The 243793-nt window shown below is 39.5% G+C and overlaps 1 protein-coding gene and 2 long non-coding RNA genes across 3 annotated transcripts; 2 read left to right on the forward strand and 1 right to left on the reverse strand.

Moving 5' to 3' along the window:
- The first annotated feature begins 20518 nt into the window (after nt 1–20518).
- LOC144996323 (uncharacterized) lies at nt 20519–22069 on the forward strand. Its single transcript, XR_013659319.1, has 2 exons — nt 20519–21308; nt 21627–22069. It is a non-coding gene; the product is annotated as an uncharacterized LOC144996323 (long non-coding RNA).
- Nucleotides 22070–22136: 67 nt separating this feature from the next.
- On the reverse strand, nt 22137–25137 carry LOC144996322 (uncharacterized). The gene is made up of 4 exons (XR_013659318.1): nt 24902–25137; nt 24158–24348; nt 23932–24028; nt 22137–22422 (listed from the first exon to the last, which is right to left on the reverse strand). It is a non-coding gene; the product is annotated as an uncharacterized LOC144996322 (long non-coding RNA).
- Nucleotides 25138–112992: 87855 nt separating this feature from the next.
- Nucleotides 112993–243475, forward strand: lrrtm4l1 (leucine rich repeat transmembrane neuronal 4 like 1). The gene is made up of 3 exons (XM_011482003.4): nt 112993–113625; nt 174454–176084; nt 241908–243475. Exons 1-3 carry the CDS (start codon nt 113622–113624, stop codon nt 241971–241973), a joined length of 1701 nt encoding a protein of 566 aa, XP_011480305.1. The 5' UTR covers nt 112993–113621; the 3' UTR covers nt 241974–243475.
- The last annotated feature ends 318 nt before the right edge of the window (nt 243476–243793 follow it).

Genomic DNA, 243793 nt, shown 5'->3' on the forward strand with positions numbered 1-243793 from the left:
AAAAGCTTTGGAAAGGGCAAAAGGCCCTTAAATGTTTCAACGGAACATTGTTCAGTAGCAATCCTATTTTAAATGGAAAATCTGGGAAAAAAATTTAGTTTTCTGTGACATACATGAACTGAAGAAATTAGATGAAGATGAATTTCAAATGAGGGAGACCAAAATAAAATAAAACAGCTTTATAAGAGCTGATTGTGTGGCTATTAAGCATCATGTAACCATGTTTCACATCCTCCATCTCTATGACAATCTGCCTGTATCCTGTCGCAGAACACGACATCCATTAAAAGAGACCGCTCAAGAATCAAGTCAATATGCGTAAACTTAAATTTGAAATTAAGTAACATAACAATGTCAGAACCCAACACAAGTCTGAAATCCAAAACTTTGGTGCTTTAGGTCCAGGTAGTTCAGCTATTTAAATGTGTACAAAAAAAAAAGATAAAAGTGACTATAGCAGGAGAAGAACTGTCTTAACCCTATAATACTCCAAATGTCGCCTGTGACACCTACCTAACACACACTCTTTGGACACCGTAAACACTTTTCTTCTTAAAAATAACATAAATAAAAAGTGTATTTTATCACAAACCCAGTGGACCACGGAATCCGTTACTGATGTTTTTCTGTTACACTGATGTCACCAAGGGTTCTTGTGGGTGAAAAATTGACCGTTTACCCAATGAGCATAATTCCAACAGATTCTGTTGTGGAGAAAAGCAATTTTGCACTATTAGTAAAGTGTTCCAAAGCGGTGCAAAGCTGCTTTTCTCTGCAACAGAAACAGCAGATTTACATCAATTGCGTTAACGCTTAAATGCAGAAAATTATTGCATATCAGCACAAAGCCACTTTTTTTCCGCTAGAAATGCATTATTTGTGTAAACGGTTGAAGGGACAAAGAGTCCAAAGAGTGTCAACACTGAAGCTAAAGCTCTACTGTTAAAGGGTTAAAGCCTGAAGCTGGAATCTTTCGTCTCAGCCCTAACTGCCCTTACAGGTGGATACAGGCTTGTCTGCGGGGGAAAAATGGGCGAGGCACACTTGTGCCCAAACAAATTTTAAGATCATACACAACCCCGTGAGCCCATAAGATGAAAATGTTCAAGTAGGTACGACACATGCGTGTTGTACAGATACTTAACTTGTGTGAGCATCCTAGTGAGGTGAATAAGTATTTGAACACCTTGTAATTTTGCAAGTTCTCCCACTAAGAAATCATGAAAGGGTCTGACATTTTCGTCTTAGGTGCATGTCCACTGTGAGAGACATAATCTAAAAATCTGGAAATCACAATGCATGATTTTTAAAAATAATTTATTCGTATGCTACTAATGCAAATAAGTATTTGAACACCTGTTCAAGTTGGAGTTCTGAACCTCAAATGCCTGTTTGTCTGCTTTTAAATAGTCCACCTCCACTCCACTTATTATCCTAAATTAGAAGCACCACTTTGAGCTGCTTAACCCTTGTGCTATCCAAGGCACTTTGACATTGGGAATAAGGTCATCTGGAACTCATAAAACTTTTTTCTTCAAAGATTTTTGATCTTTATTGGTTTCCATGGATTACATGAAGTTCTCTCCAATTTTATCCACCTCTGTCCTGGTAGGGAGAACACGTCAATGATCATCTTGACCCCGTAGGATAGCACAAGGGTTAAAGACACCTGCAATCACCAAGGCTCCAAACACTAACATGGCTAAGACCAAAGAGATTTCCAAAGACACCAGAGACAAAACTGTAGACCTTCACAAGGCTGGAAAGGGCTACAAGGGAATGGCCAGGCAGCTTGGTGAAAATAAGATCCACTATTAGAGTAATTATTAGAAAATGGAAGACGCTATACGTGACTGTCAATCTCCCTCAGACTGGGAACTACAGAACAACACAGGAGGAGCCGATTATGACAAGCAAAGAACTGGGTCCACAGTTTCCAAGTTTACTGTTGGTAATACACTAAGACGTCATGGTTTGACATTATTCATGGAACAGATGTTTCCCCTGCTTATTGTCTTCCAACTTGACAATAACCCAAAGCACACAGCCAGGATAACCAAGGAGTGACTCCATAAGAAGCATATCAGGTTCTGGAGTGGTCTAGCCAGTTTCCAGACCCCAACCAAATAGAAATCCAGTCTCAGACGTGCATATAAATCCAGAGATTTTGAGACTCAGATTTATTAAAAAAAAAAAGTACTTGGAAACACATTTTAATATTCTTTGTCTGAAGATCAGATTTTCTGAATTTCTTATCATATTTTCTACAAACATACAGAATTATACATATTATTTTTTAGAGTTTTTTATTCTTGCAAGTTATCAGAAGTCTGTTATTTCCCAGACATTCAGTCTGGCTTCAGCGAGGCCCAATTTTATTGTTGTTGTTTTTTTACTATTCTCTGGACAAAAAGCAATACTTACTTGCAATCCTTTGTATTGATTTTTCAAGAGTTTTTGACACGGGGGATCATGTCATACTGAAGCAAGGACTTATCAGTGATGGACTGTCTGGAAATTGTGTGGGATGATTGTCTTAAACCAAAACTAAGTCTAAAGAAATATGTCCAACATTGTAGTGCCAATGGAATAGTGCGTTCTGGACATTGGAGAAGTAGAATAACTCGTTTTTTTCCTAAATTATATGGCCAATACTGGTAAAAATTAAAAGCAGAGGTGATAATACCTATTCTTGATGAAGAACATAAGAAAAGAATATGGCTAAGATAGAAAATTTGTTTTGTTTCCTCACCAATTTGCATATACACAAAGGAACAGTTGCACAAACTAAATAATTTCTCATATCTAACAAAAGACATTATTTCGGTAAAGTGCATGCAGCATTTCTCTTTAGGTGGGTTTGAAATTGTTTTTGTGTTTTTGTAATTTGTTGTTTTTCCCATTGTACTTCAAGGCCAGCAAACCAATGCTGAAGGCAGAAGTTTTAACAGAGTTGAATTTTCATGTATTTAACGAAGTGTTTTCATTTCTCTAAAGCAAGAAAGAAACTGCAAATGTGATTGTGCTTTAATAGCAGCCGTTTGACTATCATTATCGTCAAACGAAATTTGTTCCCAGTATATATTTTTGATTTTGTGCAGACTGAGTACTACACAATGTAAAATCTGTCAGGAAGCAAGAGACCTTTGTGTGAACCTGTAATTTTACATTCAAGAAGATTGGAATGGGCACCAACGTTTTAGACCCTGCCTTGACTCTGTTTTTGAGAAAAGCATTGTGGCCAAAAAGAGGGTCGTTCAGTTACTTTAAGTCAGTGTTTTTCAACCTTTTTTGAGCCAAGGCACACTTTATCCTTGACAAAAATCCCACGGCACACCAGCATCCAAAAATTGAAAAAGGAGAAACTCTATAGTCTGTATTGATGTGCAGTCCCTTCGCAATCTCACATGCATTTTTGTGATAAAATTGGCAGAAAAAGCAGGAAGATGCAGCTGTTTTTTTTAATCATAATTAATAATAGTTAAGTTAGTTTTCCGTAATAATTTTCAACTAAATTATTTGATATTTTACCCGGGTAGTTGTTTTTTCGTCCAGTTTATTAATATGCAATTTTATGTAACCTCACAAAAAAACAGATATATTCTTTCTAAATTGTGATTTATTTTTTTAATGTTTTTTTCAATGTTGGTGCAAAGGCAACTGTAATTTTTTATCATTTTAATATGATCACAATATGTTTGATAAATTTTACAAAAAAAACATATTTATGTATTCTGTAGCTACACAGAAAGTAAACATGTTGAAGTTTTATTAGTTTTTCTCTTGTACTAATCAAAGATGAAGTCTTTGAAAACTTTAACAAAAATGTTTTATTTCTTTTTAGATGATTAAATTGTTTCAATTTAGTTTAATTGTATCTGTTGGCCACTTCACATTAATTCTGTTTCCTAAATGTTATTTTACTTCTTCTTAAGTTTAACATTTAAAATAATCCAGACATTATAAGAAAAGTTTTTCAGTTAGACAGATGATTTGGACCAAAATCTGGGATGTTTGCCTGTTAATAAACACAAACCTTGAAGGAGAACTAAACTGTTGACCTCTGATTTCATCAAGAAGATTTAAAAACTGTTTGATGCGCGTTCGTTGTGGTTTAAGACGTTTAACAGGGAAGACTCATTCTACGCTGAGATGCTGTCAACAAGGGAAAGGTACTTCTCTGAAATCATTTGAAGTTGCAGCAGCAACTCTCGTATCCTGTTCACAACAATAAACAGATTAACTAACCCTCCAACCCAGCTACCAATAGACCTGGTTTGCACACCTAAATGTGATGAGTTTGCTGTATTTTTTAATGACAAGGTTCAGGGGATTAAAAAAGCCATCAACTCCACAATACATATAACTATCCAACGGCCACCTATTCACTCTAGGCTGACTCACTTTGTACCTGTCACTGACCAAACTGTCCAAGAGACCATCACCCGTTTGAGCTCGTCTACATGCTGCCTTGATGTGTTACCCACTAGATTTCTAAAGTCTGTCCTGAACAGTATGTTGCCACCAATTACTCAAATAGTTAACATGTCTCTTCAATCTTCTATCTATCTATATCTATCTCATCTTCACAAGCCTGTTTCAATTCCATCTAAAAAGTCACACAGCACTCTCCCTGTTTCAGATTCCACCACTTGGTCCACTGTTCTGCTTCTATTTCTGTTCTATTTTCCCACAACCAGTCATTCCACACACCACCATCCTTTGGTGTTCAACACTTTTACCAGCTACAACTTTGCTGTTGCTGATCTCTACCAGATCTCTACCATGTGCACAAGGTATAGCCAACTGGTGTGCTCTTTCCTCCATTTTTATATAAGATTCGATGGAGGAGTGGGTCCTCCTTTTTTGGGAAAAATATATTCACCACTATGTAGTGAGAGTCAATTAAAAAATCAATTTAAGCTATTTGGCAATGGCAGATGTTTTGCGATTTTATTGTGAGCAAACCACATGCTCAGTTGCTAATCCCGATAAATGCAAGTTTTTTTTACAGCATTTTTATAACACAAATCGTGGTTGTTGTCAGAGGAATATTGCAGGCTTGATTCCTGCCCTGCCCATCCATGTGTCGAAGTGTCCTTAAGCAGGACACGGAACCGCACATTGCCTTTAGTAGTTATAGGATGGCGCCAGTTTAGGGCAGTGGAGCCGCCAACACTGTGATAATGTGTGTGTACATGGGTGAATGGGACTGTGACTGTAAATCACTTTGGGCCTTCTATGAAGGTAGTAAAGGCCTATATAAGTATACGCCATTTTACCATTCAACTTAACTTATGGAGCATGAAGTCAGCCCAATGATGCTCTCCAAATCCAATATGCTTTCTTTATATTGTAGACTGAAAATCCAATAAAAAAAACAACGCTAAGCGTTAGCTTTTAGAGCCACCTGTTTTTTTTTTTCTTTAGAGAAAGGAAAATAAAGAACACATGATCCCTCTGAAGTGTTCATATGCCATATTGGGATTTCTTATTATTGAACCGATTTTTAAGTGATCGCACAAAAACAATAAAGGTCAATTCAGCATGTCTGGCCTATTTCCAATTATATTTTCCCGCTTATTGAAGCTATTATTAAAGAAAATAAAAATGTTTGTTTTCTGTTTGATCTCTGGATTGCTGCAATCAATGTCTATTGAAAATTATATGTTTTTTATGTTATTTACTCCTGTAGCTTATAGACTGATTTTGATCTTAAAAAACTGTTTTTGCTTCACAACAGGATTTAATGTAAGTGGAAAGCTTTGTGTTTTAGAAACAGAGGTTTTGCCAGATAAGCCTAAAATCTACATCAACAGAGCATTGAGCCCTAATTATGGGTAGAGTGAAAAAAAATTGTCCGGCCAATGGGAATCCATCAAGCATTACTTAAAGTGCTGCTATGTAGCTCAAACTCAGATATTTCAAGATGTGAGAGAATAATCTTTTTCTCTCTTTTTGCTCTTCTGCTCCTGTACCAACTGTTGCCATCCAGATAAACAGTTGGTTTGTCCATACAGATAAACTCCAAGAATGGACCACCCTACGATTCATTCGGAGGGCCACTTACTTTGTGTTTAAGACAAAAGGCACAGTTTTAACATCATCAGTTTTTTGCTGCAGTGCCACTGATTGAGACAAAAATAGATGGGAGGGAAGGCATGACAAACCAATATGGGAAAAAGCCAAACACTGACTCTAGCCACATCCTAGCAACCCATAGTGAGTCATTTAATACTTGATAACACAGAAGCTATGTAGCATCTGCAGAATGGTGCAGCAGGAATGTCATGTGAGCTGTGAAAAAATAGCGCAACTTGTCAAAACCAAACTTGACTGTTTAAAAAAATACAAGTTGACCTCTAATAAATTTTCTCTTATAATTTTAAGTTAAACTTTTTTTTTTAAAGGAAAGACATAACATTTAAATACGTGAGGGCATCATTTGTCTACATTCTAATTCTATTCAAAGGAGGGCATAACCTCAGAAAAGGACAGTGGCCCTGAAATGCAAATCACATCAACAAATTACTTAATGCAAAAGCAGTATTTTACAACGAAAATTAAAAAATCAAAACAAAATAACAAAACAAAAAAAACATTACATCTTAGAAATCAAAAGAAAATTCCAGAAGCCAAAACACATTTCTAAAAAACAAATGCAACAAAATTACAATGAAACAAAAGTAATTTCAAAAAATTTGAAATGAAATGTTGAAGAACAAAACATAAGAAGTTGGACAAGGTAGATAACATGGGATATCAGTAAATGTCATGTACTTATAAAGCACTTAACCTTGCTATTTACCTTGACAGTCCCTTTAACCCTTGTGCTATCTTAGACGACCCCACCCTTACATTGACGTGTTCTCCCTACCATGACAAAGGTGGATAAAGGTGGAAAGATTTCATGTAATCCATGGACACCAGTGAAGATCACAAATCATTGACGAAAAAAGGTTCAGAGCATTGTGGGTCTAGATGACCCAACTCCTAATGTTAAGGTGCCTAGGATAGCACAAGGGTTACGCCACACACACACATATACACACTGTTGCCGAAGACTGGCGCCAACCTATAACCACCAGAGGTAATCGTGAGTTAAGTGTCTTGCCCAAGGACACTTCAAAACATGGGCAGGTAAGGTTGTAATCGAGCCTGTGATCTTTCGATCAGGGTCAGCTGCTTCTGCACCACAGCCACCTCAACATTTGAGGAGGACGTTTGAATTTTTCTTAAATGTGTTTTTAATGTCTGCATACTAATACAAGCTTTATGATTAGTATGGAGCAGATCCAGTTTAGTTTCATGCTAAATGATAATTTTTGGTTAAAATAATGAAGAAACGTCATCAACCAATCAGTGATGTCCCATATTTTTTACCTTTTCCAATTATTTATTTTAAAAGTTTCATTTGATTTCTGAAAATGACTTTTGTTTTCAGAAACATCTTAATATTATTTTGTTTCAATTATTTGGAAATGTTTTTTGCTTTCTGGAATTTTGTTTGGTTTTCTGAAATGTAACGTGTAAAAGTTTTTTTTCTTACAGTATTTTTTTTTTCTTTTTTAATTGTTGTGATCTTTAATAGGTTTTGAGTTGAGTGATGTGTTGGTGGGATTTGCACTTCATTAACACTGCAGAAAAGACATTGAACCCCTGATCTCTGTTCCAGACTTGTATGCTGTATTATTTTCTCACTAACTTCTTTATTGTTGAATAAAAAAAAAATTCAGGATAATTTCATTCATTACGGATAACAGTCATCTTAGTCCTCATCTAGTTTCTACATTGTAATCATGTAAGGATTTGCACATTATCGAGTTTCACACACCACCTGCTTTGGAAGGGGATTTTATCCACAGGCTGCGAAACTCATAAAAAAAAAAAAGAAAATCAGCCCAGAGGGTCTCAGATAAGATTAAGATACTGTGTACTGATTATTCATAGATAAAGTAAGTGGACCGTGTTAATTCTGAGCTGCGCTGCCTACACCGAAATGAACAACACAAATGATCAAATTGTACGCTAATTTTGTTGAAAACTGTCCAAATGGGTCTTGTAAACCAGTATGCTTAATGCTACTTTTAAAAAAAACAGAGATTACTTTCTTTAAACATGTTTTTGGATATTTACATGGCACTGCTCCAAGAGGACAAAGCAGTGATCTCTGCTTGTTATCAGCTGTGAAGCAAAAATTTATTCAGGTTCACTAATTCACACTATTTCTCTATTGTCTTTGAATAGTGTGTTTTACTCAGGGCCGGCCCTGGTCTTCCGGGGGCCCTAAGCGAAATTTAATTTGTGGGCCCTCTAACTGATCAGCAGCACCAACAAAACGCAACCGTTGTTGTAATATTACGGAGCCCGTGTCCTGACATTAAGATATAAAAATATATCTTGTTCCCACAGATTAATATCTTGTTCCCACAGGTTATTATGTCGTTCGCACGAAATACTATTCCGTTCCCACAAGATACTATTCCGTTCCCACAAGATACTATTGCATTCCCTCAAAATACTATTCCGTTCCCTCGAAATGATTAACTCGTGCGAACGCAATAATTATGTCGTTCGAACGCAATAATTAATCCGTTCGAACGCAATAATTATTCACGTCATAAGTCATTCAGGCAGATATGCTCTCTGTACGCCGGCAAAAGCCGCTTTCAGCGGTAACTTCCGTGTCTCTGTGACCCATATTCGTTCAAAAAAGGAACATGAAAAACAAAAATTATCACTTTATTACTGTCTCAATGAATATAAGAAAAATATCAAAAGATTTATGATAACTAGGCTGCTTTGTCATACGATAGCTCCTGCTAGGCTACTACTAGCGCCGCCGCAGAGCTCTTTGATGTATGCCGGCATTTGGGCAACTGGCTGGTCTGTTGTCAGACAGCTGATATTGTAGTTTAGGGTCGAATAGGAATAATAATATTCAGGACTTGTCTTTTATTAACTTTAGCAGTCAGTGGCTTTACATTCGAAGGCTATTAGTCTACATGCTAACTGACTAGCCGATCATTTCCTGTTATTAATTTACGTCATAGATTTACAGCAGATCCCTTCACATTTCTGTCTGTGTGTGTCTCATTACATTGCATTGAAGACACGGAAGATGTTTAGAGAACAGATTTATTTATTTCAAAAAGCACAAAAGCATCCATCGTATTCACGTTCATTCACATGGTGATCTGGTACGCCCTCCATCATCTTGCTGCAAAAGCCGCTTCCTGCCGCTACTTCCGTGTCTCTGTGAGCATTCAATAGGGGTAAAAATAAAATCAAGAATGGTCGATCTGTTATTTTCTCGATGAAAATCTGAAAAATATCATATTAAGCTGGCTGCTTCGCCTAAAGCACTTACCTTTAGCACGTAGCATAACAACAATAACACTACGTCACGTTTCCCAGCGTGCTTTGCTGCCAATCACTGGCCAATCATTGGTCTTGTTGTTAGACCTTGGTCACAGGGACACGGTGACTGGCCAGTGATTGGCAGCAAAGCTGGGAAACGTGACGTAGTGCTATTGTTATTTCCAATTAAATGCGAAATTTGTAATCTCCTGTGTGAACGCGCAATGATCCAGTAGTGACCCGCATGCGCCGAAGAGTAAGGTGAATGACGTCACTTTTTGTTTGCTGAAGTAGCTAACGTTAACAATGGATGACAACAACAGTGTTGTCAACAGCGGAGCTCTTTTTGCATTATAAAATTTATTTTAACAAAGGAGCCAGCACAATTACAATCTTCTCATTTTAAGAAGGCATTGGGTCAGAACAGGGAAGTGAACCCCAAAGGAGGATCCGCCTTCGGCCCTGGAGAAGGTCTCCCTTGCGTTTCTGACCACGGACAGAAAGAAAATAAAGTCATCGCGAGAAAGTTTTAACACCACGCTCGACCATTTTGCTGGAAATGTTTTCAAAAACCGCCCGGTTGAATGGAGCTGTCACCCCAAATATTAATCAAATCAGTGACCTGGCTTCCCTTCCACTGACTGATCTCAGGAGCATCGTCTGCCATGGTTGATGTTTATGTTCTCCTTCCCGCCTACTTCATTGCAGAATTATGACGTTTGTAGCGTATCAATGATGCCATGTGGCCTGTCCATTCAGACAGGCTACATGGAATTTCAAGAGATCGGATACGTATCAGATTCAGGACCACATACCCAAGTGGCCTGGGTCGCATTTGATAAGATCGGATCTGTGTCGTTCAGACTGTCATGAAAAGATAAGATACAGGTCGCATAGGGGGATAAAAATCGTAATTGGGTCGTTTCAGCCTGCAGTGTGAACGTAGCATTTTATATCAGGTATACGGCACACATGTCCTGTTAAAATAGCGTAATTGATACACGAATCACTAATGAATTGCATATTATCAACGCAATAATCACGCAGTGTTCATGTTCTACATAGAGTTACATGTTTTCGTGGTTTATTTCAGTGTTTTTCAACCTTTTTTGATCTACAGCCCCCCCCCCCCCCCTGCAATCTCACATGCATTTTTGTGATAATTGTGGCAGTATGCTGCAGCTGTTTTTTCTAAAAGATGTAATAAAGTGAAGTTTGAAGATTTAAAAACTGTTTGATATGTGTTCGTTTAACGAGGACAACCCATTGATCTTGATTTTCAGTATGAATACAGACCGTGAAAGCGGGGCCTCACGATCCTTCTGACTTTAACCCAATGCATCATGGGAGATGTAGTGTAAAAACTGCCGCAAAATGGCAGAAAGACTCTCTTCTCTGAGCTTCATTGTTTTGTTCACTTGTTCCACGGTCTGACACCGGATTCTGTGGAAAGCTACACCGCTAAAGACGAGCTTTGGCTGGTATTTTTGTTAGAACTGAGCGACATTTTGAGCTAAATTGGGACAAGGAAGTTAAAACTTTAACCACTTCTGATTGGTCAGACTGATGACATGTGATTAAGCCTTCAAGAATGATTGGTGGAGACAGTTACAGGGGCGGGACTTTTCCTAAAACAGCTAAAGCTGCGGCTAAATCCCGGTACCGTCATTCTTATCAAAATTTCTTTAATAGAATCAAATAAACACAAAGAAAAAATAATTTTATGATCTTTTATATTTCTAACTACTCAGTGTTTTATCAGGGCCTGTTTGGATGAACAAAGAGCTGATATCCTGGAGATTAGAAATGTTTTTAGATCAGTTAATGAGGGCAATTTCCCACGGCACACTTGACCATCTCCCACGGCACACTAGTGTGCCGCGGCACACTGGTTGAAATACACCCGGTTTATTTGAACTTCTTACATGGTTTTAACATGGTTTATTCATGATACATCTGTGAAAATATCAATTAATGACCACAACTATTCCCACTTTTTCCATGTAGATTTGTGTATGACCAATTTACATCTCTGCAATATGTGCAAAATGTACCAAGTGGCTGTGTGACACTGCTTTTTACAAATATTTCATGATACAGTCACCGCACACGACAATGGTTCATTCCATTTTCACAATGTCCCTTAAAGTGGCCTCACAAGCCCCAAGGGAAATGCAAGACACACCTGAACTCCCCTAAAGATGCGGCTGGTCCTGTCCTCCATGGCAGCCCTCCATGGGCCGGACAACCCAAAAACCTACAGCACCTGCACAGTTCAACCCACTGCACATGTGCATGTGACTAAGGCACACGGCTTTAAATGCCACATGAACCAGAATTACCCTGTGGTGTTACTATACATGTGTGATTCACAACATTTGCAGGTAAGAACTTGGGATGGTTTCCAAATAATTTCTGGAATACTAATCGTCTGTGAGCTTTTAGTTTTGCAATCTGTGATGTGAGTGTGCTCAGATCAGATATGATCATCCGGGTGTTTTTCTTCTGGGGTAGCAGGTGTTGCAGCTCGTCCAGAAAAAAACCCACCCTGCTTTACATTAGTCTCTAAAAATTTCAATCAATTTCATAAACCTTATAACCTTTTTTAAAGAGCTACTAAATAGATTCAAAAAGTTGACATTGGTCTTTGTGTATTTATACCAATGTTAATGTTCTGGTAATTTATTAAAAAATACCTATTTTACTTTGTTAGATGATCTGTCAAGTTAATTTTGTGTGCTTTGCTGAGGGTCACTGTCAAAATTACAGATCCTAATTCCCTTGTAATCATAGATTCTAAGGATGCAAGACTATGCTTTCACATTAAATGTATACAATGCTAATTGTCAGCCCTAATTTAGCAAGGCAAGTGTTAAGACAAGCTTGCAGGGTTCGGGTAATGGTAATTAATTTTAAAGATGAAGTATCGCAGAGCCAAATTGTTTATGACTTCATCCTGTGTCTTTATTACTCATGTTAAATGAAAGGAAGAGGACAATGTTTAAAAAAAATCTTCCTGCTAATAAATAAGATGCTCGGATTTCAAATTTCTACTCAACAATAAATATTAAGCATTTCTTATGGTACTAAACGTTTTAAGCGTTTCTCCCTTGCAGCTTATTTTACACTTTTTTGATCTAATGGCCTCATTTTTCCTTCTTATGCATTAAGTAATTACCTTATTTCCTAGGACATTAGAGGCTCTTTGAAGTGTGTAACACTGTGACCAGGAATAAAGCAAACGTTGATGAATGAATGTTTTCATTATTATTTATTGATTTTTTTTCAACTAAGTTCTATTTACTAATTAAATACAGGTGGTAAAATGAACTCTGCATGCAGAATACAAATCTTCACTCATGCAGTAAAAGCTCATTAGGAAAGTCATTAATTTTTTCTCTTATTTATGTTATTAAAAACCAAGGTCCTCAGTTAGAGCTAATATCCCATCGATGCAACATGGAAGCTCAAGTAATACTGAAAAAGACAAAACGCAGCATTAAGACTAATGAGTCTCCTGCCCCTCACATTTGAGAAAAGACAGAAGGCACATGCACTCACCTTCAGGCAGTTGCATCCAAACAAAAGTCTTGTTAAAGCATGTTGTCCTGCTGAGTGATCCAGTCAACCACAAAAGATTAACCCAGACCCAGTTTCAGTCCAATAAACATTCTCTTAATGCCTTTGCCTCAGATAAGAACCTTCAATAAGGATTTTGCTCTCAGCATCACAACAGACATTTGATTGGGCCACTAAGGAATCGTGCAGTTTGACTTTAAACTCATAAGTTTTTCTGGATTAGCATTAGCAGCATTTTTGAAAAATATGTTTAAAAAAATTGAATAAAAACGATAGCACCGAAAAACATTTATCTCCAAGAGTTCTTAATGCCGAATCAATGATGTTAATATTAACAGTGCTGCTGGTTAAGGGGTGGCAGTGTCCTCCTAGGAATACTGTAAGCTGTCCATCGTTCAGTTGGCATGCTTTAGCCTGAGATCTGAGCTCTGACATCCCTCTTGGACCTGCTTTAGTACCTGGCAGAAATCCAGTCCAGCTCATATTATGAAAATGTGTATTTGCCCTGGATCTGTTTTGAGCTGTTCATGCAGAGACAGAGTTCTGCCAGTGTTTTTTTTTTTGCAAGAATAAGCCTTTTCTCCATTTCTTGATCAATAAACTAAGATTTTTTTCTGTCCATAACTACATGAATTAATCAATTCTTCATTTTATACTACTTTCTGTGTAAGAAAAAACAAACAAACATACACATCATGTGAGTCCCTGCTGTTGGTAGTAATTTATTTCACTTTGCCATCCTACAATTTCATCAAAAATATCTTCTCAAACAGGCTATGACTTAACTTAGTTATCCATTTGGAAATGCGGCATCTTTAAGGCAGCACAACAGCCACGTCATCTTAAATCACATCCTGTCTCTTTTGGGCTAAAATATTTATGAAGAGAATCTGTGATAAAATAAAAATCCTTAAACTTGTGTCCACTCTAAAAGAAGATTGTTAAATCAAATTTACAGTACTTTCCATACTGTAAAACAAAAATGCATTTTTTTCCCCAAAACAACATTGTGGCTTATAATTTGGAGCACCTTATATGTGATAACTGATGTCAAAACGAGGTTTAACAGGTACACTGCGCTCTGTCAAAATGTTTAGTTGAGTGTTATTGTGAATATTCAAACGCAGCTAATGTGTAGCCGTGTCGGACTGTGGTTTTTACGTGTTACTAACAAGGTTAAGAGTTAGCATAGTCATAAGAACGTTTGTTTTAGTGCTATCAGTCTGTTTCTCACGTGTTACAAACAAAGTTGGGAGTTAGAGAGTTACAGGTTGGGACATAGAGGAGGGTAATCCTGACAACATGGCTAATGTGTAGCATCTTACTGACTAGTTCTGGAAATACTGTAAACTAAGTAAATGAAAGATGACCGACTGGCAGGCTTATCTCTTTTTGTTTCGCTTAATGCGCCTTGTGTTACATTCACACCAGGCTCAGAAACGCACGTAAAAGTGACCACTTTTAATGATAAGAATAAACATGCTTGAATGCGCGTTTTGGGCTTCCACGTTCAAAATTCTTGCAGTCACGTGTCACTAAACAAGTTTTTAAGTCAATTTTCTGGCTCTATGAACAAAAGGCGCATCCAAAGAACGCCTGTTGAAAGTTAAAACGGTCAAACTTCGGCCAGTCAGGGATTCAGACTTGGTAGTGATATATGAGCGGCGTCCTTTGTTAATTCATGCAAGTGCCAGGCATTTGAAAATTGATCTTGGGGAAAAAAATAACAATTTGGATTTGTGCGCAGCTGGAGTTCTATGACTCCAAGTCTTTTATTTATCAGAGTAGAGCTGTGAAAGAAAAAAGCCTGGAACAAAATTCAAAAGAGATTTGCATCGCTTCCAACATTTTGCACCAAGCCTCTTCCAACTGTGAGTACATGCGCCAGAAGCCGGTAGCGGAAGTCCTTGAACGCACGTCACATGCCCGGTGTGCAAGTAGCATTGCAGTTCGGTGCACCTAATATTACATTGTAAGTTTTAAAATACACCATTAATAATCCGGTGCGCAGTTCAGGAAATCCTGTCGTTTCTGCTTCTGTCTACAGAAGCTGTGGCTTCCTTCTGCAGGAGGGGTCTAAGATGATCGCAAGTCACCAGAAAGTGTGTGGCTGCAGCGGTGGTTTGGCATGCAGATGGACAGGTTAATTAAGATTTTTTAAGCCTCAGATCTTTGCAGCTTGATTGTGCTTGCATTACTACGGCAGCTGTCTCTTTGTTTAGTTCCAGCTCTGTCTCGTAACTGCTCAACCAGACCTGGGAAACAACATTTCTTTCAGCCTTAGAAGGGTCTGACACCTTCTTTAATTTACCCATAGACAGTCCTGTCTCTCTCCACAAAGCTTTGACTTCCTAAACCATGCTATTTAAAGAAATTGCAACTTTTTTTTTCATGTTGAATTAGTCTTAATTTAAAAACACAAAAATTAACATTTCCCTTTGGGGAAGCTTTGCAGAGGTTTATATTCAATGGATATCAGGGAGGCAGCAGCAGCACCTTTCCCCATCCTCTGCGATGCAGAGGAACAGTGGGCGCTTTCTCCAGAGAACAGACAGCAGTATTCATTAAAAGACTCATGAGTGCAGTGAGCTTACTGGGAGCCGCTCAGCAGCATACAGTTTGCAAAGCAACTGTTTAGCCAGGAAGACTAGAGCTTGAACCAACATCCATTATGATTAGAAAAATGATCAAACTTGCATTGCATTTGGTTCATCCTGAAAAAGTTTTCATTTCAGGATTCCAAATCTGTTTCGTTTTTCATCCTTTTATGTTTCATATAGGGTAGCTCCCAAGTGATTAACTTGCCTTTGCTGCTGTTACCATGGTGCTTCACCTCCACACCAATCTAGAGATTACATTAAGGTGAAAAATCATCTCTCAGGTTGTGCATTTGTTCCAGATGCCACTGTCATAGAGTTTCAGGGGCAACATTCTGCTACCATGCAAAGGATACAGAACAGCAGCATGAAGTGCAGAACCCCCCCCCAAAAAAAAATAGACAGTGCACTGCAAATGCTGGCTCTCTGTGGTTTTTCTGTCAAGGCTCTGCATGCTGATTTTTCCGTGTGTGCACAGGCAAATGGATTTGGATTGAGGAGATGTCCTCAATCCTCACAAATACAGCCACAGTAGTGCATGTAAGCGCACACACACCCACATAAACATCTCTCCTCCTACACACCCTCCCTCCATGGAAACTGCCATTGTGCTATTGGAGCTGCAGTGGGAATGAAATTGAAGTGGTGAATACACTGTTCACCAACAGTCGTCAGCTTCCTGCAGTGAGGACAGGCAGCGAGGGTGTCTGAGTTTTTTGAAAAAGTAAAAGGAGGAGCGAGTGCAGCCTGTCACTACATTTGAGCGAGAGTAAAAAAAAAAACAGAAAATAGGTAATACAAAGAAAAAAATAAGCCAAAAGAGGATCCCTCTCTAAAATATGGATCTTTTTTTTTAAAAGTCTAACTTTCTAAAGTTAAAGCCGTCTTATTTGATCCTTTATTATACTCTGAGTGTGCCAAATGACAACTCTGGCACTTCGGGTTCCAAAGCTGGTAGAAAATGTAAGAAACTGCTGCTTCACCATGTAACTATTTGATGGCTTGGTACATTTCGGTATTAAACAGTCCAACTTCACAAAAAATCTTAAAACACTCATATTTTGGTTTGAAAACTTTTTAACCCTTTTGTTAAATAGTAACAGTGATGATTGCATGATTTCTCGCAACTTTATTTATAGGGCTGTAACAGCTAATCGATTTAATCGATGGATGGATTTATATTCTTACGATCCAACCAAATCTATCTTTTTAAGGCAAGTTGTTAATAAATTAGACCTAAACCATTATAAAATCATTTCAAAGTGAAGTGAATCAATTATATATCAATTTTAGAGAATTTCATTTGTATTGAGGCATAGAAGGCTTATTCTACTGTAACATAAAAACGACTAAGTGCATCACAGCGGACAACACACGTGATGGCTGCAAAAAATGAGCATTGTAGTCCGATGTATTGACTGTATACGAGAACTGGAGCGAGTGAGTGTGATGTCACCCATAGAAAATGGCTTGCTTCCAGACCCACAATGCCATGTTGGACCCAGAATTTGTCAGTAAGCAGTGATTGGTCCGAGTCGGTCCCAGTCAACATTTCTATGGAAAACGATCTTGCTAATCAGGAGTGAGCTTGTTGGAAAGCCACACCCTTACCACTTGAAAACAGGCTCTGGAGAATCTGTCAATCCAACTCTTCAAACGTTGGCTGTGTGAACACAGTTTTTTTGGGACATTTTATTTGTCAGTTTATAACTCGAATGACTTGCACTATAGACAGAATATCATGAAAAAAGTCAGGATTAGCAAAAAAGGAAGTAGGGCAAAATTAGTTATTCTAAATAAAAAAAAACTAAATAAAAACCTATGGGATTTTGGTTTTTTGGGACTTCCTATTTGGAACACAAGGGGGAGGGGTCCCTCAGTCCAGTTCTCTTCTACATTCAATGGTCTAATGTGTGGAAATACTTCAAATTTTTCAAAGACATGAGACAATACAGTGTGGTAAAAAATTCTGATACTGTTCGGTTGGTTTTATTTTGATGTGAAAAAACAACAGTGGGCTGAACCTATGAAAGTCAAATGTGAATGGAATTTCCATAACTTCTTGTTGACTTGGAATCTATAGAGTGATATTTCTGCCACTAACTTGCACACAAAACTTTCTAAGTTGCAAATTAAAATATTTGCTTTTAAATTATTTTTGTTTTGCTTTCAATTTTTTTTTTTCTTTTTGCATTCAAAGTTTTTTCTTTGCTTTCAAAATCTTTGTTCGCATTTGCAAAACACATGTTTTCGCATGCGTTGTGTCAAATCATGCTTTTTTCGTATCTTTGATTTTGCTGACCACTCTGATTGCGACTTAGCATGATATATCTGCCACCGCCAAAACAGTTTTCGCATGCGTTTTGTGTCATCTCACTTTTTTCCTATATTTGATTTTGCTGAGTTAAGTTTCAGTTGAGCGTGACAAAGCTGCCACCAAACAGCCTGCTGATTGGTCCAGATTCTAACCAATCAGATGTCTCTGTCTCATATTGGCGGTGCTTGGAGGCAGACATGCCCTGTGTCCGAATTACCGCCCTAACCCCTATATAGTGCACTATATAGTGCGGTCGCCATTTTGTAGGGTTGTCCGAATCTACAGTTCAAAAATCGAGTGGACTGGAAATTTCCCAGAAGTCTCTACGAAAAACCAGTGTGGATCGATGCTCACTCGATTGGCGAATATTGACCAGAATGCACTGCGTTCTTACCAGAATGCACTGCGTATGAGCCACAATGCATTGCGTTTGAATTATTCGAAAATGGCAGCCGGTTGGGCAAGGAAAACAACCGAAACATGTAAGTATATTAAAAAGTATCTAGTATCTGTTGTAAAATATATTTGTAAATATGTAAGATGATGTGTTTAATATGTTATTTTCCTTAATCGACAACCTACATTGTTTTGAAGCTCATCAATTTCGGTAATGCTAACGCTAGCGCGAATTAGCGCCGAAGGCTAAAAACAAATGCTAGATATTACATCAAAAAGCATTGACTTTTAACCGTAGTCATAAGTTATTAACACATGTTTTAAATGTGTTTATATATGTAGGGACAGACGAGGATGAGGAAAATCTGATCCATCTGTGGATGGAGAAAGATAGCCTGTTTGTTGTCAGGCAAGCTTGTGCCGGATGGGAGTCAAGTCACTTGCTGATCATGATCAGATTTGTCTTTGTTTGTTAATAAACGGTTAATCGTTGTCATATTGGGGTAAAGGTTTTTGTTGAAAGAGCCAGAGGAGAGGAGGAAAGGGCAAGAAGGGAGGAACAGTGACAGGAGAGTCTGTTCAGCTTACTTGAGTTGAAAATATTGTTCAAAAAATGTAATGTTGCCATTGTTTTTTCAATTTGTTTAATAAATGCATGACAAATGAATTGTTTAAATGTTTAATTTAAATCTGAGCCATTTTTAACGATCTCAAAAGGATTTTCATTTAAATATCAAATGTACACATTTACAATTTCGTTTTATATGTTAACATTTATTTTTATACATGTTAACAATAGTTGTAATCCTCCAGAGTCATGTGAGACACAATTGGATCTGAAAGGAAAGCAGAGATTTGTCCTCGCAGACGGACGCCACTTTGCTCGTCCTGCATGTTCCTGGTGTCGTCCTGCTATGGCTCCCAGCAGTCCCCCACACTGATGCACAGATTGTGCAGAATTGAACTTCAGGCAATGATTTTCATTGCAAAGGTTGGTTTTACTTCCAACGCCCCCAGAACTATTGCTCTCCTCCTCATCTTTATAATGCCAAATGCTCTCTCTCCACCACAGAGCGTGCCTTGGAGTGGTTCTGGTTGTAACAGGCCTCAATGGCATTCCTCATGGGTTCCCTGTAGGGGGTCAGCAGCGTGATGTGATGTGCAATGCAGAGATGCCTACCATCACCCAAAAGGATCCTTCAGATGGGTAATGTTTGATTTACATAAATTGGGCTTTTACATAGAACCTGTGAATCATGGATTGATCCTGGATTCCCAAGCAAATATCACATACAGGCTGCATTTGAATGGAATAAAAAGCTTCCTGTTAAAATAACAAGCTGCATTTTCTTTTAGGGCCTTTATTCTTATGTGGCAGCCATCGATGCTCCCCACAACCTTTGCGGTCCGATGTCACTCCCAGTGGACCGTGGCATGTCAAAGGCCCTGGCAACCACACTGTAAGATGTGCCACACACCAGCCAGAAAAGACACATCAGGACCTCAGTCTCTTGTCCCCCCAGAGTGTGAGGAACCCGAAGCTGCTCCACCAGATACTTGATGGTCCTGCCGAAAATCCGGTCTTGTGTCAGGCTGACTGTCAGCGTAGAGGGCCAGGACAGAAACCTTTATGTTTGCAAAGCAGGAGAGACATGGAAGACCCTGTAAAATGTTTCTATTTATTTTTGGTGTCTTACATTTTAGTCTATGAAGTATTTTTAAATGCTGGAAAATCTCGTGTTTTTTTAATGGGTGAAAAATGAAAAGTATTTAAAAAATGAAAGTATTTTTGTTTTAAACAAGTGATATGGTTTGACTCTGAATAAAAAATACTAAACTTTGATCTCACAAGTGTTTCATGTAGTTAGACTATAGAACTCATAATCCAATGTTGAAAAAGAATGTTAAAGTCTTACCCAGCAGACTGTGTAACCTTGAGCACAATTAGTGAAAAATGCTTAAGTTTAACTAAAAAAAACTTTAAGTTTAACTCACAAGTTGTACATGTCTGGCCAAGGCATCCAGAGGAAATCTTCTGAGACGTCTGCTTCTCCTTGCTGTCCTGTGATGCTGCATATCTGCTCGTTTTTGGTTTGATCTCACGAAAAACGGTTGAATTATTGCCAGGAAACGGACAGATTCATATTCAAAGCTATTTTCAGTAAGGTAGAAGAGAAAACTACTGTAAAAAATACGTCCTCCCAAGAACCCGTAAATCGTTCAGCGGCAAAAAAAAATATTGCCATGGACTAATGACTTGAGGGTTTATTTCTGAACAAATACATTAAATAAACACCAATGTGTTTGTAATTTTATTATTTATAAATCAGCCACGTTTTCCATGATCAGAACAGAGCAGGTTCATAAATATTCTTTGTAAAAATGTTCATATTTATTATGTTTTTACTTTGACAAATAGGTGTCATTCTCCGCGTTAAATAGAAGTAGTTCGCCTCCAGACCAGATGGTGGCGGTAATGCGCCACTTTGTTTCCGTGTCAAGCGCCATATGAAAACACCCGAAAGAGAAAAGTAGTGAGCACGGGTGTCCGAATAGACCTTTTTCACACTTCCGCATTTTTCGACCGGAAATACGTCAATGACGTGTAAAACAACTTCCTGTTAGCGTAGCAGCAGATATGAAGAATGGCAGAGTCGAAGAGTTGCAGTCTCTGTTGCGTTCCAGGCTGTTCGTCTTCCTACCAAAAACAGCCTTACCTTTCATTTCATTATTTTCCTGTGGATCCAAACCTGAAACCCAAATGGATATAGGCGATGCGAAGAGATGAAGGGCATAGTTTTAATGTAAACACAGGTAGCACCCTCTGCTGCCGGCACTTACTAACTTCGCTCCGGATGGGGTGCGGCTGCGTCGTTCGTCGCCTGAAGAGTGGTGTCGTCCGGAGTATTTTCCCTTGGAAAAACTTTACTGCTCCTTTGAGAAGGGAGTCAGTATATGACAGAACCTCAGACGTCAGTCTATGCAGCTATGCTGTGAAGATACTAGCATACGGTGGCTAAGCTAAGGCAGTAAAGATGGATCAGGACTACGTGACACAGGTAAGGTTGTTCATAATGTGTTTGGTTAACGTTAGTCAACTATGTGTACCGTTATTGGATAAATGCATTTCTACCTGAAAAAATTAATATTTATAATAAAAGATGTTCATGCTCTCACCTATTTTAATTACATGTATTTAATCACTTTTGAGCATTTTGTCATTTTGTAATTTCCTTAACAAAAATAAATTAAATGTATTTGTAATTAAATACTTAACATACTTTTCAAAACATGATTACTGTGTTGTGTTGAAAGGTAGCATAAATATATTAAGACTGATTTTTAATTTCTTTATCTTCACATGTGCTCTGGATGAGGCTTTGGATTACATCCATGACTTAGAAGCCAAGTTCCTTTGCTGGACCCAGGAGACGATGTCATGGCGGACAAAAGTTCCTCGTTCAAGACCTCCTTACTGACATTGGATCTAAGATCATCATTCCACCTTTTAAGCTTTCAGCTCAATTCAGCAAGGAGGAAAATGAACAAATCCAAGCCATCACCCGCCTCAGAATTATGGTGGAAAGAGTGATCGGTAGGATAAAGTCCTTCCACATCAGGAACTCTCTGTGCCGCTCACACTGATGGGCGGTGTGAATCAGATCTGGCTTAACCGCCGTGTTTTGGCAAATTATCAAGGACTTTTTTGTTTTGAAGAGTGAATTAATGTTTGGTATGTAAATAATGTATAATGTTCAAATAGTATGGAAAAATTTAGTGTTTCCACATATTCTTAAAATCTAATTAAATATAAATGTTATATTCGTAATATTTTTCTGTTGAAATGTGACTGACTACACAAAAAATTAGAGGAACAAATAAAACAATTTTGGTCAAAATTGTGCCTCATTTAATTTTTTGGTATGCAAATAACATCAAACATTTACAATAAAAAATAACATTACAGATCAACAGTAAGACAGAAGGCTGAACTGATTGTTAAAGACAAGATAAGTGTAATTTAAGGTATGCATTCATGCATTTGCCACAATATATATCCAAGTTCTCTTTCATTCCATCTCAGAAACCCATCCAACACAGCCATGAGAGGTTGGGGCTGCACCTGGCATAATCTGCTTCCAGATGCCATCAGATATGGATCTGGCTGTGGTCCTACACAAGAGAAACACAACACACAAAAGTTAGACATAAACTGTCAACCAGGACAAAACTGAAGTTTTAATCATCGGTTCTGAAGACAAGAGAGAGATGATTTTACCACATCTTCATAATTTTAAACCTTCTCCATGTGTGAGAAACCTGGGCGTACTTTTTGACTCTGAGCTAAATTTTATCCCACACATTAAAAATGTCGTTAAGACAGGATTTTATCATCTCAAAAACATTGCCAGAGTCGCCCGTTCCTCTCTCTTGCCAGCACAGAGGTACTAATGCATGCTTTTATTTTCAGTCGTTTAGATTATTGTAATGCCCTGCTCTCTGGTTTACCCAAAAAGTCTCTTTCAAACTTACAACTTCTACAGAACTCAGCCGCACGAGTTCTGACGAGGACCAGAGGGCGGGAACACATTACACCGGTTTTAAAATCGCTGCATTGGCTCCCTGTGCGTTTCAGGATTGATTTTAAAGTTCTTTTAATGGTTTATAAATGTTTTTATGGTCTTGGGCCTTCTTATTTAAATGATATTCTTTTAAAATATGAGCCCTCGCGGACCCTGAGGTCCTCCGGTGCTGGCCTCTTAGTTGTTCCCAAGGTGAGGACCAAAACTTATGGTGAGGCTTCGTTCTGCCATTATGGTCCTGGCCTGTGGAACGGCCTGCCGGAGAACCTCAGGGCCGCAGAGACAGTAGAGGTTTGTAAGAAGAGGCTCAAGACTCACCTTTTTAATTTAGCTTTTAGTTGATTTTAACTGCTAATTTATTCTATTAGTTTTAATATATGCTATTTTATGTATTTATTTTAATTTTATGCATCTTATTCTCAATTTTATGTATTTTTTTTTCTTCTTTTTTATGTTTTTAATTTTAGCATCTTATGATTTTAGCCCCAGTGTTTCTTGAGGGGATCTTTTCCTCCAGGGATTGCCGGCTTGGTCAGCGGTTGTTGCTGCAGTTGTTGCCCTTGCTGGGGCGGCTGGGGTCTAATTTTACAGCTTTTGGGTGTGAGGGGGACCCCGGTGTTGTCCCGGTCTGGGTGGGCGCTGTGGCGATGTTCCGGTGGCCGGGCTGGCTCCTGGTATGAAAGGATTCCCAGATACTGTTTCCTCACAGCAGAGCCAAGCCATGCTTGTTTGTTTGTTTATTTATTTATTTATTTATTTATTTATTTATTCTTTTACAGTTACATAGTCATATTTCATTGTACGTGGGAGCCATGGGTCATGTGCTTTAATGGAGGGGAGTGGGAAGGGTGAAGGGTGGGTTGGGGTTTTTATTGTAATGTTGTGTTTTACTGTTTTTAGTGTTAAAGCGCTTCGAGCTGCAATAAAGTGCATGAGAAGCGCTATTTTATAAATAAAGTTTGATTTGATTTGATTTGATAAGTGCATAACTACATTTCAATTTAATTCATTATATCTGCTGTAACCATAATTTGGTTAGTCATAAGATTAGAAAAAAAACAAACTTAACTTGCTCACAAAGCAACAAAAAGTGAATCACCTGTAAATGCCTTGTACAGTGTGGACCTCTGACCGTCCCTGCCAACTGTTTTGGGCTTTTGCACCACCAGCTCACTAACCGGTTCAGGATGGATTCCCTTATAAGTAAAAGGCAAAAAGCAATTACAGTCTGTAGTCACTACTTGGGGTGTTTTTATAATAATTTAGAGTTGTTCTGGATACACATCCGTTCTTAAAAAATAATGACAATATGATCACAAACCCACCTGTGCTCTTGGTCTGTGCCATCTTTGCAAGCCACTCGTGCAGGCCGGGGGGGTGGAGCAGCCTGCAGACCCAGCTTAGAATAATGTGCGCTCTGGAACAGGATGGCAACTATGTGATTGCAAAATCCTTTAGCAGCCACACAACTGCAGAAGAAAGCTTTCAGGTTGGCACATTCTGCATCCAGTGATATCTAGACACAATAAATTAAATAGGTTGAAATTAAGACATACTTATGTTGCTACATCAATGTAAAATGAAACTATAACTTTCAGTAGGGTGACCAGATTTGAGTTTGTAAAAAAGAGGAGTGAAGTGAGTTTGTGAGATATTTCATCGAGAGTAATTGGTGTTCAGAGCTGCATAAATGAAGCAAATATAATTACATTTCATCTATGTTCAATGTTATTTTATTATATAAGTATCAAAAGAGAGGACATGTCCAGGAAAAGAGGACTTCTGCTCACCATACTTTCAGAAAAATAATACTAGTAAGTGAAGAAAGTGCCGCAACCGCAGCAAAAAGAATGAAGACGCATTTGGGCAACTTAACATTTCTTATTTACAGCTTCACCAAATTTTTGGGTGTTATGTTAATCTCATGCCTTTTCACTTAAACATACACACAACATATTCACTGCGATGTGTTATGCCTTATATTACAAATTAATAACACCAGGATTTACAGTTGACGTAAACAAAGAGTTAGCGGTGATGCGGCTATGGCTAAGCTAGCTGAAGCTTACCTTGGTAATGGTGGATAAACTCTTCGTGGACGAATTTATATCCCTTGTCCAATTTGTTTCCTTTAGTGGACGAATGCATCTTCACACTATTCATCACATCGGTGCTGGTGAACTTCGGAACACAACTCAGGCTCTTCGAAAACACTCTAGGCTCTGCCATTCCTCCGCAAGCGAAGCACAAACCGGAACTAGGTTTACACGTTGATGACGTACTTCCGGTTTTTGCGAAAAAGGTCTATTGCTATAGTGCCGCACTATATAGGGTTTTAGTAGTTAGGTGTTAGGGTAGGAATTCGGACACAGCCATGGACTTTGTGTTGGTTCTGTTCTAACGGGATTCTGTTGTTTTTAACCATTCTGGTCAGTTTCTCTCATAGTTAAACCCAGAAGGAGCAGCAAAGCAGCTAAAATAAAACCGAAGTTTTTTATTTATTTATGTCAGTGTAGTGACCAGCGTGTTTAAAATGTCTGCAGCAGGCAGTAACACTTTATAATTTGCATCTGAACTATTGTTTTATTTTAATCAATAAATGTTGAAATGTCAAGAGAAAATAGCATTTTTTTCATGAGTATTATTTTTTTTTAATTTAGACAAACGGTCACAAGTTCTAAAACACAAGACACTGAAAATTAACATAAAATGTAAAAATGCTTTTTCTGCTAAATACATTGAGTCTACTGAGGTGAGCCATCATTAGTTTGCTTATTATTGCTGTTCATCTAATCCCAAACACTTCTGCAGCATAAAATAATATGTGCTTTAAATCTTTTATTGTTTTGTTTTAACGAACAGAAGTAAAGTAAAGTAAAAAATGATAACGTCTTCATCCAGAGAGAAAGAATCGAGGGTAAAAAGAGCTGGTTCAGCCTCTGAGCCTCGGTAGCTGACACCATGTTAAACAAATACGGCGATTTTATTGGTTAGAATCTGGACCAATCAGCAGCTGTTGTATGGCAGCTTTGTAACGTTAAACAGAAACTTAACTCAGCAAAATCAAAGATAGGAAAAAAGTGAGATGACACATAACGCATGCAAAAACTTTTTCGGCGGTGGCAGTAATATCACGCCAGGTCCCGCTCACAATAGTCAGCAAAATAAAGATAGAAAAAAAGCGAGATTTGACACAATGCATGCAAAAACATGTGTTTTGCAAACGCAAAAAAAGTTTTTTGAAAGCAAAATAAAAATAACTGAAAAGCAAATATTTAGTATTTTTATTTGCAACTAAAAATGTTTTGTGTGCAACGTGGTGGCAGAAATATCACTCCATAGAAACTTGGGAAACTGTTCACTACCCAAGTATTTGGGTACTGGTTGATTTTTCAGCTAAAAATGGCCTGGATGAATTTATGTCAGTTAATCGGATCAAATCAGATTGTTCAAAATAAAATATTGAAGAAAAATTGTATCCTCTACCACAAATTATAATATGAATCAACTAATTTTTTAAATGAATCCTATTTATCAATGAATGGATTTGTTTTTAAAGATCCAACCAGATCAATCTTTGTAAGGCAAATTGTTATTATAATCTCAAAAACAATCTCGAAAGTAGCAAGTTGCAAGGAATGTTGATTCAGACTGATTCGGACCAATTACTGCTTACTGACAATATAAGTCTTAGATATGGGATCTGACTCGAACTTGTGATCCACGTTTGTCCATCAGGTTGAGCTATAAATAAGAATGAATCATAATAGTGAACATCCAAGCACCTTTAAAGAGTAGATGTAGCCTTAGATGCTGACAACCCAGCCAATGTTTCATGAAAGGTGCTGCAGAAATAAAATAAATTTAAACTTAAATTTGAATTAAAAAGTTGATTAAAATGTAATAATAAAAAATATAACCTTGGAGAACACCTCTAAGCTGAAAAAAAAAAGTCTGCCAAAAACTGTTCTTGCTGAGGGTGCTCAATAGGAATTTGTGCCCTTTTAGAGAAGCTCCACAGTGACCCATTGAATGAAGATACATACAAGAACTCTGTTGGCTGACATCTCATACTCAAGTCGTCCTGTCATCCTCGTTGAAACTGTTGGTATCAGGTAGATTGTAGAAAATCGAAACAAAAGAAACCATGTGCACAATTCTTTTTATCAAATGTTTGCATTTCTATTTCATTTTAACGATTAAAAATGAAAATTAATTCATAATTTTGGATTAAAATCAACTTGAGTTAATTTGAGTTGCAACGTGTTCTTTTTATAAAATTAAACAAAGTTTTGTGTACTTGAGATATCTGTTCAATCGTTTACACACGAAAAGGCCTTTCTTTTTAATTAGAAATATTTTCTTAGCATTGGGAATTTAGGATGTAAAAAAACAAATCAACGTCTAATAACAAATATACATAATAGAGGCAAGCAGCTACTAATAACACAAAACTTAGATTTGATAAAAAAATTAACATCCAACACAATTGTGGCCAAAATGTATGAGGTTTTTCATTTTAATGAGTTAAAAAAAAGTCTTCTTTGAAAGCAGAATTAGCACAAACTGAAATAAACACAAAAAGGATAGGTTTTATTCTGAAAGACTGCAGAAACTAATGTTGGAGGGTCTAATGTGCAAATAGATACACCATCATCGTACCAAAGGGAACATCACTGTTCTGCACTTTTTGAAACCACCTCTTCTAAATCTGGGCACCCCCATTCTGGCTTTGATTCTGAAACAATTTTAGGAATAGGAACTTGGAAGATTTTAGATTGTAAAACCTGAATTAAAATGCATTTAGCTGTTTTCTTTTAAAAAATGAACGACTGGTTTGATTTAATGACCTTAGTTTTAATGTAGAAAATGATTTCTTTGGTAAACCAGCATACGTTTGACTCTAAAGCTGCTTTCACACTGAATACAATTCGGTCTGAAAAGGTTATCAGGGCAAGATATTTGGGGAGCTTGCTGCATCGCCAATAATAAAAAGAATAATATTAATCCAAAATAGACAATCCAACCGACTGTTCTCATCTAACCATCCATACAGTTTTTTAAACCCACCACAGGGTTCCCGGGGACTGTCCCAGCTTGTCACAAAGCCCACTGAGCTGAAGCGATCGCGCTCTCTACGCCGGCCCCCAGTAGGCTGGCAGACGGAATAGCAGCTCTGGCATGGGGAGGTAGACTGCTCGGGCCTCCTGAACTGTATGATATTTTTCTTACTTTCGAGACAACAAGGTCATTTAATCCAAGAAGGTCATCTAATTTTATTCTTGTTTTAATTTTTCCCTCTCTCTGGTTAATGTGGGACAGCAAGTCTTTAAATTGCGTCGCAGAGACATGGAAACACATCAGAATCCGGCTGTCATTCCGATGCAACACCTGCTGCAAGGGGGAAGATCACTGTACTGGGAGAGTCTATGAATGGTCTCATGAACCCAGACATGGAGACATGATTACAGACGCTTTTGAAAAGCTCTAAATAAATAAACTTGATTTCTCAAAATTATCTGCGTCTTCCATGTATTATAAATGGGATATACACAGTCACTGCTTCATGTAGCGACCAGGCTAAAAACATTTGGTGCTAGCTTCTACCACATACATTTGGGAGGTCAAGCTTGTGAACACATTTTTGGACAAGTAAAATTCTGCTGCCGAAAGCAGAAAATTTGCTGCATGTTGAAAGAGAAGCAGCTGACTCGAATTTGACGTGCAAAGTGGGTTTGGTGTGAACGGAGCATAATGTTGCCCTATAGGCAACATGCGTTCGAGCGACAACTTCCGATAAATAATCTATGTAAAAGCTTTTCTATGCGTGTTTCGGGTCTTGTGCTTTCACAACTCTTGTATTTAAGTTTTTAAGTCAGTTTTCAGGCTCTATGTACAAAACTTGTGGCAATTGAACATGCGTTGAAAGTTAACTGTTAAACTTTGACCGATCAGGGACTTGGATTTATAGTGACATATGGGCGGTGTCCTTTCTAATTCACTCAAGTGCCAACTGTTAGTGATCATGAGGGAGAAATTACTAAGTATGTTTTGTGTCCGGCAGGAGTTCTATGACACTTAATTGATCATATATCAGAATAGAGCTGTGAAAGAAAAAGCCTGAAGCAAGATTTGCACCACTTTGGCATTTTGCACCAAGCCTCTCCCAACTGTGAGTACATGCGCTAGTATCAGGTATGATTTGAAGACTGATCTATTGTCTCTTTGAATTTAACTTTAACTTTTTAAACAGAAAACTTTTCAATCATTTGTGCCTCATTGCACAGATTAATATAGGACTTAAACAAAGGATGGATGCCACACATTGCACTCTAATTAGATGAAACTTTTTTAACTTTTCAAAGTGATATAAACAAAAAGTTGATCTTTGAATGTTTAAAGTGAAGTTGCAATAAGATCTTCAAATGGAAAATAATCAACAAATAAGTTTTTGGTTCATGGAGTTCTTCAACCTCAAAAAGTTACAAAACCGTTTCATAAATGCTTGGGTAACATAAGGTTATAAGGGCAAGATATTGTGATTATTTAATACTGGTAAAACATTCCAATCTATACTAAAATGTTCTAAATTTCTGTAGAAAAAGATCATCCTGAGACATTTAAACCAACCATCTCCTGTTCTGACTTTGTCCAGCGGGGTCATCAGGGTTGGCAAAGCCTACATAGCTGCTAGAGAAAAAGAAAAAAAAGAGAATAAAAATAAAATGCAGTGGTTATTCCATGTTTAGTAGAAACTGGTCATATCTGGGATTCTATGATATATAGTTATACATAGTTATGAAAGTAAAAAACATTGCAAATGTAAAATTACCTAAAGGTACAAGATGTTTGGACAAATCATAAACTTTGGACTTCAGAGGTGCAACAACTCAGAAATATGGGGTACTTATTTATAGAAAATTATCTTCTTAAAGTTACAGAAATACTTGTTTTTATTCACAAACATCAAAGTCCATAATCCAGATCTAAACACCAAAATAGATAGTCTTGTAAATACAGGCAGGGGTATTGATGTTTCTTTTTTTCTTTTTCTTTTTTTTCGTAAAAATGAATGAATGTTTATTTATATAGCACATTACAACTCCTTTAGGTGTACCAAAGTGCTTCACAGTAAAAGAAAGAAGAAAGTTTAAAATTAGACAAATTAAGAACAAAAGTTTGAAAACCGAATAACATTACAAAAAAGAACTAGCAGTACAATAAATAAAAGGTAAATAAAAGAAAGTAAAAATTTAGTTGACTTTTAAAACTGTTAAGTTCTGATGACACAGCAGCACAGTTCTGCTGGAATGTTGTTCCATAACTGATGGCCAACAATAGGAAAAGGACGATCACCCCTGTGTTTCTTTCCCGACCTGGACATATGAAGCAGATTTTGCTTGACAGACCTAAAAACACTAGAATGGATGTTGACTAGAGTTGATAAGAGTGGAACCTTGACACAAGGTGCATTAATCAAGAGTTAATTGTGTGGTAAATAAAAAAATCCAAAAGCTTGACAACCTTAACCCTTGTGCTACCTTAGATGACCCCACCCTTACATTGACGTGTTCTTCCTACCATGACAAAGGTGGATAAAGGTGGAAAGATTTCATGTAATCCATGGACACCAGTGAAGATCACAAATCATTGAAGAAAAAAGGTTCAGAGCACTGTCTAGTGGGTCCAGGTGACCCAACTCCCAATTTTAAAGTGCCTAGGACAAAATGCAAACAAATGCAAATACAAAAAAAAATAGGAATAAGAAAAACCTCTCCGTAATATTTACACATTTCATTTAATAAGAGAACTTTATGATTGAACTGTTTTTGTAGAAAAATAAGAATTGTTTAAGTGATTGTGTGTGTCCATTTTTATAAATATCTGAATTAACTATTTTTTAAGTGTATTATTATTATTATCTACCATATTTGGCAATGTGAGTGCGTTCTATTATCAACATGTTTTTAAATAAAATAATAATAAATAATGTCATCATGTAGTAATAATATATGTCATTAAGCCTAAATTTAAAATTTGAAACTGTTCATTTTTATGGAATAAGAAGGCCCTGAATTTTACGATCAAACAAAACAACTGTAAATAAGAAACATGCTTCAAGTGTCCACACATCCAAATTAACAACCATTTCTTTTTGTTTAATTCCCTTAAGAATTTGATGTATGGTATCCTACAAATGCTAAAATTCAAGAAGAATCCTTAAATGACAAAACTTTAGCTTCAAAACATTTTTGATCATTTGGCTTAACCTCACTTTTGCATCATCATTTTTCCCTCTAGAGTTGCAGGAGCTTAAACTATATTACAGGAGCAGAAAATTCATTTTCCTTGTACTGAAAGCAAAAAAAAAACTCAGAAAAACTAAAATGGCATCCGACTGAATATTTCCATTGATGAAAGTAACTCTCTCAGAAAACACTCCGTAAACATCAACAAGTTCAAATCTCATCTGCAAGAAACCTCACACAAATATTATCTATCCAACCCTTCACGTCTGTTCTACAGCAGCTCCATTGGCTACCTATTACAGACACGCATGTACAAAATACTTTAAATCAATACACAATCTTGCCCCTCCATACCTGTCAGACCTTGTTCCCTTTGCCACACCCACCCATTCCCTGAGATCCTCCTCCTCCCTTCAACTGGATGTCCCCACTGCTCGCCTCGTTGCCATGGAGAGGAGAGCATTTAGCAGCTCTGCTCTCCAGCTCTAGAACTCCCTTCCCCCTGACCTCTGAAACATTGGCTCTCTCCCACAAGTCACCAAGAACCAACTTGCATGCCCCCCAATAACTTGACGGCTTTGGCCTATTTTACAAGTACAGTATATAGTTTACTGCTTTTTTTCTTCTTCTTTTTTTTTTAAATTAATCATACTAATGTGTGTACAGACAGGTGCTATGATCATGAGAGAACTGATGACCAATCTCAGTGACAGAGAAAATGAAGATGTTAGCAAAGGCAAAAAAAAAAAGGAAAATAAAAGCAGTGACAGAGGCATAGGAACAGAAAACCAGACAGTTAAATACATGATTAACAAAAATGAAAACAGCTGTGGATAATTAACAACTTAAACCTGGTGTGACTGTGACCGAAGAACACAGAAAGCAAGACGAAAACCTAGAAAAGTTAATTGAAATCAAACAAAAGCAACAAAACAGAACAATTCTCACAGTCAAAGGAGACTCAGGAAAGCATTAAACAATGCTTGATGCCCCCCCTACCGTTCTTATTTTTCAGCAGTAGTTTTTAGTGGTTGTTTGTGGCAATCAGGAGGCAGAAAGTCAATACTCCTTCTGGTGATGCGATTTTTGGCTCTTTTTAGGGAGCCAAATCGTTTGGATCAGTTCATTTCAAAGAGCCATTTAAAAGACCGGTTCTTTTTTCTCTATTATTTTTTAACTTTTAAACGGCTCAGGAGATCAATTCAAATCCAAACATTACTTGGGGAAGAGTTTATGTTTCATTCATTTTTTGTCCATCTCATCCAGTGTTTTAATTTTTGCAAAATATGGCTAAGGGGAAAACGTTGTAGGAGTGAAGATGTACCATTAGTCTTTAGCCATCCAGTGTAAAAATGTGGAGCTGGAAGTCTTTAGATCAAATCTTAAGGGGTATTTTCTGACTAAAGAGGCAGCAACTGAGTCCACCATAGAATTTGCTTCTCTTTTGTAGACTCAGTGACATGTCCTATGATTCTTTTGGGGAAAAATTAAACATTGCACAAGGCACACTCTACCAAACAGCAATTGAGCAGGTTTTTAACCCTTTAACACCCAAGATGTCACCAGCAACACCTACTTAAAACACAGTCTTTCACCCACCGCAAATCTTTTTTTTTTTTTTTTAACTTGTCCTGTCCAACAGCTCGGCAGGCAGATGAGAGCTGAGGGCCTCTTGTGTTGGACATATTTTACTTTAACAAGAGGGGTTATTAATCTTCAGACAAACCAAAGGTATGTCTGAATAAACCCCTTTTGTAATTGAGGCCAAACTTTATTAATTTTAACCATGTTTGAAAATCTTTGGTGTTAGACCGGACGGAAAAGGAAAGAAGGGAAGAAAAGAGAGGGATGTTAGAGAGGGGGGGGGGGGTGATAGTGAGTGGGGGGGTAAGACCATGAAGCAGCATAGAGCAGACAGGTTTACTGGTTGTTTATCATTACGGTACGGTTCAAATGTAGTACAAAAAGGGCGGGGCCTGTCCACACACACTCACATGTTATCAACACACCTGCTAGCTGCAAAAAATGTCCACATGTCAACATGTACACAAAACAGATAGTTTTCACAAACGCATACCTATGCCTTTAAACCAACTAGTGTGAAATCTTTCATTCATTCAATCATGCAAACTATTAGTGCAAAGGTGAGCTAACACCTGTGCTCAGGTGAGTGTTTATGTTCTTCTAAAATGGATGGTGGAATGTGAAAAGAAGGAGGAGGAGCGCCCAGCCACCGCAAATCTTTGACTGTTTACGAGATCAGTGTGAATCAGCTGATTGTAACGCAATGAAAAGCACATTTTCATATCACCTCTGCACCGATAAGCCACACCTTACTAGCGTAAAGTGTTGCATAAAGGCCCAAACCCACTTTTCTCTGCAACAGAGTCAACTGTTTTATGTTGATTGCATAAGTAAATTACTACTTTATAGTGATGTATTTCTGTGCTTCACAATCTGATAGAATTACATTAATTACACAATTTCTGAGTTACATTGGCGAAAAGAATGTAAAGAATGGAGCTACAGCTCAACTGTAAAAATGTCATGAACAGAAGTGTAAGAAAATCTCCATAGTTTTTCTGCTCACTCTTACCCACATCCTCAAAAAAGTACATCCTCTAGAAAGTTGAGCACACAAATGGTCTATGCATGTTCTCCATTTAAAATTTATGTTAAGGTGCTAGTAGGTGTGCACATGCTCAATTTACTTAAAGGCTAGGTACAGGGTCAAGAGTTCACTAAATTTGGGTCAAAGATCATTATAAAGTTTATTCTTTGTTAAGAAAGTAGAATATATTTTTGCACCACTCTTTAATAGTTTTGATATCACACTGATAAACAAATGAACCGTTGTTAGCAGAATGAAGACTGACAGTAGCAGACTGACTCATCTATGAACTCACAGATGAATAAACAAATAGCTCCATTTTGGTTGAGTCCCAACAGAAAGCTTCAGAAGCATGACTGTACCTAAGAGCTTTACAACAACATAAGAACTTGAAATCCTGGGTTTATCTGGGCAAAGCAGAAACTTTCTTCTGTTATGGATAAAAGTTCAGAGTTACATTGTAGTTTACGACTAGCTCTGGGGCAACTCAATATCACTATCAGCACGTGACAAAAGTAATCCTAATTGACCTTTGGAAAACCAGACTGCATTTTATACTTTATTGTAGCTTATATTTTTACTTCTTCTGAAATTGTATGCAGAAAAGCAACACATTTTTAACACTTTGCTTTTGTTTGTTTTTGTCATGCAAAATCCAATGGGTGATGTCAGAGATTACTGGTCAAGTGTGTATATGTCTATACCCTTAAAACTACATTTTTTTGGAGTGTGGGAGACTGTAAAGTGTCCTTCTTAAGTCTATGAAAAGGACTTTGTTCTTTATTACCTCAGATTAGAATTTACCATGTAATTCTGCAGAGTAGACTTCCCAGAATCAAACCCAATACTTGAAAAAGATGTCCTATAATATAAAGGGGAAACACTCAGTTTGATGGTCTAGTAAGACTGCTTTAATTCCATATGACATTATAAAAGTCTGCAAGTCTCTTCCCACTGCTAAGGTTTGCTGGAACTTTTTAAATGTTGAGTAACACAATAATCAGTCTAAAAGAGTCTCTTGCTGGAGGAAAGTGCTTGACCTTCTGAAGCCAATATTGTGCAAACAAAAATTTAATTGAACAAGAGGAGGGAAAGTATTTAAGCACTGCACAATATACTCCTTGGACTGCATAAGTAAATCTTAAGAAAGTAAAAAGACCCTTGTTTCAAAAATAATTGTTTCTTTCTAGCTTGCAAGAAAATTTGCTTTAAAAAAAACGTCCAGTAGCAAAATAATCTTAGTTTAAGAAAACATGTCTAAGTGACTAGATTTTATTTTCTAAATAATACAAATTCTTTTTTTTTTAAACTTATTTAAAAAAAATTATTTCAAATTTTGGCTTATGTCTAAGAGGCCTGTTTTTGCAGTGTAATTTGGCAGTGTAGGTCCTGACCAGTGTTTGACCAGTACTGATTTCTACAAACTCAGTTGTCTGAACAAGACCTCTGTTTTGTCGGAGGCTGAATTTTTGATCCCATCAAGCTCTGTTCACACTGGCTTTGGCAACCCGTGTTCAAGCGACCACTTCCAATGAAATGCCGATGGAAACGCACGTAAACAAGCGTTTTGAGCTTCAGCGTTAAAAACTCTTGCATTCACGCATTGCTACGCAAGTTTTTAAGTTACACCTGTTGAAATTTGACTAATCAGGGTAGCGTCCTTTTCAGGTGCCAAATGTTTCAGAATTGATCACGAAGGAGAAATAAATAATTGCGGTCTGCGTCCAGCTGGAAATTGACACCAAGTCTTTCTTATATCAGAATAGAGCTGTGAAAGAAGAAGAATCGTGGAACAAGATTCACCAGAGTTGCACTGCTTTGACGCTGTGCATCAAACATCTCACAACTGTGAGTACATGCGCTAGTATCAGGTAGTTACAGTCCTGTGTGCATGTTTAAGAACCCAAGTCAATTGCTCTGTGTGTACTTAGCATCACATGTAATTCTGTCTGAATGGGGCGGCCGTGGTGCAGCGGTGGGGCAGTTGACCCATGATCGTAATATTGCAGGTTCAATTCCCGCTTTGCCTGGCATTGAGTCGATGTTGTCATGGCTACACAACAATAAAGACCCAGACACTGAAACCCAGAAGGAGACACAGGTGAGAACGGGCGCGAGTTGAGAATGGATTTAATATTCAGGTAAATATGAAGGGCAGCAGACTCCGAGGGGTCCACAACGAGGGTGAACGGTTCCTGTAGGCTCGTGGCATCACTGGTGGATTCGTCCACAGGATCCGACAAATGGCAGGATCAGTGGAGGCTTGTGAGGAGGGGTGAATCGGTAGAGGCTCGTGGTGTGACCGGATGAAGCAGACAGAGCGAGGTTCCAGACTGATGCAGGCTCATGCGACCACTCGTGGCTATGGATTCCATCAGGGGCAACAAACTGGCGATGAATACTGGTCCTGGAGCTCTTTAAGAAGGCAGGCAGTGAGATAAGGTAAGTGGTCGCAGCTGAGTTGAATCAGGAGCCAAGCAGAGAGGGGAGGGGGAGGAGACTGACAGAGGCACCATAACAGATGTGTCCTCTGGTGGTAGTTTGGCGCCTGTGTTTGGCAGCGGAACCGCCACCAGGGTGTGAATGTGTGAGTGACTGGGTGAACAAGCGGTAAGAAGTGAACTTTCTCTCTGAACTGATGCTTTATTCAACCCATCGGAAAGATCAGCATATACACATCGCTTTGTATCGCCGAATCTTGACTGCAGCTGTGGTGCGGCGCGACGCAGACTATTTGTTAATGGTGAGACGCGACACGTAACAAATTGTCCGCTTTTTGTTGGAAAAGCAATCCAAATCGGAACAAAAAACAAGAATTAAGGACTAAAAACTGGTTAATATTTATTGCTTTTGTAAGTGACCATGGTATACTGGCCTTCGAAGTATGCATTATCACTTTTTAACGCACGCGGACGCAAACGGTTTAGGCTTCCACGGTGTGCGTTAAAAAGTGATAATACACACTTCGTCTGCCGTTAACCCTTACTAGTTTTATTCTTTTGTTAGACACCAATAGCATTAGTGCATTTTTTGGGACAGAAATGGTTCATGGTTTGGATCTTACCCACAAACAGAAAATGGAAAGAATAAAAAAAAAATAAGATTGCATTCTCTCCAGAAAAGAAAAAAAACAACGATTTAATGGATCAGCAGAAGTGAGGTACACAAAGGCACTAATGGTGCTTTTACAGCTGAGCAGAGCGGGAGCAAAACAACGTGAGAGAAAAGTGTTATAGAAGCATGGAGTGGAGAAGCTGTGTCTTAGTGCAAAAAAGAGAAAAAATCTTTTCGTTCAGCATCTTGTTGGACTATGGGGACAGAATATAGCAGAATAATCTGTTTTATGTCACAGAGGGAGATGTGATGAAATTTCTGCACATTAACATACTCTATAACAAAGGATGCTGCTTATGATTGATTGCACTGGCCTGGCTACCTTTTGAATGTTGGAAATGTGGCAAACTGTTCTTGATGTATTTCATCATACTTATATATTAGGGTCTTTGATCAGAAGCACTCACTTCTTTCCTTTGAGAGAAAGGGCTCTTCACTTTTAAGCTCAGCTATTGGACAGCTCTTACTCTCAATTCTGTGCGCACACTAAAACGTCTTACCTATCAACTTCCCTGAAATCGCCTGAAAGCTACAACTGCTTCTAGACGTTTTAGGGCTGACAAAGCTTCTTTAAATGTTCAGTTGATAGCTCTATTGAATTGCTCTGGTATGTGGGAGTGTGTGGAGGTTGTATGAGTATTATTACAAATTATTAGACAAATAATCAAAGCTAAAAAATATATATAAGACTGAGTTAAAAGTCAAACAGTTTTAGAAAAACTGAAAAAAACATTAAGGTATTGCTGTAATGAATTACATTTAATGAAAATCACTGAAGCTCCCTTAAAATTTTGGCCAGTTGCAGTTTCCTATGCACTGCAAAAACTAAATCTTGAGAAAATAAAAAGTATCTTATTCAAAAAATTTCTTATTTTCTGTCTTGCAAGACAATTTGTTTTTAATATATCTTATGGTTGGAGCATTTTTTTAACCCCTATGGCAGATTTCTTTTTTAAAGTTTCATTACCTATTCTGTATCATATTCTGCTTTATTATCAAACTGACATTGTCCTGGTTTTTGGGTGAATTGTCACACACGTCTACACTAAGAGTTGTACAAAAAGAATGATCAAAACTGTTTATCATAATGTAAAATTCAACACGATACTTCAATAACTAAGGATTCTTGGAAATGTACGAAAACTAACTTCCCCTATTCTTAGTTTAAATGTCAACCTTTTTTAAAGGAAAAAGCAGATACAAAGGTGGGCCTCATCTTGTAACCAAGGGGCTGCTTGTTTGTTATGCTGTTATGAGGCCTAATGAGGAAACATTATGTTTAGCGTACAGTTGAGCTTGTGTGCAGCTGCCGATGAATCCACAAATGGAGTTAGATCAGCAGAAAAAGGAGTTTATTCAAATTAGGCTGACCACAGAATGAAACTATAGCGTGATGTGTCTGTTTAAAATGGGAAAGAATTGTCATTTTAACATGTTTCTATAGGCAAGATGTATTTAGATTTTTTACAGGCTCTGACATTTCTGAAAAACAAAAACATAAGATCACCTGTTATGCTACATACACTGCTTTGATAAGTCTGTGCTTCTTCACTATTTTCACAGGGAAACCTATGTAGATCATTGTAATGTCTTGTAGTCTGTGTTGTGGCTGATCTTTGGTTAAAATTCACATGGATGTAACTAAAACTCCACAAACACACATAATAAGACCTACTAAGTTATGCTTAGAACATAATTGCTTTAATGAAGCGTTTCAGAACAGTCCTATTGGCACTAATGCTAAACATTTCCTTATTAGGAATAACAACTTTCCATGGAAAATCTATTTCTTTTTTCTAGTGCAAAAAGATAAATCAGTTTTACAGCTGATTATAAAACAGCTTTATCTTGCTTGGTGCAATATACAGACATTTAATTTATTTGGACATAAGAATTCAGATTTGCATTTCTCTACATACGTGAATTGGAATGAATGTAAAAATGTGTACTCTTTCCCAGATAATGGTCTGGTCTTTGTAATTCAAGGGACAGAATGTTTTTTTTGCTATGCATGAGTCACACACACACATGGGTAAGAAGTTCAAGCCATCTACAAGTTCACAGGCCAAGTTCCTATTTGAAGACAAAAGTTGCTGCAATATGTTTTAGTTTAACCATTTAATGTATTTGTTTCTGATTTGACCTCAGTCGACGGCTTCATTTCACATGAATTCTTAAGCAAAAATACAATATCTGTCTATATTCTACCCCAGTTTTCCAAATGTATCCAATCAGTTTATTTATTTTAATTAACAATAGATGTAATATACTCCAGCATGTGCCCCTGACCCTTGGGAAAATTAATGGATGGATGTCTTATGTGAGATCCATTCATCCATTTTTTTATAGGAATAGTTATTGTAAACCTTCATTTTTTATTTGGTTGTTGATTATCAGGCAATAACAGCTTTTTTTGACATAAATATCCAGAAAATCATGTGAAATACAAAACAAGTAGTATTAAAAACAGTAATTGTGCAGATTCTCAGAGGCCAGATAAAAAACAGAGATGTCTCAGGAAGGGCATCCGGCGTGAAAATCTTTGCCAAACCACCTGTGGAAAACAGTGAAAGCTAATTCGCCGTGGCAACCCCTGAAGCGATAAGCCGAAAGGTCAACAACAAAATTTGTGCAGATTCTCAACATAATTACAGTCCATATTTTACTTAGTATATAAACGTAAATGTTGTGCCACATTTATGTAACCAGATGTCGTTTTTCCTCCATTGTGTTTTGTTATCCTTAACTTTTACAGATGAAAGAAAGATTATGGCTTAAAATGGGTTTAGGACATCTGCAATGAATGTGTGAAATTGTTTTCTTTTTAGTATTATTCTACTGCATTGGACATTTTCAAAGATGGGAAAAAGGCTTAGACAAAACTTTACATCCCTGATTGTAGGGAGGCAAAGGGGGCCGGTGCCTATCCTGCCGCTTTCTCACTGACAAGATGGCGCCAGCACATGTGGCCTGCTGTCTGTCTGCTCTGCTCCTACTTTTGTTTTATTGCTATTTTATTGTTTTTAATAAGCTGGCACCCTATATCTTCTTTCCTGGTCTATGATTGCCAAGCTCTACTAAAATTTGATCATTAACAGGAATTTATTTTTAAACAGAAATATGAAGCCCCTCTCGTCGCATCCCGCCCAGCTGTCAGCAAGGAAAGCGTCCAAGGAGACGGGGAAAGAGAGATGGGGTTCTGCTGAGGATTATCTTCTAAACAGAATTATTCTACTTCCTTGCGCTGGATCCTGTGTGTTGTTCCTGGAGCAGCGGTGGACTTGCTGGCCCGGCTTTCTCTCTCCGCCGGTGTCAGGCCTCTAAACGCAGTGTGGAGCTCAGGAATCTTCATCTACTAAGTCAGGCCTCTTAATCTTCCACCATGCATCAGGTCTCTGTGAGATGGGCCCTCATCAGTACCAAATCTGTCACAAACAAAACATTTATCCTGAATGAATTTTTCACTCCCCAAAGCTGAATTTTTATGTTCATGACGGAGACGTAGATTCAGGGTGGAGACTTCACGCCATTCTTAGTACTTCTTCCTGCTGGGTTGTGGATCCCTTAGTTCTCCTTGAGCTGCAGGTAGATGTGGAGGAGTTGCTGTGGTTTTCCCATCACACTTCTCATGTCGGCAGCTGCCAGTTCTTCAAGGTTCAGCTAATGGAAATGAAATGTCAATCTCCGGTTCTGTGCGTCCTGTACTGATCCAGAGGCCGCCCAAATTCAAAAGGGGCTTTTTTTTCAGGACTTTGCAACCTTACTGTCTGAGATCATTTTAAATTGTGACCGTATTTTAATTGTTGAACATTTTAATATTTGTGTGTGTTTTGAGACCAAGCCATTAATGAAAAACTTTCTGGACTTGATTGGCGCTTTTAACCTGCAGCAGTTAGTGAGGAGCTCAACACACAAGAAAGAGCTCATCCCAGATCTGCTTTTAAATCTATGTTTATATTGAGATGTCAAGGAGATCGTTGATGCCTGTTCTCCTGATCATCTGCCCATTTGATCTGACTTTATTCTTGTAACGCTGCCGCCTGACTCACGCGCCTCTGTGCGCCCCTGCCGCCTGATGAACGCACAAACGGCGCTGCAGTTCTTAGCAGCTTTCTGAGCCTCAGAGCTTTCTCACTTGGATTTCCAGTATGGAAATGTTGATAAGCTCCTGCAGGATTTTAGCTCTGTTTGTATGGGCATTTTAGATGTTATTGCCCCTTTGAAGGTTAAATGATGTAAACTGGCCCCAGATCCTTGGATCAATGAACACACTCGCGCGCTCAGATGTTCCTGCCGTTGCGCAATGCGTAAATGGAAAAAAGACAGGCATCACGTTTCATTAGAGATTTTTAAAAACTCCCTGACTGAGTATCAGGCTTGTGTGAAAAGTTCCAATATTCAGTTCATGTCAAATGTTGTCTCTGAGAATATCAGCAAGCTTAAGATTCTTTTAACTCTTTAAAATCTGTTGTATGGCCTTGTGATTTCTCCTGGCTGACTCCTGTTTTACTCTGTGAACAGTTTTTAACATTTTTTACTGACAAAGTGAGTGCTCTCAGGTTTTTGCCTTCTTTTTGCAACTCCTGACCCCTCTGTTTTAACATCAGCACCTGCTGTTTTAGATCATTTTGAACCTGTCACTTCCTCTAAGATTTCTGAGATAGTTCAGCACCTGAGGTGACTGTTTGTCCCCAGACTCCTGAAGGAGGTCTTTAATGCCATAGGTCCCTGGATAGTTGGTCTCAATAACTCTTTTCCTGTCTCAGGGGGTTATCCAGCTGCTTTCAAACACGCCGTTGTGCAACTCCTTTTGAAAAAGAATAGCTTGGACTCTAATGTTCTTTCAAACTTCAGGCCAATTTCTAAGTTGTCTTTTCTTTCTAAAATTTTAGAGATGGTGGTTTATCTTTAACTGGAAGACAATCTAGAATGTTGATTCTTTTAGATCTCACTGCTGCTGGATCACAGTGTTTTACTATCCCAACTGGAGCAGTCATTTGGTGTGAAGGGCAAAGCATTCAGTTGGTTCAGATCTTATTTATGTGGCAGGGATTTTTCTGACCAACTTGGACAGTGTTCTTCTTCAGAGGTTTCACTCAAACATGGTGTACCCCAGGGCACAGTTTTAGGACTGCTTTTATTCTCGCTTTACCTGCTGCCAGTGGGTCCATTTTTAGGAAATACAATGTGTTGTTCTGCTGTTACGCTGATGACATCCAGATCTATCTTCCCCTAAAATCTGGTGAAGTTGGGTGTCTCGACAATTTACAGAAGTGCTTAGCAGACATCAGATCTTGGATGGAGCTTAACTGAAAACAAGACAGAGGTGTTCTTTTTTGGAAAGACTGACAAACTGACAGGTTGCTGTAGTGCTGATTCCCCCCGGACCCTTCAAATGCTTCTTTTATTGGGAATCTTGGGGTAAACAGGCATTGTAAATTCCTCCTAATGCTCTGGAATAAGTAATCCATGCTTTGATCTTTTCCACACTGGACTACTGGAACTCTTTGTACAGTGGAATTGACCTGTCTCTGCTCCGCCGTCTCCAGCTGGTTCAAAATTCAGCTGTTAACGGGACCCAGACAGTGTGAGCATATAACTCCAATGTTACGCTCGCTTCAATGGGTGCCTGTGTATTTTTGAATCTTTTTTATAAGTGGTTAATTCTTCCCTTATTTTTAAATGTCTGAATCGTCTGGCACTTCAGTAGCTTCCTGAGCTTTAACATCTTTATTGTCCACGTCGAGTCCTAAGATCTAAAGATCAAATGCTTTTAACGGCCCCAAGGACTGGGGGAGACGGAGTCTTTTCCGTTGCAGCTCCTAAACTCTGAAATGCTCTCCCCCTGTCTGTGAGGTCTGCTATTTCCCTCTGGGATTTTAAGTCACTTTTGAAAAACACGTCTTTTTACTTAAGTTGTTTTAACTCCAGCGAGCAGATCTAGTGGGCCAGCCTGTTAATTTTGTTAATTATTGTTTAATTGCTTTTCTTGTTTTATTGTTATTCTTTCTTTATTAATATTTGATTTTATGTTCAGCACTTTGGCTGCCTCTGCTTTTACAAGTGCTCTACACATAATTGATTGATTGATTAATTGATTGATTGATTGATTGATTGATTGATTGATTGATTGATTGATTGATTGATTGATTGATTGATTGATACATCACATTTCTGAAAACATCTGCAAAAACCCTTTGAGGCTTTGGTAAACTTGAGATCATCTGTCTCAGGCTGTCATGAGTGTGGAACCAAAGCTAATATCTAAATACTGGATCAAGCCTTAGAGGCTTTGAATTCCGGTTCTTTATCTGGGGCAGAAATTCATCTGTCCTAACAATTCATGTTACCTAAACTTGTAGTTATAATTAATACTAAGAAAGAAAAAAAATATTTTCAGTTTACAGATCTTGTTATTAAATAGAGGCATGCAATGAGCTCAATGTGCAGAAATTCACTTGACGTTATATCAAATGTATTGTTGCCACCATTACAGCCAACTTAAAATGCCAAAAAAATGAACCTTCCGCACTTGGTAAAATGCTGTAAAATGATGATTTCCCACATCAACTAACCGTTTGATCATAGCTGAAAAAATGGAACTTAGCTGTGGTTGCTATGAAAATAAGTCCTCTATCAGGGAGATGAAGGAGTACACTCCAAAAGCGGGACCCTAAAAGTAAGTCAGAAATTCCCACCCCTTTGGTAGATTTTCTTTAAATAAGCAGAAAAAAAAATCTACCAATGTGGTAAGAAAAATGGTCCCACCAAGAAATATTTTTTTTTAAATTCTAGTCACTAAGACGTGTTTCTTAAACTAAGATTATTTTCCTACTGAAAATCTTTTTTGATAAGATTATTTTTCTTGTAAGTAATATATATGTTTTTTTCTTGAAAGAAGGACCTCTTTACTTTCTTAAGATTTATTTTTTGCAGTGTAGGTCTATAATTTCCAACAGTGGAAGGATTTTGCTTTACATTCCTAAGAATGGAGTACATACATAGGTGTTGAGTTACAGATATGAAATTTTAGGGATTTCCCTCCTGGGTCATCTGCTGGGCTCAATGATCATTTCCTTATGTGTCTAGCAAGCTGGTGGTGTTGATCAGTGTTTTTTTTTCTTTTTAACCTTAGCTGTTTCCTGCAGAGAACAAGTATTTGAACAGCCATCTAAACCAGCGGTCCCCAACCCCCGGGCCGCGCACCGGTACCGGTCCGTGAGTCATTTGGTACTGGGCCGCACAGAAAGAATAAACAACTTACATTACATCCATCTTATTTACTTCGGAATCTGAAAGATGTTTTATTTTGAAAAATTGCCCGATTCTCTGTTGCATCCGTCTATGTCACCCTTGACGCATGCCAAGGCGCTCGTTTCGGTCACGTGATAGATCACCGCTACAACAAAACCCAGGAGCGGGCAAAATGAGTAAAAAACAAACTTCTTTGGAAAGTTTCTTTGCCAAGGGAAAGAAGAGGAGCCTTCGACTTCCAAAAAAAGAAAGCTACATTTAATGGACAGTACTTCTATTTTGCACCATGAGTTTGGGAAGGGGAGAGGATGATGACACCTGTGCGATGTACAATATTAAGCGCATCAAGATAAAGGTTTAGGGTTCATCTTGTCACGTCTTTGATCCTCCCTCATCTTAGTATTGCTAAAAAAATCATCCGCCCACATTTGAAAGACTAGTCCGTGAAAATGTGTGTGACGTCATACAGGTCCATGACGTGAAAATGGTTGGGAACCACTGATCTAAACCACAAAGGAGAAATATAAATATGGGTCGCTGTCCGGGCTGTATGATAACTGGGGTTATAGCTTTGAAAGCAAAATCATTCATCAGTTGGGGAAGGAAAGAAAAAAAAGGCATTGTAGCCGAAAATTACGCCTTTGTCAGCCTCAAGGAGGTGGCAAGCGTGAACTCAATCAATAGGGCCTTTCATGAACTCTGCACACTGTCAACTGAACAAAAGCTCTGCTGGTAAGAGCATCTTCAATGGGGAGTATTCAACTGACACTGCACCTCATCCACCTTCAGGTCACTCCTTGTACTAGATGATGTTTAGTGGCCTTTGGATATCCTGCTAGATCAAATTATAAAACCCACAGGACGGAAAGGTTGTGAGTGGAAATGTAAGCACCATTAGAAAATTTGATGGCAGTGGAAAATGCTGTAAAAGCATGAAGCAACCTGCAGCTCAGTGGAAAAAAACATATACAAGGTCAAGGATAGGTTCCAGGATAGGAAATGGTCTTTTTGAAAGACTTTCACTATAGAACCTCAAAAACCACGCCAGTGACAAACACAACATGGGAAAATGACATTAGTGCCTTAAATCAAACCCTGCAATATCGGAGCTATCCGGCTGTGCACTCTAAAAAGAGTATTTGGGCTGCAGTTGGAACGATGCACTTTTTTTACGTTGTTCTGACTTAATTATTTAGTTTGGTGAAAATAAAACTTTTTTTTGAGTTCATTTAACTTAAGAACAACACGTAATTGTCAGACATAGTTATTTTACTTTCAATCAACTTAATTCAATTAAGTTGGTGTAACTTTGGTGTGAAGCTGTCAATGCGTAATGATGTCATAACGTAAGGCAGAGCAAGGAATTATGGGATACCATTTTCTTTGCCTATCTGGGCAGATTGGGGCTTAAGTGTTTTACTCTGTCTAGCTGTTTTACTCTGTTTGAACTGGTAATTTAAACTGTTATGTATATTTATTTCTGCACCAAGAGTTAGAGTTTGGTAGAGGATGATGACCAACTCCTTGTGCGGTAAAACACCATAAGTCCCTAATATTAAAGACAGATTTCACCACATGTGAGCTCATGCCTTGTAATGCGAGACATTCCTGGGTCATTCATGTCTTTAATATGAAAATTACCACGCCCATTTGTGGGAACTTTAGAATAATGTGTTAATTTAAGTTGTTTTAACAAATTAGAAAAGCTTTTCTTTAAATTAGATCAAACTTGTCAAATTAAGTTGGATAGCCATAAAAAAATAAGTTGAATAAACTTAATTCAATTAGGTGTTACCAATTGAAGTGATTCAATTAGGTTGGATCAACTTTTTAGAGTGTGCAGTTTTGATCCAGATACCAGCTCAGACGAGGAAACACAAAACGTACATGGATCTGTTTGTCTACAGGTTGATGCATCAAAATGGAACAGAGCAGGGAGCCTGTGGCCCACCAAATGTAGTTTCTACATGAGCCGAGCTAGAACATTTTATATGGGTGGGCGGGAGTGGGGCCGAAAACTCTGGTAGGGTGGCAAATGAACAGCACCGGGGAAGGCTGTTATAAATGCAAGGATCAAAAATAGATATTTTTACGAGTTTTCACATCATTATTCTTTTCATTTCATTTAAAAAATATTGCTTTTGTAATTATTGCAATGCTTAAAGAAGCTTGTATTGATGAATTCTAAATCTCCGCCCCAGAGTTTCTACATTACAACCACAACCTTTGTCAAATGGCATTTTTTTTATCTGCTCCTGATTCACAACAATTTGAATAAGGAAACAGAAATGCAACTTTAAGACTAATTTTCTTATAATATATGACCTCCAACATGAAGGAAATAGGACAAGACTGCGTTAAAACACTAAAAACACTATTTTTATCTGATTTGCTCTTTCGGTGGTATGGATAAAGAAAACGATTCTCCAGAATAAAAACATTGTTAACGCAAACTGTCACAGATTTGTTCACAGAACACCACACATCCCCTACATATTCATCTGACCTCCCCATGGATCCTTTCCACCCTCCTCCGTCTCTCTGGCACAGCACCAAGGGAGCTTTATAGAGTCCTTGGGTGTTTTAAAAGACCCTTTTCTAAATGAAATATATTAATTATTTGTCATATCCACACTTTCAAACTTCAAAAACTGGTCTGGTGTACTATGATGTTTTACTAAATCACTGATTACTCCTTGATATTGTTTTGTCACTACTTTAATTTCAACACTTTTAAATTGCTTTAATTCCATTTGACAGCATAAATCGTAAATGAATAACTACTAAAAATGTAATATTTTTGCATGATTTCAAGTAATTCATTCCTCTAATAAAACTTTTTTGAAGTTATGTCATTCAGAGTCATTTTAGTCTGACACAGGAAAGCAGCAAAGAATTCTGTTAATTTGTAAGGAAAAGGCAATCTTCGTATCAGTGAAGTCAGTTAACCTCCTTATTTAGAACAACTGTTCTTTAAAATGCCCTTGAAATTTACCTTTAAGATTGGATTAAAAGTTAAAGTTGGCCTGGCTGACGCTGATCCATGTGTTCAAGATGCACTGTTTTAATCAATTCATTTAAGACCAGAGCTTTAGTTCCCCTTGACAGTGTTGACATTGTTTTGGGTACCGTAACTCTTCAACCGTTTACACAAATAATTTAATTCCAGTAAATTCTTTAGCGGAGAAAACGGCTTTGCATCAACATGGAAAAACTTTGTTAGTAATATGTTGCATATTGATGCGAAGGCGGTTTTGTTTTAGTTCGAATCAACTGATTCTCAATCGTGTGAACGATCAAAGAGGTATGTCAAAGATCACGAGTTAATTAGGTGTAGTCAGTGTTAATCGGTTGAACTATTATCATTAGTCTACTCTTTTTCTCTAGCGTACATGTAAACACAAATACAATTGTTTTTAATTTCACAGGAAAAAAGCAAATTTTATCAACCTTATCAAATTAGAATTTGATAAGGTTGATAAATCCGATTCATCAATCTGAATCGATCCAAGCTCAATAGATCAAAAACGTCCACTAGCTTGATACTAACGTATAATGGAATTTCGCATAGGACAGCTAACGCTAATGCTCGGTTGACTTAAACATACATTGCTGACTAAATGGACAGCTTTATAGACTCACAGGCATGAACTTTCCAAACTCTTTTAGGAAAACATTTTTTTAATAATAAAGTGTAATGCTATAGGATGAGCTCCACCTAGTGGCCAAACTGAAATGCACCCGAGAAGACTCAAAAACATTTTTTTTTTTTAATAATATGAGCTAGTGTAGAGTATTTACAATGTCAATGATCTGCACCTTTTTTTGTAGTGTTTCTGTTTGAGAAACCATGTAACACTGTATGGTGTTAACAATCACAATGGTCTGTTATTTCACTAATACACTTATAGTAATACTAATGCACATACAGTATGTGAACTGTATCAGATTAATGTGAATAACTTCAAAACATATACAAATTATTAATGTTGGCTATTTCTATACAAATATTTCCAATTGTGTAAACAATTTACATTTAAAATTAATTGAATTGAATTGAGTGGATCAAAAGAATCAAAAAACTGTGAATCAAATGCAGAATTTATCCAGGCTCTGGTAGGTTATGGAAAATGTTGGTGATATCCAGCCCTACTTTAAAGAATGTCCACACATATAGGAGTTTAAGGAAAAAACATAGAAATATATTTATTGATAGATATATACCTATACAAAACAAATAAACTGGGATTTGTTTGTAAATATTTATGAATATAAATTTGAAATTAAGTGGTGATGCATTAGGGTTTGTTGGGGAATAAGATTTCAATCAAATGATTGTTTATAAATGACAAATGTGGAAATTGGCATATTTATTTCAGAAAAATACGAAACAACTATGTCTGCCAAATTTGCCAAGAAACTGAACCTATTCTCAAGAAGTCCAATATTTACAGGCTTTAACAGATGAGACAGGCTTAGTACAAACTAACCGGGAATGATTAGTGCAAAAAGTTGACAAATTCACAGAATGGTTGGCCCTAACATATTTTCACCTCACCACATTTCGCAAAAGGTTTGGACATTCCTGGTCTAGGGTATGGGGGTGAGAACAATAAGGCTTTTACTTCTCCCTCCATTTCAGACATTTCTTGTTCTGTGTTTCTTTTATTTGTATTTATAGAATTTCTTTTCTTGTCCTATTGTTCCTTTTGGAGTATATGTCTGGAACAAAGTGTTATCATCATCATGATCGTCATTGAATAGGTTTCTTGCAGAAATTCTTCTTTTCCCCGCGATGTGTGTTTTTTTGCTTATCTGTGTCTTTTTGCTACTGTCTGTCCAGCTGATAACAAACATACTTGTCCTTACTGAATCAGGTTCTACTGGATGTTTCCACTCCACAGTTGCTCAAATACATTTTGAATCAGTTTGAATCAAGTTTGTTTATAAGTCTTATTTTGTTTAATCTTTGTCTTTGACATTTTTTCGGCATGTCTGTATGAATGTTTCCTTAGTTGTTAATTAAGGTTTTATTTTTGATTTAATCAAAAATAATAAATCGACCTTTTCTGTTTACTCTTTTTAAAAAAAAAATTCAGTCCCTTAATGTTTTTGTACTTGTTTGAGTTGTTTCAGTTCTTATATAATCCTTGGATTTGTTATACTCTATTTATTTTTCTATTTTTTGTATTAACATTAATACATTTCTGTCAGAGTTAGAAGAAAAAAATCTGGCTACACTCCCACCCCCCATTTTCTTGTAATACAGAGGCTCTGAGCTGTTTCTGTCTTTGTGGTTCCATTCAAACTCAGAGAGGTAGAGAGACAGTGGGATGATCTACTGTCCCACTGAGAACTGAAGAGATGTGAAGTAACTGGAACCTGTAAGTTCTGGTCCAACTAGTTGCCGTCCACTGATTTAACGAGCTTCAATATGGTTTAAATTTCAGAAAAATGCTCTATATTAGTCAAAAATTCACTTTTTCCAGATGTCTGAACGGCGTATCTCTTCAACACAGAGCAAATCGCGCAGGGACAGGAAGTTGCATACTAAGTACAAAAGAAAATTTTCATAATAGTATTTATGGAGATTTCATAGCTTCCTCACTACGTCTCTGACACTTAATTTATCTGTTTAACGTAACATTTTATGATTAAAATTGGTTTCTTTAAACTCATTATCATTCAGGTTAATCATCTTTTGTATTCAAATCTTTCTAAACACAGCAAAAGAGTGTGTTCAGAGGATTAGAGGGTTTAGCTGACTGTGAATCCCAACATAGAACAGGAGTTACATTTAATGCAACTGTCAGGCACCGAGGCTGCCAAAATGCAAGAAACTGGGCTTGATGTCAGAAATGTGAACATTTAATAAATGAACCTAAACAGGAAAAAAAACGTGGAGAAACAAAAAAAAACAATGATCTGGGGGGTATTCCAGGAAGCATGTTTAAACTAGCCTGACTTTAAGCCTGAACTCTGGCTGAAATCCGCCTGAACTTGCTTACTCTGGGTATGTCGGTTCCAAAAGACCGGATATGAGTTGGCGTAATTACGCTCGACTTGGTAACCCTGGGTTAATGCACGTGCATGTCAAGTACATAAAGACATTCTCAATGGATCGCCAATTTCTGGAGTCACCATGGAAACGCGTGGAAAAAAAGAAAGCGCTATACTTCGGTTAGATGGAGTCTGAGGTTTTAATGATGGCGTATGAAGATTATACGTCAATCAAAAAAAAATATGGCTGCATCATCAAAAGAAAGAGTTTCTGCTTGTAGTAAGAACAGACAAAGTAAACGCACAAGTTTCTGATCTTATTTCCATTTTCCTTGTGACGCATATATATATATATAACTTATCACATTTTGCCACCTTAAATGAATTACTTCTATTGGTAACAAATAATTGAGTTAAATTTAATCAACCTAATTTCTTACGTCTATAAAACTCAATAATTGTTTATACAGCTCAAATTTATGTATTTATTTAACTAAATGTCATATTACTCCAATTAAATTAATATTTTTTCCATCTTAATTAATTTTATTTCTTGATCTCTCATATGTCTAAGTATTATAACATTGAAAAGGACTGCGGAAAAAATGCACGTCGCGCATAAATACATTAAATGAATTTTCCATCATTGTCATTCCTGTTTTCCACTGTAGGGGAGCTATATAAACTCATCATCCTCTCCTACACTCTTACTCATGGTGCAGAGACATAAACACAGTAGGACAAAATAACTCAGCAAAACATGGCACAACACAGTAAAACAGCTAAACAACTAAACACATTTGGTCAAAAGGCCACACTTAAACCAAAATCCGTCCAGACAGGTAAAGGAAATGGTATCCCACAACCTTTGCGGTGCCGATCTGACAGCAGGACCAACGTTACACCTACTTAATTGAATTAATTTGAATGAAAGTAAAATAACTGTCTGAAAACTGCGTGTTATTTTTAAACTGACTTAACAAACAAATCATTTATCTTAACTGAAGCAAATAATTAAGTTAGATCAAAGTAAAAAAGTTTATCTTTCCAACATCCATATGTGGTCTTTTCACCCTCTCATGGTGTAAAAAGTATTATATGAGCTTCTTCATCCACTAAATCATCTTCAAATGGACACGCCATGCTGCTTCACCTCTCTGAAAACAAACTAACCTTCAACTAAACCTGCTCCAGACCAGGTTATGTTCAGAGCATGAGTTGCCATGGCAACTTGACCTACCCTGAAACATACTTCCATTTCTGGAACCGAAAGCTGAGGTTATCAACGTCCTTAGCCTGAAACTTACCGTGGGAGCTAGCATAATCTGCTTTCTGGAATACCCCCCTGACAATGTAGTTTTGAAAACCAGACAATTCTATACACTGAGGGCAATCAACAGAATTGAAGACAGCTGTGGGTAATTAACATAAACCAGGAGTTTAGAGCATGACCAGAGGACAGAGCATGGCCAAAAAACAATACTGAAAAACAGAACTAAACCACAGAATCTTCACAGCAACAGTATGATATCAGGAAATATTATTAAAAATCTCAGTAATTTGGGGATAAAAGTTGTAATGTTTGTTTTTAAAGCATTACCATTTGTATTAAATTTGACTTATGTTGATTGTGACTGCAGAACATTGTGCCAATATAAATAACTCCCATCGTTGTATTGCTTTGACCTCTTCCAAGTCTATTAAAAAGTGAATGAACTCATGTTAACAAGAATTTGTTTATATGTAAAAATGACAATTGTATCACTTTCCCCTACACAGATATTATAGCTTAGCAGTCATCTATTATAGTTCATTTTAAAATTTTGTTTAATTTCCATATTGGTTAAAGGGCAAAAAAGAGTGTTTTTGCTGCCCTTTTCCGACTTTGAGCCCCTGCCCTTCTAAAATCCTGTGCACGTCCCTGTTATACATCATCTAATACTTTAATCGCTTATCCTATACATTTTATTAAGCATATTTTGTGACAATGTAAAAAGTTTACACATTTCATGATTTGATTATCTAATAGACAATGCTTTTCTCAATTTTAAATAAGGCTCTCATGAGTAAACAGACAGAACTCAAGAAAGGCAACAAAGTGGCTGTGACAGTTGCACTGCCTTGGCCCTCTGGCAAATGGCCAATGTGGATGCTGGCAAGCTCCTGAAGATTATAGTAGATCGTTTTTATACCAGTGGGATGTGAAGATGCTAGCAGGCCAAAAAAGTCAGCAGGAGAAGCTGGAAATCAACTATGTCACCCAAAAAAAGTATCTAGAGGCTTATTGTGAGTTTAACCCCAAGTCTTTCACCTGGACACTGTGCTGTAAGTGGAAGAAGGAAATTGGTATAAATTGCTAAGTAAATGTCTTTAGGCAGCACAAAGCTTGATAAGCCGAAAGGAGACCACCCGCAGGCTGAAAGAAGTCTTCAAATCCAAGGATAACAACCAGAGGCAAGAAAAAGATGATGTGAAAGAAAAAGCGTGAAGGCACCAATCTTCACAGCTCAAGAAACTGGCTTACAACATCAGGGCGGAACGGCCTGAGTTTGCAACACAAGATAAGACAGCTTGGGTGGGCTAAGTTAAGATGGCCCATAGAAAACTGTCCACAAAGCAGCATGGGAGCACACCCACAAGGCATCGGAAAAGAATAATAAGAATGGTATTTTTTTTAAACTGGTAAACCAGAGGTCAAGAGGGAAGCTGCTTCCAAAGGTGAAGAATAAACTGATTGGGTGATGACCACACGGGAACAATGGTGCTTAGCTAACTTTAAAGAAAGGGACTGCTAAAATGGTGCATCCTGATGGTGGCAATGAAAAAAAAATGTAAAAATTAAAAACTTCAAAGAGACTTTGTTTAAAAAGGGACTGGATGAACAAAAGAAAAGACAGCATTTATATCATTGGAGCTCAAAACACTTGAAAGCAATCAGGATGAATGAATAGCCTGGCACGTCAACATGCACAGACAAATCAAACAGTAAGTGCATTTCCATACCCTTTGGGAACCAGTTTACAGTCTGCACATGTTGGGCTCATTACGTTGATCGGGATCAACCGGTCGATCTTCAGGGACCTGAGGGTAGATTTTTATATATATATATATATATATGAAAGACAAGGTTTCATAGAATTCCGGCCAGGAACAAACCTCTATATATATATATATATATATATATATATATATATATATATATATATATATATATATATGTAACCCTTGTGCTATCCTAGGCCCTTTAACATTGGGAGTTGGGTCATCTAGACCCACTAGACAGTGCGCTGAACCTTTTTTCTTCCATGATTTGTGAACCTCACTGGTGTTCATGGATTACATGAAATCTTTCCACCTTTATCCACCTTTGTCATGGTAGGGAGAACACTTCCATGTAAGGGTGGGGTCATCTAAGATAGCACAAGGGATACATATAGGTTGATATAGGACATTGTCATCCTAAAAGTAGCTCACATGCCAAAAAAAGTGTGGACACCCCTGTACTACAAGATCAGCATTGTGGGGGACTTGTGCTCGCCTCTCCAAAAATCTGAGAGCTGCAGGAAGAATGCATCTAGCTCCATAAAAACGGTGGTATCTGACAGTATCAAATTAGGAAGTATTAAAACTCACGTTTAGTGAGTAGGAATCCATTTATTCATGCACAAACGGTGTTTATCAAATTAGCAAAATCAAAAGCATCTACACTTATTCCTCCACACAAACAGCATCTCTTTCTATCTTACACCACCCTTAGCAGTATGTGTTCATGCAGGCTCTTCCAATGAAAGGTCAAAGTAAAAGCACGTATATGTGCCTTTCGGGCTTCCGCGTTCAAAACGTTTGTGTTCATGCATCAAGTTTTTAAGTCTGTCTTTAGGCTCTACGTACAAAACAAATGAAACCAGGTTGAACTTTGACCAGTTATGGACTCTGATTTGGAAGTGGCGAATGGGTAGTTTACTTTTTAATTCACAGAAGTGCCAACCGTTTTTAAGGTGATTATGAAAAGTGATCCGGCCGGTTTGTTCCTGGCCGGCATTCTATGAAACCTTGTCTTTCATCGATCGGAATAGAGCTACGAAAGACAAATCCTGGAGCAAGATTCACCAGATTTGCACTGGTTTGACATTTTTCACCAAGCCTCTTCCAACTTTAGGTACATGTGCTACTATCAGGTAGCGTCAGTCCAATGTGAACACCGTACTCTAAAGTTTCACATGCACAGTGTGCATGTAGCATCACACCTTAATTTCCAGTCTTTATTAGAAATTATACTATTAGTTATTTAATGATTTAATTACAGGAAAGATGGAAATTTGATGCACAGAGATCTGATGTAAACTTTTTGCTTTTAATCTAAATCAATAAACCGAATCATGACAGCTTCAGCAGTTGAGCAGTAGCTGAAAGCCACACTGGCACAAAGGCTGAGGTGGCGGGCTTGGTCGCCCGGGGGGCGTTTGTTCCCTGCCTGCTCCTGTGTGGCGTTGGGGGGATTCCGGCTACCGCTGCTGCTGCGGCGGGGGTCTTGGGGTGGGGATGGCTGGGCACTCTCCCTCCTTCTTTTCACATTCCACCATCCATTTTAGAAGAACATAAACACTCACCTGAGCACAGGTGTTAGCTCACCTTTGCACTAACAGTTTGCATGATTGAATGACTGAAATATTTCACACTAGTTGGTTTTAAGGCATAAGTATGCGTGTGTGAACACTATCTGTTTTGTGTACATGTTGACATGTGGACATTTTTGCAGCTAGCAGGTGTGTTGATAACATTTGAGTGTGTGTGTGGACAGGCCATTTTCATTACGTTCTGCAGCAGTCCTGGACTGCAGGGACCATGTATTGGTATGGAATTCTCCTTTCTTACTGCACCTTTGAGTGAAAATTCCACCCCTGTCACATACACCAAAAGTCACCAAAATTTGCATGTACCTAGAACCCGGTAATATGAATTTTTGCATAGTGAACGCCCTGCCCCCCCCAAAAAATTTATGACATCACATCAACAAAATAAGTCCAAATGAATGGACACAAATCTCTTATGGGGCTCAAAGCCATATTTGAGAATCCACTAACAAAAACCAAAATGCACATGTCAGGGATATCCAGTTTTAAAATTATTACGGGATGGCCACAGGACCCAAAGCCTGGCGGCACTTTTGAGGTAAAGTGTGAAATTTGGTGATATTCACATTTGCCCTAATGTGGGAAAAGAAAAATTTTCCTGTGTTTTGATCTTCTGAAGTCTACAACCATACAAGTAGTAATGCTGACCTTTGACCTCAGGAGGTGATGATAATATGATAATAATAATTAGAAGTAGTTATTTTAACACTATGAACTGATTGCTCACATATCAATAGTAATTATTTTCCACAATTCAAATCAATGATTCACACAACACTCCTGACAAGAAAAACATGTATAAACATGAAATATTGATTAATTTATGTATATCTGCTCAAACATTTGAAAGTCAGGAGAGACACTTGTTGCATTGGTGGTACAAAAAAGTCACGTCTAACATTTTTTAAGCCAAGGAAATCATAAATCTTCTTGTCTGAACATGTTTTTGAGTTTATTTGAACACTTAATGAATGCAAATGTAACATGTTGTGCAACATTTTAAGCTTAATACTTTTAGTTTTATCAGTAGTCTCAGTTATTTACTATGTAGGAGGGAGGCCTTCAAAGAGGCCTCACGGCTTTCTTGTTCTTTATCAAAAAAAGGTGCAGCTCTAAACGAAGCTTCAGTTGCCTGGGATCTTTTCATAGGCCTCATTAAAAAATTCTGCAATGAGACATTTTACTTAAAAAACAAACAACAAACAAAATATTAGAGGGATGTCAGAATTCAGTCCTTTACGGCGTTTCACTGTGTCCCCTGCTGCTATAAACCTCCTCCCACCTAGCTAAGTCTTGCCCGAAGTGTCCTCAGGCAAGACTCTGAACTCCACCTTGCCTCTGATGGAAGGTTTGCGCCAGTGTTCGGCAGCGGGGTCACCATCAGTCTGTGAATGGGCGAATGAGACTATGACTGTAAAGGACGGTAGAAAAGCGCTATAAAAGTACACGCCATTTACACCATTTAGGACAAGAGTTGAGCAGCAACTTTGGTGCATGTTTAAAAAAAGACTGTGAACGGGAACAAATTGTGTTAGGACAGTTAATTTAAGTGAAGCACACGCAAAGTGCGCACGAGGAACGAGAAGGGCATGTAATCCACAGTACGCGTGTGTGCGTAACTATGGCTAGGGATCCGTTGCACCCCTAATATACAATTTGTATATTATACATATATACAATATACAATTAGATATACAATTTTATTTACAATTTGATTATAATCTGCCTTACGATCACTTTAAGTGGTCCACGTGGGCGCATGGTCGCCCACAGGGACTGTGTTGGTGACCCCTGTCCTAGAACATAATTGGGAAGCTACTTGGGAGAAAATGTTGGAATTACAAGTTGTAGATCTTGAACAACGTTAGCTAGGTGAGCTCACAAAAGTGGCGTTTCCCTGTTGCTTGAACATTTTCTACTGGAATATTGTAAACATTTAGCATGAGTTGTTGGCTCAAGCTAAATGAAATAATACTTTATGAACATATTATGAATGTGGGTGTGGAGAACAAAAAAAATCTTCATCGCCATGGAAATCCAAAATTTTACTTCTGCAGATTTTTCTAGAAATTATAAAGACTTGTCCTCCAGACAACTAAAACATAAAAAGGTGGCTATTGAGATAAAACCAATATAAATTCCGGCACTTTGAAAAAAGTGTGTGTGGGGGGGTGAATTTTTCACATGCAGCTCTGACTTCCAGAGGAGAGTGAGGGGTGCACAGCAGCCGCTCAGCCAGTGAAGTTATGTCAGGAGGGGGCAGCAAGTAGAAAGACGCCAATACAACGCCGCTCGCAGCTTTAATTCTCTTTTCATTCTTTGGCATCTTCTTACCAGTTGTTTATTTTACCAATAAACCATTTTGTTTTGATGTAGTGCATATAGGCGATCTGATCTGCAACTGACTGGCAACCTGTCCAGGGTGTATATCGCCTTTGCCCAACAGTAGCTGGGTTGGCTCCAGCAACCTCATGACCCCTACAAGGATGCAAGAAGTGTGTGGATGGATATATTTGTCACTGTAATCACAGTGGAGTGTTGGTCCATTTCCATAGAGATTGCGGCGCCTCAGTTATGAGCCCCTTTATGTGTTTCCGAGTGCAGATCTCCCAGAAATACAGTTCTGTTTGCAACAGCTGATCTGTGGTGGTGGATGCTTTTCAGTGGTGCTGCTCATGCTGTGACAAAGCAAATAGTGTTGTCTTGAATAGCCAAGTCCTCCTCATGCGCTGGCACGATGTTATAAAGTGAATCTCTTCAGACGGTGACGCTGCTCGTTCATCATTTTAGCTTCTGCCTCACTGGATCATCTCCTGCAGCCCAAATACGTGCATTGGAGGCGAGCTGAGGCCACGGATGTCTTTGTTTAATGTTATGTCTCATATCAGGCGCGTCTTAAATTATTTCAGCCTTTCATTGGCCAGATCCTTTACCGACTTATTCCCTCTGCTATAGATTTTTCCTGCTTCCATCTGCAATAACACTATATTGAGGCCAGTTACAGTGAAAATGCTTCTTTTTTATGTTTTGAGGTTTTTTTTAACAACTATTGACCAAAAATGAACTACTATTTTATAACCTACTACATTGTATTATCATTTGTACCATAGCTACTGGGGAAGATAGGAAGGTCCAGGTTTACCGTGCCACTACTGTCACTTCATTTATGATGACATATGTGAAGTAAAGGTGCATGGCATGAGAGGATGCATACATTCCTACACCCAGAGATTTTGTACAAAGAAACTTTCTGGGTTTTGGGATTTTTAAAGTTTTGACATAAGAGCTAACTTAAAAAAAATGAAATGGATTCAAATGGGTTTTCTTAATCCTGGAGCTGACATAAAAACACTCAGAAGTCAGAGGGACTTTTTTTTTTTTTTTTACAAAAAAATAGCAGTTTGAATCTGTTTGATGGACAGATTATACATGTGACAGACCTTGGAAGTGAGACTAGGCTGATCAGATGCAGGGCAGCCATTTTCTGCAAAATGTTTCACGCGTGGGTTAGAAGTCAGCTTTGTGCCAACTTAAAGAGCGAACAATGAAAGACAAATTTGCTCAGGTGACAACAAATGAATCCCCTCCCACCTTTTTTGGACATTCTTGTTGATTTATAACAAGTGTTGAAACCCTGTGAAATTTTCATTTTCCTAAGGTGAGTGCTGAATGAACTTAGACCTTTACCTACCTGCTCAGATAGTTGATCAATGCAAGAAAGAGCTTTAAAGCTTTCATCAAATTCCCTTTGCATGATGAAGAATCTCTGATTTATCACTTTATTTTTGCTGACCTTAGAAGAAGGGAAGCAAATGTTCTTTTTTCAGCACAATACCAAAAAGCACAAGTGCACTATCCAGTCTGCATTTGTTGTTGAGACACCACATATCAAGTCTGATCTTTTAAAAGTGTAAGAAAGAGGAATGAGAAGAAGATAGAAATAAAGAGCAGACTGAAAAGGTTGAAACCTCAGTGTCTGTTGCTAAAACTGAGTTTAAAAGCTCTTTGAGGTCAACAGCATTGCCCCAGATGGCAGTCACTTTACCCAGTTTTGGTGTTTGTCCTGACACATTCAACCCCCTTTTTTGAACTGTCACACTTTTTTTTGACTTAGTCCACATCAACAGGAGAAACTGGCTTCAGACAACATTGTTCCTCGACTGGTATTAAGTGATATCTGTGCCACCACATTGCGAACAAAGGTCACAGTTTTGAGATCAAAATGTCCTAAATTGCAAACAAAATGTTGGGTTTTAAAAATAAAACGTTCTAGTTGGTAATAAAAAATATTAATGTTGTTTTTTTTTCTTTTAAAATAAACTTTTGAACTCTTTTAGGGTGGCGCAGTGGTTAGCGGTGGCTCTTGCCTCCCAGCAAGAAGGCCCCCAGTTCAAATCCCAGCTGGGGGACCTGAACCAGAACATTAATGGGGGGCCTTTCTGTGAGTGTTTCTCTGAGTTTGCATGTTCTCCTAGTGCATGCATGGGTTCTCTCTGCGGTCTCCGGCTTCCTCCCACCGCCCCCAAAAAAACCTCATGCTTCATAGGCGAATTGGTTAATCTAAATTGTCCATAGGTGTGAGTGTGGATGGGTGTGTGATTGTGGCCCTACGACAAACTGGCGAACTGTCCAGGGTGTCCCCTGCCTTCGCCCATATGTGGCTGGGATAGGCTCCGGCAGCCCCGTGACCCTGAAAGGGATAAAACGGCAGAAGATGAATGAAAAAAATAAACTTTTGTTTGTAACACAAAAGGTTTAAGTGGCATTGTCTGTCATATCGCTTTCTCCCTATCTTTGACTTTCCGTTCATAAGTTTCAATGGACTCACGGAGCTGTTTAAGATAAGACCGCTCTTTTAGTTCCATTTGTGGTTAACTGTATACGTCAACTTAGCAAATCTCTGTGTGATATTTCTGTTATGGTCTGATTTTTATTATTTCTTAGATTTTATGTTAACTTGTCATTGTGTGTATACACAATAATTTCCAAAAATGTAAAGCAGACAAGACCACAAGCTTTCATTGCTGTGTGCCAAAAGGCTCCGTTACAGCTAAGTGTAATTTATTTGTAAGTTTCCATACTTTTCCTAAAGATAGTGACATACGTAAGAAGTGGGTAAATAATAATCAATTTGGCGAGATCGCTTTGAAGTGACAGACCACATAAGGGTCTGCAGGCATCATTTTGTTCCTGAAGACCTGATCAAATCCTGGTGGGCACAAGCATTTGACAGGAGCCATTTCTGTTTGGTTTGAGTGGAACAACTACTCGCTTCCTCCAGCACATCATGCCATCTGGGAACAAAGAGAGCGGCCAAACACAGCCAGTGAAGACTGTGAAGATCAGGCAATGGATGTTAGATGTTCTAGACATGACTACTGCTCCACCGCTGAGCCGGCTGCCCTTGATTTGGCACTGTGTGAAAATGAAGATCTGCAGATGGAAATAGCAAGACTCCGGAGACAAATGAAAGAAATGGCTCTGAGCAAAAAGTTTGGGTTGGAGCCGTTTGCTTCCTCTGATGAAGACATCAGTTTTAAACAAAGTAAGCTTTAAATTTGTGGTTTTCTAAACAGAAATAACCCATAAAACAATTAGCATTACCTATGTGTGCTAACAGAAGCTAATAACAAAAGTGCCTTTAAAGTGCAAAAATTCCAAAATTTACATTTGTACTCCTTTTTATCTCACAGAAATTCATCTTCAATAGAAATACAGAAATACAATTATAAACATTTCTGAAGTGAAATGGGCTCTTCAACAGACTGGCGACCTGTCCAGGGTGTGCCCAGCCTTCGCCCGCAAGTGGACTCCGGCAGCCCTGTGACCCAGAAAGGGAACAAACAGATTAGAAAAGGAATGAATGAATGAAGTGAAATGTGATTCCTGTGACATTGTGCATAATGTAGCAGTAATGTTTAGCTTAAATAGGTGTTGGTATGTATATTTTCAAAACCATGTTTCCGCAAGTTAACGTATGCGCACCTGATGTCTTTCTGGAGTCAGATAGAGCCAGCAACACACAATATAGTTTGTGTGACAAGTGCACAGACTTCAACCCAGACAGATGTTCATCATGCTGTAAGAGTCTTTACTTCCTTAAGTCACAATGTATTTCTTTTTTTCACATGCAAATTAGTCATTAATAATGTTTAGAACCTGTGTAAGAAAAATCCTTTGAACTCTTTGTATTCGTGATCCTTTTGAGTTCATGTTTTACTTCGAAGCCCATCGAGACGACTGTTGTTGTGATTTTGGGCTATACAAATGGTAAATGGCGTATACTTATATAGCGCCTTTCTTCCTACAAGGACAAAGCGCTTTACAGTCACAGACCCATTCACCCAGTCACACACACATTCACACACACAGTCACACACTGGTGGTCGCTCCGCTGCCAAACACAGGCGCCCGCCTACCACCAGAGGCAAGGTGGGGTTCAGTGTCTTGCCCAAGGACACTCTGACTCATGGGCGTGCAAGGCGGGAATTGAACCTGCAACCTTACGATCATGGGACGACCGCCCTACCGCTGCACCACGGCCGCCCCATAAATAAAATAAATAAAATTGAATTGAATTGAATAGAATTGAATTGAAAGTCCACATACCTGCTTTCCTTAAGAACACAACCCAACTGTCGGAGGCAGAAGTCAGTGAACCTAGTCCACAGCAAGACTCAGAGTTAATGTTGAGCGAAATATTCGAAGGGTGAAGGAATACAAACTCCTCAGGGGAGTGATTCCCCTTTCACTCACTGGTAGCATTAATCAGCTTCTGTTGTTGACTGTCTTTTGGTGAATTATCAAAATGGGCCTCTTGTTAAAGAATGGGCCAGCAATTTCTTGATTAAAAAAAAGTAAATAGTTTCTTAATTATGGCTTCTTTGTTATCATTTAAACTAAAAACAAATTTTTGGGCCATAACAGATTGTATGTCTATTGACTGCCCTGCTCATAATTCTGAACATACTGGTGGACATGTGTTGCAAAAGTGAAAAATGCAACAAATGGAATTGATGTATATATATATATATATATTAATTATGTTTTATTATGCCATGAATATCATTCTCTCAACAACCTCACACAAAAATGCATTGTGAAACAGGTTTTAATAAAGTACAATTCCTAAAGAAGATGGATGACTGCTTGTAGATGAGTAGAACACTGTTAGTGGTGTCTTCTTCTACACTGAATGTGATATATGTGAATTAAATTCACCTGGTGTTCAGATTGGTCAAAAAAAAGAAATCACCTTAGCGGCTTTAGGCCATGCTCATATTGGTCATAAACAGAATGCACTCCACACGCACATGCTCTTGTTTTTCACATAAAACAAAACCACGTCTGTAGTGCAACCGTGAACGAATCACCGTAGGAGCAATGCAATGAAACACTGCAACTTTCGGTGGGGATAAAAAGTTGAACTTTGGGCACACTGTTAGCTAAAAGTATATAATTAACCAACATTTCACATCAGAACTGTTTACCAGCCACTCACACAAATTTCTGTATATTTAGAATAATGACCATCATCTATGCAAGCTGTCTTCTCCCTGGCTATAATCAGAAACCCACTCGTGCCTCCACCCACACAGAGTGTGAACTCAGTGCAGTGGAACTAACAGTGTTTCACACCAGATAAACAGTTGCCATTACCAGCATCTGGAGAACATCTGTTAAACCTCTGTTTCCCTCACTTCAAAAAAACAAAAACTGTTTTATTCATTAAGAATGTTTTTTTTTTCTTTTTTTACACAGATCAGTGATGAAGTTTTGACATGAAGACATCCAAACAGCTAAAAACACCTTTAAAATGATCACACCTGCTGTTAAAGGCATCACTTTCAAAAATGTTTTTCACTAAAACATTGAGTTTAGTTCTTGATGTTCAGATTTAGAATATTTTGTTTTAGCAGTCCTTTAGGTATTTCTTGACAAGGTACGCATTCTTGAACACAGGTTTTGTCCATTTTGTCCACATTGGACCAACAATGAGGGTCTAATTTTTTTTCACCTGTTTCTACTAGCGCATGTCCACCACCTAAAGTTGGAAGAGGCTTGGTGCGAAATGTTGAAGTAGTGCAAATCTTGCTCCAAGCTTTTCCCTATACAGCTACATTTCAGGCAGGCACAAACCAGAATTAATTATTTCTCCTCCAAAATCAATTTTCGAATGGTTGGCACATCTGTAAACTTAAAACAACACCCATCCATATGTTGTAACCAAAGCAGAGTCTCTGATTGGTCAAAGTTCAATCTGGTTGAGCTTTCAAAGCGCGTTCAATGGGTAGTGATGCGTTAACTTGCGTAGTGATGCATTAACTTGAGAGTTTTGAAAGCGGAATCCCAAAACTGATAAGAGAAGGGGGTGGATGACTGAATCCAAGTGCGGACACAAACTGGTAGAAGTGAATTGATTAATTATGTCTTGGCTGGAGAGACGATGAGACACGCCAGGCAGGGGGTCAGGCAGGCAGGCTAATGATATACAGTAGGATTTCTGGAAGGGATCATGCAAAAGATTAGATGTCAGTAGATCTTAGGTGCAGTTAAGCATTAGAATCCACCGAGTGTTACAAGGCAAACAATCATCTGGCGCTGGCTGGAGGTCTTCCTCGGGGATAAATAGTGTCCTTGATGGCTAGCAGGTGTGGAGGTGCTGATTGTGGGAATAAGCAGCAGGTGTAGTGCCCCTGGAGGAGGCATGCCCAACAGAATCAGAACAAAAACATGCATTCAAGCGCGTTTGCGTAATCTTTTCATTAAAGTTGTAACTTGAACATGTGTTAAAGAACTAGCTTTGCCTCCTTTATAAATACTGTCTCAAAATTAGAGTGAGTTCTAAATTTTTCATCCAGCAGGACTCATAAAAATCCAAGTTTACCCAAATGTGAATGAGATTTTTAAAAAGAAAAATTATAAAATAACCGGATTCTCTTCATTTTTTCTTGATTTACATGATTGACTTCCTGTCCGCTTAATCTTATGAACACGGTTTAGCCGCTGCAGGAAACTTAAAGCTTATCTTTGGCAGAGCAGAACTATGTGTCTGCTGTCAAAACAAATCACAAACTAGAAAACTGTTTATGGCTGCTTATGCCACAGCCTGTGAGCTCACCTTGCCACGCTCAGTTCTGCTCTGGTCCTTTACTGCAACGTGCTCTTGACGCTAAATCCTGAAAGGTCTTAACTTGCATTGAGTTTCACAGAGTGAGATGTTATGTTAATCAGTTGCCGAGGGCGCATGGAGGACTGGTGGTGGAACAACCATGGATTTTTTCACTACACAGAGATCTTTCTATTTGCAGGCAGCTCTCATCCTGAGCTGAACCTTCTTAAAAGCATATTTAATGACTTTGCACTCTTTGAGTTGTTTTGATCCTGCCACTTTAATTAAAAGCCACACATTCTGACCATTGTTCTGTTTTTTCCCCGTAGAGCTTCTCTTGGTCTCTTTAGCTACTTTTCTTTGCTTCTTCTTATATAGGTTCCTCTTCAGGCTACCCTTTTTTCTGCTGCTCATGATCTTTTGCAGATTGATGATTAATTGCGTGTCTTTAGATACATTGAATTTTATGTTCTTGACGTCACATATAAGTCAACGTGTCACACTCAGTGATGACATGTTTGTAGGTTGCTCCTTTAGGATGACTATAACTTAGAACAAGACTTTGAAATTGAAGACGTAGCTTTCAAAAGATGAAACATATGTCAGTGCTTCACTTCTGATTGAGTAAATTATTGTGAATAGATGGTTATTAATAAGGCTGAAAAATGTGCCTGTAATTTATCCTTAATCTTTTCTGCTTTGTCTGTTCTGCACCCACTTCTAATAAAAACTCTATGTAAACACGTGTATATGCGTGTTTCGGGCTTCAAAACTGTCACGCTCATGCATAGCAACACAAGTTTTTAAGACTGTTTTCGGGCTCTAAGTATGGAATTTGAACCCACTGAATCAGCGCTGAAGGTTAAACCAGTTGAACTTTGACCAATCAAGGACTCTGATTTGATAGTGACGTATGGGTAGCATCATTTGCAAAGCACGGAAGGCCCAACCGTTTGAAAATTGATAATGAAGGAGAAAGTAATAATTTTAATTTTTTTTTGTGCCCGGCGAAATTATACAAGACCAAGTGTTTCATGTAATTGGAATAGAGCTGTGAAAGAAAAAGCCTGCAGTAAAATTCACGAGATTTCAATTCCTTCAACGTTTCGCTCCATCTGTAGGTGCATGAGCTAGAATCGCGGATAAAGATAGTGCAGTGTCAAAAAGCACGTTCAAGCGCACAGGCCTGGTGTGCGTAAAGCATGAGGGGCAAACTGTCTTAAGATGCTGGCACGGCAATCCATGGATCTCATTGACCGGTTTTCCGACAAAGGGAAAAGATTGACGCTCAAATGGGGTAGAAGCAGCAAAACCTGACGTGGTCAGGCTCAGGAAAGCAAAGCAACATCCAGAGTGAGTTTCTACAGGAGAATAGGGAGCCAAAATGGCCAATGTGACAGCCCTGTCCAAAGTTTCTCGTAGTGTGGTGAGAAGTATCAATGTGAAGGTTTCCAACTCCCAAAGTGAACTACAGACTGACAACCTCCTTCCGAAGAATACCTAATTAAATGTAACATTAGAAGAAGTAGAACTTGGGATAAACCTATCTTATGGTTTTCCAGAAAAATATAATAGAAAATGATTTGTTGTTGAATCAATTTTATTTTGTGAATGTTGTGTTAAGTCAGTGTGTGTTAAGCTTTGGAGTAATGGGCTGTGTACACATCTAACTTCCATGTTTGATGTAAGACTGCTTATTGTCATCTTCTTCCGTTTTTTCCCTTTCGGGGTCACGGGGGTGCCAGAGCCTATCCCATCCACTTGTGGGCGAAGGCAGGGGACACCCTGGACAGGTCGCCAGTCTGTCGCAGGGTCACAATCACACACCCATCCACACTCACACCTAGGGACAATTTAGAGTTGCCATCTAATGCATGTTTTTGGACGGTGGGAGGAAGCCGGAGACCCTGGAGTGAACCCACGCATGCACGGGGTGAACATGCAAACTCCACACAGGTTCCCCGTTGATGTTCTGTTTCAGGTCCCCCAGCCGGGACTTGAACCGGGGGCCTTCCTGCTGTGAGGCAAGAGCCACCGTGCAGCCTTAAGACTGCTTAGTCATTTCCAGTTTGAAGAGTCAACAATGGAACGGTATTGTTTACATGAAAATAGCTGAGTCTTTCAAGTTTACTTGATGTCTTCTGGAGCTACCTAGAGTCAGTGATATATGGCCCCAGAAGGACATCAGGTGAGCATAACTTGCAAACCTATGTTAAGGACATATGCGATTGCAGTGTTCATGTCAGCCACAGTCATGTAAACAAACCAGTCTTGACACGAACAACCAACAGCAACAGATGTGACATGTAGACCTTTAGCTTTTCAAAAAATGCTGTTGAGTAGAAAATTATTGAGGAATTAGATTTAGCTGATGCTGTGTATTCTGGGACTCCGCAATGGTAGCTTGATGTTCCGTCCTCTCCTTTATGGAAAGCAAACTTTGTGTTTTTGATGTCATTGTGTAAACATACAGCAACAAATGATCATACAAAGCAAAAAACATAAACAAACATCAATCAATACGTAGACACATCTCTGTTTTCAGGAAATCTCCGCATACAGTTAGTCTAAAGCAGAAGTGACTCACCTATCTTATTTTTAACCAGAAATATGTCCCACAGTCCTGTGCAAAGACTCCATTTCAAAGAAAAAGATCTGCTCTCTTTCACTTCATTCTACACTCAATTCATCAATCTGGCCTCACTTTGCACAAATAGCCAATCACAATCATCTTTTTGCGTTTAAATTCATGGATAATTGTCTTTGCAGTCTAGACGGTTTTGCCAACCTTCCTCTATCTGGAACGATGCTTTGGCATGGTTCGGCCCTAATTAACTATTGGCAACTAGGCTATTGGATGTGTTCATCTACGGTCCAAGCTAATCCCAAACACACAAGGCGTCATATTCCCAGAGATCGTGTATTTATTTTATCCACATCCTTCTATATGACAAATAATTCATTACTTTGCTGAAATTCCTAAGATTTTTCCTTTTTGAAATGCTAATGTCCCAACAGACGAATACAAAATTAAACTTCTGTTTTGTGATGCTATTGCTTGAATTACATGAATTTAGTTAAAACTTTTACAGACTTTTTCAAGGGTCAGCCATGTGCTGCTAACCATCAATGTTAAGAAGCAGAGTTAAAGCATTTGCTTGCATCTTTTGAGAATTTTCTATGCTGACACAATCAGAAAGAATGACAAATCTAATGGTCCTCATTGGTGCACGTCAATAGAGATTGTTTTGACTTTTAAAATTGTTTCCAGAAGGAAGAATCCTGCAAAACTGAAGATAAAAATAATAACACATTCAGAGGGTTTAAATTATACCATTTACTGAAAAGTGAATCGGTACAAAAAGCAAGAAAACATTGCCAGGTTTACTCAGAAACTTCCAGACCAACATGTGCAGAAAGATGAAATAAAGGACAGGATAGAATATTTGCTTGCTTGAAACTGGTAGCCCTTATAGGGATTTGGTTAATAGTGTCTGTACCTGAATGGATGACCAGATAAACTTGCAGTAATCAAAGGATATTAAAAAAAATGGTTGTACTCTGATAAGCTTATAGTTTACTGAGTAAATCTGAACAATTCATTCAGGTCCACATAAAAAAAAGCACAATGGCATCAGAAAGGTGATGTATGACTCATAACTTTACAAAGCACTCACTAAGCAGCCACTTCCTGCTTTTCTTCAGGTGTTCTTAAGGGTCCACTCTGGCGGAAGAAGCCTAAAAAACTCTTAAAGAAGTCCCAACTTAGTGAAATTTCGCAAGTACAAGGGCTAAGGAAATGTTATTGATTATTGAGGAAATTAAAACATTAAAAAAAATCACATTCTATTATGCCTTCTCTTCCTGTTACGCAAAAAAAATATATATATATTTTTGGCACACCTGATCAAAATAGAACTAAAAACAACAATTCATAGGGAATTAGCCCAATTTATAAAATAATTTGTAAAAAGTCAACCATTCTCAACACCAAAGTTTAAACTCCACTGTTTACATTCTTTCAATACCATAACTCTTTAACCAGTTAATATAATTCCAGCAGATTCTGAACCGAAGAAAAGCAGCCTTCTGCTGCTTTGCAACCCTTTTTAGTGGTAAAGTGTTTATGCAGTTGACAAAAATCAGCGATTCTGTTGCGAGGGGAAAATGGCTTTGCGTCGTTACGGTTTTTCTGCTAGTAATGTGCTGCATATGGATGCAAAGCCCATTTCAAAAGCCACTTTTTTCTGCTGCAGAATAAGCAGATTCACACTGATGGCGTAAACTCTTTCTATCAAACAGTGTGCATTATTTAGGTGTTGCCCGCGACAGCTCCGATGTTAATATAAAAATATCCAAGCAAATACTTTCCTTTTGGGACTAAATTGTCACTAAAATTTATTTAAGTTTTTTTTTTTTTTTTTTTTTTTAAACCATACCAGGTTATATTATTTAAAAGTATTCCAAAACAAGTTGTTTACTGAAATCATTGCTAAGGATTTCAATTGCCTTAATACAGGTTGTTAGCTGAGTTTTTCTCAATTTTCTTCTCCCTGTATAATAGTCTCCTAATAAGTCCAAAGTTATTCTGTTTTGATTGTTAGAAATAAATCTATTTTGAATTTTGAAATGTTATCTTCTGTATGGGATCCATCGTAAATAACAGGAGGAATTATGCTGACGTTGGATAGTTAGCTCTTTTGGTATGATAAGTCATGCAAAACCGGCTGTTTAAGTAATATTTCTGAAGATCATATGGACAAAAAGAAAAAAAATCCAAAAGGAAACCAATCAAAAGGGGATTATCTGGTCTGATCAAGGTGTTAAAGATCTTTCTGGATGTGTCACTGAGAGAAACCGTGACCAACTGTGAATTAGCTGGGATTGTGTTCAATCTGAAGACAATATCATTTAATATTATTTTTAAAAAAACAGTCCCAATAAATGAGATGAAATCTTCTAGCCTCCATGCCATCCTTCAGACAGTATTTCAATTAATGAATCAATTTGCTAGAATCATCAATGATGCTGTCAAGAAACCACTTTATGATTTGTACAGTTGTTCACAAAGAGATTCAATCTACACTCAAGATGTTTGCTGCTGGTTCACAAATGCACTTCCATGCACTTTCACTTATGTTTCATCTAACTTCATCAAAACATGATCTGTATGTTCATTTTTTATTTTATTTTATTGATATGAGACAATGATATGCAATGGGTCTCAACCCCAAACCTCTTGAACATATGAGTTTGAAGGGTGGGAACTGAACCAGCAACATTCCAATCAGAGGTTGACCACTCTACCTCTGCACCGCTTGTTATTTTTCAACAGCTTCCGTTCTGAACTGGTACTGTACCGTAAAAATAAACTGAAGTGAAATCAATTCAACTCAAGTCCTTGAAGGTCAAATTTTTTTATCTGTGTGAAGTGGGGTTGAGCTCCATTTTTTTATTATTCACAAACCTCTATTTATACAGAATAATCTCCTAAGACTATAAATCTCATCCACAACAAAGACATGATTTACACATGAATCTACCAATTGACAGCTACAATTCACTATAAAAGAAGAAGAATTTAAACAAAATACATACATTTAGAAGAAGCTGTCTAGCCTGCGATGCGCCTTGGGGGGGGGCTACTTGGGAGTGGCCCCCCTCCTATGGTTGCCGTATGGAGTGGGCCCCCCCTCTTTCGGTTTTATTTGCACCTTAGACATGTAGGGTCCTTGGTAGGGGGGGTGCTTGGACATCACTGCAAGCAAGCAGCAGATGTCCTCCTGGCACCCTACCCGCCAATTTTAACCGCACCTTAGACATTTAGGACCCCTTGGTGTGGAGGGTGAGGGGACATCACTGTGAGTAATCAGGAGATGTCCCCTTAGTGCCCTACTCGCCAAATTTAACTGCACCCCCCTTAGTACACACACCCCTCCCCCTTCAATATATACATTCAAACATAAACACACACACATGCACACAAACACCCTCTCAAGCACCCATACACGCACACACATTTTACATGGAAATTTGGGACCTGGGTCCATCTGTCCCCTACCCCTTCCCTGGTGGGGGGTGTGGGCCCCTTGGCGATGGCGGCCGTGTCCCTTGGGTGCCGGCTCCCTGGGCCCGGCGGTGCTCTCTCCGCGCGGTGGGGGGGTTCATATTACACCTGAGCCGGGGGTGTTCGTGTCCCTGGGGGGTGGGTCCTAGTCCTTGCCCCTGGGCGCTGGGCCCCGCCAAACTTCCAACATGGCCGAGCCTGGTCGGGCCATATTTATAACACCCCTTGTGGGCCGCCCTTTTTTCCCCGGGGTTCCCCCCTCCTGGGCGGGGGCGGCGGGCCCCTGCCTTGCTCCTACCTGGACCAACCGTGGGCCGGGTGGGTGGCTGCCTGGAGTGCGGAGCGGGTCTCCCTTGGGGGGTCCTGGCTCGTACCTGGGGTCGGGGCGGGGGGATGCCCGGAACTCCTGGGTGGTGGTGGGGTGCTCGTCTGGGGCTGTGGGCGTCCCTCTCCGGTGGGGCCCTGCGTTGGGCTCTTCCGGCGCGGCGGGGGGCTGCTTTCCTGGCTGGGCTGGGGCGGCGCTCTCTTTCCCTCTGCGCCTCCCTGCTCTCTGGCTCTGGGGGCCTCGCGGCGGTCCTGCTGGCCCTGGCCTGGGTGGCGGTCTTGGTCGCCCGGGGGGCGGTTGTTCCCTGCCTGTTCCCGTGTGGCGTTGGGAGAATTCCGGCTGCCGCTGCTGCTGCGGCGGGGGTATGGGTGTGGGGGTGGCTGGGCGCTCCTCCTCCTTCTTTTCACATTCCACCATCCATTTTAGAAGAACATAAACACTCACCTGAGCACAGGTGTTAGCTCACCTTTGCACTAATAGTTTGCATGATTGAATGAATGAAAGATTTCACACTCGTTGGTTTAAAGGCATAGGTATGCGTTCGTGAACACTATCTGTTTTGTGTGCATGTTGACATGTGGACATTTTTGCGGCTAGCAGGTGTGTTGATAATATTTGAGTGTGTGTGAACAGGCCCCGCCCTTTTTGTACTACATTTGAACCGTACCGTAACGATAAACAACCAGTAAGCCTGTCTGCTCTATGCTGCTTCATGGTCTTACCCCCTTTCCCCTCCGATTATCACCCTCCTACCCCCCCCTCTCTCTAACGTCCCTCTCTCTTCTTCCCCTCTTTCCTTTTCCGTCCGGTCCAACACCAAAGATTTTCAAACATGATTGAAATTAATAAAGTTTGGCCTCAATTACAAAAGGGGTTTATTCAGACATACCTTTGGTTTGTCTGAAGATGAATAACCCCTCTTGTTAAAATAAAATATGTCCAACACAAGAGGCCCTCAGCTCTCATCTGTTTGCCTAGCTGTTGGACAGGACAAGTGAGAAAAAAAAAAAAAAAAAAAAAAATAGGAGAAGCTGTCGGTAGATAGGCTCTACGGAAAACTGTTTAACATGGAAAAAGCGGGAGGATTGTAGAAGCAGAGCTTATAGTAACGACTTAGATTGAGAATTAAAAAAACAAAAAAAAAACAAAACCACAGTATGTTGCATTATTTTTTGGCACCTCTGTTGATGCTGCTTTTTTAAAATGTGTCTGAAACAGCAGTTGTGTGTGTGAACCTTATCACCTTAAAAAGTTTGCAAAAAGTACAATACAGTAAGCTAGGGAATTTCATTCCATGGTGAAGACTTGGTTGGACGTTTTGCTGTATCAAAACATTGAGTTTTTAATGAAGAAAGTATCTATTTGCATGTAATTTGCGAAATACGAGCGGCCATCCCTAAACCTTTTTCTTGACTGCATGAACCCAGAGGAATAGTTCAGTTTAGGATTACAGTTGCGGTCAGGGTTAAACAACCAAATAGTTCATGAGCGCGGCTATGTCTGCAGTTCACCATCCTCCAGGAGACGGATCAAATGTGGAGAACAGTTTTTGAGCACAGCTAATGGGACTTTATCTTTAAGTTTAATTTTAAATGCGTGCAGCCAACAACAAAATGCAGCCTTGGACTTATGTAACTCTTGTGCTATTTACCATTGGGAGTGGGGTCATCTAGACCCACTAGACAGTTAGCTAAAACTTTTTTCTTCAATGATTTGTGAACCTCACTGGTGTCCATGGATTACATGAAATCTTTCCACCTTTATCCACCTTTGTCATGGTAGGTAGAATACGTCAATGTAAGGGTGGGGTCATCTAAGATAGCACAAGGGTTAATATAGGTGTGGGCAATGCAGCAATGTGCATCTCGGCTGCACGTATAACGTGTGGCCAACATAAATTTCCATCACTTTTTGTGCTGGTCGCAAGCAATAAATAACAGTAGCCTTTCAAGAATTACATTTAGAGAATGTTGACCTTTGCGGTGATATAGGATAATTATTGAGCCTGCAAAGATGTTATTATATTTTAGCCTGTTTTGCCCTTTGGCAGCTGTTCTACTAAAGGGCCAAAATTGTTTTAAATTATCTCTTTTTGTTTGTTTGTTTGTCTTGTGAAATTACTTATTTTAACCTGGTTTTGTGTATTTTTTGTGTCTGTAATAAAATTTCAAACAAGAAGATGCATTTAGTCACTTGAAATGAAAAACGCAAAAGCTTCAGTAAGACAAAAGACAAGTGTAAGCAATTTTAAAATGATTCATTTTTTTTTATAATTCTAACTTTTAAAATTAGAAGCAGAATGATACCAAGTACGGATTAAATCAAATAAAAGGCACAAGTGATTTGATAATATAAAATACATATTTGTCAATGAAAGCAGTGAAAACTCAAAAATACGTTTTTTACACCTACTGAAAGAAAGGGGTCTCATGAAGTAGATTTTTCTGTTAGCTTAGACAATAGTATACTGTAAGTGAATGATTTTCTAAAGGTCATTCTTTACAAAGCCGGGGAAAGGAGTGTTCATGGACAAAGATATCGGGTGAGAAGAAAACATGTCACATGTGAGCAGTTAAAATTAAAGTTTTTCCTTCCCATATTTCCAAGGATCCAAACTAAAAAGACATTTATGAATTAAAAAGTTAAGCAATTAAGTTTTCTTTCTTATTAATACATGAATCATAAGCCCTGTGGCAAAGTTAAGGGTAGCTCATCAGTATTTGGTGACATTTTGGACTGGACTCAAGACTAAAAAGCCAGAATAGATCCTATTAATATTAATAGACAAAAACAATGCAAATTTAAACATTATATTATAGTATGCATCAAGAAGAAATACATGATTTTGAAGGTTTAGAACAGAGAACTGCAACTTTTAATGCTAAAAAAAAGCCATTTGAACCAGTTTCTTACTGACCAAAACCCACGCAGAGCAGCAAAGCCCCACTTTATTGTCTTGAAAAATACTTTATTTATGTTTTTTGCTATTTATATTAGCTATTATATAGCTATATAGCTATATAATATAAATACATATAAATATAAATAGCTATAAATAGCTATTTATAAAACTTTTATAAAATCTAGCTTTTAAATAGTTACAATAATGAAATTATTACAATACTATTATTTTTCTGTATAAACTAAATGTAATTTATTTTACTTTAGACTGAGGTAGATGAGCTCCTTTTAAAATAGAATACACTTTGTGTAAAATAGATTATCCTGCTGCAAAAGAAAGTCAAACATGATATTCAAGACTTTGGTGCACCTCCATCCTTTAACTTTTTTTACTGTTGGAGGCAGTTATGACAACATTAATGTAGAATCTGATTTGTTTAAATCCCGTGAACTTGCAAATTCATTTATAAACCTTAAGAGCTTTGCCTCTGAACAGCAACTAGACACCACTGTGCAGTAAAGATAATGTTTGCCCCATATTTATTTTTTATTTTTTATGAACAGATCTTATAGTATAATAATAGTATTATAACAGATCTTACAAAAGGTTAAACCTTTTACCATCATTTTGTTCAGTTATGTGACATATTTAAATTTATGAGGAGTACTAAAGCACGCAAGACCTCTTGATTTAAGTTTATTTTCACCAGTGGTTGTAAAAAAGTTATTATACTTAATTATTCTAAAATAAAATCACTTCAGTGTAAAAAAAATCTAAACAAAAATGACTAAACTGAGCATTCTTCTGAAAAGCCAAAGAGCCAAATGAAGGGATAAAAGAGCCTCCAGAGCCCCAGGTTGCAGACCCCTAGATTATATGTTTTAGATTAAAAAAAACAAACAAGGTTTCTGTGAAGTGAAACACTTTTGCTTTAGATCAAGGGTGCCCAAAGTGGGGCCCGCGAAAGGTTATCTTTTGGCCCGCTAAGTCGTGTCTGGGGAAGCTGCGGAGTTTTTATGTAAAACCCTTAACCTCCCATTCAGGTTCATGGTGCTCCAAAACTCTACGGCTGTAATATACTTTCGGCCTTTTCCAAATTAGTGTTACAAATTCCCCAGAGCCTACTACCTACACTTTGGTCTTAGCAAGCCACCCTTATGAGGCCCTCGACAGCACAGGACTGCGCCACACGAAAGCTACGAAAATTTTGGTGCTAATTGCCAGGTGAGTGAGATCGTTTTTGTCCACACCTGCTTCAATAACGTGTCCTTTCCAAGAAAGAGTTTTTTCCCAAATCAGACTCTGCGCAACACCGCATTGAAGAGTCAAAAAAGACTTTGTTGGTTTGTCACTGGCATGCAATGAGAGCACAAACACTTCAGATTCAGCGCAGCTTTTGATTTTTGTTCGTGGAATTACCAATGACATGGAAATAACACAAGAGTTGGCGGTACTTGAGACGCTGCGAGGGACGACAAGAGGTGAATGTACGGTAATCAAAATATTTGGAGTTGCGCCATCTGAGTTTCTTTCGAGTGTGAGAGACACAAATTCCCTCTGAAATTCCCCCTGCTTAACAATCTGAATGTTCAGTTTTAAGGCAAAGAACAGATCCTAACGGAGCTGTTTGACCACATCAAGGCTTTCCAAATGAAGCTACAACTACTCTGTCGGCATCTTTCAGCAGGTAAGTCAATGACATGCAGCACACAGACTTTTGTCTGTTTGTTATCTGCGATTATTACACGGTTTGCTCCATGTTTGTCTTTCGCTGTGTCGCTGTGACGAAGTGCTGTCCATGGTGCTTACGCCTGTTTGACAGAAAACGTGTCTTTGTTTGTCTTTTTGGGGCTGCTTTCTTTGCTCTCTTTTTTGTCTTTTGTGTCCTGTAGTTTATGTGGCCTCAGAGTAGTGCTAATGATAATGGACAAATTCTTATTTGACTTTTTCTCTCTAGAAAACTTGGCACACTTCCCTAGCCTGAGAGAAGTGAATGTGGTGATGCATAGGTTGCCAGACTATTCAGAACTTCTCAGCAACTTAAATATGGAGCTTAATTTGCGCTTTGTGGACAAGAGGACTGCAGATGACATGGAGATCTTTTCTAAGCTCTCCATTCCAGAACAATTGCAGATGGAGTTGATTGAGTTTCAATGTGACTCAGAGCTAAAAAGAAAATGTGCATCACTACCCCTGAATGATTTTTATCCACATGTATTACTACAAAGGTATACCCACAGATGACAAAACAATGCACAAGTAATGCTATCTCTGTTTGGCAGCACCTACATTTGTGAGCAATCATTTAGTCTTGTGACAATCATCTAAACCATTTTCTCCCCACCACTTTAAGTGCAGGAAAGGGATTCTTTTTTTCCCGGTGTTAAGTGTACCCAGGCCACCTACCCTTACTGTCTGCTCCAGTCTTCTGAAATGCAGCACCAATGTTCTGTCCTGCTTTAGATGATAAATAAAAGTGTTGGATTACCTTGTATGTTTTCTCTGTGTTGTAGTTTGCAAGAGCAAAGGGTGTTAATACATTGTCCTTCAGAGATTAATAAAGTATTTTGAATACATTAAGTCGGCCAAGGCCATTACATAAAGCATATATAAAGTAGACACATTAGGTAACTTTTCAGTGCACCAGGCATCTTTTTTTAAAACGGGAAAGAGTTATGCTACTCTTAAATACAGCTGGTGACAGACTATCAGGTGTTTAGGATTATATTTAATTTCTCTCATACAAGTAAAACTAATTTTAAAACTGTAAACATATTTGCTAAATGTTCCTTCAAGAAATACAGTATTCCCCCCAAATTTGCACGCATTAGGGACCAGAGACACCCGCGAATACAGAGAACCACCCCCACACACCCCCGAGTGTCACTTTGCCCCTCTGTGCCTTAAAACCAGGATCCAGTACCTAGTCCTTCATCAGTTAACCCTTGTGCTATCTTAGATGACCCCACCCTTACATTGACGTATTCTCCCTTCCGTGACAAAGGTGGATAAACGCGGAAAGATTTCATGTAATCCATGGACACCAGTGAAGATCACAAATCATTGAAGAAAAAAGGTTCAGAGCACTGTCTAGTGGGTCTAGATGACCCAACTCCCAATGTTAAAGTGCCTAGGATAGCACAAGAGTTAAGGATGAGAGATCCTGCAGTGCGATTTGAGCGTCAGATACGGCGACTCAGTCCGACAGAAGCATGTTTTGAGCGTTGCTTCTTCCAGAAGAGGCTGGTTTCATCCATAATGATGATAATTCTTCACGATTATCTTCCTCAGCGTATCAGGATATTTCCCATCCAATTCTGAGTCAGCTAGTGCCCTTTCTCCATGCAGAGGCACAGACTTTGGTTACAGTGATTGAGGAACTGGTGGAACCAACTGTTGCTCGCTGTTAAAAAGTGGTATAGGGAAAAATCCTTTAGACAGTATTTCATTTTAAAAATAATTTTTTCGATTTAAAATGCAGTCAGAACGATATTCATTTAATTATTTATGCGCGCACTTCAGCGTCTGACTCCTGTTTACTACTCAAACCCCAGACCTCTAGTTGGCAGCACAGCACACAGCCTCTGAGTACTTCTACACTGCACAAAACAACTACTAGATCTCGTGAGAGCCAGCTCCAACAAGACTGTGAAGTTTTTAGTTGTTTCATTTTGATTTGGGGTGTTATAAAATACCGTGTAAGATTCTTCCATGCAAATTCCTACCATATTTGAGAGCTGGTAGAAGAGCTCTGTGTGAGACACTTTTTAAACCAGTCTTCTTCTGTAGGTTTCTGATTGAGCTCAGATTCCCATTTACTTTTAAAATGATGAACTTTTCCTGTTTTCAGTAAAAGAACGGTAAAATGTTGAATAACCCTTGTTTTGCATTTTTTAAGAAACATCTGATATAGTTATTCTGCATCTTTTTTTGTTCCAGGCTGGGTAATTTTCTTTTTTTAAAAGTCTTGCCAGTGTCTATCCTTGGACCGTGGCCGTGGACTGCCTCTAGCTTGTCTTCCCTAACTCCATCTGGATGAAGCCCATCTGCAGAACTATTTAAACATGTAGTTGCAGAGTTAGATAAGCAAATTATTTTCTAAAAGTCCTGGTACATCGCCTTGCCGTCCTGGGAGAGGATCCCTCCTTCATGTGGACATCCCTGAGGTTTCTTCTTTTTTTTCCGGGATGCGCTTTTTAGGAGTTTTTCCTTACTGAGGAGGATCTAAGGGCAGGGATGCCCAGGTTAGCCAGTCTGTTTAGTTTCGCCAATGATTTCATTTTTCTTATACAATTAACGGTATGAAGCCCATTAAGATGACTGTTGTTGTAATATTGGGTTGTATAAGCAAAACTGAATTAAACTGAATTGAATTGAACTTAATTGAATTTTACTTTGGTATTACATTTTGAAACTAGGAAAATAAACAATAGAAGTAAAAACTAACATCCATCCATCCATCTTCCTCCGCTTATCCGGGACCGGGTCGCGGGGGCAGCAGACTGAGCAGAGATGCCCAGACTTCCCTCACCCCAGCCACTTCCTCCAGCTCCTCTGGGGGGACCCCGAGGCGTTCCCAGGCCAGCCGAGAGACGTAGACTCTCCAGCGTGTCCTGGGTCTTCCCCGGGGCCTCCGCCCAGTGGGACATGCCCGGAACACCTCTCCAGGGAGGCGTCCAGGGGGCATCCGGACTAGATGCCCGATCCACCTCAGCTGGCTCCTTTCGAAAACTAACATGACTCTTATAATTTTTCATTAAAGGATCCATCAGAGGCAGTGTGAAAGTCAGCTTCCACTATGTCTCTCTCTGCACTAAGAAATTCTTCATTCCACAAAGCTTTAATATTTTCTTCCACTTCTGATCTGTCTCTAAAGGTAGTCTCAGCAGGGATTCAGAGGCCAAATGGTACATCAGGCACCATGCAAGGGTAAGACAAAACAGCATATCATCCTGGTGACTGTAGAGACAGATGATGCTTTAACAATGATCCGTTGTGTACTGTAGTTTTTGACTTGATTGGTTGACCCTTTTTTTCCTGTATGTATAACATTTTATGACATCATTTAACAAAAAAAATACAGTTTAAACAAAAAATATCCTTTGTTTTGTGATTTGATTTCAAAATACCTCATTAACTATTTTTAAAAATGGGTGAAACAGTGAAAAAGAGAATCAAGCGCCTGTTCATATAAGCTGACCTCTGTACTGCTCGATCAGACATCAAAGATACAGAAAAAAGAAAAATTCCACTGTGCAGCACACAGATATGAAGTCATTTTGATCCATTTTAGAGTTTTCCTCCAATTTCTACTCATGTCTAACTCCTTTCTAAGCATTAGTCACGTGCACCTGTACAGGGGTTGACCTATACTGTCGTTGCAGGTTTTTGTTTTGTGTGAAACCATGGGGCGTTGTAGAGAGTCAGGCGGCACGCAAGGCGCCCACAAGGAGTGCACATTTATCATGCCATCCATCCATCCATCCATCCATCCATCCATCCATCCATCCATCCATTTTGCTCTGCTTATACGGGGTCAAGAGGGCAGCAGTCTAAGCAAAGATACCCAGACTTCCCTCGCCCCGGCCACTTCCTCCAGCTCCTCTGGGGGGACCCCGAGGCGTTCCCAGACCAGCCGAGAGACATAGTCTCTCCAGCATGTCCTGGGTCTTCCCCGGGGCCTCCGCCCAGTGGGACATGCTCAGAACACCTCCCCAGGGAGGCATCCGGACTAGATGCCCGAGCCACCTCAACTGGCTCCTTTCGATGTGGAGGAGAAGCGGTTCTACTCCGAGCTCTCTGCGGGTGACCGAGCTTCTCACCCTATCTCTAAGGGAGCGCCCAGCCACCCTAGGGAGGAAGCTTATTTCAGCCACTTATATTCGGGACCTCGTTCTTTCGGTCATGATAGCTCATGACCATAGGTACGAACCAAGATCGACTGGTAAATCGAGAGCCTTTCTTTTTGGCTCAGCTCTCTCTTCACCACAACGGACCGGTATAGCGACCGCATAACTACAGACGCTGGCCCAATCCACCTGTCAACCTCACGCTCCAATCTTCCCTTGCTCATGAATAAGACCCCAAGGTATTTAAACTCCTCCACCTGGGGCAAGGACACTCCACCCACCGAGAGATGGTAAACTCCCTTTCTCCGGTCGAGAACCATGGCCTCAGATTTAGCAGTGCTGGCCCTCATCCCAGCCGCTTCACACTCTGCCGCAAACCGCCCCAATGCACACTGGAGGTCCCGGCTTGATAAAGCCAACAGAAGAACATCATCTGCAAAGAGCAGAGAGGAAATCCTGTGGTCCCCAAACCAGACCCCCTCCGGCCCCTGGCTGCTCCTAGAAATTCTGTCCATAAAACTATGAACAGAACCAGTGACCATGGACAGCCCTGCCGGAGTCCAACATGCACCGGAAACAAGTCTGATTTACTGCCGGCTATGCAAACCAAGCTCTTGCTCTGGTCATACAGAGACCGGACAGCCCTCAGTAAGGCTCCCCGGACCCCATACTCTATGGCAATGAGGACAGTAGTTGTCATAGATATGATGACTCAGAGCGACTCGGACCATTCACTGTTGACTGGTTTCAATACAGTGGCGCCTGTATCAGCAGCAATGGTGTCTCTTATTGGGGAACACGAGAAGGGAGGGGTTAAGCTGTGTTTTTACAATCAAATTACTTTTAAAGTATTTTCGTAAAAACTCATCATATATTATTTTTAATAAAGGTTTTACATACAGATTTCATTTGTAAGCATCCTTTATACATTGTTTAATTAAAGCTTTTTATATACTTGCTTTCTATTTACTTGTTTTTAAATTACTTTGCTTTCTAATTACTTGTTACTCTTTTCATTTTTTACTCAGAAGTTTATTGTTCCAAAATGGTCAAAAGTGGGCTTCTGGTGTGAAGGTATCCAATGACCCGTTAGTGTGTATGATGGTAAGAACCCCTGTGGGCCTGCAAGACCCAGGAACAAAGGGGGGTTTATTCAGACCATGTGGGTGGGTTGGAGGGAATATGGTCTCCAAGCCTTCTCCATCTTCAAATAAATTTGGTTAATCTAACCTCTTGAATTATGCCTCTCCTTTAACAAAAAAGAACACAAGGAAACTTTCAAGGATAGGGAATCAAGCCTCAACAGTGTTTATGGCCTTTAGATTATAAATATCACAAATTTTGTTTTTCAGAATATTAAAATCTAACATAAGAATAACATCAGATCATACAAAAAAATTCTGTTTTTAAGGCAAATATCTGATTTTTTAAATATTATGCACATTTTTATGCACTCACTGCTTGGCTGGTCTTCCCTTTGCATGAATCAGTGCATCGCTGCTCAGTGGCGTGGAGGCGTTCAGCTTGGGTGCTCTGTGGAAGTGTAATGGAAGCCCAGGTTACTTTGATATTGGCTTCAGGTCATCTTCGTTGTTGGCTCTGGTGTCTCATCTTCTTCTTGTCAATAGATCATAGATTTTTTATAAGGTTTAGGTCAGGTGAGTCTGCTGGCCCATCAAACACAGAAAGTCCAGCTTTTGGTACATTTAAACTGTAGGCAGATGTCAAGTCCAGATGAAAAAGTAAAATTAGCATTTCAGTGTAACTTATCAGCCGAGGTCAGCATTAAGAGCTCTAGAATTTTGTGGTTAAATGGCTGCATGGACCTCATAAAAGACAGTGGGCCAACACCCCCACATAATATGGCACCCCAAAGCATTATTGATTATGGAAACATCACACTAAACATCAATTAACATTGACTGTGTGTGTTTTCATGAACAATATTTAAGTTGGACATTGAGTTTTGGGTTTTCTATGACTTGTAAGCTATAAATATCAAAATAACATAAACTAATTTTGTCAGTCTATGTGTAATTATTCTATATAATGTTTCTGTTGAATTGACTGAAAAAGAATATTGAGCTTTTTAACGATATTCCTAGAGTCTGGAACATACTCATATTTGTGAAAAATGCTTTACAAATGCTAATTCTATTCACGCCAAAGGTAAATGTACTAATCAATTGCATGCATTATTTTTCCCATTTAACAGATGCGATCGCTCCCACAGTAATTGAACTGCTGTTGTAAATGAATGTTTTTTTTGTACGCTATCAAGTTGGCACACAATATTCCATGACCCTAGGGTCTTGACTATTTTCCTCACCCTATCAGGAATATAAATAAAGTTTGATTTGATTTGTAAATAGGGCCGTGAATTCTCTGACAATGCTGAGACTGAATCTCAATATATCTTATTTCCAGCAGTAATAGATTTTTTGAAAAGTCTGTAAAAACATTACAACATCTTTGCTCTGAATTGATATCACCACTGACTTGACAAAACATCCTGAATAGTGAAAGTGAACTTGCACAGCTGCACACAGTAGATATCTACCCATTAGTCCTTAAGATAGAGTTTTCCTGCTTGAAAACATGGATGCTTATCTTTGTTTTACTTGATGAATTCTTCATGAATACTGGAAAACAGTGAGAACAATTGGTTGCATTGTGTTTTTCAGTAAGACAGTGGCAAAGATTCTCCCCCTTCTCCACTTCTTTAAACCTTGTGCTATCCTAGGCATTTTACTATTGGGAGTTGGGTCATCTAGACCCACTAGACAGTGGGCTGAACCTTTTTTCTTCAATGATTGGTGATCTTCACTGGTGTCCCTGGATTACATGAAATCTTTCCATCTTTATCCACCTTTGTCATGGTATAACACGTCAATGTAAGGGTGGGGTCATCTAAGATAGCACAAGGGTTAATCATCCTCCAATCTTGTTTGCCCTCCCCTTTTTTCCCTTTGTTTTGTACCTTTATCTGCCGCCAATAAAAAAAGGGTACTTTAACATAATCGATACAAATACAGTTTGGCCTCAAAAACCAAAATGGGTTTATACAAATATACACCTTGTGTGTCAGAAGATTTGTAACTCCCTAATGTAACAGTGACATCTGTCCAACACAGAGGCCTTCAGCTCTTACGTGTTTGCTCAGATTTTGGACAGGACAAGATAAAAAAAACAAAAAAAAACCCACTTTGATCAACTTTTGATTTATTTACAATGCGTTCCTACTGTTTTTTGTTTTGTTTTTAACCCTTGTGCTATCTTAGATGACCCCACCCTTACTTTGCCGTGTTCTCCCTACCATGACAAAGGTGGATAAAGGTGGAAAGATTTCATGTAATCCATGGACACCAGTGAGGTTCAGAAATCATTGAAGAAAAAAGGTTCAGCGCACTGTCTAGTGGGTCTAGGTAACCCAACTCCCAACGTTAAAGTGCGTAGGATAGCACAAGGGTTAACTACGATGATGCAGAATTTAGCCAAACTAAAATCAAACAGTTTCTTTCTTTAGGAAATAAGTTCTGCAGAGTGGCAGTGGTTCATTACAAATTTGCTTCTGAGTTGTCAGCGAAACTGTTGGCATGGAGCACATGCTAAAAAAAGGTGGCTAAGCAAGCATGCTAATTTTTGCCCAAAATAATTTTCTTCTTTCTCTTTCAGCTTGTCCCATCAGGGGTCGCCACAGCAAATCCCCCAGTTTGTGTGGATGATTTGCATGGATACCATGGCAACGTTTTATGCTGGATCCCCTTCCTGACGCAACCCTCTCCATTTAGCCGGGCTAGGGACCAGCACAGCAGTAGAGAAGGGAATAGGGAGCAGCCTGGATTTGAATCCTGGTTTCATGGATGGAAGGCGCCGTAACCCAGCACGAGCTAAACCGGCTTCCCTTTGCCCAAAATAATAAAAAAATTACTATTTTGTATGCACAACATGTGAATTTGTGCATTTCATGGTCACAAATAATTAGTTTGAGGAAAACATTATTTTTCGTCTTTTTTTTGAAGTTATCTCCAGGGCTCAGTACGTACAGTTGCACAATGTTCAAAACCTTGCCGGGATCTCTCAATGTTTACATGCTTTGAGAAATTATAGATGTTTCACAATTCCATGTAACAAAGTTTGACCAATTATTTACCTCTTGAGAGCAAAAACAAAATCTAGCAGACCTTGAGTCAATAAAGGTGAAATAGGTTCAAAAAATCTATTTTTCCAGAACATTTACTAAATCTTTTTTCTTTTGTTTTATTTTGTTTCTTTGTACAACTGATATTTCTAACATTAGAAAAGGGAGCTTGTCTTTAATACAAAACTCACTGGCTGAAAATTGGTTGCAGTCTGGGTCTTCTCACCTGCAGGTTTTTTAGAGCATGTGATAATGCAATCAGATAACTATTTGACAGGATCTCATACAAACAGCAGAAGCGGCCTTTGTTCCCAACTTTGTTTGCTCTGCAGCAAAAATACAATTGGACCAATTTTCACAGCTCTACAAACCAACTATACAAACCAATGTTGATGACGGTCTCCTCAACTGAAGGGATGTTCCTTTTTTATTCTTTCTGTCTTCTAGCGGGTCCCTCTGTCTCCTCTCTTCAAACGCACTCACACAAACACTTGTGAAAAGCACACAATGAGAAGATTCGATTAAGATTAACATCTATAAAACTGAACAAACTGAAAAACTGAAACTCCATCTTTGGCTCTGAAAAATGTTCACTGACTTATGGACATCATTTTCTCCGTTAGCTGGAAAAGAAAGCCTTTACTCCTTGTTCTCAGAAAGATAAAAGACACAATAGATGGAGTAGAACATAAAAACAAATCCCACAGGCTTTAGCAGTTTGAAGAAAAACATACACCTTAGAAGTATGTTAAGTCCACGCCAGCTGACAGCATTGAATTGGCAAGTTCATGACTGCACACCCAGCTGTGTATGTTGTTGTTGCTACTGAATAAGTTGGTGAAGTTTAAATATTAAAATGTGAGGAATCCCAAACATCTCATGCAAGACATTTTTAATATCACAATGTGTTGCTTCCCTAAAGTTTGTTGCAAATTCTGCAGTTTATGTTTCAGGTGGATACATTTACTTTGCACAGCCAAACTTCTCCAAAACTGTTTGCAATTTTCTTCTTAGATGGGTTTGACGCTCTTTCCAAGCTTGCCAACCTGCTCTACATAGCTACAGTTTGTAAGCAAAAATAACTTGTTCCTCTCACATTAACAGGGAGACCACTAGTTGATACAGGCAGCCATAAAGGCTATTTTCACCAGAAACAAAGACCATATCTCTATGGGAAGTAGACACGTTCACCATGTCCTAGAAGTGGTGGGGATTTTCATTGAGGTGTCTGCACATAGCAGTAGGGCTTATTCACGTATTCTACATGTTGTCCCGCTTGCAAATGAGATTGGTCTGTGTGTTCATTATTGATACAATTTAGCTTTAAAAGACAGAATATAAAAAAAAGAATCCAGGAAATCACATTGTTTGATTTTAAAGGGTTGATAGTGCAGAAAAGAAGTATTAAGCTCCGACAAACAAACAAGAATTCTGTTCAAAGATTTACTTCGTCTTTAAAGACCCACTCTAATGAACACAGCATTTTGGGTGTTTTTATCATGTTCTTGCCATTTTTCTGATGATGGAGGAAACTGTCAAGCAGAGTTACATAGCAAAGTACTGAGGTGAACTTTACTTATTTTCTGCACCATTCTTCTTCTTCAAAATCTAACAATACAATTTTCTGGATTTTGTCTTACTTTTGAGGTGCTCCACTAGGAAACCTCTCTCATCCTTTTAAGTGAGCCAATTTAGAGGGTTGTCACTGCTAAAAGTTTTTTTGCCCACCTATAAATATACCTGCAGGTCATACATGGGGTAATTTTCATATTTGAGTATTTTCTTGAATGTTTACAACTTTCCCCCTGAGCTTTTTCATTTCTGTGAAATAACATAGGGTGGCCACCTTTGAATAGTAATCCAATTAAACAACAGTGAGGTGGAAAATTAGTTCAAAACAGCCAATTTTTCATATAGGGTGGAGATGTGAAAGGACTCTAGAGCCTTGGACAATTAATAGTGGTGCAGCTTTTAAGATTACCATAAGATAGACGAGAAAAGCTTAATGAAGTCTTTTATTTTTATTAAAACGGATATTTTCATCAAAAATAACCTGATAAGTGCACTGAACTTCATCATTGTCACTGTGGCAAATATCTCCTCAAACCTTTTGGACTCATATTCTGCATGTGTTTTCCACTCTTTTAACATTGTTATGCAACTGTGCTTTAAGCAAAGCTGCTACGGCTGATCCGTTGACAAGGATCTCTTTGTTTTACTTTAAAAAAAGATTCAGTTAGACATGTATAAATTGTGTCAGTACATTTCCCAATCCTCAAGGACAAATACGAACTAAAGAATGGAACGCAAAGAAATAGAAAAAAGCCGATGAGGACAGGAGAGAGAGCACTTCTCGTAGGTCCTTGAGGTTTTTTTTTGTTTGTTTTGTTTGTATAAATCCAAACCAAAGAAACACAAATTATTTTTATTGTATTTTTTCTTCCTTTTTTATCGATTTTTTTAGATTTCCGACTATTTACTTACTTTAGAGGAAAATGTACCTTCACCTTTAATTTTTTTCCAGTGTCTTTAAAGACCCACTCAGATTGTCTTTTGATCTTTGTTAAAGTGCTCCCAGTGGTCTTTTAGTTATGATTTCCTTTCTTTTAAATAAAAGAACCTGTGTTTCTGCAAAGCAGCAGCAATTCATTGCAAATTCACCTCTGAGTTGTAGGTAGGACTGGTAGTGCAAGGCAACCCTGGAGCTTGTGGCCCGTCCAACATATTTTCTAAATCCCAATTTAGCCTCTTCTTCAAACAGCATTTTTTTCCTCTGTTCCTGAATTAAAATAATTTGAATATAAAAAGAATCAGAAAGTCAATCTTGAGCTTAATTTTCTTCATATATACTAGATTATACACACACACACACATATATATATATAAAAAAAAAACGCCCCTCTCACCCTCCGCGGGTGGTTTCTCCTCCAAGCTCGGGTCCTCTACCAGAGGCCTGGGAGCTTGAGGGTCCTGCGCAGTATCTTAGCTGTTCCTAGCACTGCGCTTTTCTGGACTGAGAGGTCTGAGGTCTTTCCAGGTATCTGTTGTAGCCACTCCTCCAGCTTGGGGGTTACTGCCCCGAGTGCTCCAATTACCACAGGCACCACTGTCACCTTCACTTTCCAGGCTTTCTCCAGTTCTTCTCTGAGTCCCTGGTATTTCTCCAGTTTCTCATGTTCCTTCTTCCTGATGTTCCCATCGCTTGGTACTGCCACATCCACCACAACGGCTTTCCTCTGTTCTTTATCCACCACTACAATGTCTGGTTGGTTAGCCATTACCATCCTATCAGTCTGGATCTGGAAGTCCCACAGGATCTTTGCCCTCTCATTCTCTACCACCTTCGGAGGTGTTTCCCATTTTGATCTTGGGGTTTCCAGTTCATATTCTGCACACATGTTCCTGTATATTATTCCAGCCACTTGATTGTGGCGCTCCATGTAAGCTTTCCCTGCCAGCATCTTACACCCTGCAGTTATGTGCTGGATTGTGTCAGGCGCCTCTTTGCACAGCCTACACCTTGGGTCTTGTCTGGTGTGGTAGATCTGAGCCTCTATTGCTCTGGTGCTCAGGGCTTGTTCCTGGGCTGCCAGGATGAGCGCTTCGGTGCTGTCCTGTAGGCCAGCCCTTTCTAGCCATTGGTAGGACTTCTTGATATCAGCCACTTCAGTTATGGTCCGGTGGTACATCCCATGCAGGGGTTTGTCCTCCCATGAGGATCTGTCCTCCAGCACTGTATCCTCTGCTCTCCATTGCCTGAGACATTCACTGAGCACACTGTCATTTGGGGCCTTGAGCTTGATGTAGTCATGCATCTTGGATGTTTCATCCTGGATTGTGGCTTCTACGCTCACTAGTCCTCGGCCTCCTTCCTTGCGGCTAGCCTACAGTCTCAGGGTGCTGGATTTGGGATGGAACCCTCCATGCACGGTGAGGAGCTTTCGTGTTTTAACATCCGTGGTCTGTATCTCTTCCTTTGGCCATCTTATTATTCCTGCAGGGTATCTGATAACTGGCAGTGCGTAGCTGTTTATTGCCCAGGTCTTATTTTTGCCATTGAGCTAGCTTCTCAGGACTTGCCTTACTCGTTGGAGGTATTTAGCTGTTGCAGCTTTCCTTGTTGCCTGCTCCAGGTTGCCATTTGCCTGTGGAATTCCAAGGTACTTGTAACTGTCCTCGATGTCTGCTATTGTTCCTTCTGGGAGTGAGACCCCTCCTGTGTGGACTACCTTGCCTTTCTTAGTCACCATCCGGCTACATTTCTCGAGCCCGAATGACATCCCAATGTCAGTACTGTAGATCCTGGTGGTGTGGATCAGGGAGTCAATGTCACGCTCGTTCTTAGCATATAGCTTGATGTCATCCATGTAGAGGAGGTGACTGATGTTGGCCCCATTTCTGAGTCGGTATCCATAGCCAGTCTTGGTGATTATTTGGCTGAGGGGGTTCAGACCTATGCAGAACAGCAGTGGGGACAGAGCATTACCTTGGTATATACCACATTTGATGGACACTTGTGCAAGTGGCTTCCCATTGGCTTCAAGGGTGGTTTTCCACAGCTTCCTTGAGTTTCCATGTCAAGGCTCTTAGAGTCCTGTTGATGTTGTACAGCTCCAAGCATTCAGTGATCCATGTGTGTGGTATTGAGTCATAGGCCTTCTTATAATCAATCCAGGCTGTGCACAGGTTGGTGTGTCGTGACTTACAGTCTTGAGCGACTGTTCTGTCGACCAGGAGTTGGTGTTTGGCTCCTCTGGAGTCTCTACCAATGCCCTTCTGTGTGTTACTCATGAATTGATCCATGTGCCTATTTATCTTGGTTGCAATGATGCCTGACATGAGCTTCCATGTTGTGGAGAGACAGGTTATTGGCCGGTAGTTGGATGGGACTGCACCCTTTGAAGGATCCTTCTGGATCAGGATCGTTCGCCCTTCCGTTAGCCATTCGGGGTGAGTCCCATCTCTTAGCAGCTGGTTCATTTGTGCTGCCAGGCGCTCGTGGAGTGCGGTAAGCTTCTTTAGCCAGTAGGCATGTATCATGTCAGGGCCCGATGCTGTCCAGTTCTTCATACCTGAGACTCTTTCTTGGATGTCTGCCACTGTGATGGTTACTGGATTCTGTTCAGGGAGGTTGCTATGTTCTTTTCTCAGAGAGACCAGCCACTGGGCATTGCTGTTATGTGCTGTCTCTTTCTCCCATATACTTTTCCAGTACTGTTCAGTTTCTAGCCTTGGTGTGTCTGCTCGGCTGTTTTGACCCTGCCACTGAGCGTACACTTTTGCAGGTTGAGTTGCGAGGAGCCTGTTTATTCGTCTGGCTTCACTGTCTCTTGTGTACCTCTTTAGGCGGCTGCTCAAGGCTAGGAGCCTTTGTTTGGCAGTTTCCAGTGCTTCAGGTATGGGCATCTGGCTATATCTCTTAGGTACTTGCTTTCTCATTGTACCTCTTTGAGCCTCTGTCAGCTTACTCACATCCTTCCGAGTTGCCTTGATTTTGGCCTCTAACCGTTGCTTCCATGGTGGGTACTGTTTTCTTCCATGGTTGCTCTTGTAGCCAAGCATCTCAAGGATCACTGCTGCTGAAGTGTAAACCAGTTCATTGGTTTCTGTGATGGTTGTGGTAGGAATTGCCCTCAATGCTTCATTCACAGTTTCCAGTAGACTTTCAGGCGGTACATCACTTAACCGTTGTAGCTGGTGTCGGGGTTGCCTAGTGTTCATTGTAGAGATGATCTTGTCTTTCAGGTCAGTTGCTGCCTTGCTCAGCGTAATTGTGGTTGTTGGGGCTGTGTACCCAATCTCAGGGTGGGAGTGTGGTATAACCTCCTCTCTGACCTACTGTTCTGGCTCTCCCGTGGCATTGTATATATATATATATATACATATATATATATATATATATATATATATATATATATATATATATATATATATATATATATATATATATATATATATATATATATATATATTATGGGCTGGGCCCCTGGGCGGACTATCCTCCTGACTCCTGACTGGGCCGGGGCCTGCACTCTTCGTGCCTCCCTGCTCTTTGGCGTTGGGGGCCCCTGCGGCTGTCCTGCTTGCCTCGTCTGGGTCTCTGGCTGGACTGCCAGGTTCCCTCCCTGGCGACCGCTACCGCTTCGGCGGGGGTCTTGGTGTGGGGAAAGCCAGGCACTCTACCTCTTTTTGCATTCCATCATCCACTTCAGTTGAACATAAACACCCACCTGAGCGCAGGTGTCAGCTCACCTTTACACAAATAGTTTGTGTGACCGATTAAAATGCTTTACATGTGTGGGCTTGTATGCATACGTGCGTGTGAACTGCAGTTGTATTGAGTCCATGTCGACATGATTGTATGTGAAGGTTTTGGAGCAAACAGGTATGTTTGTAACACTGTGAGTAACAGTGTATGTGGATCTTTTTACTAACATTTAGACCAGACAATAATGATGATAATCCTCCAGTCCCTGGTTGCTTAATGATTGTACCCCTCCCACCACCTCTGTAATCATCTTCCAGATTTTCTTAACTCCCCTTTTCCCCCTTTCTTGTGTGCACTTACCCCTTGTCTCTAACATCCTTCGCTTCTTTCCTTTTCTTTTTTCTGTCTGGTCAAACGAAAAAAGGATACAAATGTAATCAATATACAGTAAATAAAGTTTAACATTAATTACAAATGGGGGGGTTTATACAAATACACACCCAGTGTGTTAGAAGATCCAGAACCCCTGTTGTAACAGTAAAATAGTCCAACACAAGAGGCCCTCAGCTCCTATCTTCAGCTGTTGGACAGGACAAGTAGAAAAAAAAGTGACCATTCTCCCAAAAGTGCATTGGTGAGGTCACACACTGATGTTGGTCGAGAAGTCCTCGCTTCTTTTCACTTGTAACTGAAAAACAACCCAATACCATAAATCCTCTTACACCAAATTTCACACTGGGCACAATGCAGTCCTAAATGTAGCGTCCTACTGGCAACCTTCAAACCCAAACTCGTTCATCAGATTACCAGATGGAAATGCGTGATTCATCACTCCAGAGAACACGTCTCCACTGCTCTAGAGTCCAGTGGCGGCGTGCTTTACACCACTGCATCCGATGCTTTGCATTGCACTTGGTGATGTGTGGCTTGGATTCAGGCGCTCAGCCATGGAAACCCATTCCCTGAACTCTACTTGGACTAATAATGAAGTTTGGAGCTCTGTAGCAATTGACTGTGTAGAAAGTCGGCGCCCTCTTTACACTATGCACTTCAGCATCCGCTGACCCCTCTCCATCAGTTTACATGGCCTACCACTTTGTGACTTAGTTGCTGTTGTTCCAAAACTCTTCCATTTTGTTATGATAGAGCTGACAGTTGACTGGAATATTTAGGAGCGACAGGTTGCACAGGTGGCATCCTACCACAGTTCCACGCTGGAATTCCCTGAGCTCCTGAGAGTGACCCATTCTTTCACAAATGTTTGTAAAAACAGTCTGCATGCCTGAGTGCTTGATTTTATACACCTGTGGTCAGGCCAAGTGATTTAGATACCTGATTCTGATCATTTGGATGGGCGAACAAATACTTTTGGTAATATAGTGCATGCCCTCTATCATCAGAAAAAGGCTACAGGAACATGGGAAAAACCCCACAATGTTCACCGGATTGGGTATTTAACAAATGTTGTCTCACTTCTGACATCTATCAGTTTATTTCTCCATACGTTCATTTATCCATCAATTCATCCATCCTACCACCCATCCATTCATCCACACATCCATCCATATATTATCCATCCACCCATGTATCCATTTATCCAGTTTATTTTCCAGAAATCAGCAGGTTAATAATCTGACATTTCAGGTTGTTTTGGAAATCCTCTGAGGAATTTTCTTTGACTTACACTGTTGCAAAAATATTGTATAAATATATACACACAGCTCAATGAAATGTGTCCACCTACTGCTTCAGATGAAAGCACCCTTAGTGTGGAAAACAAACTCTTTGTTCTGCCATTATTTTTATGATTAGGCATCAAACAAATGGGATCCATTATCCCTAATGACACTGTAATGAAGCGGTTAGTTTTTTATTTCATGTAATTTTATTGTATTGATGAAAAACAGAATTATAATCATATAATTTTGTGGTATTGATTAAAAAACAGAATTATAAACATACTATTTAATTTCCTATTTCAATTCTTCAAATTGAAAATCATTTTGCAGTTTATTTAGTGAGGAGAACACAGGGAAATCTTCACCAATTGCTGCACCAACAGAAACATCCTTTGGTGAAGGCTGCACAACACTGCGTGTAGAGTCTCCCCCACTGGATAAACTCCAATGATGAAAACTGTCACAACAGAGAAAAACTCAATAAAGAGAGATGAGCTTTTTTTAACTAGTGGCAATCCCATAACACTAGTCTGGGATTGAACTTTATCTTCCACAATGACAATGCCCGACCCACAGAGAGAGCTTTATCAAAGGCTTCCTCTGGATTATCGAATGGAGGGAACAGAGTGACCTGACAGCAGTCTGAACCTCAACTACTTTGAACTCTTGTGAGTTCAGAGTGACCCACGCAACCACGCTGGCTGACATGTGACAAAAGCTGGTTGAAGAATAGGATGTCAGTCAACAGCAAGGTGATGACCAGCGGGAGCAGAAGGTGCCAGACAGCCGTGACTGCGTGTGTTTTATTCCACACAATACGGGGACTCCTGTTAAATAGGAAAGTTGCTATGTGCTATGTTTTATCCATCTTCAACCCTCCAGTAAATCAAAGACCCACTCCAATCATCTTTTGATCTATTATAAAAGCGTTTCCAGTGGTCTTTTAATTTTACGTGCTCTCCCGCTAGCTTACAACCCCTCACTCACCCCTAATTAACATTATGGTTGCCATAAAAATGGCGAGCAATATGGGAGATATCTCGGTGTACAGTTTAGAGGCAGATGCTGGTCCTAACGAGCACAAGGCAGACGTACTCGGCCACTTCACGGCCACCGTGCTAAAAAACTGGCATCCAGGACATTGCGCGGTGTCATTTTGGCACACGTGACTATAGCTTAAAGTGGATCCACTACTGTGTCAGGGAGATTGTTCAGACAGGTTCTCATCCCTCATATCTGACAGAGCTCCAGAGGCATTTTTGGAGTATTTCTTTATTCAAATTGGAGTGAAAAAATACAATTATAAAAAGCTTGTAGTCGTATATTTGGCAGGTCACATATTCCTTGCCCCTCTCCATTCTGATTCATCCACTTGTATACAAATAGATCCATGTAAAACTTCTTCGGGTAAACCTGTACAAGGTAAACAGCTGGCATTCAGAAAAGTTTAACATTGTAAAGCGCTCGGTTAGCCTGTAGAGCAAAGATGCTGAAGGTAATTGTTTTCAATGAGCAAGCTGCAGGCGACAATACGTAGCAAACCCAGGGTGTTGTATGAATTGCACTGCTTAAAGGTCTGTTAGTGCTTTTAGAGTAAGAAATGCACATTCTATGCACACAGCATGGCAGTTAGAACTAGAAAAAATTTAGTCAGTGGGCATTCTATGGACTTCTTATGAGCACTTACGAATCACCTGCACATCCCGTGATACTTAAGTACAGTTAGTAAGGAGTCTTTACAGGCACTTTACTAATGATTAGAGCAGTGTTTTACCTTTTTTGAACCAAGGCACACTTTATCGTTGAAAAAAATCCCAAGGCACACCACCTTCCAAAAATAAAAAAAAATAAAAACTCTATAGTCTGTATTGATGTACAGTCCCTCCACAATCTCACATGCATTTTTGTGATAATTGTGGCAGAAAAAGCAAGAAGTTGCAGCTGTTTTTTCTAAAAGGTGGAATTGTTACGGTGCCTCTGGCAGACTCCTCCCCCTCATCTGCTACACCTGACACCACCAGCTGCGCCCCCTCATCCTCATCAGCCTGCAGACTCTTAAGGAGACCACGGACCTGTAATCGACGCTAGTTCGTTGTACTCTTACGGTGCATTTCCTGGCCTCACCTTGACTCTCGTTCATGCCTGTTATTCTCTCGACTAATTACCCTGTCTTTGTACTACTCCAGGATCTCGCCTTCACATGGAACACTCCGGATTGCTGCTCACCTTTCGCTCGTCTCGTTCCAACGCTCCTCTGGCTCCCATCTCGGATCACACGGTTGTCGCCGTCAAGACCTTCCAACCACCACCTCTGGCTACCACAGAAGAACCTGGGACTCAATTCCATCCTTGCTGCCACATTAAAACCTATTACAACTTACCTCATTGCCTGCCAAGTTTCCTTCCGGGTTCCAGCACTTGGGTCTGCTAAGCCTGCTAGCCATGACAGGAATAAAAGTCAAGTTAGTTTTCAGTAATAATATTTGACTAAATTCAACAAAAGATTATAAATTCAACTAAAGATTATATCAGACAATTCCATTTTTATTTTTAAGAATTTTTTAAAATTTAAATATGAATCATATTTGGTCAAAAATGCTCAATAAAGATACTAAAGCTAACAAAGTAATTTTCTGACATAATCTTTGCTGTAGTAAGACAATAGGGTGATTAGTCACTACAGAAAGGTTGGTGACAATAACTTCAGTATCTTTAGAACTATTGAGCTCCTATATTATGAACCACATCTCTTAAAATGTGAAAAAAATATTTACGTATATATTAAAGATGGAATTTCTCACAAAATATTTATTGTAGCATTAATATGCTGACAAGTCTTCATTACCAGCTCATATAACTGTAGACTTTTATTCATTTTTGAGAGATTGATTTTTACAGAATGTTTTTCTGGAGGTTGCACTTTGACGGTCCCTTGCAGGCTGTGTCGCTGCTGCAGTCTGCATGTACAGCTAGACTTCTCATTAAAAAGCAGAAAAAAACTATGTTTTTTCTTTAGAAATGCATTTGTAGTCCACTCTCTGTGTTAATACAAAAGGATTGAGATGCAGAAGCAGCTCTGAGCAGTTGTAATCACAGATTCGAGGTTGTAACTAAATGAACACTTGCAAATGGGAATCTGTCAGTTCTGAATTTGTTTGTCAGACTTTACAGCAGAAGATTTTTACACACAGATCCAGATCTTTGGTGAGCATGTTCTCACATTCTATGTTACAAGTCCTCACATAAAATCTACAAGCTCCTCCTTTATGGAACATTATTACCGTCATGCATTTTGATGCATCTGTTAAGGTGGCCTCGCAAGTCTCAAGGGAACTACATGACACACCTGCCCTTTAAGATGCAGCTGCACCTGTCTACTTGGACAACCCAAAAACCTGCAGCTTATGTACAGTCAGTGCATGTGACTAGGGCATTAGGTGATGGGCTCAGTGGTCTAAAGAACATTGTGGACGAGCAGCCAGAATTAGACATTAGGCTGTCAATTATTTATAGGCAGTGTTTTTATAAACATCATGTGAAAGTTAACTGTGTCTCTGTGCTGACAAACTAGGATGCTGGTTCTAATTTCTAAAGCAGAAGATTACAGTAGAAGAGCGTAAGGGCACTGTACGTCAATGAACAACGCTTCATCAAAAACCTCACAGAAAAGTCCCGTTGAGAAGCTATTGCCATCCTAAATTTCTGAGGAAGATGGGGTTCTGTTGAGTGTAGTGATTCATTACTCCGAACTTTCTCTGGTGCGATTTAGGGAAAGCAAAGAGAGATTGAGATGTCAACAGATAAGTTGGAGTTATTTGGGCATTTCAGTGGTTTCACCAAAAGTAGAAACTCTACATCCATGTTTGTCTTTATTCCCTTCCCTGCAGTTGTATTTTTAAAGTTGTGAAGAAAAAAGTTGACATAACAGATGAAGTGCTTTTTCTGTAGTTACTCCGTCAATTACAGACAGGGTGAGAAGCTTCTGGGAATCAGGTCAGTTGGCCTTTCAGGTATCTACATAATGAGGTGTTAGACAGAGGTGTAGCTCTGCTTGTGCGACATCCTTGCACGTCCTGGCAGAGTGTTGCTCCACGTCCTCACCTCTCTTTCACCTGTGTGTGCTCCACTGTATAACACAGTTGCAAGAAAGTTCAAGTCATCACTGACAATTACGTCTCGCCTAAGAGCAATAAGAGAATGGAGTGAACTGACATCTGGTGGCACAAAGACCATAAAAGTCATGCATCAGGTATGACTAACACAGAAAAATCACCCAAATTAAAAGTAATATAAACCTCAGACTGCAACAAAACTAACCTGCAAGTTAAGTTATTTCACTGCTGCCACCTCTGACACAACAAGGCTTACAATGCTAATGAAGATTTCTGATGAATTTGTAAAATGTATTTAAGTTTTGTCAGCTAAATTTGAGCACTTTATTACCTAAAATATACTTTTTACCAACACATGTATAGTGGAGCTGCATGGATACATGCATGAAGAAAATTGTTCTTCTTGTGCTTTGGGTTTTGGCTTAGAGTGTGTCCATTTGGGTTTTTGGGAGAAGATGTCATAGCCTCTGGGTCTTTTTGTTCAGGCTGATGTCTTGATGGCTAGAACAGGAAAAAGCATCAAGTATGTAGATAAGTGCATTAATTCTTTGGTTATGGTTTTATTATTTTAATATAATGTTCACCTTTCAGGATTTCCTGCCACTATTAGGTTAATACAATATAATATATAAAAATAGTTTAAAAGAGTAGATCCATAGAAAGACTTCAGACCTCAGTTCAGAAAAGCTCAGTGCTAGGAACAGCTAAGATACTGCAGGACCCTCAAGCTCCCAGGCCTCTGGTAGGGGACCCGAGCTTGGAAGAGAAACCACCCGCGGAGGGGTGAAAGCGAGGTTTTGTTTTTCTTTTCTTTCTTTAACACATTGCCCTGCTGTGTTTGGGATTGACATTAAGTTATTTTGGACATTTTCAACTGGATCTGCAGAAAATGAAACAGGCATAAAAATGCTCCAAAGAAGGTAATGCATTGATCTCTTAATATGACAGTGTTTTTTGGTGTTGAACAGACTAACAGAGTTTAAAAGGGAGTTCAAAATGTAAACAAACAAGCAAAAAGAAAAAAAAAGAGGGACAAGACCCAGTTTTGGGGCAGCCGCTTTGGAAATACTGACTTAGAGGTGTGAAAAAGAAATCTTTGATTTACTGAAAATGTGCTTTTCTTTTCGGTTTGAACAGAAAGTTGAAGAATAGGAAAAGGCTGCATAAAAAAATGTCTTCTGACATTTTTCTTTAACAACTTGAGGTCAAGACCACACTGAAAATAAATAGTTGGAGTTGTGTGTTGTCCAGGTAATTATTGTTTTTTTTTGTTTTTATTTATACCTTTATTTGACCAGGATAAAAAAAACTCATTGACATCAACAATGACGTACAGTCCTCATTTACACTCACACTCAATAATAAAAAAGAAAACAGTATTGAATAAAGCATTTACAGTTTGAAAGCTTTGTCTCACTATCATATAAAAGTTTTTTGAAAGAGCCCAGGGAGATCAATTCTGTCAATTTAAACTCTTTCTGGAGTTCATTCGCTAACTGTGCTGCAGCAAATCTAAAAGCCTTTTTTTAACATGCGCACTCTCATGGGCACAGAGAGCAGGAGTATGTCCTGAGAGCGCAGGCTGTAGCTGCTGCTGCTCTTCAGTTCTATGAGCTGCCGGAGATAAGAAGGTTCCAACCCAAGAATGCATTTGATAATTAAAAGGTACCAGCATTTCAATCTGCGCTGGGATAAGGAGCGCCAACCTACCCGAGCATAGAGAACACAGTGATGGGTTAGTGACCTCATGTTTGTTATAAAACGCATTGCACCATGAAAAACAGTGTCCAAAGCATCAGCAGAAGCATTCATATAAACCACATCACCAAAATCAAGGACAGCCATAAAAGTGTCAGTGGCAAGTTTCTTAGGGGCTTCAAATGATGAACATGATGTGACTCTAAAATAAAAGCATAATTTTAGTTTCAGCCTGTGCAGAGCCAGTTTCTGAAAATCTGGTTTAAAAGTTAGACAGTCATCAATTATAATACCAAGGTATTTGTATTCTGTCACCAGTTCAATTAAATGTCCTTCTTTTGTAGTAATTGGGGGCTGGTTTTGGAGTTTGGCTTTGCTTTTAGAGAACAGCATATATTTAGTCTTGTTAGAGTTCAAAACCAGTTTTAAATGATAAAAGGTGTTCTGCAATTGATTAAAACCGGAATGGAGCTTTGATATGACAAGCACAATTGAAAGTGCTGAAGTCTACAAGATGGTATAATCAGCATGTAGGTGCAAGTTATTGATGGTACCTTTATCAAGGTCGTTTAAATAGATGGTAAAAAGAAGCGGCTCAAGAATCAAGCCTTGTGGGATGTGTCTTTATTCCACTTGATTTCAAAAACATCATTCTATCAAGTAAAATGAAACAGTATTACAGAAGGGAACACTATTAAAACTGTGCGTCAATGGCTATTCAGTTTTATAGCACATTTGAAATACTTTGAACTTGCACTTTTACTTATCTTTTCATTTTTCCTGCAGTTTCTTTAAACCTAAAATCTAATTTTTATAAGATAAATACTACTGTGACTGGCCTTGACATTGACAGATAAAAGGCAACAAGAAACAAGCTTTAAAAAGATCATGAAATGGGTCTAAAACGGTTCTAAATTCATAACAAAACCAAACTTGCACATACAACTTTTCCAGTCAAGTATGAGCACATGTAATTGAATGCAACAATTACAGACATTTCAAGACAAATGCCTAAACCATTAAAAAGAACAAGTCTTTAAATCCATGCTGACTATACTTTCAGGTTACTTGTTGCCAAATTCTGATACAGATTTGCCCAAATCAACAACTATTTGTGTCATTTTTTTACCTTAGGCAAAGTCATGTCTATCTGGATCCTTCAGAATCTGCAACAAAACAAAACCCTTTATTATTGATCATAATTTTAGTTTCATCAACAAGTTGCCTGTGTTTTGCAGTCTGTGGAAATTCCAATTTTAGAAGGTGAAAGTATACATGTTAACATGAGATTAAAAGACCAGTATTACTGTAAGCATTAAGGCAATAAATGTATGAATATGACAATGAGCTGAGAGTCAATTTATCAAGGAGATGGGTTATATGTTGAAAATAAAATAAAGAATAAAAGAACATAAAAGAAACACAAAAAATTGGAAAAATTAAGATACCCTTTTTCATTTCTTTCATTCATTTGTGCAGGAATCTGCATCGCATTTGATCAAACAGATATGTTCTCATGGACAAAAATGTGGACTGAATGCACAAATCATTTTCACACATACAGTACTGATGCAGCATTCTATGTGAAAGACAAATGCAATCGAGGCATACAGCATTTTTGTTCCAGAGCACATTTCTGTCATATCACACGTTTTCTTGCTCTTCCGAAAAGAAAACCACCAGCTGCAACATGCTGGAATGGGCTGTTTGGTTCAATCTCGGTTTCCTGTACCTATGACAACATGGCAATGAATATGAATATTGCATGAAGGGGGACAAATATTCCCTAGCTGCCTGGGAATATTGCAAACCATCATTTTAGCACAAAGTGTTGCCTGTTTATTGATTTATTTATCAGTTTCTTTTCACATGTAGACATTGGATTCTCTGTAAATTTGTGAAAGCCATGGTGTCGTGGGTTTCCCTTACAAACAAATACAATTGGATCAATTATGATTAAATATCTTTTTTTTTTAAAGATGTTTCATTTCCCGTTTCTGTATGAGGACAAATCCTTATCTAATTATGCCAACTTTAAATATTGGTCTGCAATACACAAAATGTATTTTGGGTGGGAAAAAAACACTTTTAATCAGTGGTGGATTATGAAAGAAGAAATGTGACTTTTTAAAGTTCTCTATACTTTCATAGAGACAGCTTATATATTCAACAATGAATTTTGCATTAAAACTCACTTAAAGAGGAGGTGAAACCAGTTCTAAAACTTTAAAACAAGAAAAGTGAAAAGATTTTTGATGATCATTTCTTTTTCCTTTTTAAGAACACATAGGATTTTAAAGTCTTGTTGATAAATAACATTTTGCCTATATTTTAGCAAAGCAATGGAAAAGGACACCAAGCGGCTGTCACAACTGCAGGCCTTGTTTTTAGTGCATCATTATGTAAAGTAACAAGGTGAAAGACAAATACAGACTGATCTGTGAGTGTGTGTGGTTGTCTGTCTCTGTGTGGTCCTGGAGGACGTCGTGAACTGCCCAGGGTGTATTGAGCCTTCATTCAACAATGACTGGGATAGGCTCCAGCAACCCCAAAAGAGACTCAGCATGTTTTAAGATGGATAGATGGATGCAATCAACGCTTAAAAAAAAGGAAAGAGGTTAATTTATAAAGACTAGACATCACATTAAAATAATAATTGCTCACTCATTAAATGAAAGTATGCAATTTATTTGTTATTAATGAGGCAATGTTTTGATTTGAATACAATTTCAGCTCAATTTAAAAGCTGTTTTTGTCTCCATGATCTCCAGGTTCAAAAGCATCTCCTCGTCTGGTTTGTAATTTTAGATCCCAGAGAAAATTGCTGATCCTGCTTTCACACTTTACTGAGAAAAACTGCACGTGCTTTCATGCTGCCTGATTACATTATACAACAATGTGACATCTTGTTTCTAGCCTTCGGTGTTGTTCCTTGAGGAATTGTTGCTGGAATCAGTGGTGGCATTTACATCAGCTTAACCTTATCTGCTCGCTTGACCTTTGCCTTTAATTTTGAATCATTCACATGCGTGTTTTCAATTTATATCAAGTTTAACATGCTCCATTTTGCAAAATCAAAAGGCCTAGGGGGGTCATCTGTTTTAATGCAAACCTATTGGCAGGAATTATGCATGAAAGATGTCACAAAGCATTGTTTTTCTTTTATATGGATGCAGCTGTTTAAAGTGTAAATCCTTTTTTTCTTACATTAAAAATTAAAATTAAATTAAAATTAACATAAAAAATTGTGCATGCTTCGAAATAGTGCATCTGAAGTGCTGCAAATTTTCACATTTACTGAAGTTTGACAAACTTGGATGATAACATTTAAATTTATTTGATTATAGGTATGTGGGTTTTTTTTACTGAAAAGTCTGTCGTTCGACGTGACCAATAAGAAAAGATGATCAATGGCAGACCACAGCAGAGACTAAAAGGACAAGAAAAGAAGATGGAAACATGCAGAGAGCAGTTTGTAGAGCAGTGTCTGTTTATTATCTTTGAAACCCTTTCATTTCTGACTTTGATATTAGACCTTTGAAACAAGACAAATGTAATTATTATCCCGGTGGGGTGAAAATCCAGCTGGAGCTTGGATCTCGACAGCTTTTGTGTTAAAACTGAGATCTGAAACTGCTGTGTTTAAAGACCTGCTGCTCCTTCAAACTTCAATGCATAACCATCAAAAGAAGGGAAGAAAAGATCCGTTTTTGACCAGGGGTATAAAATGTTAACAATTAAGTACTTTGTAAATCTGAGCGACATTCTCTCTGCAAAGATGTCCTATTAGATTTTGACAAAAAAATGAACATATCATTCTTACTTTTTATTATTATTATTTTGGATTGTGTCAATATTTCTATGGTTATCTTGCACAGAAACTAAAATGTAGAGAGAATATTATTATTAGAAATATCTTGGCTTTAGGTATTGCTTGGTAATAAACATCTGGGCCTCCTGTTGCTGTGTTCTCACAATTAGTGGCAGCCCCTGTGAACATTTCAGTGACAGATTTGAATGTTTCCTGGTTAGTATAAATTATTCACAGAACCTCCCAGTACAAGCTGCTAATTGGAGTACATTGTGTTTTACATGATTTTTTTCTGGTACTTGTTTCAGAGGAGTTTTTTTTTCTAAAGCTGGAGTCGTTTTTATTTACTAATTTCTTGTAAAGACACATCAATCAGTAGATTAGGCTTTAAAGCCTCACATCACCCTGCCTCTTATCTGCTTTAACTTGTCTAAAAAATATGGAAAATTCTTTCAACATATAAAGTCAAAGCAAATAAGTCAAATGGATGAGCATTTGACTTATTTGAGATCTCTGCTAAGAGTTTCTCTTAGCAGAGATCTGGTTTGGGTGTAACCATAGACATATTTATACTAGACAGAATCCAATTCTGAAAGACAAAAAGAGGAGAGTTTTGCTGTTCCGAAAATGTGCTTTTTTTTTAGTTTTGCTTGTAGTTTTGCCATTTTTGGTGATGCATGTCCGCACTGTGTAGCAGTAATTTGATAAGGAACACATTAACATTAGGAGCAATCATATCTATCTGTTCAAGTCCCTTTCTGATCATCTGTTGTGAGACGGGAGGAGCTTTGCAGAATCCAAGCGCGTACACAAAAATGGAGTGGCGAACTGGGTTTTATTATGTGGCAGACGGGATGAATGGAGGAGAGGAGGACAGGCCGGCAGGTGAGCAGACTGGCAGGAAGGCAGACAGGCAGATGAGCAGACTGGCGGAGTTTGCTGATAGGCAGGGAGGCAAATACACGGGCTGGCAGATTCTCACTCATGAGGCACAATAATCTGGCGTTTGCCGACGGCTCCATCTCTGAATAAATAATCTCTGTAATGAGCTGCAGGTGACGAGATGATGAGAAGCAGGTGAGGAGTAGTCACTGCGGAGGCACGCCCACGGAACCACAACATCATCTGTTAATCTATTGTAAAAGCATTTCCACTGGTCTTTTACTTATGATTGCACCATTTTTTGCCAAAATCAAAACTTTGTTTTTTAGAAAATGCACTCATTTCCCATCATCCCTTTGTGTACACGCTTTCTTGCTAGCTTACAGCCCCTCACACCCCCAACTTAACATCACTGGTGCAACAAAATTGGCAAGCAGTATTGAAGCTATCCAGCCATACAGGTTAGAGCCAGATAGCAGCTTAGACGAGGAAAACAAAGTCAAACATGCATCTAGTCATCAGCAAGAGGAGGCATCAGAATGAGGGGAGCAGAGAGCTTGTGGCCCGCCGATTGTATTTTCTACACAACAGTTATTTCAAGCAGAGTTATTTAATCTGCTCCTGACTCAAAACATTTTGAATAAACAAATACTCATAATTCTAGTTTTAATCTTTATTTTCTTTACATGAACATATTCAAAACACCAAAAACACGTATATTTACTGGTCTTTAAGCACTCACAGTTGCTTGCAAATCATTGAACTTTTTAGACACCTGGAATTCTGGCACTTCTTTTTCCAGATGTATATCAAACATCAACTCCTTTGCTTTTGGACTTTAGATTTTTTCAAACCAAAAGTGACCAAAGCCAAGATAGTTAGCAAGCAAAGGAAAAGGTTTTCTCCACAAGAATGGCTTCTGTTTATTTGAGCAAAAGCTAATCAAGTTTTAAGCAGGTAAGTTGAGACTCTGAAGGCCTTTGTAATGAATCGAAGGTGAAGGACCCAAAATTGCAGATCAGGTTTGTGCCAGAAACTTAAACATTTAATAAACAAATTCAATGTTTCAAAGCTTATGAAACTCATATTATTTGCTGATGACACAAATATATTCTATTCTACAGACAATCATAGGGAGCTTATCAAGGTGGTGAACACAGAGTTAAACAAAATAAAATTATGGATGGATTACAACAAATTATCTTTGAACCTAGATAAAATCAAAGTGATGTTTTTTGGAAAATACAACGCAAATAAAGAGCTTTCAATTGAAGTAATTAATGTCTTAAAGTGTTACATAAATAAATTTCTTAGGGGTTTTTATCGATGACAATCTAAGTTGGATGCCACACACAGACACATTAAAACTAAAGTCTCAAAAAGTATTTCAATCGTCAATAAATCTAAACATATATTAGGATACAACAGTAGATATATATTGTACTGCTCCTTAATATTACCACATTTCACCTACTGTATAGAAATTTGGGGGAATAATTATAAGAGCTCACTACATCCTCTCTTTTTACTTCAAAAGCGACCCGTCAGAATTGTACATAAAGCCGGATATCTTGATCATATAACAATCTATTTTATCAATCTATACTTTTAAAACTGTATGACCTTGTGGATTTTTACACTGCGCAACTTTTATACAGAGCCAGTGGGAAATCGTTACTATTCAATATCCAAACAGTTCTTAGGAAATGAAGGAGGCTACAGACTGAGGGGATGTAGGAACTTCAAGGTCAAATTCATAAGAACCACAAAGAAAAGTTTCTGTGTGTGGCACTAAACTTTGGAACGGTTTAAGTAATGAGCTCAAAAAATGTTCAAATATTCAAGAAAATGTATAAAGAAACTCTTATTTCAGGATATGAAGATAGGAGGATTTAAGGATCAACAGGTGTTTGAATAATTCCATATACATGTGTAAACTTGATTGTGGTGAAATAATCAAAGCTCTTTTAATTACAACCAATGAGTATTACATTGCAATGTGCATTTATGATTACTGAAAGGTATTAATTACAATCAATAAGCTATTGATTTTCTTTACTTGATCTGCAATGTGTAGCAATAATTTCTGGTTTAATGTTATCATGTGTTCTAATGATAATCAATGATTATTACATATCGGTACCGTTACTGTTTACTGAAAACATGAATGAATGTTTTGTGAAGATCATCAATCATTAATAGGCACTGAATTTTGTTACTTGAAGAGAATCTATCTGATCAGAACTGGATTACAAAAACTGTATAACTATCAAATGATTGAACTCAGTAGGGGGTGGGATTATATAAACTTGCTTCTTCCCACTGCTTTTCAAGCAATAAATCAAGCTCTACTTATTCTTTAGTTAATGATCACTGTATTTAATTAAGCAAATATGATGTGTAAGTGATGTGTTTGTTTTGTTTTATTTTCTGTCTTTTTAATCTATGCATTTCATCATTTCTGTAATGAGTTTGATAAATATGTGTAAATTCTTTATTGCTTTGACTACAATGCTTGAAATAAATCAATAAATCAAATCAAATCAAACAAACCTGACAAAAAATGTTAAGTCAAACATAAATTAATGACACAAATTACAGAAGAAACAAAAAGGGTGACAAAGTGGATGAATTGAGAAGGATAAACTGAAAAAAAGTTACTTAAACACACTGAGGAGGATTAATTTAAATTAGGATACTTTGAATAATTATGAATAAAACCAGGTGAGACTGTGGCACGGGGATAAAACAAGTTCATGTTTTGTCTTGTATACGTTTGTTGACCTAGAGAAAAGTAGTTTGTTCTCTCTGGGTGGGTGGAGTGCTCCTGCCCCAGGGGGAGTAGTTCAAGTATCTTGGAGTCTTGTTCAAAAGTGAGGAAGTTTAGAGCGTGAGATTGAGAGGCGTTTTGTGGTCACTGTACCGGTCCATCGTGCCGTAAACTTGGTCTCATGCACGTTGGGTCCTTTACCACCAGTTCCTGACATTATGCCGGTATGAAAAAAACAATTAAGAATTGTTACAAAATGTCTGAATCTATTTTATGTTACAGCCTTTTCACTATCAGTAAAAGGTTGTGCTGTTGGCATCTCCATCTTCTTTTTTTTATTTTTAACTAGAATTTTTACATTTTTGGGTCTGATTTTGCTACATTTGGTCATTAATTTCGAGCATTTGTTATTTCATTGGCATAGGGTGACAACAATTCACTACAGGATTTCTTGTCCTAGATATGACTAAAAGTTTTCACAACGCACCTAAACTTGTTTTGTATATAACAGCAGAACCGAACATACCCTGATCCCAATCACCTCTAAAAAATTGTTTCTAACACAAAGACACTGACTAGAACGCGGGACGGACCCAGATGCTGAAACCCAGAAGGCAGAGACAGGTAAGTGAAAGGTAAGTAAGAAGTTTATTCGGGTTCTTGGTGTGTCCTGACGAAGCTGTGGGTAATTGTGGCTGCGGCCCTTGATTGGAGGCTTTGGTACCATTCGTGGCGAACTCCCTGAACGAGGAGCGGGACAGAGTTCGTGGCTTGGGTTCTTGATGCGTGGCGTGGCTGGAGATCTTGAGGAGCACGGAGACTGTGGCTCACATTGGCAGGCGGCGTCAGCGGTGGAGAGCTGTGGCAGCTGCTGCTCGAGGTGGTAAAACTCAGGTGACTCTCGTGGCATGAGATGGAAACCTAAGTCAAGATTAGCTCAGAACGAGACAAGGGGCCAGATGTAGAGAGCTTCAGGAGACTAGGCACCATCAGGGTTAACGAACTGGCGAAGAATGATAAAGCTGGGTCTCCTTTTGTAGCAGGTGGCTTGATGAGTTGAGTAGTCACAGTTGAGATGAATGAGCAGCAGAGCTGGAGGGAGAGGAGTCTGACAGGCCACAATGACAATATATATATATATATTTTTAATTTCTCGTATGATTTATAATAATGAAATACATATATTTTTTAAATCAGTTATATTCAAATATCTCTGAAAACCCCTGAACACACTACGAAAATAGCCCCCCATAAGTCAAAAAGTCTAGATTTTTTTTAAATATGAAAAAATAAATAAATCTGCCAATGGGGTAAGAAAATGGTCTTACCAAGACTTTTATTTTGAAATAAAAATATTCTAGTCACTAAGACATGTTTTTATTAACTAAGATTATTTAGCTCTTGAAAAACTTTCTAAACCATATTATTGTTCTTAAAATAGAACAACTTTAAATATTTTTTCTGTGTCGAACCTTATTTAAAAAGAAAATAAAGAATATACAATTTGACATATTTTCAGTTGTGTCACACTTTTTTGTCATGCATATAATTCCAGATGTGTTAATTAAAAACTTTATATATTTATATATATATATATATATATATATATATATATATATATATATATATATATATATATATATATGTAATTGAGTTAAATTGAGTTAAATTTATTCAACCTAATTTCTTATATCTATCCAACTTAATAATTGTTTGTACAACTCAAATTTACATATTTATCTAACTAATTGTCATATTACTTCAATTAAATGTTTTTCCATCCTAATTTAATGTACTTCTTGGACTCTCACATGTCTGAGTTTGAGACCACAGATATTCTCATTTTTATAACAATAACCATTGTGTTATCCTATGGGGTCAAGATGACCATTGACGTGTTAACCCTTGCAAAGGTGGATAAAGGTGGAGAGGATTACATGTAATCCATGGAAACCAGTGAAGATCACAAATCATTGAATAAGTCTTGTGGGGTCTAGATGACCTCACTTCCAATGTCAAAGTGCCTAGGACAGCACAGGGGTTAAAATGAATAATTCAATGTGGATTTGCAATATGAAGCATGTGTCCATTTCAGTCAGACAACTCATGCAGTAAAGAAGATGTATTCCTTATTTATTTTAGTTTGGCAGAAAACTCTCTTTAGATACATAAAACAAAGATCTCCACAGAAAATGTTGGGTATTAAACTACCCCTAACGGAGCTCACAGGTGGAAGCTGGGGAGGAGGGTGGGGTGATGAACGCAGAGCTCGCGGAAAGGGAAGAAGAAGATTGGACCGCACACCTGGAACTTAAGTAGGATGCAGAACAGGTGAGTGGATTAGACTAAGCTGCCCGCAGGTAGGAATAACCAGGTAAACGCACTGCTCAAGTTGTCTGCCCGAAATACTTCCAGGGTAGCTCACTTATCATTACTCTGACTTTAACTTCAGATTCTGTAACAACATGTAGCACTAGGGGTGCCAAATAAACTCATCATCCTCTCCCTTCCTCTCACTCATGGTGCAGAAAGAATTGAACATAGTAGGACAAAATAACTTGGCAAAACACAGAAAGCTGAAGTTATCCGCTTCCTTAGCCACAAACTTAGTGTGGTAACTCACATAACCTGCTTTTCGGAATAACCCCAAGGTGTCGTGCCTCCCTAAACACTCCAGCACAGAAAGAAAATAAAGACCAAAAGTCGCAGACAGGCCTACTGACCTCTGCACATATTATCTGTTACTGCAGGCAGGAAACAAGCATATTTCTGCAATACAATACAGTGATCCCTCGCCATAGCGCGGTTTACTTTTCACGGTTTCGCTACTTCACGGATTTGCATCGTGCATTGTGTTCTGCATTCTGATAGGCTAAAAAGTCACTCCGCTTCCTCTCTACGTGTGCGTCAATAACGTTGCAGTTTAATATGTACAGGTATGTAAAACAGCTTGTCAAATTTCCATTACGTACGTGCAAATTCTTTTGCAATTTTGAGTTTCTCTAAAACCCATAGACAAAGAGCAAAGAGCGACAACAGGTTTACGACAGGTCAGGTTTACCATGTTGCCTAATACATGCAGCTTTTACTCCGACACGTTTTGTGTATGTTTAAAAGCAGCTAAACACGTGAAAATGGGTGGATGCGGCTTGTAATCGGGTGCGCTTTGTAGTCCGGAAATTTAGGGTATATAGAATCCATTAAATGAATAATCAAAAGAGCATAAAAAATGTGATGGAACCCCTGTACACCTCCACACTACCCATGCACTCTTTGATTATGATTGACGCAATGAGCAGACAAATAGATGTTTGGAGATAAATGCAGGACAGTACGTATCACAAGTCGAATCAAAACATTTTGAACGATTTCTGTGGGTCCTGTGTACAACAGAAAATCAATTAGAGGCCAGTCAGCACAACCAGAATTAAGGCGCACTGGATTATAAGGCACATCTTCTATTGTTGTACCACTCAAAGAATGGTATCATTTAAAAAAACAGTAAGGGTCACTTTAAGTCCTGCTCCATCATGCGGTATATGTTAAAAACACACAAAAATCACCATTTTCATTGGATTGGGTCTTTAATTAGCTCACATTTAATTTTGGTTAGTTCGATTTACATATTTCTAGCTGAAATGCACCACAAACAGTAAAACAAATGTGTTGTTTTTAAGTCACTGCTGACATTACACTATACTACAGCATTGGCTGATTTCGAGATGCTAAACTTAGAAAGGATGTCATGTGAACTCCGGACAAAAGTTATTAACTACTTCATATTTTGAAAAAAAGGCTATTTTCTTTGCATGTTTAGATTTTTTTCATGCCAAAAAAATTTTCATTTAAATTTAGCATAACAGTAAAAGTAACATAAACACAAATCAGTGTTTCATATTTCTAAAGGGTGAAGTCAGATTTTGTGGCTCCTGGGTTGTAGTCAGTGAGAAATCGATCTGAAGGGCTCTTTAAGTGTTTAAGGTCCTAGACCCCTGACCTTAAGCTGTCACTGAGGTCCTTGGGGTGTTTTAAAGTTTTGAACTATTTTGGATTTGGTTTCATCTAAAAAATACAATAAGCGTGTGATAACCTGGAGAAAAAATATTCAGATATTTCTTGTAATTTTTTTAATCTTGTCTTGAGTACTGCCTGGGTCAAAAACAAGAAGCAATGCAGCACATCAAACGTGAATTGGGCACAGCAACTCCCACTTTTTACATGCCATGAACCCACTAAACTCAAATAACAATGTGCATATAAAAAGAAAATCAATAAACCAGAATAAACTTGGCTCGAAGTAGATTGTGTAACTTAAAATTTATATAACCCTACAATAGTTGAGGCATTGTGTTTGTTTATACTTGATTTTTGTGTTTTCCTTGTTTCACATTTTAATAATGCAGATTGTTTAAGGCAGGGGTGTCTAAACTTTTTGCAAAGACTTTTTGCTTTTGCTTATTTTGAAATATTATAATGCAATGGCTACACTTTTCATTTCTTTAACAAATAACACAAATACATCTAAATCACATAATTGAATGAGCCTTCTCAGTAAAAACAGGGCTGCTGCAGTGGGAACTCCAAGGTTTGGCTCCTTGTTTAGATCTGAGGATCCCGTGATAGTATTCTGTGAACTTGATGGGGGGGTCACTGATAGGGACGGTTCTCAAATGATCATTTCCTCACTTCAGTACAAAGCCAGATTTCTACTTTGTGGGTTGTGGGCATGGGTTTTATTTTTATCTGTTTATTTATTTGTTTATTTATTTATTTGTATGCCTTGCTTTTGCTTTTTAAAATTAGATTTTGTTTTTATGTTAACACTTCTGAGCCCATGTCCTGATATTAAAAGAATAAAATATATCTCGTTCCCACAAATTAGTATCTTTTTTGCACGAAATAATATTCCGTTCCCACAAGATAATATTCCGTTCTCACGTAATACTATTTCGTTGCCTCGAAATAATTAATTCATGCGGGAAAATTTTTTTTTCACGTCATAAGTCATAAGCACTTTGTGTTATTCTTTTATATGAAAAGTGCTTTATAACTAAAGTTTGATTGATTGATTAATTGATTGATTCATAAATACGGATATGCTCTCCGTCCTGCCGCAAAAGCCGCTTTCAGCGGTAACATTCGTGTCTCTGTGACGCACATACATTCAAGAAAGGACAGAGAAAAACAAGAATTATCAATTTATTATTGTCCCAATAAATATAAGAAAATATGATAAGATTTAGATGCCTAACCTTGCTGTTTCGCCACACCGCAGCGATTCTCCGGACATAGCACCTAGATCCGCCGCAGAACTCTTTAGCTTGTCTTGGCGGTATTTTAAGGGAACGAAATAGTATTTCATGGGAAAGGAATATTATCTTGTGGGAAGGAATATTATTTCATGCGAGCAAGATATTAATTTGTGGGAACAAAATAATAATGTGTGGGAACGAGATATATTTTTTTAATTTCAGGACACGGGCTCCGTACTATTCATTCGAAAAGTGCTGTACAAATAAAGTTTGATTTAGTTTGATTTAAATACATTTTTACCTAAATTACTTTCAATGTGTCCATTTCTTGCACCGTCGATTCTCAGTTAGCTTGTCGTGCTTAGCCTGCCTCGTCTGGTAGTGCCTCTGGATATTGAACTCCTTGAAAACACCTTTGGCAGACACACTTGTTTCATATTTCACTTGTCCAGCAGGTGTTGTCCCTCACTGTCAGCTTTCCTTTTTATTTTCCTGTTGACTTTTTAGAAGCGAGATAGAAAGTCTCACATAAGGGTCGCACGACAGAGTTAACGAGTTAAAAAGTTATTTAGCCAAACTCAATCAAGAAATAGCACACGCAATTTTTGAAAGTGCTGGGGGCAGCCAGTCGTTATAAAAGGAGATTGCAATTGTTATAAAATATAATCGCAGGCCGCATGTAGCCCTCGGACCGGACTTTGGACATGCCAGGTTTAGGACATTATCCATATTTTTAGAGGCATGTTGGTAAATAAGGTTTTCCAGACATAAAAAATAAAAATGGAATTCTAAAGAAGAAACAATCCAATTTCAAGCCTTTTTTTTTGTGTCTCCTACATTTGAAACGTCACAGCACAGTTAGATGCTACCAAAGTGAGGACACGGTCTTTGCCCAAGTTGCAAACTTGTACACCACGTCATAAGATTGCAGTGCTCTGCACAAACTACTACTGGATGGTTCCACACATTTTTTTGGGTGTTAATAAAAGCTCACAAGCTGTGTTGTGGAAGAGTCATGAAATTTTCCCTCATGGCTGACCATCAGCACTCATGCCACACATCACCAAGTCCAATGCCAAGAAATTGATGGAAACGTGGTCCGTGGAGTCACAAATCACATGGCTGTGTTTGGCAGTCAAATGGGAGAGCCTGGGTTTGGCAGATTACCTGCCTGAGCATTTTTGCCTGCTGGGACATTTATTGGAAAAGGGACAAGAGGGTGGAGCATTTTTTCAGGACGTACTGGACTATAACTTCCATTTAAAGGCATTCTAAATGCTGGAACATGTTTGGCAAAAGCACCTTTGAGTTCCATTGTGACCATCATTCTGCATGTCTATCCAGGTCGTCTGCCTCACAAGCCGTCTGTTGTGAATCATAGTTACTGTTGCCCATGATAACATTTAAAATTTGGAGTGGAAAGCACCAATTTTTCTTTTATTGATTGCATGTTTTTTTGCCAGTGGCATTGTATTTTGTGAATGAACCTACAGGGGCTCCGGAAGAGAGCGGAAACATCAAAACCTCTGAAAAGATTTCTCCATTTCCCCCTCTGCTTGTTAAATGTATTGTGTAGTCCTCGTAACTCCTGTAGAAATCAGATTTTCCTCACAGAGCTTCAGGAAATCTAAGGTTAAAAAAAGAGAAAAATGAAGTTGGCTGGCCAGCTTGTGTTTGAAAGTTTTAACCATTAGAATTAGTGTGTCAGCTTGCAATGCCAGATCCTGCCAATGTCTTCCCCACAGCAGGAAAACAACTAACAAGGTCAGAAAACATGCTGTTTGTGTCTCAGTTTGGCTGCGTTTGCCTTGCGATTACTTGCCTGCTTTGTTTTATTGGAGGTTTTATTCTGACTGCTTCACAGCAAATTACAGCAAAATAAAAATGCAGTCAAAGAGAGCTCATTTTAAAGAAATATTAGGCTAAAGAAAACACAAGTTTGACAAATTCACTGAAGGATACTGAATACATTTATGGTCTATGACTTTATAATGTTAATTTCAAATGTTTTTCATATTTATCTCGTGTCAAGATTTGCATTTAGGATCTGTGCGTTTTCAATCAAGCTTTTCTACATTTTTGTTAAAGTCTCATTCCAATCATCTTTTAAAGGACTTATATCATGCAAAATTAACTTTTTGAGCTTTTAAGTGTATTATGATGTTCATTTCTCACAAAAAAGGCCCTTGCTCCATTCACACATCTCTGAGCACACGCGAAAAACAAAACCTGCAGTCTGAGCATCAGCCCCTCCCATTCTACGAAAACAAGCGAGTTCTTAACTTTGCCATGTAGATAAAAGAGGAACAGCCTCTTCCAGGAATAGTCTGCACTGTCAGCACCGCCCCCAGGCTAACACAAACAGCCACTTTGTCTAATAATTGGCAAAATGCTTTCCTTTTATATGCAAAATATGCTCATCTATCTTTGCAAAAGTTCGGATGTTGTTTGATTCTGTGGGCGAAACGTAGACACACTGCTGAGTCCTGCAGCTCGCTCACGCAGAGCAGCCGGACGGAGTGCGGCCTGAAGCATCCGCTGGAGCGCACACCGTAGCAAAACACCCTCCCCTGCTCGCAGACACGAAGCTACGAGTCCTGCTGCTCTGCTCAGAGACATGGTTCGCTCGACAGAGCAGACGACCAGCCCTGTTAGTGCCACACCATCTACGCATAATGTAAAAGCCGGAGCAGGAGTGACCCACAATCGGAATAAGCTGTTTACATGCACCACGATTGGATCAACAATCGTCATAACCCACCTATCTCGATTGGAAAGAAATTTTGATCAGAATGAGTCTGATCGGGTGTGCTTACATGATACATTTTTATTTTAATCAGGCATTTATTCTGATTATTTTTGTCCTTGTAATCGCAGCTTTTGTCTCGTTACTCCCTGGTTTTAAAATTTTCATTGTCAGTTCTTTCCCCCCCCCCAAATTGATCATTGGTTTTAAACATTCGTTTTTTCATGTTTAAAAGTTAGTTTGGTGTTTTGACAATGTTTAAACGTATCTATTGAAGTCTGCAGTCTTTTGCAGTTTTCATCTATCATGGCAACATTTTGACAGTTGCTCCTGTTGATTTGCTGTATATACATATTGTCATCAAATGTACTTATTGGTCATCAAACACCAATATGGAGATGATAACTACCACAAAGGGACAAGAACTGCTGGTATTTCTTTAAATTTCTCATTCTAGTAGAGAACTAATTGTAAAAGGTTTCAGTTGTCTTTTCCAACCCAGCATGACGTGTTTTGTTCTGCAGACTTCTTGTTTGGAGCTGTTTTTTCATGCACGCTGGAATTGCGCCCTCCTATCTGTAATAATTATGCAACACGAGGTGGGATCGGGCAGGCTACCCACTCACAGTATAATGATGACCACATATAGCTCGCTGCATATCCTCCTCAGCACCTGCATAACATCACTTAGCCTACGTGGGAAGGACACGAGTGGGGACGTCTGCAGCGCCGCTCACTTTCTGATGGAGACGCAACCAAACCGTTCAGAGCACGTTTGGAAGGATCTGTCTGCTGCTGTTAAGAGCAGCATCAAATGAAAACTGCCCCCCCCCCCCCCTCCCATTTGCATCCCTTGTGCACTCGCTGGGAACATCCTTCCTGCGCGCAGAAGCGCGCGCTCGACGCAAATCTGCTCACCGGCGCGGCGCAGAAAGCTCCCGACACAGAGACAGTGATCCCCGGCTTTGCGCCCCTGGATCTTTGCGCAGAGGACCCCAGCTTCCTCTGTCATCCCCGCAGAGCGCAGAGGCTCCTTCTCACCTCTGACTCTGTGCTGAAGGCGCTCTTTTCACCACTGTGCTCCTGACGGGGTGACTGAACCCTGATTCCTGCAAAGACCGGCTCAAGGTCTGGAAAGTTACAGCGCGTCATGGAGCACGAGCGTAAACTTTAAAAGCCCGTTGTTGTTATTTTTTGGGGGTTAAACTGCTTCTTTAGAAGTCTTGGTCCTTTTAGAATGAAATCAGGCGCGTAAAAAGGCTCCGCTGCTCCGCAGGTATTGGGAAAGAAAGGCGACACAGACGGACCAAGTCGTGATCTGTGCGACGGATTGTTCTGAGGGGGACGGAGGGGGAAAGACTGGATGAGATAACATGGGTAAGTCATAGGATGACTTTTTAAGTTTGCAAAGATTTTTTCTGTCTTTGAGTGTGAGGATGTTTGGAGCAAATCATTATATTCCACCCTTAAAACAAGCTCCGTGAACGCTTTTGGATCCTTAGGTTTCCTTGGACTGAAATGCTCATAAAATGCGGTAGAAAACCAAATGTAAAGCAGTTGCAAGAACAAGTGTATATTCTTACAGTCGAAGTGACTTAGAATATGTCAAAATGTTGAGGTGTGACTCTCTAATTTGACCTGCCCCCTGGCATCCCTCCTGTCTTTCATGTCCCTCCAGCAGTTTGACATGTTTTGACTCCATCCGATGCCCCCCCCACCACTACCTCTGTTCCCTGACAGTTTTGGGCACCTCCAATCTCATCCCACACTGCCCACCGCCTCCTCCATTTTACTGCTCTAAAGCTGAATTCACCTCAAATCCTCTCTCCTCCTCAGTATTCCAGGAGCTTTGGGTTCCCCACTCAGGGAAGGATGGAGACTGTCAGCCTACGATCCTATTTTTTGATTTGCTGTTCTTCTAAAGCAACTTTTTTTCTTTTAGAATTATCAGTTGAGGACATCATATTCACAAAAGAGCATCTTCCTCTGTGTTGAAACCCTTAAACGAACGATTTCCAACATTCCTTCGTGCCATTTCTTCATCATTTATGGTGGTTTTAAAAATGTATTTTTCATTTATTTAGATGTATTGGTGTTAATAGATTCTTTTTTTTAAATTGAAATAGTGGAAGTCAGTTTGGATGCATGCAGCCCACACATCTGTGTCGTTATGGCTTTTTCCTCTAATAAGCAGCTTGGTGCAGCTCTATATTACAGCTTTAATTATGCGCTAAGTATTACTACAAGTCAAAATAAGTGGTTGCATTTGTTAGGGGATCCACACTCTTTCCGTGCAGCCCACACATCCATCGGTTTGTTTTCCTCGTACAGATTAGTCATCAGGAATGAGCTCGTCTCCATGCATTCTTCTGCTGAACTAACAGCAGGAGGATCTATCGCCGGTACGGTTTAAATCAGCCAGCATGAGAGCACAGAGAATTTTGTCAAATTACTGTTTCACTTTTAGCAAAGATAATCACCAGTTTGCATCCTCAACTGTGGGATTTATTCAAATTCATTTTCTTGCAGCAACAAACCACACAAAGAACAAAGTGTGTGCATTTTCCAGATGGACCAAAGTAAGAGCATAAATAATCCAGGAATCAGAAATTGGCGCGATGCTCTCTAGTGTGACAGAGCACGCTCCTGTGCTGCAGTGCTCTTGCCTCTGCAGGAGCACAAGAAGATTAGACACAGATAAAGTTTCATTTATTCCGGGATCCATCAGTTACCCAAAGCAGACACTAATTGGTCCATAGAGCCTTTCTTTTTTGGAAAAAACAAAAAACCCAAAAACAACATTTTAAATAAAACAAATGCATTTTTACCTTTCAACATATTAAAGCTTGATGTCATAGATAATTAGGAGTTTTTGCATAGTTTAATAGTTGCCCCCGGCACAAAACCATTTACTCTTCTTGCAAATCCTGAGAATTAATTTACAGAGATCTTCCCTCTTGTTTTTTTTTAATCATTAACTGCAATGTCGAATTTTAATGGGATCTTTAGGCCTACTTTTTAAATTAAAAAAAACAAGGTCTTTCTATTTTACAGATTAGGGATTAACACAGCTTGTGGTAAAGAAAGAAGGAAAATAAACCTTCAAATGCTGCATCTTGAAAGCAGTTGTGGTCATCAATGAGGATTATGATTTCCCCAACATGACTTTGTATCAAGGTCCATTAATTTTTCTTGGTTTGGCTTAGAATACTATTGATTACAACAGAGCACATTAACCAGAAGAATGTGTCTTATCCCAGCATCAGGCGCGTTCAAGAAAAAACATACAGTTAAAAAGAAAGAAAAAACGCTCTAGAGGAAATGAAAACATGTTTTGTCTCGTTAAAGCTTGTTAGAGCCCATGTTTTTGCATTTGCTTGTGATATCTTGAACATTAATATGTTATCATATCAATCACACAGGAAAGTAATGTAGGTGATAGTATTTCATCCATGATAACAGCAATGTGATGTCTCCTCTGTCAGTTATTTGCTGCCTTAAACCTTATATGGTTATATTAGTATACATGTTCTGGTGAAAATTGACCCATTTGGAAAACGGGTCAGTTTTGACCCAAACATAATATGAGGGTTAAAAAGATGAGGACAACTTAGATTAATGGTAAAGAAAAAAACATTTTTATATACCAACTATGGCTTTATTTTCTGTTTGTTTTCAGGATCAAAAATAAAAACGCATTAAAAATAAGCATAAACGTCTATTTTTAATTCCAGCGGATGATACATTCAGACAAGGAGCTGGAATTGCTTCTGTCATAAATATTTTGGTGCTACAACCAATCAAAATTTTAGGGGAATCTTAAATACGTTTTTTATTCAAATCACAGATAATTTATTTAAAACAAGTTTTTTTTTGGAAATTTGGATTTTGCATGGTAGCTTCGATTCATGTAGTTACGAATGGTAGTGTTGATTAATGCTCAATAATTGCTTCATACTCATTCATCATCATGTGATGCACGAAAGAATGGCTTTCTTTTTTTTTACAGTTGATATTTATAACTCAACAACTTTTTTTTTCACTTAGTTTAGCTTTTGTAGGAGTCACATACAAAAAGCTCTGCAATAGCTTTGATATTTTTTAAAAGGCTTTGAGAAAAGGAAAATGGGGAAAATTATATTTTACTTGAACTTTCCCACATCGAGTTTACCGCATCTAATACCATTAAATAAGGTGTCCACATGTGACTCATTCACGCTTGTTTCATCCAGAGTGAGGTGATTTTGCCTGAACTGTAACGAGTTCAGAGACGACTCGAGAGATGAATTGCAGCTACTTCAAAGTCTGATCTAACAGATGACTCAAGGTTAGTGGTATTAGATTCATAAAGTGAGTCATCTCTCTATCCCATCGAGGTTGTGTTTGCAATCACATCTTGGTTTGTGGTGTTTTTGACACTGTGTGCATGCCAGTCACATCTAGTGGTTGAGTGTGAGTAGGAACCGTTACATTGGAAACCTGAAAAAGCTACAAATGTCTCAGATAGTGCTCTTTTATGGAAGAAAACTGATGGAAAATAACTTCTAACATCAAGATTTCTTGTTTTGACAAATTTGCAGCTTCTATTGATAATGTGATTAAACACTTTATATAAGGACAAACACAAAATCAAGATTTCTTTGTTTTTCATCATTTCCTTTAAGTAATTAGTGCAACCCCTTAACCTGCTTTCTTGCACTTACAGTTTTTTTAGATGAAAGATAAAATACTACACAAAGTGGTGCTTACATGTATTATCATTTACCCTATTTACCACACTAGGCCAATAGGGCGCACCATCAAAGAATGGTCTATTTTAAAAATGAATCCATAAATAAGGCACACCTAATTATCAGGCACATTAAGCGAGACAAAACAGTTAGAGGTAAGTCCGTCAGTGTTTATTTACTGTGTTCACAGTAACTAGAACTGTTTTGTAACACGCTACATGTTAGCCACGTTAGTAGTATTAGCCACGTTAATTCAATTTAGTTCCATTTCATTTTATTTATTTAGCCCAATATTAATATTACAACAATAGTTGTCTCAGTAGGCTTCATACTGGTAATTGTAAAATAAACGACATTATAAGGAACTGAAGTCATTGAATTCAATAGGTAATGACTAAACTAAACAGCCCAGTCTAAACTGGGCATCCCTGCCCTTGGACCCTCCTTCCTGGGAAAAAATATTTTTGGAAACAACTCTTTAAGAAAAACGGATACCAAGAAGAAACCTCGGGGATTTCCACGGATCCTCTCCCAGGACGGACAGGGGATGTAAAAGAACACTTAGAGAAGAATTAGCTTATTTAACGCTACAACTACATGTTTAAATAGCCCAGCAGATGAGTTTCATCCAGATGCAGTAGGACAGGGGTCGGCAACTGGCGGCTCCGGAGCCGCATGCTAGTCTTTCCTCCTTGTGCTGCGGCTCTCTGTGTTGTATAAAATAACTATCATGTTCTGAGGTTGCCGTGGTGCCTTTAACACAGTCAGGTAGCGTGAGCTGGCAGGAGGAAGAGAGCACCGTGAACGCAGAGGGGGCGTATCTGCAGCCATGACCAGAGTCTGCTATGGGATGGAAAGTTTTTCTGGAAAGACAGTCAGTGGTGATCTCGTAGCGGACACATGAACGCCCCAAAAAAAGCCTTTTTTTGCCCCTAGACTAAAACCATCCATTTCCGTGTAAAATTTATTAAATTTGCGTTAGGGCGCCCCTACTATCCTGTCACCTTGCTGCTACAATGACCGTATGTTGCGCTGTCTGTGCAGAACACGCTGGAGCCCCCCTCTAGCGTGCACACAGGGGGAAAACAATGAACGGGTAGATTCAAGGTTGTGGAAAAGGGACAAAAGATCAAAGGAAACATCACGCTCATAAAGAATAAAATAAAATAAATAATTAAATAAATATCCTGACAACATTTTGAATCAATACAAGTATTGCCAAATGAACTATCGCGACATATCAGCAAAAACCTTTTTTCTAACACCCCTACTGTTGCGGCTCCCTTTGCTTTCATCTCAGTGGAAAACTGATCAAAATTGCTCTTTGAGAGGTACAGGTTGTCGACCCTTGGAGTAGGGGGACGGCTGGGGAACGAGACGAGCCAGAGGTAGGGTCCACGGACAGGAGCACGGATGAGCCGACTGGAACATGGAATCACTCCCGCTCCCCCGGAGGGGACTGGGACAGAGGGACAATGCATGAATCGCACTGCATCAAGCATGGAGAGCAAATGATAGACAAATGATCAAGAATAGAGGAGAAGCAGATGAGAATAGAGGACAGAACTCCAGTGCACCATACTTTCCCCAGCTTCTGACTTCTAGCAGCCCACTAGCAATTAACTGTTATTTAATTCAAACATGTTAATAGTAAGTTAAGTATTCTCTGATTTCTAGCTTGACTGGTTATAAACCTGTCCAAAGAGGAATGTTTTTACTTTGAATGTAGAAAATGTGTCGGCCGTTAGTAGCATTAGCCGCGTAAGCGTATTCACAAAACTCGTAACTCCAAACTGTAGCACTGCTTAAAAAACAGACTGATACGTCTACAACTAACATTACTGTGAATATGCTAACTCCCAACATGGTTAGTAACACGTAAAAAACAAATACAGTCTTATACTGCTACACGTTAATCGGCAATTACAACCAGAAATGAGGCGCTCCAAATTGCAAATAATTACAAAAAAAAAAGTCTTTTAAGTGCGGAACATATGGTCTATCAAATGAGTTTGATTTTGATGTGAATAAAGAACATTTTTGACTAAAAATACCAAAATCTCAAGTTTTTACCTGATGTTTGATGGTATCTTCATCTGTTTACAAGCTGGATGCCTCAGTTGGTTCAATTCCCAGGGGGAACAATGAGCTTCATCCAGGGTGTGTTACCTATGTAGCCACAGGTGGGCCCCAGCCTGGATAACTGCTGACAGCCCAGACAAATACACTATTGTTTCAGAAAGGGCATCTCATCTTGTGTAGAAATCTCTGCCAAACCACCAGTGTGGCGACCCCTGAAGGGATATGCTGAAAGTTGAACAACAAATTAATCTGTTTATAGTGTCTAAAGCATAAAGCATAATTATGTTGGAACTATTAACAGGGAACTGGAGAAAGCCTTGGGTTACATGACACCAGTCAAAGTTTTACAAAGCAACAAGGGGGGGCGGTTGTTCTCTGCCTGCTGCCGTGTGGCGTTGGGGGGTTGTGGCTCCTGCAGCTGCTGCGGCGGGGGTCTTGGTGTGGGGATGGCTGGGCACTCTCCCTCCTTCTTTTCACATTCCATTTTAGAAGAACATAAACACTCAATTGAGCACAGGTGTTAGCTTACCTTTGCACTAATAGTTTGCGTGATTGAATGAAATATTTCACACTAGTTGGTTTGAAGGCATAAGTATGCGTGTGTGAAAACCATCTGTCTTGTGTACATGTTGACATGTGGACATTTTTGCAGCTAGCAGGTGTGTTTATAACATTTGAGTGTGTGTGTGGACAGGCCCCGCCCTTTGAGATTTGTATTACATCTGAACCTCACCATAATGATAAACATCTAGCAACTTGTTGCTTTATGCTGCTTCATGGTTTTACACCCCCCCCCCCCCTCCAATTATCACCCTCCTACCCCCCCTCTCTCTAACGTCCTCCCTCTTCTTCCCTCCTTTCCTTTTCCATCCGGTCCAACACAAAAGATTTTCAAACATGATTGAACTTAATAAAGTTTGGCCTCAATTACAAAAGGGGTTTATTCAGACATACCTCTGGTTTGTCTGAAGATTAACAACCCCTGTTGTTAAAGTAAAATATGTCCAACACAAGAGGCCTTCAGCTCTCATCTGTCTGCCTAGCTGTTGGACAGGACAAGGGAAAAAACAAAAATGCCTTTGATCTAGGACCCTTATTGAACCACGTTGCACTTAGTTGTGAATGTGACACAACTCCTCAAAGATGGGACCCACCCCGTCAGGTATACTTTTTTTTGAAATAACAAGCCAGAACAGATCGGTTTGTTACAGAACTACTGCTACCTTCCAATAATCTGCCTCTGCACAGCACAAAGCCTCCTGGGGTGCAGCCAAGAAATGACCAAATACACGATTGGACTTCTGAAGGGAACAGGAAAATCTTTGTGGGGGCATATCTGTCACTCAAAGACATTGTAAAGTGTTTTAAAAATCAAAAATAGAGACCAAAAAGTGCCTGAAATCTGTTAAGACCTTAAACACAACATGAAGAGCATTTTCATTTAAGATCTTGAAGTTAAACAGATGGATGGAGAGTGAGCGAATGGAGGACCATCATGCGGTACAGGAGGGAGTGGCAATGTTAGAAGAAAATATGTGAAATATGGAGACGTGAGATTGTGACCAGCCTTGACAGTTGGCAGAGTTTTTTATTTTTATTTTTTATTTCATGTTAAATCTGAAAACAAGATTAATGTGGTGCATTGAGTGAGTAGATGATTGACGCTTATGGGAGGATTTAATAATGAGACCAAAGTAGAAACTGTTCCAGGAGTCCAGACAAGAACTGACAAAGCGTCAGTGGTGTGTGTGCGTGTGTGTGTGTGGGGGGGGGGGGGGGCAAAGGCAGTTAATGTATCTAGCAGACTTAAAAATTTCGTTTGCGTGGAAAAAAAGAAAAGCCCTCCTCTCAAGGGTAGGGTGGCCTTGACGTGGAAATCAAGGAATCACTCAATTTAGTGATCACGACAATTTTTATTATTATTTACCAAGGCTGTGTCCCACCAAGGTGGGGTAGCCTAGACAAGGCACACAATTTTAGCTCCCTCTGTCTCTTCCCCAAACCCTCCTCCTTCAGTGTGTGAGTGCGTGTGTGCGTATGTGCGTGCGACTGGTCTGAGATCTGGTCTAAGCCACACCACACTGCACCAGGGTCAGCTGCACAGCCCAGTGTGGGCACCTCCACTGCAGGGCCTCAGCCAAGGCTGGTTTCCCCTTGCCGCTTCATCCCAAGACCAGACCTCTACCACACCCATCCATTCATCCATACACAAACTCTCTCCACCCATCCCTGTCCTGAGCAGCCTCTCTCCCCTGCACCACAGTCATCCCTCTTGCATTCAACGCTCTTTTTACACCCTCTGTCCATCCCATTCGCGGTCTTCCTCTCATTCTCACTCCACTCACATCAGATTCATATACCTTTTTCACCAATCGCTCCCTTTCCATTCTTTCAACATGTCCAAACCATCCCAGTGCCTTTTGCTCTGCTCTTTCAGCCAACTCTCGCGTCACACCAGTTCTCTCTCGGATGACTTCGTTTCTCACACGATCCATACGCGTCACACCACACATACTCCTCAAACATCTCATCTCAATTACATTCAGCTTCCTCTTTTCCGCCACTTTCAGACTCCATGTTTCAGCCCCATATAACGCTGCAGGCACCACCACACCCTCATACAATCTCCTTTTTGCATCCTTTCCCAGTGATCTACATTCAAACACTCTCTTCATTCCCCCCCATATCTTTCGTACTTCATTCATTCTAAACTCTACCTCTCCCCCCATTCCACCATCCACACAGACACACGACCCTAAATACTGAAAACATTCTACCTCTTCCAACAACTCCCCATTTAATGCCACATTCAATCTACGTTCACCCTTTAACCTCGTACACCTCATCACCTTACTCTTTTCCACATTCACTCTCAACTTCCTTCTGTCGCACACCCTTCCAAACTCCTCAACCAGACGTCCCAAGTTCTCTTCTGAGTCAGCCACTAGTGCAGTATCATCTGCAAACAGCAGCTGATTCTATCACGACAATAGAACAAACAAAAAAAATTTTTTTAAAAAGCAGCATTACATTTTAGAAAACACGACAAAATTTCAGAAGCCAAAAAGTAAAATACAAAAAGGAAAAAGCATTTCAGAAAACAAAATTAATTTCCAGAAAATAAATTGCAATGTTCAAAAATCAGAAGAATTTCAGAAAACAAAGTAGAATGTTAAAAAAAAAATGAAACACAACAAGAAACCAGAAAATGTAGGGACTATGGGACATCGCTGATTGGTTGTCCAGTATCCCTTCATGTCAAATAACTTTCAGTTAAAATGATGGACTAATGTCATCATCAGGTAGGTACTGACAGATGTCTCTGATTGGATGATGACATTTGTCGATCATTTTAACTTCAGCAAACAGAGAAAGAACATTTAATTTTTTTTTTTTTTTTTTACCTCTGAAACAGAATGGTCATCCGGAAGTAGTTTTTGGGGATGACGTCTGTGCTGTCCTTTCCTTCATTCCTAATAATGGAAGGGAGGAAAGGACAAAAATCTAAAAATGATTTGGTTTTAGTAGTTGATAAATTCATAATTAAATAAAACAGCTTTTTTTTCATTTTGGATTATAAGTTGAAAAATGATTCATAGTACCTACCTCTTCTGGTTTCTCACTGTGTTTTGTTTTTCCAACATTTAATTTTGTTTTCTAAAATGTTTTAAATTTTTTAATATTTCATTTTATTTTCTGTAAATAAATGTTATTTTTCTGAAATGTTTTTCATTTTTAACATTTAATTTTGTTTTCTGTAAATGACTTTAGTTTTCTGAAATGTTTTTTTTTTTGTCTTTGTGATCTTTACAATGTTTGTGTCGAGTGGCTTGTTGGTGTGATTTGCAGATTTGCACTTCAGGGCCACCGTACAAGGGTGATACCCAGGCTCCTACATTGTGGGAAGAAAAAAAACAGGAAATATTAGAGAGAGTGCTAAATAGTTTTAAACACCTCATGTTTAAAGATGATGGGATTAGAAAATTATCCAGAATCCCGTTGAGGCAATTTGGGGTTTTGATTTTTTTTAAACAAAGGTGGTAAAAGCAAGGCAGCTTTTTTGTCGCACCTTTCAAAGTTAGAGGCAATTTTAAGGACTTTATTTAACCAAATCAATTGATTGATTGACTGGTTGAGAAGGAGTAAATTAGGAAAAGGTTTTCTTTAGGTATTGGGTTTTGACACCAGTTTGCCAGTCACATCAGTTATAAAAAAAATCAAAGCTCTGTGAGCAATTTGGTAAATAAAAAGATTTTCACACACAGACAAATCAACCCTAGACATGTCAAAACAACAAAACCAATTGGCAAGGATCAGTCAGTTTTTTTGTCTCAGGGGTAAAGTAAACGTGCTTTTTTTTCACTAGAGTGAAAACGTCATGCATATATAAAGAACCCCCTGTGGTAACATGGGAAATTGCGCTTGTTTTTCTTTTTATTTTGTTTTATAATCCAGCTTTGGTCTGAAGAGTGAAAAAGATTTTCATGTGGGGAACAACAAGAAAAATCTGCTGAGCACAGCCTGAAATTGTCAAGAAAATAAGTCAGCACAGCGAAAGAATAGTTCCCATCTCTGCAGCTCTAAACTTTTATTTGTTTTTCTATTATTCCTTGTTTTTATATGCTGAAGTCTGCATGTTATTTTCTTTTCTTTTTAGAACCAAGCTGTGATGTAATATATATATATATATATGCTTTGAAACCATGAGATTTTGTGTGACGGATTATAATTAATAAAAAATGGTCACTTCAGTATTATCTGCAGCACTAAAATATGCAGGTATTTTCTTTTGTTTTCTTTTTTTTGTGCATTTCTGTAAAATACGATTTCACTATGTTAAAAATATAAAGCTTTGAAAATTACTCAGTAATATACCATATTTTCACCACTACAAGGTGCACTTAAAAGCACCTTATAGTGTACCTCTGGATTTTGAGAGGTACACAGTGCTCTGTCAAAATGTCGTTTTTTTTTTTTTTTGCAAAAAAGATTGGGTGTCCTTGTAAATACCCTAGTGTGGCTAACCTGTACTGTGTCGGATTGTGTATTTTATGTGATACTAACAAGGTTTGGAGTTGCCATAGTCACAGAAACATTTGTTTTAGTGGTGTAAGTTTGTTTTTTACTGTGTTTCAAACAAGGTTGGGGGCTATAAATGGGCTGTAAATATGGTAACGCAGCTAAAGTTTCTAGCATAGCTAAAATGAAGAGTATTACAAAGAAACTTGTAGAATTACTGTAAATGCCGTTGTCTGATTGACTCACGGACTTACTCTGAAAAAACTACTGTCAGTAATAAGTCCACATGTGTACATGAGTGTTTCTGGCTTCCACGTTCAAAACTCTCGCATTCATGCGTTGCTTCAGAAGTTTCTAGAACTGTTTTCGGTAGGGCTGCACAATATGAGGAAAATTTGTGATATGCGGTATTAATGATCAATATGGCGATAACGATATAACTTGCGATATGTAAACAAATAGCAAAACAACTAAAAACATTTCCATTTCATTGCAAGAGTTTAAAAATTATACTCCAAATGACCCTCGTCGATGATTGGTCAAATTTATTAATGGATTTATTTGATCCGTTAAATACTTCAACTGCCATAAGATTGTTTTAGCACATTTAAGCTGTATGTTGCGATAAAGAGAAATTTGCGATATATTGTGCAGGCCTAATTTTCGGACTAAACAAAGTCCATTGAATGTGCGTTGAAAGTTAAATTGGGTCGAACTGTTGCCAATCAAGGACTTGGACTCGGTAGTGACGCATGGATGACATTTCTTTTAATTCGCTGAAGTGCCAAACATTTAAAAACTAATCATGAAGGAGAAATTATTAATTGCGGTTTGTACCCGGCCGGAATTATGACATATATTCGAATAGAGCTGAGATAGAAAAAGCCTTAAGCAGGATTTGCACCGTTTCAACATTTCGCACCAAGGCTTTTCCAATTATAGGTGGCGGACATGCACTTCTATACAGTAGAAGAAGAAATAAGCAAGGAGGGGCGCATTTAGCACCCGTATGCTAAATGCGCTTTCAAGAACAGACCTTCACAGTGCGCTTTTGACGGTCTACCATTTAATCCAATGTGCTCTATAGTGAGGAAAACACAGTGGTTTTTTTACACTAGACAGTGATATTCCATACCAGCATGTAAGTATAATTTTTTCCCTTAGAATATTATTTTTCAGTGTTTGAAACATTTCTGTCTGAAGGTGCATCTGTGGAAAAAAGGCTGAAATCTGTGCAATGCTTGGACCAACTCCAAGAAAGAATCAGCAGTGATCCTGCACATGTGGCTTTTGGAAGGTTCAAATCACTAAAATGCCAGAAATGCATCCACTCCACTTTGAAACATTTTTCTAGATTGTACCTAATTGCAAGTATATATTAAGGAGAGCTTGCTGTGTAATTTTTAGTGGCTCGATGGTGTACTGTCTCAGCAAATATGCTGCTGTCACTCAAATTATTCTCATAAATGTTCATGAACATTTTAAAAGGGAAGCAAGGTGATCCCAACTGTAGACGTCAAACTTTCAACAACAAAAAATGGAGCAGTTACGAAGGCCTTGCAGTCTAACAGCTTAATAGCGCCTGTAAAAGGCTGCAGGGAAGTCATCCAAAACCACATTCACTGATTAAAACAAACCCTGAGGGGGGGTTGCAGAATGGCAAGAAAAGGGTCTAACATGTGTGAACCTCCAGAAATAAGCTACAGTTTTCTGCTGGGAATATGTTCTGGCCTTACATGGGGGGGAGGGCTTTGACAGAAGGCATTTATATGTTTGCTAAAACTTTTCAGAACACATGAAATATTTATCCGTGTTTTGCTATAGTGGCAGATAAAGCAGAAAAGTTTTCTTTCACTCAGAAAAAGTGCTCAGGTGACGTTATTTAGTCTCACATAATTATGCATGCCTTGTTTAAAGAATAATGACAGACACCCCCCCCCCCCCCCCCCCACACACACACACACACACACATCTCCCACGCCTCCCTCACCTCCACAATGTCCCTGATCAAAAATTTACATATCCTTGAACATGGGGTCTGATCATATCCACACAAGAGAAAATTCAGATTCAGTTGCTATTAAAGGTCAGTTTAAGCCCAGGTGTGGAAAAAAAACAGCCCATGTAAGAATAGTTGGTGGTTTTCATAGGCCCAATGAGACCTTTTCACATTTACACAGAACTACGCTAGCTTTGTTGGCCACTGCACAGTGGGGAATGCTGCAGAAATGCCACAATATCAGTGAGAAAGGGCAGCTGAGTTGAATCAACTCAGCACTGAAACATTTAGTGAGTTTTTTGTCAGTTCTGGAGCAATATACTGTCGAGCAAGGATGGGCAGTAGTGAGGAAAATACTGGAAAAGGAAATGAGTCCCACAGTAAACAAACATTGGTGTATAGCAGCTCTGTAATATACGAGAAGATCTTCCAAACGTCCTTTTAATAATGTTATGAATATTATGAAGCGCCTGTTCGCTCATCATTTTATTTTTAATTCCGTGTGGTCAGTGCTTTTTTTGTGGAAGAATGGAGCTCCTAAGATAGGCTAACACGCGCTAATACCATTAGCCTTGTTTGATGAACACAAAATCCATGCGGGAAATGCCGCAATCTGCATCTTGGCTGCACGTAAATGTATGGGAATAACATCAGCCTTTATTTGATTGTTTGAACGCTTTCTAAGGACTGAGCGACATTTCTACTTTGAAAAGCTCACACACTGCCCCAAAGCCGCTGTGTGAGCTGGAAGTCCGAGCTCTGCTCGGACACACGGTTCTCCTGCGTCCGGCAGCCGCTAACCCAGAGCGGCGGGACGGATCGTAGTCCGAATTCTCCCACACATAACAAAACAACAAAACGCAAACGTAAGAAAGCATCCTCCCTCTCCTCAAACACAAAGTTATTAATCCAGCTGGTCTGCTCAGAGACAGTTCGGATGATCACCTCGGTACAACTTGTAAATGAAATACAGCTGCTGTGCTCAATGATCATGAAATAAACTGAATTTTATAATTTTGTCAGAATGAAAGACATATTGATATTCAGGTAGAGTATTTTCCAAGTCATACTTTAAAAAGAAAAGAAAAAGAAAATGTGTTCCGCTACAATATTGGGATATGTATCGTAAGGTGGGACGCGTATTGGGATACGTATCACATTGCCAGACTCTTGCCAATACACAGCCTTAGTTTACAGTGTTCCCTCCTTATGTCGTGGTGCACATTCTGTGGTTTTGCAGATTTTTTACAGTGCAACTTTTAATGCTTTTATTTATATTTTGAAGTAGCACTTTGTGTCCTGCATTCTGATTGGCTGTTGAACTTGTCAATTAATCTCCTCCATGCTGAGTCTCCATGTTATGTGTAGCTTAAGAGAGTTACATAAATCCTTAATGCGAGCAGATCTTTGTTTTCATTCTATAAAACTGGCCATTTTTTCTATGAAGGTTTTAACTTTGAGAGCTCTAGCCAGAGAGAAAAGTATGAAAATGTTCTGTTTGAGAAAAGTGTATAAAGTGTGTAGTGAAGCTACAGCCATAAAAAATCTATATTCTTACATTGCGAATTTCTCCTATCACAGGTTATTTATGTAACATGTTTCCCATAATAAATGAGGGAATACTGTATGTTCTGGTAGTTTTGGTACCCATCCGTAATTTATATGCCATGTTTTAGCCTGCTACCCAGATGCTTTTTAGGATTTAGAAAGCTTTCACTATTATCCAACGTTTCGTTTTTATTTATTCTTTGGTATTTTTACCTGTGTTTTTATTATCCTGTCAAGAGATTTATGGCTGGATTTATCTTTCGGACACTGGGCAGCACATTTCCCTTCAAAATAGCCTTGAGGCAAGATTTAATTGTTGCTCACAAAGATTAAATGATTCAACACAGCAGCCCCAGAATATTAGCCAGCCTGCACCATGTTTGACAGTAGGAACATGTTTCTTTTCTGGCCCAGATCTGCCATATAGGCAATGTGCCCAGATGTTCGACATGTATAACACAGTGGCATTTGTTACGTGTATCTACACCTACATATATCTGTTTTTTTGCTTACCAACTTCCTTACCAGGGCATGTTTGGACAAATGTTTGTTAAGCTGCTTGGCAGCCATTTTGAATGTCCAGTTGAAACAATTTTTGAAAGAGGTGTTTAGTTGTTAACCCCTGCATTCCTTCTGTAATGGTTTGAACCAATTGGCATGAGGCTAGATTAGCAGAAGTGTTTGCTCAGTGAAAGAGAGAGATGGGTGGAGTTTTATATTGTGAACATGTTGGACTGTGAAAATAAAAAATTAGCACAGCTGCTTCCGCCATTCAGTCACAAGGGGTCAGAAGTGGGAAAAAATCCATGCTAAGTGACAAACATGAAAACCAGAGATAAGGCAACTGTGAAAAAAATTTCAGAGCAGATTATTCTGAAACACTTTTTGAGGATGGTGCTTCCAGAATTGGAGTTCTGATTCTGACGCATCCACTTTCAGATTCCTAGTACGTCTTCGTTTTCCTCATCTGAGCTGGCATTTGGCTCAAAACTGTAAGGCTGGATAGTTCCACTATTGCTCGCCATTTTTGTTGCACTGGTAATGTAAAGTTGAGGGTGTAAACTGAGAGCTCTCAGCAACAGGGCAGGGAAGGGGAACGGTACCGCTCACAACTCAGAGGGGAATTTCTGAAGAGCTCCTGCCGCTCTGCATAAAACGATGTCCCAGAAAATGACAGAGGTTATGGATTTTGGCTAAAAACTTAATAGTTCATTAATTTCTATTCTTGTTGTTACAGTTAAACTTAATTAATCAGAGACTTGATTGAACAGGCCACACATAATAAGTAATGTTTGCACCATTCGCCACTTTGTCGGCAAGTGGACTTCTTGAAGTTAATTATAGCTAAAAGGTTAAGAAGTCATTTCATATCCCACACATTGCGTCAAGCAGCAGGTTTTTGTGTGGCTGCAAAAGCTACCAGCTGTGGAAACAGTCAGTTATAATGAGGAGTGATGGCTAAAAAGCCACTTGGAAGAACTGATTGTTGTCTCACTGAAGCTAAATCCCATTAGTGACAATTTGCAGAAGTCACCAACTCCATGGGTCACAGAATTTATGAATGCCAACCCCTGGCATGTTGTGTGGTAGACAATTATAGAAACAAAGTTGTTGTTTAAAAAAGGTAAAATGTCATGATATTAAATAAAAAAGGTTAATTTGATTTAGTCAGGAAACTGCAGCATGCAGATCATTTTAAAATGCTCTGTGCCTAATACTTGTCAGTCATCTCTTCAATTCTGCATCATTAGTTTTTGTAAACCTGTGCAAGATGCTCAGTGCAGAAAAACGACTTTGTTAAAGGGGTTTTAGTTAGCTCATTCTGGTTTCCTGCCTTCAGTTTGTTCTTTTCAGCCATATGGTTTGCCTGATAACAGAGTGACTTCGTGCTTCATAAATATTCAAGAACATACGCACTTTTGTTTTTGCATGCTTGCGCAGCCCTCTGTCGCTTTCAGAAGTATACCATCCCAAACATTACATGTGCGTTCAATAATTCAAACAAATGGTGAGAATCTCTGCTGTAAATGTCTAGTCTGATCAAAACTTTTGTTAAATGTTGGCTGTAATGTTTTGATCTGTCTTGAGAAAGCGCCCCCAAAAGTCATTTCGGTGAAAGATTAAATTAGGTTCTGACACAGCCAACGCATTGGATTTAGCTTATCATGCAGTCTTTAGATATTCTGTTTACTTCTTGCTTTGGTTTACTTGGAAGTATAAACTTGAAAAGACAAATCTTTCAGTGTAATTTCCAGGATGATCCTGTAAAGGCAACTGTCTTTATACAAACACACCCACAGATTCCTGACTCAGATTGTCCAAAAAATGACAAATAAACCTTCACTACAAGTTTGTAACATGACTAGAACTTTGCTAAAACTAACTTTACATGACCAACTATCAATATAACTGACAACTGACCATCTCTTCCATCCTGAATACAAACTTTCAATAAACGACCACCCTTACATCTGCTTTCTGACCATCTTTTATCAGCTGTTAATGCACCATTCCGTGTTACCACTTTTTACCATTCCGGTAACACAGACAACCTGTTATTTGGCTGTTTTTACTGACTTTTTTTAGTTAGTTAAACTGTTTATTCGTTAGTGCTCTACTTTTTAACGTTGATATTCGCACCTGCTATCGGATCTCCTTCATCACAGCTCTTTTTGTTTTGTCAATCATCCAATGCTTGTTTGATTTCATTCTTTCTGTTATTTTTTTTAGTTCATTGTTTGTCACTGGGCTGCACAGTGGTGCAGTGGTTAGTGCTTTCCCCCTTACAATGAAAAGGCCCTGGTTCAAATCCCAGCAGGGACCTTTCTATGCAGTTTAAATGTTCTTGTGCATCTGTGGGTTTTCTCCAGACACTTCGGCTTCCTCCAACGGTCCAAAAGCATGCTTCATAGGTTGAATGATTACTTTAAAGTGTCTCTATGTGTGACTGTGTGATTGTGAGGCCCTAAGATCAGCTGGAGACCTGTCCGGGGTGTACCTCTGGTACCCCTGGCAGCCTCATGACATTGAAAGGGATACAGCAGCTCAAGAAAATGGATGGATGTTTGTCACCTTTTTCTTTTTAGTTGTGTCATGGTTGAGTGCTTAAGTTTGGTTGCAGTTAATTTCTTAGTCACATGCACCTTTCAGGGGGGTTGAGCCATACAGGTTTTTGTGTTGTCTGGGCCCGTTGACCAAACAAGTACTTGGTCTCCCTGGGAATGTAACCAAAAAATTTAAAGAATCAATGTAGTACGGTGTATAATGAGTAGACAAAACAAAACAGAACAGCCAACAATGGAAACCCCTGGCTGTTTTTTTTTCTTCTGGTCTGTGGGTGTATTTATTAATTCTGTCATGAAATAAGCAGCTTTTTCCAACTGCAAGACTCGTTTAGGCCATTTGGTCTTCTTTAGCCTTTAGCTTGTATGAATACATCAAATGTGCATGAAGGTATATCATTCATCAGTATTCTCTGGTCATTTTAGTTAAGCCTTTGAGATTGGGGAAGTGACTTCTGTCACTTTCAAAATAGCTCAAAAGATGATCAAAGCAGATCCTTAACACTAGGGCTGTCTTTAGCGACACGCTCTCTGAACTCTTAATACATGCAACGTAATTCGAATGGATTCTGATGCAGAGGAAAGCACCTGCTTTTCTCGCCCATATTGAATTAAATGTACCCCTTTTCAGATGTACATTTGGTCACTTCATTTTTAAAAGCGTTGGCTGCACAGTGGGGTAGATGCTAGCACCCTCACACCATAGACAAAAGGCCCTGGTTCACATCCCTGCTGGGTCCTTTCTGTGTGGGATTTGCATGTTCTCCTTGTGCATGTGGAGGTTTTCTCCAGGCATTCCAGGTTTCACCCCACAGTCCAAACACATGCTTTATAGGTTAAATGATGACTCTAACGGTTTCTTAAGTTTGAATATGTGTGTCTGTGTGCAGCTCTGAAATAGACTGTCAAACTGTCAGAGGTGGCCAGGATGGGCTCTAGCAACCCCATGACCCTAGACAGGATAAGGTAGGAATAAAGGAAGGATAGATGTCACTTTCAAATACACTTTGTGTGTTTTTGATAGCACTGTGACGTTGTGAGTAGAAATTCGGAAAAAGTTGAACCCTTAACAGATATGATTACAGAACAGGCAATAGGTGTGTGCCTTGAAGGGACCGGCTTTAATAAGACAAGAACATTGAAAGGTGCACCAAAACAGAAGAGGAGGACAAAGAGGATTCCAGGACACGGGTTGCCTGCCTCCCGGATCTGTACCGCACAGGGAGTGGGGTGTGGGCAGTCTCCTCCAGGAGAGGATGAAGACAGGAGTGACCGGTTCCTCAAACAGAATACGACTCAGTAGTAGCAGCGGCGGAATCCCTTTGCCGTAGGCGGAACCAAGGAGAAACCTTGTTGCGAGACAACAACGAATGTGGGGCAGCTGGACAGTTGAGGATGCCAATCTCGCTGGAGGGGAGACACACCACTAGGATGGAGAGCAAGAAAGGGAAGCAGGAGTGAATCAGCAGAGTGTGATGCACTCCTCTTTAAGCTGATTACCGCTTTCTGCCCTTCCTTATATCTTAATTAGAATAGTAAAAAAAGAGCTTTATTTCACCAGCTTTTGGAGAAGCCCTTTTTTTTTTATTCCAAGGTCTGTTTTAATGTTTTTGGTAGAGCGTTTAGTGACTCATCGTTTTGTTTAGCTCGTGCTGGTTTGCGGCGCCTTCCGTCCGTGAAACCAGGGTTCGACTCCGGGCTGCTCCCTGTTCCCTTCTCTACCTCTGTGCCGGTTCCAAGCCCGGTTTGAGAAGGTTGCATCAGGAAGGGCATCCGGCGTAAAACATTGCCAAGTTTACCATGCGACTTGTTCGCTGTGGCGACCCCTGATGGGAGAAGCCGAAAGAGGAAGAAGTTTAGTGACTCATCGTTTTATCATATTTTATTTTCTACTCTGTCCTCATTTTAAATGGACAAAACCTCCTCATGCTTGGTAGAGCCTTGTACTCCAACTGAAGAAGGATTTAGGAACTTGTGACAATTTTCACCAAATAAACTGCTCTACCCCTAGGAAGCCTGGTCATTTTTTTTTTCCAGAGTGACCAAACCACCTGCAAAGGTCTTGCAGTTCAAGCTCTGTTCATCTGATCTAAACTGAGCTGTGCTAGTAGTGGTGAGGAAATAAATCTCCCACATTGTCACACATCCCCATCAAAGTGTGAGAGGAAATCAAGTGAGTACATTAGTGAAACCCTCACGAGATACTATGTTAAAGCAAGTCTTATTAGGATGCCATTAACAAAGTGGTTTTATAAAATAAAGAATCAACAACCAAAATATAATTAGATATATCTTTTTGCAATGCGATCACACTGAAGAGAAACTGCGTCACTTCAACAAGTTGAGTGTTGCTTAAAAACACAGATAAAGTCAGACATGGTGAATGCAGCTTCCTGAAGTTAAACACCATCTGAATAAGAAGGAGAGGTGATCGCTGTCCTTTTAACTTGCTGTTGTTACGGCAACAACACAGTCCTTTTGGATCTCCTTTTACTGTCACTCACACGTAGTGTCTCCACAAACACACCAATTACTCACTGTGCTGTTAAGCATCATTAGATATATGACAGGAACAAAACAAAAAGAAGTGTATTTTTAACTTTCCCCACTGAGGCTTGCTATAAACTGATCCGTTTATGAGCATGACTGGAAAAAAGCCACAGAACTTTTACAGATGGGAGCCCTGCAGTTTTTACCAAACATTTTACATCTGACTAGATTGGTTTTTTACATAAAGAAAATGAATAAGCCTAAAATCTCACGAACTGTTGCCCATAGCAACCTGTGTGAATGAAGGACACTTAGGTGTGGACTAAATCGGTCTGCCTTGCTTTAATTTTCTCATGTTTTTTATGACCCCTGGAGATTTTCCAATCCACCTCCTTTGTTTTTTCTAACAAGCTACCTTCACACTGCCCTCGGCAACAGGCTGAAGCACCCACTTACAAGAAAAAGTCTATGTAAACACACATAAGTGTGTATTGGGCTTCCAACTCTTGCGTTCATACATAGCAATGCAAGTTTTCAGGCTCTCAGGCTCTAGGTACAAAACGCGCGGCCATTAAAAGCACGATGAAAGTTAAACTAGGTTAAACTTTGACCAATCAAGGACTTTGGTAGTGATGTATGAGAGACGTCGCCTTTTAATGGATCATGGAGGAAAAATTGATAATTGCTTTTTGTGCCCGGCCGGGTTATAAGTCTTTCATATATCAAGATAGAGCTGTGAAATAAAAAGGCCTGGAGTAAGATTTGCACCACTTGTGCAAGTCTTAAGCTAGTATTGGGTTGGAACAGACCTGCGTGAACACCATTTCCACACACATGCCCAGCGTGTGGGTAGCTTTACAGAGGAAGTTATCCACTTCAACTACTAAATCTGCTCTTATTCTCTTGGAATAAAGCTGATCACCTCTGCATGAATTATCATTTGGAATTTTAAGTGGCATCTAAAGTATTTTGGTTTTTCAGGGACTTTTGCCAATCAAAGACGTTTACACATACGGAAAGATTTCCAAAAAATTGGAGGTACAATAAATCACAAGATCTTTGGTATACCTAATCTGAATGGAGTAGCATGTACCAGTTGGCATTTCACAACTATTAAGGTTGCACATCACAAAACCTTCATGTAGGAATTTTTTTTTACAAAAATATGAAAGTGTTCAGCAGCAGGTTGACATGGGTTTATTATTAATTGATGTCTATGTCCAGCAGTTAATGTTGCAGCGTGTCCATTTTCTCCTCGTAAGATGTTTCTTATGTCAGACTTGTCCGCAACCATGCAAGCAAAATGCTACGTGCTTAAATTTGCAGCGATTTTAAGATGTTCCGAGGTTTTCATTGGATACAGAGAAGGTTTTTTGTATAGTTCTGAGTTTGCCTTGCTGCAATGGTACTATCACCAGCAGATTGTGATGCTATCTAAACAAAGCTTTATTTTAAAACGTGTACAAACGTGTTCTCTTTTTGTGACCATTATTTTGTTGTCAGAGCTTGTTGGAACTAGTATTATTAATAAACTAATGAGAACCTTTTGACCAAACATTCTATAAATATAGTTTGATAATAATTGACATATCACTTGCTGTCATTTTCTTTAAATTCCAGATAGCAAAAAAGGCCATAAACATGTTATTCAAATGTTACTCTGCGGGTGGGTCTGCTGCAGAGGTCATGCTTGTGCCACTCCAGTTTGCTTCAACTCTTGCATGCAGCAGAATCCAAAGTCCTGTTGGGACTCTGTTTGCCCTTATTTTCCTCTTGTTTTTGCGCCTGAGTAGCTTTAGTTGACTATGGATACTACAACCCCCACTTTACCATGAAAAAAAAAAAAAAAAACGCTAACAGAATTGACTTTTCATTTCACCTATATTTTTAAAAAGATGCTGTTCCATTTAAGATGTATTTGGCCAGTACCAGCCTACATTAACCAACTGGGCCCAATAGTTCCAGTCTTTTTCTTTCCAATGTACAGTAAGGGTTCCAAGAGGAACAGCTCCTGCTGTAGTAACATGCTTTTATCATGAATCAGCACTTTTTGCCTCTGCATTTTTCAAATTTTCCAATTAATTTATGAAACATAATGGGCTTTTGTTGTCTAAAGAGTATTTTAGTTCAGAAAGGTAAGGGTTTATGAGTTATTACTTCTGTTGCATCATGACTAATATGACATATAATGCATTTTTCCGCAATGAAAAATCAGATTTTATTTTTCTTAAATTTGAAGGAACCGCCTTAATGTCCCACTCTGATCATCATTTTAACTATTGTAAAAGTGTTCCCAGAGGTCTTTTACCTGCTCTCCTGCTGGCTTACAGTCCATCACACACTCAAGCTAACATTGGTGATGAAACAATTTCTCTGCAAGTGGATGCATCGGAATGGAACGGAGCAGGGAGCTTGTGGCTTGCCCAGCATACTCTCTGCTTAAAAATTACAATCTTTGTCAAACACCCTTTATTTTGCCTTTTCCTGATTCACAACGGTTTAAATAAAGCAATACTCAAGAATGCAATTTATAGCCTAATTTTCTTTTTAAATGTTCACCATCATCAAACCAATGCCACAAAACAGGTCTGTAGGTCTGCAATCTTACAATAGCCACATGTGCCGTAGCATCCAAGGTTTTTACCTACTTAACATGGAACAAAAGTCCTTCACCACCTTGTCTCCTTCAATGTCTGTAGAGGCTGTATAGAAAAACATGCAATTTATCTGAACTTTCTTCTGAAAGGTCTGTCCTTCTGCAGGCATAGGTCCTCTCTAAACAATCAAATCAGTGGAATATGCCATGAGTGTCCAGCTGCGACAAAATGATAAAAGAAAGAACATATGTGTACACACACACTTTTCATTTCTTTGAAGTGCCTCAGTGTGCACCCTTGGGCCAACTAACTTGGGCACTCTAGGTAATTGCATCAGTGCATTTAAATGAAATATCCACTTGTCGCATGGCCAAGGAAGAGGACCGCTGACTTCGCTGAGCTTGCCAGAATCCACTCTCTGTCCTGTGGGGACGAGCAGTCTGACTTTTATGTGATTTCAAAAAAGTTTTCCATTGAAAGTTGATCATGAAAGAGATGTAACAGGGGAAAAGATTTGTTTTAGGGTTTTATAGAGCTTTGATGTTTTAGACATTTAAATCCAATTGATTTGTTAGCAAACACCTTACTATACTGGACCACAGATGCTACCCTTAAACAGTCTGGAGTTGGATACATTACAACATTTTGGTGTTTAATAATGAATATGACAAGAAAAAATGCAAATATTCCCTCAGATAAAAGCAGTAAACAGAAACTAAGCTTAAAGTGTACCAAGAAAAAACTACTACGCACCAAAAACTAGTAAAAAATGACCCAAGTTGGGTTGATTTGAACCCAACTCTGACGTGAAAATCAACTTATTTATTTCTGTTATTTTACATCAGGAAAGAAAACAAATTAAGTCAAAATGAAACCACTATAACCCAAAAAAGTAGTCTTCCTCCAAAAAGTAACCCAAAAAGATATCCGAACATGATTAACCCAAGAATTGGGTTCAAGAAATAACCCAAGATTGCAGCCAAAGTGTTATTACTGGTGTATCCAGTTCAGTAAAAGTTTCCACAGTTTTCTTTGGCAGTCCCCAACAGGGCTGAGCACATTTCCTGTGGTTGGTGGTGCTTCTTTCATCTGTCATCAGGCTGGTAGAGAAGGCTGGAGCCCATGTGATGCCATGCTTCTGTGATGGTACACAGCATAATCTGAGTAACATTCAGATCTCCTGAATGGTACATAACAGACCCTGCCTTGGACTAGCAAGCATGGTGTGACTTGCCCCTTATCTGGTAATTCTGGATTGCAGCCGTCCAGTGACACTGAATATGTGGAAACATCTGGTAAAATATTCCCCTCTATTGAACTAAGTCCATTTCTTAACAATTAACAGCTTATTTCCTGTGATCATCCATCTGCGCTCATGTCCTCTTCTACAGAATGCATCTTCTGAACCTTTTTTGTAATTACTGCGACACAAAAAGCCTGAAGTTGCTGCGTGTTTTCTAAAACATTGAAACATTTCTTTAATTTTCAACTCAAAGTAGGATGTAGAAATTTTAAAGAACTTTTTTTTATTGTCCCTCATTTCTTGCGTGTATCTGCATTCACACACATCCAGGTTAATGTTAGGGCCCCTTGGTGGGTAGGGTGTTTGGACATCACTGTGAGTAATCAGGAGATGTCATCTCAGTGCCTTACCTGCCAATTTGAATTGCACCCCCTTAGTACACACACCCTTTACCCCTCAAAAATATACTCTCCAACACACAGACACGCACACACACACATGCTTACAAACACACACACATACATTATAAAAGGAATATGGGAGCTCAGACCAGCTGTCCCCTATTCCCATCCCTGGTAGGGGGTACCAGGCCCTTGACAACGGTGGCCGTGTTGCTTGGGTGCTGGCTTCCTACATTGTGGGGTTTCCTTCTCTCCACACGGGGAGAGGGATCCCTGTGCTCTCTGGCAAGACTGGGGGCTGGTGTTAACATCCCATCTGAGCCTTGGGGTGTCCGTGTTCCTGTAGTGTGGGTTCTAGTCCATGCTCTCGAGCGCTGGCCTTCTCCAAATTCCATCAATGGGTGAGCCTGGTCGGGCCATGGTAACAACACTTCTTGTGGATCCCACAGTTCTCGTCTTCCTCCTGGGCAGGTTTGGCTGGCCACTACCTTGCTCTCACCTGGACCAACCATTTGCTGGGTGGGTTGCAGAGTTGTGCCGATGGACGATATCATCGTCCATCGTGATGGGTGACTGACATCCCGATGGAGAGACACCATCGTGATGCCACGCCCCTGCCACGCTGGGAGTCAACACCATAAGCCGCGGTTACATGTGAAAAATATCTTGACCGGATCAATGGTCGAATTAGAATCCAACCGTGTACATGGTTCCAGAAAAATGTTTTCAGAATATAACAAATGTTCACATGGGTCACACTTTCGGTCGGAATAAATCATTCGCACATCCGCAGTAGGGTTTGAAAAACCGGAAGCGGATATCAGTTCCGCCGAGCGGCTATTTTTTTCTCAAACTTTATTGAAAGTAACAATTCAATACAAAACAATGTTGCCGAGCGGCTTTATACATTGATATGTCAGCTCGGTAATATACAAGACGATCTTTTAAACGTGCTTTTAATAATGTTACGATTATTATGAAACGCCTGTTCGCTCATCGTTTTATTTTTAATCCGTGTGGTCAGAGCTTTTTCTGTTGAAAAACGGAGCCGGAAAGAAGCCAGAATTAGCAGTATGCTAACACGGGCTAACAACATTAGCTTTGGGTGGCGCTGCATCCTGGCTGCATGTAAACATGTGGGAATAACATCAGCCTTTTATTTAGTCGGGATACGACTCGAAACACAAATCCACGTGATTGTTTGAACAATTTCTAAGGACTGAGCGGCCTTTCTGCTTTGAAACTCACACCACCCCAAAGCGCTGTGTGTGCTCACGATCCTCTGCTCAGACACACACTTTTAGACCAGGTTCTGAGTTCGGTAGCCCGTTCCCATAGAGCTGCGGAACGGATCGCAGTTCTAAATCTCCCACATACTACCGCTCATGTAACAAAGCACCCCCCCCCCCCCCTTCCCCTCAAACACAAAGCTGTAAGTCCGCGCTCCGCCGGTCCACTTGACTAGTTAAATGCGGGAGCGGACCATTTCTTTTCTAGTTTGTTTGTTACTTTTTTGTTAAAGTCACTTCCCTCAGTTTATACTGGATAATCACGGATGAGTCATTAGTTGGGAAATAAAATAAAATAAAGTAATAAAGTAAAATAACGAATAGCAATTATGTAAGAGCGAAATATTAAAAATAGCCCCCCCCCGACGATATCATCGTCCATCCCGATGGTTGACAGCAAACATCGTCAACGTCCAATTTAGGGGACATCGCCCAACCTTAGTGGGTTGTTGTCTGGAACGTAGGGCGGGTCTCCCTTGGGGGGCCCTGGCCTGTGCCCGGGGTTGGTGGGATGCCCAGAATTACTTGGTGGCGGTGCTTTGCTTGTCTGGGGCACAGGGTGCTCTCCTGGGGGGGGGACTGCTCTCCTGGTTGGACTGGGGCTTGCACCCTCTGTCCCCCGGTACCTCCCCATTCTGTGGGTGGCGGAGGTGATTGCCCGGCGGACAGTTGTTTTTTATCTGCTGCCGTACGGGTGTTTGGGGGGTCCTGGCAGCCCCTGCTACCGCAGCAGGGGTCTTGGTGTGGGGATGGCTTGGTACTCTCCCTCCTTCCTTGTACATTCCATCATCCACTTTAGAAGAACGTAAAGATGCACTCGAGCACAGGTGCTATCTCACCTTTGCAAAAATAATTTGAGTGATTAAATGAAATATTTCACATGGGTCGGTCCGAATGCATAAGTATGTGTGTGTGAACAAAAGTTGTATTGTGTACATGTTGACATGTTTTGTATGTGGGCAATTTTGGAGCCAACAGTGGCATTTGAGTGTGTGTGTGGACAGGCCCTTCCCCCTTTTAAATTTATATTACTTTAAAAGTTGCTGGATGATTATAAACATCCAGCAACTTGATGCTTTATACTGCCTCATGGTTCCACCCCCCTCCTCTTAAACTCCCTTTTACCCCCCAGACATCCTTTTCTCTTCTTCCCTTCATTTCATTTCTGGAAAAAAAAAGAAAAAAAATATGTTTGATGTTCATTTTTGTAATATAGTTACAGTAGGGCAGTAAAGCTTTATACAGGCATTTAACATGGGTTCTTGAATGCAGATTTTGGTGTTCAAGCTGGACACCATTGGTGTTGTCAGACTCGCCGCCATGTCTGGGTTCACCAGTTAAACCAGCTACACTCTGTGTTTGGTGAGTTGTAATATAACAATGACCCCAATGCCGAAAAGAGTCACGTTTCTGAGATTCATTATTTTATGCACCTTTTTACTCTGGCTAACATTAGAACCTACATGAAGCCAGCTAAAAGACGACCTTTAGCTGGGACATTTGTTGGGAGCTGACAGACTTTATAAGCCATGTGAGCTCAAGAAAATGTGGAAACATTGTCAATTGATTAGGCTGATATTCTTTTTTTTTTTTTTTTTTTTTTTTTTTTTTTTTTAACTTGTCCTGTCCAACAGCTAGGCAAACAGATGAGAGCTGAGGGCCTCTTGTGTTGGACATATTTTATTCTAACAAGAGGGGTTATTCATCTTCAGACAAACCAAAGGTATGTCTGAATAAACCCCTTTTGTAATTGAGGCCAAACTTTATTAATTTCAATTATGTTTGAAAATCTTTGGTGTTGGACCGGACGGAAAAGGAAAGAGGGGAACAAGAGAGAGGGACGTTAGAGAGAGGGGGGGGTAGGAGGGTGATAATAGGAGGGGAAGGGGGGTAAGACCATGAAGCAGCATAGAGCAGGCAGGTTTACTGGTTGTTTATCGTTACGGTACGGTTCAAATGTAGTACAAAAAGGGCGGGGCCTGTTCACACACACTCAAATATTATCAACACACCTGCTAGCCGCAGAAATGTCCACATGTCAACATGCACACAAAACAGATAGTGTTCACGAACGCATACTTATGCCTTTAAACCAACTAATGTGAAATCTTTCATTCATTCAATCATGCAAACTATTAGTGCAAAGGTGAGCTAACACCTGTGCTCAGGTGAGTGTTTATGTTCTTCTAAAATGGATGGTGGAATGTGAAAAGAAGGAGGAGGAGCGCCCAGCCACCCCCACACCCATACCCCCGCCGCAGCAGCAGCGGCAGTCGGAATTCCCCCAGCGCCACACGGGAACAGGCAGGGAACAACCGCCCCCCGGGCGACCAAGACCGCCACCCAGGCCAGGGCCAGCAGGACCGCCGCGAGGCCCCCAGAGCCAGAGAGCAGGGAGGCGCAGAGGGAAAGAGAGCGCCGCCCCAGCCCAGCCAGGAAAGCAGCCCCCCGCCGCGCCGGAAGAGCCCAACGCAGGGCCCCACCGGAGAGGGACGCCCACAGCCCCAGACGAGCACCCCACCACCACCCAGGAGTTCCGGGCATCCCCCCGCCCCGACCCCAGGTACGAGCCAGGACCCCCCAAGGGAGACCCGCTCCGCACTCCAGGCAGCCACCCACCCGGCCCACGGTTGGTCCAGGTAGGAGCAAGGCAGGGGCCCGCCGCCCCCGCCCAGGAGGGGGGAACCCCGGGGAAAAAAGGGCGGCCCATAAGGGATGTTATAAATATGGCCCGACCAGGCTCGGCCATGTTGGAAGTTTGGCGGGGCCCAGCGCCCAGGGGCAAGGACCAGGACCCACCCCCCAGGGACACGAACACCCCCGGCTCAGGTGTAATATGAACCCCCCCACCGTGCGGAGAGAGCACCGCCGGGCCCAGGGAGCCGGCACCCAAGGGACACGGCCGCCATCGCCAAGGGGCCCGCACCCCCCACCAGGGACGGGGTAGGGGACAGATGGACCCAGGTCCCACCTTCCTTGTAAAATGTGTGTGCGTGTATGGGTGTTTGAGAGGGTGTTTGTGTGCATGTGTGTGTGTTTATGTTTGAATGTATATATTGAAGGGGGAGGGGTGTGTGTACTAAGGGGGGTGCAGTTAAAATTGGCGAGTAGGGCACTAAGGGGACATCTCCTGATTACTCACAGTGATGTCCCCTCACCCTCCACACCAAGGGGCCCTAAATGTCTAAGGTGCGGTTAAAATTGGCGGGTAGGGTGCCAGGAGGACATCTGCTGCTTGCTGGCAGTGATGTCCAAGCACCCCCCCTACCAAGGACCCTACGTGTCTAAGGTGCAAATAAAACCGAAAGAGGGGGGGCCCACTCCATACGGCAACCATAGGAGGGGGGCCACTCCCAAGTAGCCCCCCCCCAAGGCGCATCGCAGGCTAAACCCCCCACCCCCTCACCCTAATATGAGGTTATATAAGGAAGGGGGTAAGTTGGGGACGGCTGGTAGACTGTCCCCCGGTGGTCAAACAGCCGTCCCCCAGCCCACCCCCAGCAAAGGGGCCAGGGCCACCCAGCCCAGGGGCCCACCCCCGGAGGCGCCGACACCCCAGGCCCGGCACCACCCACCCCACACAGAGAGAGAGGAGCCAGAAAGCGTCGCCCCCCCCCGGAGCAAGCCCAGGCCCCCACCCCCAGACGCCGGCCCTAGAGGAGCTCTGGTCAGGCCTCGACGGGACCGAGGAGGCCAACCGGCCGAGGCAACCACTGATTGCCTCAGCGGAGACCCCGACCCGCTAGCCCATCCGACCCGTACTAATAATGGGCCCCCCCTCCCCCCCAGAACGCCCCCCCACAGGACAGGGCCGACAAGCCCCCCACCCCACCCCACCCCAGACCCCGTAGCCGAAGCGGGTGACACCCAGAGCGACCGGGGGCCCCGAGAGGGTTGTCCCGTCCCGTCCCAGAGCCAGGGAAGGGCCGATCCCAGCCCCAGGTGCAGATGGGCAGCCCATCCGGCGCCGCTGGGCCCCCCCCACCCGAGCAGGGCCCCCCGCCAACCCCCCCCAGCACAGGCAAAGGGACCACCCCCCCAAGCCAAGCCAGACCACCACCCCACCCCCCCACCACGCACCCCCACACCGAAGCCCAGAGGACCAAGCAGCGCCCCAGCCCGCCCCACCCAGGCACCGGACCCGACCCCCCGACCAACGGAGCCCCCCACCGCCCCCGCCAGGCACCGGAAGCCCCGACCCCCACCCCAAACCACGGCAGAAGGGCAAGGAGCAGCGACGACCAAGCCCTCCACCCCCTAAGTCATGGAGTCAACCACAGGAGACCAGAGAGACTGAATTCTTTCAAAGTTACTTGAGCTTTGGGCTGACATTTTTTCCAAGCTGATATGATCAAATAGCAGATTTCTGTGTTGACTTATGTTTATATTTTTCTTGTTTTTCCAATTTATTAAAATAGTTTTTTTGGCAATACAAAGAGTTATGAAAATGATAGATGCTAATCCTTCTTCTATATCGATGGCACTCATGTCACCAAGCACACAAAGTGACGGTGAGGCAGTGATTGAAACCTTAAGCCAGACTGATAAATCGGCACATACCTGCTGCCAGAGAGCCCTGACAGGAGTGCAGAACCACAGGGCGTGCATGTAGCTGTCGGGTAGATTATTATCACAGTGCTCGCAAATGTCTGAGTTACTGAGACCCATCTTGAACATCCTCTGTCCAGTGTAGTAAATTCTGTGAAGAGTTTTGAGATGGATTAGCTGCAGATTTGGACTTTTTGTCAGTTTAAAGGTGTTTAGACAAAGTTCTGACCAGAAGCTTTCATCTGTGCTGATGCTCAAATCTGCATCCCATTTTTTTGTTGGAAGGGCAATATTGTTATCTAAATTACATAAAAGTTTGTATATTTTGGAGAGAGTTCTATTCATTGAAAAATTAATCAGAGTGGTAACTACATCTGGTAGCTTTAAATCGTCGTCTTTAATTTTATACTTTTTAGTAATACTTGATTTAAGTTGCTGATATTCCAAGAAGTTATTTATTCCATGTTTGTCTTGAAGTTCCTGGGGGGTTATGAATCTTCTATCAATAATTACGTGCTCTAGTTGTTTTATGCCCCCTGCTTGCCAAGCTGGGAAGTGAATCATTTTTTTGTTAATAAGGATGTCCGGGTTGTTCCAGATGGGTGTCATTTTGCACGGTTGAATTGATGATTTTGATATTTTGAGAAATTCCCACCAGGCTGTTAAGGTGGCATTTATATTAATGCTTTTGAAACAATCCTGTTTTTTAACTGTTTGGCTAATAAATGGTAGCTGTGACAGGTTGATCTTTCCACATAACACCTGTTCCAAGTCTAACCATGAGTTGGTTTCTGGATTATTTTTTAACCATTTTAAGATATATTGTAATCTATTTGCAAGAAAGTATTTGTGGAAATTAGGTAGTTCTAATCCTCCACAGCTTTTTGCAGATTTTAAAGTTTTTAGACTAATTCTTGCAGGTTTGTTGTTCCATAGAAAGCTTGATATGGATGAGTCTAATGTTTTGAACCATTTTAATGGCGGTTGTGTGGGAATCATTGAGAAGAGATAATTAACTTTGGGTAAGATTTTCATTTTAACCGTGGCTACCTTGCCCATAAGGGACAGAGGCAGGTTGGTCCAGCGTGTTAGATCGTCCTGTATGCTTTTCAGTAATGGGGTGTGGTTTAGCTGCACCAGTTCTGATAGTTTGGGGGAAAAGTAGATACCCAGATATTTGATATTTCCTGTTTTAACTGGAATTGTGAGTCTTTGTTCCATATTCCTGTTGAGTGGTAATAAAACAGACTTATTCCAATTAATGGAATAGTCTGATATGGAGGAGAATTCATTTATGATCATTGCTGTTTCATTTACAGAATGTAAATTCCTTAAAAACAGTAATATGTCATCCGCATAAAGACTAATTTTATGATGGCTGTGTTTGGTTTTTATTCCTATAATGCTCTCATTCTGTCTTATTGCTGCAGCTAAAGGCTCAATGAATATAGCAAAAAGAGAAGGAGAGAGTGGGCAGCCCTGTCTGGTTCCTCTTCCAAGAAAAAACCTGTTTGAAGTCTGTTTATTAGTTCTAACTGATGCATTGGGGTTGTGATATAATATTTTGATCCAATTGATGAATGCTTCTCCAAAACCAAACTTATGGAGGGCAGCAATAAGGAACTTCCAATTAACTCTGTCAAAGGCTTTTTCAGCATCCAGCGATAGTACCGTCATTTCCTGTTTTTTAATGGTGGCAAAGTCTATTATATTAACTAGTCTACGGACATTATCATCCGAGTGTCTGCCTTTGATGAATCCAGTCTGGTCGAAGTGAATTATGTGAGGAGTGATTTTTTCTATTCTCTGTGCTAGTGCTTTGCAGATAATTTTTACATCTGCATTGATTAAAGAAATGGGGCGATAGCTTGAAGGACTAGTGGGATCTTTGTCTGGTTTTAGAAGAAGAATTATGTTGGCTGAGTTCATGTTAGGTGGCATTGATTGGCTCTCATTAATAGATGTGACAGTTTTATAAAATGTTGGTGCCAGTTGTTCCCAGAATTCTTTATAAAACTCAGCAGGAAAGCCATCAGGCCCTGGTGCTTTACCATTGGGCATAAGTAACAGAGCTTCATGAAGTTCAGACGGCGAGAGCGGAGAATCTAAGTTTGTGATTTGATCCTCATTTAGCCTGGGTAGGTTTACATTATTAAGAAATGAGTCAATACTTTGCTCTGACGGATTGATCTGCGGTGTGTACAGGTTTTTATAAAAGTTTTCAAATTCGTTATTAATTTTGACCGGGTCATGGGTGACATTTCCTGTTTGGTCCATAATAGAGGTGATTGATGATTTTTCTCTGTTAATTTTAAGCTGATTAGCCAGAAATTTGCCAGATTTATTAGAGTTTTCAAATCTTTCAAGTCGTAGCCTTTGTATTTGAAATTGTGTTTGTTTATTAATGATGTCATTTAACTGCAGCTTTAAATTTTTCAGATCTCCCAGAATGTGTTCCTGTGCAGAAGCAGCATAAGCAGTCTCCAGGGTTTTGATTTTATTTTCTAATTCTAATAAATCTGCTTTCTCTTTGCGTTTTTTGTGCGTTGAATAAGAAATGATTTTCCCTCTCATGACTGCCTTTGCTGCTTCCCAAAGAACGCACGGTGGGATGTCTGGAGTATTGTTGAAGTCTAAGAAGGTTACCCACTCTTTTTTAAAGAATTCAAGAAATTCCTGGTCCTTTAACAGAGACGTATTAAACCTCCAGGTTGTACCAGAGGGTGTGGATTTTTCCCTAGAAATGTTTACAGAGACTGGTGCATGATCACTGATAATAATTGGATGGATATTGGAGCTTTGAATATTTTTTAAAAGAGAGTTACTGATTAATAAATAGTCTAAACGGGAGTGTGAATAGTGAACTGGAGAAAAAAAGGTGAACCCTTTAGTGCTTGGGTGACATGAGCGCCACGCGTCGCAGAGACCCAGATCATTCATGTACTGCTTTAGAATACTTGCAGACCGCCATGTACGCTGGTTTGCTGCTGTGCTGAGTCTGTCAAGTTCAGGGTCCAAAACAAGGTTGAAGTCTCCTCCTATAATGATTGTGGAGTCAGAGTGAACTGAGAGTGAGGTGAAGAATCTGTGAAAGAAGGAAGAGTCGTCAACATTAGGACCATAAATACTCACTATACAATAGTCCTTATTCTGAATGGATATATTAATGATTACAAATCTGCCTTCTGGGTCAGTAACTGTATCCTTATGAGTAAAATTAAGATTTTTATTAATTAAAACAGCAACTCCTCTTTGTTTGGAGTTGTAACTGGCAGAGTATATAACTGGAAATTGTAAGCAGCACATAAGGTGATTCAAAGAATCTGATAAATGGGTCTCCTGCAGTAGAGCTATATCTGCTTTTAGACCATCCAGGTGATTTAACACTTTCAGCCTCTTTGGCTCAGAGCCAAGTCCACGCACATTCCAGCTAACGATGTTAAGACTGTTCATAACTGCTCTGACTGAAAAGGTGTAAAGCTAAGTAGTGCTTGTGTGCCAGTCCGTGTGCGCGTGCCCGCATTTGAGAAGCGCTGTGCGCGTGAACGTTTTCTGGTTATGTGAGCTGCGTGTCGCGTGCGTCCTATGAGAGCCTGTGTGAGGTGATTGCAGTATGTCGGCGTGTGTGTGCGGGATCGCATGTGCACGCCCCTGTGTGCGCTTGTGTGTGCGCGCGCCCGTTCCGTGCATAAATAAATACTTACCGAGGATGAGTTGCTTCCAGGTGATTTACATATAATGAGGGGGGAGAGGGGGGGGGGAGAGTAAAGGAAAGAAAAAAAGAGATAGAAGGGAAGACGAAAACAACAACAAAACAACAATAGAAACATCAGTGGGACTGAGGTGACGAAGAAAAAAAAAAGACTGTTTTCCTGCGATCGAGGTGTGGATTATTGATGATCCGGTTTTCCATTCATTGAAGTAAGTTTAGCGGGTTTCTTCTGGGCAGCGCAGATGTTCTCAGCGCGGATCTGAAAGCCTTCAGCACAGCCAGGGGGTGATCTCCGGGTCCCGGAACAGCCGGCCGTCCACGTAAAGTTTGTCAACGGCCACAATCGCTCTCGAACCAGCAGCAAGATGCTTCCTCCTCAGCGGGAACAGGATCTTCCTTCTACGGAGGATTTCTGCCGGGAACTGGTCATTAACGCTGTAATGCGTGCCTCTCAGTTCCCGTCCGCGGCCCTTCACCAACTCCTTCTGTTTGAAATGTTCGAATTTAGCCACAATAGGACGCGGGCGCTGGTGGTCGGACCTTCTTCCTCCGAGGCGGTGAACCCTGTGGAAGGAGATCTTCTGCACCTCCTCCTTGGGGAGCTTCAGGTGGACCTGTAAAAAGGATCTAACGGTGGCCTCGGGGTCTTCTCCTACCTCCTCTGGAACCCCCGCGACCACTAGATTGTCCCTCATGCTCCTCGACTGAAGATCCAGGAGGGTTTCCTTGATGGATCGGTTCTCCTCGGAGAGACGGGCGGTGTCACTGCTCAGGGTCTTCACGGTCTCTCTGAGGGCCTGGTTCTCCGCTGCGAGCTCCCGCACCTGCTGCTGGCTGAATTCCAGAGACTCCCGCAGACCTTGAAATTCTCTATGGAGGATCTCCAGCAGATTGAGGCGGCCATCAAAGCTGGAGAGCTTTTTGTCAATCGAATCCAGGATATCGCTCATTCCGCTGCCTGGAGAGGACACAGCCCCGGGAGAGTCCTCAGGCCGTTCACGCTTGGCGGAGGGGGTGGTGGTGGCGGTTCTGGGCTTCACCATGTTGCAGGTATTAAAACACTCGTCGATGAAATTCTCCAGGTCCTCCAGGCTGACAGAAGCTTAATACTCTTAACAGGTTATGTTAGTTAGCAGGAAATGTTTTAATATGGCGGAAAAATGAAACAAGATCGAAAATGTTTGTTCAAATGCTTACGCGCCGCCAAGTCGACTCACCACACTCGTCTCGCTGGGTCTCGCGATACTACAGCATCACCTACAGATGTTTTTTCCTCTGCCGTAAAGCTGCCTCTGCCGTAGGCTGATATTCTTTATTGATTGGTAAAGGAAGTGTGTGGGGTTACATCTTTTTCAAAATAAGAGAGATTGGCCATAGTTGTAGCAAAGTTGCAGTGATTGTTGCTATGCCAAATAAAAAAAAGATGTAGGTGTTGGTTGAACTTGCATGAATTGGTGCGACTGCAACATAGCAATATTGTGAAGGGGTTTAAAAAATGTTCAGTTTGTTGAGGAATTTATATTGAATATTGCACAGGACTGGACATATGAGGATGGTGTGAGTGTTCAATGTTCAATGCCTGTCCTCGGATTTCCTGTAAATCAACAAGGAAAATGAGATTTTAAACAGCAGCAAGCTGTACAGTCTTTCATTTTAACGATATGTACTATTCACACAGGATTTAGGTTTGTTTAATGACAACTGGTGTTTTACCTCCTGATATTTGTGCTTTACATGGAATAAGCAGAGACGGCCTTTAAGCAGAGACAGCCTTTTCTCCGCTGTTTCCATGGAAATGATCCCAAAGCTAATGAGGATGGATTAAAACTGTGAGATACATAGAGAGAGAAACAGGTTATTTTTTTTATGTGGAAGGTTACAGTTTGGGTGGCATCTTGTGAACTGTCGCTGGCCTTTGGAAAAGTGTTGGTGAAAGTGTTGCAGGTTTCTATATCCATGACTGGTAATGTGGATCAGCAGGTTAAAGAAAGGTGGCAAATTAGATCCATAACTCAGAGAGCAGAGTTAACTTGGTCAGACTGCATTTCCAGAGAACGTTTCTTCTTCTATATTTCATTCTCAATCTGGATCCAACTTGGCGCCTCCGTCTACACTGCCCCCCCCACCCCCACCCCCCACCCCCGGAGCACTCGGGGCAGTAACCCCCAAGCTGGAGGAGTGGCTACAACAGATACCTGGAGAGACCTCAGACCTCTCAGTAAAAAAAAGCGCAGTGCTAGGAACAGCTGAGATACTGCGCAGGACCCTCAAGCTCCCAGGCCTCTCGCGGAAGACCCAAGCTTGGGTAAGAAACCACCCGCGGAAGGGTGAGAGGGGTGTTTTTTTGTTTTTATCATAAATGCTCTAATATCTTGGATTTTCTCATGGCTAACTAAGTTTCATCTGTGCCAAATGTGGTACTTGTACCAGAAAATGCACAATTATCTTAATAACAGGCTCCACTACATTGGTTACAGTGTTGTTCCTGCTGAATTGGACAAAACCTTTGGTTTTGAATATAATTGGATATCCTCAGGAGCTTTAGGCTGTGATTGTTTACGCTCTACTAAAAAGAAGCAGACAGGTAAACAGATGTGTCCAGCCTCACCACATGGGATCACATGGGATGCCTGTTCCTGCCTCATCTTAATTCAATGTTCTCCGTTAATTACAATGTCAATACGCAGATCCGTTTTTCATCATAATGTACAGTAACATTCCTGGTAATTACCTAAATGGATTAGGATATTTTGAGACAGTTGAATGGAGGCAGAGAGGGGTCTGACTTATGTCACCACATATCACCTGATTTAATGACTGCTTAATCAATCCTTGTGGAGTAAATGTCTCACTTCCTGTCTGCTCCCATGGGAATCCAGTGAGCACATGCCTCCTTGTTCTTTATTTATTGCTGCTCTGTCCACACAGGGATGTGTACTGGAGCAGTGAGCGTTGATTTGAGATGCTGTCATGTGGAGGTGTCGCTGAGCCGATAGCTGAATGTCTGTGCAGCCTGGAGTTTGTGTCATCTGAAATATGAATAAACCCTGAAATGTCGCTTTTTTTTGGGTACATATAACCAGACGCCTGATAGCATTTTAGTAGTGAGGCTTCCCTGGAGGTTTAGAAAAGACCTATTGAATGATTCAATTGACTTAGCGTTTAGGGAAAACCGATGGCTGTGGATCCGTACTGAGCTCACAGTATCGTTATCAAAGGTGACAGAATTGACTGTGGACGACTTAAGGGACTGATTTATAGCACAGACGTTTCCATTGTGTTCATCTTCGCTCTCATGTACTTGCTCTCACACTCCATTAACTTCTACTTCTTAGTTTCCCAATGGCTGCATAACTGTTCTCTTACATTTGGGGATGTTCAGAAAGGGTTCTTATCTACATAGGCGACAGTGACACATTTTTCTGTACCGTCATCAGTTCATGAAGTAAATCAGAAAATAGCTAAATGTATTATTTGTTACAGAAGTTGATGTAAGAGAGACTGGCACATTTTACATGTTAGGAAGGATCATTGACTGAGAACTGGTACGAGTGACATCACCCATAGAAATCACATCAATTCGGTCGCTATTATTTTACAATACGGATGCTGACATGTTGGAACAAGACCACGTCAGCAAGCAGTGATTGGTCTTAGTCAACCTTTCTATGGAAACCACTCTCACCAGTTGGGAGTGAGCATGTTGGAAGCCCATACCCCTGAAATCAGGCTCAGGAGAATCTCTCAAACATTTTGAATATTCAACCTGATGCTGCATAGTTTCTAACTTGAATAACTATTATGAAAAAAGAGGATTAGCAAGAACATGTTAAAAAAAGGTGGCAGATCAGGAATGGTGATTCTGACATGACTGAATAATAGCTTTTTATTTCTCTGTAAAAAGTTTGGATCCTTAGGACCAGCACTGAATGCGGGTTCTTGAATGTGCCTTCAGCATATGGTGTTCACACTGGACTGTCTCTACCTAATATTAGCACATGTACATGCAGTTAAAAGAGGCTTGGTGCAAAATGTTGAACCGTTGCCAATCTCCCGAATCTTGCTCCAGGCTTTTTCTTTCACAGCTCTGTTCTGATATATGAAATACTTGGTGTCATGTAAGTCTTTTATATATTGTATTTAATCATTATGCCCAAATCGCAATTATTAATTTCTCCTCCATGATCAATGTTCAAACAGTTAATATTCATTCATTCATCCTCTAAACCCATTTTGTCCCTTTCGGGGTCACGGGGCGGCCGGAGCCTATCTCAGCCACTTGTGGGCGAAGGCAGGGGACATCCTGGACAGGTCGCCAGTCTGTCGCACACCTATTCACATTCACACCTAAAGAAAATTTGGAGTAACAAATAAACCTATGAATTTTATTAACGGCTGACACTTCTGTTAATTAAAGGAGACACCTCTATACATCTCTACTAAATCTAAGTCCCTGATTGTTTAAAGTTCATCTGGTTTATAACTTTCAAGGCATGTTCAATGGCCGCACTTTTCGTTCCTGAAGCCTAAAAAATTGACTTAAAAACTTGCGTAGCGAAATGTGAACATGAGAGATTTGAACGTGGAAACCCATTTTTACATAGAAAGTGGTCGCTTGAACAAGTGTTGCCAAGAGAGGTGTGAACATAAGAGAAGTAGAAAATTGTGACCTTGCTTTTTGGCAATATCACACTTGATGTGAAATGTACCTGCAGAACACATAGCGTGGTGCATTTTAGTTAAAGTGAAGTTCAATTTGTTTTCACACAGCCGAGTGTGTGAAATGTGCTCTCTGCATTTGACTCATCCCCTGAGAGAGTAGTGAGCTGCAGTCACTCATCAACCATGTGGTGGTTTAAGGTCCCACTTCAACCCTTGATGGTGAGTGTCAAACAGGGAGCCATAAAGTCCCACTTTTAGAGTGTTTGGTATGACCCGACTGTGCTGTAGAACCCATTTTCACAGTCACAGGGCAGACAATCTTCTGCTCATCCACGGAGCTGCAGTTTATTTTAAAATGTCTCTTCTGTAAAAGCAGGTCAGCATATTTGAATGAAAGGCACACAAAATGCGACCGCAAAGGCAGTTTTGTTTTAAATTAGGGACAGAGCGGTTATTCCACAGCCTGCAGAATGTGCATTAATGTTCTTTTTGTCCAATGTATCAACAAGCTATAGACACACACTTTTATTTGACTGATTTAGAGTTGGTCACCTGCATCTTTTTTCTCCCTTTTTAAATGACTAAAAAAAAACAAAGCATACTTAGAATTTACCCAGCAGCCTCCCTTGTGTGATTGATGCAGATCTGCCAAGAATCTCTCCTGGATGCAAGAGGTTTTCTGAAGTAAATGATTGTATGTTTACTCCTGACCGAGTGATTGCATTGTTTGGATAATTTCTGTACTTACAAAACCACAACCTTTGTCTCCAAAGTACCATAATGTACGGAATCGTAATTGCCAAGAGATTCATGTTAAGACTCTTGAAATTAGACCTAGAATTTTTTTTTTTGAGTACATATGGAGACATTTCTGTACAATGTGTTGGGCTATCAAGAAATGTTATACTAAATGGCATCTAATTGCAGATCTCTGTGTTCAGATTAATGCAATTTTGCCCACAGTTGGGCCCTCACCAAAATCTCATTGGATTAAGACAGTTTAGGAGTGCAACATTATATATTGCTTTTCACTGTGTAGTATTCCCTCATTTATTGCAGGAGAGACATTCTAAAAATTAACTGGCAATAGGTGAAATCTGCTAATTACCGTATTTTCCGGACTATAAGTCGCCCTTTTTTTCATAGTTTGGCATGGGGTGCGACTTATACTCTGCAGCGACTTATATTAGAGATAAATTGAAATAAATACATTGTTAACCCTTTCTGTTATGTTCATTTGTGAGGAAGAGAGATGATGTTCCTGGGTCAATTTGATGTATGAGGTATGTTAAGTGTTAAGAGTATGTTAAGTGACTCAGAGAATCAGCAAACTTTTTTCACAGTAAGATCTTGAAGGCTAAGAACATAATATTCTATTTTCCAATAATTTCATAGATTCGGAAATGCAATAAAAATGACAACTGTTTCTACAAATACAGGATGAAAACAGAGTATTAGTTGGCCAATGACGCTTCATGAAAAGAATAAATAAATAAGTATGAGAAAGAATTACTGTGAAATTAGGAGATAAACAGTCTGCTATGATTGTATCATATGAGGTTGTGAAAGTTATTAGTTCTTGGTCCCAGATTTTGTCAAATAAATTTCCCGTCAAAATGCGACTTATAGTCCAGTGTGACTTATCTGTGTTTTTTTTCTACTTTATAATGCATTTTTGGGCTGGTGCGACTCATACTCCGGAGAGACTTATAGTCCGGAAAATACGGTAGTCCATTATTTTACAATAATTATAGATGTTTTAAGGCGGTAAACCCAGTGGCGGAGCTAGAACATTTAATAGTTGAGGGACACTTTGGAAGGATGGCAAATGAGAACAACAGAGTGAACGGCCATTACAAATAAGAGGATCAAAAATACATATTTCAAACAGTTTTATTATTTGTTATTATTATAACAGCAGTTATTTCAGCAATGAGGGTTATAATGTGAAGTGCTATCCATCTTTAAAATGGACTTTAAGCACAATGAGAGATCAAACATACCCACATTATGAACCTTCACATCAACATGAACAACATTTTTTTAAATGCCCATATATTCTCTAAATAGTTTTTTTTTTTTTTTTTTTTTTTTTTTTTTAATAAAAGCTTCCTTATTCATTTGTTTCTTCTTGCCATAGCATGGAAATGGAAAGGATTGTGGATAAGGTCAGATGGGCCGTCAACAAAGGCCCGGTACAGGGGTGAAGAAAATCATTTGAGGGGACCAAGATGTAATCACAACATTTTTTGCTTTTATTTTAGCAATGCTTAAAGAAGCTTCTTTTGATGATTTTGTATTCTTTGTCAATAATGATACTGTTATTGACTAAAAAAAAATGGTGGGGAAGCTGTCTCCTGTAGCACCTTCACTTCACTTTGCTTCACTTCACACTTTAGACACTTTTCTGTCTTGTTTAAATTCAAACCTTTTAAGGTCAAACCATCCTAGAAAAATCAGTCTAGTATTATAGAATTAAAAACAAGTATCGGATGATTGAAGATTTATGCAAATGAAAGCATTCTGTACAAGAGACATGGCATGGAGGAGACTGATTGACAATGCTCCACAGCCAATCAGAGCGCAGTGTGTGGTTAAAAACAACAACAACAAACACTTTCAAAGCTGTTCTAAAAAACCCACAAAACAGCAAACTTGTGGTGTGGGACCAAACATGCAGGAGACCTGTCTTGATGGCAGAAACCTAAAGATTTAATTAAAAAACTTAATCATGACAAAACCCGCAAAAAACCCGCAGAAAAACAAAAAAAAAGTGACAAAGCAGATGACCTGACCATGAAGAACTGACAAACAAGATACTTATGTACACTGAGGATCATCAACACAAATCAAGACAATAACCCTACCTACCCAACTAAAGTGTACAATCTTCACACTTTTTAATTATATTCTTCTACAGTGTATAGCATCTTTTCAGACCATATAGAACGTCTTTGAAAAAAGCACAGGTAGTTATTTAGCTAACAACTTCTTCTGGGGGGTATTCCAGGAAGCATGTTTAAACTAGCCTGACTTTAAGCCTGAACTCTGGCTGAAATCCGCCTGAACTTGCTTACTCTGGGTATGTCGGTTCCAAAAGACCGGATATGAGTTAGCGTAATTACGCTCGGCTTGGTAACCCTGGGTTAACGCACGGTACATAAAGACATTCTCAATAGATCGCCGATTTCTGGAGTCACCATGGAAACGCGTGGTGAAAAAAAGAGAGCGCTATACTTCGGTGAAACGGAGTCTGAGGTTTTAATGACGGCGTATGAAGATTATACGTCTATCAAAAAAAGTAACACGGCTGCATCATCAAAAGAAAGAGTTTCTGCTTGTAGTGGAAGAACAGACAAAGTAAACGCACGAGTTTCTGATCTTGTTTTCATTTTCCTTGTGACGCATATATATATAACTTATCCAATTTTGCCAACGTAAATGAATTACTTCTATTGGTAACAAATAATTGAGTTAAATTTAATCAACCTAATTTCTTACGTCTATAAAACTCAATAATTGTTTATACAACACAAATGTATGTATTTATCTAACTAAATGTCATATTACTCCAATTCAATTAATATTTTTTCCATCTTAATTAATTATACTTCTTGATCTCTCATATGTCTAAGTATGAGCCGGCAGATATACTCAATTTTATTACAATTAAAAGGACGGGAAATTTTTTTTCGCATAAATTCATTAAATAATTTTCAGTCATTGTCATTACAATGCTGACTGGTATGTGTGCTATATAAACTCATCGTCCTCTCCCTCCCTCTCATTCATGGTGCAGAGACTTGAGCAAAGTAGGACAAAATAACTCGGCAGAACATGGCAAAACACAGTAAAACAGCTAAACAACTAAACACATTTGGTCAAAAACCCACACTTAAACCAAAATCCGTCCAGAGAGGCAAAGGGAATGGTATCCCACAATCCCTTGTGGTGCCGCTCTAACAGCAGCACCCAAGTTACACCTACTTAATTGAATGAATTTGAATGAAAGTAAAATAATTGTCTGAAAACTATGTGTTATTTTTAGGCTGGCTTAACAAAAAAATGATTTATCTGAACTGAAGCAAATAATTAAGTTAGATAAAAGTAAAAAAGTTTAATTTTCCAACATCCATACGTGATCTTATCACCCTCTCACGGCCACTAAATCATCTTCAAATGGACACGCCATGCTGCTTCACCTCTCTGTAAACAAACTAAGCTTCAACTAAACCTGCTCCCAACCAGGTTATGTTCAGAGCATGAGTTGCCATGGCAACTTGACAAACCCTGAAACATACCTCCATTCCTGGAACCAAAAACTGAGGTTATCAACTTCCTTAGCCTCAAACTTACCGTGGGAGCTAGCATAACCTGCTTTCTGGAATACCCCCCTGGTGTGACTGCAGAATCGTTCAGGCAGTGATGGGATGCTTGTTTTGCTTTCAATGTTCTTAACAAGCAGAAGGTGCTGCAGTCGCCATCTCAGCCCCTTCTATATCTCAAATTGAACAGTGCTGTCAACACATTAAGAACCAAAAAAGTCCCTTTACTTCTCTTTAAACTGTGCCCAATATACCTTTTCAAAAGCTATATAACATTTATTTTTTAAAAAGCAGTCATGTCATGGTGATACAGACAAATAAATACATGACTCTCATCGAGATAAAGGCTGAACGTTTTTCCGTCTGTCGAATATCAACCATAATTTTAAGCACATCTTTTCCTGAAATGTACTTCTATGGTTTATATTTATTTTTTTTCTCTCTAATTTGTTTATTACTAATAGTTTTTTTTCGTCTCATCTTTTCTCAAGACATTGTACACATGATTTTGATAAAACTTATTTTTTTCTTATTTAAAGACTGATTTCAATTTAATTTAAATATTGATACTTTAAATAAAGGTAAATAAAAAAGCTGTGAAAATACTAATATACAACAGAAAATTGCATGAAAAAGACTTTGTGCAGATAAATATAGAGAAACTGTAATTACAGATATGAGGCACTGTGACCAATTTGATGTGATATTGACAATAAGTCCAAAGTCATCATAATATCTATTTTTAATATTTAATTGATTTAATATTTAATTATCATTTTGTTGTCATCTTTAAAAAAGATATTATGAAGATTGCATGTTTGTTTTTTTTAATGAAAAGAGTTTTAAGCTGTAGCGTTAAAAAATCTTTCCAGTAAAATGTAATATTCTTTGTAAGAAATGAAACATAACTAAGTGCGTAATGAGCTGTAGCTAATAAAGTCATAAAACCAAATGTAGGTGCAATATTGCACAGAATGTTGCTTTGTCCCCGGGTGGAAACCTCCTTTTAGTACTTTTAGCGATTTGAACCCTGTCCAAAATGAGTTTTCTCAATTTGCACAGCATCCACCTTTTTTTCAACTTTCATAAAGTCTGACTCAGAAGCCTTGGTGTAGTTATGCTTGCACTGAAGGCACTTCTTTGTTAGAGTTGTCCTTAGGTTTTTCACCTTGATGATAAATATGCTAATATTTTTGCAGTGATCTCAGTTTTGAAGCGTGGACGAGTATGAACAGTTTCATCAAGGAGAATGTGAAGGAGAACCATGGGTCCCAGACATGTGTCCTTTATATGAAGTGTAGTCAGAATGTGTTAGGACAGTGATGCATCTTTTCACAAGTTAGCTTTGTACTGCATTATGTGGCATCTGAATCAAAGGAGCCTGCAAGGAAAACTTCTGTTAGCTTTTATTTGAGTTGACAGTCAGGCTCTTTACTTTGTCTGTGAAACACCCTTTTATCAATTGTTAGCCGTGTCTTTGGCATGAGGTTGTAGTTTGGATATCTATACATTTTTTAAAAAAAAATCCCTTTTGTCAAGCGTGATAGCAACTTTACACCTTTGAATCTTTGGATTTCTCTTTAAAAACATTTCCAAAGTTACATTAAAACTTTGCTTTGATAAAAAAAAGTACTGTCATTAAATTTTATTTGACAAAATTACATTATATATATATATATATATATATATATATATATATATATATATATATATATATATATATATATATATATATATATATATATATATATTATATATATAAAAAAAAAAAAACGCCCTTCTCACCCTTCCGCAGGTGGTTTCTCATCCAAGCTCGAGTCCCCTACCAGAGGCCTGGGAGCTTGATGGTCCTGCGCAGTATCTGAGCTGTTTCTAGCACTGTGCTTTTCTAGACTGAGAGGTCTGAGATCTTTCCCGGTATCTCTTGTAGCCACTCCTCCAGCTTGGGGGTTACTGCCCCGAGTGATGCCAAAACCACAGATACCACTGTCACCTTCACTTTCCATGCTTTCTCCAGTTCTTCTGAGTCCCCGGTATTTCTCAAGTTTGTCATGTTTCTTCTTCCTGATGTTTTCATCACTTGGCACTGCTACATCCACCACAACAGTTTTCCTCTGTTTTTTATCCACCACTACAATGTCTGGTTGGTTCGCCATTACCATCCTATCAGTCTGGATCTGGAAGTCCCACAGGATCTTTGCCCTCTCATTCTCTACCACCTTTGGAGGTGTTTCCCATTTTGACTTTGGGGTTTCCAGTTCATATTCTGCTCACATGTTCCTGTATATTATTTCAGCCACTTGATTGTGGTGCTCCATGTATGCTTTCCCTGCCAGCATCTTACACCCTGCAGTTATGTGCTGGATTGTTTCAGGCTCCTCTTTGCACAGCCTTGGGTCTTGTCTGGTGTGGTAGATCTGAGCCTCTATCGCTCTAGTACTCCTCCTGTTCTTAGGGCTTGTTCCTGAGCTGCCAGGATGAGAGCTTCAGTGATATCCTGTAGGCCAGCCCTTTCTAGCCACTGGCAGGAGTTCTTGAAATCAGTCACTTTAGTTATGGACCGGTGGTGCATCCTCCCATGAGGATCTGTCCACGCTCACCAGTCCTCGACCTCATTCCTTGTTGCTAGCATACATTCTCAGAGTGCTGGATTTAGGATGAAACCCTTCATGTATGGTGAGAAGCTTTCATGTCTTAACATCTGTGATCTGTATCTTTTCCTTTGGCCATCTGATTATTCCTACAGGGTATCTGATAACCGGCAGTGCGTAGCTGTTTATTGCCCGGGTCTTGTTCTTGCCATTGAGCTGGCTTCTTAGGACTTGCCTTTATGTAAAGTGTTGTGAATTAGAAGCAGACAAAAAAATACCATTGGAAAAAAATTGGAAAAAGATCAAATTTGTGATTGTAAAAAATATGCTAGCCCAATCGTTTTTGGGTAAAATTATCAGGTAGAATCATTGGTTGTGTTACAAATATTCACATATTTCTCTTTAAACTTCTGATATCAGTCAGGGACGCTTTTTTTCTACAGGACCTCAGTGACAGGAAGTTATTTGAACACATCAATATGATGAGTTCAAATGAATTTCTAGATGAGCGACAGCCCTATTTCCTCTGCACGCATCTGTGTGACGGCCGCCTTGGTCTGTGTTATCATGAGCTGTTGCATTGGCAATGAGTGATGGTCGGATGTGCAGCTCCACTTGTTTTAAGCTCTGCCCACAGACACACAGAAGGCTTGACCTTCACACCAATAGTCATGGTTCAGTTCTTGTCAGCCTGCACAAACCTATATTGTTCAGTGAGTTTGGAAGGCAAAATGTGCGGGTTGAGACTAAAGCGGGTTACCATGGCTGCAAATATAGTTCATAAAAAAGCTAAGCCTCTTTTCTTATAGAGAAATCTTGTAGAGAAAAGAGAGGACTTCCTATTAATTTGGCTCAACAGGCAAAATTAGCCAATAAAACTGGAATCCATAATCAAAATGTTAATTCTGGACCTTCTGTCTGGGTAAATACTTTGTCCTGTATGCTTTTTATAATGGTGTAATCATGCTGTATGTAATTTTAAGATTGTAGACTACTTGGTGCTAGTAAAGCAAACGTTATCATGCACATTTATTTCTATGGGCATGCTGAGGGCAACAAGCCGTTGCAAACACTTAACACATAAAGGTAAGTAATGGTAAAGTAGGTTAGACGCATATCGTAAAGAATTTTCTTTTTTTTAACCCCCGAACCTGTGGACTGCACACAGAGCCCGTTGGTGCTGTTCACTTAAAAATGTGCACTCCTTGCTTGCAGCCTGATTGTTGGAAATTATATATTAGACAGTCATAGTGTAGTTTGTGTGGACATCCTACAGGCGTTCTACAGGCACTTACATATCATCTGCACACTCCATGTGTGCAGCATTTGCACGCGATAAGTAAGGAGCCATTGCGCACACTTCACTGATGACTAGAGTGTGGTGGAAGGGACAGCATCACCCTTACATCGCAGGTGCATGTAACTTGCATCATTCTTGCAAATACTTCACAATACACTTACCACATGCACGACAATCTATTTTCATGATTTCCCTTGAGGTAGCCGCTTGAACCACAAGGGCACTGCAAGACACAACTGCGCTCCCTTTGAGATTCAGTTTCTTCTCTCTACGACCCTCCACAGACCAGGGGCCTCATTTATAAACGTTGCGTATGCACAAAAGAAGGCGTACGCCACTCTCTACGCAATAGTTGATATTTACAAAAAGCAAACTTGACGGGAAAATGTGCGGTCCTTCACGCAAGCTCTGACCCAGGCTTACGCACAAAAACGGGTGAAATGAGAAAGGCGACACCGTCGGCAGATGGAAGAAACACGTGAAAGTGAAAATAACAATACTGCCTCTCATAAATAACATGAAGACTTCACAAAGCAAGTCTTACAATTAACAGCCTACACGTACACCCGTTTGATCGATCAGCAGTGAAACAAACAAAAAAATCAAACGAAAATTACAACAGAAATTCAAATGAACACATATTTGCAAAACGAAAAGTAAAATATGTTCTGCAATATTGGCATGTTGTGCAATTCATCCTCATAAATAATATAGTTAACAGAACGAAATAATGTACAAAACTGATATTCTCGTCAATGTGTCCGTCTGGCGGAGCAGACATAGGTGCGGACGGACGGAAAGGCGTAATTGTCCACTGGGGAAAGTTGTCTTCATATTAAAACATTTCTTCATAAGCTATGGAATTATGGTATTCATGCATATGCCTTAACTTTAGTTTGTTTTATTTTTGATAAAACAATGTAAGGCGTATGTCTCAACCATTCAGAAAGCAACAAGAAATTACATTTGCGCGGAACAATTTCCCATTTCCACGTCGATCATTACCGACATCTGTAGCTTGTCAGATGTAATTAAATGGATGGAAATAAAATGCCCCATCACAATGCGTAATGATGCACAATGGCTGATCTTGCGCTCTTAGAAGATGTGGCAAATGGAGGAATTCGGAGTGAACTCATCTTTAGACAGCAAGAAGACTTGCTGGCAAACGAGGACGAGTGGCTTATGAGCCGGTACCGACTTCCTAGAGCCGTCCTGTTTTGGGCACGGCGTCACAGAGGAGCACTCGGACGAACCACGCGTGTCACCCGCTGCATTTGGCGCCCCGGTGCCCCCCCCCCCCCCCCCCCCCATGGAGCGCTAGACGTTTTTTATGCCTCGACTTTGATGTCCGACCATTTCTTTTTTATTACGGCCACGGTCCGAGGTTGTGAGGCTACAGCATGACGGTGTCTGCCGTTTGCCACTCACGTGCTATAGTAATGGCCACACTGTGCCCTCCAAACAACATTCTTCTCCTCTTTTCCACCTCGCCAACGATAACTTATACTTCACATTGAGTGAAGTTGCATTTTTTTAACTTCCTCTCGGTGTTTGCCATGGTTTCCCAATCAATGAATATTCATTTGTGGGCATTTCAGGGACTATTTAGGGGCAACTATGGGCGTGTCATGAAGCCGCAAAAGCTGCGCTGCATTTAGAATTGGTTGTGATTTATTAAGGGAAAGATGCGTAGGATGTGCATGCGCACGGTTTTATAAATCCGAATATTTCTGTGCGTACGCACGTCCTATGTTTCATCTGTACGCCACTTCTGACGCAAATCCTACGCAAAGTTTTATAAATGAGGCCCCTGGACAACCCAAAAACCAGCAGCACCCGCACAAGTCACCCCTTGTACGCATGCATGTGCCGAAGGCATCATTAAGTCCAAAATATTGTGATGTTGCTTCTTCCAAGACACACCGTCTGCCCAACTCAAGATTTTCTGACATAGGTTCAGGATTGTGATCCACAAGAATCTTGTCAAACTGAAATGAAACAGCTTCAGTGATGGCTTTCAGAAACACATTTAGCAACACAACACACTGTTTCCCATTGTAAGACCAACATCTAGAACTGCAAGATTTTTTGTTAAAGAACCCGGAAAATATTGATAGCCCTTAAAATCTATGTATAGGATTACATGAAATATTGCATTAGTCAAATAGTGTTTGTGCATTTTAAAGTGTTTACATGTTTAAATAAAAGAACACAGAAAAAAATCAGTTGGCAAACTGTTGGATAACTGGAAGTGTAGGAGAGCGAGAGGCGTTTTGAAAATCCCCAGAGATTATACTTGTATTTATTGTAGTGAAGCTTTTGAAGCCTGGCAAGAGCTGAGCAGATGCAGCTTATGCAACAGCAGCAGCAGGCGATGGTGGGATAGAAACCTCCACCTAAATAAACACTTTTTTTGGAGGACAATATAGAAAGAAGCAAACAGCCAAGAGTTTATTGTGGCACATGGACACTTTCTCATTGAGTTCCACCTCAAAGATGTACTAGATGTAGCTAAATGCTATAGGACTTAAAAATACCTTTTGTCCTACACCTTCCATTTAAACTTCTTTAAGTTCCACTCTGATCATCGTTTAATTGACATGCTCTTCTGCTAACTAACACCTCCCAACACCTCCAACCTGACATTACCGAACAGCAAAAATGGAATATCAGAGCCAGATTCCAGCTCAGACAAGGAAAACAAAGACGGACATGGATGTATTTGTCTGCAAGTAGATGTTCCAGAATGGATCGGAACAAGGAGCTTTTGGCTTCCCAGCATATTTTCGACATCACAAATATGATCTTTTTCCAATGGCTTTTTTTTGTCGGCTTCTGATTCACAACAATTTAAATATAGAAATACCCAGTAATGCAATTTTAAGCTTTCTTTATATATGCCCCCATCATCAGAAAAATGCCACAAGAACATTTTAAACACCCCATTTTCATCTGAGTGGGTCTTTAAAGTTCCCTTATGACAATTTTCTTTTTTTATATAAAAACCTTACCAGTGGTGTTTTATTTATGGTTAAGAAGTTTTTAAGGAAAATTCCACAATCTAAATGTCTTAAAAAGCCATTCTTCATGTCTATCTGAAGCCACTGTTTCCAAACTCTCCTTTCAATGGCCGTGGCTGTTGGTGCTAAGTAGCCCGCCCTTGATCCCCCATTTTTGCAATCTCTGTCTTGCATGAGTGAAGAGCTTGACACAAGTGCGGGCACAAATCACACCGACTGACAGTCTCTATTCTCAAAAGTTTAACTTTAGCGATGAAAAAATTGTGAAAAGTGACATGTTTTTTTGTTCCAAATAGACACTTTTCGAACAATGTGTAGAATGGAAAAAACAAATGTTATACCAGACCCTGCTGTGTAATAAAATTACACACAATTTTTTTTGATAAACCCATACATAGCTTGCTGCTATGTAGCCTAAACTATAATTGAATTACATTATAGTTTAGGCTACATAGCAGCAAGCAGCACTGGCTGTGGCGTAGAACAGATTTGATGCTTGCACGTGCAGATTGTTGAACTCACTTCTACAGCAAGAATTGGAAAAAGAAAATAAAAGGCATTGAAAATTCTGACTTTAATCTCGAAATTCTGAAATTAAAGTCATAATTGTTTTTTCCTTTTATTTTCTTTTTCCATGGCCCTAATCCTCTTCTGTAAGTACTGGATGAGTTCTTGCCACTGTAAAACACAAAGACCACATGTAGGCGAATAAAGTGGATTTAACTTAAAAAACAAGTTGAAAGCTTAATGTAAATAGTGTTACATTAACTGACAGAAACTCCTAAAAAGCTTATCATTTAAGTCAGGGTTGCCAAACAAGTTTGACACAAAGAGCCAAAATGTTCAACTGTGAGAGTCAAAAAGCCACACTGACCTGCCAATAATAATAATAAGCTTAGAATTCTTGGTGCTCAAAGTTCTTCCAATGTGTCCATTATGTAAGGGTTAATGGCCGACGAAGTGTGCGGTTACTACTTTTTAACGCACGGCGTGGAAGCCTGAACCATCCGACGCGAAGCGTTAAAAAGTAGTAACCGCACACTTCGAAGGCCATTAACCCGCTTATACCATGGTCACTTACAAAAGCAATACATATTAACCAGGTTTTAGTCCTTAATTCTTGTTTTTTTTTTCGATTTGTATCACTTTTCTCATAAACAGCGTACTATATGTTACGTGATGCGGCGCATCGTCCGCGTCGCGCAGCACCACCGCTGCAGTTAAGATTAGGCGATATATATATGCTGATCGTCCCGATGGGTTGAATAAAGCATCAATTCAGAGGGAAAGTTAATCGCTTACCGCTTGTTTTTGCCCCGATGATGAAGCAAAAGGTTGTTTTACAGAAGCCGGCGCAGTGATACAAATCATTTAAGCTAGCCGACCGGAACTTCTTTTTTCACCGTGCGGTTATCAGGTTTTAACGCATACCCAGCAGCCAATCAGAATCGAGTATTCAACCGGACCATGGTATAATCATTCATATTTGGTGAAAGTAACTGGTGATGTAGCCTCAGCTGCCCTGGGACAGACTGACAGAGGCGTAGCTGCCAGTTCGCGCCTACGGCCCCTGGGCCCCTCTGACCATCACCGGGACATTCATATACATTCACACACCAGTGGAGCTGCACTGGAGGCAGGAAGGGGTGAAGTGTCTTGCCCAAGGTCACAACGACAGCTGGCTGGATGGAGCGGGGATCAACCTTTTGATCATTGGACAACCCGCTCTACCGCCTGAGCCACTGCCGCCAAGACGCACACACACAAACATGCAATTAAAGCAATATTATTTCCCATAACACACTCCTCTCCTTACAAAACAACAGCAAGTATTGCACTTGTGTTTATTTCAAGGAAAGTGTCCACCCTCAATACACAAATAAAATGTAGCTTAGCCAGAGTTAACAGCATTAACCCTGGAGATACCCCCTCCACACACACTCTCTCTCTCTCACTGTCTAGTTCTCTGCCTCTCTCTGACACACACAACTACTCAGTGACGTGCAGTGAGGTTGATTGCTGGCACATGGATGCCACTGACTCCTCTGAAGTCCGATTTACAATTGTAAAAACTGAATATTTCACCATTGATCCAACAGTAAATAACTGGTAGTTCTTTGTATCTCAACATTCATCTTTCAATGACAATTACACCAACAAATACACAAACATCTGGATAGAACATCCTTCTGGTGTCTAAATAATTCATATTTACAAGAAAGACATTAAATACATTACATTTCAAATGCTTGAATAGAGCTGTGACGGTGTGGGATTTTTGATCACAGCAGTGTTGCGGTAACTTTGCACACGTAACTTTGCGCTGCACAAAATACAGTAGTTCTCAAACAAAACATGTAGTGATATTCATCGAAATCTAACAGTGCGCGTTCATGTTTGGTGTAAAGGAGTGAAGGAGAACAGGAATAAATGCCCCCCTAACTCAAAATCCTCCGCCGAGCAGCCGTGTCGCGCACTCAAGAACACACGCAGCTTGTCATGGAAATGAATACAATGGAAATGAATATGTAGAACGCAGTAAATTTGTCATATTTCCTTGCGAGACGGAAAGTTCTGTTGTAGAATGAGGATGTGTGTGTGATGCTGAAACCGTGCGCGTGTGTGTGTGCAAAAAGAGGGAGCGCGTGCAGCGTAGAGGGAGTGAGTGCCGCGCGCCGGCAAGGGGTGAGAGGCGCGGCGCAGGGAGTGAAGGAGAACAGTAATAAAAGGTTTCCCCCAGAAACCCTTGAAGTCTGAACAGAAAAAGTAAATTATCAGCTAAGATGAGTCTGTTTAATGTGTTTATTATAGTTCCAATCACGCACCATATGCAGAACTTTAAAAAAAAAAGTTCAGTGATGCTGTGATGAGGTCATCACCGCGGTGATGGGGTTATCGTCACACCCCTATATGTGAAGCATAAATTTAATTTTGACCTTCAGTAAAAATGTGTTACTTTTCTAACTTCTTTTTCTTTTTTTTAAAAAACCTCATAATTGACTATTTGCATTAAAAACTGATAATTGATGGGATATTAAAATATTGCTCCAGACACTATGTGCATCATTTATATAGGCCAAGAGCCGCATTCTTATAGGCCAAGAGCCGCATGTTTGCCACAACTGATTTAAGTAATGCATGTCTCCTTATATGGACTGGTTGTATGTGCATCTCTGCATCGGATACATATGTTGCCTGTAAGTTTCCTCATGTTAAACACAGAAGGGGGCTCATGCGGGGAAGCCAGCCCTCAGTCTCAGCTGTGAAGAGAATATCCTCTGGGGAGGTAGATGCCTTCCGGTCTTAAAGAAAATCAACTGCAGACTTGTCATTTATAATTTATGCTAACCTAAGACTTCAAGGTGTTTTTTTTTTCACAATTCTTATATGCCACAAATACATTAACCGAAATGTTAAGAATGCAGAACGGGGGTTTTCCAAGGCACTAGGCTTGTGTTTTTAAAGAGAAATATGATTTAGAATTTTGACTCTGTGCCATTTTATATAACGTTAAATTTGAAGCTTAAAATAATAAAAAGTACATTTGGATGCATTTGTGTATTTATTGGAGGGATTTCTCTTCAATCTCATGGCAGGAAACCCTTGGACTTATCTCGTGTATTTGCATCCTTACTCAGAAAAGGCTTGAGGGCAAATTTTCCTGCTTCACTCACAAACTTATGCTTCTAGTCGGTTTACTTCTTGTTTTTTTCCTGTCTTCACATTCACCCACTTGATATGACTAACAGATTTCAGCTAACCTAATGTTATCTGATGTGGAGTCTCTACTTGACTTGATTCACAGCTTGACTGCTTTAACGTGTGTGAGTCTATGCTGAACATGAAAACGTGAGGAGCAAAATTATTAGTTATCTGCGTAAAACCGCCCTTATATGTCCACACACTGTTAGATGTTAAACCTTTTTTTTTGCAATATCTGTACTGGGTTACTTGTTTTCGAAATGCAACATTTCTAATATGTAAAGTTCTAAGTATGGGTGAGAAACCGGTGAATTAGTGAAGGAAAAAACATATTGTACATATATAATGACATGTAGTCTCTTTTTGGCTCCTTATTAAAATTACTCCTCTTTAATTTTTGTCTAGTTTGCATTCTACAAACTCCTAAAAGTCTGCATTCATTTGAAGCCTGGTACTCTGCCCAACCCTGAAGTTCGGCCTTTGCCTGGAAGAGGGTTTTGGGTTTTAATGTCCTGACTTCCACTGATGCAAACTGTCTTTTAATGCTTGCCTGTCTCTGTACTGCCTGCCGCACAGCTGCATTTATCTCTATTATTATTTCTGTTTTAATGTGCATTTTGGCTTCAATCTGACACCACAGGAAAATGCAGTCATCCTCGTGGGAGGTCTCAGACTGATGCATACTTTTAGATTTAGTGTAAGCCAAAACAGTTGTAGACATCCCATAGAGGCAGTATATTTCATAGGGTTTTACAATTTATATAAATCCAATTTAACACATATTATCTCCCAGGTCTGTCAGATTGAGATATCTGGCTCTGGAGAAACAGTGCAGGTAAAGGAAAGCCTTTAAGTTAAAATGAAAGCTCTAATTTCAGTGTACTGGTTGAACCTGGATAAATGTTAGGATGGCTAAGTGTCCCATGCCATATGGAATCAGATACTCCGTGAACAGGAAGTTAATGCATTAAAAGCTAATGGGAAAATAATCCCTTCTCCACATGTGGCATTGCAAAAATGTAAAAATTATTCCATTCACGTCTCTGGAATGTGCCCCTGCCTCTGACAAACGTGGTCCCTAGGGATTAATTTTGGGACACAGCAACACATTTTCACTGGGGCATAATTGCTGCTACTTAATTGCTTTGTTGAAGATTGAATTCAATTAAAAATACTTTATTAATCCCTGAGGGGAAATTAGAATTAGATGTGAAAAAAGCAGAAGAGGGTCACTCTACCATCAACCCTGGCAATACCATCTCCAGCCTAGAGTATACCCCGCCCAGCACAAAACACTCTGTTGGTGTGTTTTAAGTCAGGGAGGGGGCCACACAGCTCTCTAGTGAATCACGATGAGCAGAATCTGAAGCAAGAATTTCACAGAAAACCTAATTTTTTTCTGTGATAAAAAAAAACACTTCTATGTTGTGCTGATATAAATGTAAGAGCTTGGTTTGACTGTTGGCTTCATTCATTCACAGACTCTACTGAGAGTACAGCACTCAGACAACAGAGATGAGTCAGAAAACTAAATCATAAATGTGTTCCATGTAGTGTTGCTGTTCTCAGAACGCCATAAGAATAGGTTGTGTGCATTACCAAAGCACTCAAAGGGCATGAAACACGCGTAACACATCTGGAATTAGGAATGAGGGTTTGATTGATAAACGGAAAATAGGCAAAACCTACTTTTTGAGCTTTTAAGTGTATTATAATGTGTATTTTTAAGTGTATTATAATGCACTTAGCAAATCATGCATTTCTGAGTATTCCTCTAAAAAACCTGAGCTCTAAGCACCAGCCCCTCTCAATTCACGCAAAACTACCGGGTTCTCACATTGTGACGTAGATACCTAGGGAGGAACAGCCCCCTTCCAGGAAGAGTTTGCACTGCCAGCACCGCCCCCAGGCTAACACACACTCACTTTCTCCGTGGAGCTAGCGGTGTTTGGCAAAAAAGCTTGAATTTAATATGAACAGTATGCACGCCAAGATCGACTTATAAATATACCTTTCACACAGTACGCCATTCGTGCAATAACCGTACGTGATTATTGTGCTGTTTATATACAATTTATTAGTGATTCGGGCATCAATTATGTGATTTTAACCTGATATGTGGACCATATACGCAATGTTAAAATTGGACATATGTGGACATTCATGGGACAGTTGGGAAAGCCACAAACTTGCGTATGCATCTCACAAAAATAACACACAACTTTGTAAGATTTACAGAATAGTTTTGTATAAATGAAAAAAAATTAAATACGCATAACCTGCGTAATTTTCAGCCCGCCAAAAAATTTGAACAGCTTTAAATTAAATTCATGTAAAGACCCGTCAGTCTAAACCTTTGATGGACATCTGCGTACATCGACAAATGATGAAAGCAAGAAATAATAATAAATGATGTACAACCCTTCAGGCGCATGTGACTAAGGCTTAAGCAGCGGAGACATTAAAGTTATGCACTCTTCATTTTTCTGCTGTTTTTGTTGTTTTAAAGAAGGAAAGGCCTATAATTTGGTGCTACATTTACATTTTTGCAAATGCGGCCATTTTATTATTATTTCCAGCATATAATGATTTAAATTCCCAAGTAATGACCACTAAGGTTTAACGTTATGTTTATGACTCCCATTGAACATCTGTAGAAGGAGCTGAAACATGCCATTTGGAGAAGACACCCATCAAACCTGAGACAACAGGAGCAGTTTGCTCATGAGGAGTGGGCCAAAATACCTGTGGACGGGTGCAGAAGACTCATTGACAAATACAGAAACCATTTAATTGCAGTAATTGCATTAAAAGGTTGTGCAACAAAATATTAAGTTATGGGTACCATCATTTTTGTCCAGCCCTATGTCATTATTTTTTTTTAAATAGTTCTGTTAATCAACAACTCAAAAGTAATGGCTGATTTGGATTATTTAATGTTTAATAAATTTTAATTTATTGTTACTTTTGAACGTTTAAAGTAATTTCAGTGAGCATTGTGGGCTTTCTTTTCTTTAATGTTACTTACTACAGTTGAGGTTCAAGAACTGAACATTTCTCCAAAAGGTCAGATGGGAAGTCCTCTTGGAGCAAATATTAGAGAATGTTTACAGATAAATAAAAAAATTCCTCTGAAGACCTCTAATTGTATACTGGAGGACAGAATAAATATGGCACCACAGCAAAGCTGCCAGGAAAGGGCAGGAAGTCTAGTAATCAGTAAATCAACAGAGGCTAAAGCTTTGAAGGAGCCACAGAAAAGATTTCTGCTATTCCCTCCACAAAGATAAATCTTTCCAGGGACACAATTTTTCAAGACATTATTCTTAAAAATAATGCTATGTATTAATGCAATCTGTGTAGCCCCCATGATCCCACGTCTGTTTAGATGTGCAGCACAGCTACACCTCCTATGTGAGGTTTTTCTTTTGCCCATTAGCCTAGGCTACAGCAGGAGATGAGATAATGAGCATGCTGAGGTTTGCAGGCAGTGACAGCTGCTAAAGTTGGAGCATTTGGCTCATTTGAACAGGTGAGGTGCAAAGTGCTGCGGGTAATGCAATCAATGCAGATGTGAGGTCAGAGCATCACAAATAATTACATACTTTTAGTTCAACCAGAGCCAAATTAATACAACAAAAGTCGCATTTAATCAGACATTTGATTACTATTAGGTCTTTTTGAAAATAATGCATCATAAAAAAGAAAATTGAAAAGAATAACAGTATTGTCATTCTCCCTGCTTTAAAGTGTCCTATCATTATACCTTCACTGTGAGGAGTAGAAGTGAACATTTTTTATTGTTATCGATGTTTGCACTGCAGCCCAAAATTGCGAATCACATCAATAAATCAGTCAGCGCACAAGCATATTAACGTTTAGAACTACAATTAAAAAGTTAACAGATAAAAAAAATTCCAAAAAACAAAACACAATTCCAAAAATCATGAAAAGACAACATTTCCTTTTGATTCCTGGAAATGACTTTGACACTTTGACATTGCTGATTGGATGATGATGTTTGTCCATCATTTCAGCTGAAAGTTATTATGCATAAAGTGATACTGGATATGCTCCATATTAATCATAAAACTATAATTAGTATGCAGACATAAAGAGATTTGAAAAAACTCAAATCATCAAAACTCAAATTGTCCTGTTCATCTTGGACTTTTTTTTTCAACATTTTTGATTGTATTTTGTTTCATTTTTTAAATCACTTTTCTTGTTTCTGTAAATTTGTTTTAATTTCTAAAATGTAATGTTATTTGTTTTTATTTGTTTTGCCTTTTTAATTGCTGTGAGCATGTTTTTGCATTTTTTCCGGTTCCGGGTGACAGCGCGGCTCACCGCGGCTACACAACTATCTTCAAGTGACTTAAAAGTTGATTTTACTCCAAAGCAAGAGAGCTGACCATGGCCCCTAAGAAAAAACATGACTACGATGACCTTGAGTAATTCATCTTTGTCATGTGCTTTATTGATACTTCAGGATCCTTAATTCTGTCTGATAAAAGCTTGGAACCGGATAATGATAAATCATGTAATAAAAAGGTTACGGTATAATGGGGTGGGATTATATAAATTCGCTTCCTTCCCCTCCCTTTCAAGCAATATTTATTAATATGTCTAATTATCCTAAATTTGATTTCTTATTTGATCGCTTGAAATAAACCATTTCAAATCAAATCAAAAATCAAATTGATTGATCTTTTGGTGTGAAGTACACTACTTGGCCACTGTACGTTTTAGATCAAAAGCTGTTTACTATTTAACATGTGAGCACTGCACTGCCCTCTGTATTAAAAAACATTGCTTTTCATTGTTGTAATTGGAGCCCAAGTGTTTTGTCTTGCGGCAGCTGGAACAGCTGCTTGTACGTGTGCACATGCTCTCTCGGAGCTTATTTTATTTCTCAGTTGATGGACAACTTTAAGCAGGGTAAACAACTTCTGTCAAGAGAAAAAAGAAAGGATGGCGCTCCGATTCACTCTTTTTTTCCTAGGATGAAGATCAATAGATCTATAAGCTGGATAGAAGGCTTGTTTAAAAATGACTCCACTTTGAGGGTTTTTTTTTTTCAGCCCGCTGTGCTCACAGAGGTGGTTCTTTCTTGCTTTTAATCAATATCAACATTATGAGGGTGGTTGGTCTGTTTATTTCAGCTGGCTGGATATCTCACCAAGAGGAAATATGTAATTACTTTTTTTGCTGTCCTATGAAATATAAATATAAGAAATAAGTCAAAAATCCTAACTACATTGGCAGATTTTCTTTAAATAAGCAAAGAAAAGAAATCTGCTAATGGGGGAAGAAAATTGTATTACCAAGAATTTCTATTTTAAAGGGCCTGTCATGCAAAATAAAGGTTTTGAGTCTGTTAGTTCCTTATAAAAACAACAACCCTAAAGCGGTATTTTGATCTATTCAGTCATCTCTGAGTATCCCTCTAAAAACCTGCACACTGAGCACCAGCCCCTCCCAATCCACGAAGACGAGTGGGTGCTCACATTGTGAAGTCACAAAGTGAGGGACAGCCCCTTCAGGAAGTGTCTGCGCAGCAAGGACCGCCCCCAGGCTAACAGACACACCCAATTTCTCCACGGAGCGAACGGTGTTTGACAAAAACAACTTTCTTTTATATGAACAATATGCACATCCATCTTTGCAGAAGTTTGGATGTTGATGGTTTTTGTGGGCGAAGCGCAGTCACACTGCCAGCGCCGACTTTAGGTTGATATCATGAATTAAGCGGCATCCACACGGAGAGAAAGGCGGAGCCTCAGAGATCGAATTGTCTTACTTCCAGGTTGGAAAACGAGCAGAGAAAATAACTCGCATTTCACCAAAAAATCGTTCTTTAGTTTGCTAAAAGTCGTATATTGTGATATGGATACAGTTTACTCTGATTGAGAAAAGCATGATATAGGCTTTTTAAGAAAAAAATTAGTCACAAAGACATGTTTTCCCAAACTTTGATTATTTTACCATTGAAAAATGTCTTGAGAAGATTATCAAGATTGGTAAGGCATTTTTTTTAAACAAAGCTCTTTGACTTTCTTAAGATTCAGTCTTTGCAGTGTAAAATGAATTATTTACGCCATGGATTTAGATGTCTGTTTTTTTATTTATCATAAAGCTGCACAAAGTATGGGAGTCACTTTATCTAAATAAAGTTTGATTCATTGATTGTATAATGCCCAAACTGTATAAAGCTCCTGTTTTTCTTTCAAACTTTTTGCAATCTTGCAGGGCTGGTTTTGTGTGACATTGTGTTCATTTCTTCTGTTCTCTTTCATAAGGTCAGACTTCAGGGAGGAAGAGAAATGTTGAGCTCTCTTGTTGTTTATCTCCAAATCGTTTTCTGGGGGGCTGAGGTTGTGATTTTCCATGGTAAACCATTCATCCGTCACTAAAAACTCATGAGGCAACAGGGCTAACCACCAAGCCACCATGCAGGCCTCCATGAATATCACTTAAGAAAATCTACTGTTTTTACACTCCTACACAACAACAGATGGCTCAGTGGCAAAGCATCTGCTGTGTTTATTAAAAAAATATCTCACCTTGACTTTTTTTATTTTCAGAAAGACATCTTAGCTGGCTATAACTGACCTCAGTATAACCACTGATCCTTCTTCCTCCCAGGAAAACATTAGGATTTCTTCTTGTGACCTTGTGTGGTTTGTGCAGACAGCATGACACAGAAAATACCTCCAGAAAGAAACCAAGAAGTCGATAAACCTGTTACTGATCTCGGCACATGCTACCATACACGCTATTTTCTACTTACCTGTTTTCCCCTGTACCCAGTCATGTGGGCATCCATGGGAGCATGCTGATACTGATATCAACTTTGTCCAGTGTTATTTACAGTTGGCCAATAGAAGCTGACCAGTGCCCAGCAGTGTTTTGGTCACATGACCAACTTCCTTATAGATTTATTTGAAACTGAGTTCATTTTATAAAGCTTTCTCTTCTAATAAATCATATTGTAATATTAATTATTGTGATGGAAATGTTTTTGATGAAAGAAAAATGTGTTATTGTAAACCTTGATTGGTTGGCCAAAATTGGTTAATTGAATGTGCACCCAGTGGGAGGGGCTTATTGTTTAACCCATTAGAATCAATGGTGAAATTAGTGAAAACTTCTGAAATGTGTTATATGGTTCACTTGTTCTGTGGTATATTTCATAAAATGTTCTATTTAAAGACCCACCCTAATAAAAATTGTGTTTTTACATTTGTTTTTGACATGTTCTTGTGTCCTTTTTTCTAATGATGGAGGATATATATAAAGAAAATTAAGATTAAAACTTTATTTCTGAGTATTCACTCAGGGGTGAATTTTTAATGAACTCCTGCTGCTCTGCATAAACTATGTATGTCCTACAAAACAACAGGTTTTTGGGCTAAAAAAATCACGATGAAAAGACCACTGGGAACGCTTTGAAAATAGATCAAAAAACGATTTAAGTGGGACTTGGAGAAACAGGTTTGGATTTGGATTGGTTTGGATTCCTGTGGATTAAAAAAGCAATGATGTGGCTTTTCTTGTTTGTTTTTTTCTTTCTTTCCAGAGGAGGAAATACTTCAGTTGTTTTCTGTTTTGTGGGTTATATTTAAAGAAAGCAAAGCCTTCGCCAACATTGGCTACAACTACAGCAAAAGACCAAAAGTTTTTACTTGCTGAAGAAAACTGCCCAGCAAAAATGCACGTTTCAAATATGAACAATGTCAAATTTTACTAAATGTACCTCTATTTTAGTAGTTTTGTGGAATTTATCAAACTCACCATACATTGATTTAAATCAAAGACTGAATGGAAAGTAATGACATGCAACTTGATAGTCACCCTGTCCATTTTTCTGCCTTTACAGGTGCACTTTTGTGTGATGGACGACTGAGGCACATCCTCTTCCCTCTGCTCCTCCTCCTGCGAGCTCCGCTGTTGTTCAGCTTCGGGGAGCGCACCTGCCCCAACAGCTGTCGCTGCGAGGGAAAAACTGTCCATTGTGACTCTTCTGGATTTTTAGAAGTGCCAGAAAACATCTCGGTGGGCTGCCAGGGCCTTTCTCTGCGCTACAATGAACTTCACACCCTGCTACCCTATCAGTTTGCTCACCTCAGCCAGATTCTTTGGATTTACCTCGACCACAATCAGATTTCAGCTATTGACAGCAGAGCATTTCAAGGGGTTAGGAGGTTGAAAGAGCTAATACTCAGCTCTAACAGGATCACATCCCTACACAATTCAACATTTCATGGCATCCCCAATCTTCGCAGTCTGGACTTGTCATTTAATAAGCTTGAAATCCTGCAACCTGGTCAATTTCATGGTTTACGTAAACTGCAAAACCTTCACCTGCGCTCCAATGGTCTCTCTAATATCCCGATTCGAGTTTTTCTGGAGTGTCGAAGTTTAGAGTTCCTAGATTTGGGCTACAATCGGATCAAGGCTCTTACCCGCACCACTTTTTTGGGGTTACAGAGGCTGATGGAGTTGCATCTGGAGCACAACCAGTTCACAAGGATCAACTTTTTTTTGTTTCCCCGCTTAGCCAATCTCAGGTCACTCTACCTGCAGTGGAATCGCATTAGAGTGGTCAATCAGGGCCTTCCTTGGATTTGGTATACCCTGCAAAAACTGGACCTATCTGGAAATGAAATTCAGACCCTGGACCCAGCTGTGTTCCACTGTTTGCCCAACCTTCAAGTCCTGAACTTGGAATCCAACAAACTGTCCAATGTGTCGCAGGAGGCTGTGTCAGCGTGGATCTCACTCACCTCCATAAGCTTAGCTGGCAACATGTGGGATTGTGGAACTGGCATTTGCCCAATTGTAGCTTGGCTGAGAAATTTCCGGGGCAGTAAAGACACTACAATGATATGCAGCAGCCCCAAGTATATGCAGGGAGAAAAAATCATGGAAGTCACACGGAACCATGCCATTTGTGAGGAAACTGATTATGTTTTGACGGAAACACCTTTACCTACACTGGAGCTAACTTCTGAGGGCACTGCTGAACCAACCTTTGCCCCCACTACCAGCTCTCCACCAATGCCACCAACCAACACTTTGGGCCCCCTCTCTCCTTTCAGACCTCGACCTATTCCTCACCCTACCTTTCCTGGGCATATGAGCAAAAATCCCAGAGACTCACCAGTGCGCACTCGACCTACTCACAGACCCCCCCCAGTGATCGAGCATATGACTCTGCACAAAGTAGTGGTGGGTAGTGTGGCCCTCTTCTTCACCATGTCCCTAATCTTGACAATAATTTATGTACTGTGGCGGCGCTACCCAGGTGCAACTAGGTTGCTCCAGCAGCGATCCATGGTGGGACGAAAGCGCCGCAAAAAGAGTCCGGAACCAGAACAAAACCTCAGCTCCCAGCTTCAAGAGTATTACATGAGCTACAACCCCGCTGCCACCCCAGAAGCATTGGAGGTGCTAGGCAACGGCACTGGTTCCTGCACCTGCACAATTTCTGGCTCCAGGGAGTGTGAGGTATGATCCCCCGCATCAGCCTAAAAATAAAAACTCTAAATCAAATTACAAGGCTCATCAGAGAGGTAAATACATTTATCATGTATGCCCCCTTAAAAAGACACTTTTAACCTACGTTAACCTGTGCACCCTTGACTCTTTCTTTACGCCCCAATCTGAATGGTTAGATGTTTCCAATTATTCCAGATATCACACTGTAGCTGAACAACTGTGTTTACATTTGGTCCAGTACAGAAATGAACATTTAGCATGAAACTAGACAATGTCATGATAGTGACTACATTTACATGCTATCAAATATTCCAGTCCTATCCCATATAACCTTACAGAAAAGATAAAGCACAGTCATGTCAATGCACTTATTTAATCATGTTATTTGGAATGAAGTCATATTTCAGATAGCCACACAAAGAAACATAAAGAATGCTGATTTTATTTGAAACATTCTTGCTCTGCACATTACTTGCAGTCAAAAGCAGAGGATCTGCAGGCTAATAGGCTTAATGGTTCCACTTGCTGACTAACTAAAAACATGCTTTCAACTTAGAAAATAAAAAACATCATGCAGACAATTCTTTGTATAATCTCAGGAGTGGTTATTTTCTGTGGGTAGATAGGAGTTGTTGATGGAAAATGACCCTGACATTATGGGACTGTGTATTATTTCAATTTCTGCGGAACTTGTAAATAAAGAAACTCTGTTACTGTGACAAATAAAAAAGCATTATTTTGAACTATACGTTATCTAGAATATGATTTATTTATTTTTTTTAGAATATAGTAGGCATGTAAACGTAGTCAGTGGCAGAAATTAAAACGTGAGTTTTCTGAACTTATTTATAAAGCTTTTATTTGAAAAGGATTTTAATGAATGAATAATTGGAAACTCTAACTAATATGTTGACCCCCCCCCCCACTACTTTGTTGACCCTCCACTTTAAATCAGCATTCTTTTCTTTTTGGCTTGTGTGTTGCTTGTGTGTATGTAAAAAGACGTATTACCTAGTGAATTACTGATTGTTTTTTAAAAAACTGTAACAATTTTTTGCAGTACGAATGTTGAATGTAGTAAACCCTTGTTTTTCGCGGGGGTTACGTTTCAAAAAGAAGGCAAAATCCGTGAAGTAGAAACCTTAATTGTTTTTACAATTATTACACAATTAAATACTCTATTATACATTGAAAAGAAAGAACAAACCATTTACAGGCTCAAGCATTTGTTTCACAAATCAAAGTACTTTAGAAACGTTTTTTTTTCAACAAATAACTTCTGTACTGTACTGTCAAATATCATTTAAATCAATGTGAACAGAAGGCTTCAAACTGCGGAGATTAGCCCCGCCCACCGCGACCCGAGTAATTGGATTAAACGGGAGAAAATTTCAAATGATTACGAAAAAATTACAAAGTACAGTCGGACAAATAGTGACTCAGGTGTGTTTCACTGCACTACAGACTGAACCGCTGCATCCTGACTCCACTCTGCAGTGTTTTCTTCTTATAAAGCCCGCGGTGCAGCTGTGTTTGTTCGGGAGAAGAACATAGTGATAGGCAGTTGTTGTCGCTATTTTTTTATGGGTTTAAGAGAAACTCGAAATTGTTAGAGAATTTGCACGTATGTAATTTAAATTTGACAAGCTGTTTTACGTACGTGTGCATATTAAACTGCAACGTTATTGACGCACAGGTAGAGAAGAAGCGGAGTGACTTTTTAGCCAATCAGAATGCAGAACACAATGCAAATCCGTGAAGTAGCGAAACCGTGAAAAGTAAACCGCGTTATAGCGAGGGATCACTGTATGCCAAAAAAGCCAGAATATGTTAAAGGAAGTAACTTCATCATAGTGTGGAATCATAGTTAGAATAGTTGGAATAATGTTTTGCTTTAATCTTGAGTTTTAAGACTTAAGAAGTGTGAAACATTTGAGTTTCTTTATTTATTACAGGTGACCTGATTGTTATGTTTGTGCACAATAACTTGCCTTTCGCTGATCCTCAAAGTTTGAGGAAGCCTTATGGTAATCTGCAGAGCGAAAAGGCAATTTAGTAATTGCATAGCTTTTAATTTGGCTTAAATTTAAATCTCTTTGCTGTAATAAAAGAGTATTTTTCTAAGGCAGGGTTATTGCAGTCAACCTCTGAAAAACACGTTTGATCTCTGTTTGCAAATACAGCCTTAAAGCGCTTGAAATATTCATCAGTGAGCCCTAAAGTGTATCAATCACGTTTTTGATAAAATGGCAAGAAAAAAAGAAACTTTGACATAACTTGTTTTAATAGTATTGGCATCCGTTTTAGCTAAAAAGACCAAATAAAACTAAAATATTAGAGCCTAAGGCTTTATCCAGCTCTTCTCTGAGTACCTGGTATTTCTCCAGTTTCTCTTGTTCCTTTTTCTTTCCCTTCTTTATCCACCACTACAATGTCTGGTTGGTTCACCATTACCATCCTATCAGTTTGGATCTGGAAGTCCCACAGAATCTTTGCTCTCATTCTCATTCTACACACAAGTTCCTGTATATTATTCCAGCCACTTGGTTGTTGGCGCTACATGTATGCTTTCCCTGGCAGTATCTTACACGCTGCTGGATTGTTTCAAGCGCCTCTTTGCACAGCCTACACCTTAGGTCTTGTCTGGTGTGGTAGATCTGAGCCTCTATCGCTCTGGTGCTCAGGGCTTGTTCCTGAGGTGCCAGGATGAGTGCTTCAGTGCTGTCCTGTAGGCCAGCCCTTTTTAGCCATTGGTAGGACTTCTAGGACTCCTTGGTATCAGCCACTTCAGTTATGGTCTGGTGGTACATCCCGTGCAGGGGTTTGTCCTCCCATGAGGATCTGTCCTCCAACACTGCATCCTCTGCCCTCCATTGCCTGAGACATTCACTGAGCACACTGTCAGTTGGAGCCTTGAGCTTGATGTTTTCATGCATCTTGGATGTTTCATCTTGGACAGTAGCATCCACGCTCACTGGTCCTCAGCTTCCTGCCTTGTGGCTAGCGTACAGTCTCAGGATGATGGATTTGTGATGAAACCCTCCACTTAAGGTGAGGAGCTTTCGTGTCTTAACATCCGTGGATAACTGGCAGTGCATAACTGTTTATTGGGAAGTGGCTTCCCATTGGCTTCAAGGGGGGTTTTCCACAGCTTCATCGAGTTTCCGATAAAGACTCTTGGAGTTCTTTAGATTTTGTAGAGCCAAGCATTCAGTGATCCACGTGTGTGGCATTGAGTCATAGGCTTTCTTGTAATCAATCCAAGCTGTGCCCAGGTTAGTGTGCCGTGACCTGCAAGCTTGAGTTTTGCTCCTCTAGAATCTCTACCTAAGTGCCCTTATGTGACTTCCTCATGTATTGATCAATATGTCTATTTATCTTGGCTGCAATGATGGCTGACAGGAGCTTCCATGTTGTGGAGAGAAAGATTATTGGTCGATGGTTGGATGGTACTGCACCCTTTGAGGGATCTTTCTGGATCAGGATCGTTCGCCCTTCCGTTAGCTATTAGGGGTGAGTCACATCTCTTAGCAGCTGGTTCAATTGTGCTGCCAGGCGCTCATGGAGTTCAGTAAGTTTCTTTTGCCAGTAGGCAGGTATAATGTCAGGGCCTGGTGCTGTCCAGTTCTTTATACCTGAGACTCTTTCTTCAATATCTGCCATTGTGATGGTTACTGGATTTCTTTTCCGGGAGGGTGCTATGTTCATTTCTCAGAGAGACCAGCCATTGAACATTGCTGTTATGTGCTGCTTCTTTCTACTATATACTTTCCCCGTACTGTTCAGTTTTCAGCCTTGGTGGGTCTGCTCTGCTCTTTTGATCCTGTCACTGAGCGTACACTTTCACAGGTTAAGTTGCGAACAGCCTGTTCATCCGTCTGGCCTTATTGTGTCTTGTGTACCTCTTTAGGCGGCTGCTCAGGTCCAGGAGCTTTTGTTTGGCAGTTTCCATTGCTTCAAGCATGGGAATCTGGCTGTATGTCTGAGGTACTTGCCTTTTCATTGTACCTCTTTGGGCCTCTGTCAACGGACTCACATCCCTCCGAGCTGCCTTGATTTTAGCCTCCAACTGTTGCTTCCACGGTGGGTATTGTTTTCTCCCATGGTTGCTCTAATGGCCAAGCATCTCAAGGATCATTGCTGCTGAAGAGTAAACCAGTTCATTGGTTTCTGTGATTGTTGAGGTAGGGATTTCCCTCAATGCTTCATTCAGAGTTTCCAGGAGGTACATCACTTTACCGCTGTAGATAGTGTCGGAGTTTTCTGGTATTCATTCTAGACATGATCTTGCCTTTCAGGTATAGCCTCCTCTCTAACCTGGTGTTCTGGGTCTCCTGCGGTGTTGCAATTGTGTTGTACCGCTTCACTTTCAAGTTGTGATAGGAGTTGCCGTTTGTGGATGTTAGTGCATTGCAAGAAAAAGAAAAAAAAGAACATTGAGCTGCTAGTTGCTTGGCAGCTAGCCTTGATTGTGGGTTTCAAAGCATCCATTCACTACACATTCTCAGAATGTAACCTCTCTGAGTAGGGTTACTTGAGTAGCAGCATTCCAACAGAACCGTATTTACACATCTAGTCCATTTCCGTCTTGTTCCAGTAGCTTACTTTCCATCAGGATGCTTTGGTTTCCCAGCACCTCAAGCAGACCTTGTTTGCCAGGCAACGTCTGAGCCGGCATGACATGTGTTTCATTGTCATGGGTTATGAGGTAGGTGGATAAAGGTGGAAAGATTTCATGTAATCCATGGACACCAGTGAGGTTCCAAAATCATTGAAGAAAAAAGGTTCAGCGCACTGTCTAGTGGGTCTAGGTGAGCCAACTTCCAATGTTAAAGTGCCTAGGATAGCACAAGGGTTAAGGTTCTTGCCCAAGGGCCTTTATTAGATTATGTTAATAGCTGATCATTGTTATTGTAATTACCTCATTAATAGTTTATTCCGCCCCTGGGAATCGAACCCTGGTTTCCTGTGGGCCAGTTCTTACTAACTGAGCTATCCAGCTGTCTATATAAAGATTATTTTTTGCATGAATAAAAAAAAGAGTCTATACCATTGAATGTATATGAGAACTAAACTGAGTTACCTATTTCCCCTCCTGTTCTAAACATGAGGTACTTGCTGGTCCCAAACAGTTAAAATCCCATAGACTTATATTGAGAAATAAACAGCTACCGCCTTTTTTAAACATGTTCCTGATAATCCTAACCTTTTTTCATATTTTTTTCTGTAGGTCAAGTTATTCAAGTTAATAAGAGTATCAATGAATGCATATAGTCTTCCTTCACACATTGATGGCATTAGATTGACAGATTATCTTGAGCCTGCTTTCAGTGTAAGGAGTGTGGCCTTCCAACATGCTCACTCTTAATTGGAGAGAGTGTTTGCCATAGAAATGTAGACTTAGACTGACTTGGACTAATCACTGCTTTCTAAAACTTTCTAGTTACAACATGGCCACAAGTATGTAGCAAAAAAGGGGTCTGAATTGACTTCATCCTGTTGGAGCCGGAAGCATGTCATTTTCAATGGGTGAGGTCACAATCACTTAGTCCAGTTCTCATATACAGTCAATGATCTGTACACAAGAAGAGGAATTTAAATTTGAAATAAGACGATACAATTGTTTTTAATTTACATAAAAACTGCAGAAAAAATACTTCTAAACATGTTTGTCAGTGACTAAATCCAGATTTTTTAAATAAATGTCACTTTAAATAAGATTCAAAGAATTTAATGGAAGGCTAAATGGCTATGTCTGTCAGGCTGACCTTTTCAGTCCTTGTTTCGACTATTTCTCTTTTTCTCTGGTGGCTGTTAAAGCTTGTCTGAACTTTGAATGCAACTAGCTGGTCTTGTTCCACTTGAAAGTAAACTCTTAAGTGATTTAACATTGTAAATGCAAACAAACTGTCCAGCAGCCCACAGAGCAATTAGATGAAAGAGCTGTGCACAACAGATAAAGCAGGAATCACAGTTTGTTCTGTCATAGTGTCATAGTGAAAAGGTGAAAGTACTAGTAGTACGAGCTGATTTTCTTCTTGCAATGGTTTTTTCTTCATGGTCAATGCTTGTTTCAGGCTATTCCACCCACAAACAGGCAGTTGCTGTAACAAGGTGAGGTTTCCAAGCAGTTTGATCTCAGGATTTGAGTGAAACCAAACATAAATCAACGAAGATATAGATTTTTTTGACACTCCCTGCCCATTCAGACTGAGTCCACAGAGTTCACAGTACAGAAAAGGACTTAATTTACTTGGAACTTTCCCCTCAAAAAAATAGTATTTAAATATTTTATAAATAACATTAACGTCTAAAAAAAAAGGAAGCACTTATTGTTTTGGTTTACACAAAACCCATAATTAGAACTGCTGTGCACACTTTTTTATTTTTCATGGACAATTTCTTCATGGATGACAGTTCCTTCTTAAAGAATGTGATTGATGAAGAACTTCTTTTGCGGTTGGATATTGTCATCAAGAACAGTCCACTGACCCTTAGATGAAGGGCCTTTACAGTAAAGCTGCTGTGCATAAACCTCCTCATTAAAAAAAGATGAATGAACATTTGGGAGTTCTCTGCTGCATAAATCATAACACGCCGGCCAACAGTAATGCAACAGAGTGATGCAGTCAGATGAATCACCTGTCACCATATTTTAAGTAGGTGGGTTACTACAAAAAAGCTCCAAACTGTGGACTGGTAATGTTCTTGTGTTGGTGGTACACTTCAGAGCCATCATTCTGGCAGCTTTTATGTAAATCAGTAGAAAATTGTATTAATATAATAATAATTTTCTCTGGTCTTTTAAAAACATTTTTATTCCAATGCAGCTTGACTTTAAAAAGTGACAGTGCTTCCGTTCTTTTGCAGGGTCATTTAAAGATGTGACGAGTTTAAATATGATAGGAATCATTATTTGAAGCAATTTTTTATTTGTGTTGTGAAGAAAAAAAAGAAAGGCTAAACACCTGCAGGACAAAAAAAAACAGTATTGGGCACACCTCATGCAAAGAAACCATGAAGCAGAGACTTCATGGTCTTCATACTAAATTAGTGACCAGAGGCAGTTGATGTTATGCTACGTTCACACCGCCCTCAGAAGCGCACATGCACTCATGTTCACACATCGCTATGCAAGTTTTTTAGCTCTGCGTTCAAAACGTATAGCCATTGACTTAACTTTAGTAGTGACATATGGTTAGCGTTAGTACTGATCATGAAAGAGAAATGAATTATTGCGGTTTGTGCTCTGCTGGAATTTTAGGACACCGAGTCTTTCATGTGTCGGAATAGAGCTGTGAAAGAAAAAGTCTGGAGCAGGATTTATGAGACTTGCATGACTTTGACATTTTGCACCAAACATTTTCCAACTGTTAGTACATGCGCTAGTATGGGGAAGTGACTGTCTCAGCACCACATGCTAAAAGCATGTTCAAGAACACGAGTTCAGCGTATTCCTGAATGCAAATCACATGCCTGGTGTGAACATAACATCAGAGAACTCTGACTCAAGGTGCACTTCCATTGTTCAATTGGGGTTAGAAGACCTAACCACTGCGCAGACTAAAGCCAATTAGAAACCTATTCAACCACGCAGCATTAAGGTCTTTCAAAAGAATACCTGCCTTTGATGTGGCTTTGTCATACATTTCTATATAGGTTTTTATGTTGAAAAAAAAAATACTTTACTAAACTAAAGATTTTTTCGTCAAACAACAAAAAGAGATATCTTTGCTTCACCAAAAAAGAGCCTCATTTGATCCTTTCTGACCGCCGGTTCAATGGAAGCAAATATGGAGTCAGCTCTGTGTAATCAAAGTTAGAATCGATGTGGAGGAGAAAACAAATCCAATCAGTCTCTATTTTGTTGAGTATGTGATACATATGGCAGGTTCTTAAAACATGAGGGCAAGGCTTTTGTGCAGCACAGTTTATCCACCCTACAAAAACAGGACCCTTAAAAAAATGTCTTACCCCATTTGTGGATATTCTTTAAATAAGCCAAAAAATATGTCAATGGGGGTAAGAAACACCCAAAAAATTTTATTTTAAGACAAAAAAATCTAGTCACTAAGACAAATTTTCTCAAAATAAGATTATGTTGATTTTGAGAAACTTACTTGATAAGATTATTTTTCTTATAAGACAAAATAACACTTTTTCTTAAAACAAAGATCTTTTAACTTTATGATTCTGGTTTTGCAAACACGTAAACTCAAAGTGTTTTACAGATAAATAAAAGCAGAAAAAAAAAGATACAATAAAAAAAAAAATTACTATTAGCATTTTATTTTAAACCAAGGTAAGAGGCAAGGGTTCCTATGAAAGACCTTCTAATGCAAAACACTGATCTAAAAGGAATTGTTCTTAGGCTGGGCTTTAACATTGTCTGAGTAGAGGTTGGTCTCACATCACCAAGAACATTGTTCCTGATTGCAGCAGCGTAAAACTAAAACTTTGGTGTGTTCAGCCCTGGCATTACCAGAAAGTTTGTCCTTGAGCTTCTCAGAATCTGAGCTGCTTGATAAAGAACCAACATGCCGGAGAAGTACTTTGGTGCTACACAAGGAGATAATTGAACACAAGCAGAGCTGTTTCCAAGTCAATTTTCTGAGCGACGGGAAGTCAGTGCAAAGACCTGGGGACAGGACCAATGTGGTTGCACTTCCTGGTTGTTGTCTGGACCTGAGCAGCAGCTTTCTGGATGAACTGCAGCTGCCTTCAAATTCAATTCAATTCAATTCAATTCAATTCAATTCAATTTTATTTGTATAGCCCAAAATCACAACAACAGTCGTCTCGATGGGCTTCGAAGTAAAACATGAAATCAAAAGGATCACGAATACAAAGAGTTCAATAGAAAAATACTAAAATGAACTAACAAACTGACTAAGCTATACTGGCATCCCTGCCCTTAGACCCCCCTTCGCGGTAAGGAAAAACTCCCAAAAAAAACGGATTCCGGAAAAAACGAAGAAACCTCAGGGGTGCCCACATGAAGGAGGGATCCTCCCCCAGGACGGACAGGCGATTTACCAGAAATCTTAGAGAAGAATTAACTTATCTAAATCTACAACTACACATATAAAAGTCCAGCAGACGAGCTTCATCCAGCCGTGGTTGTGGGGACAGTCAAAGGCGCGAGTCGAGCCGGAGACAGGAACCACAGCCAGGTGTAGGAGCACGAGCAGAGGCGAGGTACTCGGTCAGGTACAGAGCAGAGACGAGCCAGAGATGAGCCAGAGGCAGGATCCACAGCCAGGTGTAGGAGCAGGAGCAAAGGCGAGGTAAACGGTCAGGAACTGGAGCACGGATAAGCCAACTGGAGTCTGGAAGCACCCCCACTCCCCAGGAGGGGAGAGGAAAAGAGGGACAATACATGAATTATGATCAAGAATAGAGGAGAGGAAGGGTAGAAGTAAAAAAAGGAAAGAGGACAGAACCCCAGTGCACCATAGTTACCCCAGCTTCAACTTCTAGCAGCCTTTTAAAAGAAATAGTTATTATTAAGTTTAATTTAAACAAATTAACATTAAGTTAAATAATCTCTGAATACTAACTAGTCTGACAATAAGCCTGTCCAAAGAGGAATGTTTTCAGTCTAGCTTTGAATGTAGAAACTGAGTCGGCCTCTCTTACATGAGCTGGGAGTTTATTCCATAAGACAGGGGCTTGGTGACTAAAAGCTCTACCTCCAACCGTACTTTTACTAATTCTAGGAACCACAAGCAGTCCTGCATTTTGCGAGCGAAGTGTTCTCATTGGATGGTAAGGGACTATGAGGTCCTTAATATAGGACGGGGCCAATCCATGTAAGGCCTTATAGGTTAACAGGAGGATCTTGAACTTGATTCTGGAATCAACTGGGAGCCAATGGAGCGAAACTAACACAGGAGTGATGTGATCTCTTCTGCTAGTTCCAGCTAACAATCTAGCTGCTGCGTTCTGAACAAGCTGGAGACTTCTTAAGGAACTCTTAGGACACGCTGCTAACAAGGAGTTACAGTAATCCAGCCTCGACGTAACAAATGCATGGATGAGTTTTTCAGCATCACTCTTAGAAAGTATATTTCTGATCTTAGCAATATTCCGCAGGTGAAAAAAGGCAGTTCTGCACGCCTGAGATATGTGAGCCTTAAATGATAAATCCTGGTCAAGTAAAACCCCAAGGTTTCTAACTGTGGAATTGGGGGCTATACTTATGCCATCCAGGGAGACTATCTGAGCAGACAGAGTATCTCTGAGGTTTTTAGGACCAAGTATAATGACCTCAGTTTTTTCTGGGTTCAAGAGGAGGTAATTAATTGTCATCCAGGTCTTGATGTCACTGATGCAGGCGTTCAGTTTCTCTATCTGGTCATTCTGGTCAGGCTTCATGGATAAATACAACTGCGTATCGTCGGCATAACAATGAAAATTAATGCTGTGTTTCCTGATTATGTTTCCTAGGGGTAGCATATAAAGCGTAAACAGGATCGGTCCCAAGACTGAGCCCTGTGGGACTCCATAGTTGACTCGAGTGCACTGAGAGGAATGGCCATTTACATTAACGAACTGATACCTATCGGACAGATAGGATTTAAACCACTGGAGAGCAGATCCTCTGATCCCTATGTCCTGCTCTAATCTATGGAGTAAAATACCGTGGTCGATAGTGTCAAAGGCTGCACTGAGGTCCAACAGGACCAGAATAGAAAGTAGTCCCTTTTCTGAGGCCAATAACAAGTCATTAGAGACTCTAACTAGTGCAGTTTCCGTACTGTGGTGAGGTCTAAACCCCGACTGAAAGTCTTCAAAGTGGCTGTTGTCCTGTAGGTGGCAGTAAAGCTGCTTAACTACAACTCTTTCTAGGATTTTAGAAATAAAGGGCAGGTTTGATATCGGTCTATAGTTGGCCAAGATGCTAGGATCCAAACTGGGCTTTTTCAGAAGAGGTTTAACAACTGCATATTTAAAAGACTGTGGCACGTAACCCGTTTCCAGAGAGGCATTTATCATTGTTAATATGGGATCATTAATTAGGGGAAAAGTTTCTTTAAAAAGTCTAGTGGGAATTGGGTCTAACAGACACGTTGAGGATTTGGAGGACGTAATAATTGATGTTATTTCCGCTTGATCCACAGCAGTGAAGCAGTCCAATGTTACAGAGCTTTCTATGGATGCCTCCACTTCTACCGCTTCAGCCTGCTCTGGGCTGATAGTAGGAATAACTTGATTTAACTTATGTCTAATATTTGAGATTTTACTGTCGAAAAATGTAAGAAAATCATCAGAGCTGAGAGAAACAGGAACATGTGGTTCTACTGAGCTCTGACTGTGAGTTAATTTAGCAATAGTGCTAAAAAGAAATTTTGGATTATTTCCATTCTCTGATATTAAGGTTGAATAGTACTGGCTTCTAGCTCTACGCAGGGCTTTTTTATAATTTAAAAGGCTATGTTTCCAGGTATTCAGAGACTGCTCTGAACCGGAGCGGCGCCATTCCCTTTCCAACTTACGGGTTTCTTGTTTAAGAGAACGAGTTTCAGCGTTAAACCACGGTGCTACTCGGTTTTGTCTGACGAACTTAGGTTTCAAGGGGGCAACAACATCGAGTGTACTCCTGAGGGCTTGTAAGGCATCATTAACAAAGTGGTCATTTATACTAGGACTGATACTATGGGAGCTGGTCTCAGAGTATTTTCTCAGAATATCACTAAGTACTGGCTGAACTGTGTGTTTAAACTCAGACACAGAACGGTCAGTTAAGGTTCTTCTAAGCTGTTTCTTATTCACTGGTGCAGAAGGATGTTCCAGTGTAAGCTGGAAGGTAATCATAAAGTGATCAGAAATGATGGGGTTAAGAGGAAGGACACTCAGCTGGCTGATCTCTATACCATGGGTTAGAACAAGGTCCAGGGTGTGCTTATGACAGTGAGTGGGTTCATTCACACTTTGGGTGAAACCAACATCATCTAATAAAGCTGCAAAAGCCTTTCCTAGGCAGTCACTGGGGTCATCAACATGAATATTAAAATCCCCTAATATTATAATTTGATCAGAATCTAAGACAATAGTCGATAGGAAGTCGGAAAACTCAGTTAAAAATTCTGAATATGGGCCGGGGGGGCGATAAATAATTATGAGTAAAACAGGTTTTGGAGTTTTCCTGTTTGGGTGACTTAAAGACAATATGATGTTTTCAAATGAATTATAAGCATTTTTAACTTTAGGGCTGAGAAGTAAGCTAGACTGTGATATTACTGCCAAACCACCTCCTTTACCTGAAATCCTGGATTTCTGATAGTTAGCATAAGTGGGGGGGGTTGCTTCATTCAATCTAACATAGTCATCCTGATGGAGCCAAGTTTCTGTTAAGGCTAAAAGACTAAGGTTTTTATCAGTAATTAACTCGTTGACTAAGAGGGACTTGGATGAAATGGATCTAATGTTTAATAAACCGCATTTAATTACATCATAATTCTGCTTGTGAGAACTGCTGTCTGTCACTTTAAGGTTTCTATGACGCGCTCCTTTCATTTGTCTTTCAGCACATAAGCTAAAGCTCGGACCCTAAGGGAGGCTCAGAGGAGCGTTTTACACTGCTGCTCTGCGCCCGGGTCTCGTCTCTGGATTGTCAGGTTAACAGACTAAGGCTAGCAGAAATGTTTCTAGAAAGAAGAGCGGCACCGTCCCGGGTGGGATGGACGCCGTCTCTCCGCATGAGACCGGGCTTCCCCCAAAACGCGCTCCAGTTATCCACAAAACCAACGCCGTTTTCTGGGCACCATCTAGAAAGCCAGCAGTTAAATGATGAAAAGCGGCTGTACATTTCATCACTAAGTTCGGCAGGGGACCAGAGAAAATTACAGTGTCGGACATCGTCTTAGCCAGTTTACACACCGAAGTTACGTTTAACTTAACCACCTCTGACTGTCTCCGTCGGGCATCATTACCGCCTGCGTGAATCACGACTCGACGGAACCTGGACTTATTCTGAGCTAACATCCTAAGGTTCCCCTCGATGTCACCAACTCTGGCCCCCGGATAACACCTGACTGTAGCCGCTGGGAGCTCCACGTTTCTAACTTCAGAAGAGCCTATAACCAGAGTTGAGTGTTCAGCGGGTGTGTCGCCGAGGGGGGAGAACCTATTACTAACGTGGAGTCTCGGGTGCTCTAAGTTTTTGCGTTTAGCACTATGTTTCCTCCCAACCGGTACAAATCCCTGACTGTCTCCCGGCTGTTGGGAGGGCGCTGGGGTGCTAGCTAAGTTAGCCCTGGTAGCGCGGCCCGCGCTACGAGTAACGACCTGGCTAGCCGGCTTAGCTTCCACTGTGCGGAGCCGCGCTTCTAACTGCTCCAGCCTGGCCTCCAAGTCTAACACAAGACTACACTTAACACACCTACCGCTATTTTCACTAAAGGAGGCAGGATCATCACTAAACATATGGCACATGGGGCAGGAGAGAGGAGGAGAGGCGGAAGGAGTGGTGGCCATGCTAGGTTTTAAGCTAAGGCTAGCGGTGTTTAGGTAAAGAGAAGTGGTCTATTTAGCAAAATGAGAAAGTGAACAGCAAGCGGTTTAACAGTGGTGAATTCGCTAATAAAAGGTACTAGATGTGAATATTAACCCAGATAACCCTTAGAGTAAGCAATAGTAGTAAGGCTAATGCCAAACAAGAGGACAGCAGTCATACACGACTAGCACTGGGAATAGCTCACCCGGAAATGACGTCACGTATTACCAGACTCACCAGACACACCTGTGAAGGTTAATTCAAACAGTCCAGCAATTAGATTGTTACAGTAGTCCAACCTGCTGGAGATGAAGATGCTAATAATTGTAGTTTAGAAAGTGTATGTTTGATACTGGCAATGTTTTTAGGATGGTAAATGCAGCTCATGGCCAACTTGTGTTATCATCGCTGGACTCATAACATGACTTGTATGTCTTAGAAAAGATTTAGGGTAACCCTTCTTCGTTTTTCTTTTTTTTCTGGGTCAGGACTGCAGGATTAATGTGAATAATTCTGCATGATAGTTAAGCTTTGGAATTACATTAAGAGCTGCTGCCAGGTTTTATTTAATTTACCGTCTTTTCCGCACTGAAGAGCACACCGGATTAAAATCCACATCGTCAATGCATGATCAATTTTCAAACGTATGCGCGCTGAAATATGAGGCACATTAGGCAAGACAAAAAAGTCAGAGATAAATCTGTCAAGTCAGACTTTATTAACTCCATTCACAGTAATTCTAGAACATGTTTGCTAATACTGCAAGTGCTTCTAACATGGCTAATGTGTAGTGTGTTCCAAATTCACAAGACCTGTAACTCCCAACCTTATTTGCAACAAGTAAAAAAAAAACTACTACTGCAAATAAAAACCATCAATATGATTATGCTAACCTCTAAGCCTGCTAGAAATACAGAAACATAACTGTACGACACTGCTACACATTAGCTGGGTTAGCATATTCACAAACCTGCAACTCCCAACTTTGATACATGGAAAAAAACAGATTGACACCGCTAAAACAAATGTTGCTGCAACTATGCTAACTTCCACCCTCCAGTAACATGAAAAAAAAAAACAGCCTTACAACGCTACACTTTAGCTGGCTTAGTCACATTAGCATATTCACAAATACATCCACCTAACCATTTTGACAGAGCACCGCGTACCTTTAAGAACCGCTGCAACATCAGTAAAAACAACCGGAATGAAAACATATAAAGCGCACTGTTGTTGTTGTTGTTTTTTTTTTTAATGTAGACTTTTAAGTGCACCTTATAGTGCTGAAAATAAGGGAATACATTTAAAAAAGAGTTTATTAACCCTGAATTAGAACTTAACTTAAATAAATTGTTTAGGTTAAATCCTCAAAGAGGCTAAAATGAGCTGATGTGAGTTTATTCCAAAATGCAACCAGTTTTAAGGTTGTACATAATACTACAGTCTACATGATTTCTTTTGTCAAACTGGGCATCTGTTGGTACATATTGTCAGCCATTGTCAATGCAAAGAACATTGTTTAATATTTAATAGAAGTAGTTTTTTTATAGCAAAGTGTTTTTTATTTTATTTTTACCATTGGTAAAAGTTTTGAAATGATTGATGTGGCCTAATAGATGAGGTGTAAGAATAAGATTACTTCAGCTTTTTCTCGCTTCCTTCATGCTTCCATAGTATTTCTCAGTTGCTACAGCTTGACTGCAGTTTGCCAGATAATGAAAGCGTTGTTATTACTGTGTGGTAAACTGCAAATATTTCAGTGACAATCACTGCTAAAGGATTGCTTCTGCATCCCATTTCCATAATCCCACCCTCGTCATCTGAAAAAACATCTCATAGACATCACTGATGAATGTGACAGTCACTTATTCAAAGTCTTCAACACTGTTGCTTCTTTCAAGCATTTAATAATTGAGAAGTTTGCCTGGTTTGGTTTGATGAAAGTGCCATTGAGCTGGTCTCCACAGTCGGCTGTGTGGCTTTTTATTATGGCTCTGTGAACCACCAGCAGTCCCTGCAGATGTCAATGAGTAGGAACAAAAGCCAGCAGAACAAATTTACCCTGCTGTGGTTTAAATTCTGTGAGGTATTGAAAAGACTGACACAGAGTGATTTGTGAGCACAGCAGGAAACAGTGCACTGTCTCTTTCACTTTAAACTTCAACTTTTTGTGGCAGAAAACTTCTGAAACAGACATCTTTGCAAATCCAGATATGTCCTGCTGTGTGCTTTAACTATAAGGGCACTGACAGGTTCAAAAATACTTACATGACATGTCACATGTGCTGAACAATGTAAATGTGTGCGGTGCAGTAAGTGGGGAAATATTAAAATCACAAATTCTAAAAGGAATATGGCAAAGAACCATTAAAAATGAGTTCAAGGCCAGAAACAGCCACTATCAACACTGAAACATTTAAGATAAGAATATTGAGAATGCAAGCTTAGACCATGCACTATAAGGCAAATGTATCGTTACATTCATTTTGATGATTTTTGTTCAATACATGTTAAAACTTTTACTGTCAAACTGATTGATGCATTGTTTAATTTGTAATTTTGCCTTTTATGAGTCATTGCCAAAAACGGTGCTGATTTGCGTTAAATTTAAAATTTCAAACAAATGGGAGGACTGGAAGGACATAGATTACATACGGGAACATTACTTGAGGACTCTTGGTTCTGCTTGTTTTCTATCTACCCTGCTTTTGTTGTTTCTACTTGATGGACCACACTGTTACATTTAGGCAAAAAGAAGCACATCTAACAAAACTATTAAGGATAAAAACCTATATGTTTTGCTTTAAAATTAATTTTTGCTTCAGCAAAAGTATTTCTGCCACCAATAGTAACAAGTCAAAACAAAAAAGACAATGATGTATCCTTTCAAAATCCCTCACAGCAGAAAACTCAGACTGGAGTTCAAAGCAGTGTCAAGATGACCACAGACGGTTTTAGGCAGGGTTAAGTTCTTTCAATGTTCCAACTTGACATTCTTGATGTGCACTCACACAGCCCTCTCAACAACTGATTACTGCTGTCTTTGTTTCCATGTTCATTTTGAATTGCACTGTTTTGTAACCACTGACTGTATATGGAGCGAGTGTGAAGTCTCCAACGAAATGAAGTCAATTCAATCACCATTATTTGGGGGGACACAGATATGTTAGAGCCAGACGACGTTAGTAAGCAGTAGTTTATCTGAATTGGTCTGAGCCCACATTTCTGCCACTTTCACCAGTCAGGAGTGAGCTTGTTAGAAATCCACACACCTACCTCTTGAAAGTGGTCTTGAAAGACCGTCAAATGCTTCAAACATTCTGCTTTTATTGAGCCATCTGATTGGTCAGTTTATAACTGGAATAACCTGCAATCGAGAAACCATATCATGAAAAACAAAATTTGAATTAGCAAGAATATTGTTAAAAAAAGGTGGCAAATTTTAGCTTCTTGGAACCACCGGGTATTTCCTGTTTGGAACACCTGGTCCTATGTCACCCATGAGATCCCTTAACCCTTGTGCTATCTGAGATGACCCCACCCTTACATTGACGTGTTGTCCTTACCATGACAAAGGTGGATAAAGGTGGAAAGATTTCATGTAATCCATGGATACCAGTGAGGTTCACAAATCATTGAAGAAAAAAGGTTCAGCGCACTGTCTAGTGGGTCTAGATGACCCAACTCCCAACGTTAAAATGCCTAGGATAGCACAAGAGTAAAAGAAGGCAGAGAAAAAAAAACACTCCTTAACAGCAATAGTAACAAAAGCACACACATACTTCCTTTTCCACTTAGACAAAGTTCTTGGTACCATAATAATTTTACATGTTTTGGATGTCTGGGGACAACAGAATTCTGTCAGGATTTTACTTTAGGTGAAAGTCAAGTGGAGTTGGGAAAAGTAAAGCTACGTACACACCAGGCATGTGTGACACGTTGAAGAACGCGCTGAACATGGGTTCTTGAACGCGCCTTTAGCATATGTTATTAATTTCTCCTCCATGATCAGTTTAGAACTGCTTGGCACTTCCGTTTTTTTGAAAAGGACGCTACCCAAATGTCACTGCCAAATCCGAACCCCTAACTGGTCAAAGTTCATCTGGTTTATCTTCTGACGGCATCTAAATTGCCGCACTTTTTGTAGATAGAGCCTGAAAATGGACTTAAAAACTTCTGTAGATATGTGTAAATGTGAGAATTTTAACGCGAAAGCCCAATACGAAAAATGAATGTATGTAGACTTTACATTGAAAGTAGTCTTTTCTGAGCCCAGTGTAAACGTAGCATAAGGCTTACTGAGGAACACACTTGAGGTGTTCTGCTTCTTGTAAGTCTCTTCAGTCAAATGAAAAAGTACGCTAAAATCCTTTCTTGATGGTTGTGTGCCTCACCACACAAGTATTTTTCTCTCATTCCTTTTTGTTCTTTCACATCTCCTTCACATCCTTTGCCTTTTTGATGCTGCACATGAAGCACAAACAAACTGCCATGTTATTCTGCTATGTTCATTTTTAAAAGCTTTTATTATTAATTACTTCTATGAGCTGTGTTGAATTTCAAATAAACATAAACAGAGCATAAGAATTGTTGTTGTTTGAACTGTGTTGGTTATTATAAAAAGCTCTCACAGTTGCGGGTTGGAAAGAGGAGCGCCATCCCAGCATCATTTGTCACTGCAGCATCACTCTGTGACGTTCTGTCTCAGGCTTTCAAACAGCACCTGTTCCGCCTCTAGTTCGGTTCTGTGACTAACTCTGGAGGAGTCAGGGACAAAACAAAATGTTACATAACAGTCATTTTGCACAGGGAGCCCCATGGAAGACTCCTTAGGGGTGGAACAAAGTGACCTTATAAGAGGAGGTTTAGTTGAAACATAAAAAAACAGGAAAAGGCTAAAAAATAAAGAAAATGTAATTTTTGTAAGCTCAATTTTAAAATGTCCTTACATCACTGCTCTGCTATTAGTATTTTTTATCAATGAAATCTTAGAGGTGTTGGTGTGTGGTAAACACGAGTTTACGGGCGATTACATAGACTTTTCATTGAAAACGGTTGGTCAAACGTAGAGTTGCCGGTGTTACGTAACTTTAGGCTTAGAGACCAAATATGCTGTTCTCATTCTATAGAATTATACATTCATAAATTGTGATTTACTACTAAGTAATGTTTACTAATCAAATTCATGGAATGACAAAAACAATGTCCTATATTCTAGATTTTGCTGTTAAATAGAGAATGCCTATAATGACTGACCAAAAAATATGAAGGCATGGCTTGGATCATTGGATCAGCCATTGACGGAATCCACTTTAAAGTGAGTAGAATCCTCCTGCCTGCTGATTACTTTTCAGTCTCTTAGATTACATTACAGTTTCCGCACAATAGCTGTCAAGTTGTGGAAATTGTTTACTATCTTTAAAAAGTGTGGAACACGTTTGGGCTTGGCTGCTGGCGTTTGACAGATGAACTTTGCCACACGAGGTGGTAGACTTTTTAAAAAATCCAGACTTAAACACACTTCTTATTTCTTCTGTGTTCTCCTGCAGAGGCGCCCCCAGATGGTTATATGTAACAAACCATCTGGTGCGCTGTGTTATGATTTGATTAGGTCACTCACAGCAGGCGCAGCTCACGCAAGTGTGTGTGCATTGATGCAGTCCAGCTTTGCCGAGGGGAGTCTTCTGAAAAAAAACCTCATCATCCGAATCCCTTCAACGTCCACAACAACAAATGTTTGGACATCAATGTTTCACAAATGCGTTATGCAAAAATGATCCACAAAATGATGTATTTGTAAAGTGACGACTATTAGTATCTTTGGTTGCCTCCTCTGCTATGAATAGCAGCAGCAAATGAGGTGTTTATTTATGTGTAAATGCTTGCTAGCCAGTGGCTATGCAGCTGTCCAGTGCAAATGATTTGCAGTTTGTGAACACAGTTGACACAATGTCCTACTTAAACATTCAAGCACAGAATGCTACTTTATGGCAATAAACACCTATTTAAACCTGGGCCTCCAGGATTCCTCCGTTAAATGTCTGACTCTGAAATAAAAGAAAGCTACTTCATTCAAAGTAAAAACAAGGTTACAGCACATGTAAGCCTAAATACTCTGAGACTCTTACTTACCTGATATCCTTGCATAATTTAAAAATGTGTGAACAAATGCACCATAAACGTATGAACTCTGATGTGTTTGAATAAAAAGGGCAACACCTAGTCTGTGTGTGAAGACTTTGTTTTATCTTGGATTATATTGATTACAACCAAACATCTTGCGAGGTTTCCATGTATATGTCATTAGTTTACTGTTGATTAGCAGGGCAACAACATTAAATCAAAAACTGTACTTATCCAAATGCCAAACTTAACAACCAGCTGTGTTCTTTATTCCCCCTGCGGTGCTCAGAAAATGCCAGTAAAGCTGAGTGTGTAAACACCCACACATTTAGTAAGAGACAAAACACAGGAATGACTGAAGTGGCTGGATTCTAGTTTAGCTTTAAACTTTGCAAGCGCTCTCCCAGCAACATGAGGATTAGCTTAACTGGCTTTAATGTTACTCTAAACAAATGAATTTTTGTCTTTAAAAAAATGGCCTAAAGACATTGGTTTTGTGATGTTTGGCAGTTTAGCATTTTGTGTGACCTCAGGACAGACCTCAAGCAGAAAATCCTTTGTTTGTTTGGTGAGTGTTACTGGAATCTGCCAAAAGCTGCAAAAGCAGAAAGTTGCACAGGTCCCTGTTATTGTCAAATAAAGTATTTAGTATACAATGCATTTTTCATCAGTTGGTAAAATAAAAAGAAGACCATTCCAAATTTAGCAAAAAGTCCCAAACCATGATAACACCACCACAACATTTATAGAGAAGATGACCTTTTAATATTCAATTAATTACATTTTTGAAAATTCAATATTTACAACTCAAGAAGGTTTACTTGTCTTCATTGTAAACTTATAGCAGAAAGAAAGGGTATTCCTACCTGCAGTTTTTTCATGCAGAGTTTGATTCAGGCAGTTTAAGTTTTTTGTTTACCAACTGTTTTACATTTTGCTTTGATTTTAGATTTCACATCAAAGGGTAAGAATCTCCATTCACCCACTTATATTTGGTGGTGATTTTATTCATCAAGAAAATGACTCCAATTTAAAAAGGCCATTTAAAAACATTTTTGATTGATTTTCATTTAAAGGATTGTTTGTTTTGTTTAATGTTTTATCAGAAAAAAGAGAAAGAGGTGCTGGATCAGACACAGGTATTTACCATAAAACAATATTATAGAATGCAGTAATGTCATTATTGCTCACTAATAAGGACTTTCAGTTAAATGAGTTAGAAACTGTTTAATCAGTAAAATATCCAAAACACCTCCCCCCCCAAAAAAAAAAAAAAAAACACATATATTTTATGTGAACACTGTCAGGCTTCAGTCCAGATTACCAGTCCGTTTTTCTTTTTGTCTTGTGTGTATAATTATATATAACCCTAGCCATACATTTAACTGCTGAAGGATAATGAAATCATGGAAATCACATCATATTAAACTCAGATTCAGGGGTAGGGGGAGACTCAAATGTCTACTATCTTTTGTATATTCACAAAATTCCTCTGTGAAAAATGCATACACATGCCTATCTGGTACTAACTGTGTTTTATTTGATGGAGTGTAATATATTTTCCAGTTTGCTGTCACTCTCCTGCACTCCTCTAAGCTCTACCTAAAGCTTGGAGATACTGTGCGGTGCCAGTGCTCCAACCCCCTTCCCCAGACGGTTTTGGAGAGTGAAGCATGACACACAGTTTTCACTTTGCACATCTCCTGGCTAATTTCCCTTCCAGTCCTGTTCCACTTGACAGCCGTTCCTCCAAAAACCTTTTAGAAATATACTTTCATTTTCTGCTCCCTCTCCTCCTTACTGCAGAAAAACTATTAGCAGATTAAGTTTAAAAAAATCCTACACTGTGGAGAAAGATTTGAATTAATGCATGGTAGGTTTAAACCTTCAAACTTCATTTATTAATTTCCTCTGCCACTTTTCCTCGGAGGCACTAAGACAGCTTTCAATAGCTGGATCATGAAATCTCTTTCAGTCAATAATCACTGAAACAACAATTATTCAAGAAGAAACGAGCGTAAAGGTTTTACTGTAAGAAAACCCCCCTTTGTCTGAGAACTGTCCTTAAAGCCTGAGTAAAGCAGTTAAACATTCTTATGTATTACTGTTACTCCTTTGATTTTTTAGTCTTTTTGAAAAGGCAACCACATAGCAGCTCAGTGCTTGTGAACATGGTCAAGGTGACCTGTTGGAGTTTTACATGAGCAGCAACTTAGAGCAATAGGGTAATTTAAAGTATGACTGCTAAAACAAGTGGGAATTTCACCCTAAACCTGCGTAATTTAAATAGTTCCCCTTGAAATCCAGTGAGGAATTGGATGTGACTTTGACAAAAGCATGATCCTTCCCTGAAGTTCTACTTTATTAGGGAGACTGCAAATGTTATCTACATTATAGGGAGAAGAAAATGTATTTTCCCCGTTGCTCCTGGTGGTTATAGGTTGACGCTAGTGTTCGGCATCAGAGCGGCCATCAGTGTGTGAATGTCTGTGTGTGTGTGCATGGGGGATTGGAACTTCTAAGAAGGTAGTAAAGCGCTGTATAAGAATACGCTATTAACCATTTTACCAAGACAAAGCCCCAAAACAATTTAAGTAATATATAAATAAACCACAAATCACTAATATAAATGTCAATACTATGTGGCCCAATTGTCACTCGAGATTGTTAAGTTCTTCCTCTGCAGGTGTTTTAAAGTAAACTTAAAAAAAATCCCGCGGCACACCAGCATCCAAAAATGTAAAACAAAAAGGAGAAACTCATAGTCTGTATTGATCTACATCCCCTCCGCAATCTCACATGCATTTTTGAGATAATTGTTGCAGAAAAAGCTGGAAACTGCAGCTGTTTTTTCTAAAAGATGCAATAAAAGATAAGTTAGAAGATTTAAAAACAGTTTGATGTGTGTTCGTTGGTTTCAAGACGTTTAACAACAGATCTCCGTATGCGCTGTCACTCTCACAACCCAATGCATCATGGGAGATGTAGTGCATAAAACGGCCGGAGATTACTTTTCGGAGCTTCATTGTTTTGTTCACTTGTTCCACGGTCTGATACCGGATTCTGTGGAAAGCTACACCGCTAAAGACGAGCTTTAGCTGCTATGTTTTTTTTAGAACTGAGCGACTTTACGAGCTAAATCGGGACAAGGAAGTGAAGACTTTAACCACTTCTGATTGGTCAGACTGATGACATGTGATTAAGCCTTCAAGAATGATTGGTGGAGACAGTTAAAGGGACGGGACTTTTCCAAAATACACCCGAAGATGCAGCTGAATGGCGGTACCTTATCAAAATGTCTTTAATAAAATAAAATAAACGAAAAAGAAAATGTATTTTATGATCTTTTATATTCCTAACTCCTCAGTTTTTTATCAGGGCCTGTTTGGATGAACAGAGAGCTGAAATCCTGGAGATGGGAAATGTTTTTAGATCAGTTAATGAGGGCAATTTCCCACGGCACACTTGACCATCTCTCACGGCACACTGGTTGAAAAACACTGGTCTAGATGACCCAACTCCCAACGTTAAAGTGCCTAGGCTAGCAGGGTTACGACAGAGATACTTCAATGTAGGGGAATACTTTTGAAAGACAACAATTTGTAAGTGATGAAAAACAGTTTGAAAACAACTTCCACTGCATTGTTGAAGTCAAAGAAAAAAGAAGACAAGAAACACGAAGCTGAGGTTATGTGGAGGCACACTGAACATGGCATGGCATATTGTAATGTCAGTATTATGTATTGAGAGTTTTGCTACGAACAAAAAAAATAGTTTTTGTTATTTTAGTACTTTCAACTTAAGACTAGAGTGTTGTAGTCAATGAAACATCATTAGCAATAGAATGAACCTTCCTTTCTTCCACCTGCAACTTGACCAGCAGACATCTTTAAATGAGTCAGCCTCTGCTGTGTGTGGGAATGGAACAGTAAACAGCTGCTGCTCATTTTTAAGAAAACAAAACATGGTCCACCAAACGTGAAAACCCATAAAACGTTTTTTACCCTGTGTCCCTTTTATTTATTTGTTTATTTTTTTTTAAAGCTTGGTAAGTACATCGAAAACATTGGTTTGAAACACTTTTTTCTAAGACATGGGGCTGAGAATATTAACAGAATAACAGGAATAATGAAAAGAAAAACCAACTGTGGTTAAAAGTGTGTCCAAAATAGAAAAGTAGTTCAATTTAGAAAATTGACATCTAGGTGCTTACAATTGGACACCAGCTTCCAGCCTTTGTCGATTCTTCCGAAGAAAAAGATTTGTGCAAGTGTTGTGACCCACATCACACAATGACATTTCCACTGGCTCTATTGGTAAGATACTAAATGAAAGCGTGATGTAATTGGCAAGTAATGATAAATTTGAGCTAAATTAGGCTGTTTACTTGCCACAGTAATCACGTCCACTTACATTCATTTTCTGCCATTTTTGAAGGCAGCAAAGGTTCTAAGTTTATGTGTTAATGGGAGAACAGTCTCTTTATGATTTATTTTAGTCCATTCTTTTGCCACGTTCGCACCGGCCTTTGCAATGTTTGTTCAAGCTACCACTTCCAATGAAAAGGCTATGTAAACGGGCCTAAATTCGCATTTCAGCTTACATGTTGAAAACTTCTCTTGTCCATGTGTCGCTGCGCACGTTTTTAAGAACGTTTTGGGGCTCTAGGTACAGAACATTTCAAGTTAAACCAATCAAACTTTGACGTGACAATGACTTGGAGTTAGTAGAGATGTATGGATGGTGTTCTTTTTCATTATCTGTTTTAAAATTGATCGAGTAGGAAAATTTAATGATTATAATTTGTGCCCGGCACCAATATACATCAGAATTGTGGGAAAAGAAAGCCTGGAGAAATAGTTGGGAGATTTCCACCACTTTGACATTTTGCAGCTGTGAGTACATGCGCTAGTAACAGGTAGCGACATTCTAGTGTGAACACTGTGTGCTAAAAAAAAAGCGTTGAGGAACCTTATAGCATTATAGTCACAAGGTGTTCAGGTCTAATAAGATGAATTATATTTGTAGTCAGGTCAAATGTTGCTCATACTAAATACAAACCCAATTGCTTCATGAAAATCTGATGTCAGAGCTGCCTAAGAAGGCCTACTTCTTCAAATGTATCAGAACATGAGGTTGGGCTGATTTGGTTTGCCTTAGAGTGATTGACCTGTCATTAACAGTAGCGAAGGTCAGTTTAAGGACAATAGATTCTTCACTTTCTGTCCCTGGGTCAAAACTGTAAAAATATTCCATATCAGTTAAAAGTGTGAATGGTAAGAGGAGCCCTTTGGATGACATTGCTGAAAAAAAGCCCTTGGTGAAATGTGTTTCTGTCTCTTCGGTGCAGCAGCCTCTGCACTCTGTCACGGGGGCAATTTCATGCCCTCATCCCTCCGTTCCCGGGTCTTCCAGCTGAGGGTGTGCTGGATGATGACGCATGTACTGAAAAGTTGTAAACGTGGCTTTTTTTCCCCCAGGCTCTCCTCTATTTCACACACATAAACACCGTCATACGGACTCATCACAAACCACATTGAGTTGTGTATATTTAGAGGAATCTGGATCTGGGTTTGGCCTGCAGCTAAGACAAATAGGGATCCGATGTTTTAATGGATAGCACAACCAAAACAAGGAGAGAAGATTCCATTGCAGATTAGTGAAAGTGTGCTCATGTGGGTTTGTGTCTTCCAGAGAAAAAGAGGGAAACATTTCTGTGGCATCTTATATAAAAGAGCCACCCCCTCTTCTGCCCCTAACTGAATTTTCAAATCTTCTACTTGCTCCCCCCTTTTAGATCCTCTTGCTACTGGCTTTGACAATTGTTGGATGTACTTAGTCCTTAGATAACATTGGCATTAACCCACTCACTTGTTCTCTGGAAAACATACAAACCTCCCATCCTACCAGTTGTAATTACTTCATGGCACATGTACTAAAACGTGTCGATGTAGAATGTGCTGCATTAACCATCTTGACATGAACTGGACAGTGTGATTATATTGAGGTGTGATGCTGCCTGCAGACAATTACAGACCCCGATAGTTTGTATTGCAAACTCATTCCGGCATAAACGGTTACAAATGTAAAAGAACGATTAGAGACAAAAAAAATGTATCAAAACAATCAATCAATCAATCAATCAAACTTTATTTCTAAAGCACTTTTCATATAAAAAAAATCACACAAAGTACTTTACATTAAAACATACAAAAAATATAATATAAAAAACAAGCATGAAAATTAAAATAAACAAGCACAAAAATTAAAAAATAGGGCTCCCCTCCCTGTATCTACACACAATCCCCCACTTCTTTCACACCTCCCACCCCCTAACTGATGGGGAAAGACAATGAGAAATAGACCAAGCACAGAAAAAAGGTATTTGTTGTTGGAAGCGCTAATAATTGGAACCTCCCTCTCTGTGAACAGTCGCATAACCAGCCAAATGCAGCATCACAGGCGGGGACCGCTCCACCACAACTAAGCAGTGATGCAGGTCCCCATCTAGAGCTGCAGTGGCTGAACAGCAGCTGACCCAGAGGGAGAGGTCCCACATGAGGAAAAAAATACTAAACAAATGAGGGGCTGCATGGTGGCGTACTGGTTGGCGCTCTCGCCTCACAGCAAGAAGGCCCTGGTTTGAGTCCCAGCTGGGACCTTAATGTTTGGAGTTTGTATGTTCTCCTTGTGCATGTGTGGTTTTTATCCAGGCACCCTGGTTTCCTCCTACACTCCAAAAACATGCCACATGGTTTAATTGGTTACTCTAAAAGTGTCCCAAGGTGTGAGTGTGTGTGGTTGTGTGGCCTGGAGACAGACAAGCAACCTGTCCAGGGTGTACCCTGCCTTCACAGAACAGTAGTCAGGACAGGCTCCAGCAACCCTTGGGGTTATCTGATTATCGTCTGAGTTTATTCTGCTCTAACTATTATTATGTCTTTACTCAAAGTGTTGGGATGACTAATGGGATGGATTTGGTCTCCTCCACCAGTCAATCCCAATAATGAGCAACACAAGTTTTATTACAAGCACTGGCCTGTCTGACAGCTGGAGTATGAAACTATGTTGGAAGTATTCACCTGTCTGTAGGCAACATGTCTCCTATAACAATGCTTTCTCTCTTTTACAAATGTGAACATATTTAAATTTGTGCTTGTAAAGTGAAAATCACTACATCTTTATATAGTGGGATACCCAACCATTTGTTTTTGAATATTTTAAAAAAGATGCTCTTCAAAGGTTAATGCATAGCCTTTTCAAATGGAAGGTCTATTATTATTAAGTTTATAATCATTAAGCCCCTTGTGAAGATTTTATTTAACGTCTAGCATCTTAAAAAATCTCATTTGTGACAACCACTGAGTGAGAAGATTCCAGACTTGTGTTCTCTCGAAAATGCCAGAAGTTAGTACTTCAAAAAAGATTCAGTGCCATTTTAGAACTTTGAGAATCCACTGCATGTAGCAGTAAAAGCACAGACCATTGTTTCATCTATCAAGGTCTTAGTACACACAGGTTTCGAAAAGTTATGTTTCTTTTAAAGTGCTCAAAGTTTGTGTTTGTTTTAGTCAGCCTTTCAAAAATGTGCTTGAATGAATTCTATTTGAATGTTGTCGCTTTTTTGCTTAAAGTTAACAATTAACAAATAAATGTTTGAATCAATGTTGTCTATTTACCTCAATGAAAAATGTCAAGATTTTAAAACAACTGTGAGTCATGTGGTCAAATGCCAAAAATGTAAGCAATAAAGGTTACTGTCATTAAAAATAGATCATGTAATCATAGAGATTATTATACAGAATTAAAATAGGAAAATGCTAAGTAAATCTCTTTTTGTCAGAATTCAGATCTGCTCAGCACTGATATTTTAATACTTGACTTAAAGGTTCTGAAAGACTTGTACTAAATGAAGAAACATTCAACTATTACTGTAGGTCTATGTCAAAGTCTCACTCCTATTGATGTTTGATCTAGTTTCAAAGTGTTTCTATGTGTCTTTTATTTATAATTATTCCTTTTTTAGTCTACATTAAAAAAAAAGTTGTTTTCTAAGAAGTAGTCTCTGCAGAGCGGCTGTGGTTCATTACAATTTCATCTGAGATGTAGAAAGGATGGGTTAGCTTACAGCCACTCGGAACCCCAATTGTAGACCCACTTTTTTAATTTATTTTTCATCTGCTTACTTGCGCTCCATCAGCTTATCCAAGTTTTCAACCCTGAACTGCCTCCACCTTACATCAACAATTCATCTTGTTTGCAGAACAGCGTGTAACAGGAAATCTGGTTTCCTTTTGTGTTTTGGGGCGGCAAATTTCTTTTGGGACATCTAAAAAAGTTCAAAGACTTGCATCACCGTCTTATCATTTACATTCAACTATGCGTGGCATGTCACATTGCAGCCTTCACAGCCACATATGAAAATGTCTCTTGTAGTTGCGATCAGCGTGCTAATTGCACTCTGAAGCCCTCTGGCAAGCGTCAACTTGCCCTCTAAAGCAAAAACAAGGGAGATGCTAACTCTATTTCCTGCAGCTCTTTGGCAGTTCTTTGATATCAAGTTCTATTATGTCAGACAGTCAAACTTGATTTGGAACACATGAGCACAATTTGCATTAGTCACTGAAGGCTAAGCACAGGGATCGCAAGCCTTGTCTTTTGGTGAGCGGGAATTCAAACAAAGCAATATTTTTTAAATGATAATACTACCTATATTTTACAAAGAAATGTAAAAAAATCACATTACTTCTTTGCCCTTTAACTAAGATTAAAGAAGGTCAGCTGTATTCATATTACCTGCTGTTCAGAGGAAATGTGTTACAGTCAGAGGAATCTGCCTCTATAAAAGGTTTTTTTTTGTACAATGCAAGATTTATGAAAGTATTCTTTATTTTAGTTCACAAGACAAAAAATACAAAGCAAGAATAACTTGATTTGACACCTGCAACAGGAAAACAGTCAGAATTGTCACAACACAAGTAAAAACATCACTTTGTTAAGCAGCTTAAATGTTTTTAGGTTGTCAACTCTCCACGTTTGCATTATTTTTTCATAGCAAGCTGTGTTTTCTCTCCGGCAAAAAAGGATGAGAAAAAAAAAACAACTATAGGTTGTGAAAGAAAGAAAACTACATCACAAAGAGACCTACAGTTTGTCTCTTTTACACAAGCTAGCAAAGAACATTGAAAGAATGTACTGAATAAAAGTATATAGTATAAAGTAATCAAAGCAAAAGGTGGCTACTTTAAAGAATTTACAATATGACATATTTTCAGTTGTTTCAGTTTTTTTTGTTATGTATGTAATTCCACATGTGTTAATTTAACAGTTTTGATTCCTTCAGTGAGACTCTACAATTTTCATAGTCATAAAAATAAAGAAAACTTTGAATGAGAAGGTGTGTCCAAACTTTTGGTCTGTACTGTAAATAGGGGTGATTCACTCTAAGCCTGGACTCTTGTAATTTTGTGAATGTTGACTATTGATATCATAAGAAGTTGTTTTTTTTGTCAAAATATGTGAGAAAATAGATGAAAGTTTTAAATGGAAAGTTTTCATATAGATGGGGGTCAAGTATGCGTTCAAAAATGTTATAGTAGATTAACAGGAAGTGATCTTTCAGATTGTAAATGAGCCTGACTGGCCTGGATTGGATGGTTTGAAACAGCATTGTGACTGTGGCAGGATCTCTCTATCTCTGACAGACTGCGTGATAAAGCAGGAAGAACACATGGCCCAAAGCATGCTGTGGCACCGCATCCGTCACTCACGGGGGTGGCTTGCTTATGACACAGACCTGGTTGGCTGTTGATGGGGCTGGCACACTGGCATTTATTAAAGATTGCACAGCTGAAGGGAGTCACAAAAGGAATGCAAAGGTGTGTGCTCATGGTCAGCAAAGGGCTTTTATATCTATTGGACCCCATTATAGCCTCAGCTGTCTAGCATCTATCTGAGGCCCCCAAAGAGACTTTATGGGTAAAAGCTCAGTCATTAAATTTCAGTCCAACTGAGTTGCATCATCAAGGCAGTGACTCTACAGCAAGCACTCTTATGAGCTTAGACTATTGCCGGGGAAGACATCTTCAGAGATGGAATAGGAATAAAATCTAAACTCAATCTTAAATTAAAAGATAAATAACTTTACTATAATTGTTTCCTTGTTTGAATAACAGATTCTCACTCTTGTTTTTCTAAGGTTTCATTTAAAGATTGTCATTTTTTTTCCCTTTTGCAAAAACAAAAATATCTATTTAACGTTCCCCCCGCATGGTTGTTTCAGAAGCCCCGTGGGTTGAAAAACCAAATCATCTCAAATGTGGAGGTGTTGCATTGATGGAGGACAGAGTACTGGTTCAAATGTGGGCACAGCTGATCCACTTGACCCAGAAAGCCTTGGCATTTTTCTAAAAAGCTTCACATTCAGATACATAATTAAATGAGGATAATCATAAAAAAGACAGATCATAGAACACAAAAAGCTTTCAAAGAGGATATATATGCAATTTTTTCCTACTTAGAAAACAACTGCATTATTAATGATAAAAAATTAAGTTTATGTCTCACAAAAAGGAGCCAGATGTTTCTTTTTTTTACTTTAAGAGTGGAACGATAAAAGAAAAAAAAAACAATCATGCAATACTTTTCCAAAGATTTCTGTCACCAAAGAAAAAAAACTTTGAAATACCATATGAATCATAAATGGAAAATACCCCCAAAACTTCCACAATCTATTAAACTGGAAGCAGTTAAAAATTAGCAAAAAAACGAAATCTGTTTCACAACACCAGCAATGCTATATTCACCCTGCGTTTTTAGCCCGTGGTCTTCACACTGTACTAGCACCACGGAGTGGCGGGGGGGTTGGTTCTTCTTTTGTTTTTCTGTTGTGTAGTAGCGCTTGTCTGCCACTTACAGTTGGACAAGGCTTAATGCAAAATGTCAAAGTGGTGCAAATCTCATCAATCTCGTCCCAAGCGTTTTTTATTCCACAGCCCTATTCGGCTATATAAAAGACATGGGGTCATGGAATTTCTCCTTCATGATCGTGTTTATCACCGTTGGCCCTTCTGTGTCTTGAAAAGGACACTATCCACATGTCAATACCAAATTCGAATCCCTAATTGGTCAAAGTTCAGCTGTTTTTTGTGTTCAAGCATGCTGAAAGTTCAGCTGTGTTCAGTGAACACCCGGTTTGTACTTAAAACCCGAAAACTTTTAGTATTAATGTTTTTAGACCAAGTTGTCCACTGAATCTAGATGGAACATTTTCCCCATATTAATATTAATAATTTATATTAATAAACCATTTCCTGAAATTCCCAAATGTTTGTTGTTTATGTCATAAAATGTCCTTTATGTTGTTACATGTGGATCTTTTTTTCAGTGGTTTGTCTGAAGTCTAGATACAGATTTTCCACTTGGTCACTAAGCCATGTTATGTTGATGTAAGAGAGCTGATAACACACCGGAAAACCTAAAGCTATATTTTCAAAAGAAAGATGATTTTCAGTAAGACTGATAAAGCCCTTAAGAGAAAATTCCAACCTTGTCAAACACCAAAATAATTGTTTAGCTGGTGTAACCCATATACCCTTCATTAACATGTAGCCTCTTGGAATATCTTTGTGCCAAACAAGTACACAAAATTCAAAATACTTTTAAATGATCAATCACTTATATAAATCTCTTAAGTTCCCCTTTGTCAAAATGGTCGAGCATATCACAATTAGCCCTATAACTAGGGGTCCAGTATTTTTAAAATGGCATTAATTTTAAAATCATTTAGCATAAGTTCACCAAAGAAAACCTGGACACCTTTCATGATTGAAAATATTAAAATCCTGACATCCTAAACCTGGTCAGAACTTTAGAAAGTCCATCAGAAAACTGTACTGTTCTCCCTAACTGGGTAACACAAACTGAATGTGCGCTCACAGACTTACTTGCACTCAGCGCCTGACCCCCTCCTTGTTCTTCAGACGGGTGCGCGGGAGCCGTAGCTCTGTTTTCCTCCTTCCTACACACGCGCTAGCGAAGAGGCCGCTTAAGCACACACAAACACTTAATGTGTGTGTAACCCTTGTGCTATCCTAGGCACTTTAACGTTGGGAGTTGGGTCATCTAGACCAGTGTTTTTCAACCAGTGTGCCGCGGCACACTAGTGTGCCATGGGAGATGGACAAGTGTGCCGTGGAAAATTGCCCTCATTAACTGATCTAAAAACATTTCCCATCTCCAGGATTTCAGCTCTCTGTTCATCCAAACAGGCCCTGATAAAAAACTGAGGAGTTAGGAATATAAAAGATCGTAAAATACTTTTTCTTTGCGTTTATTTTATTTTATTAAAGACATTTTGATAAGAATGACGTGATTCAGCTGCCTTCTTCCTCTTTCGGCTTCTCCCATCAGAGACTTGTTTGCCACAGCGAACAAGTTGCATGGTAAACTTGGCAATGTTTTATGCCGGATGCCCTTCCTGACGCAACCTTCTCAAGCTGGGCTTGGGACCGGCACAGAGGTAGAGAAGGGAACAGGGAGCAGCCTGGAGTTGAACCCTGGTTTCACGGACGGAAGGCGCTGCAAGCCAGCACGAGCTAAACCGGCTCCCGCTGCACCTTCGGCTGTATTTAGGAAAATTCCCGTCCCTTTACTGTCTCCACCAATCATTCCTGCGGGCTTAATCACATGTCATCGGTCTGACCAATCAGAAGTGGTTAAAGTCTTCACTTCCTTGGCTGAGCGACCTTAGCTCGTAAGGTCGCTCAGTTCTAACAAAAATAGCAGCTACAGCTCGTCTTTAGCGGTGTAGCTTTCCACAGAATCCGGTATCAGACCGCGGAACAAGTGAACAAAACAATGAAGCTCCAAAAAGCGATCTTCGGCCGTTTTATGCACTACATCTCCCATGATGCATTGGGTTGTGAGAGTGACAGTGCACATCTGTTGTTAAACGTCTTGAAACCAAAGAACACACTTCAAACTGTTTTTAAATCTTTTAACTTAACTTTTATTGCATCTTTTAGAAAAAAACAGCTGCAGTTTCCAGCTTTTTCTACAACAATTATCTCAAAAATGCATGTGAGATTGTGGAGGGACTGTAGATCAATACAGACTATCAATACAATAGCAGTAAGTCACGTTTCCCAGCATGCTTTGCAGCCAATCATTGGCCAATCACCGTGTCCCTGTGACCAAGGTTAAACAACAAGACCAATGATTGGCCGCTGAGCATGCTGGGAAACGTAACACACTGCTATTGTTGTTATGCTACGAGCTAAAGGTAAGTGCTTTAGGCGAAGCAGCCAGCTTAATATGATATTTTTCAGATTTTAATCGAGACAATAACAGATCGACCATTCTTGCTTTTATTTTTACCCCTATTGAATGCTCACAGAGACAAAGAAGTAGCGGCAGGAAGCGGCTTTTGCAGCAAGATGACGGAGGGCGTACCAGATGTGAATGAACGTGAATACGATGGATGCTTTTGTGCTTTTTAAAATAAATAAATCTGTTCTCTAAACATCCTCCGTGTCTTCAATGCAATGTAATGAGACACACACAGACAGAAATGTGAAGGTCTCTGCTGTAAATCTAATGACGTAAATTAATAACAGGATATGATCGGCTAGTCAGTTAGCATGTAGCCTAATAGCCTTCGAATGTAAAGCGACTGACTGCTAAAGTTAATAAAAGACAAGTCCTGAATATTATTATTCCTATTCGACCCTAAAGTACAATATCAGCTGTCTGTCTGTCAACCGACCAGCCAGTTGCCCAAATGCCGGCATACATCAAAGAGCTCTGCGGCGGGGCTAGTAGTAGCCTAGCAGGAGCTATCGTATGACAAAGCAGCCTAGTTATCATAAATCTATTGATATTTTTCTTATATTCATTGAGACGGTAATAAAGTGATCATTTTTGTTTTTCATGTTCCTTTTTTGAACGAATATGGGTCACAGAGACACAGAAGTTACCGCTGAAAGCGGCTTTTGCCGGCGTACAGAGAGCATATCCGCGTGAATGACTTATGACGTGAATAATTATTGCGTTCGAACGGATTAATTATTGCGTTCGAACGACATAATTATTGCGTTCCCACGAGTTAATCATTTCGAGGGACGCAATAGTATTTCGAGGGAACGCAATAGTATCTTTTGGGAACGGAATAGTATTTCGTGCGAATGAGATAATAATCTGTGGGAACAAGATATTAATCTGTGGGAACAAGATATATTTTTATATCTTAATGTCAGGACACGGGCTCCGTAGGCGCCCCTACAGTTTGGAGAAAATTTAAGACTTTTCAGTGCACCTTATAGTCGAGAAAATAAGGTAAATTGAAAGATATTTTAAATTGAAAGATATTCACACCACTTTCAGTGTTCCTAACTTGGGTATATTCATTTCCACTCGGCACATAGTTTTGCACATTGACAAATGGTTTTAAAGAATATTCCAAAAAAATACATTTGTATTTTAGATTCATTGTTTTGGACTCTCTTCAACTTTCCTTCAGGGATCAATAAAGCATGTTTGAATTGGAAGTGAATTAAATTAACAAACAAGTATTTCTGCCCATCAGTAAGCAGCTTTGGCAGCCGGAGCTGCAATAAATCTTTTCTGATTTATCTCACAAAGCAGAGATACTTCTTTTGAGCTTTTTCAGTTGTTGAAAGAAATGCTTTGCCAAGTGGGATGAGAAGTACCAGTGTGCTTTGGGTTGTCAGGCTGAAACTCAAACCTTAAACATCCCCTCAGGTTAACAATACTCTTGTTCTGCATTGATCTGTTTCTCTTTTCTGACTTGTCTTTTGGTTTGTGTTTCCAAAAAAGTCCAAATGAATTATGTAAATCAGTTTTGATTAGACTAGTTGCTTTAAGCAGTGAGCAAAATGGTTTTATTCTACCATGAAAGCGAGTATGGTGGAGTTCTTCATTTATAAAAGTCTTTTATAAACATTTTGTCAGCCAAAGCATGGAATCGGCTATCCAATACTCCTCCTTCTTTCTCTTTTGGCTTTTTCCCATCAGGGATCGCCACAGTGAAACAACCTCTCTGTTGAGGATGAGTCGCATGGTTAACTTGGCAATGTTTTACACTGGATGCCCTTCCTGATGCAACCCTCTCAATTTACCCAGGCTTGGGACCAGCACAGACGCAGAGAAGGGAATAGGGAGCAGCCTGGATTTGATCCCTGGCTTCACGGACGGAAGGTGCTGCAAACCAGCATGAGCTAAACTGGTTCCATGAATTGGCCATCAAATACTGATTCCTCTAATTGGCAGAATAAAATCATTTTACACAGTAGTTGTTGGTTTCAAACTGTCTTTTTAGAGACACCTTTTGAAAACATTACATTTTATTGTTTTTAGAGTTCTGCTTTATTAATCCTGTGACACCAATATGCTGACAGCTCCATCAACAAAATAATTTGTTATTCACTTTTAATTTCAATTGACAATTACATAATTACCATGTGGTGAAATTAGCGGCTGGATGGCTCAGTTGGGTGCATGTAGGACTGGTGCATGGGAAACCAGTGTTCGTTTCTCGGGGTGAGGTGGGGGGTGAACTTCATCCAGTGTGGGTCCTTGGGCAAGACCCTTTGTGCTACTACCTATGTAGCCACAAGGAGGCCCCCTGTGCCAGTCCCTAGCCCAGATAAAATACAGGGCTGTGCCAGGAAGAGCATCTGGCATAAAATCTTTGCCAAACCACCTGTGGAACCCAGTGAAAGCGAATTCACTTTTTAGCTTTTCCCTCTAGAAAAACTGTTAAAAACAGGTATACAGATAGAATGCAGAAGTATTTTGCACAGTGACCAATACAGTGGCCTGGTGACAGAGTGTCTGCCTTGACATTGGAAAGTTGTGTATTTAAATCCATGGTTGAATCAAACTAAAGACTCTTAAAATGGGACCCAAAGCCCCCCTGCTTGATTCTTAGCATTAATAAAGGTGTTGGATTTTGGGGGGGTTAAACCACCAAATGGTTCCTGAGTGCAACTGAGTCTGCATCTCACGTCTCCCCAAGGGGATGGGTCTAATGTGGAGAGCAAATTTCACACACCAAGGTGTACGACAACTAATGATTCTTAAACTTTAAAATGAAACATAGTAAATATGTAATTTGCATCTGTAACGGTAACATGTATTGATATTGCCTTTCGACTGATTGCTGAACTGTCCACGGTGCACCCCCTTTGTCCAACAGTGGCTAGGTAGGCTCCAGCGACCCTGTGACCTTGAGCATTTGTAAATAATGGATGGCTGTAATTGATATTAAAAAATAAATGAATACATATTTTTAACTGGAGTAAGCATATTAACTAGAATCATCCACTGCCACACATTCAAGAAAAAAAAATGCTCTTACTACAGGTATGCATCTCTCCCTCTCATGGGATTCAATACTCATCACAATACATGGTCCATCGAACTGATTCAGAAAACAGCCAACTGATTTTGTGCCGATAGGATACTCTCCAATTCTTTTAACTAAAGGAGTACAATCTAGGTAACTATTGTTCATTTGGCATTTTACACTCTAAAGGAAAATAATGTACATTTGAATAGACAAACACTTTTCTTAATACTGGCACCTTTCCTAGAGCAACAAAAGCAAAATATCTTTGACATCTCAGCTTCAAACATAAAAACTTGACATTTTGGGTGTTTTAGACGGTTTTGTTCTCTGTGGTAAAAAAAATTGTGTCATTTTAATGTATTGTTTACACTGTTGTGCTGAAAAAAAGAGTTATTATATTTTTAGGAAATTGATTTTTTGATCAGCTTGTTTGATTGTTTAACCGACTTGTATGAAAAAAGGCATAACCGTTTAAAAACTGCTTTTATGCACACACCAGGCTGCCTTTCTTCTGGTTCTCTTGAGTTCACCACCTTTTCTCTCCCACTGTTTCACTTGGAACCAAGGGTCTTTAGCCAGTTATTTTGTAAGTTCCTGTTTTTCGATTGGTTTGTTAGTTACTGTGGTGATGAAACGGGAAAAAAAATCTACTTAGAAGTGATTCCACACCGAAAATAGGTCAATAGTCAGTAAAAAACAAAAAAAAACAAAAACAAAGGAAAAGGGAAGTTCAATTACACAATGACTTGTTCTTGAGACTTATACATAGTTGGATCATATTTTTTTTTCTTGACCCTAAACTGAACAAAATGACTAATCTAAAAAGTTTTCAATCATGATAACTACATTATGAAATGGTGATGGAAATTAAAATGTTCTTTTCAGCAGTGGCTAATAGCCCCTCTACTCCAGGCGCTGTGTCCAAGATACTGTCTAAGTGAAATAAGAGAGCAGCAGAAGTGTTAACATTTGCCATTGTATTTAATTTTCACAAACTGCTTTGTGCTGAATCCTGACAAGAGTTAGCTGAATTAATGCAGTGAGCAGAGATTATCTTGGCACGTCTTGAAGAAAACCTCCAAAAATAAGTTTTTCCCAACATTGTCTTTGGAAATATTTCTTTAGAGTGAGGATCTTGCAGCAGTAGCAGCACTGTTTTGCACCACATTACATGAAATCACAGTTCAGACTGTTAGTTCCCTCTGCGCCTTTGGTAATGAGTTATTCATGCTCATAAAATGTTGATTAATTGAATGGTCTCTGGCCACAGAGGAACAACCCATAGACTCTAATTTGGGATGCACTTGGCCTCCCTTGGTAATTATTATTTATTTCATTTTGTACCGATATTTCATACTGTGAGTCCTTACATTTCATCAAAGGCATTGATCTAACTCCAAAAGTAAAATTAAAACCGTTTTGAAGAATAGTAATTGATTTAAATCTCAGAGTTCACACCATAAGTGTGGTTATGAGTAAAGTGAGGAGGGAATGTCGTAAGCTGACATCCAAAGGGAGCTTACATGACCTAAGTAGTGTGAGCCCTTGTGCTGATTATCTTCCAAACAGGCCCCAGACGATGTGAACAACAACAAAAAGTTATTTGATCTAAGCACACAGGAACACAGTCTTTGTTCTGGTAGAGGCAAAGTAGGGCACCGGGCTGCTCGCTTTAGTGACAGCTGCCCAGTTGAGAGCATGTCCTGTGCATTTATAAACATACCGTATTTTCCAAACTATAGGGTGCACGGAATTATAAGGGTCATCGTCAATAAATGTTCTACAAATGAACTTATGTCATATATAAGGCAGACCAACTAGATAATGCATAAAGCGAGACAAAGAGTCAGTCCACTCAGTAAGTCAGACTTTATTACCTGCGTTTTAACTCTAAAACTTGTTTTATAACACATCACCCACATTAGAAGAGCTAGCTAGCTGCAGTACCCACAATACCCTTAACTCCCAACCTTGTTAGTAATATGTAAAAACAGACTGATACAGCTAAAATAAATCTTACCGTGACTACCCTAACTGTTTGTCAGTAACCCATAAAAGAAACAATCCAATCCTGTTACACATTAGCTGCATTAGCTAGAGCTAATGTAGCTAAGCTAAGCTAAAGTACAGAGAAAAATAGGGCTATGTACACTCTTGAATGTAACATGAGCATGTTAAGCTTTTAGTCGGTATTACAGAAAGCATTTCTGTACAAATCATGGAATGTGATTTCCTGGTTTATCTTTATATCCATTGTCTTACACGGATAAAGTGAAAATGTCATCTTTTTGTAACACTCAACCTTGTTTAGAACTCAAAACAAAAATAAACAAAAAATGACCGGCATTTTGACAGAACACAGTGTACCTCTTAAAATTGCTTTGACATCAGTGAGCACAACTAGAATTAACACGTACAAGGTGATTCACAATAGGGCGCACTGCACTAACGTTTTTGAAAAAAATAAAAACCTCATGGTGTGAAAAATGTGATAGATCGCTCTCCTCACTCAGCAGTGAAGGTAAGTTTAAAGTAAGTACAAAGTTATTCAGCAGATGGCTGGACCAATGCAGACATGGTGTCTAAAATTATATAGTCTGTATGAGACTGCATGAAAGGACAACTCCAACTGAAACATCTGAAGTCCTCTGAAGAACTGGGGCAAGTTGTCAAAGATGCATGGACCTGCATATTTTAGCTTAACTATAAAGTACCTTAAAATCCCAAAACAGTAAATCAACTGCCCTCATAAGGTACACACATTGTTTTTGCTTTTTGCATCTAAAGCACTAACAAAAGTAACATTTAAAATACTTTTGAAATCTTTGCTATTTAGGTCTTTTATTGTTTTTCTAAAATTTTTTCTATGATTAAAATATTCATAATTCTTTTGAGGATACCTTTGCGCTAGCTTGGAGTGAAAAATAAAATATTAACGACAATAGTTGTGTTTGATACGATAGATTTGAAAAATGTGCTGTGTTCTTGCAGCAACACTTGGGACAAGTCACTCTGTGTGTTCTTGGACCATTAACAGTCTTTATCACATTCTGTTCACGGCATAATTTCTGACTTTCCAACAAGATTGGCTGACACCAGATGTGAGGGTTAATCACATAATCTGATAAATTTGTTTTTTGGGGGAAAGTTAGAACCTGAAAAGTAACATATTCTGATCTCTTTGAGAACCTGTACAGCTAATTAAACCTTGTATTGACATGTAAAGGCCTGCCTGTTTTCCCTGCAGTCGCGTCTAATTAGAGGATTTTTTTCCTTTGCTTCATGGCAAAAATCCAGAAACGTATGTATGTGACAGGTTTTCTAATTCCTGCAGCAGTGCTCTCTTTCCTCATTTTATATAATATGAGGTATTCATTAATTTTTGCAGATAAGAGCCTTAAGTGAGAGACAAAAATTGCTATTAGCATGCTATAACAGTGTTTCAACAATAAGTGTGTTTTTGAGTAATTTACTTTGTCCGATTTTTAAAAAATTGAACCCTTTAACAGTAGAGATGTTGACGATATCTAAATAACATACGCTCTTTGACATACTCTAAATCTTTGACTGTTTGCACGATCACCATGAGTCAGCTGATCCTGACGCAAAAAAAAACGTCTTTTCATATCGGCTGTGCTCCGAAATACAACGCTGCGTTAGTAAAGTGCTTTTCTGCGACAGAATCGGCTGATTTATGTTGACCGTGTAAGCACATTGTTACTAAAAAGTGTTGCATATCAGTGAAAAGGCTGCTTTTCCCCGTTTAAGAATCACTTGGAATTATGCTAATTGAGTAAATGGTAGAAGAAGTTATGGTAGTCAAAAGAATGTCAACACTAGAGCTGAAGCTCTGGTGTTAAATGGTTAATAAATACTTATAGGAAAGTTTGAATTGTTCCATTTTGGAGCTTCAGAAGTTTTCAAAACTTCACTTTAACCTTCTGGTGACCTCCTTGTAGTAATATTCTCCTAACACTTGTGTTTCTTGGATGTCTTCTCTGTCACCTTCTGCTTCCCTGACGTCTTCTGATTCCTGTTTGAAGTTTCAGGTGTTATTTTTTTTAGTTTCTTTTTGTTCTTTTTGGACGTCGCAAGCAGTTATACATCTCACTGTCGGACAGAGCTTTGTTAGTCGGCCTCTCCATGGAAAGGTAGTCGTGGTGTCAAATTTTTTCTTGTCTAAATGTGGATTAGGTTGTGCTTGATAAAACCCTTTTTTCTAGATGCTCCTAAGAAGAGATGTGAATATCCTTGCTATGTTTTTTTTAATTATATTCACTAAGAATAATGTGGGGATCAGAATTTGATCAGTTTTGGTATTCCAGCCGCATGTAATCACCATCACACTGATTGAAAACGTTGACTTGCACCGTGCCATCCAATTAATTGCCTGTCCTCAGACCTCACATGCTTTTAGGAAAATGGAATAATGCATGAGTTCCAAGGAAATACACATCCAAGGCTCCAATATTTTTAAAAATCCTATTTTCAATTAAACTTTAATTAAATTTGTTTTTTTTTTATTTCTTTTATGAAACAGAGCTTGTTTGAAAATGAAAATGTGACAATGTCATTAGCCTTTTTTGTGAGTCATTGAGTGGAGAAGGCCAGGAAAGGGTTTATCTGTGATAAAGATATTTTGCTATTTCCTTTCCAGAGTAAAATTTAGAAACTATAATTCACTCTATGATGTAGAATAATTATTATATATTTCGTTTGTTCAAAGGATTCCAATTTGAAAAGAAAAGCATGCACATGTAATTTCAGAGACTGTCAAATGACTTTTAGTACTTTACTTCTAATTGAAAGAACCCTCTTAAATAAAATAATCAGTATGAGTGTGAACAGGACTTTCATAACGACATAGGATTGTGGCTCTCCATGACTGGAATTTCCTGTGTTTAGAGGGAAAATAAAACATTGATTCCAAGGTGGAATAAGTTTTAAGCTGCAAGGACATGGCTCTAGAAAATTGTCAATTCTTTCAAAGTTGACAATAGGTTTTGGTGGTCTGAAGGTACTTTGACAACAGTGACGTGCGGTCAGGTGAGGTAAGTGAGGCAGAGCCTCACCTGTCATAATCGTGATAAAATAGAAAAAGGTAAATTAAATTAATCTTAAATTAACCTTAGACATTTAGGGCCCCTTGGTGGGGAGGGTGAGGGGACGTCACTGTGAGTAATCAGGAGATGTCCCCTTAGTGCCCTACCTGCCAATTTTAACTGCACCCCCCTTAGTACACACACCCCTCCCCCCTCAATATATATATCCCAACATAAACACACACACATGCACACACACACCCTCTCAAACACACATACACGCACACACATTTTGCAAGGAAGGTGGGACCTGGGTCCATCTGTCCCCTGCCTCTTCCCTGGTGGGGGGTACGGGCCCCTTTGCAACGGCGGCCGTGTCCCCGGGGTGCCGGCTTCCTGGGCCCGGCGGTGCTCTCTCTGCGCGGTGGGGGGGTTCACATTACATCTGAGCCGGGGGTGTCTGGTCCCTGGGGGGTGGGTTCTGGTCCTTGCTCCTGAGTGCTGGGCCCCGCCAAATTTCCAACTGTGGCCGAACCTGGTCGGGCCATATTTACAACACCCCTTGTGGGCCCTCTTTTTTCCCCGGGGTTCCCCCCTCCTGGGGGGGGGCGGCGGGCCCCTGCCTCGCTCCTCCCTGGACCAACCGTGGGCCGGGCGGATGGCTGCCTGGAGTGCGGAGCGGGTCTCCCTTGGGGGGTCCTGGCTCGTACCTGGGGTTGGGGCAGGGGGATGCCCGGAACTCCTGGGTGGTGGTGGGGTGCTCGTTTGGGGCTGTGGGCGTCCTTCTCCGGTGGGGCCCTGCGTTGGGTTCTCCCGGCGTGGCGGGGGGGCTGCTCTCCTGTTTGGGCTGGGGCGGCGCTCTCTTTCCCTCCGTGCCTCCCTGGCCTCTGGCTTTGGGGGCCTTGCGGCGGCCCTGCTGGCCCTGGCCTGGGTGGCGGGCTTGGTCGCCCGGGCGGCGGTTGTTCCCTGCCGGTTCCCGTGTGGCGTTGGGGGGATTCCGGCTGCCGCTGCTGCTGCGGTGGGGGTCTTGGGGTGGGGATGGCTGGGCACTCTCCCTCCTTCTTTTCACGTTCCACCATCCATTTTAGAAGAACATAAACACTCACCTGAGCACAGGTGTTAGCTCACCTTTGCACTAATAGTTTGCATGATTGAATGAATGAAAGATTTCACACTAGTTGGTTTAAAGGCATAGGTATGCGTTCGTGAACACTATCTGTTTTGTGTGCATGTTGACATGTGGACATTTTTGCGGCTAGCAGGTGTGTTGATAACATTTGAGTGTGTGTGTGGACAGGCTCCGCCCTTTTTTTTTTTTTTTTTTTACTACATTTGAACCTTACCATAATGATTAACAACCAGTAAACTTGTTGCTTTATGCTGCTTCATGGTCTTATCCCCCTTCCCCTCCTATTATCACCCCCTACCCCCCCTCTCTCTAACATCCCTCTCTCTTCTTCCCCTCTTTACTTTTCCGTCCGGTCCGACACCAAAGATTTTCAGACATGATTGAAATTAATAAAGTTTGGCCTCAATTACAAAGGGGTTTATTCAGACATACCTTTGGTTTGTCTGAAGATTAATAACCCCTCTTGTTAAAGTAAAATATGTCCAACACAAGAGGCCCTCAGCTCTCATCTGTCTGCCCAGCTGTTGGACAGGACAAGTTGAAAAGAAAAAAAAAAAGAAAAAGGTAAATTAAGTAAATATTATTGTCCACTGATCTTTGTTAAATATACATTTATAATCAACTCAACATGTTTCCCACAGTTTCTGAGGTTAAAATTGCTGAATTTGAGCGTTGCGCGATCACAGACGGAGCTGAAACTCCGGGTGAGGCTCTGAAGCGCTGTGCCTCATGTCTGACGACAAGACTCAATGTTAACAGAGACGTACGCTCCATACAGCGCTGTAGGCCTGCAGAAAAGGCTTCGGGTGAGGCATGTCTCACCAGCAGGGGGCAGACGTGAGCTGACAGCTGCTTTGTAGCTACACTGGTGCCTTAGAAAAAGACTAATGACGTCTGTCTCCATTGAAAGAAGAAACTCAAATAAACTAAAGGAAAATTAGGAAAACTTTCCAACAGATCTTGAAGCTTTTTGTGGAGAAGGATCGACACATGGACTCAAAAAGTATGGCAAAAAAAAACTTTTTTCAATGTTTTTTTTTTTTTTAAATAACATTGGAGTAAGTGGGTAAAAATGTAAGTAAAATAATTTATTTTATGTTTATGATCATTTTTACAGACAACATTTAATAACACTGATTAAGCACCAGAATTTGAAGTTGGAAAAATACCAGAAATAGTTACTAAGGGTCAAATGTGTGCTGAACACATCTGTATACAATAATTTGCTTACAGTACATATTAATAATTTATACAAAATAAGAGTGTTCTATCCATGTCTATGAAAGAAGTATGCTCTGTAGGACAAATATGTTCTTGTGTGCATTTTATAAGCTGTTAGTTGCTGTTGGATGAAAGGTTAAATATGTAGTTCTTTCATTGTAAATCTGACTCCAGGGGATTCAGTGCCTCACCACTCATCAACCTCACCGCACATCACTGCTTCACAACGTCCTCGGCAATGCGTGTTCAAGTGGCCACTTCCAATAAATATTCGATAAAAACGAGCGTGAAAGAGTTTTTCAGCTTCTGTGTTCAAAATTCTTCGTAGCTACGCAAGTTTCAATGGCCATTTTTGGGCTCTAAAACATGCATGGCAAGTTCAGAAAAGTCAAACTTTGACCAATGAGAGACTCAGATTTGGTAGTAACGTATGGATGGCGTCTCTTAATTCATGGCAACTGTTTGAAAATTGATCATGAAGAAGAAATGAATAATTGCAATTTGTGTCCGACCAGAATTAAATAACACCAAATCTTTTATGTATAGGTATATAGCTGTGAAAGAAAAAGCCTGAGACAAAATTCAGGAAATTTGCACCATTTTGATATGTCACGCTAACAACTGCAAATGGCGATCATAGTAAAAAACAGTAAGAAAAAGTAAAGAAATCCCACCATGGAATAAATAAACATTCAAGAACATGCTTCAAATGCCGATATGTGTAGCTTAATAATTAAACGGCATATTTATTTACTTAAACCTGTGTCAAATTGCTGCAGAATAACTACACTTCTGCTTCAACTGGAGGTTTAAAAAATCAAAAATGACATTTTAAACAAGAAATTTCACTTTATAATTGTCTATGCCTAGAGAATAAAAACACATTTTCCTGGAGTTTTTCACACCAAACTGAGGAAAAAGTTAGGAACTGAACAAAACTTTCTCTTTCAGCTTCTCTATGAAATAAGCTCCAAAACTCACCCATCTTGTCATCATGCCATGTATTTTTTTGCCAAGCATTTAAGAATGCTGTATTATTTTGCAGAAAATGGCTGGATGGAAAGCATCATTTAAAATCACACAGACAAATAGATTCAGATGCACCTCATAGTATTGCAGCTCGGCTCCCAAAGAAAAACGAAAGGCAAATTACTAATGCAATCTCCCTGATAATTTAGGAGAAAATGTAACCTTTTATTACATTCTGCATAGGTCAGCGTAATACTAGCTTTATACTAAAATTAAATGCACGCCACCTGAATTCTGGAAAAGTTGAAGTGTCTTGTTTTGAATGGGAGGATCTAGCTTTTACCTCACAAAGAGCAGGGTTTATTCACAACCAAACAGAAATAATATGTGTTTAGACCCAAAATATGTTGCTCTTTAAAAAAAAATGTAATGCCTGCAACAGAGAGAAATATAAGGGAATATTGTTTTTAATTTTTCACAAATATATGCTTTTTATAAAAGACCCTCAAATATTTACCTTCACTTTGAAAAAACGTAGCTTCTGTATATACTGTATATATATATATATATATATATATATATATATATATATATATATATATATATATATATATATATATATATATATATATATATATATATATATACATATATATATATATATATATATATATATAGCTCTTACAGCCAAATCTTTGAAGAATATAGCCTACTGCACTCATGCTATGTATTGCTTCTGTGTCACAACTGCAGAAAACAGTTATTTTGTTAAAGGCAATCAAAAAAGAAAGTATAAACGGTTAGTGTACAGTATGCCAAACTGTTAAAAATTTTTAGGAAAATGTCATGCAACAATATAACAAAGACACAAACTGCACACCAGCAGAATATTCCTCAGTAGACAGTATTTTAATTAGCCTTGATACAATATATTTACACAAATAAGTGTAAGAAAGTGTTGCATGACCTACTTATTTTTACGTCTTTTGTCAAAGGCAAGACAGTGAATTTAGTGCACACAAGATAATATATATTAGAAGAGACTTGGAGGGAAAAATCTGCTGCTCCTAATGGTCTCATCCATCACCAACATAAATCACAACTACCATAAATCATAAAGCTCATGCCCAGATAAACATGCATAAGCATGCATTGGCATAAATATGTGAGCACACCGAGCCATTTCATCAGAGATGCACTCAGTTTACTCACAGCCACAACTCACTGGCCCAGATTTCCTCTGGGAGATCTCGGAGCACTACCTTTAGACCACAGTTTTCATGTCTGACTTAATCCAAACACAGAAAATTGCTTTATTTTCCAGCTTCAAATGATGAGAGAGCAGCTGATTCTCACTGGCCCACTTAGCTGTGGTTCACAACATCTTTGCTTGAGTGAGACACATTTTGTGTTTGTGGAATTGGGGGGCTTGAGAGTAAAAATCAAAAGCTGTTAAAGTAAGTTATTTCTTCACAGGCTCACATATGCTAAGTCTTCGTTCGCTCCGTTCACACTGGGTTCGGCAACTTGCATTCAAACAGGTACTTCAAATGAAAGGTTTATGTAAATGCGTGTTTCGGTGTAGCTACACAGGTTTTTACAGCTGTTTTTGGATTATATGTACAAAACATGCAGCCATTGTTCACATGTTGAAAGTTAAACCAGGTCGAACTTTGACCAGAGACTTGTATTTAGTAGTGACGTATGAATGACGTCCTCTAAATTCACGGAAGTACCAACCATTTTTAAAATGGATTCAATGAATAATTGCAGTTTATGCCCAACCAGTATACAACTAAGTATTTTATATGTTAGAATAGAGCTATGAAAGAAACACCTTGGAGCCAGAATCGGGAGATTTGCCCCCCTTCAACCTTTTGCGCCAATCCTCTTCCAACTGTATGTGGCAGATATACAGTAATAAATTTAGAACAATGCAAGGCAAGTTTATTTGTATGGCACAATTCGTACAGAAAGTAAATCAAAGTGCTTTACAAAACAGGAAGATGCATTAAAATCACAAAGATTGAACAGTGAAAGATTGAAACCATACAAAAATCATGATTAAATTTACTTTAAAATAAAGGAAAGAGAAAAGAAAAATGAAAAGAGGGGTCAGTAAAGACCCTTCAGTTATATACACAGTTAAACAGGAAAGTTTGGAGTCTAGATTTGAACCTTAGCACAGTAGAGGCCTGTCTCCCAACCTTAGGGAGACTGTTCCAGCTTTTAGCTGCATAAGATTAAAAATGCTGATTCATCTTGTTCAGTCCTGACTCTGGGCCCCCGCAGGAGGCTGGTCCTGAGGTCCTCAGAGTCCGAGATGGTTCATACGGCACTAACATGTCAGAGATGTATTCTGGTGCAAGGCCATGGAGAGACTTGTAAACGAGCAGAGCTGCTTTAAAGTCTATACTTTGAGCTACAGGAAGCCAGTCCAGAGACCTGAGCACAAGAAAGGAGAAGAAGCCCCGCTCTGCTTGTCCAGTGTGAATATCATTGGTTAAATGTGCAGTCACATGCCTGTTGTGTACATAACTTTATAGCTAAACAACTCTTATGCTTTCTATTTGTTATTTACTTAAACCATAGTAAGTATTTTAGCTTCAAAATGACTGTAACCATGCTTCTGCTTCAAGTGCAGGTTAAAAAATCCAAAATTAGTTGGTAAACAGCAAGTGATGTCACTTTTTATGCCAATGAGAATTTTTTGGCAGCATTAGCATTCAAGAACCCACGTTTAGCGTGTTCTTGAATGCCCGTGGCATGCCTGGTGTGTCTGTAGCTTTAGATTTGAGACTTCATTTTTGAAATGATTATTACAATAAAGTCTTGAATATTTTAAACTGAGCATTTGAAACAATTCGATGGAGTTGTTCTAAGGTTAAATGTATTTTTGTTTAAATGTTCAAATGCTTTTCATCCTTCACTGAGAATATAAGATTTCCTTAATGTGATTTCCTGCACTGATGCATTCATGGACCTTCATCCACACAACCATCTGCATTCTGTACTGATATCCTACAACTCTACGAAGGCTGTCGCTGAGATGTTAGCAGTTTAACTCTAACTTGCAGAGTCTGGCTGAAGGCAAAATGGTACACATGCTGTCAAGATTATATATTCATATATTCATGCTTTTAGCACTAATAATAATCTGGGTACATCGTTTTTAATGCACTGAAAAAAGTTCCCTGTCTGACTTGGTTCCCTTGTGCATGCCTGCCGTCCTTATTCTTCCGGGTATTTGTAGAAAAAAAGAAAATAAAACACTCAGAGCCTTAAGTGACATTTAAAAAGGCAATTAAGATAATGTAATTTTCCTATGATGCATGTATCTGTACCAGTATTATATTTAGGATAATACCCAGGCATGGCTCCTTTGACAATTCCCATAAATGTCTCTGAGAATAGATGTCAGGGAGTTCATTACTTTATTTCCTGTCCATTGAACAGTGTCTTGTTATTTAAGAGGGGATAGATGATTGCTCCAAATAGAAATTTGCATATTTTAGCACTTGAAGTTCCTTAAAATGGAATGAAAGCAAGATTATTTTTTTTATGTCTAAGCATCCTACAGAGATTAAGAGCTAAAGAAAAAAAATCAAAGCTAATTTTTTTGTGTGAGCACAAAGAGACCCAGTTGGAGGTGTCGTTACTTTTCATACTTTGATGTGGAATAATTGGTTCGCTGAGATCGGATCACCCGGGAACTTCGAAAGGTTTGTCGTTTTAATCTCAGACCTCGATGTGCCTAAAACTCTGCCTTCCATTTGTCTCAATTGACATATTTTCCACACGGCGCTGGTGTTTTTGTGTTGTGTCTATGTGTTTTGGTGGCCTTTGGGGAAAAGAGGGAACATAACACTTCACACAGATATGGCAGAGAATTTTTAGCAGGGCATGTGGATCAGTAAGAGAATGAAGCCGGCGATCTCTTTGAGTTAGCAGCCGTTCATTGTATCTGTGTTAGTTTCAGCTGTTCTGACTTTGAGAACACTAATTACATCATGTTTGCACCATACTAATTATATTCCTAATTAAGAACACATACACGTATGAGAGGGGGTGGACAAAAGTGCAAATAGCTCAGTGTGTGTGACCTGTGTTCTTGAAAAGCCTCAGCTTTGTCTTTATACTGATAATTTCTCCTTTGGAATACCTGCCCCCCTGAGAGACCAGCATTTATAATTAAGCACCCATCAGTTGCAATTATTACAATTTTCTCTGTGTCACTGTAGCACAGCAGGGTGAGTTTTTGTGTGAATTTGCCACGCTCAGTGATTTTGGTGCCAACAATGCATCTGTGTCCATTAGGGATGCAGAAATACACTTTCTTCACAATTCGGTTCAAACCTCGATTTTTGCGTCACAGTTTGGTTTCCGTTCGGTTTATGACTTTTGTATTACAAAACAACAGAGAAACCAAAAAATTCAGAACAATCCTATTTTCTATTTGCTAACAAGCAAATAATGAAGAAAAACCTTTCGGCTTAGAAACCTATTTGTTTCAGCACCTCTCGTCAAAATGCTGTGGAACATAAGGTGTTCGACATAATAAACATTAGTTAAAACAATAAAAGTAATAAGATAGAAAAGATTATGAGCAAAAACAATCAAAAGATTAATATATTGGAAGGAAAAATGGCAAACAATACTATTAGGAGCCACAGATTAAAAGATAGTAAGGGAAAAAATGTACAAATGATAAACCATAAAAGACATAAAATACCGTAAAACCAAAGAAATGAATAAATAAGTTAATTAAATGAGGTTTGTAAAGGCTAAAAAGAGGCTAAAAAGCGTCTTTAATTTACATTTAAACACTTTAACTAATGCAGAAACTTTCAGCTGGCATATACTAAACATAGTTTAATGTAATAAGACAACGAATAATAAATCCTTCTTAAAGTTAGCACAATATGTACTTGACAAATTAAACATCCACAATAATATACGGTAGGAATGCAACGATTTCCATTCCCCACAATTTAGTTGTGTGGTGTAGCATTCGGTTCAGTTTTAAATCACAAATTGTGGCATCTGCAGTGTCCATTAAAGTGTTGGTTTTCAAACTGGGTTTCCCAGACCTCCAGTAGACCTTTCTGGTCAATGACACTTGGTATCAAGTTTAGCTTTCTTGAGAACAATGGAAGACCAAAATGCATTGTTTCTCTGAAGGTGCTAGCAGATGAAGGTATGATATATGTTCCAGGGAACATGAATGGAGACATCAAGCAGTACTTTGGAAGCGTTACTGAATCCTGCATGTTTGGTGGCTCAATGTAAAATAGTTAAACCCCACTGTGTGGGACAGGGACTTGAGCTTCCAGCGGCAGTGGACATGCGTAAAATCGGGTTTGACATAGAGGCAGCTTAACCATAATCTGATGCTGGAAGAGTTTTTCAGGTGATGCAGTGAGGAGGAGAATGGCACAACTTCACTCAAGCATTACTAACATGTCAACTCTTTTACACCACAGCTTTAGAATAAATGATCAAATGTCTGAATACTAACAGTCTGAGGGGCCGGACTAGGTAAGAGGAATCACTGTGACTGTTACACATTTAAAGATGGTTGAGGCGTTTATACTGAGGCTGCAGAGCATACTGTGAAACTTCTGAAATTACATGGGATTTACATGAGTTGATGAATCACGAAAATTCAACTTTACTACCTTGTTTCATCCTCTAGGGGGCAGCACACAGAATTAAAAAAGTTTATATTAAATTATCAAAAATTTGGCAAGGACCATTAGTCAGGACTTTTAAAGCCCAATGTCTACAGGAAATTAGCTAAAAAAAGTTAATTCACTGTTTGGGTTACCCTTTAATTTAATTCCAGCAGATTGTGAAGCAGAGAAAAGCTAGTTTGCGCCGATATGCAACACTTTACAGTAATTAAGTGTTTTTGCAGTTGACATAGATCAGCGGATTCTCTCACGGAGAAAAGCAGCTTTTTGTAGCGAATTTGCACCGATACACTTTACAAACGTACCACACTGGTTTATAAAACGTGCTGTCAAGGATCTGCGAGTTTGAAACTACTGCCAAATATAAGGGAAACCGCAATATAAGGCACATTATGCCAGACTAAAGCGTCAGAGATAAATCTGTCAGAGTGTATTACCTGTGTTCTCTAGAAGTTCTTTGTAACATGTTAGACTTTAGCCACATTAGAACCGTTAGCCACGTTAGCATATTGACAATACCTATAACTCCCAACCTTGTTTACAAAATATAAACAACAGACTGATACAGCTAAAACAAACGTTACTGTGACTACACTGACTCCCAACCTTGTTAATAGCGCATACATAAAAAACACTGACACCACTACACTTTAGCCCTGTGAGGATGTTGACAAAAACACCCGATCAAACATGTTGACAGAGCGCCGTAAGCGCAACCAGAAAGAATCCATAAATAAGGCGCACTTTGTTTTTTAAAACAAATGAAGGCTTTTAAGTGTGCCTTTCAGTGCTGAAAATATAGTAGAAAGTGTGTTATAATTGCATTCTGAGCTCCTTGTGGACAAGATTCAAGGTTTTCCTGCATTTTAAATATGTGACTGGAGTTATTACATTTTTTTAAGGTCCACAGTAGAACACTTTCTTGGTTCCCTGTTATGAGATCAGCATCCACAGCTGTCAATATGTTACAGTCCGTTTCCATATTCCATCCAATATTGCCTCAGCACAAATAATATTTATGAAGAAAAGGTGTTGATTTTCTCTCAACCACCACTGAAGACAGATGTGTCCACCTACACTCCATATTCAAAGTCTGCAGCCAATCCATGCCAAACTGACGAGCTTTCCTAAACAAAAACAAAAGGCAATATTGCTTAATATTAGAGATCCACACCATCCAAGGGGGATAAATTTGCTCAACGAGAATGTGATATCATTACTCCCGCTTGGCTCCTGCACACGGCGCGACAGCAGTGTTAGCCCTGCCTGTGCTAATGGGCAATCATTAATCCTGCACTCTTTGGACTGATTGCTATTTGTTCGGTGAAACCACTGCTCCATGCCACAGTACAGGATGGAGCTACTTGATATTGATTCAAATGTCTTGAAGAAGGCAGGAGACTTTATTTTCCTATATCATGTTTGTGTTACAACAAATCTAGTTATCTGAATAAAGGGGAAATGTTGGCACACAGAAGAAACTCTGGCAATATGCATTCATTCGAAAGTATTGGTTTGTGAAATATTGACATTATATTTCGTTTAATCTGTTTTCACGCAATAAGACACTCTTTTGAGTTATGGGCAAAGCCACCAGGTCAGGTGACTTCAGGCCACTTTAAAAATTATATTGAGGCATGAAAAAGTGACACCCTTATTATCATCTTGTATGGAGAATTTATTTTGTTCTGAAGAATCGTTTTATGATTTTTGATAAAACATATCAATAAACTTTCAAAAAATTAATCAGCAGGCAATGAATAAGTTGTTTTTTTACAATCAATATTAACAACAAAGGACACCGAGTAGAGCCAAACATGTGCTGGTACTTTTTCCATCAGATAGACTAGTGTCCAGCTTTAACACGGGGCGGCCGTGGTGCAGCGGTAGGGCGGTCGTCCCATGATCGTAAGGTTGCAGGTTCGATTCCCGCCTTGCACGCCCATGAGTCGAAGTGTCCTTGGGCAAGACACTGAACCCCACCTTGCCTCTGGTGGTAGGCGGGCGCCTGTGTTTGGCAGCGGAGCGACCACCAGTGTGTGACTGTGTGTGTGAATGTGTGTGTGACTGGGTGAATGGGTCTGTGACTGTAAAGCGCTTTGTCCTTGTAGGAAGAAAGGCGCTATATAAGTATACGCCATTTACCATTTACCATTTAACACAGTGGCTCACTATAGGCCACTGATTGCTGCACCAAACCAACATAATATTTCCAGTCAATAGATATAATAATGTAAAACAATGTTCAAAGTTGTATTTCAGCTTAACATTCAACAAAAAGCAAACAAACATGTCAAAACCATAAAACAGTTTAGAGAACCTGATGCTACGTTCACACCGAGCAGTCATGAAGGCGCATCTAGTAGACAATTTTCACCTTGGACTTTCGTTATCCGAAACTAGCGGATTTACTACAGTTGAAAGAGGCTTGGTTTCGAAATGTCGAAGTGCTGCAAATCTCGTGAAGCTGGCTTTGGGCGTTGACTATAAGGCTTTTATTCACTTCTCATTAAACATCATTCAACATGTACTGTCTTTTTAGAAGACAGAAGAAAAGCCCCCTCCGTATTTTCATGCTGCTCTCTTCCTCCTGCCTGCAGCACAGGAATGAAAGAGACGCATGCGACTCCAGAGCCGCAGGTTGCCGACCCCTGACTTGATTGATTTATTTTCCTATGATACAACCAGACTTCTGAGGCAAGTTGTTAATTGAATCGACCAATATACATCCGTTCATCTTCCGTTTTGTCCCTTTTTGGGTTCACTGGGCTGCTGGAGCCTATCCCGGCCACTCATTGGCAAAGGCAGGGGACATACTGGACAGGTCGCCAGTCTGTCACAGGGTCACAATCACACACCCATGCACACTTACATTCACACCTAGGGACAATTTAGACTAACTAACCTATGAAACATGTTTTTGGAAAGTGGGAGGAAGCCAGAGTCCTCAGAGAGAACCCCCGCATGTACGGGGAGAACATGCAAACTCCACATTGAAAGGTCACCCATTAGTGTTCTGTTTCAGGTCCCCCAGCGCTAACCACTGCGCCACCGTCCAGCCGGAATCGACCAATACCATTATGAAATTGTCTCTAAATGAAACACTATTTGGATTGAGGTATGGTAGGTTTGTTTTGCCTTAATGTAAAAACAACCAAGTGCATCACAGCAGACAACAAACATGTAATGGCTGCAAAAAAAGATCTGCCATCATTACAGTCCAACGTGGGGAAACACTTTGAATTTTGTAAAGACCTGACCATACAGTGTGGTTTAATGTTCTAATAATGTTCCATTTGTATTCTGCTGAACATTATGAAAATGTAATGTTAATGGATTTGACTTTAATTATTGTTAACTTGTTGGTTTTTACACATATTTAATTTACACTTGATTGTCTTGGGAGAAAAAAAGGAATCAGGAAAACCTCACCTGTTCTGCTTAGTACCAGGTATTTACCTCTGACTCACACTGGTTGAAGTTTTGGCTAAAGATGTTCTGGATCCATTTTAGGTCAGTGAATCGGATTGTCCAAAAGGAACCTGGATTATTTTTAATGGAATTTTGCTTGAAATTTTTCTTTTACAACTCAGTGATTCTGCAGGTAATGACCCCTGATTGGCTGTTGACCATTGACAGTCAGGCTCCTCTATGCCATGTCTCCTGTAAGAATGCCAAAACTACACAAATCTTGTTTATTTAACTGTACAATCATTAAGAAATATTGTTAGAAAACATTAGAAAAAAAAGTATTAAGTTTGGTCAGAAAGTATCCTGACATCTGAAATACTATTATATTCAATTTAAAAAATTTCAGTTTCTCTTTATGCTTTGGGTTAAAGCTGAAAAACAGAGCCGCTGTTTGTGACTCACTTGTTCTGCCAGGTGGGTGAAGATGGCGTGATGTGACAGCAGGATCAGTCTCCTTGAAACTGAGACCACCAGAAGGAGTTGCTGTCTTCCTACCCCTGCTTCCATTTTCTTCAGGTTCTGTGCTGCTATTCTAGCATTTTGCTCTACAACTGAATGTTGAGGTTGCTGTGAACATCACTAGTTGAAGACACTTGAAAATGAAGACAAAAAAAAAGTGTTCATTGACTTTCATTGTCTCTAAAACCTCATTTCTAAGATGAATTCAGATGGCCTTGCCCAGATGCTTCAAAAAATCAAGTTTTGGGAGTTTTAAAGGAAGCAAAACTCTTTTTTCCATTTGGTTTTGGAAAACGTCTGACATTACCACTATGAACAAACGTTTTTCCAGCTCTTAACTTTCTACAAACAATTTAACTCTCATGAGCTGACAAAAAAATAGCTCCATAAATGACATAACTTTATGACTCACAATGACATCACAGCAAAAATTCTATCCCTATGGCAAAGAAAATGTAACTTATATTAAACCAATGTAAGTCACAAATGTCCTTACTAGTGGATATTGGCTGTCTGTGGGTGAAAATGGGCCAACCTGTATGGGGCATGCAAGGTGGTCCACAAGAAAAATATTAAAGTCGTAGACCACACGGTGAGCTGGTAGAGCAAAAATGTTCAAGCACACTTTCTTCTATGGGCGTGCTGCAGGCGTCAGGTCATAAAAAACACTTCCACAACACAAAAGAGAAAGTAAGGGAGAGGCAGGTGAGATGCAGACTCATCATACAGATTTTGTATTTTTTCAACCCTAAACCGAGTGTGCATCTAGCTTTGCAGGTGACACCTAAATAACACACGCCCTTTGACATACCATAACTCTTTGATCAAGGTGGATCAGCTGGAGAAAATGGACATTTCATGTTAGCTTTACGCTGATATGCAACACATTACGAACGTAGAGTCTTGCATAACAGCACAAAGCCGCTTATTCCTGCAGTAGAATCAGCTGATTTATGTCAAATGCATAAACACTTCACTGCTATAGTGTTGCATATCATCGCAAGGCTGCTTTTCTTAGATTCTGCTGGAAATGCGTTATTTACGTAAACAGCTGAAGAGTTACAGTAATCGAAAGGATGTCAACACTGGAGCTAAAGCTCCGGTATTAAAGGTTAAATTTTTTTTTATCTGTGTGTCAAATCTCAAACACAGAGTAGTATTGAGAGAGCGACACAGCACTTCGTATGACCAACGTACAAACGGATCACAGGAGAAGGTTGGTTTTCACCAAAAAACTCCTTCTGGTGGGATGCTGGGTGGTGTGATCTACCTCCCTTTTGTCCAATTAACAGGAAAAGCAGGAAAAGCACAAAAAGCAACCAGCTTGAACCGAAAGCTCATTTTTCCAAAAAGTTCATCCAAGCCACAACAGAACAAACCTAAGCTGAAATGTTTTTCTGCAACCCCACAGCAATGCCTCATGGTCTGTACCTGCAACTTGGCACCCTGCACGTGCGAACAACACTAATTTAACTAGAACCTTCTGCAGAAAAAAAACAAGGCCGTACCTTGTCACCATGTTTTGCTGTATTTGTGTAGCTTTAAAACTAGTTATTGTGAAAAAAGGCAGAACAAGTTAGAGTAGTATTTTTTTTACAGGTATCTACAACACAAACACAATACAAAGCTAAAAAAAATTAAACAGAAAGGGCAGCAAATCCAAACACTCAAAGTAAGATGTTCGGGTGATTAGGATATAAAATTATGTTGAGGATGGTCTCTATATGTTAGTTGCACATAATATGTCTTCAACGACACATGATGTGTTGCAGTCATGTGTTGTTTTAACTGTCGCCCCCACAAAGAAACATTGACGTATGCAAGCACACACACGTACACACCATTTCTTAATCCTGTCTATGAGATGTGTTGCGATACATCTCATATACATCTCATTCATTTGGATGTGTCAAAACTTTTGGTCTGTACTGTATCTAAGTGTGTAATAATTTGTCCATGTGTGTATTTTCACAGTTTATCTGATGTAATCCAGAACTACATAAATCCAGAAGTTTGACATTCTGGTACCATACAATCATCTTAAAAATGTTCCTGTCAAATCTGAAAAACAACTTCAATTCAGTAATTCCCTGTACCTATTTTATCAGTATTATCCTTTTTCTTTTTCTCTATGTTTTCTACCACATTTCTTCATATTTTCAGCCACAAACTGGTGCATCTTGACATTAAGAATATGTTTTAGTCTTCCAACAACATAGTTTGAAAATATATCACTTGGAACAGCTGTTAACTTATGCTGATCTTCTGTACTTGCCTAACTTGGATAAATGTTGCCTGTGGCTATGACTTAGGAGACTGATGACAGCAGTGCAACATAAGCCAAGTCATGTCTAACAGTTAAGAGGTCGTCTTGCTGAAATCTGTAAGAGTTGACGACGGATGCAGAGTTTTTATTCTGTCAGCAACCAGCAGCATTGGTCAAAGCTTTAAATATTATGTGGGTATTTTGTCGCTTTGTGGCTTGTTTGTGGATATTGACTTTGACAACTAAAATGGAGTTGTGCTGATTTCTAAGGGTAAAAAGCAATCCTCGCCACAGCATCATAAGTTCTTCAGTAACAAGTAAATGACAGCCCTCGTGGGAGTAAAAGACCCTTGACCATTAAATTTGCCAAGTTTATCCTTGGCACTTGCTGCTTGTCATAACTCCCACACGTTGGATATGGCCAAGTTGCTGCTACAAAAAAAGCTCTTTGCTATTTAAATGTAACAGAAGTTCTTATAGTGTGTCACTGGGGAGCGAGGGGCTGAGACTGCAGCTAGGACTTGTGGAGACTTGGGACAAAAACATTCATTCACAGCATGTGAATATAAGGAGAACTGTTTTCCTGCAAGTGTCTCAAAGCAATTCAAAGCCAAACGGTTGCTAAGTGAAGTGATCAGAATTCATTGATACTTCCTGCCTTATGAGAAAAGTCTTGCTTAGTTGTCCATGTGAGTGTTTCAAGATCTGTGATTAAAAAAAATATTGATGCATTACAACATCCAAAAACATGCTTCATAGGTTAATTGTTTACTCTAAATTGCCTCTAAGTGTGAATGTGAGTGTGCATGGGTGTGTGACTTGTGTCCTTGCAAGAGACTGGCGACAGTAGCGGTTTTAGGCACGGGCCATACGGGCGATCGCCCGGGGCGGAAAAATGACGGAGGGGCGGCGCCAGCGGCTTAGCTCTTGTAAAAAAATTTATTCACCACTATTGGTTTACTTATATCACAGAGTTTGTAACAGCCTGAAACCTGGCGGCGCCCCCGCCCCGCAGCTGCGCTCTCTCCTGTCTTTGAGAAGTAGACGCAAAATGTGTGTGAGAAGGAGAAGGGAGGGGGCGCGGGGTGAAGGGTGCAGGCTGAGACAACGAGGCGAGCACGGAGCGCAAAACGCATGCGCAAACCTGGCTGGATCTTCTTCCAGGGGGGCAACGGTCGCGGGCCGCGGCTCAGTGCTTGATGAAAAAACAAAAATAAAATTGCGCCGCCATGTAGCGAATTGGCGCCCCTGGGATGCAGCTGCACGCGCACCTGCAGGAAATGTTTGACGAACGGGGGGGGGTATAAAAAATAGGTATAAAAAATCATGCTTTTTTGGTTATTTTTGTGTGAAATGCCCAAATAAAAAATGGGAAAACAAAAAAAAATTCTTCACTTAGATGACAGTTGGTTTAGTCGACAGACTTGATACCTATGTCAGGACATTTATGCTAAATGCAAAAACATCTGAAATATGGAGAAAAAAGGTCAAAGGTGGTGCCCAATTTAGAAAGAAAAGAGAAGAAGAGGAGAAAAGAGACAAAGAAAAAGGTATTATCGCATAGCTAGATGCACGTTTTCTAAATTCGAATGCTACCTGCCCTACAACAACAACAACGTTGCAGAGGAAAAATCTCTTGTTTGGTCTATCATGACCACAACTGAAGTAGGCCCAAATATTGCAAATAACGTCATTTTTAAGATATTTATTCTTAAATGTTTGCTCTGCCTTAACTTGTAACATTAGTTATGATTCGTGTGTCTGTCTGCTCTGCTGTAACACAAAGTTTTTGTTGTGTTTTATTGTTGTATATTAGTTCATAATGTTAAATAAGCTGTGATGGTAGCATGCTGCTGCTGCTGCTGCTGCTGCTGCTGTTAGCTTTTCAAAACTCCAGTTGATCAAGTCATACCTGAGATCACCAATGTCTCAGGAGCAACTCACTAACCTGCTGTTGTTAGTATCAATCATTCAGGGGGGGAGCAGATTTCATATGATGACGTTATTGACAAGCTTACATCAGGAAGGCCACAAAGGTTAGGTTTTAAGGCCTGTTCACACCGGGACGAATTTCGCCGGCGATTTTCGCCGACGTTTAACGCCTCGTGACTAAACAAAGGGCACCAATGAGAGTGTGCACACCGAGGCGAAAAAACGGCAAGCGTCAAAAAAAAAAAAACGCCTCGGGTTCGTTTTTTTTTTTCGACGTGTCGCGTCGAAATCTATTCGACCAATGAGAATGGCGCTTTTGCACACGTGTCTGGAGCTTCTGAAGTTACAGTAAAACACAACTTGGGGGCGCTCAAACACAAAACTGCCTTGCTGAGCACACATACCAGCGAAGAAATTAGACGCCAAGTAGCGTCTACACTGCCGCGAAGAAATAATGACGGACATTCTTAAATATCCCCTTACCAAGTACCAGTTGGAGCTACTGATGCTTGAAATATTCATGTTTTCTTTGTATGATTCTGACAAGCGCGTAAATACTTGCTCTCTTCTTCTGAGTGAAAAGCGACTTTAAGAATCGTAAAGTTGCGCAGCGCCACCTTGTGTACAGGAGTATTTCTGTTTACATTAAGCGCCATCTAATGTCAGGGAAGGAAATGCACGTTCGCTCGGCTCATCGTCAGCGAAAATCGCCTGGGTGTGAACACAAAAGACGTGGCGAAAAACGCTGGTGAATAACGCCTGGCGAATATTCGTCCCGGTGTGTACGGGCCTTTAGTTAGTGTTTTCTGTTCTTAGTGCTGCAGTTACATTTATTCTAGTGTATTATTAGTGTGATTTGTATTTTATAATATTTATTTCAGATTATTTGTGTTTGATTAAATATTTCCTAACTGTATTTTCAGTTACAATAAATGGACAAAGTGACTCTATGGGGGGGGGGGGGGGGGGCAGAGGAGGGTCTCGCCCGGGGAGTAATTCAGGGTAGAACCGCCACTGACTGGCAACCTGTCCAGGACGTCCCCCGCCTTCCAACATAAGTGGCCGGGATAGGCTCCGGCTGCCCCGAGACCCCAAAAAGACAAAACGGGTTCAGAAGATGAATGAATATAACATTCATCCATTTTCTAAACTAACTTAATCCTGTTCAGGGTCACAGCAGGCAGCTCTAATAGCTTAAAGTCTATATCAATGCAACCACACGATCTGCTGGCTTTTCATGGTGTTCCTTTTACTGACTGTGGCTTAAGCCTGCATTTGACATGCTGGGGCTGCAGGAGGCTCCTCCCAGATCCTTGGCACACTGACAGCATAGATTGTAAAAGTTCAAAGGCAGAAATGTCAACATGGCACAGCAGTACCTCCTACCTGAAATTTGACTCCATCTCTGGAGATAGTATACATTTTTAGTTTAGGATGCAAATGCCATAAATTAGAGATGCACAATGTGTCTGCTTGATAATCCAATTTGAGTGGAATGTGAAGGTAGAGGTGCACATTCTTTTTAAATAGATTTGACTAACGTTACATGGTGGGAAATTTCAGTTTTGACAGACAGATAACCCAACTGAAAGTTACTCTACTGGACAAAATATGTTTGTATATAATTGTATATAACTGTCAATAGAAAGATAAATTAGAAAGATTAATGTATCTTTAGGTTCATTTGATAAATTGCAGTTTTCGAAAGAGTTTTAGAAAGAGTTTTTGAAAAAGTATAGTTGTGGAGTACAGTGTTCCTTTATGTGTAAGTTCCTAAAACTAACCTACCATAGGTTGAAATCCGCACATTTGGATTTCAGAAGTTTCAAGGCTGTAAAATTCCTCACTACAAAATGTATAGACTTCTCAGACAGACCTGTACATTTTCACACTTTTCTCTCCTCTCTAAAATCTCACAGTTCAAACCTTTGTAACCTTTATAGAAAAATACCATATATCTGCCAATAGTCGCTGGTCTCTAATTGACGCCGATCTCCAATAAACCCCGTTTCTAACAGGTGCTTGTGACTTTATGACAGTGTTCTAATGCTCTCTCCTACCCATGATTTTTTTTTCCTTCCTACACCTACTGTGCACGTGTTCAAATTGTGATGGATCAGAAGCAAAATACAAACCAGCAGTTTGAAAAAGGTCTGTGTAAACAAAGGAACGCTGGAATTTCAAGGTAGGGTTACTGCTACCCCAACAGTCCCGCCCAGAACTCAGAGACCAATTTTACAATGAACACCTGCTGCTCTGCAGAAAATATGTCTAAGAAAACGACACAGGCTTTTTTAATTTTTGTTCATGCTCTTTCAGCATTACTTCAAACAAATGCCTGCCAGTCAGTGGTTTCCCTTTGGCTCTTACAAGTGTTTCCGTCTAAGGATGGATTTCTTTGAAGTTATAAAAAAGTCTTAGTTGCCTGTTTTTACAAGTAAGAGTAAAAAAAATATAACAGAAGAAATACAAAACTGGATGTATTTGGTAGAATATCTTGTTTCAGTCTAAAATCTAACACGTGGAAATCTCATTCAAGTTCAGACTCTTTTTCTCAACATTTTATAATTAATATTGTGGCTATATAACTTTCTAAACATGGATATATTGCCATAAATATACCTGGAACATGGTCACAGAGTTCGATTTAGCGAAATATCAAAGTCATGACAAAACCAGATGTATAAAAATATCAAGTCAGCGTTAAAGGGCTGTTCAGTGCTCATGTTCTGGAAAATTCCTGTCAGCATTCCTTAAAAGACAGATGTCTTATGTGGTGAGGCGTGTCAGCAAGACCTGTAATGTGGATGACAGAAATTCTTTGGGTAAAATGTCAATATAATGACACAATGACAAGCAACAGACAAAACGAAGCATGGATCAGCCTTATGCAACAACATGAAAACTGGCTTTTTGTTGAGAAATAATAAGAAAGGTAAATACTGTGGACTTTTGAGCCTATGACAACCAGGCAGGTTGTCCTGTGACCACTGTCAAACAACAAAGCTCTCCTGCCTCCACTTAGGAAAACATAGGAAGAGCATCTCTTGAATACAGATGGAAGAGATGTAACTGGAATGAGGTTCTGGCTGCAACAGCATCAATGCATTTGGCTGCGCGCTGGGATTATTCTGCACAGTGTATAAAATTTAAGATGATAAGTGGGGAAATATATAAAAAATGCAGTAGGCCTATGTGGGATAACATAGAGAAATCTTAAAATGACTTATTGCGGTTTGCCTAACAGCTTATTATTTTGATGCTACTGTGGAAAAAATGCTATGGCTATTTTTACCCATCACCTGATGGGGGAATTTAACTGAGACTCTTGGTCTCAGTTTCAAAGAAACATATCTTAATAGTTCAATTTCTGCGGTGCCACCTCCTCGTGTCTCATTTCCTCCTTCTTTTGTTCTCTCTTTCTCTTCTGCTGCATCCCAATCTTCGAAATGATCAAATTCACCAAACAGGTTAAAGAAAACCATAAAATCCCTCATGTGTTTTCTACTGGCTTGTTGTGATAAACTGTGGGATAACATATGTCAACTTGTTCTGAGTTTCTGCTGTTTCGGTTACCAATTGGCATTTAGGCCAACACAGTAATATAGAACACTCAGGCAATGTGACCAGAACGTCTTTTCTAGGTATGCATTATTACTGTAAATTATCACTATTTATATAATGTCCGGGTGAATACTCGATTCCGATTCACTGCAGGGTGTGGATTAAAAAGTGATATACCACAATGATATTCCCCAACTAAAAAGAAGTTCTGGTCACAAAGCCCGTTTCACAGAAGCAACTGTTGAGGCTTCCGCGTTGTCCATTAATTTCTGATAATGGACACTTCGTTGGACATTATCCCTTACTTATTTCACACCCTGCAGCCAATCCGAATCAAGTATTCACCCGGATACTTGATGGACCAGGGTATAATAAAATTTAAATCAAATATCTGCTTGGAGCGGGCTTCTCTGAATTTCGAAAACAAATGAGGCTAAAGCAACAAAAAGTCAGGCCAGCACCGCTTTAAAACACATTTGAAATATCATTAACTTTGAACACCTGTGCCAATTTTATTTCACCTTCTGCCGTGTCATAAATAGCGTAGTTTAAAGGTTATACCAAAAACCAAAAAAAGAAAACAAATGAATGTTTTATGGCAAAAAAGTGCACCTGCCTCTTTCAGTGCGGGTATCAATGCTTGTTGCTCTTCTGTGACAGGATAATGTCAAACCTTTGCACTAATTTGCAACAACATTTAAACAAGCTCTGTGTCAGCTGTGGGAAAGCCGTGACATTTAAAGGTCTCGTGCTATTCACCTGCCATCTCTACTTATTTGCTCTGTGGGGTGAATCAAATCTGCTGTGTGATAGAAAAGCTTGTCAGATCAGCTTTACTCCACAGTGACAATGTAAATGTGGGATTAAGATTAAACACATTGATCCAATGTTGCCTTGAATAATTTTTAATTGATTTATCAAAAAAAAAATCCCAAACCTTGATCGAAATGATTAGGGTAAAAATACATATATATTCATTGTTTTGATTGCTTTTAAAGATTCTATTGTTTGCCAAAAAAATTGAAAATCTTTAAATGTAAAGCTGTACATTTTCTACCACAGAAAAAGCAGTGACCACACGTAATAAAAATAAAATGATGAGCGAACAGGCGCTTCATAATAACCATAACAATAATAAAAGCACGTTGAGGGGATCATCTCGTATATTACGGAGCTACCACTGATATGTGTGTGGCAGCTCGGTTTGTTTACAGTGAAACTCATTTCCTCTGCCGGTATTTTAGAAAGTACTGCGCATGTCCAAATGATTTATTCCAACTAAAAGTGCGGGGCATATAAAGTAAACATTTGTTATAATCGGAAAAGGTTTTTCTGGGCCCATGTACACGGTTGCATTCTATTTTGATTTTTGATCCAATGAAGATATTTTGCACATGTAACCGCGGCTACTGAACCCCTCATTGCTCCAGGTGGTTATAGGTTGACTCCACTGTTCAGCAGCCACCAGTGTGTAAATGTGTGTGTGCATGGGTCAATGGTATTGTGACTGTTAAACTCTTTGCACCTTCTAAGAAGGTACTTAAATACTATAAGTACCTCCCCCCCCCCCCTTTTACATTTATCTTATCTGCCAGTCACATTATTTTACAAAGCAGTGGAAATGGGTTTGTTGGTGTTCACTTAAGCTCCTTATCAGCTCTAAACTGTACTTCACAGTCTTGCTTTACGGTGGTTTTTATAGTGTTTACATCTTGTGCTGTTCCATGCTGTGCCGTACTTTGCTCAAGGCTGTAGGTCCAACTGTGCTGACTAGGGCTGGATTACCAGACTCCAGGCCTCTGATAGGCCATAGAGAGACATCACAAAAATGTCTGTTCTTTGTAATCTGGAGAACTACAAATCTGAATATTTTCCCTCCAAAACTGAAACAGTATAGAGCTGCCTGGAGCCTTCTTTTTTTCCGTAATGGATTATAAATAAACGCAGGCCGGAGCAGCTAGGTCCATGTTTATATTATTCGCCTAGTTTCACCGCCGTATTGAAAGCACCACTTCTGTTTCGATTTTCTCCATTATTGTGATTGCACGCATTAAAAACCATGGAACTGCCACTGTGTTTTGGGTTGCCTTACTACAAAAAGTCAGCTTTGAGGCTTGATTTCTTCAAAACCAAAATTCACTAGTAATGGGGCATCTGGCAGTGTGCAAAGTCAAATTGCATATTTGAGAACTGGCTACAGACATGTGTGTGACAATAAATGATAATCACAAAAATAAAAAAGATAAGTGACATGTTTTTGCCATGATAGTTAAGGGTGTATTATAATTTTAGTCTTTTTCTTTTTGACAAATTTTAATGGCTCTAAACAATATCTGAGAACTTTGACAACTTTTCTACTAAATAGACAACTCTAGACAAACATGAGTTTTGGTGCAGCTTGAGCTGAATAGACAATGAATACTGTAGACCATGAAGTCCTTCTTGTCATAGAAAAATGTGTGGAATTATCAGGTTCGGTCTACAGTTGAGTTGGATTTTATCCTGAGGACAATGTTGTTTCCATTGGCGATCATAAATCTGATCGAGTCATCGTGTGCCTCTAATCATTTTAATTGGGTTCCTTTAGGGTTCAATTCTTGGACCTCCGCTGTTTAATGCACACTGCCTCCGGTTCTCATCAAGGATTCGAATAATGTTTCACATCACAGTTCTGTATGACATTCAACTTTCTCTGTCACCATAATCCACTGGCCTCTCTCTGCTGATGCTTGGAGCTATCAAGCTCCTGCATGCCGTCCAACTCCTTCACTGGAAAAAATGTCTGTCTCAAAACTGGTTAAAATATAGGATATAATATGTTTCCCTTTTAATACAATATTACTTCTTGAAAGTAGCTATAAACACCCATACTTTGGTATATTGCTTTGGTTCTTAGAATCGTTTTTATCGTTTGATAATTTAAGTTTAATCGTTTACTTAGTGAGACGATGTGTTTTGCAGTTAACAATAACACAGCAGAAAAAAAAGAAAAGAAAAGCATTGATACATCCAGAGATGTTAATTTAATCAATAGTCAAGTCAGTTTTTGAAGCTATTTCAATCAATAGCAACACTTAGACAAAAAGAAATTTTAAGTGGGTCACCCCTTCATCACCTGCAGGCCAGACCACTGTAACATCTGTCTACTTAAAAAATAAATTAAAAAAAGACCGCTTGAAGGCTGCAGCTCAGTCGGAAACCTGCTGGTAGGGTTTTAATCTGGACCTGAGGAACTGATCACATCATGATGACTTTTGAGTGTAGAATTAATCTGCTGGTTTAGCCCAATGGTGTGATAATCAAATATTCATCAGATCTACTTTAGGGTGCACTCCTGGGAAAGCTGTGAAATCTACAGGTAACATTCAGCTGGCAGAACATTGAATCCCAGCAAAACAGGATAAAGTGGATTTCAGCTACTATGCTGAACACAAATAAAACCAGCTTTGTAATGAGCTCAGATGTTCCCCAACTACTTTTTTCTATTGTTGGTGTAACCCTTGTGCTAACCAAGGCACTTTAACGTTGGGAGTTGGGTCATCTAGACCCACTAGACAGTGCGCTGAACCTTTTTTTTTCAATGATTTGTGATCTTAACTAGTGTCCATGGATTACATGAAATCTTTCCACCTTTATCCACCTTTGTCATGCTAGGAATAACACATCAATGTAAGGGTGGGGTCACCTAAGATAGCACAAGGGTTAATGCTTTCAAAGCTTTACGTGTGTCTCTGTAAAGCCCTTTATACAGTCTCTGTGTATCAAATGTGCTGTACAAATAAAGCTGCCTTGCCTTTTCCTTGTTATTTTTCATAAAAAGTATCTTTGACTAAGCTGCTTTCTCTTGTTTTTCTATGATATAAAAGTAATGCTCCTCCACTGCAGTCCCTAAAAACAACTTGGGATTTTATCACGTGCCTAATTGCTTCCCCTAATTTGCTTTACTTGCACTGTCACACAGCCACATTGAACTCGTGTAAAATCACTCAGCTCTTTGATTAACTTCTCACTGTAACAACCACCTCTGTAACTTTTACTCTTCAGCTGTTAAATACCATTAACATCTTTCTATCTGTTTTTTTTTTCTATCTTGCAGAATGAATACACGTGTCCACGCCCTTTACCTGGTGCTTGGCTGGGAGATGTGCACACTATCCACTAACTCTCAAAGACAAAGCGTGTTGGATTGTGCATGGACCATACTGAAACAGGGAAAAGGGCAATGAAGCCCATGAGGACCCAACCATTTAAATTCAAAGACACATTGGAGTTGCACTCCATGGAAGCAAAGACAACAATGGACCAATGCAGGATGATGATCATTTTTCTTTTTCTTCTGATTTCCTAATGGTTTTTTTTTGGTTTTGGTCTGTACTCCACTGCTTTCCTACATCCCATCATGCTCGGTTACAATGCAACTTCCGGCAGTGACAGTTTTTTACAATATGCAGTCCCACTGACTGAAGACCAACAATGCCTTGGAAAAGGACTTATAAGAATTAAAAGCCGATTACAAAATATCACAGGAACATTTTCTAAGACTTGAAAAGGAAATGGATCCCTGGGAACAAGGCGTTGTACAAATGTGTAAAAGCACTGAATCATTGATGGAACTGCCAAGGACGTGTATCCCTGCCTGCTCTGCGGTTATAGCTGTTTAAAATATGAAGATGGTTTGCATATTTTGAGTTCATCTAAAGCATCATTCTGTAACCTTTCAATGCTGTTTTTTTATGAAGGATGAACTACACAAGTCGCAGGAATCATCCAATGGAATATTGTTTCAGGCAAACTAACCCCCCCCCATGCCGACCAATGAATTTTGTGAAGTTTTTAGATGTCACTTTGCTTTTCTTGTAGAATATTTTTAAGTGTTTCTGACAATACTCAAATTTTGATGTGGTTGAGACGTAAATGAAAGGGGGCGGAGACTCAAGACAATGGAAAAGTGTTTCTTATGTTTTTATTTCTGTGATATTAATGTTCCTTCTGAAGAAAAAGTGTTTCTGTAACTTTCAGCACCAAATACCAAAGAGCCTATAGATATTCTCGGCTTTTGGCTCATCCAAACATCGTACATAAAGAATCCAGGATTAATTTTGTTCTGAGAAACCCATGACAGACCAGAGGGAGCCTGGACTTCTCCATCCAGCAGTGCTCTTTGCCAGAACAGCTTCTTTCTGTGTAAAGTGTCTGTCCTTGTGATCTTGCAATGGCGGGAAAGTCTTGTCTGAATGCTTACTCTGGGCACTACTTTACATTGTAAAACATTTGTCAAAGACATGCTTCACTTTCCTACCCTCCAAAACCCCAGCCTGTTCCTGCCCCCACCTCCCCAGCAAAGACTGCAAATGTGTGGCTCTGCGTGTGCTTGTGTTAGTTTGTGAATCCAACGGACCCCCCCCCCCCCCCCCCCCCCCCCCCCCCCCCCCCCCCCCCGGGTTGTGGTTTGTTTGTTTGAACATTTAAAAACCAATCTTTCTACACGAGAAAACGCAACCTTTTTTATTGTAAATTCTCGCTTTTCCCTCATGGATTTCTTGGTAGGCCTATTTAATAAGCAGCTGTACTCTTTGTTCACTTTAAACAGTATGTTTTTTTAATAAAAATGATGACTCAGACAGTGAGCAATATGAATTGGTCTAATAAACTATTCATTAATTACGTTTTTGTCTTGTGACTTTGTGCGTGCACTCTCTGATGCCCTCTGTCCCAAGTCTGGCAGAAATCTGTCGGATTCCCTCCAGATCCGCCATGACAGGGCTGTCACATCATCATTAGCCTCATTAATTTAGAGAGCAGAACATTGATCTCTGTTCAACCGTTCTGTTCATGTTGACACTCTCTGCAGGAATCACCAGTCTTCTAATTATGCTTCCTACGTGGTGTGTTGCACATATCAAGAGGGGGCCATGCTTAGTCGATACCCTGCATGTCAGCTGTTCTCAGAACACGTCAAGCTGTCAGCTCCGGGGTCCAGAT

Source organism: Oryzias latipes, chromosome 12 (assembly GCF_053564925.1).
Source record: "Oryzias latipes strain Hd-rR chromosome 12, Olatipes_Hd-rR_3.1".
Lineage (NCBI taxonomy): Eukaryota > Metazoa > Chordata > Actinopteri > Beloniformes > Adrianichthyidae > Oryzias > Oryzias latipes.

Bases quoted from the DNA above. Each gene is read 5' to 3' on its own strand.
- lrrtm4l1 (XM_011482003.4), top strand. The intron at 176,085-241,907 runs GTATGATCCCCC...TCTATCTTGCAG, and splicing joins CTGGCTCCAGGGAGTGTGAG to AATGAATACACGTGTCCACG.